This window comes from Ovis canadensis, chromosome 1, assembly GCF_042477335.2.
Source record: "Ovis canadensis isolate MfBH-ARS-UI-01 breed Bighorn chromosome 1, ARS-UI_OviCan_v2, whole genome shotgun sequence".
Taxonomy (NCBI): domain Eukaryota; kingdom Metazoa; phylum Chordata; class Mammalia; order Artiodactyla; family Bovidae; genus Ovis; species Ovis canadensis.
This window is the reverse complement of record NC_091245.1, coordinates 189,882,852-190,100,899: the sequence shown is the minus strand read 5'-3', so window position 1 is coordinate 190,100,899 and position 218,048 is coordinate 189,882,852. Positions and strand designations below refer to the sequence as shown.

The window sequence follows — 218,048 nt, the reverse complement described above, 5'->3', positions numbered from 1 at the left end:
CTAAACATGAGACAACTTGGCATCCCTGTCAGATTAAAGATATATATGAGGTACAAATGCTTATTTTTCAACAATAATAAAATGCATTTGATAGCTTTTGATAATTGAGAAATTTAGTGTAAAAGCAGAAAGAAAGGACCAGTTAGGAATTCTAAGCTACAGCACAGAAGAGGCAACGGTGCTGGCCCCAAGTAACTCCATGGTGCTGGGATTTCAAAATCCTCAGAAACTTGTGGCCAGAATGTCATCATCACCTTGCCAGGACTTTTTCAAAGACTGTTCTAAAAACCTCTGTTTACCAGCACACCTGACAAAGGCAGAGTGTGGTCTGGCTGCTTCCCAGAGCTCTTGAGACGCACCAGGGCATTCGGGGAGGTTAGCTCTTCGACGTGCCCCCGGGGCAGTGTGCTCAACTGCCCCTCCTTACCTCTCCAGAAATGAAGACACACAAACCATTTGGCTTCTGGGGAGATGTCACTTTGGTAATGGGAATTAAAGAAGGAAATGGGACCTGACTATAAAGAAGAGTTAATAATAAAGTTCAAATAAGTCATCTCATTTTTCATTCTTTCGTTTTGAAAAAAACAGGCTACATTTAATCTAGATCAAACTGTAGTGTTGGAGAAGACTCTTGCGAGTCCCTTGGACTGCAAGGAGATCCAACCAGTCCATCCTAAACGAAATCAGTCCTGGGTGTTCATTGGAAGGACTGATGTTGAAGCTGAAACTCCAGTATTCTGGCCACCTGATGCGAAGAGCTGACTCATTTGAAAGGACCCTGATGTTGGGAAAGATTGAAGGCAGGAGGAGAAGGGGACGACAGAGGATGAGATGGTTAGATGGCATAACTGACTCAATGGACATGAGTTTGGGTGAACTCCGGGAGTTGGTGATGGACAGGGAGGCCTGGCATGGTGCGGTTCATGGGGTCGCAAAGAGTCGGACACGACTGAGAGACTGAACTGAACTGAAAGTTGTAAAATACAGACAAGTCATTTGTTTAAGAAAATTTATTTTTAGCTCTAGAGTGGAAATAGGGCAGCTCATATACCACATTCTTTTTAGTAAGGCCTATTGCTGCAGCATTATTTCTAGATCTTCAAAATCCAACCAACATCGACATATCTGCTACTCTGTTTTGGCCTTCATAGCAGCTTCTTCTCTCAGACGAGCTTTCTTTTCTAGGTTCAAGCTTGTTAAAGTCTCATTTCGTCTGGCAGCCTAAAGTGAAACGGATGTGAACAGTGATTATTTATGCCGGCTCGGGGACGGTGTCATTCCCTGACGTGGCAAGTACAGGCATGGAGGAACAGCTCGCTGCTGGTGCGCCAGGCACAGCAGCCCTCTCCATGTGCCTTCTGCCTCCTCTAATGCTCTCAGTGTGGCAGTCCATCCATTCACGCACAAGAGAAAGGCCACACCTCTGCCTCCTCCTCCTTTCTGGCCTCTCTCTGTAAATCTTCTAGCCTCTCTTCTCCCTTTATATTTCCTTGTCTTTCTCTTTTCCTCTCTTTAGTATTAAATACCTTTTTGTTTCCATTTCTACCCCCCTTTTCCCTCCTCTCACTTTTCTTTGTTGCTACCATTTCTCCATCCCCAACTCATTTGTATACTTTCACACCCTTCTAGTTCCTTATTCCTCTTTTATCAAAAAACATTCCGCTTTGGGGATCCCAGATTTCACCAAGTACTACCCTTGATGACTCCCAGCAGTGACTACCTTGCCACTCCATCCTCTGAGAGTGAAGAGCAGTGGAGGAGATGCAACCATCTTCTTCCCTTACTTCCCTCCCTCTGACTTGTTTCATCTCTGTGAAGCTTACATACACAGTCCAGTTTCAAATTTTCATACCAAATGAGTGAAACCAGCACCCTATAAGGTGTTTTTCTTCAGAATTAAGTATGGAGAGGAGCAGAGAATCAGAATGGTTAGATGATGAAGAGGACAAAACACAATGGCTAATTTCTCTCTTCTAAATCACAGTATGTTCAGAAGTTAGTCGTTCCTGTAGCATTTACCAACTTTTCAGAAACGGACAGTTCCATAAAAGAGAAATAATATTTATGGTATAGGACAAGAGAGGAGCTCTTTATACAGTGCATACCCTTTCACGAGGCTGGGGGGATCCCAGGGAGTGATCTGTTTCTGGAGTATTTAAACTCAGCTAGCATCATCAAGTAGACAAAAGCAATGCAGATTTCTCAGAATTCTTAAAATCCCTACATCCTGTTTTATATGCTTCTTTCTGTAGGTTCAGTCTGAGAGTTAAGCATAAAAAGTTAAAGAGGGAGGCAGGAAAAATACTGAAGTGGGGTAGGAACACAGTTGTCAAGAGAACTTCACCCAGGCCTCCACACTTGCCCTTCATGCTGTCATAACATCAGCCTAAATGGTTGGTATTTTCTATTCTAAGACTCTCAAGAGAGTCAGAAGTTCACTTTTACTCTGGACTCACTGCACATAAGGAAGTCAGTTATCACTGGGTTTGCAGAAGAACCCTTGTAAATCCTTGACAAAATATGTAAGACATTTCTTTCCATATGGAAGCTGTGATATATAGAATTAGACATGGGATTTAAATAATGGCTTGGCCAGTACTGCAGCACAGAAAAATATCTGTATTTTAATCACAAGATAGTAGTCGGCAAACTTGGCTCTACCTTTTTGTCTTGCCACTTACTAGCTATGTGACATTGGGAAAAGTAACATCTCTAGGTTTTGGTTCTTCTTTTACAAAACATGGATAAGAGAACTGACCTCTTAGGTTCTCACAATTATTGTGGTGATTAAGTACGTTGAACAATGTGCTGTGCTGTGCTCAGCTGCTTCAGTTGTGTCGGACTCTGTGCAACCCTATGGACTACAGCCTGCCAGGCTCCTCTGTCCATGGGATTCTCCAGGCAAGAATCCTGGAGCGGGTTGCCATTTCCAACTCCAGGGGATCAGCCCAAGCCAGGGATCGAACCTGGGTCTCCTTCATTGGCAGGGGCATTCTTAACCACTAAGCCCAAGGTTAACAATACCTGTTATAAAATGAGCACTCAGTAAGTGGGAATACTTTCCCTGTCACCTCAATTAGGTCTAGATTCAAACTGCGGCTCTGCTATTAGGGAGATGTGTGTGAACTTGGGTAAGTCACTAAGCTTTCTATGCTATGTTTCCTCATTTATAAATGAGGTCCTAATAATAGTATCTACCTTGCAGCGTTGTTGTCAGATTTAACTGAGATAACAACAAGGTACCTGGAAGACGGTAAGACAGTTATTAACAATGACTGGATCTGTGGCGCTTAGACAGATGGCCCAGTTGGAACATCCAAGTAGAGAACAGTGATAAGAACACTCACCAAAACTAAGGCAGAGTGAGGATCAATAAGTCCATGTACTGTGAGTGCTTTATAGACATACAAGGAGGTATCAGTACATATCAGTGTCACACATCTTGTTTCACATTCCTTATCACACCTGGGACACCTAAAAACTTTTCTTACTTAACCAAAACTATTTTAGTTCTTCAGCATGCCAAAGTTAGGATTTGCTGTTTACCTCCAGGCATGATAATCTCAGGTTTGGCCCTACCATATTTTATTTTGTTTCTTATCATTTCTTGTATAGGAAGTGACTTCTTCATCACAGAGAATAAAGAGTTAACCCCTGATTTCCTCTAGGTCTTTTGTGGAAAATACATAAAGATAGAGGGGATGTCCACTCTTACCTTCTTGCCCTCAATAATCATCAATACGCATCCTGCCACTGTCAAGGCAATCATTACATAGCTGATCTTCACCCGGACCTTGTTCTTTGCAGCATCGAGCATCTCAAACCTAGCAATACAGTGAGATCACGAGAGGAAGTTAAAGTTTCTGAGTTGCCAGAGGATATAAATCTCTGTGTCCCACAAATCAGGAGTGGAGTGGTGCCCATAAATATAAAAAAAGGAGGTGAGACCCAAAGATCTCGTAGGACTTTGGGGAAGATGGAGCATTTTCACAATTCACTTTATATTTTTATATAAATCATGATAAAGGGGTGGAGATGAAGATAGTGGGACTGAGGACTTCCAGCTACACACTATGCCAATGATGGGAAAGAATTTAGAGGATAAATTTATCCAAAAGTATGTGAAGATCTTCACACTTTAATAAATCTTGCTTGAACATCAGGAACCAGCTGCACTAGCTTTAGCATTGCAGCTAAATATCAGTTGAATCCTACTGCTTCAATTTATGCAAAAGTCAACAACTATAGTTTAATTGGAATAGGCTACACTCAGACTCTGAGGCCCGGTATGAAGCCTCCACTGTCTGCTCTGGTAGATGGGAAGAGTATAATGCTGGAGGTCAGAAACCTGGGCTTGCTCTGGAGCTGGAGGATGAAAGAAACCTCCAGGAATGGGTATCGGAAGATCTGACTTTAATATATTTGCAGTGTGACCAACAGGAGCCCCATATACCCAAGGTGATCAAAACAAAGGATGATCTAAAAGCTGTATTTTAAATATTTAGATAGTTACTTATTAGTCGGTTTCTAGTTGAAAGGGTTATCTGTCTAGTTACCAGTGCTGCAGCTGTGCAGTCACCTATACACTGCTGTGCTGCGCTAAGCCTCTTCAGTCATGTCCAACTCTTTGTGACCCTATGGACTACAGCCTGCCAGGCTCCTCTGTCTGTGGGATTCTCCAGGGAAGAATATGGAGTAGGTTGCATGCCCTCTTTCAAAGGATCCTTCCAACCCAGGGATTGAACCCATGTCTCTTGCATCTCTCGCACTGGCATATGGATTCTTTACCACCAGCACCACCTGGGAAGCCTACACATTACTTAAATGTATTTAACTGTTAAAGGTGCTATCTGCCAATAATAAAACACACTTTTATGAAAACTGGAAAAAAAAAAAACAAGAAAAATCTCAGTCTAACCAACCACCTAAAAGAACTAGAAAAAGAAGAACAAACAAAACCATAGCAGAAAAAAGTAAAGCTCAGCAAGGAAATAGAGTTTAAGAAAAAACACTGAAAAAAATCATTAAAACCAAGAGCTTGTTTTTTAAAAGGATAAACAAAATAAAAAAAACTTCTGGCTAGGCTAAACAAGAAAAGAGAGAGGATCCAAATAAGAAAAATAAGAAACAAAAGGATAAATAATAACCAATGCCACAGAAATGCAAAAAAAACCCAAAAACCCAACCATTAAGAGTATACTTTGAACAATATATGCCAACAAACTAGACAATCTAGAAGAAATAGACAAGTTCCTAGAAACATACAGCCCAAAAATGAATCAAGCAGAAATAACTAATCTGAACATACTGATCACTGGAATTGAAATCAAGTATGTAGTACTAATAAAACAAAACTCTTTTCAAACAAAAGTCCAGGACCAGATGGCTTCACTGGAGAATTCTACCAAACACAGAACTTACAATGATATCTCTCAAAGTGCTCCAAAACATTAAAGAGGGGGAAACACTCCCAAAGCCATTCCATGAGGCCACCATCACCCTCATACCAAAATCATATAAAGACACTATAAAAAGAAAACTACAGGCCAATATCTTTGATAACTATAGGTGTAAAAACACTCAACAAAATACTAGGAAACTGAATCCAACAACACACAGAAAGGATCATATACCATGATCAAGCTGGGTTCATCCAGGGTCGCAAGGATGGTTCAACATATGCAGATCAATCAGTGTGATACACCACATTAGCAAAAGAAAGACAAAGACCATGTGATCATTTCAACAGAGATAGAAAAAGCATTTGATAAAGTTCAGTATTCATTCATGCTAAAAACTCTCACCAAAGTAGGTACAGAGGAAATTTTTAAAAATAATAAAAATGCTTAATAAAAGCATTTATAACAAATCCATAGTCAACCAAATACTCAACAGTGAATAGCTAAAAGTCTTCCCACTAAGTTCTAGAACATGTCAAGGACATTTGACTCACCACTTCTATTCATCATAGTGCAGTCTTAGATTGGAAGAATTAATACTGTTAAAACGGTCATCCTACCCAAAGCAGTCTACAGATTTAATGTGATTCCTATCAAACTATGCATGATATTTTTCACAGAACTAGAACAAATAATCCTAAAATTTATATAGAGCCACAAAGGACCCAGAATTGCCAAAGCAATCCTGAAGAGAAAGAACAAAGCTAGTGGCATAACACACCCAGACTTCAGACAATACTACAAAGCTACAGTAATCAAAACAGCATGGTATTGGCACAAAAACAGACATGCAAATCTGTGGAACAGAACATACAAACCCACACACCTATAATCAATTAATCTTGGACAAAGAAGGCAAGAATACACAATGGAGAAAAGTCTATTCAGTAAGTGGTTTGGGAAAGCTGGACAGCCTTATGTACATCAGTGAAGTCAAAACATGCCCTCATACCATACACAAAAATAAATGAACTCAAAATGGCTTAAAGACCTAAATATAAGACATGACACCATAAAACCCCTAGAAGAGAACAAGACAAAACATTCTTTGACATAAATCTTACCAATATCTTCTTAGGTCAGTCTCCCAAGGCAAAAGAAAGAAAAGCAAAAATAAATTGGACTGAATTAAATTTATAAGCTTTTGCACAGTAAAGGAAACCACACACAAAACGAAAAAAAAAAAAACCTTACAGAATGGGGAAAATATTCACAACTGATATGATCAACAAAGGCTTAATTTCCCAAATATACAAATAGCACATACAGCTCAATATCTAAAAAACTACCCAATCAAATATGGGCAGAAGACCTAAGTAGACACTTCTAAAAAGAAACCATCAGGCACATAAAAAGACATCAAGAATCATCAAGAAAACCACAATGATGTATCACTTCAAGCCTGTCAGCATGGCTGACATCAAAAGACCACAAGTAACAAATGTTGGCAAGGATGCAGAGAAAAAGGAAGCCCTCATGCACCGTTGGTGGGAATGAAAACTGATACAGCCACTATGGAGAACCATATAGAGGGTCTTTTAAAAACCAAAAATAAAGTTACTATATGATCTGGCAATCTCACTCCTAAGCATATATCCAGAAAAGACAAAAACTCTAAAAGATACATGCACCCCAGTGTTCAGAGCAGCATTTACAACAGCCAAGACACAGATGACACAGTCACACACACACACCTATACACATAGACACACAGGCACACACAGAAAATGGAATATTACACAGCTGAAAAAGATAATGGAAACTGCCATTTGGAGCAACTTGAATGGACCTAGAGATTATCATACTAAGTGAAGTCAGACAGGAAGACAAGTATCATATGATATCACTTAGATGTGGAATATAAAATATGAAATGAACTTATTTACAAAACAGAAATAGATTCACAGACATAGGAAATAGTTTTATTTCCTATGAGAATGGAAGAGGGGAGGGATAACGGAGGGAAGAGAATGGAGGGGGAGGGATAAATTCAGTTTGGGATTAACAGATACACACATATATTAGATAAACAACAAGGATCTACTATGTAACACAGGGAACTATATTCAATCTCTTGTAACATAATAGAAAAGAATCTGAAAAAGTATGTATTGTGTATAACTGAATCACTTTGCTGTAAACTAAAACACCACACTTAAATCAACTATACCTGAACTTAAAAAAAAAAAAACAAAAAACAGAGTAAGATTGTACAAATGTAAAGTAGGAAAAATAAGGGAAAAAAAAAGTATGAAGATGAAAAATGGAGCCTGGAACAAGGCAAAATAAAGAAAAAAAGCCAAAAAAGGGCAAGACATGGTAATCTACACTTGCCATGGTGGGCCCAGTTTTGGCTCTGTAGCAGCCAGTGCTAAAATGAACCAGTATCTATTTCTCCTTGAGGTTCTTAAGAAAATAGTATATGATATAATGACATTCTGAATAACATCCTGACAATGTGCTGTGCTGTGCTTAGTCACTCAGTCATGTCTGACTCTCTAAGACCCCATGGACTGTAGCCCACCAGGCTCCTCTGTCCATGGGGATTCTCCAGGCAAGAATACTGGAGTGGGCTGCCATGCCCTCCTCCAGGGGATCTTCCCAACCCAGGGATCAAACCCAGGTCTCCTGCACTGCAGGTGGATTTTTTTACCATCTGAGCCACACTGCAATGAGCTTCATAAGGTTCAACACAAAGCACAATTCAGAAAGAAAACAAACATGGGAGAGTTAAACAATGTGCTCTTTATATCCAGCTTTTGCTCTCTGCCTTGAACCAGGAAGAGATTTCAGGATACCTGGTACAGCAGAAAGATCCTTTAGGCAATGCTCCCTTAACATTTATCTTTTAACTAATGTTTTGGTAAAACTGAGTGACAATGAACTTGAGATTGTGCTCTTTGTCAAGTGCCTCCTATAACTGGTCTGCTGAATACAGACCTATGCACCTTGATAGAAAGTTTTGGGTTGGATTACCATTCTTACGTGAAAGCTAAATGGCCTATCAGGGAAGAGTCTAAACAGAAGGCGGCTTCATCTTGCTGATTCTGCAGGTAGGCAGTTGGTCCCAGTTCTACTACCTGAGTGTTTGGTGAGCATCAGGGCAGGGTATGTGGAATCCTAATGGGCTCAGGATAGAGAACTAGCCTACTCAGTAGTATATAGGAAGTGATTATATCTAGGAGAATGAATTTGAGCGCGAACTTTTTTTCCCTCCTTATATTACTTTTCAAACTGGGGGGAGGAAAGTACTTTAAAAATGCATGGAAGGAGGCACAGGGTCCAGGATGTTGCAGACAGTAGGAGAAGAACCCTGAAAGCATATATACACTGATATAAGAGCTTGGATCCAGTGAGGGAGCAATGCGGATGGAGTCCTCTAGGCATTGAAGGTGGGAGGAACCAGGGACAACTGCTCAGAACATTGAATTGCTCTATTAAGAGCACCTGAGATCCCACCAACCACAACTACCCATGTTGACAAATGTTTTATGTGAACTGGTATTTCTAACCGAAGTGCTGTAATCCTCAGGAAAAGTGATGTATTTTCCATTTGAGGGAACATAAAAAAGTAAAATGCATTTAAATAAGGCCACAAGGTTGCCCTCCATTCTACAGGGAGCAATAAGAACGGGTATGTTAAGCAGTGCTTGTTCAGAACTACCAGCACAAGGATAAACGGTGGCCAGGCCCAGAGAAGAGGCTGCTAGGGTGACTCGTGAAATCGTGCTTTGGGCTTGATGGTGTCTTGGGACCACCTACAAGTCAGACTATGGCAGGTTTTCCTTAGTAAAGCGTATAAAGCACCTATTAGGGCCATGGGTACATACCAGCCTGATTTCTGCTGGCATATTCACAAAGAAATTACAGTACAGGTAAGAATTTGAAGTCATACTTATTTCCAGCATGCTCTCCCAGAAGAATACAACTGTCACTTGAGCTAAGAAGGACGAAGGCTCTCCTGCTGAAATAATTCTAGGGAATATAATGTGTTTTTTAATTTGACAGGCAGAAAGAGAAGGGTGCTGTTGAAGCTGTTGTAAACAGAAAGTAAAACCTACTTATCTTCCTAGAAAAAGATACCCTGAATGAACCCAGAACTTCTTCAATCATGACTTGATTCAGAAGCCAGAAGGCTCCAGAACAATTGTTTACTGGAAGAGGATGAATGTCCAGGAGCTATGTTCCAAGTCCCTGTCTCTGAAGAGGATGATGTCCCATGGGGAGACTGCATCTATTTCTTAGAATCTCTTTTGGCCAAGATGCAAACCACGAGGCAAGAGCAGTGGTTCTCAACTTGGAATGAGTCCCAGGTCTGAAATGAACTCTGGGGCTCCTGGGTTGTGCAGCCAGACTCCAGGAATCAGCCCTGCCTACCAGTAGTCTGGTACCAATCCCAGGATCTGCTTCACCTGCCACTGGGAGGGCAGCAGGCTCAGGCTCATCAGGACCCTGTCTGTGGCCAGCAGTGGCCAGCACTAGTGCCAGGGCTCCCCAGGGACCTGCAATCACGTACATAAGAATACAACTGGTGACTCAGATAAAAAGAGGCAGCAGAGGAATATGATCTAGGAGAAGGAATAAGATGAAACCCTAGAAGACAACCTGAGTAAAGTGGAGATAGCCTACCTACATGAGAAAGACCTCAGAGTAATGATCATAAAGATGAGCAAAGAACTTGGAAGAAGAATGGGTGCACAGAATGAGCAGTTAGAAGTTTTTGAAAGAGAAAACACAAAGAATAACCAGATGCGAAAAATACAGTAACTGAAATGCAAATTACAGTAGAAGGAATCAACAGTAGACTAAATGATACAGAAAAATAGATCGCTGAGCTGCAAGACAGAATAGTGAAAACCACTGCCACTGAGCAGAAAAAAATGAAAAGAAACAAGGCCAGTCTGAGACCTCTGGGACAACATCAAGCCCATTAATACTCATATTACAGGGGTCCCAGAAGGAGAAGAGCAAGACAGTGCTTCAGAAATAATTGAAGAGATAATAGCTGAAAACTTGCCTATCCTGAGAAATGAAAGTCATCCAAGTTCAGGAAGCACAGAATCTCATACAGGATTAACCCAAAGAGGAACACACCAAGAATACTGTAATCAAAAATCAAAATGACAAAAATTAAAGATAAACAGAGAATACTAAGAGCAGCAAGAGAAAAGTAACACATTACATAGAATGACATTCCCACAAGGCTATCAGCTGATTTTCCAGCAGACTCTGCAGGCCAGATGGAAGTGACATGATATGTTTAAAGGAATGAAGGAGAAAAGCCTACAACCAGGAATCATCTACCCAGCAAGGTTCTTATTCAGACTTGAAATCAAAAACTTTACAGACAAGCAAAATCTAAGAGAATTCAGCACCACCAAAGTGGCCTTAACAACAAATGTTAAACGAACTTCTCTAGGCAAAAAAGAGAAGGCCACAGTTACAAAAAAGAAAATTATGGAATGAAAGAGCTCACTGGCAAAGGTAAAGTAAAGTTAGGAAATCATTCACATACCAAGTTAGTAAAGGTAGGAAATCATCCATACACAAAGATAGTAGGGAGATTAAGAGAGACAAGTATAGTTAAGATCATCTGTATCTACACTAAGCAGTTAAGAGATACACAAAACAATTAGATATAAAATATGGGCTTCCCAGGTGGCACAATGTAAAGAATCTACCTGCCAACGCAGGAAACGCAAGAGACATGGGTTTGATTCCTGGGTCAGAAAGATCTCCTGGAGAAGGAAATGGCAACCCACTCCAGTATTCTTGCCTGGAGAATTCCAAGGACAGAGAAGCCTGTTAGGTTACAGTCCATGAGGTTGCAAAGAGTCAGACATGACTGAGCTACTACTGAGCATGCAACATACACACACATGATAGCAAAAACAGTAGTCATTAGGAGGGGAAATGTGCAAACTCAGGTGTTTTTTTAAATGCATTTGAAACTAAGAGATGAGCTCCTAAAACAATCACCTGTATACCCAGGCTGCTACATAAAAACCTCATGGTAACTGCAAACCAAAGCTCTATAATAAACATACACACAACAAAGAAAAAGGAATACAACATACACTAAAGATAGTCTTATCAGATGAGAATAGAACAAAAGAAGAAAGAAAAAAAGACCTACAAAACAAATCCATACAACACATTAAAAACAAACAACCAAGGCCTATTGTAGAGCACCAGTTCAGTTCAGTTCAGTTGCTCAGTTGTGTCTGACTCTTTGCGACCCCATGAATTGCAGCATGCCAGGCCTCCCTGTCCATCACCAACTACCGGAGTTCACTCAAACTCATGTCACTCGAGTTGGCAATGCCATCCAGCCATCTCATCCTCTGTCGTCCCCTACTCCTCCAGCCCCCAATCCCTCCCAGCGTCAGGGTCTTTTCCAATGAGTCAACTCTTCACATGAGGTGGCCAAAGTACTGGAGCTTCAGCTTCAGCATCAGTCCTTCCAATGAACACCCAGGACTGATCTTCTTTAGGATGGACTGGTTAGATCTCCTTGTAGTCCAACGGACTCTCAAGAGTCTTCTCCAACACCACAGCTCAAAATCATCAATTTTTTGGCGCTCAGCTTTCTTAGTCCAACTCTCACATCCATACATGACCACTGGAAAAACCATAGCCTTGACTAGATGGACCTTTGTTGGCAAAGTAATCTCTCTGCTTTCGAATATGCTATCTAGGTTGGTCGTAACTTTTCTTCCAAGGAGTAAGCATCTTTTAATTTCATGGCTGCAGTCACCATCTGCAGTGATTTTGGAGCCCCAAAAAATAAAGTCTGACACTGTTTCCACATCTATTTCCCATGAAGTGATGGGACCAGATGCCATGATCTTCATTTTCTGAATGTTGAGCTTTAAGCCAACTTTTGCACTCTCCTCTTTCACTTTCATCAAGAGGCTCTTTAGTTCTTCACTTTCTGCCATAAGGGTGGTGTCATCTGCATATCTGAGGTTATTGATATTTCTCCCGGCAATCTTGATTCCAGCTTGTGCTTCTTCCAGCCCAGCATTTCTCATGATGTACTCTGCACAGAAGTTAAATAAGCAGGGTGACAATATACAGCCTTGACGTACTCCTTTTCCTATTTGGAACCAATCTGTTGTTCCATGTCCAGTTCTAACTGTTGCTTCCTGACCTGCATACAGGTTTCTCAAGAGGCAGGTTAGGTAGTCCGGTATTCTCATCTCTTTCAGAATTTTCCACAGTTTATTGTGATCCACACAGTCAAAGGCTTTGGCATAGTCAATAAAGCAGAAAGAGATGTTTTTCTGGAACTCTTGCTTTTTCCATGGTCCAGCGGATGTTGGCAATTTGATCTCTGGTTCTTCTGCCTGTTTTAAAACTAGCTTGAACATCTGGAAGTTCACAGTTCACATATTGCTGAAGCCTGGCTTGGATAATTTTGAGCATTACTTTACTAGCATGTGAGATGAGTGCAATTGTGTGGTAGTTTGAGCATTCTTTGGCATTGCCTTTCTTTGGGATTGGAATGAAAACTGACCTTTTCCAGTCCTGTGGCCACTGCTGAGTTTTCCAAATTTGCTGGCATACTGAGTGTAGCACTTTCACAGGATCATCTTTCAGGATTTGAAATAGCTCAACTGGAATTCCATCACCTCCACTAGCTTTGTTCCTAGTGATGCTTTCTAAGGCCCACTTGACTTCACATTCCAGGATGTCTGGCTCTAGGTGAGTGATCACACCATCATGATTATTTTGGTTGTGAAGCTCTGTTTTGTACAGTTCTTCTGTGTATTCTTGCCATCTCTTCTTAATATCTTCTGCTTCTGTTAGGTCCATACCATTTCTGTCCTTTATTGAGCCCATCTTTGCATGAAATGTTCCCTTGGTATCTCTAATTTTCTTGAAGAGATCTCTAGTCTTTCCCATTCTGTTGCTTTCCTCTACTTCTCTGCACTGATCACCAAGGAAGGCTTTCTTATCTCTCCTTGCTATTCTTTGGAACTCTGCATTCAAACGGGAATATCTTTCCTTTTCTCCTTTGCTTTTTGCTTATCTTCTTTTCACAGCTATTTGTAAGGCTGCCCCGGAGAGCCATTTTGCTTTTTTACATTTCTTTTCCATGGGGATGGTCTTGATCCCTGTCTCCTATACAATGTCAGGAACCTCATCCCATAGTTCATCAGGCACTCTGTCTATGGGGAACTATATTCAATACCTTGTAATAACTTATAATGAAAAATTATATATATATATATAACTGAATAACTCTGCTGTACACCTGAAACACTGTAAATCAAATATATGTCAATAAAAAATCCAAAGCAATTAACAAAAAGGCAGTGAGTATATACATATACATGATTACCTTAAATGTAAATGAACTAAATGCTCCAACCAAAATATACAGACTGAATGGAAGAAAAACAAGACCCATTTATATGCTGCCTACAAGAGACTCATTTCAGATCTAGGGACACATACAGACTGAAAGTGAGAGGATGAAAAAAGGTATTTCATGCATGTGGAAATCAAAAGAAAGCTAAAGCAGCAATACTCATATCAATCAGACAAAATAGACTTTAAAATACTGTTACAAGAGAAAAAGAGAGACAGTATAATGATCAAGTGATCAAAAACATAACAATTGTAAATATATCTGCAACAAACATAGGAGCTCCTCAATATGTAAGGTAAAAATTAACCGACATAAAAGGAGAAATTGAGAGTAAGAAAATACTAGTAGGGGCTTTAATACCCCATTTACATCCAGACAGAAAATCAATAAGGAAACACAGACCTTGATAACACATTAGACTAAATGGACTTACTTGATACATTTAGAGTATTCCATATGAAAGCAGCAGAATACATTCTTTTCAAGTGTACATGGCACATTCTCCAGGATAGGTCATATGCTGGGTCACAGAGCCAGTTTCAGTAAATTTAAGAAAACTGAAATCATATCAAGCATCTTTTCCAATCACTGCTGCTGCTGCTGCTAAGTCGCTTCAGTCATGTCAGACTCTGTGCGACCCCACAGACGCCAGGCCACCAGGCTCCTCTGTCCCTGGGATTCTTCAGGCAAGAATACTGGAGTGGGTTGCCATTTCCTTCTCCAATGCATGAAAGTGAAAAGTTAAAGTGAAGTCGCTCAGTCGTGTCCCACTCTTCGCGACCCCATGGACTGCAGCCCACCAGGCCCCTCTATCCATGGGATTCTCCAGGCAAGAGTACTGGAGTGGGTTGCCAACCACTATGAGACTCAAAATCAACTATAAGAATAAGCTGCAAAAAACACAAACATGTGGAGGTTAAGCAACATGTTACTAAACAACCAATGGATCAGTGAAGAAATCAAATAGAAAATAAAAAACCTAGACACAAATGAAAACAAAACCACAACAATCCAAAACCTCTGGGATGCAGCAAAAACAGTTCTAAGAAGGAAGTTTTTAAGCAATATAAGTTTGCCTCAGGAAATAAGAAAATCTCAAATAAACAAATTAACCTTACACCTAAAGCAACTAGAAAAAGAACAAACAAAACCGAAAGTTAGTAGAAGGAAAGAAATTATAAACATCAGAGTAGAAATAAATTAAACAAAGACAAAAAAACCCAGCAAAGATCAATGAAACTAAAAGCTGGTTTTTTGAAAAGATAAACAAAACTGATAAGCCTTTAGCCAGACTCATTAGGGAAAAAGAAAAAGTGAGAGGGCCGAAATCAATAAAATTAGAAATGAAAAGGGAGAAGTTACAGCCCACACCACAGAAATACAAAGGATCACAAGAGACTATTATGAAAAACCGTATGCAAATAAAATGGGAACCTTGAAGAAATGGACAAATACTTAGAAAGGTACAATCTCCCAAGACTGAACCAGGAAGAAACAGAAAGTATGAACAGACCAATAACTAGTATTGAAATTTAATAGTATTTTAAAAACTCCCAACAAATAAAAGTTTAGAACCAGACAGCTCCATGGGTGAGTTGTAGCAAACATTTAGAGAAGAGTTAACACCTCTCCTGCTGGAACTATTCCAAAAAATTGCAGAGGAAGGGATACTTCCAACTCATTCTATGGGCTACCATCACGCTAATACCAAAACCAAAGATACCAACAACACCAAAAAAAAAAAAAAACAGACCAGTATCACTGATGAACACAGATGCAAAAATCCTCAACAAAATACTAGAAAACCAAATAAAACAATAACTTAAAAGGCCCATACACCATGATCAAACGGGATTTATCCCAGGGATGCAAGGATTTTTCACCACCCACAAATCAATCAATATGATACATCACATTAGCGAACTGAAGAACAAAAACCATATGATGATCTAAATAGATGCAGAAAAAGCTTTTAATAAAATTTAATATTGGTTATGGTAAAAGGACTTCCCTGGTGGCTCAGACGGTAAAGCATATGTCTGCAACGCAGGAGACCTGGGTTCCATCCCTCGGTTGGGAAGATCCGCTGGAGAAGGAAATGGCAATCCACTCCAGTACTATTGCCTAGAAAATCCCATGGACAGAGGGGCCTGGTAGGCTACAGTCCAGGGGCATCGCAAAGAGTCGGACACAACTGAGCGACTTCACTTTTCACTTTCCTTTATGGTAAAAACTCTCCAAAAAGTGGGCACAGAAAGAACATACCTCAAAACAATAAAGGCCATATATAAAAAAGCCCAACATTATACTAAACTAACATCATACTAAACAGTGAAAAGCTGAAAGCATTCCATCTAAGATCAGGAAGAAGACAAGAATGCCCACTCTTGCCACTTTTATTCAACACAGTTTGGAAGTCCTAGCCATGGCAATCAAAGAAGAAAAAGAAATAAAAGGAATCCAAATTCAAAAGGAAGAAGTAAAACTGTCATTGTTTGCAGATGACATGATAACCATACACAGAAAATCCTAAGGATGCCACCAGAAAAACTACTAGAGTTCATCAGTGAACTGGATAAAGCTGTAGGACCAAAATTAACATACAGAAATCTGTTGCATTTCTATGTGCTAACAAAAAAAAAATAAAAAAAGAGAAATTAATTTAGTTACTTTCTATAGCTAGGAGAGAAAATCAAACCAGCTGACTTCAGAGTCACAGACAGCTCTTCACTAGGCACTACATAGAGCAGTGATAATGCTCTGATTTTCCAGCACTGTTTTCATTCCAGGTACTTGTCAGGAAGTAAACGTTTAGAAAAGTGGAAACTTTTAAATATGGCTGAAAGGTTTTAAACAGACTCAGAGGTACTGCTTTTCCTTTAAAATAGATTACTGAAAAATAAAAGCTGCTTACAACCCTAAATTCAGCACTCACGAGACAGTCTCTGGAATTTCATCTTCCTTTTTGAAGCGACCTGACCATATTAGAATCTTCTTCTCCCAGTCCGTAGGCTTATGCAATGGCACTCTGTGGCTGTAAGTGTCTATGAGAAAAACAAGAGAAGATATCTTATTTATATGAGATTGACTCCCAAATTTAGCAACAGAAAAATGCTATTTGTGCTTTTTAGCTATTCACTAAATAGAATTACTGAGAAATCTCAAGTTAAATAGAGCTTTATTTGAATGGAATTTCTTAGGTTGCTCATTTATTTCTTAAATGAAATTCGAAAATTTTGTAAGGACTGAGGTAAAATAAAAGCATTATTTCCCAATATAAGCCCCAGCCATTGAAAGCTGAAAGAACACCATAAACAAAGATATAAAGCTGAGAAGGATGAACTAAGAAGGGAACAGCATGGGAGCTGGTTTGCCTTAGGTAGAATTTTTAAGTCTGTAAAGTAAAATCAGATTATAAAAGAACCTGAATGGCAGGCTAAGGGTTCTAGACCTGACTCAAGAACCATTGTACTTAGAAAGTTTAATCTGCACAGTGGCTGGAAAGAGAAAGGATAGGACAGAGTGGACAAGACCAAATAGGAGATTATAATACAAGCTATTACAATACAAGAGTGAGTTGTTATAGTCTCAACTAGAGTTGTAACAGTGGGAAGAGAGACAAAAAAGTCAATCTGAAAGAATTTGGAGATTAAGATAAAGACGGATTCATGAAGAACCTCAAACTTGGATGATTAAAACAAAAGCAGTATTGTTAACCAAAATAAGGTGACTGAAAACAACCAGTCAGGAGAGGAGAAACTCCTAATGCCATTTTAGATCTACTGGGTCTAAATTCCTGCCATCTGGGTAAGTTCCATTAATGAGCTGGGAGTGGAGATAACCCCTGGTGCAAAGAAAGAGCCGGTGAGGATGACAGACGCCGAAGAGCAGGGGCTGCGCTTTAGTGCCTGACCCAGAAAGGGCAAAGAGGCAGCAGAGGAAAATGGAGCAGCTGAGACAGGCAGAACCACAGCCTATAAGAGAGTCTTTCAAAGGAAGGGGACGTCACTGAAGACGAGGAGAGAAAAAGGGGATCACAAAATGTCAGAGTCACCAAGGACCTTGGAGATAATCTCATCTAACTTTCATGTACCGCTGACATCTCTCTCACAGACAGACCATCTCCTTGACTACGTCACCTTTGTTTAAGCTGCACCTTTCACTTAATCAGAAGCCAACAGCAAGAGGAACAGAAAAGTCACTAGGGAAAAAAATCCATAAAGAACCAAAGGCAAAAAAAGACATTTGTAAGTACAGAAATAGTACTGCTGTAATCTTTTAGCACTTGGTACTTTCTCTACAGTTTATTTTTACTTTATGTACTACATACTCACTAAAGGCAATTCAGAAAGTACAGATGTGAAAAAAAAAGATTAAAGCCATGCTTAATTCTCCTCTCACAGTATGAGCACTACGTTTATTTTGGTATGTTTCCTAAATCTTATCACCATACACAGGTACATATATGTAATTTCTATATGTACTATTCTTGGGCTTACACACAACATAAAATTTTGTATCCTGCCTTGTTCATTAACATTATGACAAAAACTTTCCATGCCAGTATGTTGTATTTATAAGCACCACTTCCAACAGTTGCACAACTCATCAAGTAGATCTAATGTATAATTAATCATTCCCAGATTATTTAACATTTAGACTAATTTCTCATTTTCCTTTATATGTGTGTATAAGTATATATAGATATACATATACATGCTGCTACTGCTAAGTCACTTCAGTTGTGTCTGACTCTGTGCAACCCCATAGATGGCAGCCCACCAGGCTCTGCTGTCCCTGGGATTCTCCAAGCAAGAACACTGGAGTGGGTTGCCATTTCCTTCTCCAATGCACGAAAGTGAAAAGTGAAAGTGAAGTCACTGAGTCGCGTCCAACTCTCAGCGACCCCATGGACTGCAGCCTACCAGGCTCCTCCGTCCACGGGATTTTCCAGGCAAGAGTACTGGAGTGGGGTGCCATTGCATACATACATATATATAAACAAATGGGAACAGCTTTACAGTCAAAGCTTTTTCCACATAAAGGGATTATTCCTTAGGATAGATCCCCAGAAGTGAAATACCAGGTCAAGGGGTATAAATACTTTTAACTTCTTAATATTCTTTGAAAGCAGTTCTTTTCCACCCACCAGTACCTATCTGGCCCTAGTGTAGGGCCCAGAAGAAGCAATTCCCATGAAGAAGCAATGAGCAAGTAGTTCCTGGGGCCATACAGTTTAAAGATTATGCTCCTTCCTTCCACAGTGCTGACAGTGACAGAACGTGGAGTTAGGGATAGGACTAAACATGAAATTAAAAGACATTTACTCCTTGGAAGAAAAGTTATGACCAACCTAGATAGCATATTCAAAAGCAGAGACATTACTTTGCCGACTAAGGTCCGTCTAGTCAAGGCTATGGTTTTTCCTGTGGTCATGTATGGATGTGAGAGTTGGACTGTGAAGAAGGCTGAGCGTTGAAGAATTGATGCTTTTGAACTGTGGTGTTGGAGAAGACTCTTGAGAGTCCCTTGGACCGCAAGGAGATCCAACCAGTCCATTCTGAAGGAGATCAGCCCTGGGTGTTCTTTGGAAGGAATGATGCTAAAGCTGAAACTCCAGTACTTTGGCCACCTCCTGGGAAGAGTTGACTCATTGGAAAAGACCCTGATGCTTGGAGGGATTGGGAGCAGGAGAAGGGGACAACAGAGGATGAGATGGCTGGATGGCATCACCAACTGGATGGACGTGAATTTGAGTGAACTCCAGGAGTTGGTGATGGACAGGGAGGCCTGGCGTGCTGCGATTCATGGGGTGGCAAAGAGTCGGACACAACTGAGTGACTGAACTGAAACATGGCTGAAGTTAATGTACAAGCCAGTGTGTAGCCCTAAGTATATTGTACCTAAATGTCATTTTTTGATTTGGTTCATCTTTGAGGCTGACCAATATTTACTTTGGTACATCTATCATCTACAGAAAGCTCTAGTCAAATCCTTGAGGTAAGAGATGAAAATGACAAATGGGAAAAATGAAGAAATCACTGCCACATGTAAGCACAGCTAATATAAGTACAATTTGGGAGGCCTGAACTACACGATAGGGACCCTGTGACCACCTCTCTTTTAGGTCCTTTTGATTCTCGGTTGTTCTAGTCTTTGGGAGCTGCCTAGTCCATAACTGGAAAGACAAAAACTTACGGGTTGGAGGCTTTGGACTTTCCTGGGGTTTGCTGCAAAATCCATTTTTTCTCTTCAAATCAGAGTTTCTGGTAAGCCTTAAAGATGAGAAAGCATCTCTTTCATATGACCTAAAACTTCCTAGAAAAGAGAAAAAAATGTTTCAGATAAAGGAAATCTGATATCTTACAATGAAGAATGCCTGCAAATTACGTATTTCATTTATAAAAATTAACTCACTTAAAAAATGAATATCCTACTCTATGTAAGATACATGTACTATATTTAAAGTGCTATCCTTAGTGCTAATTTAAAATATGCATGTTTTGCTGTTTAGGAAATTAGGAATTTACAATATATTTTATTGGCTTTACGTTTTGTAAAAGTACTTCTCACATGTCTTATAACAATAATGATTCTGTTATGAATCATTAGTGTTAGTATAACCTTCAGTGTTAGCATGAACATTTTTAATCAATAATTAACCAGAATTCAAAGCAGAGACAGCCAGAAACAGTTCTGATGAGGGTAAAAGGGGATACTTCTGAGTATGGGGGTGGGGAGTCATACAAGAGACTAGGGCTGATCCTCAGTCAAAGGATCATCATAAAAGCGCCCTACAGCCCTAGGATGTGGAAGAAAGGGAGCACTACAGAAGAACGAAACAGAAAAGAAAGCTGGGAAGGCAGCAATAATAAATCTCATCAAGATCCTGACACTCCGTGATGCTCTGGGTGACAAAGAATGCAACACCCACCCAAGATTTGCCTTTAATGTGACAAGAATGAGCCCTCACAGCTTGTGCTTAAAACTTCACAGAATTCAAGCAGTTTTAAAAAGCTGTTTTGTTAGTGGATAAACCTTTGAAGTTCCAGATGCCTAACAGAGTGTCATCGTAGCTTCAGAGTTTGAAGCCAGTAAGGGGAGGAAAGAGAGGGAAGAGCAGTAAAATGTGGTTGTAGCACTGGACCTCCCAAAGTTGGTGAGAACCATAATTACCTTGCTTTTTCTTTCTCCTGCTGTTAAGAAAATCTTTAAACATAGCAATCTTAAAAAAAAAAAATCACTGTGGACTTCTCATGGACACGTTTATATTTGTGTAAAGATTTTTAAAAGAACACTTTTATTGATACACAATTTCACATTAAAAATTCATCCTTTTAAATGTGTAAAACAAAGAATCACCTTCTGCTTCAATATTCTGCTCGACAGGAATTAATCAGAGAGAGAGGGGGCAAAAGATGGAGAAGGGAGTTAGCTTTGCTGTCCACTAATAACTGGACAGAGACTTCCTTAAATGCCTTTCACCAATAACTTTGCCAGCTTTTGCTGAAGGGCTCTGTGTGCATTTAGGGGGCATGCTCTAGGGTAGGTATGGAAGAAGCTATTTGCATTGAATTAGCTCTGAGTAAGGTTTAAAAAAAAAAAAAGGCAAGTGAGGATTTCCACGGGACAGACAGACCAACAGTAACAGTCCTCTGTGGGGAGGGGTTTGCGGAGCTCCAAATCCATTCTGCCTTTTTCCCTGTCTGCTATATTTTTCAGAGCTACATGATTTCAAGGTATTCGTTTCAAAGTATTACTGTGAAGCCAAGAGGAGACAGGAATTAACATTCCATGAGCCTTGCTGTTCTTACCATGACTAAGTCATTTTCTTGGACAAATGCTACACAGATTGTCACAAGTCTCTGGTTATTCCCTAGAGTTCTGAAAAAGTTGACTCTAAGACTATGGTCATATTTTCATTGCTTTTATATAGGGGTGAATTTTCAGAGGTCCTATTTTCAGAGTGAATTGTCAGATTCACTAACATACCTTAAGCTGGAACCTGTATTTGTATCAAGATTTGTGGTTGCCTGCAGTCTGATTTCTTTCTCAAGAGGCCTCATTTATTTCAGTTTTCCAGGCAGCAGTCTCAGAAAGCTTTGCCTGGGTCTGAGTAACCACACTACCAGTGCCACCTAGTGACAGCACGTGTACGCTGTAAGAAAAGTAGATAAATTATAATTGATCTTGGTTTGTTTCCACATTTTAAATGTAGATAATGTAGTATTTACTTCAACAAGGCTGATTTAAAGGCTCAATGGAAAATACACGTGAGAGCATTTGGCAAGATGCTTGAAACGTGGCAGGTACTCTAAACATTGTTTGTTTCCTTAAACACTAATCTTCAAAACATTTCCAGAGCACTTCAATTTTATCCCTAAGATGGTCAGAATTTCTGACCAGGGTAGTTTTAAATTGTTATCAGAGCATGGACAAATTCCATGAATCTCTTCTAAAGTTTCTCATAGCTTTCAAGATTAAAACAAAAATATTAAATGCTGTGATCTCAAACTTCAGCATACATCAGAACCACCTGAATGGCTTGGTAAAATGCCACTCATAGGCACACCTATCTCCAGTTTTAGAAACAGTTTTCAGTTGAACCTGCATTTCTAACAAGCTCTTAGGTAAAGCTTCTATTGCTACTTTAAAACCACACTTTAAGAACTACTGGGTTTTGCTTTTTTTTTTTTTTCAGTTCAGTTGCTCAGTCGTGTCCAACTCTTTGCGACCCCATGAACCACAGAACGCCAGGCCTCCCTGTCCATCACCGACTCCCGGAGTTCACTCAACCTCATGTCCATCGAGTCAGTGATGCCATCCAGCCATCTCATCCTCTGTCGTCCCCTTCTCCTCCTGCCCCCAATCCCTCCCAGCATTAGGGTCTTTTCCAATGAGTCAACTCTTCGCATGAGGTGGCCAAAGTATTGGAGTTTCAGCCTCAGCATCAGTCCTTCCAATGAGCACCTAGGACTGGTCTCCTTTAGGATGGACTGACTGGATCTCCTTGCAGTCCAAGGGACTCTCAAGAGTCTTCTCCAACACCACAGTTCAAAAGTATCAATTCTTCCACACTCAGCCTTCTTCATAGTTCAACTCTCACGTCCGTACCACTGGAAAAACCATAGCCTTGACTAGAAGGACTTTTGTTGGCAAAGTAACAACTCTGCTTTTCAATATGCTGTCTAGGTTGGTCATAACTTTCCTTCCAAGGAGTAAGCGTCTTTTAATTTCATGGCTGCAATCACCATCTGCAGTGATTTTGGAGCCCCCCAAAATAAAGTCTGACACTGTTTCCACTGTTTCCCCATCTATTTCCCATGAAGTGATGGGACCAGATGCTATGATCTTCGTTTGCTGAATGTTGAGCTTTAGGTCAATTTTTTCACTCTCCTCTTTCACTTTCATCAAGAGGCTCTTTAGTTCTTCACTTTCTGCCATAAGGGTGGTATCATCTGCATATCTGAGGTTATTGATATTTCTCCCAGCAATCTTGATTCCAGCTTGTGCTTCTTCCAGCCCAGCATTTCTCATGATGTACTCTGCATAGAAGTTAAATAAGCAGGGTGACAATATACAGCCCTGATGTACTCCTTTTCCTCTTTGGAACCAGTCTGTTGTTCCATGTCCAGTTCTAACTGTTGCTTCCTGACCTGCATACAGGTTTCTCAAGAGGCAGGTCAGGTGGTCTGGTATTCCCATCACTTTCAGAATTTTCCACAGCTTATTGTGATCCACACAGTCAAAGGCTTTGGCATAGTCAATAAAGCAGAAAGACGTGTTTTTCCGTAATTCTCTTGCTTTTTCCATGATCCAGCAGATGGTGGCAATTTGATCTCTGGTTCCTCTGCCTTTTCTAAAACCAGCTTGAACATCTGGAAGTTCGCGGTTCATATATTACTGAAGCCTGGCTTGGAGAATTTTGAGCATTACTTTACTAGCATGTGAGATGAGTGCAATTGTGTGGTAGTTTGAGCATTCTTTGGCATTGCCTTTCTTTGGGATTGGAATGAAAACTGACCTTTTCCAGTTCTGTGGCCACTGCTGAGTTTTCCAAATTTGCATATTGAGTGCAGCACTTTCACAGGATCATCTTTCAGGGTTTGAAATAGCTCAACTGGAATTCCATCACCTCCACTAGCTTTGTTCCTAGTGATGCTTCCTAAGGCCCACTGGACTTCACATTCCAGGATGTCTGGCTCTAGGTGAGTGATCACACCATCATGATTATCTGGGTCGTGAAGCTCTGTTTTGTACAGTTCTTCTGTGTATTCTTGCCACCTCTTCTTAATTATCTTCTGCTTCTGTTAGGTCCATACCATTTCTGTCCTTTATCGAGCCCATCTTTGCATGAAATGTTCCCCTGGTATCTCTAATTTTCTTGAAGAGATCTCTAGTCTTTCCCATTCTGTTGTTTTCCTCTATTTTTTTGCATTAATAGCTGAGGAAGGCTTTCTTATCTCTCCTTGCTATTCTTTGGAACTCTGCATTCAGATGCTTATATTGTTCCTTTTCCCTTTTGCTTTTCACTTATCTTCTTTTCACAGCTATTTGTAAGGCCTCCCCAGACAGCCATTTTGCTTTTTTGCATTTCTTTTCCATGGGGATGGTCTTGATCCCTGTCTCCTGTATAATGTCACAAACCTCATTCCATAGTTCATCAGGCACTCTGTCTATCAGATCTAGTCCCTTAAGTTTTTTAAAACCATGGTAAAAACATGTAACACAAGACTTACCACTGTAACCACTTTTAGGGGCACAGTGCTACAGCATAAAGGACATTCATATTGTTTTGCCACCATGATCACCATCCGGGGCTTCCCAGGTGGCTCAGTGGTAAAGAATTTGCCCTCCAGTGCAGGAGACAGGGATTTGATCCCTGGGTCAGGAAGATCCACTGGAAGAGGAAATGGCAACCAACCCCAGTATTCTTGCCTGGGAAATCCCATGGGCAGAAGAGCCTGGCAGGGTGCAATCCATGGGGGTTGCAGAGAGTTGGACATGACTGAGCATGCACATACCACCACCATCAATCTTCAGGACTTTTTCATCTTCCCCAGAGGACCACTAGTTTAATGTGACCCTTCCCACACCATCCTGTCCTATCCCCCTCTGGCAGGTACTGAGACAGAAAAGAACCAGGTTAACTGACAGTGAGCTCTACTGTCTAAAGACGAAACAGAAAAAGAACCAATAATTATTTCCTTAGGTACCATCCTTTCCCATCCCTCTTAATTAGAACAGAGGAAGTTTAAAAAACAGAACAGAGACAGTTTAGAACAATAAAAGACAAGTTGCCTCTTAGCTCAGTTCACTTCAGTTCAGTTGCTCAGTCGTGGCCGACTCTTTGCGACCCCATGAACCACAGCACATCAGGCCTCCCTGTCCATCACCAACTCCTCGAGTTCATTCAAACTCACGTCCATCAAGTCGGTGATGCCATCCAACCATCTCATCCTTCGTCGTCCCCTTCTCCTCCCACCCTCAATTTTTCCCAGTTTCAGGGTCTTTTCAAATGAGTCAGCTCTTCACATCAGGTGGCCAAAGTACTGGAGTTTCAGCTTCAACACCAGTCCTTCCAATGAACACCCAGGACTGATCTCCTTTAGGATGGACTGGTTGGATCTCCTTGCAGTCCAAGGGACTCTTAAGACTCTTTTCCAACACCACAGTTCAAAAGCATCAATTCTTCTGTGCTCGGCTTTCTTTACAGTCCAACTCTCACTTCCATATGACTACTGGAAAAACCATAGCCTTGACTAGACAGATCTTTGCTGACAAAGTAATGTCTCTGCTTTTTAACATGCTGTCTAGGTTGGTTACAATTTTCCTTCTAAGGAGTAAGCATCTTTTACTTTCATGGCTGCAATCACCATCTGCAGTGATTTTGGAGCCCCCAAAAATAAAGTCAGTTCAAGTTAAAGCAAAAATGTTAGCATGTACACCGACTTAGTGTCAGTCACACAATGCACGTTTGGAGATAGTTATTCATTCAAAAAATAGTACTTGTCAGGTATTGTTCTAGGAAATATAAAAAACAGATAAAAATTTATGCCAGATGAGCTTATATTCTACTGGAGGAAGGGGGAAAAAAAAAAAAAAAAATATATATATATATATATATATATATATATATATAGTTAGATAGTGAATGCCAGAGAGAAAAAGTAAACAAAGGGGAAACAAAATGCTTGTGTGCTTAAAATGTGGTGTGTGTGTGTGTGAGAGATTTGAGATAGGGCAGTAAGAGAAGTTCTCTATGAGAATGCCATGAAGGAAGTCAGGGAGCTAGCATGCAGGTATCTAGTGGAAGGATACTCCAAACAGAAACAACAGTAAGTGCAAAGGCCCTAAAGTGGTTCCAGGGGTACAACGAGGCGGCCAGCATGGCCAGAACAGAGGAATAATGAAAAGAGAGCAGGACTTGAGGTTACAGACACACCTGGGATGGAAGAATAGGGACTTAAAGGCATGAGAGGTTTACCTAGATCAGAAAATATCTCCCAACCTTTTTTTACTACAACTTCACACTGGATGCCAGTAATTTTTCTCTCCCTAAGGTATAAATAGTATTAAAGCATAAGTAAACATAATATTATACATATTAGAAAAAACAGACTATTGGAAAAAATAATTTAAAAACCCAGCATCACTTATAAAGATATATGAAGTCTTGATGTGATTTTGGTACTTATTCTGCAACTACAATAAAATTGAAGCATAAAAGTTTTGCTATAATTATTAAGATTACTCTTCTATCTCAAAGAGATAAGAATTTATTGCCCCAGATATCCAAGCCAAAAATTTTCCATCCTCTGGTGGATCACAATTAAAAACAAACAAAAAACCCAAAAGAAAAACAGCCTTTAACCCTCTGGCTTCACTAGCAGCCTGTCCCTGGCTGACCGAATCTGTGTCCCCAGGGCCTCAGCAGGAAGTCAAGCCTCACTGTGCCTGGAAGGCTCTGACTGGCAAATGGCTTGCTAATCTTAAGAGTAGCTGTCCTTAAGCTTTAGTATGCAAGACAATCACCCAGAGGACTTGTAACACATTCTACTGGACCCCGTTTCCAGAGTTTCTGATTCAGTAAGTGTATGTGGAGCCTGAGAATTTGCATTTCCAACAATATCCCAGGTGATGCCAATCCTGTTGGTCTGGGGGCTCACAATTTGTAAATCAGTGCCTTAGAGTTATTACTGCTACCTGGAGGCTTTAGTGGGTCAGTCTCAATGAATCTGATTCAAGTACTGACTTCTATCCTGCTGTCCTTTCCTTTCCATTCTTTTCAACTCCATGATGGACAGTGCAGAGCAGTGGGAATGCTTTTTTCTTCCCTCTCAGAATCATTCAGGACTCTCCCAGAGAAAACAGTCAATGATGTTACCTGGAATATGACCAATCTCTGAGAACCAGCAATAATAAATGAAGGTTCAATGAATGCTGGTGGAGAAAGAGGCTTTTATAAGATTATCTAATTTAGTGTTTCTTAACCTGTGTGAGGGCTTCCCTGGTGGCTCAGCTGGTAAAGAATCCGCCTGCAGTGCGGGAGACCTGGGCTTGATCCCTGGATTGGGAAGATCCCCTGGAGAAGGGAATTGGCTACCCACTCCAGGATTCTGGCCTGGAGAATTCCATAGACAGTATAGCCCATGGAATTGCAGAGTCAACTGCAGACAACTGAGCAACTTTCACACACGTTGGAACCTGTGTGAAGATCAGCTGCCAGGTCTCTTGCAAGTATGTTGCTAGGTATGAAGTTTGCCAATGATCTGCTTAAAAATAAAATGTTAAGCATTTTATTGTCAAAACCCCTAAAACTGTACATCACAAACAGCTTTAATATACGCACATTTAAAAATATCAACCAAGAGACTGGGTGATTCCCAGGATGGAATGCACACTCTGACAAATGTATCCAATTCTATTAAAAATGCATGACCTAACCATATAAACTTCAAGGTGGGAAAAAAATGGAGCTGACCTAAGTAATTCTGGAAAACATTGTTTTGACCGGAAACTATTAGACTAAAGGCAAAGAGAAATGTACACTAGTTGGCAAATTTGTTTCTTCCAGGAGTACTGGCAGAAATTCTGAAACTATAAGTATATACCAGAATTGAACAACTAAGCAACTAAATGGTAGATAATGAGAGCCAGGTTTCTCACTGTTAATGAAAGAAGTTCCAAAAGCAAGGGTGGAAGGCTAGAAGAACGTGGTGCTGGATTAGTCAGAAAACTCAGTATGAGAACCCTTAGTTTTATATATATATATATATATATATATATATATATATATATATATATATATACACACACGTATATATACATGTGTACGTATATATAGATAACAGATACAAGAGAGACAGAGACATAAATATGTGTGTACACATGGTTTAGTACACACACATGCATTTCCTAGCTCTACCCACTAAGGCCTGGAATCAATGACACTTAAGTAGCAACAAGCATACTCACAGACTAAATCCTGGTGTCTAAATACCATCATCCAATAAAAGGAACCCAGGCTCCCTGGAGAAAACTGGCTGATTCTATGTTGGGGCAGAGAAAATACAAGATGAGTCTGGAATATCCTGGAATGTCAGAAAGTAGTGTTCAGAAAACAATATGATGGGGGCCTGTAAAGGGACATGGAAGTTCATCTGATAAAGCCTGCTGCTGCTGCTGCTAAGTCACTTCAGTCGTGTCCGACTCTGTGAGACCCAATAGATGGCAGCCCACCAGGTTCCCCCGTCCCTGGGATTCTCCAGGCAAGAACACTGGAGTGGGTTGCCACTTCCTTCTCCAATGCATGAAAGTGAAAAGTGAAAAGCTAACCTGGAATAATTTGAGCAACAAAGTAAATAACACAGTAATGGATTATAGAAGGTATAAAATATATGAGTCCATCCATAAAAAAAAATGTGTCCAATAATAAATTGTGGATATTAATAAATCACATGTCTAGTATGATGTGATGAGAAGGGTACTTGACCTCTGTGCTATTTATTCTTCCCCAAAACCCATAATCCTAGTCTTATCATGAGAAAGCATCAAACAAAACCAAACTGAGAGATATCTGACAAGTATTCCTCAAAACTGGCCAGACCATGAAAATCAAAGAATGTGAAACCATCACAGATCAGAACCATCACAGACTATATCTATGGAGACATGACAACTAAATGCAATGTGGTATCCCGGATTGGATCCTGGAACAGAAAATGGACATCAGTAGAATAATCGGTGAGAACTGAAGGAAGCCTCTCCTTCAGTGGATAGCAAAGTACCAATGTTAATTTCTTAGTAATGACAAATGTACTGTGGGTTATGTAAAATGATAAAATTAGAGGTAATTGGGTAAGCAATACACAGAACTCTGTACTATCTTTGTGACTTTTCTGTAAATAAAATTATTATAAATAAAAATATTTTTAAACATGGGCTTAATTATATCTTATCACTTTTACTTTATACAAACCATGGGAAAATGTATATTTACTAAATATTAAGTATTTTAAAAATTAGAGATTTGATGTAATCTCTATAAAAATGTCAGTCTCACTCATTTGCACTCCAGTATGCTTTTGGAAATAGGACAGAAAAGGAAAGAAATGGGGTATAATAGGAAATGTGCCCAATTCAGGGTAGACTAAAGATGTGCAGATGAAGGTCATCTGCCTAGGGTACCTTGGTGGAACTGAGATGAGAAAATGACACTTGATGATATATATCTTGTCATACTTTGCTATTTTCAAATGTTGTTGCCATCTCTTGTGAGCTTGTTACAAGTGCAGACTTTCAGCTCCCACCCCAGGCCTACAGAATTTGAATCTGTATTTTTAATGAGATATCCAAGTCATTCATATGAACATTCTATTTCAAGAAGCAAATAGCCACATTCATTCAATATTTTGATGCATACATATTTTGTGCTGGATACATAGAAACCAATACCACATACTCTAAAGTCTGTAATAGTGCTATTCAGCCTCAGCTGGGAGTTTCTTGGAAATACTTGTCAGACACCAACCCAAAATTAGAATCTCCTGGGGTGAGGACTAGAAAAATGTTTTCACAAGCCCTTCAAGTGATGTTTATGCACACTAAAATTTGAGAAAGATGGATTTCAAACTCTGTATACTGGAATCAACACAGAAAAATAAACAAACAAAAAACCAACCAACAGGGCCATCCCAGATCAATTAAATCCCAGTATCTGTGAACAGGACTCTGGTATTAGTATCGTTAGAAAGATTTTCTAAGTGATTCTAATGCACTGCCATGTTTGAGAATTGCTGCTCTTCAGCACAACTAGCTAGAGTCCCTTCTGAACAAAGAATGACCAAAGTACACCTGCAGAGTTAAATACTTATGTCTCTAGCTGTGTTCAAAATCTCTCTTTTCAATGATATAAAGCCACTTTCAATAACGTGGATCAAACTAGAGATTATTATACTAAGTGAATAATAAGACAGAGAAAGACAAATAATCATATGACATCACTTCTATGTGGAATCTTAAAAATGATACAAATGAATATATTTATAAAACAGAAACAGACTCACAGACACAGAAAACAAACTTATGGTTACCAAAGGGGAAAGAGGGATAAATTAGGATTTGGGGATTAACAGATACACATTATTATAAATAAAATAGATAAAAAGCAAGGACCTTCTGTATAGCACAGGGAACTATGTTCGATATCTTGTAATAAACTATAAAAGAAAAGAATCTGAAAAATAACATATATGTATATGTACAACTGAATCACTTTGCTGTATGTTTGAAACTAACACATTGTAAATCAACCAAATATCAAAAAAATAATAAAAAAATAAAGACTCATAAAATGGATGTTATTAAAATTTCATTGTGGAAATCAAAAACATTCTCATTCTCAAATTATTTACGAGGAAACAATGTTCCTTTTTCATGTCCCATGGAAAGATTTTTTTAATCTAAATACTTATCCGGTTCTCAGGCTAGCCCACAAATGCCTATTTAATCCTTGAACTGAAATGGGATACTGCTTGTCCTGAAATGTTTGCTGTGATAGGAAATGGCAAGTCTGAGGAAGGAACTCTGAAAGTTTGTTTTGTGAATCAGAGTCAATTTTAAGTCTCAAGTGGAAAAAGTTAAATGTATGTTTATCCTGTGCATGGCAAAGTTCCTACATGTAAACTATCTTGTCAGTGCTACATTTTATATTATGATAAAGTCATATGTCAAATGTTTGTAGCTGCTCAGTAGACCTACTATAAAGAAGAATAAGGTAATGTAATTATATCACACAGAGAAATTGGAACTCTTATTCCCACCCAGAGCTCATTTAGAATAGAGAACCACTGATTTGCTTTCTACATTGGAAGCAAAGCTGGGCTGCCCGAAAAGCTGACCACAACAAAACAAATGAAAAAGATTGAAACATTAACATGCTCTGAGCTTTTTCAGTGAGCAGACCTTAACAGCTTGATATCTCATGTCGGCAACTATTCTGAAAAATGATGGATTTCTTCTGGCTTCAAACACTGACTTGCCCTATTCTTGTATATGACATAGAATTTTGGATCTGGCTGCCAGGCAACCAATGCTCACAAGCCTTGCTGCTGACATGCTGATCTTCTAGTGCTGAGAACTTAAGTGATGATACTGGCCTAATGCACTCTGGTTCAGCACTCTGTGCTTGTCCATGCTCCTCCACAGTGACAGTCCTTTTGTCTGACAAACCCCAGAAAGATTTTGGGGAATAGGCAAAGCAGTTTTGAGTAGGAAACTAAAACTAACCATGTGACTCTGGCAGATAAATCTGAGTGCAGAATGCAGGACTGGCTAGGAGTGTGGGAGAAGTAGGGCAAAGGGAGCAGAAGTGGGAAGACATAAATGTGGAAACCTCCTCTTAAGTGGTGTCACAAGTTCAAGTGCGTTGTGTAAAGGAAAGAGGATATTTAATAAGTATCAATGGAAAGAAACCAACAGATGTGAAAAATACCAGTAAGGAAAAAATGGGCAAGACACAATGACATCATAAGTTTTGTGGGCTGGATAGAACTGTAATTACCATTTGAAACGTTACTTTCATGGAAAAAAATCTTAAAAGTTCAAAAAATAGATTTGTAAATAAACCTTTGGAACCTGGCCAGTTTTTAAGCTGAGGAGACGGCAGGGGGTGGGGGTGGGGAGGATGGGGGTGTTGGGGGGGGCGGTGTTGGGGGGGGGGCGGGTTGGAGGGGAGAGTGGGCGGGGACTCTATGCAAAGAAAAGTATCCATGTATCTGGCGGGTGGCCAAATATTGGTGATACGAGGCTACTCCTTGGTAATCATTTATCCTCCCATCAACATCCCAGCCCACTCCCAACAGTGGTTATTTGAAATTCTCTCTACCTCAGCTGTAGACCTAAATAGATTTTGTGGACAGAACAGATTCCCTACCTCTGTGTCTGTTTCATCCATCCACACAATTCTTCCTTCATTCTGAATGGTTCCATCTGTGATCCTTCTTGCTGAGAGATACTGTACCAAAATTCTCATAACCTCTAGATCTTTCTTTTCCATTGCCTTTTTCTTGCCAAATACTGTCTCCCCACTCTTAAATCAAAAGAATCCGTTATATTACAAAAGTAATGCTTGCTCATAACAGAAAATTTGGGAAACTGAAAATACACATGAAGAAAAACAAAAGCATCCATAATCACACAATCTGGGGGTAACAACTTGGTGTATTTTTTCCCAGACGTCTTTTTATACTTATACACAATATATACATTTTCCATTACCAGATAATTCCATATCTTGCTTATGTCACAAACACTTTGCTGCTGCTGCTGCTGCTAAGTCACTTCAGTCGTGTCCGACTCTGTGCGACCCCATAGACGGCAGCCCACCAGGCTCCCCCATCCCTGGGATTCTCCAGGCAAGAACACTGGAGTGGGTCGCCATTTCCTTCTCCAATGCATGAAAGTGAAAAGTGAAAGTGAAGTCACTCAGTCGTGTCCAACTCTTAGTGACCCCATGGACTGCAGCCCACCAGGCTCCTCTGTCCATGGGATTTTCCAGGCAAGAGTACTGGAGTGGGGTGCCATTGCCTTCTCCCACAAACACTTTACCAAGACATTAATTAAAAAATACTTCTGATACTGCATAACATCCAATGGATATAAACTGAATTTAATCATTCTCTATAGCTGGATTTATTTCCCATTTTTCACTATTACAAATAATATTCCAATGAATTCAGCTCAGTTCAGACACTCAGTCGTGTCCGACTCTTTGCGACCCCATGAACCACAGCACGCCAGGCCTCCCTGTCCATCACTAACTTCTGGAGTTTACCCAAACTCATGTCCATTGGGTCGGTGATGCCATCCAACCATCTCATTCTCTGTCGTCCCCTGTCGTCCCCTTCTCCTCCTGCCTTCAATCTTTCCCAACATCAGGGTCTTTTCAAATGAGTCAGCTCTTCGCATCAGGTGGCCAAAATATTGGAGTTTCAGCTTCAACATCAGTCCTTCCAATGAACACCCACGACTGATTTCCTTTAGGATGAACTGGGTGGATCTCCTTGAAGTCCAAGGGACTCTCACAAGTCTTTTCCAACACCACAGTTCAAAAGCATCAATAGTTTTCTACATAACCTTTAATGGCATTTCTGGTTATTTTCTTATATAGAATCCTGGTAGTGGAGGGCTAAAGGATACAATGGTTAAAGGACATGAACCCTTTTAAGATTTTTTTTTAATATTTTAATTTTATTGGAGTATAGTTGATTTACAATGTTGTATTAGTTCCAGGTGTACAGCAAAGTGATTCAGTTCTATGTATACATGTGTGTGTGTATTTTTTTTTAGACCCTTTTCCCATATAGGTTATCACAGAATATTGAGTAGAGTTCCCTGTAGTATATAGTAGGTCCTTGTTGGTTACCTATCTTAAATACAGTAGGGTGTGTGTATTCATTCCAAAACTCCTAATTTATCCCTCCCTCCAACATTTCCTTTTCATAACCCTAAGTGTATTGTTGATACCTATAAGCCTGCTTCTGTTTTGGAAATAACATTTGTACTTTTTTAAAAAATTAGATTCCACATGAGTGATACCATATTTGTCTTTCTCTGACTTACTTCACCTAGTATGATAATCTCTAGGTCCACCCTTAAGATTCTTAATATATGTAACAAAGTGCTTTCCAGAAAGGCTGAATCCATTTACACATCTGCTGGTAGCTGATGAGAATTCCTGACACATTATACTACAGTGGCACTGAGGGTCCACTGTCTTGAACAAAACATTCACTTGTTCTCAACGGCTCCAATAAATAAAATACCATTTCCTTCCTTTCCTAGTCACTTCCTAGTTCAAGTGACTGAATAAGTGGCATGTATTTACTACCCGGACCCCATCAACACACATTAACTACAATGTTCCTTCCCCTACTCATTTACAAAAGTTGCTGTAAATTAGTGATCTCTTTCTAGTCATACGAATATGTCTTTTCGAATCTTATCACTAGCTTATTATTAGACTCTCCTCTTCCCAGCTTTGATCTCATCCTTCTACAAGGACTCAGTTCTCCTGTGCATTACACTGCCATGTTCCCCCCTTCATCTCTCATCTCTGTGATCTACTTTCTTTAATATCCTCTGCTACTTCCTATTGTTTACACTATGTCAGGCCTCCAAGGTTCAGTCTTTGCCTCTCTTTCACACTACTTATGGAGGGCTCCTCCATTCTGTTTTAATAATCAGCTCGAAACTCTTGGCGCTCATATATTTCTCTAACTCTACTCTTCCTTTGTCTTCAGGTCTTTAATTGAGAGGTTCCATCCTCACCTCTAACTCAGTGCCATCTCCTACTCAATAGTGCACCATCCTCTCTGCCAAATTCCCAATTTCCCAAATGCCAAATTCCTTCCCAACTCTCTTATTTCTGACAATGGGGCAATCAATACTCCCTCAGTCCTCCAGACTAAAAAACTTTAGTCTCTATGCCCTTCCTTACATTACTTTATGTCTCAAAGTCATATGAATAGTTTCTTCAAAACATTTTCTAGATAAATTCCTTTTTGATCATTTCCATCATTACTTCACCCATGGATTACAGTAATATCTTCACAGGTAGCAGCTACCATGTTAATTTTCCAAAAATGTTTTTTAATGACTTTTGCTTGAAGGTTTCCTTTTTGTCCAAATTCATCTGGTTAAAATTCTCAAAGGCCATAGTTTATCTCCTATTGCCTCCTGCAATCCAAGATAACCCTTTCTCCCTACCGCCGTTTCTCCTCCAACACCCTTTCCATACTCTTTACTATGCCCACCTTTGCTCATGTCACTCTTCCATCTCTTTTGTTTCAATGGAGCCTTCAGTAGACAACCCTAACCTACACTACTTTTCCTTTCTCTGAATGCTTGGGAGGGGGCTGGTGGGGAAAAGCCCTGATTTGTAGCTTTTGCCAAAAACCCTCACCATGGCAGATGTCTAGGTACCAATGTAACAAGGCTAACTGTGAAACTAGAAAGAGATATGTGTAAAGCCAAAAGGAACCCGATCAGGACACCAAAGCAGCATTTAAAATCTGTTCTGCAACCTAGCATTTAATATCTACTATCTTGTATAAGCTCTCCAGATATATTATATACATCTGTTTATTGCAATAAACTCTAGCCCTAGGAAGAATGGCAGTCCACTCATTCTAGAGCTTTCACAGGGAATAGGGCACATAGTGTTTGCTTGATAAAAACCTGTTGGCAAGACCTGGAGGAAGTGATAAGCAAAGCCAAAGACTAGAGGCATAAAATGGTAAAAATGGGCATGTACTCATTTAGGGCTCATTAGCAAGAACAAACAAAAAGTACCATGAAGGAGCAGAATGTACAGTAAGTCTCCAACGTAAGAATCTTCAAGTTGTGAACTTTCAAAGATGCAAACATGGCCCTATATGCCAGCTGTTGTACTGTACCACTGTACTTTTCAAGGTACTGTCCTGTAGTAGTAAAAATGTTTTTTTGTGTTTATTTTTCATATATTGTGTGAAACTATTATAAACCTATTGCAACAGTATTATATAGCCAATTGTGTTAGATGGGTACCTAGGCTAGCTTTGTTGGGCTTACAGGTAAACTGGACTTGGGACGGATCTCATTTATATGCAGGGGACTTACTGTAGCAGAAATAAAATCAGAATAGGAGCTAGGACATATTCCCAGCTTTATACTTGTGTGACCCTTACCAAGTCAATTTCCTTCTTTGGCCTCATCGGTAAAATTAGGGTACATGACTTCTAAGTTATTTCTTATGCTTTGGCATGAGTTAAACCAACAAGGAGGCTGTCCATGGCCCACTTCATTGGCATAATAAAAATAATAAATTCATTTTAAAATCTCCTATTAAGTCAAACGAGTTTAGGGCAGCAAATACTTTTTGAAGGTGTGAATAAACATTCTTATAAGACCATTTCATTCCTTTGGACTAATAATTATTATATAGAAAGTAAAAACAATTACCTTTAAAAAATAATACAATATTAAAAAATTATTCCAAAAAATATCTATTGCCTATCTACTATGAGCTGGACACTGGTAAGTGGTGAAGACAGAGTAAAAACAGACCCACTTTACCCTCATGGTACCCACAGTAGCATGGGTCACTAGCCACCTATTTACAAATCTTCATAAAAGTGCTTTTTACCTTAGCACAGATTGCTCTAAGTAATGGATGCCAGTGATTATACAGTGAAAGTGACAGATTCAAGGGATTAGCTCTGACAAGACACAGTGCCTGAAGAACTATGGATGAAGTTCGTAACATTGTACAGGAGGCAGTGACCAAAATCACCCCCAAGAAAAAGAAATACAACAAGGCAAAATGGTTGTCTGAGGCCTTACAAATAGCTGAGAAAAGAGAAGCAAAAGGCAAAGGAGAAAACCAAAGATATACCTATCTGAACGCAGAGTTCTGAAGAATAGCAAGGAGAGATAAGAGAGCCTTAGGGAACAATACAAAGAAATAGAGGAAAACAATAGAATGGGAAAGACTAATGATTTCTTTAAGAAAATCAGAGATACTAAGGGAACATTTCATGCAACGATGGACTCAATAAAGGACAGAAACAGTATGGACCTAACAGAAAGAAAGTGAAGTCGCTCAGTCACATCTGACTCTTTGTGACCCCATGGACACCAGGCTCCTCCGTCCATGGGATATTCTAGGCAAGAGTACTGGAGTGGGTTGCCATTTCCTTCTCCAGGGAACTTTCCAACCCAGGGATGGAACCCAGGTCTCCCACGTTGTAGACAGACGCTTAACCGTCTGAGCCACCAGGGAAGTCATGGACCTAACAGCAGCAGGTGATATTAAAAACAGGTGGCAAGAATACACAGAAGAATTGTACAAGAAAGGTCTTAATGACCTGGATAATCACGATGGTGTGATCACTCACCTAGATCCAGACATCCTGGAGTGTGAAGTCAAGTGGACCTTAGGCAGCATCACTATGAACAGAGCCAGTGGAGGTGATGGAATTCCAGCTTTTAGGTTTTTCATTTCAGGATATTTCAAATCCTAAAAGATGATTCTGTGAAAGTGCTGCACTCAATATGCCAGCAAATTTGGGAAACCCAGCAGTGGCCACAGGACTGGAAAAGGTCGGTTTTCTTTCCAATCCCAAAGAAGGGCAATGCCAAAGAATGCTCAAACTACCGCACAACTGCACTCAAATCACATGCTAGCAAGGTCATGCTCAAAATCCTTCAAGCTAGACTCCAACAGTATGTGAGCCAAGAACTTCCATATGCAAAGAGGGATTTAGAAAAGGCAGAGAACCAGAGATCAAATTGCCAACATCCACTGAATCATAGAAAAAGGAAGGGAATTCCAGAAAATATCTACTTCTGCTTCACTGACTACACTAAAGCCTTTGACTGTGTGGATCACAACAAACCGTGGAAAATTCTTAAAAAGATGGGACTACCACACCACCTGACCTGCCTCTGGAGAAATCTGTATGCAGGTCAAGAAGCAACAGTTAGAACTGGACATGCAACAATGGACTGGTTCCAAATTGGGAAAGGAGTACCTCAAGGCTGATACGGTCACCCTGCTTATTTAATTTATATGCAGGGTACATCATGTTAAATCCCAGACTGGATGAAGCTCAAGCTGGAGTCAAGACTGCTGGGAGAAATATCAATAGCCTCAGATATGCAGATGACACCACCCTAATGGCAGAAAGTGAAGAGGACCTCAAGAGTTTCTTGAGGGTAAAAGAAGAGTGTGAAAAAGGTGGCTTAAGACTCAACATTCAAAAAACTAAGTAATTTCATGGTATCCAGTCCCATCACTTTATGGCAAATAGGTAAGAAATGGAAACAGTGACAGACTTAATTTTCTTGGGCTCCAAAATCACTGGGGACATGACAGCAGCCATGAAATTAAAAGATGCTTGCTCCCTGGAAGAGAAGCTAGACAGCATATTAAAAAGCAGAGACATCACTTTGCCAACAAAGGTCCCTATAGTCAAAGCTATGGTTTTTCCAGTAGTCGTATATAGATGTGAGCGCTGGACCGTGAAGAAGGCTGAGTGCCAAAGAACCAATGCTTTCAAACTATGGTGCTAGAGAGACTCTTGAGAGTCCCTTGGACTGCAAGGGGATCAAACCAGTCAATCCTAAAGGAAATCAACCCTCAATATTCACTGAAAGCACTGATGCTGAAGCTGAAGCTCCAATACTTTGGTCACCTGATGCCAAGAGCCAACTCGTTGGAAAAGACCTTGCTACAGGGAAAGATTGAGAGCAGAAGGGGGAGACATGAAGAGTTGGTTGGATGGCATTATCAACTCAATGGACATGAGTCTGGGCAAACTCCAGGAGATAGTGAAAGACAGGAAGCTTGGTGTACTGCAGTCAATGGGGTCCCAAAGAGTCGGATACAACTGAGTGACTGAACAACAACAAATGGATGCCAGCTACGGATCCTCTCTTCCCCAGACAGGCATACAACCATAAAAATTCGAATATAATTTCCAAGGTTCATAGGCCCTCTTATCTGTAAGAGGTCCAAGAACCAAAAGTTAACAACACTGACCTATTTCTACAGCTACAACGACAAAACAATAAACAAAACAAAGATCATAAAAGTCTATATTCTTTTTGTTTGTTAAGGAAGTATAGATTTACAACAGAAATGATTAAAAATAAGGGTCCATCATTTAAAGGATTAAGCGCTGGCTTTTTGAAATTTCATTCACCTAAAGTATCTCCTTCCAAACAATATTCTGGATAAGTGAGGTATGCCTAGATTATGTTTCTATCTGATCTACCTTTCCTTTAGTAAGGCTGCCAGTTAAATCACTCTTCTTACTTGAAAACTATTTGCATATGAATGACTGCTTCAGTTTCACAAGTAAATCTGCATTTCATGACTCTTCCATTTCACACGAAATAGACCCTGTCAGCCATGAGAAATACATGTACCTACATATCTGAACAAGCAGCTCGAACAAAGCAAATTTGAGGGCACTGACTCATCTCCTGACTCTAACATTTTATGGTGAAGTGAACTGGGACAAGTCATCTAACCCTCAAACCTTTGTTTATTCATTTGTAAAATAGGGAGGGGATGATAAGAGTTACCTATGAGGGCTACTATGAATAATCAATCACATAAAACAATGTAGGTGAAAGTATTTAGATATAAAATGGGCAAAAGTGAGTGAAAGAGCAGATTGCTTGGAGTTGCTCACAAAATATCAGACATTCAGAGATCCTTTGGACAGAATTGCTCATATAACATCCTTAGAGGATCTATCTGGAGCAAAACAAATTGTCCTTAAATTGCTCAAGGAATTTTGTTTTGACTGAGTGCCCAATAGTAAAGTTCTTAAAAGTTTGCAAGAGATTTTGGAATCCTTATAGTGCATAAATGTATTAATATTCTCAAAGCAAGAACATGAACTAATTAAAAACATTCAGTCTTGGTTCCATAGTCAAAGTCCCTTTTACAAGACATTTTTTAGAGAGCAGAGATTCTTTTGCTTACCTTACTAAAAAGGTTAACTGGATGTATACGAAAGACTTTAAGCAAATTAGTTCATCAAAACTGAACAAGTCAATGAAATCAATCTTCTCTAGTGGAAAGGGTATTTGTCTTAAAGGAAATAAATAATATTCAGTCTGAAACAAGTTTTCCTGCCTATTCGCCACTGAAATGCAATATAAGCCATGCAAAGGATAACTTTTTCTACGTTCTTTCATTTACATTTACAATGTTCATTTACATTATCTCAATCACTAAGTTTAAGGCGATTCTCTCTTTAAAATGTGAATTAAACAACTTTTTTGGTACTAAGGAATCAATCATTACACATTATCAAAGGTCATGAACAAGACCAAAAGAATGATTTGCCCTGGTGTTAGAAAACAGACAAAAGGCAAATACTCTTGACTTCTAAGCCCCTAGTAAGCAAAGGCTCTGTTGGTTCCCAAGAAGGCTAATTAAGTTCTGACTCCCAAAAAGTCATTATACGAATGTCTACAAGGAAAACAAAACGCATGTCCTGCGTTTAGGTAACACTTTTCTCTAAGAAATTCAAAGCACTTTATTGTAGAATCATTTAAAAGAAATGTATCCTCCCCCCACTTTAGGAAACCAAATACTACTATTCTGGGAGACCTTAAATCTCTCGCCAAATCAGATACCAAATGGGTAGGAAAACCCAGACTAGAAATTTTCTCTGAGGGATAAACTCTAGAGATGGTTGGGGGTGAGAGTGAGGAGGACACTAAGACTCATGGAAAGCTGAAGCACCAGTTCTAGGAACGGCAGGTGCATTAAGAACTGACTCATAGGGCCTGGGGGGTCGCGAAACTGATCGTAACAAGGGCTCATTAAATTGGAGGCAGCTGGGTGGATGCAGAGCCTGATGCGAGGGTCACTCCTGTCCAGTCCGCATGTCTGGTTACCAATTGCGCGCTCAGCCCCTGCGCTCTCCCACTATTACTACCCTGTAAGCAGGATCCCGACCTACCTGAGGGGAATGCGTAACAGAACAAAGCAAATACCAGGCCTAACGGGGCTGCAGGCTTCCTTCACCCAAAGCGGCCACGTTGGCTTCCCGCCCACCCTCAGCGCCGCCCGCATCTCACCAGCCACCAGGCGCAGGCCGCGGAGGCTCCCCATGGCCGCCTACTCCGCCGACCAGCACAGTGCCCCAAGGCCGGCGGTGGCGCGGGCGAGCTCAATGTCACCACCGAGCGCCGAGAAAGTGAGGACGAGAGCACCAGTGGTGGGCGGGGCTTGTGGAAGGTGAGGGCAGAGCCGGAGGGACGAGCGTGGCAGGGTGGTGGGCGGGGCGTGCATGACGAGAGAGTGATGGCCGGTCCCTGTGGGCGGGGCCCGAGCGATGCGCGGAACGTGCGGATCGTGCGTAGCGCTCAGACAGTGCGGGTAGCGGCCTCGCCCCGCCCCGCACGGTCCAGCGTTTTGGCAGAGGGGTTAAGAAAGCTCTTTTAGAGTCTTGGTTTCCAGTGCCATTGCAAAGCATTCTGTGCACCTAGGAAAGTACCCGTTTAAAATAGAAAAAAAAAAAGTAAATGCTTATTGGAGGACTTTCGTGAACTGTAGACCCGAAGTCACACTGCCTAGATAAACCAGTATTTCAGAACAGTTTTTGCAGTGTTTTCAGTGAGTATGTACATGACTTTCTCAAAACTACTTAATTGGGTTCTTAGTGACCAGTGGCCTTGGTCTCTTGTTGGCTTTGGGAGTATCAGGCCACCTGAAAAATTCACATGAAAGCGAAAGTTGCGCAATCGTGTCCGACTCTGTGATCCCATGCACTGTAACCCGCCAGGCTCCTCTGTCCTTGGAATTCTCCAGGCAAGAGTACTGGAGCGGGTTGCCATTTCCTTCTCCATTTTCTTCTTCACATACATGTTTCCTATTTTGTTTTCTATTTGCCTATTTTTATAAAACATTTTACTATTTCTACACCTAAACATCTTAATCACCTCTTACCCAATACTGCCAGAAGTGTCTTTTCTTGACATTTCTTGCTGGAATCAAATTCTTAAAGAACAAAAGCCCCTCTGCTTTAGGGACGGGTTAAGAGAGTTAAGAAAAATCTTACTTCTACGTAAGAGTTCCTCTTCGAATCTGGTCGGTGGGGCCATTAAATTGTTTCCCTTTTGTAAGAAAATGGGATTGGCGTAAAACGATCCCTTCAAGTTCTGACATTCTTCTATCTATGCGCTGGGGCCAGTTCCAGAAGGACAAGTTAAACGCATAAGAATGAAAAGAAGGATAGCAGCGTTACGGGCTTCAGTGTGGATGAGGAAAAGCAGAAAACATAAACCTTGAACTCAGCTTTCTTGCTGAGATTTCCCTCTCAATATTTTTTGTTAGGCGGCGCCGCGGACACCTTTGCTCCGCGGTGATTGGCTCGGAGCGGGGACCTCGTGTTTGTCCAATATGGCGGCGCCCAGTGGCGGTGTGAACTGTGAGGAGTTCGCCGAGTTCCAGGTGATGGGGTTTTCCTCACGTGGCATGCGTACCCTTCCTTTTGTCCCTGGACCCTATTCCCTTCTCTGGCCTGAGAGGGATATGCCAACTAGTTGTATCTGAAGCGGGCAGTTCAAGACTCCTTTTTCGAGCCATTGGAGGTCATGGGGGCGCGAGCTTGGCCTTAGGGAAGGAAGCTGCCGCGTTGGGGTCATGGTTCTACCTACTCCTCCCAGCCCTTGAATAACTGCACCCAGAAACTCTGGTGGTTCTGCGGTGCCAAAGCCGAGCTCGGCCGGGTGGGTACGGATTGTGTAACGATTGTAACAACCTTCTAGCCGTTCTTTGAACTCAGTTCTTAGCTTCTGTCATTCCCCTCCTACTTTAAGCTGAGCATTTGCAAGAAAGTGAAGGAGAGCTTGTTTACTTGATGAAACAAAAAAAAAAAACTTGTTTTACTATTTTAATGGAGCAGAACTTTTGGTGTCTTGGAGGGGCGATTGATTTTAGTACCTGCAATGGTGCTCTGCCTTCTTAACCATTAGAGAAAATACATTTAAGAAAAAGGTTGTATCTTTTATATATAAAAACACCAGAGGTCCAGGGCTAATTATTAACCCACGAATTAAAGAACAAAGGGTCTAGATTTTGACCAAGTTGCTATGAAAATTCTACTATTGTAGTCATAAATCTGCTGCTGTCTCGATAAACTGTTGAATTTAAGTCATGAAAAGGGTATTTTAAACTGAAGATACCGAAAAATCTGTTCATGCATCATTGACCTCTGTAGTAAGCTTTGTTCTTGGAGCCGTTTTTAGGGAGTAATATTCTTGAAGGTAATCTCAACAGATTGAATTATTTGACAAACATCATTTAATCAAAGAAGTTTGTGTGGGTTCTTTCCACCATTATATACATCCTTTTCACCACTTCAGCTGCACAGATTAGATCAGCACAACAGCAACAGACTGCAAATGTGATCACAGTGCCCAAGAGATACAAAAGTTGTAAAAATCTTAAGATAGAAAAAAGACTTGGATTCTAACATATATGAAATGTTTAAGATTAACTGGCACATTTGTGGCCTTGGTCTTGTCATATTAGCCCTGTGATCTAACTTAGTGAGCTCAAATAATTGAGCAATGCTAGCCTTCAAGTTTGTGAGAAAGAGCCCTGGTTAGGGAATGAAGTGTTCCAGGTTCTAGTACTGCTCCTGCAATTAACAGCTTTGGGACCTTGAGCAAATCGCCTAACCCCTTCCATAATTAACTTTTGAATCTGTAAAATAAGATAATGTTAAATAACGCTTAAAACTGCTTCTACCTCTGTGTTTATTTGAATCTCTGAAACAAAATTTCTGAGGATATCTTTGAGCTGTTGAAACATCCAACCGTGCTTGAAGAACACTTTTGATTTTCCTTTGGACAGTCAGATTATATATTATAAGTGGGGCAGAAGCTTAATTGTCTTGGAGAACCATTTTATTCGCAGAGATGATATAAATAAAAACGTCATAAAATGAATCTCATTAATGAAACCTGGAGAGGTTTTTAGATTGTTTTTCTTTTTCAAACGTGTGATTTATAATGGAGAATTTGTTGTTCAGTTGCTAAGTCATATCCAACTCTTTACAAATAATGGAGAATACCCTTGGTTAAAAGTCAGAAGATCTGGTTTTCCAGATCTGGCTTTGGCATATCATTTTACCTCATATTAAAAGAATATAAGAACATTTACCCCTGTTGCTTCAGAGTCACAGAAATGTAAAAATATATATATTTTAAAATGTAAAAGTTTAGTATAACATTTAGGTTTTAATGGATTTTATAAAGTTATAAACTGTGATAACTGGCACACTAACAAATTATGAATCAAAGTTTATATTTTTAGAACTATGAAACCATTACATTGTGTATGTAAATACCTTATATATGAAAAGCCCTGCGCTGAATACTGTGGAAGAGAAAAAGAAAATCGTGTATTTTTATTATGAAGATGTTCAAACACTAGAAAAATTGAAAGACTTTTACAATGAATACTCGTGTACCCAATATCTGGATTCTACAGTGATTCACTGTGTCTACTAAATCACATATCTGTCCCTCAATCTATCCATCGATCCACATTTTTCATTTTTTTGGATGTATTTCAAAGTAAGTTGCTAGTTCATCACTATGACCCATTTGTGGCCACAAAGGGAGAGAGGTCTCTGGTGTCTTTTCTTTTTACAGTGACATCAGTTCTATGGGATTATTGTCCCACGCTTTAGGACCTCATTTAACTTTTTATTGCTTCCCTAAAGGCCCTGTTTCCATGCAGCCGCATTGGGTTTTAGGGCTTCAACATATGAAATTGGGGGCAGGTTGGGGGGAGGGCATAGTTCAATCCATAACAGATATCTGCTAGGTACCAGGCACTTGGAAAACTGAGTAAAATATAAAAAGAGCTCAAGTTAGGGTATAAAACATGTAGAAGATGTTTAGAATATGAGGACAGTGTTATAACAGTTCAGAGAGAACTAAGTCAAAGAGATGTAATTGAGCTGGGTCTTGGGTGGATAGAACCAGGGTAATTCTCGACAGAAGAAACAGTATATAGACAGAAAGTTTTATGTGTTGCGGGGGAAATAGAAAATTGCTGGAATTCTGAATTTGCACAGGAGCATATTTGGATTACAGAAAAGATTGGAACCAGGTTATGAAAGGCCTTGAATGCCACTTGTGAGGTTTCAGGAGTCAGTGAGCAGAGTGAGGGAGTTGATCAAAAAGATGCTTTTGGAAGATTCATTACTTCTGCCACAGTCTGTCTTTGTGCCCTATCATTTTTGCAGTTAGCTTTGCTGTAGCTCTTCTTATCTTCAGTCATTCTTTTCTCTACTTAATTTCTCCTCTTCAACCTAATCTCCATAAGGCTATGGCTTCATACTGTTATTAATATCTTCGAAATTTTAAAATACGAACCGTGCATCTAATTTCAGAATTGTATGACTAGGTATAAACTACCAAACATAGCATACAAGTCTTTAAAATCCAATCCCAAAGTGATTCTGCTTAGTTAAATCTCTTACCACTGCCCTTATTCGTACATATTCTCTCTCCCCAACCCCTGCCACTTCCAATATACATTTGAACTTTGCTGTCTAGCCATATAGGCCTGCTTTTCCCTGACCACATGATGTTTTGTCATTTGTGCTTTTTTTCCCACTTGACAGCCTGAAATACCTTCTTCCTGACCCTATCTGAGACCCAGTGCATGTATTACCTGAGCAAAATTAATTGAGCATTCCTAGGATATGTAAGTTTTCGTATTTCTGATAGGAATATTAACTTACAAGATTAATTTTGAGTTGTTTGGTAATTAAATATAGACTGAATAGGCTATTTTCTAGCATCCATGGTGGTTTCTTTTGCAACATGCCTAGCTGCTCTCTGTTCCCATGCCTGGGAGTGCAGAGGACTGCAGACGATTCTGGCAGTTGTAGGCAAGTCTGTATTTCTGGCTTGCAGGAAGCACACTGTGAACATTGTTGTAAAAATGGAGTTTGAGGAACCATGTCTTCTAAAAAGAGCACCATGTGAATGGGATCTACTTCTGGGTACCTTCTGGCAAAGTGAGGAGAAGAAAGGTTAAATTCCAGATCATTCTATGAAGCACATTTTAATTTTACTGTCATGTAATGGACCTTTTACCTCTCCCTATATACTTTGAAAGCTTCCTAAAATAATAAAAGGGATTTACCTAAGATTAACCTTAGGAATAGAGTGTAGTATAATTGTAGGGACAACAGGAGGTTTTCGCTACCCCTCCTTGCTGCTAGACATGCTAGCCCTTCAGTACTGAAATTGCCTTCCAAGAGGGTGAAATGAATGAAAGATAATGCATGAAATACAATTCCAAGATAAGTGCCAGAATAATTTTAAAGGGTCAGTCTAAAATTAGAGATTCATGATGTATCAATTTCTTGTTTTGAGGAGGGTGAAAGGAGAAGCTACTACAAAGTTTGAAGTTATCTTTTTGCTGTGCTTTGACACTTAAAAGCTGATTTAGGGTTCCAGCTCCTATACAGAGAGAGCCACTGAACTGTGTATATTTCTGTATTATCTCTGTGGACTTGTGTTGCAGTTCATTGTATGATGTCTGCTCAAGGGTGTCTTCTTTATATTTTCTTGGCGAATTTGTGAGAAAGAAGGTACATCGTTGGAGCTAGTATCAGGTAGGCAGTCAGTAATTCATTTTGAATGATACACATGGTTTAATGGCAGGATTTATGTGCCTGCATTAACCTTCATCTGCTCTCAGCCTGTGAGGTCTGCTCAAGCTTTTCTCTAGACCTTGGAGCTGCCTGAAGAGCCCTGGCACTTTTTGTAATAAAGAAATTTGTGCCTAGTGAGGTAGTTTGTAGTTCTTTTCCTTTTCTTTTTGCAATTTTGAAAGCAATTCCTTCCTAAGTCTTACTCCCTTTCCGTTCCTTGAGCTTTTCTAGTATCTTTTTTCCTATCTTAAAAATAGCTTATGATTCTCAGCAATTCCCAAACGAGTACATTATCAGTTGAGAGATTGTCATTATATCATCTCGAATTCAGTACTGTCCAGTAGAATTTTCTGTGATGGTAGAAATTTGTCCTGTACAATATGGTAGCCACTAGCAATATGTGGCTCTTGAGCACTTCTTGAAATGTAGCTCATGCAACTAAAAAACTAAATTCTAAATTTAATTTTAACTAAAATAACCTCATATGGCTAGTGTCTACTATATTAAAAGCCAAGCACTCGATCCTATATTGATGATTCTTTAGCACACAGAGAGGACTGATATATTTGAAAATTCACATTTTAGGTTCCATTTGTAAGACTTAAATTGATTCATTACCTAGTTAATGCTGATAAATTCACGTTGTTATAAGGAACTTAATAGTTTATCCAGATTGTTTTATCAGAGGGAAAGTTGGTTGTATTGCTGGTGATTGTACTCAAACCTGAAGTTCAAAGTAAGTCATAATTCTGGGAAATGTGAAGATATATAATCTTTCACCTGCATTGCTATACCAGTCTCCTAACTAACCTCTTTGTATCTACTCTTATTCCTGTCTAATCCATTTTCCACATGTTAATACTTTAACCTAAGCAGTTATTTCAGAATACAAACCCTATCATATAACTCCACTGTATTTAAACACTTCGTTGGTTCTCTGTTTGCTCTCAGGAAAAAGACTAACATCCAGTAAGGTGACCTATAATGGTGGGCCTCATTTTACACCATACTTTGTCTTACCCTCTATGCTTAAGCCATGTTAACTGTTCAGTCCATTAAACATTCTATTTAAATGACTCCTGTAAAGATGACCTATAATTTCCATCATGTTAAATCTAAGAAGTTAATTTCTGTCCACATCTTTATTTACTTCTAGTAACATTCAACAGGCTTCCCCGGTGGCTTAGATGGTAAAGAACCCACCTGCAGTGCAGGAAACCCGGGTTCCATCCTTGGGTCTGGAAGAGCCCCTGGAGAAGGGAATGGCTACCCAACCCCAGTATTCTTGCCTGGAGGATCCTGTGAACAAAGGAGCCTGGTGGACTATAGTCCATGGGGTTCCAAAGAGTCGGACACAACTGAGTGACTGATATTCAACACAATTGACTGTTCCTGCCTTGAAACCGCTCTTCTTCTCAGTTCTGTGACATCACAGTCTTTTTCCTGTTTATTCTTTAAAATTTTATGTCTTTGTTATTTTGTTGGTTGGGCTGGGTCTTCGTTGCTGCACGTGAGTTTTCTGCAGTTGTGGCAAGTGGAGGCTACTCTGTAGGTTCAATGCATGGGCTTCCCATTGCCGTAACTTCTCTTGTTGCGGAGCACAGGTGCTAGGTGTGAGGGCTTCAGTAGTTGCAGCATGCGGACTCAGTAGCTGTGGCTGGCAGGCTCCAGAGCACGGGCTCAGTAGTTGGTTCAGGAGCTTAGTTTGCTCTGTGGGTCTTCCTGGACCAGGGATTGAATCCCTGTCTCCTGCCGTGGCAGGCAGGTTCCTATCCGCTGTACCACCAGGGAAGTCCTCTTCTGTAGTTTCAGATGCTGGACTTCCTTCTTGATTGTTAACCCCCTTTATTACCTATAGTCTCCTTCAGGGATCTCTTCCAGTTTCCTGGTGTTAGAGAAATTAATTTGGAGAATTCCCTGGCTGTCCAGTGTTTAGGACTCCAGGCTGTCACTGCTGAGGGCCCAGGTTCACCAAACTCTTAAACTATCTTTATGTCTTGCCTGGACCACCATAGTAGTCTGCTCAATGTTTCCATTCTCAACTTAGCAGCTGAAGTTGTCTTTTAAAATACTGTTATATCATTCCCTTGCCTAAAACCCTGTTTCCTTTAGAACAGAATCCTTAATTGTTTCTGTGGTTTCCCTTGTCCTTCATTTTCTCATCAACTCAGCTCTCACCTAATACCACTTTTTCACTTACTCGCTTCCAGACCACTTGCCTTCTTTTTGTTCTTCAAACATCCCCAAGTTTGTTCTTGCGTCTTAATTTTTGCCTTGTTCCCCAAAATGTCCTTTTAGTTGGCTTATTTGTGTCATTCAGATCTCAGTTCAAATGGTATGTCCTGGAGAGGTCTGTCTTGATCTCCCTGTGTAACGTATTAGCCCCTCAACCCCACTGTTCATCTCATTACTACAGTTTTGTTTTTTGCACACTTTTCTGCACTGAAAGTGGCTTGTTTATTGGGATACTTGTTTATTGTCTGTCTTTCCCATGAGAATTTTGCTCCATAAGAGCAAGGACCTTTTCTGTTTTACTCATCATTGTAGCCCTGGTGTTTAGAATAATGTCTAACATGTACTAGACGTTAGTAAATATTTTTTGAAGGAAGAGTGAGTTAATGAACTCTGTGCTCTCTAATTGCTTCATATGTTTGAAGAAGAAAGATAGCTGAGGACTCTCATCCAAGGAAAGCTTTATCTGGAAGGTATAAACTTTGGCTTCAGGATCAGTTTGATTTAGACAGGAGGAATGATGAGAGTTTAAAGGTTTTTTTGTTTTAATAGGCAAGTTGTGGGAGGTAAAGTTTGCCAGGAAGGTCCCTGTCTACTACTTAACTATTTTTTGCCTCTCTAAATAGTGCTGCCACTGTTTGTTCGGAATTTGCCACTTATTGACATTGTATATCCTCTACTGTGTATAAGACATTTAATGTGATGCTTGCTTAGTTAGTATGTTGAGATTATCCCCTAAGAATTCCAGATTACAGAGTATCTTGATACCGTTGACCAAAATAGAAAGATACAAGAAGAAGTGATAAGATAGCAAGGTTGGTTTTAGACCTGACATTTGCCTGTTTTTATTAGTCTAAATAATGGCCTTCTACAAGCTGTTTTACTTCAAAATTGGATTCTGGAAAAGGACATTAAACTACTAATTAAAGAATAATAGGCTGGTCAAAGAAGTTGTGATACCCCCACTGAATGGGATATTTATGCATGTATTAAATATGTCTTATATTTTTATAAAAATATTTGCAGATATGTATAGAAAAACTAAATAATGGTTAACAATGGATAATTCTATTTTCTTTAAATTTTTTTCTAATTTTCTAAAATGATTATGTAATTAATACTTTAATCATAATAAAAGCTTATTTTAACAAATGGATAAAGGGAAGGGAATATAGCCAATATTTTATAATAACTTTAAATTTAATAAAATCTATAAAAATACTGAATCAATAAATTGTATGTTTGAAATTAATATAATATTAATAATCAACTATAATTTAAGTAAGTTGTCACAATCATATGGTTAAATAATGTATAAAATTCACACTCATGCCAATTTTCAAATGAAAACCTGTCATTTTTAGTATGCCCAATAAATAAATAAATGGATGGAAGAAATGAAGAAGTTGATTTCAATCCCGGATTTAAGTTTGGCGAAGAAATAGGTTCATATATTGAAAGAGGTTGTTAGATGTTTTCAGTATTATATTGAATATATATGTATATATATACCTAGTATTATACACTTCTATTTTCTTGATGATTTTCAGTGATTGTTTTGTGGGGCTGGGGTGAGGTGGGAGTGTATTAAAAGAGAAAGAGAAGAGTATATACTATAAACATTCTAGAGTTTATATTATTTGGAGTCAGGAGGTAGCTGATGCTCAGCCTTCTTTAGTGACAAGTGAGAAGAAGTACCCTAATCAGAATGTGGGGAGAAGGGACTATGCTGGGTTGGGGTACTCATCAGAGTCTTTCTAAGTCCCCTGCCCTTTTGGTATTTGTATTTTGATGATTGTTTTTTGAGAGTTGGATCCTCTTTTAGAGGGGAGAGATCCTTGGGAAATGTGAGCCTGGGTAACTGAGAAAAGGTAAGGCTAATTTCTGCTTGTTGTATGAACAAAAAAACACAAAGATTTGATTCCTTTGCTAGCAGCATACTTTTTTTGTTACAAAAATTATATATACTCATAGTAAAAAACTAAAAAAACAAAAAGCCTAAAGGCGGGGTTGGGGGGGCCGCCTAAGAGAGTATAGATTAATTTCTGCATGTTAATCACTGCTGATGGTTTCTTACATATCTTTATAGAAGTTTTCTATCTAGCATCACATTTTAGAGAGAGTGACAAAGAAGGAATAGAACAAGCAATTATGTTGGATTGTTTTGGACAAGTTGAAGTAATCAAGTTCAGTAGAATCCTTTTTGGCTGTATGCTAGAGATAGAAAAAACACACAGTATTTGCTAAGCACCATGTGCCAGCAAATGGGGTTTACAAATGAATAAAAAAATCTTTATGCTTAAGACAATCACATTTGGGCCAAGGAAACAGAGTTGTGCCAAGTATTAGAGTTACTATTACATAAACTACCTGTCAGTCTTTCCATAAAGATTTTTCTGTGGTTGTACTGTATATAGCATGGTTTCCCCACTCCTAATATATAGTGTTGTAACATATCCAAGAGCTTTAATTATTAATTTCTGCTTAACTGTTCTTATCACTTAACTTTCCATTCAAATTATTATTCTTTTATTTTAAATATTGTATAGGAATTACTCAAGGTGATGAGGACGATTGATGACAGAATAGTACATGAATTAAACACTACGGTTCCAACAGCTTCCTTTGCAGGGAAAATTGATGCCAGCCAAACCTGTAAACAACTTTACGAGTCAGTAAGTGTATCTTTTGAGTCTTTTGTGCTTCCTTTATGTCTTTCTTTGCAGGCAAAATAAGAAATCAATTGGCATATAATTAAACTGTGGAAAAAGAATGGAATCTTCACGTTTTCTTGTCCACACCTGAAGGTGTGTAAAAGTTTTGATCTGGTTTCTACAAACTAAAGAAAGTGTGTGATCTTAAGCAATAGTCTGAGAAGATATGGTTCTAAGAAATGGGGAGATATAGTTCTAAGAAATGAAAACAGTCTCCCCTTGTGGGCAGACTCTAACTTAAGGAAACCTTACACATTAAAGAAAACAGGAGAGAATGAAACAGTCAAGTAAAACAGTGAGATAAAAGCGGGGTCTTTGAATGAATCGGTGTTATCAAAGCTAGACAGCTGATACAAGGAAGAGTTAAAACCCTTCACACTTTCTGTATCTCCTTTCTTCCCTTGCTCATCAGGAAAGGGAAAAGAAACATTTGGCAGGAGAGAAGGAAAAGCCACAGATAAATTGTCCTACCAAGGGTACAGGTTCAGTCCCTGGTCAGGGAACAAAGATCTGGCAAGCTGTGCAGCCAAAAAAAAAACATGAAAAGATGAAAATTTTAGACCAAAAGAAGTTCTCAAAGCTGTGGTAAAATAAAACTGGGAAGTTCTAGGTATACCCACTGTAGACTCTTTTTTGAATCATTCGCCTGCCCCACCCTAAATGTCTTCATTTCAAAATTGCTTTCCCCAAATCAAAGGAAATATGGTTACGATATGATTATCCTTCAGGATTTTTCTCCTCTAACCACAGTTTTGCCATACTGAGTTTCTTAATAAATATTATCTCAATTCCTTTGATAAACACTTTATATATCAGAAATAATTCTCATATGACCAAATCCTCAAGCATATGATACTGATTAGCCAGTAAGCCTGGTTTTGTGTTATTTTTTCCTCTGGTAGGTTTATGTCACACCAACTATTACTCTTAGTTGTCCTCATTTCTTTGACATACATGTACAGAAGTCCATGCGTGTTCCTCTGGCATACACTTAGGTTTGAATCTTATTGAAGGATGATCTTGAAAATAGTTGACAATACTGAGTAAAAGATGATTTACCCAGTCCTTCCTGTTTACATGGCTGTGGGTTCACAGAGGGTCTAATGTGAAGGAAAAGTAAGCAGGTGAGGGTAGGAGCATAGTCAGCATCCAGAAATGTATCCACCGGGAAGGTGCCAAGTTCAGGAGGGGAACAGTGGAGGAAAGCCCAACTGCGGAAGGAAACTGGTGAGAGACCAAAAGAGAATTACTGAATATTTAATAAAATGTATACAATTTGAATTTGATTTTAAGATGTAGATAGAAAAATGAGAATATTGTGTTCGACTTCTAGTTGATGCTAATGCTGTTTGAGCAATTGCTGGCAGAGTTAGACAAAATATCAAAGTAATTAAATAGCATTTAGCATCTGAGTAATATATTGAGTCATGTTGCCTCTAAATTTTAGAGGTGGAAAGGGGTATTAGCAATAATTTACCCATAATTCACAATTTTACAAAAGAGGGAACTGAAGCCTGTAAAGCTAATTATTTAGCCAGTCTTACACAACCTCAGGGAGAGTTTCAACTCTGACGGTTATTCTGTTTGGGGGAGAATAGTTCTGTACCCTCAATGCCTCCTTTAATTTTCTGTAATTATACCTGAAGGAGTTAATAAGTAACAGACGTAGCATACTAGCTAGTAAATATGGGCCTTGAGGCTGTCCTTGTGAATCCTAAATGTTACAATGAAAAGAATTAGCATATTAGAGGAATTTACTCTAAGTGGGATTAATGTCTATTAGGCAATTCCTTTTACATGAGTACAATTTATAAGTTATGTACTTTTAGTATTACTCTCTAAAATATAAAGATTTATTTTTTCCTGGTATCTATTAGACCAGTAGTTCTTAATCACAGGGTTCCAATATAATCATTTAAGAGATCTATTTCAAATAACTTATGAAGAATGCTTATAGAATGGTTGTCAGTCCTGTATTTTATGTATTTAAGATATATATAGTGGTTAGGTTATTTCTATTACAGCTGTCACTAGCATAGCATTAAGGTATTCTCCCTTTGGACTGAAAAAGGAATGATATAACGTGATTACATGGAGCAAGCCAGCATTTAAATTTTAGTTGGAGGTGAACCACTGTTAGCACAATTGATGGAGTTAACAATCTCTACTTCATTTACAGTTTTTCCTGGTTAATACTTTAAATCCTGAAAAGAGTTCTGTCTGACATAGGTAAATGTAGCTTTCTTTTGTTTTCCTTTATTATAACTAAAGACTTTTATACATCACTTGCTTCATAACTTTTTGCACTTGTTGACAATGTGAGGCTGGGAAAAAAATCAAAGGACGAAAAAAGAGAAAGAGCAGCAATAGTAAGTGGCTCAGAAAGTGTGTGTGAGTAAGTATAGGGTAGATGAACACACAGATGCAATCATGGGAGAGAAAGGAGTTCAGAGAGGAGACTGAAATGAGAAGCCCAGCAGGAGGAGTGTGGGAAGAGAAGTAGGGAGGCCTGGGACTGTAGTGAGGAAGACGACAGCCCAGCCTCTCACTTCCTCCCTCACAGCCCCTGCCTTTGATCTACTTCATTCAGCACAAACTTCTCTTCCATAGACTCAATTTTTAAAAATTATTTTAGAAAGTCTTACATTTCTGTAGTCTAAAATTTAAAAATACTGAAATGTGACAAATTGGTGTGATTTTTTTTTTCCTTTTTCTTTGTTCTTTTAGTTGATGGAGGCCCACGCTAGTAGGGACAGAGTCATAAAAAACTGTATAGCTCAGACCTCATCAGTAGTAAAACAGCTCCGAGAAGAGAGAGAAAAGAATTTGGATGATTTAACGTTATTAAAGCAACTTAGAAAAGAACAGACAAAGGTAAGTTGGATAAGGTTTACATTTCTAAGGCAAGGTTTCCATACTTAGCCTTCAAAAGAAAAGCAGTTTTTAATATGAAAAAACCAGAGTAAGATATGCTTATTACTTAAAATGACCAGGAGGTTAGTACTTCATTCTTAATGGGCTTTATGTTATTGCGCTTTAGTGTTAATTAGTAAATTAATGTGCATTTTATGATTGTATGTAATGTAGCAGCTTTAGCTAAAAAAAAGCATGTAATCATGTTATTTCCATTCCTTTATATATTCTACAGTTAAAGATATAAGGATTAATACAGATCAACACCATGTTAAAATATTTGTGGAAATCACATCTGTATCTATATTTTGAGTCTTGAATTGAGAAAAAACATTTTAAAAATATATTTACAGTTTAAAAATATTTATCTCTGGTTTCATCTGTAGGAACCTGCTAAATGTAATACAGATGTTTAGCTTCAGGATGTTACCCTCTTCAGCCATAAAAATGTAGTACAGTACTGTTTAGATATAACCAGGTACACTAGAGCCTCCTTACATTTATTTCTTTGCTATGGAAAAGATGGTATGGGTCTTTGACTCTTTTCAGACTCTCCTTTGTTTCTATTTCATTTCCCATCCCTGCCATTTTCCCTTTTAGGAAAACACCAAGCATCCACTGAGTGATATGTCAGAGGAAGCCTTATTTTCCTAAAGTCAGCTATTATGTAGATGAGTGTAGACTTCAGAGTAGAGTTAATGAGGCATAGCTATTTCTTTACAGCCCTTAAATGTGGCAGGTCAAGAAAACAGTGGAAATGTATACCATATTTTATTTTCTGGACTGCATTACTGTCTTTTGGTGAGGGAATAGCTCAAGGGGTAACTTTTTATTCTGGTACACTTTCAAGCTCTCAGAAAAGTTGCACAAATAGTACAAGGAACTCCCATGTACCCTTTACCTATATTCACCTTTTGTTTACATTTTGCTCCACCTGCTTTACAATTCGTTCTCTCCACCCTTCCTACCCTTTCCTCCTTGCCTCCCTTTTTCCCTGTCTTCTTCCCCCTCCCTCCATACACATTTTTTTTTCTTAGCATTTTGAGAATATCCTGGGCACATTATACTCTTTTACCCCTACATATGTTGGTTATTCCCTAAGAATAGGGGCTTTCTCATATATGCTATTGCTGCTGCTTAGTCCTTCAGTCATGTCCCAACTCTGTGACCCTATGGACTGTAGCCTGCCAGGCTCCTCTGTCCATGGACTTCTCCAGGCAAGAGTACTAGAGTGGGTTGCCATGCCCTCCTCCAGGGGGTCTTCCCAGTCTATAGATCAAACCTGGGTCTTCTGCGTTGCAGGCAGATGCTTTACCACTGAGCCACCAGAGAAGCCCTTCTCTTAACATGACCGCTGTATAATTACCAAAATCCTGTCTGCATTTTAAGATGGCATAATAGGTGACTTACTGGTCCTTGCATGTTGGGTAACTGAAAATCCAGTGTGACATAGAATCATGTTTTCATACTGAACAAGTTGTGAAGTTTGCTGTCTGTTCAGTGGATGTAGCCAAGTTTTGTGAAGGGGACCTTGCTGTCTCTCAGGTCTTGTCTTTGGCTGCACACAGGAGAGTGTGTGCACTCTCTAAGTCATCCTACTGATGCGGTGTGTCTCACTGGATACAGGATTCATCCACCATCTTCACTGTTCCCTGTGTTCATGATGACTGCTTCAGCCCTGTGCTTCACACCTGCTCAGTCATTAGTCAGCAGTGGGCTCTTCAGTGAACTTGGGCTGTAAAGGTCATCTTAGGAGGCGTTTTGGAAACCAGCCAGTGAGTTATGAAAGGTAGTTTCCTAGCCTGTGACATTGCATGGGACTATAGTAGAAGGTAACCGTGGGTAGTACTTAAGCAAATAAGGAAGCTTGGATTTTTTCTTCAAGTTTGCTGTGAAGGTTATGGAATCAGAAAGAGGCAGCTCTTAAAGATGTTCCAGCTCTACCTCATCATTTTCTATATGTGGAAACTGACTCAGAGATACTGACCTCCCCAGAGTCACAAACTAGTAAGTAGTGGGACTGGGCTTGAATCCGTCTCTTCTGACTCTGAATTCAGCCAGTGTTTTTACATTAAGTTGTGACTAATAGTCAAATTCTGATTACTTCAGTGAATAGTTTATTTGCATACGATGCCAATCTGAAAGTTCCCAGTTCTTTACCCTGACCCTTACCTCAAAAAAGCCTTGCTGGAACGATATATCTGCTGTCACCTGTTCATAGCCTTTGAGAGGAATTTTACCTGTGTAAGTCCCAGAGCCTCAAAAACAGCTATCTCAAAGGTAGCATTTTGTTGGTGCCACTGAAATTGTATTAGAAGCTGGCTGTAATGTCTGCCATGTTCAAGAATAGAAGAAATAGTGATTATAAAGGCAGATTGCTCTGAGGAAATCCATCTACCACTTGGAGGTTTTGTAATCTTGTAAACCAATATGAAACTTCTGAATTTCAGTTTGTAAAATGCAGTTGATACTTAATATCTTTTATTTTGGAGGGTAATGATTAAATTGTATAATACATGTAAGAGGTAACATATTGACTGATATGAAGTAGCAGATTCTTTCCTCTTTGAATCTCTGGGACTCCATGTTCGTTCCATTAATGCTCTCTACAATATCCTCCCAACCAGTGGTTTCCACCTTTTGTTTAACTAGTATTAAGAGAATTGAGGGGATGTACAGTCTTACGTGGCAGTGCATTCTCTTTTTGGACAGCTGTAATTTTTCAGATATTTTCTTACTGTGAAAATCTGTCTCCTTGTGACATGTAATTACTGATCCTTAATCATCCCTCTGGATAAGTCTAAACGCATTTCTACAGGACACCCATTTAAATATTTGAGAGCAGTTATAAACACTATCTTTGGAGAAGGAAATGGCAACCCACTCCAGTGTTCTTGCCTGGAGAATCCTAGGGACAGGGAAGCCTGGTGGGCTGCCGTCTATTGGGTCGCACAGAGTTGGACACAATTGAAGTGACTTAGCAGTAGCAGCAAAACACTGTCTTAGTGGCCTGTTGTAACACTGTTCTTTGAAGTTGTTACTTCTTTGGCAGAAAATCGGGCTTTGACAGAGCTGTGAAGCTTTAATGATTTCTGTGTCTATATAGCTGATTAAAATCTGAAGCTGAAGTTGTTCTCATTTAAGCAGGTGGGCTTCCTCAGGCTTGTTACTACTCCGCAGCACAGCAGACATGCTGTCCTTCCTTGTTCGTGGTTTCAATCCTATATTCTGGTGCATACTCTTGACACCAAGTTTTGAATCTAAGAAGGGAGTTTACAAGGAGCATTGAATCAGTACCACATCCAGTCTTATTAGTGTTAGATGCACATTTCTCAAACCTGTCTGAGCTGTACTCCTAATTTATGCTTAGGTGCTTTGGTCTGGGTCCCCACCTCTTTGTCGTCCAAATCTTGTCTAACTCTCTGGCATTTTTTCCCCTAAATCTCCTGGCCTGAGGACATCATCCTGCTGTTAACTTCTTGGCTCCCTCAACCTGTGGTTCATACTCTTTTTCTGCTAATTTTCCTGAATACTTCGAGGTTCTCCTCCTGGAACTAGTTAGCTTCCTTTCCTGTCAAGTCTCTCTGAGCAGAGGCGACTAGGAATATGATGGGTCCTGCCATCTGGACCTGGCAGTGGGATTAGCTACTTTTTTGATGGAGTTATTAGGTTGGCAGTTAAAAAGAAAGAAAGACTTTTTTAGCATTTTAGACCTCAGACCTCTGGCCGTATGATTAAGGTATGGAAAATTCATCCCTTTCTCAATTACTTGAGCCTTTTATATCCCCCTTCTCTGTTTTTCTTCCTTTTTCTTTTTTCTTTTATTCAAATCAGGTTGCCACCTCCTTGTCCTTTTTTTGTTTTGTTTCTCTGTGCTATCTTTGCAAAGCTATACTGTAGGATCAATAAGTCAAACTGGAATTACTGAGTTAAAGGACATGGGAATTAACATTTTTGCTAAGTCTTACCAAATTGCTCTCTATAGAAGTTAAAATAATTTGTACTCCTACGAAAAAATATATGTGAGTGTATCTTTCCCCATACCCTCACTAATACTAGGTTTTATTGGAATTATCAAGTTTCTTCTTTAAAAAAATTTTTTTGTCATGTTATGACTCAGTTTGCATTTCTTTTTGCATAAGTAAGAGTGTGCATTTAAAAATAGGTTTATTGGCCGTTTGTTTTTTCTTCTGTGAACTACCTTAGCTTTTGAGTTTTTTTTTAAAGCTGTCAGTAATATGCAGCAATGCTTGAGAACTATGGCTTTATAAGATTTAACAATTGATTACATACAAGAATATCACAGAAGGTTTTGAAATCTAGCCTAAGTATTGACAAAACATCCAGGAACAGCAGCTGGTTTTGTTAGGAAAACATTATAGAGTTTGGTTTTAGTTCTTTAAATTTTCATAACTTCATTTTTGTGTTCCTTTTCTTGCAGTTGAAATGGATGCAGTCAGAGCTGAATGTTGAAGAAGTGGTAAATGACAGGAGCTGGAAGGTATAAAATAATGTTGATTCTTGGAGGGAACTAGGAGGGGAAACAGAACTAGCAAAAGGAAACAAACCAAGGGAGGAGGGGGTAAAGAGTGCCTTGGGCTCTTAAGAGTAAAGATCCTTCATTTACAAGCAGTTGAAGGTTCTACCTTTTTAGAGGGGTGGGAGTTGCAGTTAGAACCCAAATAGAGCCGTCTTATAAACAAAGTAGCCTTACAGTCTCAGGGGGAATTGCGTGGTTGTCATGGTAACAGAATTGGAGACATTCTATATGATTCCTGATATTAATTGTGGGCTATTTGATATTTAGACTCATTAGTTGTTAACTTAGAACCTTTAGTCAGCTTATTTAAGTTAGCCTTTCTGTGATTAGTTATTTCCATAAATTTTCATATCATTAACTACCCTTCACAATTGCTCGTTTTCTGACATATCTGATCATGAAACTTTCTTTGTATATAGTTTCATATGGTTTCACCGGTATCTGATAATAGGGCTTTTTATGGCTCCTAGATTCACATGCTCCTTATTACCACCTGCTGCTGCTGCTTAGTTGCTTCAGTCGTGCCCAACTCTGTGTGACCCTATGTGTGACCCACCAGGCTCTTCTGTCCGTGGGATTCTCCAGGCAAGAATACTGGAGTGGGGTGCCATGCCCTCCTCCAGGGGATCTTCCCAACCCAGGGATCGAACCCAGGCCACCTGCATTGCAGGCAGATTCTTTACCACTGATCTACCAGGGAAGCCCTATTACCACCTACATGATTCTAATTAGGAGTTAGATTGGGGGACCAGGATCCTAGGACTTTACATGTAGTTAAAAACCACAAAATTCTGACTTTTTAGTTTTCTGGAAAAGTATGTTTACATTCCTCTCTAAAATTTCAAAGATTTCCAAAGGGCAAAATATATTGAATCTGAAAGAATGAACTGAAAATTGTTTTATCCTTTGAAATTAACTGATGGAATTGGGCTGAATCCAGACGGAGGTCAACAGAACCAAAAACTAGAGTGTACCAACTTGCAGAGCCCTGAATAAACTGCAAAATACAAATTGACTTTCTTTGCTTTATCACATTTATTTATCCTATCGTTTTTGCTAAAATTTTGTATTTCTGCCCTTTCCACCTATGTGATAAGATGTTTGCTCCTTGAAAGATTTTGGCAAAATTTGTCCATTTTTATTCTCTAGAGAGATAATATTTACTCTTGCGGTGGGATGGGGATGGGTACAATGAACATCTGGTTTGGAAAACCCAGTGCAGGGATTGATGTATGTAAAATGTAGTAGGAAGAATGAGGCATTTTTGGATTTGGTATTACTTTAAAAGAAAATATGCTCCATCCACTCCACATATAATGAGGCTATTTGTTTTCAAGGGAAGAAATTGTAGCCATGGTGCAATAGGCCAGCAAAAATGGTTGAGAAGTTATTTAGGGAAAGGATTTGGAGAGACTCAGACAGGTTGTGTATATCATCCCAACCAGTGTGTCAAACCACTAATCTGAAGCTTCTGATCCGAGCATTGGGAACTCCAGGGACATGTCAGAGCTAGGAGCTATAAGAAAAAAAGGCCAGAAAGAGTCTATATAATTTCCTCGTGTTCTAGTTGTGAGATACATATGCCAAAGAGCATGTAACATGTCGAATGTAAAGAATATTAGTAAAATGAACATGTATCTACTACCCAGTTTAAGAAATTGAATACCAGTACCCTATGTAGATTTTTCTTTTATTTTTATGCTAGTCCATTTTAGCCAACATGGGTTGGTTTCTTTGCAGGATTTTTGTTTGTTTTTTTACCTAAAAATGGTTAGTTCCTTACATCAGTAAAGTATGAGGGTAAATTCTGAGAAAAAATTGTTTTACATTTTTATAATTTTTTAAATTGGAATACAAAATTCTTTAGACACATGATTAATTTTTTAAAAATATTAAAAGATATACAATAAAAATTCTACTGTCATGCCCCTCTAATTTTAACCACCTCCTTTCCCTTTCCTCTGAAAGGATGTACATGCTTTCAGATATTTGTAACTTTAAAATTTTGTTTGTATGTGTACACACATATACGTATATTTTCTCCTTTATCAGATAAATGGAAGTGTGTTTTTCTTAATATATCTTGGCGATCTTTCCAAATTAGGATGTAAAGAGATTTCTTATTCTTTTTTTATGTTTGCTTTATATTCCATCAAATGGCTATACCAAAATTTTTATTTAACACAGTCCATATAACAAGTAATCTTCAAATGTTTTTAACATTTATATTTGTTTAGTTTTTAGGAAGCAAGGTAAATAGAACAAAACATTACATAAATTTATACAATTTAGCAAAAGACTGGGCTCCCTTTGTAGATTGGACTTCCCTACCTACATGGTGGAGCATCTGGCACTCATTTAGAAAAGCATGACACACACATACAAAAAAGAAAAGCATGACAGATATCTAAATAAAATCTACATTATAAAAGAATTTTTAAACAGTTTTATCTTAAAGTTAATTTAGATATTTTGTCAAACTGTCCAAAATATGTGATATGGAATTAAAATATTTGTGAGTTACTAAATAAGCTAACTTGTGATGATTTTTGTCCTTGAATAATTTAAATTTTATTAAAATAATGAAAATTATTTTTTTTGAAAATTATTTTATAAATGAATATCAAGGCAGTCTGTGCTCTTCAGTTCAGTTCAGTCGCTCAGTCATATCTGACTCTTTGCAACCCCATGGACTGCAGCACACCAGGCTTCCCTGTCCATCACCAACTCCCAGAGCTTCCTCAAACTCATGTCCATTGAGTCAGTGATGCCATCCATCCATCTCATCCTGTCATTCCCTTCTCCTCCCACCTTCAATCTTTCCCAGCATCGAGGTCTTTTCTAGACTAGGCACTGTGCTCTTAGTGCCTAGTAAGTCAGTTTGAATTGGTGAGGAAACACCTCTGTTTCCTAAACCTGTTGACTTGGGGCAAAGAAGGTTATGAAGTGAAGTGAAAGTCACTCAGTCGTGTCTGACTCTTTGCGACGCCATGAACTATACAGTCCATGGACTTCTCCAGGCCTGAATACTGGAGTGGGTAGCCTTTCCCTTCTCCAGGGGATCTTCCCAACCAAGGGATCGAACCCAGGTCTCCCAGATTACAGGCGGATTCTTTATCAGCTGAGCCACAAGGGAAGCCCAAGAATATTGGAGTGGGTAGCCTATCCCTTCTTCAGCAGATCTTCCCCACCAAGGAACTGAACCAGGGTCTGCTGCATTGCAAGCAGCTTCTTTACCAACTGAACTATTAGGGAAGCCCCAAAGAAGGTTATAGTCACCCGAAATTTCAGGTCTAATTTATACTGGATGACTCAGTGACCTTTGTTTCTGTTCACATGTCGTAGGTGTTTAATGAACGCTGCCGAATTCACTTCAAGCCTCCAAAGAATGAATAAAAAGATACTTTTTTTTTTAAGATGGACCGGGTCATCTCATAAAGAGTCAAGCATGACAGACATCAATGTGGTGGGCTTCCCAGGAAGATTTCTGAGCCAACAGTCCAAGACCTTTTGTTGATTTCAGCCCCACTTAGCCAAGACCTCACATATAAATAATTCTGATAATTATGGAGAAATCAACTGCTATTTTATACTGATTCTGTAAAAAAAAAAAAAGTTTTGTAACTATTAAAATAATTTTCTGACTCAGTGTACATAATTATTTGATTGTTTTCCCAGTTGAGATAGTAAGTTCTTGGAAGAGTATTTGAATACAATTTCAGTATGTAATTTGATTTATATTGTATCTTTTTGAATTTTACAAATTTATTGACATCAGCGTAGACCTTTTTGGTCATTGATAGTTTTATCTCTTATTTATCTCTTTAGGTTTATTGCTCGTAAGTTAAAGGGAAGTAATATGGCCTGGATACTGTTCAAGGAAACTCTCTTAGCACCTTATTTTTATATGCAAAAACTATTGTTGGGTGGAAACATTTTCCTGGATAGTGTTTCTGTGGACAGTGAAAAGGAAAGCAAAGTAAAACAAGTTCAGAAAATGGATAAGTAGAAGATGGCTTGCATGGTGGACTTCTAGTACAGGGTGATTGTATCCATTTTCTGTTGTTGTTTAACAAATTTAACAGCTTAAAATCACTCCTGTTTGTTATCTTACGGTTCTGTAGGTCAGAAGGCTAGGAAAGCTTGACTGAGTTCCCTGCCTGGGGTCTCAGAGGCTGCAGTCAATTTGTGACTGGCTCTTGTCTGGAGTCGCCAGGGGAAGAACCTGCATCCAGGCTCATTCAGTTGGTAGAATTCAGATCCTTTCAGTCCTAAGACTGAAGTTCCTGATACCTTGCTGGTTCTCATCAGCCACTCTGAGCTTCTAAAAGCCATCCACATTTCTTGATGCTATGGCCTTCTCCCTTTTCAAGCTAGCAATGGTGCATTGAACCCTCATTCTTGGAATCTGACTTCTTTTCCACTATAAGCCAAACAAACTGCTTTTAAAGGGTGTATATTAGTTTTACCATAATAATTTTCCTTTCTTTTAACTTAAAGTCAACTGATTACAACTCTAATTATATCTGCAAATCCCTTTTTCTGGGTAATGTAACATCACAGATGTAGTGTCTCATATTCAAAGTCTGAGGAGTTAGCGTGGGGCTTCTTGCAGAGCCATTCTAGGATTCTGCCTACCACAGTTTAAACGCAAGCCTCCTGGCTCTGGCGCAGTTGGATCAACCCACCCAGCAGGGTTGTGGATAGGCTTGTGTGTTCAGTGTGGTGACTGTCCGGTTGTACACTAGAGCATTTTGAGCGTTTACCATGGATCAGATACTGCTGTAGTTGCTGAGGATATTATAAGACCTACTTTTGTGAAGATTATATTACAAGAAAAAAATATCCTAGTGCCAGCAATGAAAAGGATTTTCTATAGGACTTGCCTGTTATTGAATGGTACATGACAGAAAAAGTGAAAGTCACTCAGTTGTGTCTGACTCTTAGCAACCCCATGGACTGGAACACTCCAGACTCTGTCCTTGGAATTCTCTAGGCAAGAATACTGGAGTGGGTTGCCATTCACTTCTCCAGGGATTCTTCCTGACCCAGGGATTGTACCTGGGTCTCCTGCATAGATTCCTTACTGTTTGAGCTACTGAAGAACCCACATGACAGCTGATATTTAATAATTATTAGATGTATGAGTGAATTGAATGGATTCATGAAAGAATAAAAATAAGACGCAACAAAGATGTCCAACAGGGAATTCAGAACCAGAATCCTTGGAAAAGATTTATAACAGCCTTTCCAGCATTTCACGTCTGCTCTAAAGTACTGTCTAGTAATCCAATTTTAGCAGGATGCTTGAATCATTCCAATATTATGAAAATGTAATTATGGTATGGATGACTTTTAGTGTAAATGAACATGAGTGTATTTAGTTTGTGATAAATGGCACTTAAAGCCTCAGTTTTTAAGAAATGGGTGGTTACATTGCTCTTGAAAGTTGATTTGTGTGCTGAAACAGTGTCTTGCATGTAATTGCTGCCTTACAACAATGTTGTAATGTTGCTTTTGCTGCTTAAAGGATAGGTAAGTGTTAGTCACTCAGTTGTCTGACTGTTTGTGATCCCATGGACTATAGCCCTCCAGGATCCTCTCTGCATGGAATTCTCCAGGCCAGAATACTGGAGTGGGCAGCCATTTCCTTCTCCAGGGGATCTTCCTGACCCAGGGATCAAACCTGGATCTCCTGCACTTCAGGCAGATTCTTCACTATCTGAGCCACCAAGGAAGACCCTGAAGGATAGGTAAGATTTAGCCAGAAAGAGAGAAAAACTGAAGGTACAAAAGTTCAGAGAAGAGTCTGGCCCTTTCACTGCAAAATGGAAGATAACCATGGAGGAAATACCGATGATAATCCATTTGCAAATTCTTTTGAGTGCCTTCCACTTCCAAATTCGAGGCACTATTAGCCACTACTAATAGTGCTAATCAGTTTCACTGCTAATCAATGAACAATACAGATTAAAAAATGTTTTCTTCTCAAAGAGCTTTCTCAAAGAAACAGTGACAGACTATTTTCTTGGGCTCCAAAATCACTGCAGATGGTGACTGCAGCCATGAAATTAAAAAAACTCTTTCTTCTTGGAAGAAAAGCTATGGCAAGCCTAGACAGTATATTAAAAGCAGAGACATTACTTTGCTGACAAAGGTTTGTCTAGTCATAGCTATGGTTTTTCCAGTAGTCATGTATGGATATGAGAGTTGGACCATAAAGACAGCTGGGCACCAAAGAACTGATGCTTTACAACTGTGGTGATGGAGAAGACTCGAAAGTCCCTAGGACAGCAAGGAGATCCAACCAGTCAATCCTAAAGAAGATCAGTCCTGAATATTCATTGAAAGGACTGATGATGAAGCTGAAGCCCCAATACTTTGGCTGCCTGATGCGAAGAGATGACTCAGAAAAGATCCTGATGCTGGGAAAGACTGAAAGCAGGAGGAGAAGGGGATGACAGTGGATGAGATGATTGGATGGCATCACCAAGACAATGGACATGAGTTTGAGCAAGCTCCAGGAGATTGTGAAGGACAGGGAAGCCTGGTATGCTGCAATTCATGGGGTCACAAAGAGTCAGACACAACTGAGTGACTGAGCAACAGCAACAAAGAGCTTACATGTAGTAAGGGGAGACAAACCATAGAAAACAATTATACAGCATGCTAAGAGGTGATAAAGTTCCACTCCCTCCCCGCCGAAAAGCAAGTAATCAGAAATGGAGGTTGCAAATGACTGTTTAGCTAAGAGAATATTATAATGCTGTTGATCTTTGAAAAGTCAATTGAATTAGAGAATGAAATGTATCAAATAAGTATAGTAATAAAAAGGAAGTTTTAGGGAATTCCTTGGCATTCCAGTGGTTAAGACTCTGAGCTTCCACCACAGGGGATGCAGGTTCCATCCCTGGTCAGGGAACTACATCCCACATGTGGTGGTGCAGCATGGTTAAAAAAAAAAAGTTTTCTAATAAGTCGATATCTTTCAAGTTATGCTCCAAAGATACTAGTTTCGGAAACGAGCGATAATACAACTAGTGCTACTGCAGTGGACTCTGCTTCCGCGTCACACTACCTACGGAAGACTGTCCAGGAATACCTTGTAAACTGGGAGATTAGTCAAAGATGTGGCCTCATTTCAAATTAAGAAAAATGAATGTTCTGCCTAGAGATGGGGGATCTAATCAAATACGTTAGAGATCATTTAGGTTACTCATGATTTCTGTGTGCACTTAGACGTCTAGATAAGCCTTGATTGTTTCTTTAAAAAAAAAAACACAAAACATATTTAGTTGAGTATAAACACTGAAGAGTGAAAAAAACCAAAAAGGTCTAAAGTGATCTCTCCTGATAGCGACAGCATTTCCAGAAAAAGCCTAGTTTGCCCACAGCATTATGCTGGGGAGGAAAGCAAAAATGTTAATAAGAGGTTTGAACTCAGCTAGCTCCCAGGTTCTGAGTGCAGTGACCAGTTGAGGGCATCCCTGGACTGAAGTCAGACCTCACTGAAATATTCCACCATGCAAATACAGTTTTCTCTTTGCTCAGTTGTTCAACCCACATTAAGTTTCTCTCTCTTTCCCTAATCAATTGTTCTTTACCTTTCTGAGGACAAAATATTCCTGTGCTTGTCCGTCCATCCATCTCCTCATCCATATACTTGTCATGTGGATCAGATACCATACCAGAGCGCTTTTTAGGGAGGACTCTGGCCCATAGCTCCCACTTACAGAGCACTCCTTGGTAGCCCACTTTATACCATGCTGATGGGACCAGGGCTGAGCGATAGACCCAAGAACTGGCAAACCTTAAGCTAGCCAGTGTCCTGTAACAAGTCCTAGAACAAAAAGTTGATCAGGACAATCAAATTCTTCAAGGCTCTGAACTGAGAAATACTGAGAAAATGATGTACTTAGCAGTGGGAGGTGAAGCTTGAAGGAGAGTGGTGATGAGGTACAACAGGGGCCGGGAAAGCCCACTGTTCTGCAAAAGCAGGGGCTCAGTGGTAAAGAACCCCCCTGCCAATGCAGGAGACACAGGAGACACAGGTTTGATCCCTGGGTCAGGAAGATCCCCTGGAGGAGGAAATGGAAACCCACTCCAGTATTCTTGCCTGGAGATTCCCATGGACAGAGGAGCCTGGTGGGCTACAGTCCAAGGGTTGCAAAGAATCGAACGTGACTGAGCATGCACGCATATGAAGATGCACGCCGTGAAGCAGAGTAAAGTATACAAAATAGAAGAGAGAATGTCAGCTGGAGCTGGCAGAAAGGTGGACAGAAACAGAGAAGCAGAGAGTTTGGGGAATAGCTGAGACCCATGAATGATTGGCCCCTCGAGTAAAAGCCCACCATCACAGCTTCTCAGTTCCTTAGAGCTGCCTTGAATCCCGGTTCTGGCCGTGAGATCCATTTATATTCGGGTCCCCCTTCTCCATGAGACCTGGTTGATTGGCATTTTCTAGATTTCTCGGCAGATGCATCTTTATGATAAATCCCTACATGACATAAAAAAGTTCTTTTGAACCAAAGGAGTCTATCAAGAACATTTCCAGTCAGTCAGTGGCCAAGCAGTATCTTCTTGTTTAAATAGTTCATTGACATTAGGATATTTTTTCTTCATCCAATCAATACTTTCTCATATTGTTGTTGAGAGCACCATGGATGTGCTGGATAGCCTTTTGGGAGAAACTCCCCATGGTGTCTGAACTTCAGTTCCAGCAAGGAAAGACTCAGATTAGCTTCCAGGTTGAGTTTTGGCTTTTAAATGAGAAACATGCCAGAAATTGATCAATTCACTCCCTTAAGCAAGTAAAGCAATCCTGTTTCCCAAGAAAAAACAGGGTAGGCATTGACTACAACCCTGGGTAGCCTCATGTCCTCTGAATCTTCAGTTGACCCAATACATCATTTAACCATGTCTATGGCAGAGAATTCTGGGAGCGCCTGACAGATAGCTAGGGTTGAGGCCCTCACCTTTGAAGGCAAGAGTGCATTCTCTCAGTCTCCTTCTTTGGGGTTAGGGAAAATAATTCTCACCATAAAGAACACATTCTTTCTCCCAGATTGCACTTCAAATTTGGTGGGGCAAATGTTTTAGAAATGTAATTTTTTTTCCTTTGCTTGCCGTGGTATTGCTAAGAGAAGACATGTCTTTTGGGGGAAAAACCTGATCCTTTATTTGGATAAGGCCTTTGATTAAATGGCCAACCAACTTCTGAACACCCTTTCCATCAACAATTTATCCAGTTTTAGGTCTATTTTCCTTTTTGTTACTCTGGGAATTGCAACAACTTTGGAGGAATAAATCTACTTGCTCAAGTACCACCTCCTTAGCCTTTAAATAAGCCACTCCCTTTTCACAAAATCATCTGTGTTAAAACTGATTTTAAACTATTCCAGCTGAATACTTTTAAACCAATTTGCAAATTATTAAGATACATTTAATGTGGAGAAATGTATTTTCCTTTCTTTTATATTAATCTTCAGTGGAGTTTTACAATATTGTGTTAGTTTCTGTGGTACAGCAAAGTGAATCAGCTATACATAAACACATGTCCCCTCTTTTTTGGATTTCCTTCCAATTTAGGTCACCACAAATCATTGAGTAGAGTTCCCTATGCTATATAGTATGTTCTCATTAGTTATCTATTTTGTTTGTTCTTGTTGTTCAGTTGCTAAGTCGTGTCCAGCTCTTTGTGACCCCATGGACTGAAGCATGCCAGGCTTTTCTGTCCTTCACTATCACCCAGAGTTTGCTCAAACTCATGCCCGTTGAGTTGGCGATGCCTTCCAACATCTCATCCTCTGTCATCCCCTTCTCCTCCTGCCCTCAGTCTTTCCCAGCATCAGGTTCTTTTCTAATAAGTCAGCTCTTTGCATCAGGTAGCCAAAGTATTGGAACTTCAGCTTCAACACCAGTCCTTCCAATGAATATTCAGTACTGATTTCTTTAGGATGGACTGGTTTGATCTCCTTGCTGTCCAAGGGACTCTCAAGAGTCTTCTCCAACACCACAGTTCAAAAGCATCAATTCTTCTGGGCTCAGCCTTCTTTATGGTCCAATTCTCACATCTGTATGTGACTACTGGAAAAACCATAGCTTTGACTATACGGTCCTTTGTCTGCAAAGTGATGTCTCTGCTTTTTAATATGCTGTTTAGGTTCGCCATAGCTTTTTTCCCAAGGACCAAGCATCTTTCAATTTCATGGCTGCAGTCACTGTCCACAGTGATTTTGGAGCCCAAGAAGATAAAGTCTGTCACTGTTTCCATTGTTTCCCATTTATTGGCTATGAAGTGATGTGACTGGATGCTGTAATCTTAGCTTTTTGAATGTTCAGTTTTAAGCCAGCTTTTTCACTCTCCTCTTTCACCTTCATCAAGAGGCTCTTTATTTCCTCTTCGCTTTCTGCCATAAGGGTGGTGTCATCTGCATATCAGAAGTTGCTGATATTTCTCCCTGCAATCTAGAATCTGGGCTGGTGGCTGCGCTGGCTCCACCTCTCTTTCCTTGGCTCAGGAGCTAGCAGCCAGTTGCGACAGTGGTGGGGGCTGGGCCATGGGCTGCACACAACCTCTCACTGCCTCAGCGTGGGCAGCCCAGCCAGTCCCCAGGCGGCGGCTCAAGTATGGCTAAGCCCAAGCAGCCTGCCTGTGGGGCTCCTGCTCCTGGACTGTCCACCAATAAAAGGGAATAAACTCTATCTATTTTATACATAGTATCAATAGTGTATACATGTGAATCCCAGTTTCCAGATTCATCCCACTTGGCTTTTCCCCAAATGTATTTTTCAACATTTTGTGAATAAAAAATTATTTTTATACTATTTTTATTTTACCTGGCTTAGACAGATTGGGGTCACACTTCCCCCCACCCCGCCCCACACCACAAGACTTATGGGATCTTAGTTGCCCAACCAAGGGTGGAACTTGTGTCCTTGGCAATGAAAGCACAGAGTCTTAACCGCTGGACTGCCAGGGAGTTCCCTGGGTCACACTTTCCATTTTCAATTCTATTAAGGCAGGTACTTCAGTTAAACCATTTTCTCTTTTCCTTTATAGCATAGAAGTATTCAACCCTAGCTAACATTAAAATCACTTTGACTGTTTTCCAGAGATTCTTATTTAATTGGTCTGCAGTGGGACTCCAACCTAGATTTTTTTTTTTTTAAATTTATAAATCAAGTGGTTCTAATACGTAGGCAAGATTGAGAATCACTGCACATAGTACTTGATCTTCTTACCCATTTATTCCTGTTTATCATTATGTTCTCTTTAACATAAAGTCTACCTAACCAGCAACATGATATACATATCCATTTACTCCAGTTTTTAATTTCTGATAGTGAAGTGCAGTAATTGTCTTTGCATAGATTCTGTGCGTCCTTCAATAGACTAATTCTTTTTTATTTTTGTTTTTATTTATTTATTTGGTCAGTTTTGTTTTTGGCTGCACTGGGTCTCCGTGGCCATGCAGGCTTTTCTCTGCTGATGGCGAGCAAGGGCTGCCGTCTAGTTGCAACGCTTGGGCTTCTTGCTGCTGAGCACCAGCTCTAGGCGCACAGGCTTCAGTAGCTGTGGGCATGGGCCTAAGGGCCTAATTGCTCCAAGGCATGTGGGCTCTTCCTGCATCCGAAAGGTGTCTCCTGCATTGCAAGGAGGATTCTTAACCTCTGAACCACCAGGGAAGCCCCTAGGCCAATTCTTAAACCAGTGGTATAGGCTTTCTATACCAAGATAAATCTAATAAATCTGATTATGGACTTTCAAATATCTTTGATCAGCTCTTCTGTGTATATAGCTATAGATATTTGTGTCCTTGTTTTCACTGTTCGGAAAATGACTCATTATTAGGCCAGTGGAATCATCTGTGGTAACCCTGTTACCTAAGAGCCCTGTGGTATTAATACTAGCCAGGCAGTGGAGATCTTTTAGTTCATTTATTGAACTAAATCTCTATGTGGTAAGAGCTGAAAGCAGATGTATAGGACAGTTTCCTTATCAAGAAGCATTTAGAGTTGTCAGTGTTTACCAAAAAAAAATCGCTGTATTTCAAGTTTTCTCGAACCTCCTTCAGGGTCAGAAGAGCTGAGCAAATGAATTCTAAGCTTGTCTTAGTGAAGTGTAGGGATTAAGAGTATTGGTCCTGGAGGCAAACAGCCTGGGATTTTATCCTTACTTTACTAACTAGCCATGAGGCTGTGGGCAAGTAACTTAACCTCTCTATGTTCAGTCTCTGTAAAGGGGAGAAAATAATACTAGTTACCTTATGAGGTTGTCATAAGAATTAAATGAATTATATGTGGAAAGTCTTTAGGACTCTGGCATAAAATAAGCACTTAATATATACTATATTATTATCTGGGGGTGGGCGATTGGCAAGTGGCACTAGCAGAGTGCGAAACACAGTGGGAGACATTATTCAGGGCATCTTTATAACAAATATCCTCTTCTCTTCCCCCCTTCCTTTTTCTCCTTTCTCCCTTCTCATCTCTCTCACTTCTTCCCCCCTCTTTCCTAAACAATTCAGTCCAAAATCCATTAGATAATGCCAAGGAAGGATTACAATGAATAGTTGTATGTCAATAAATTAGAATATATACATGAAATAGAAAAATTTCTAGAAAGACATACTACTAAAACAAACTCAGGAAGAGATAGTCAGTCTAAATAGATCTATAACAAGTAGAAAGATTCTATTAGTAATCAAAAACTTCTCACAGAGGAAAGCCCAGGCCCAGACGACGTCACTGCTGAATTCTACCAATCGTTTAAAGAAGAACTGATACTAATTTCACATAAATTCTTCCAAAAAATAAGAGAGGAACACTTTCCAACTCGTTCTATGACACCAGTATTGTCTAGATACAGAAACTAAAGACGTCAGAAGAAAACAACAGACCGGTATCTTTTAAGAATACGGACGCAGAAGTCCTAAACAAAATGCTGGCAAACCAAACGCAGCGTGTAGAAAAGAACTGTACACTATGACCACATGAAATTCACTTCAGAATGCAAAGCTGACTTACTATTCTCAAATCAATTAATATAACATGCTGTATCAACAGAATAAAAAGACGAAACCACATTGTCATCTCTAGATGCAAGGAAAAAAGCATTTGACAAAATCTGATGTCTTTTCGTCATAAAAAACACAACATATTAGAGAATATCCTCAACTTGATAAAGTGTGTCTACAAAAACCCCTTAGATAACATCGTACTTAATGGTGATAGACTGGATGTTTTCCCCTAAAGGTCAAACAAGACAGGGATATCCATTCTCACCACTTCTACTCAACTTTGTAGATTCTAGCAAGTACAATTAGGTACTTAATTAAAATAAAAGGTATCCAGTTTGGAAAGGAAGAAGTAAAACTATCTTTTTTTGCAGATGACGTGATCTGGAAGTATACGAAAATCCTCAGGAATCTACCAACAAACAAGTTCAGCAAGTTTGAAGAATTCAAGACCAATACAAAAAAATCAATTGTATTTTTTATACATATACAACTGAAAACAAAAATGAAACTAAGAGAACAATTCCATTTACAGTAGCATCCAAAGAATAAATTTAACAAAAAGAAGTGTAAAACATAGACTCCGAAAACTACAAAACATTCTCAAAAGAAATTAAAGAAGGTGTAAATAATTGGAGAAGCATCCTTATTTGTGTATTGGTAAGTTTAACATTGTTAAGATTTCACTACTCCCCAAATTGATCTACAGATTCAACACAATTACTATCAGAATCCTAGCTGACTTTTTTGTAGAAATTTATAAGCTGATTCTAAAATTCATATGGAAGTTCAAAGGATCCAGGAGAACAAAAACATTCTTGAAAAAGAAGAACAAAGTTGGAGAACTCACCACTTGTTGATTTCAAAACTTACTACAAAGCAAGAATAATCGAGGAAGTGTGGTATTGGCATGAGATATACATGTAAATTAGTGAAACAGAATTAAGGTCCAGAAATGAACTCATGGGACTGTAATCAGCCAGTTTTCAACAAGGACACCAAGACTAATGTGGGAAAGAATAATCTTTTCAACACGTCATGCGGCAAAAATTAGATAACCATATGCAAAAGAATGAAATGGAATCCTTACATCATACTATTAATACTTATAAAATTAACTCAAAAGGATCAAAGACTCAAATTAAAAGCTAAAACAACACAACTCTCAGAGGAAAACAGGAGAAAATCATCACGAACTTGAGTTTGACAAAGGATCATTAGATTTGACACCAAATGCAAAAGCAACAAAAGAAAAAGAGATAATTTGAATTTCATTAAAATTAAAATCTTTTGTGCTTTAAAGAACACTATCAAGAAACACAAAGATGGGACTTCCCTGGTGGTCCAGTGGCTAAGACTCCATGCTCCCTAGGCAGGGGCCCAGGTTCCGTCTCTGGTCAGGGAACTAAATCCCACATGCTGCAACTAAGGGTTTCCATGCTGAGACTCAGAGATGGTTACCTCAACTAAGACCCAGTGCAGTCAAATAATAAACAAATAAATTTAAAGATTACTTATTTAAAAAAAGGAGTGCAAAGACAACAAGAAAATTGAGAGAAAATATTTGCAGATTATATACCTGGTACGGTACTTTATATCCAGAATATACAAAAACTCCTAAAACTCAATAATAAAAAGACAAATAGATCAATTTAAACATAGACAAATGATCAGAATAGACATTTCTCCAAAGAAGATATGCAAATGAATAATAAACTCAAGAGAAGATGTTTGTCATCATGGAAATGCAAGTAAAAACCATGATAAGAAATCATTTCACACCCAGCAGGAAGAATAGACTCAAAAAGTCAGCTAAACAAATGTTAATGAGTATGTTGGAAAAGTCCAAACTCTCATACACTGCTTTTGGGAGGGTAAAATAAGGCAGCTGCTTTGGAAAGCAGTTCGTAAGTTCTTTGAATGTCACTCTTTGAACACAGAGTTGTCTTGAACCAGTAATTTTACTCTTAGGTATATACCCAAGAGAAATAAAAACATTTATATACACAAAATTATGTAGACACATGTTTGTTGATGTCTTAGTTGCTGAGTTGTGTCTGATTTTAGGTCTGCTCTCTTTAAGGAGCAAGCATCTTTTAATTTCATGGCTGTAGTCACTGTCTGTAGTGATTTTAAGGGCCAAGAAAAAATAAAATCTGTCACTGTTTCCATCTTTTTCCTCATCTGGAGAAGGGAACGGCAAACCACTTCAGTATTCTTGCCTTGAGAACCCCATGAACAGTTGCATTAGGCCTCAGTAATTTTTCTAAGATTTCCAATTGAGATCAGTTTGCATGGAATTTCTTATATCTTAAGATATAAATTGATTTTGAGAAAGAAAAGGTAATTATTATTATATAAAACAGACGAGAACTGGTTGAAGAGATTAATTTATTGGCAAAAGAATGCTTCTTTATTGAATGGCTACATTTATTATTAGCAGGAATCATTAATCAGGTGCCAGAGGAAAGAATCGACCACCTTAGGAACATGCTGCTAAAAGCCGGTCAGCTCATCATCCTTGGTTTTGTCAACTTGGTAGCCAGTAAGTGTCAAAGACTGATTTTGTTGAGGAAGGCTTTTGAATACTTTAATGTGAATGTAACGATTATCACCTGTTTGTATCTGGAAGTTGAAAAAGAAAAAGGAGATTAATTTATTTGTGTGGACCCATATCAAATGAAAAATCTACAAACCTTTGAAGACTTCGCTGCAATAACCTCTTTTGGAATAGCGTTCCTGGACCATTTTTAGACCCTTGGTTCCATGGACAGAGGAGCCTGGCAGGCAGGCTACAGTCCATGGGGTCGCAAAGAGTCAGACACAACTGAGTGACTAACACATATAAACCTACCACTTTATTTTATGAGAGAAAGGGCAGGCTAAAGACATGGCAAGAGGCATAGGTCCTGTGCACAAATGAAATCCAGAGTTTTAAAATAATTACATTTTATTTTCAAGGATGCACACACGGATCAAGAAAACAGGTGACAGCCTTTTCTGTGATTCTATGTTCTGACTCCCAGATTGGGATACTTTGTCACATGGTTTGAGAAAGAAGAAAATCAGAATTGCCCTAGAAAATTTGGGATGTGTTGTTCCCATATCTGTACTAGAACTTGCTTTATAAATGTCCAGAGGTAAAACTGAGCAGGGCCCAGGGATAAAACTGAGCAGGGCCCAGGGATGGAGAGTCTGGTTTTCCTTCTAAAATAAAGGGATCTTCCTGGGAAATCATTTGTATGAAGACTGAAATGGTAGTTTGGGCATGAATCTGGGACCTAGAAAACTATGATAAGAATTTCCACTTTTGTTTTTGGTTTAGACAATGAACGTTCTAAAATATTTATTTATTTATTTGGCTGCCCTGGGTCTTAGTTGCAGTAGGTAAGATCTTCGATTTTCTTTGGGACATGCAGGCTTTTCAGTTGTGGCTCGCAAACTGTTGGTTGTGGCAGATGGGATCTAGTTCCCTGACCAGGGCTTGAACCTGCGCCTCCCGCACTGGGAGCACAGAGTCTTAGTCACTGGACCATCAGGAAGTCCCCATGTATTTAAATTATATTAATCAAAATGCTTATTTAAAGGGCAAAAGTGGTTTAAATTATTTTCTCAGCTACTGATTCAAACCATTCCTTAAATCCATTCACTTCCGGCACATAGAATCACAAAGCTTTGAGACAGAAAGAGCTTCAAGATAGCATCTGGTCCAGCCCCACATCATGAAGATCCCACATGAAGAAGCCATGGTTATGAGCTAAACACAGTCTGAATTCTGAATCTTTTTCTTCATCTTCTGGAAATTAAGTTAGGAATCAGTAGAAGAAAGCCTTGTAATTTCACAAGAAAAAGGGGATATAAATATACCATCATCTGCCAAGTTTGAGAGTTACCACTTGGGAAGTATCATGCTAGGTAGGTGTCCTGATTTAGGACAAAGAAAGGAACAAATGATAAAGTAAGGGTGACAGGGAACATCACATAAAATGAAAGATACAATATCTTTTAGTGCTAAAGTGAATGTTGAAGTCTAACCTTGATGTAGTAATTTATTCCAGCAACCACTTGAGTTTTATATTCTATAGCTGTAAATTCTTCATATGTCTCATTTGTTTTTCCTTCAAGCTGTGGTTTAACCTTAAGAAAAGAGTATGAAATAGAAGTCATATTTTTATGGCAAGACAAGAGAAATTTAAACAACAAAAAATCTTCTCTGCCCGTTGGCCTCCCTGTTTCTGGCCCACACTGTGCATTGCGCGTCTGCATTATGCACTGACCAAACCACCCCGTTAGCAGGAATACCTGCTCAACCATAAAGAGCAACATTCTCTTAGCATCAATAAGACAACTCTTTCAAAGGTAACATTCCTCCTTGATCTTGTAAGGTGTCACATGACATACCATAGTGGTGCTTAGATCTGGATTAAATAAACTGTCAACTAAACATCATTTGATGCACAGCCCTTGGTCTCAAAAAACTTATATACCTGTGCCTTGACTTCTAATGGGTGGAACATTAGATGAACTTTCTGAGATGCTTTTCCTGGGTTATAATCCTCAAATTCAGCTTGAATAAAATTTCCACTTCTTTCTTAAATCAGCTGATCAATTTTTTGTCAACAAGAGGGAACAAATTCAAAGCTGTATTGAACTCCATGTATGTGATTTACAAATTTGTTAAATATGTGTTTGCTGCTGCTGCTAAGTCGCTTCAGTCGTGTCCGACTCTGTGCGACCCTATAGATGGCAGCCCACCAGGCTCCTCCGTCCCTGGGATTCTCCAAGCAAGAACACTGGAGTGGCTTGCCATTTCCTTCTCCAATGCATGAAAATGAAAAGTGAAAGTGAAGTCACTGAGTCGTGTCCAACTCTCAGCGACCCCATGGACTGCAGCCTACCAGGCTCCTCCGTCCATGGGATTTTCCAGGCAAGAGTACTGGAGTGGGGCGTCATTGCCTTCTCTGAAATATGTGTTTACAAATAGTTAAATACATCTTTGATTAATAAAAGTGGGAGACCAGTACTTCCTACTAAGTACAAAATGTTTTATTTTGAAATAATTTCAGGGACTTTCCTGGTGGTCCAGTAGTTAAGACTTTGCCTTCCAGTGAAGAGGATACAAGTTTGATCCCTGGTCGGGGAACTAAGAACCCACATGCTTTGTGACCAAAAACACCAAAATGTAAAACAGAAACAATGTTGTAACAAATTCAATAATGACTTCAACAAAAATTGTCCACATTAAAAAAAGATCTTAAAAAAAAATTTCAGACTCAAATTTTCAAAAATAGTATAGCATATCTCAAGGTCCTTAATTTAATCACATCTGCAAGTCCCTTTGCCATGGAAAGTTTCAGGGACTAAAGTGTGGCCATCTTTGAAGGCCATCCTTCTGTCTACCAGAAGGGGATACAAGCTTAGATGCCAGCATTCCTGAACCAGCATGAAAAGGCAGCTAACAAATCTCAAATGGAATATGTAAGATTTTACTAAGTCCGTCAGTTTTCAGTACAGGGTACCCCTATACTGAATTCCTGCTCTCAGCTGGGCATCATAGTGCCCACTGTGGTTTCTCTGACTCAGTTTCTGCTAAGAGTAGAGTTCTAATCTTCTGTCTGTGGGGAGGACTGGAAACAGCTTGTCTTTCAGGGTGGAGAATAGTGAGAGGGAAGGACCTAGGCACAGTGTAACTGCTTCTCAGTCTTCCATCAGTTCTCCTGGTTTCAGCTGCATGCCTCACTCTTGTCTTCCCATTTCTGGTGTTGCTAGTGCTTGAGCCGTTTTAGAGTTCTGCACCATGAATCTGCTTGCTTCTGGCTCAGACATTCCCCCATGTGGCTTAGGCTCTGTCTAGACGACTCAAATCATTTTACATTGTTCATGTTTTCCATCTTCCAAAGTTTTGTTGAAAAAAAAATCCACAAACTATTGTTGATATCTCTGAGGTGTTTGCCTGTCTCTCATTGTCTTCATATTTGCAGATATGACTTTCCTTCCAACCCTCTCTTATCACTTAGAGGGAAAGGAAACAAGTGTGTGTGTTTGATATACCTTGTTTATTGGGAAGTTGCCTCCCTGCCCATAACTGAATATTTTATGTGCATATATGGCTTCAATCAGGCTTCCATTGGATCTAGGGTTCTCCCAAGGCCATCTGGTCCTTCTCTTCAGTGGGCAAATGTTTTGAATCCTTTTCTATTGATGCCTCAGTTTGGGTACCAGAACTGTTTTCAAAGACCTAGATATTTGGGGAGTTCCCTGGCAGTACAGTGGTTAGGACTTGGTGTTCTCATGGCCAGGGCCTGGGTTCAATCCCTGGTGGGGCAACGAGAGCCCACAAGCTGCATGGCACAGCCAAAAAAAAGACCTAGACATCTGCAAATTCTTTGAGGTCTCAGACCTTTTTAGAAGGGCAAACACTTCATGGACCACCAGCCACTTCTACTGTATAGATGGGAAATCTCCAGAATAGATGGGAAAAATGCGATTGTTTTTTGGGGATGGAAAGCAGAGAAAGGAAGAAGACAAATAGTGAAGAAAAAAGAGAAAGAAATGGGAAGAGACAGGGCACAGGAGAGAGAAGAGAAAAGCGGCCAATTGTGCAGAGAGAATGAGCTAGGGGAGAGTTCAGTGTCTTATCGCTTCCCCCATCCTCACCCTTTGGAGCCAATACTGGGTACCTGTCACGTTTAGGAGCTGAGTTGGGAAGGGTTAATCTGGACACTAAACCCTGAATTATCTATTTAAGCTTCACTTTGCAGGTGAGGAACCTGAGACTGTGAGAGAACATGACAGCTAAAGGCTGAAAAATTATTAATTATACTTAAGGTTTTAAATACCTTGAATGGTGAGTATCTGATTTATCTTTTTTGAACCCGGTATCAGACATTTTCATTTCTTATTGTCCCAGAAACACATCCACATCTGTAATTTGGGTCTTTCCATCGTATCTATCTGAGAAGGCAATGGCACCCCACTCCAGTACTCTTGCCTGGAAAACCCCATGGGCGGAGGAGCCTGGTAGGCTGCAGTCCATGGGGTCGCTAAGAGTCGGACACGACTGAGAGACTTCACTTTCACTTTTCACTTTCATGCATTGGTGAAGGAAATGGCAACCCACTCCAGTGTTCTTGCCTGGAGAATCCCAGGGATGAGGGAGCCTGGTGGGCTGCAGTCTATGGGGTTACACAGAGTCGGATACCATTGAAGTGACTTAGCAGCAGCAGCAGCATTGTATCTATGCAACCCACAAGTCCAGAATTTTCCATCATATAGTTGATTTCAAATGTCCTCGTTCACTTTCATAAGTGCATGGACATTTGACAGACTGTGCACCTTGACTCGGAGAAGACAATGGCACCCCACTCCAGTACTCTTGCCTGGAAAATCCCATGGATGGAGGAGCCTGGTAGGCTGCAGCCCATGGGGTCACGAAGAGTCAGACACGACTGAACAACTTCACTTTCACTTTCATGCATTGGAGAAGGAAATGGCAACCCACTCCAGTGTTCTTGCCTGGAGAATCCCAGGGACAGGGGAGCCTGGTGGGCTGCCATCTTTGGGGTCGCACAGAGTCAGACACGACTGAAGTGACTTAGCAGCAGCAGCAGCAGCACCCTGACTGCAGGTTCACTGTACTTACAACCTGTAGCCCTGCTCCTTCTTACCAGCAAAATGGATTTGTATTGCTCTATTGTTGGGTGCTTGGAGAAGGCAATGGCACCCCACTCCAGTTCTCTTGCCTGGAAAATCCCATGGGCGGAGGAGCCTGGTAGGCTGCAGTCCATGGGGTCGCTGAGAGTTGGACATGACTGAGAGACTTCACTTTCTTTTCACTTTCATGCATTGGAGAAGGAAATGGCAACCCACTCCAGTGTTCTTGCCTGGAGAATCTCAGGGATGGGGGAGTCTAATGGGCTGCCGTCTATAGGGTCGCACAGAGTCGGACATGACTGAAGTGACTTAGTAGCAGCAGCAGCAGCAGCAGCAGCATTGTTGGATGCTATGAACCTGAATAATGGGATATCAGGTAAGGAGGAGGAAAAGGGCAGAGTAGAAAGAAACTGATTATGAAACCTTAAGTTTCAGAAGGTAGGTTGGTGTTGAAAGACCCCCTCTCCCCCAGGATGGGTGCTAGGAGAGTGAAGACCAGCAGGGAATGGTGGTCCAATGTGGTGGCAAATAGACAGGCCTTAAGCTGTGCATAGCTGCCCCTTACTTTCTTCAATCTGCTCTGCATGGTGGTGGTTGAGGTGCTGAAGGGAACAGTATAGGTTGGGGTCCAAACCAGGGGAAGGATGCTATCAGGGAGGAGCAGCTGATAAAGTGCAGTCAGCCCAGAGCTGTTCAAGCTTTTCTTGTTGCTGCAGAGGATGAATCTTGGTGAGCTGTTAATTTTCTGGGATATGAGGATTTCAGCCTTGCTGCACCAAAGATGCAGGAGTTTCTCCTACCTTCCCCAACCTGTAATCATCCTGCAGAAACACACTTGGGCTATGCATAATTCAGGAAAAATGAATAGAAAGATTATGGTGGCAGCATGGCTAGGCCATTTTGGGGACGTTTTAGAGGGTAACTAAGGAGAGTTTGGGTAGCAGCATGAAAGCACAGTGGGGCTGGTGAGAGGTGACTTGTGGACATTTGCAGCCTATGTTTTGAGGGCCGGAGAAGTATGGGGCAAGGCAACCAGCATACACGAAATAATGGCACCTGCCTTAAGAAAGGAGGACAAAGTCTTAGACCAGAGAGAGGCATGCAGTCAGCAAGGAAAAGTAAATCAGAGGGTTCTCACACCAGATGACTGCAATCTTCTAGGAGAAAGAACTGAAATGCCATCTGGTCAGGCCATGGGGATTGGAAGGACTGAGAACCTGAGGAGAGAGAGGGTCCAGTTCCACCCCTGTAGGGTTTCTAGAAAAGAACCCACAGGATGTGACTGGAAGGCTAGCTGGCAGCCCCAGGGCCCTGCAGCCGTTGTTCACTGGTGTGAATTCGTAGATTTGTAAAGGGTGAGTTTTCTGGGATTCTACATCTTTCTTGGGCAAAGTTCCCTGAAGCTGGAGTAGAGCTGAGGAGGAAGTGGTGGCAGTGGGAGTGACCTCTGACTGAGGACTGGAATGCCAGAGCTCACAGGGTCATGGAAATCAGGGTGGAGGAGGGGAGGAAGCCACCCATGATGGGGTCCAGCTGGGTGAGCGATGGAGTGGGCTGAGGCATGCGCTGATGCAGATGGGAGGGAAGTGCCTGAGGGACTCTGGTGGGGCTGAACCGCAGCTTCTCTGTACGTGGGAGCAATGGAAGAGCTGATTGATGAGAAGGCTGTGGTCAGAGAGGAGAACACATTTGTGGGTGAGTAAGAGCCACAGCATGCTAAGCTCCCGGGTGTGTCCACAATGGTGTGCAGATGGGGTGTTTGTCTGTTGTTTTTGTTGCAGGTTTTGTGTGGTGTCCTGGCAGACAAAAGTTAGGGTCTGTGGGTATGCCAGGAATGGTATTCAGCAGCCAGGTTTGACTTAGGGGTGTGTGCGCACATGTGTATGTTTTGTGTGTATGCATCTGTGCGTGTGTAATAATAGCTCTTATTTCTAAAAATAAAAATTATTGCTACAACATTTCTTTCCTGTGTATAAACATACTCAGAATTCTCATCCAGTGATTTTTCACATATGACATAAGATAATGGATCAGCCAAAATGATCCAGAGGCTCTTGCCAGTGGGCCCTTCATTTGATCCTTAATTATGTATATTAAGTATTTACATACTAAGTAATTAATCACACATATTAATAATTTACATCTTAAGTAATTAATTACACATATAAACACACACATTCAGGGTGGGGCCATGTTTGAGTCTTTGTTTCCTTGTGTGTATCCCTTTTCTCCAATTTATTTTACAAATTTCCCTGAGGGTAGGACCAGGTTTCTGTACCTTTTCTTCCTATAGCAATTCACTCAGTACTGTGTACATAATTGGTTTTCTCTTTTCATAAAAATTTTAATTTTGGCCACACAATGCAACTTGTGGGATCTTAGTTACCCAACCAGAGATTGAACTCAAGCCCTCAGCAGTGGGAATGCTGAGTCCTAACCACTGGATCACCAGGGAATTCCCAAATCAATGTTTTCTGAATGCAGAAACCAGGGTTGTTTTCCCTCATAATAGCTTGTCTCCCCAGATAGGAAAGAAGACAGAAGAGAGGCAGAGAGAATATTGAAGGAGGGGCTTTATTCCTCTGTACTCTGGAGAAGGAAATGGCAACCCACTCCAGTACTCTTGCCCGGAAAATTCCATGGATGGGGGAGCCTGGTAGGCTACAGTCCGTGGGGTCACAAAGAGTCAGACACGACTGAGCGACTTCACTTTCTTTCTTTCTATAGTTCCTTTTGGAGAAGGAAATGGCAACCTACTCCAGTGTTCTTGCCTGGAGAATCCCATGGACAGAGGAGCCCGGTGGGGCTAAATCTATGGGGTTGAAAAGAGTCAGACACTACTAAGCAACTAACACACACTCTGGACCCAAGTACCATTAACAGCCTTTAATACCTGATACCACCCATTACCATCCAGTCTCTCTCATCTTCAGAACAAAGAAAGTCCTTTCTTCTGCCTTCAAAAATGTTCAAGACTTCTCAATTCCAAGCCCTTTGTTTGGCTTTCTTCTCTTTCTGATCCAATCTCTCTTTCATTCTGATGTCAAATTCCTTGAACCTGTGGTCATCATTTTTCTTTGATGCTTTCCCCTTTACGTGTAACAACCTCCTTCTCCCCTCTTTGCCTCCCCAATGGGTGCTTACTTCAGCTCGAATTCCACTGAGAAGCTCTCTGATAAAAACAGGGAAAGCTGATAAACTTCATTTCCTCCAAGTCTACCTGATTTTAATAGGTGAATTTTTAAACTAGAAACACATTAAAACATCAAAGGAATAAGACTTCAAGGTAAATGACAGGTAAGTGGAGGTCTTCCCTGGGACCTCATCAAATCACATTAAGTATGTGATTACCTACACATACCCATTTCCCTGGCCCTGCCCAGGAACCTAAATAATTCTATAATCTTGGAGAAGGTGTTGATTAAATTTCCTCACCTAAAAACTGGTTGGAGTAATATCTGCCTCTTTGGGTTTTTTTGTAGGGGGATGAATGATATAATTGAAGTGAAGTGCCTCTTAAACTCTAAAATGTTTTCTAAGCCGAATATCCCTCAATATTCCAGCCCTTAAATGGGAATTGTCGCCTGAGGCTATCTCCTGTGAGCCAGGGAAAGTGAAAGTGAAGTTGCTCAGTCATGCCCGACTCTTTGCAACCCCATGGATAGTAGCCTGCACCAAGCTCCTCCGTCCATGGGATTTTCAAGGCAAGAGTACTGGAGTGGGTTGCCATTTCCTTCTCCAGGGAATCTTCCCTACCCAGGGATCGAACCCAGGTCTCTCACATTGTAGACAGACGCTTTACCTTCTGAACCACCAGGGAAGTCTGTGAGCCAGGGAAGACAAGTGATAATTGGGAGTTTAGTACTGGAGGAACAGAGCTGCTATGCAGGAATTATTCACCTGAAAGTAAGAACGTTTGACCAGTAATCTCTAAAGTTTTTCCTGGTTCCAAACCTATGATTATGAAAAAGCACTTAACTGGAAAATGTTTTATATTATGCTCTAGATATCTTGACTTCCCTAAATGGGTTGTAAACTTCCTGAGGGTAGGGGCTGTATCTTATAGTCCTTATGGATCTTCTATAACATTTAACACAACGTTGGACACCGAAGAGATATTCAAGAAATGATTCATTGATATTCATTCCTCATATTGATTTAAAGGGAGGCTGGCTGCTTGCACAGGGAAGGCAAGTTTGCAACATTGTCTTCTCCCAGTGTATTCCCCTCACTCCACAAGCTTCATCATGTCGCGGCCATAAATCTGGAGATAGGCTAGCTTCTTGATTAGATGGTTATTAACCTCTTTGAATCTCAGTTTCATCAACTGAAAAACTGATGTGATGTCTTCCCTCCTTGCCCCAGGGATTATAAAAATCAAATGAGAGGCTGAATGGAGGACAAGGCTATCAAAACTGCAAAACATCTTTCTGGGCTGATGTAGCTACTTAATAACTAACTCTTATTCTACTTCTCTGACAAAGTTGAAGCCCAAGGTGAGCAGGAAGAAACACACTTTCAACGTAATTTATATATTTAAGGTGTGGCTTACTGATAGATATTATTAATAATGCAAGGCCTTTTTATAAGTTGTTACTTAAAAAAATCATACTTGCAAACCAAGATAGGCTTTATAAAAATCATTATAATTTTCTGCACCTTCTATCTTCTATATTTCAAATATCTGTTATTCCCAACCCCCTTACAGCTCTGGTCCCTGAAGAGTCTCAGGAATTTTCCCAGGACAGTAATGATCTCCAGCAAAAATTGGAAGTAAACAATTATGATGCCTCACTTATCCACGTTCACTTCCAAGTCATTTCTTTTTTCACCTGTGCTTTGGAGGGATCGAACCCATGACCCCTGCATTGGAAGGATGGAGTCTTAACCACTGGACCACCAGGGAATTCCTTCCAAGTCTTTTTTATGAGTTGCAAGGCAAGTGGTGTTATTTTCACTTCACAGAAGATATTGAGAGTCTTTTGCTGCCCTCTGATTTTAGAAAGCCCATCTCTTGTCAATTTCTCAGAATACCCTGTATTTCTAGTCCTGTAGGCAAGTGAGGTCATGGACCACAGTCTGGGCATCACCAGAGTTGACTAGAAATGCAGAACCCCAGGCCTACTCTAGACCTAGTGAGTCAGAATCTGATCTTTTAACAAGACTTCCAGGTGATATGTGTGCCCATTGAAGTTTAAGAACACTGACAGTATAGGGATTCCAGTGAAGGTATTAATGACTTAATATTATCTTCTTCAAGAAAGGATAAGTGAGAAGGTATTTACTATTTTAAAAGAACAGTTGAAAGGAAAATACTTAGCCCCACAGAATGAGTGATAGAATTCCAGGCAAAAGAGACCTTCTCTGTGCTGTAACATACAGAATCCCATCTCTTCCACTTACACACGAAGCTAGTCTTTGCCAGTGTCACAGAATGAAAGAGCAGGAAGGAATGACATAGGAAATAGGGCAACACTTTATAAATCTAAAATAGTAATTTATATATTTCTTATTTTCATAAAAATGCAATACAATTTTTATTTGATAGGTGATGACAAATCAGACAACACTTAGAAAAATATATTAACCTGCTAAACACATTGAGTTCTATTTTCACCATAATCAATTTTGAAATCACCATAGATTATATCACTTCTCTGTTAGTGTAATCTCCTAAATACTAAAACATTGTCCATTGAGACAAATTTGTAGGAAGTTTGTAAGTGGATCATTTTTATGATTTATTCTACATTTAACTCATAAAAATTTTTTCCTATAGTGTATTTAAAGTCTAGTCCATCGATACTTAACAGCCTCAGACTTTAATTACATGTTGGCTACACTTGGTGAGAAAAGACAAATTTCATCAGAAGCTGAATTAGTAATCCTAGAATCATACATTGTAAGAGCTTTAGCGATGATCCCATAAAAATTCTCCTTTTACAAATGGGGAACCTAAGGCTCAGAGAAGGGATGTGACTTGCTCAAGATCACTCTCAGTTAAGATTATCAGAGATTTCATCTGAAAGAATTTTCAGTAGGAAGTCCAAACAAAGCCACTCATTTCCCGGCGTTCCCGTTTTCCTGTTCACCGACACATTTAGCCCAGGGCCAACCTAGGAACCACGATTTGGGATCAAACCTTTCCTTGGGCTGAATTCACTTACCGTGTTAGCAATCTCCTGGATTTCTGGAGTGGCAGGTTTGGCTTCAGTTAAACCTCCAGGGATCATTTTGGCTAATTGTGTCTTTTCTGGGCAGGATGCTGGCGCTGAAGTGGTCAGGTAAGGGTGGAGATTCTGGTTTTTAAAGAGGCTGTTGTTCACAAGCTCCGCCTATAGAATGTTTTGTTTTCCTCAGAGAGAAAGAAGCACAGGGAAAATGAGTGTGCCTTGAAGTAAGAGTTCTTGCTTCCTCAGTGGAAAACACTAACAGGACTTGGGAAGAACGAGGGGCCAGGAGGAATAAATGGGTGTGTTCAAGGTGTGTTGGAACAAGAGTCAAACTTCTTTGTGTTCTCTTTGACAATGGTTTCATCCTGTTGTCTCTGAAGTATGAAATCCGAAACCACAACCAGAGCTTCCCAGTGTTTAAAACCTCTAACAAAACTTTATTTTTTCAAGGAATACTTTTTAAAAATGTCAAGGCCGATTGTTTAAAACGGACTTAACTTTATTAAAAAAAAAAAGAAAAGATCTATCTTGAGAACCTTGGCTGGATATTTGTATTTTACTTGTGTTTACATTTCTAGAACTGCTTAAAATACAGAAAAACACAAAGGATAAAACAACAAACACCTTTATTTCTATCATCCAGAATTAAAACTTTTAACATTCAGTCATATTGCTTCCCATCTGGTTTTTTTTTTTTTTTTTTTGGTAGCAGTTTTCAAGAAATAAAGTATCACAATTTGCCACTCCCTCATCCCCAGTCTTGCCCTCCGCACAGGTAAACTGCATTGTGAGTTTGGTATCCTTCTAGCCCATTTAAAAAATACTTTCATTTAGCGTGTTTTTAAAAATCTGTTTAAATTTTATACTGAACGTATGCTCTGTATTATCCTTTTTCTATTCAATATGTTTTTTTAGTCATTCCATGTTGATACAGGTGACTCTTACCTGATCTCCCCAGTAGTCAGCCATGGGGAAAGAAGCATATCCTGTTCTCTTTCTAGAGCTTATGCTCTGTTACTCTCAGATTCCCTCTTGACTCTCAGTAATTGCTTTTAGAAGCAGAAACTTCCTCAAAGCACAGGTTGCTCTTGTCCTACTATCTGTCCTAGCTGTTTTTAAGGTAAAATGAGTGCTTCTTATCGATAGGAGAAGAGTCACATAAGGAAGTGCAGAAAAACACAACAATTAATATCTCACAGTTAATTAAATGCATGTTTATTTAAATTTTATTTACCTTGTTTAATAGGCAGTGATGGTCTCAAAAATCTTTCTCTTCATCAGATGTTTGATCCCCTTGTAAATCTTTGGGTTTTTGAGCTTGAACATGGAGCTTTACTCCATCAGTAACATGATTTTCCTGTAGTAGTGTGTTGTGAAGCTCTTCTTCTAAAGAAAATTGAATCCAATCCATACTTCTGTGAAAGCCAGTCTCTTTGTCAAAAGGTACAGTGCACTTTCCCACATGGCCAAATTGTACAAAGTGTCCTCTCAGCTCACTCAAGTGGTCTAGGGGATTTTTCTGACAAATGCAATGGACCAGCTGATGCTTGCTGTTTGTTGGCAGCTCCATAGCTCCCCTCGCTGCCAGGACACCATTTCAGGTTAATACGCATTTATTTTCAAGTACCTTTAAGAGAGTATTATTGGATTGGGGGATATCAATTATTCAGGCTATTTTTACAGAACTTGACATACTCATAAGTTCTGTATTTCTTGTCTTCCACAGGAATTATCTTTTATAGGAGATTTCCCTTGGTGGGGGCTGGGTTTTGGGTGGTTGCCTCTACTAGGCCACAGCGGGTATATAGTCCCCAGACAAGGTCTTATTTTACTCTAGGCTTAGGACTCTTAACTCATGAAGATATTGAGAATTTGGGCTTATCTCTGGCTTTTGGTACAGGCCTGGGACTCTGGACTTCCTCAGCTAATTCTGTTCTACCCACGATTGGGGTGAATGTGTGGATACATCACTTACTATACACCCCATCATTTCCACTCCTAGGTATTGACCTAAAAGGAGTGAAAACATATGCCCACACAAGACTTGTGTACAAATGTTCACAGCTGCATTATTCATAATAGTTCAAAACTGCAATGACTCAAATGTTCACCAACTGGTGAATAGATTTAAGAAATTGTAAAGATTATCCAGCCTCACGGTCGCATGAGACACTCGCTTTGTCTGTCTGCTTCATTTCCAACCAGTAAAACATCTGTAGCTGAACAAGGCTTCTTTTTTCCAGCACAACAGGATGCCAGAGAGTCCCATACATCTGTACATCTAAAAGTGGGTGGACTGAAGTAGATAGAGGAGGTAGGGCTGAGGGAACAGTGGAAGCAGTGTCTGCCATCCCAGACTCCTGGCTGCAAATGGCTGGGCCCATTGCTCCAGAAAAGCCAGGAGGAGCACGGGAGGGGCCACAGGTCTGTGGCCTCCCGCCTCCAGCAGTGCTCACACCGCAGGGAGCTGTGAGCCCCTCTGTGAGTTCAGGGGAGCCACAGCAGCAGCAGTAGTGAGGCCTCTGACCCTGTCCCTCCAGCCACGGAGGTGCCTGCAAGTCCAGATCCCTGCCTGCACTCTGCCACCCCTGAACTTCAACCCCCAGAGTGCCTGAGACCCTGGCTCCCCCCGACCCCCGTCCCCCTGCAGTGGTGAAGCATACAACGCAGGAAACCCCAGACAAGTTTGAGGCACCAGCCATCCTGGAGCCCCAGGTGGCTCCTCTTGTTGCAGAGCACAGGCTCTAGGGGGCTCGAGGCTTCAGGAGCTGCAGCTCACAGGCTTTAGAGCACAGTCTCAGTATTTGTGCACAGGGGCTTATGCATCCCCGTGGCACATGTGATCTTCCCGGACCAGGGATTGAACTCACATCCCCTGCATTGGCAGGCAGATGCTTAACCACTGGGCCACCAGGGAAGTCCTTAACATTTTTCCTTAGGAAAGAATATGCAAACAAGAGAAGCCACTGCAACGAGAAGCCTGTGCACCACAAGCAGAGAGTAGCCCCCACTCACCACAACCAGAGAAAGCCTCTGTACAGCAGTGAAGACCCAGCACAGCCAAAAATTAAATTAATTAATTAAAATTATTTTTCGTCTCCTTCTTAAGGCACAACAACTAGCAAATAAAATTGTAAGATATTTAAAGCATACATTGTGATGATTTTGTATATGTGTACCTTGTGTAAGGATTGCAGCGTGGAGTTAATTAACACATTCATCAACTCACATATTTACCTTTTTTGGATGAGGGTAGTGAAAAACTTCAGTCTACTTTCTTAAAAAATTTCAATTATACAGTACAGAATTCTCAACAATAGTCACAATATTGCTCATGGATCCTCATGCCTAGTCATCTTGTTACTGACAGTTCATACCCTTCCACCAGCCTCTCCTTGTTTCTCGCATTCCCAGCTTCTGGCAACTACACTCCATTCTCTGTTTCTATGAGTTCAATCTTCTCCCCTTAGATCCCACATATAGATGATATCATGTGGTATTTGTCTTTCTCTGTTTGACTTTATTTCATTTAGTAAAATGGTTTTTACATTCATCCATGTTATCACAAATGGCAGAATTTCCTTCTTTTTAAAGGTTGAATAATGTTCCATTATATATATCTTTATCTATATCATCTATCTCATATTATCTCATGTCATCTATCTATATTATCTCTCATATAGATATATATATCTATAATATATTATAGGTAATATATTATCTATTATCTTTATCTATTCATCTGTTGGTGAACACTTAGATTGTGACAATACCATGGTTGCTGTGAATAATACTGCAATAAATATGGGAGTATGGATGTCTCATCCAGACAGTGATTTCATTTCCTTTGACTATATACCCTGAAGTGGACTTATGTATGTATATATAATACTGTAATAAACATGGGGATGTAGGTATCTTTTCAACACAGTGATTTTGTTTTCTTCAGAAAAGCCTAGAAGTGGAATTGCTGGATCATATGAATTGGAATTCAAGAATAAATCTTTTACCAACCTGAAGCTTTTCTCACTTTAAAAGGGATTGCAGCATCACTCATCTTCTCCTCCTTCTCTGCAGGACAAAGGAACTGATTTCACCAACCACAAAGGCTTTTCGGGACTCTAAGAACAATGTAGAAAAGCTTGTCTGACCCTTGCTCAAGTAGCCTGATTTCTGAGTTGCACTGTGTTATTGCTCTTTGAGGGGACAGGGAAGGGAACTTTAGGGGTTTACACACCCTGGTATTCGTCAGTTGACCTGGCAGTATTGGAGTCGGTTCAGTCAATTGTTATGACTAACGATAAAACCCAGGGTGAGGTAATATTATGCAATCAGTGTTATTGCACCTCTCCCTAGGGGGGAAATTCTGTCCTGCCTGACACACTTGGATCATAGGCGTCTTCCAGCGTGGCTTCCCATCACTGTACACCTTGGAGAAAATGGGCACATACATAAACTTAAGGCTGCGCTCAAAGATTTCTTGATAAATGTTAATTCGTGAGTTTGGCTCTGCATGGATTACTTGTGTTGTGGGTTCAGCTTAGTAGTGACCCTAACATGTAATCTGGGGACCCCTACACCAGAATCCCCTGGGATGCTTGTTCAATGCAGATTCTGAGCCCTTTCCCCACATTTATTAAATTACACTCTCTAGAGTGAGCCTTAGAATCTGCATTTTAAGAAAGCTCCCCAGACAAGTCTTGTGGGCATTACATTTAGAGACCTAGCAAATATCAGTGTTGGTATGCTAGGTTTACAGGTGTGGTGGGGGGTGAAAAGGTGGAAATCTGGATGGCCAGTCATGGCCAGCAATGATAAAACAAATGAAAACAGCCCAAAGCAAGAACTAAGGCAGATGTTGTTGTCATGTGTTGTTCATGCTGAGTTAGTTGCAAGTTGATTCAGGTTCGTGTAGTAGCACATTCAGCTGAGGGCATGTTTTGAGCCAGTCCTTACAAGTGTTTGTTCTTAGACTTCCCTGGTGGTTCAGTGGTTAAGAATCTGCCTGCCAATGCAGTGGACATTGGTTTGATTTCTGGTCCAAGAAGATTCCACATGCCACAGGGCAACTAAGCCTGTGCGCCCACAACTTGCTGAACCTGCGCTCCTAAAGCCTGCGAGCCACAGCTACTGAAGGCCTTGAACCCGAGAGCCTGTGCTATGCAACAGCAGAGGCCACCACGATGGGCAACCCGTGCACAGCAACTAGAGTAGTCCCTGTTCACTGCAAGTAAAGGAAGCCCGAACGCAGCAATGAAGACCCAGTGCAGACAAAAATAAAATACATGAATAAAGTTATTAACAAATTTAAAAAAGCATGTGTCCTAGCTCAAAGGCCATGTCCCCTATCCTAGCTGAGGATTCCATGACTGGGCAGGTGGAGCTATTTAATCAATAGAGGACAGAAGTTGGTCATAGCCCCACCACAGCATTAATCAAAAGTCAAGCAATATTTTTCTGCAATCTGTAGAATCCCTTTGCCTGCTATGTCATTTCCATTTTAACCTTCCTAGTATTCCTTTTCTCCTGCACTGATCCAACCACCCTAGGAAAGAAGGTAAGGCAGGGTTAAACATTAAATCTTCTCTTATTTTGCATTCATTGTTATTTAGAAATACTATATTTTTATAGAGCACTTTCTAATGACTGAAACAGCATTAAAGAGAATTAATGGGGTTTTGCCATAATATTACTGAAGTCTTGGAAACCTCTGACTTACAGGCTCATTGCACAGAAACCCAGGGGCAATATTGCTAGGAGTTACTCAAATACCCTGGCAGTTTATGACTTTACAAGGTCTCTCAAATTCACCGTTCACTATACCTGATTTCATAGGAATGACTGTGAAAACTGTCACCACCCACTTACTGGATTATTGCTGATGCTTCCTGGCTGGGTCTTATCCTTCTAGTTCCTCCTGAAAATCAAACTCTTTCTCATTCACTTTAAAAAATGCTGCTCAATAACTTCAGAATTTCCTGTCATCTGTCAGTATTAGTTGCCCAGTTGCGTCCGACTTTTTGAGACCCCCATGGCCAGTAGCCTACCAGGCTCCCCTGTCCATAGCATTCTCCAGGCAAGAATATACTGGAGTGGATAGTCATTTCCTTCTCCAGGGGATCTTCCTGACGCAGGTATTGAACCTGGGGCTCTCACAGTGCAGACAGATTCTTTACCATCCAAGCCGCCAGGAAAGCCCATCTACCAGGGAAGTTATCTGTCAAATCCAGTCTAAATTCTTAAGAATTACACTCAGCTACTCAAGGTTCTTCCTGAGCCAGCCTCCTCCTTCAGAACTCCCCTCCAGGTGAGTCCTAGTGTCTCTCACTCCTCTTTCTCATCCTCGCTTTTGCCTCCGTGTTCTTGCTCATACAGTGCCCCTTCGCATGGGTGTTAATCTTCTTTTTCATAAATTTACATTCACTACTGCTTTTAAAAGGCTTCCCAGGTGGTATTAGTGGTAAAGAACCCGCCCGTCAATGCAGGAGACATAAGAGATGAGGGTTCGATCCTTGGGTCAGGAAGATCTCCTGGAGGAGGGCATGGCTAACCCACCCCAGTATTCTTGCCTGGAGAATCCCATGGATGGAGGAGCCTGGTGGGCTACAGTCCATAGGTCGCAAAGATTCCGATGCAACTGAAGCGACTTAGCATGCACACACTGTTTTCAAAAACCACACCATCCAGAGCTTTCTGGTTCCCCTTAGGTTTGGGTTTGCACTATATATTCCTGTTATTGCAGGTATTAACAAATACTTTGTTTATCTTCTCCACAATCTGATTGTAATCTCTTCTATGGAAGACGCTGTTGTCTTGGCTGCTACCCACTGTATTTCCTAGGTTATCAAACACAGCATCTGCCCAGCAGACATGTGAGAAAATTCATAGGTCTCACCAATTTCCTTTTGGGAGAAGGAGTCAACCATCCAACACAGACCTCTGGAGTCCTTGAACATCATTGACTGAACATGTCTTGGTCAAGTTTTCCAATTTTTAGTTGAAACTGTGGCTCAGTTTGAGTTCGCCGTGCTTGTTAAGCATACGACTGGGACTAGACTTAACTACCAGTTTGTGTGTGTTAGTTGCTCAGTTATGTCCAACTCTGCAACCCCATGGACTGTAGCATGCCAGGCTCCTCTGTCCATGAAATTCTCCAGGCAAGAATACTGGAGTGGGTTACCATTTCCTTCTCCAGGGAGTCTTTCTGACCCAGGGATCAAACCCAGGTCTCTTGCATTGCAGGCAGATGCTTTACTGCCTGAGCTATGAGGGAAGCCCTTAACTACTAGTTCAAATGATTTTAAAACCCTAAAGAAAGAGAAAATCTAGTCAATCACTTTGCCAGCAGGCTGTAACACCTTCTGGTGTCTGTCTGCTTATTTGTATCTCCCTAACGATAACACCCTACTTATTTAACTTATATGCAGAGTACATCATGAGAAATGCTGGGCTGGAAGAAGCACAAGCTGGAATCAAGATTGCCGGGAGAAATATCAATAACCTCAGATATGCAGATGACACCACCCTTATGGCAGAAAGTGAAGAAGAACTAAAGAGCCTCTTGATAGAAGTGAAAGAGGAGAGTGAAAACGTTGGCTTAAAGCTCAACATTCAGAAAACGAAGATCGTGGCATCTGGTCCCATCACTTCATGGGAAATAGATGGGGAAACAGTGGAAACAGTGTCAGACTTTAATTTTGGGCTCCAAAATCACTGCAGATGGTGACTGCAGCCATGAAATTAAAAGACGCTTACTCCTTGAAAGGAAAGTTAGATAGCATATTCAAAAGCAGAGATATTACTTTGCCAACAAAGGTCCGTCTAGTCAAGGCTATGGTTTTCCAAGTGGTCATTATGGATGTGAGAGTTGGACTGTAAAGAAAGTTGAGCACCGACGAATTGATGCTTTTGAACTGTGGTGTTGAAGAAGACTCTTGAGAGTCCCTTGGACTGCAAGGAGATCCAACTAGTCCATCCTAAAGGAGACCAGTCCTGAGTGTTCATTGGAAGGACTGATGTTCAGGCTGAAACTCCAAGATTTTGACCACCTCATGCAAAGAGTTGACTGATTGAGAAAGACCCTGATGCTGGGAGGGATTGAGGGCAGCAGGAAAAGGGGACGACAGAGGATGAGATGGCTGGATGGCATCATGGACTCGATGGACGTTAGTTTGAGTGAATTCCAGGAGTTGGTGATGGACAGGGAGGCCTGGCGTGCTGCGATTCATGGGGTCGCAAAGAGTCAGACATGACTGAGCGACTGAACTGAACTGAACTGAGCAATATCACATGGTTTCACATGTACAAGAATGGTAAGGGTCACATTCTTCTTCTTTTCTTGTTTTCCTTTTTTTCTTCTCATCATATGGATAAGCTAGGCTTATACTTTCTGGATAAGCTGAAGATATTTTCTGTGTTTTCATACAGAAAATGGTTGGACTCTAGAGAGATTGACAACTTAATGGCAAGAAAAGCAGGGCACCCCTGGCAACCAAGGGTAACCAGAGCCTTGGTAATCTCTGTCTCGAGCCGCAACTGAGGATGAGCCAGGAAGCAGGTCAGAACTGAAAAACCTGTGGAGCAACTGAAGCATGTTTAGAAATTGCAAATTGAACCCTTGTTTGGCCCTGGTTGTCATTCCTTACGTATCTGGACTTAAATATAATTCATACAACCCTAACCACAGCCTTCAATTTTCCATCTTTAATTGATTCTCCTGTCCATCCTGCAATATTCTAAAAAGGATTCCAATCAGCCAGGCCAAGTGCTTACAACATATCAATGAGATAAACGTGTACCATTTGTAACTGAGAAGCTAGGGAATAGAGGAGGGAATAAAAATAAGGGCAAGAAGAAAAAACAATTGAATCAAAAGTGAGGTGTTTACACTAAAAGTTGGCATCTCTAAGGGAGGATTAGTTGCTAGAGACAAAATACAAAATCAGATTGTTTCCTTAATTAAAACCCTTCGATAGTGTTCCATTGTCCTTAGAACACAGTTGTCACAAGCCCTTTCTGATCTGGCTCCTGTTAAATTCTCCTCAAGTGCCTTCCTTGTTGCCTCTTTGCTCGTGCTGAAAGCCTTTTCCTGTGATTCCATTTGGCTGGCTGATACCTCTTTATCCTTCAGGCCTTTTGGGGCCAAAGTGTGTCCTCCTAAATTCATGCGAGGTCCTAGTCCCTAGTACCTCAGAATGCAACTGTCTTTGGGGACAGGGTCCTTAAAGAGGTAATTAAGTTAAAGTGAGGACATTAGGGTGGTCCTTAATCCAGTATGACTGGTGTCCTTATGTATGTGGCTAGTCACTCAGTCGTGTGCGACTCTTTGTGACCCCTCAGACTGTACAGGCTCCTCTGTCCATGGGGATTCTCCAGGCAAGAATACTGGAGTGTGTTGCCATGCCCTCCTCCAGCGGGTCTCCCCAACCCAGGGATCGAACCCAGGTTTCTGCATTGTAGGCGGATTCTTTACCATCTGGACCACCAGGGAAGCCCACCACCCCTGATAGAGGAGGACCGGTCTTCCGTCAAGGGTATAGGAGTAGCTGCGCTCCCCTGCTAGAACTTCCAACAAGCTCTCAAGGTGTCCTTATAAGAAGAGGAAACTAGGACTCAAACATACAGAGGGAAGACCATGTGAAGAAAAAGAAGGTGGACACCTGCAAGCCAAGGAGAGAAGACGCGTTTCTGCTGTTAAGCCGTCTGATCTGTAGTCCTTCGTGTGGCAGTGCTAGAAAACAAACACAAGACCTAAGCCCTTGGGACTTAACCTCCTCCAACTCCTCCCCCAACCGACTTCCCCTCCTCTCCCCAGCTTCTTCTCTCCCTACTGCTGACTGTATACCTCTGCGAGGTACTCCTATGGCACTTTATGATTGTAACTTCTCCATCAGAGCTCTTAGCACAGTGTATTGGAATTGCTGGGTTTGCTTTTGGCGGGTTGTTGACTTTGCTTTTGGACAAGGAAATGGCAACCCACTCCAGTACTCTTGCCTGGAGATTTTGGTTTTTGGTCTGTGCTTCTAGCTAAACCATAAGCTTCATAAGCAGGGACCTGTCTCTTGTTCACCAGATCATCCCAGTGCCTAGCATAGTGTCTTACACATTCCAGGCATTCAATAAATAGTTGAATGAATGAATTGAGGATGGGTAAAGTCCTACAAGTTAAATTAACTTAATTAAAAGTCACTTAGACCTAGAGGTGATGTGTGTGTATGCTCAGTTGTACCCGACTCTTTGTGACGCTGTGGACTGTAGCCCACCAGGCTCCTCTGTCCATGTGATTTCCCAGGCAAGAATACTGGAGTGGGTTGCCATTTCCTTCTCCAGGGGATCTTCCTGACCCAGGGACTGAACCCATGTCTCTTGCATCTCCTACATTGGCAGGGAGATTCTTTTTTTTTTTTTTTTTTTTGCTCATTTTAAGGTTTAATTTAGGAAAAATATGTGTATTTATTAACATATGATAAGCGATTTCCTGTTTAGACCATTTTCTTTTTTTTTTAATGTTTTTTTTTTCTTTCTTTTTTTTTTATTTTTTTAATTTTTAGTTTTTTATTTTTTAAATTTTAAAATCTTTAATTCTTACATGCATTCCCAAACATGAACCCCCCTCCCACCTCCCTCCCCATAACATCTTCCTGGGAAGCTCAGGGGCTCAGAATGTAATTTTGAGGCTTTCTCTGAAGATTCAGTGTCAGAGATCAGCTAAAAGAACATTAGCCAGTTCTTACACAAGTCATAGAAATCATCCCCCTCTACCACTCTGGTTACACAGCAACCCTGAAACCAAGCAGAAGACATCAGAAGATGGCATCACTGACTGACAGAAACCACCCAATAGCTCCAAATGGATCTAATAAATGATTCAGCTAGAAAAAAAAGGTGCTTATAGGTGAAGTCAGGCCCACATTTGGCAAAACAGGTTCTTTTTTTTTGAACAGTCTTTTCTCATCTTTAATTTTTCCCATCAATTTCCTTTCTCCCTCTTCTCTTATTTCCCTTAAAAAAATTTTTTTTTTAAATTTTTACTTTATTTTACTTTACAATACTGAATTGGTTTTGCCATACATTGACATGAATCCACCACGGGTGTACATGAGTTCCCAAACATGAACCCCCCTCCCACCTCCCACCCCATATTATCTCTCTGGATCATCCCCATGCACCAGCCCCAAGCATCCTGTATCCTGCATCGAACATAGACTGCGATTTGTTTCTTACAAGATAGTATACATGTTTCAATGCCATTCTCCCAAATCATCCCACCCTCTCCCTCTCCCACAGAGTCCAAAAGTCCACTCTACACATCTGTGTCTCTTTTGCTGTCTCGCATACAGGGTCATCATTACCATCTCTCTAAATTCCATATATATGTGTTAGTATACTGTATTGGTGTTTTTCTTTCTGGCTTACTTCACTCTGTATAATAGGCTCCAGTTTCATCCACCTCATTAGAACTGATTCAAATGTATTCTTTTTAATGGCTGCGTAATACTCCATTGTGTATATGTACCACAGCTTTCTTATCCATTCATCTGCTGATGGACATCTAGGTTGTTTCCATGTCCTGGCTATTATAAACAGTGCTGTGATGAACATTGGGGTACATGTGTCTCTTTCAATTCTGGTTTCCTCGGTGTGTATGCCCAGCAGTGGGATTGCTGGGTCATAAGGCAGTTCTATTTGCAATTTTTAAAGGAATCTCCACACTGTTCTCCATAGTGGCTGTACTAGTTTGCATTCCCACCAACAGTGTAAGAGGGTTGCCTTTTCTCCACACCCTCTCCAGCATTTATTGCTTGCAGACTACAAAGCAGGTTCTTATCCTCCACATCTGTCATTCTTCACCAGACATGTCTCAGCCCAGCACCACTCCTTCTTGGGAACATCACTGCTCATCCTCTGCTCTGCAAGCCTGAGCAAGAGGGTGGGGCTGTCTGACAGCCCAACCAGAGCTCTGAGGTTAGAGTCAGGAACTAGGAAGCCCAGAACAAGTAGTCAGACCAGATTTTTACCCAACAAGCTCTCGATGACTCACTTAACCTGTGAACCAGGACATCCATAACCTGTATGACATATTTTGATTACTTCCTGGTTCTGCAGTCAATTGTGAAGAGACAGGACAATTTCCTCTTTGAATCAGTAATTAGTGTACTGATCCAGTAATTAGTTTGTCCTGGGTTGGGAACATCCCCTGGAGAAGGGAAAGGCTACCCACTCCAGTATTCTGGCCTAGAGAATTCCATGGGCTAAGTTCATGGAGTCTCAAAGAGTCAGACACAACTGAACAACTTTCACTTTGCCAACTTTGCCAGCTATGGTTTGCAAAATATTTTTCTTAAGCACAGTAATATATGAAAATTAAAAAAATAACCAGGAGCATGTTTTCCATGGGACAGCCAAGAAATTTAATTAGTACAAGATTTCTTTGGTGAGAAAGGAAGCCCAAACAAGGCTGAGATGATCTCAGGAGATGTTTCTTTTCTTTCTTATTCTTGTTAAAGATCTCTGTTATTTTTAAAAATCTTTTTATTGAGGTATAGCATATGCTTGGTGCACAAATCATAAGCTCAATAAATGTTTTCAGTTTTTCGAGTAACATTATTTATCTGATTAGGAAAACAACATATGTGAATTGTAGAAATGTTTTAAAATGTGGAAAGAAAATAATTATTGTTAATAATACCATTCACAGTCCCAGAACACAGATCCCTTTTAACTTTCCAGCCTTTTTCCTTAAATAGAGCCTTAAGTGGGCTCTATTTAAGTGCATACTTTATAAAATTGTGATTGTACGGTTCATACTGCCTTTATTATTTTGGTGACTATTTCCCTATATTATCACATATTTTTCTACAACTTGAGATTTAATAGCTTCATAGAATTTTATCATGTGATTCCTCTATTTAAACAATTCTCCATTATTGAGCATTTAGGTCATTTCCAATTTCTGCCTATATAATTAATGCTGCATAAACATTGTTCAGTATAAACTTCTGCCCACGTATGTTTATCGATTAAAGGATGCTAGTGTTTCAGTTTCCTTAGTGAAGATGATCAGATGCCCTGATTTCTTGGGTTGGGTTTAGTTTATATTTTTAAGTCCCAGGAGTCTTGGTATTAGGGAAATACAGGGCCAAAGTAGAGAGAATACTCAATTGAGAAAAATGGGATTGGAAGTAGAAAGTAAACTTGCGAACTTATTTCAGTAAATGGGATAATGAGAGATACAAAACTTGTGCAAACAAGGCATGTAAGAGCCTATATAAATACTGAAAAATGAAAGAACGGTCAGATGGTATTTCAGATATTTGTCTGTATTTTTGTTCTTATACATTTCCCCTGCCCAGTCAAACTAATGGCCACCCTGTCCTCGTTATCTTAAGGAAGGGATGTTACATGGCAGAAGGCTAAGCCTGCCAGACTTCCTGGCTTCTGTTTCTAAGAGGTTACGTTCCAGAACAGGCAGAGGTAGACAAGGCATTTCTTTGAAACTTAAGGGGACTTGAAAATGTTGTCCTGGCTAAGGGGAAGGGAAGTGATCAATGAGCAGAGATCGCAGGGGTCTGGAGTAAAGGAAGGTGGTACCAAAACCCCAAAGAGGAAGCAACTTCAAGCTGCTTTCAGGCATGCGGGATGCCAGACAGCCTTGCAGAGATCCCTGTGCCCAAGGGCGGGGTGGGAGCAGAGGGGCAGGCTGACTGGAATGGTGGAAAGCTCTGCTTGAGACTTGGAGCCAGATTATGACCCTTCTTCCGCCACCTTTGGTGTTATATAAGGCTCTAGAACAATGGCACAACCCAAAGTAAGAAAGGGGAGCCCCCAGAGAGCTAAGGCTCTTGCTCTATCAGATGAGACCTCAAAGTAGAAATAGAAATACAGAAACTCAAGTTATATTTCCTTTGATATTTGGGCTTATAGTTCAAAATTTATATCCACTTATTGTTTTTTTACTTTCTGTAAAAATTAATAAAAATTCCCCAAATCCTAACTAATGGGAAACAGTGTCATTCTTAGCCACATTGCTTCAAATCCTGGCATATATTTTAATGGGGCAGAATTGTAGGACATAAGCCACATAAAATCTGATAATATCATGGAGTTATTTTAAAAGTATCTGACATTCCTTCACTATTTCAAGGGAATGAATCAGTGATTTGGGTACTTAATTAATTTATAATAATCAGAAGCTTTAGAGCTTTAAAATATGCTTTAGTTTTTATTAATTTTCAGTGTGCATTAATGTGTTTTATAATTCAGGGAAGTAAAATAGTGACTTATCAGGGTCTCTATTGTTCTGACTTGAACTATGAGTCAAACCTGGGGTTTTAAGAGCCTGAGCTCCACTCTCTCTGGCTATCTTACAAAAATAACATTTCTCATAACCAGGTTTGTGATAAGGATTGGATAGAGAACATTACAGGTAAGATTATCTGGTAAATTCCCAGGGGAAAACTTCTCTTTGGAGTCTTTTAACCTGGTTTAATTGGCCAAATAACTCCTTAGGGGACTCTAATTATTCAAGCATAAGGACCTAATGCTTTCCAGGGAGAAGATGTTGAGATGAGATAGATACATACATAGCTAGATGGACAGATGGATATGACAGAGACAAAGAAATTGAATGGATAACTGCTTTTCTAGGCAGGTCTGAATTAGAGTGCTAGCTCCTCTTTGGTACGTATGTGACCTGGGGTAAGTGGGTTAAACCTCAAGGCCTCATGTGTCTCCAGAGTGCTAATGGTCTCATGGACTTCACATCATAAGCAGGCTCACACAAGAGATGAGGTCACCCAATGCTGCTGGCTCACATGGCCCTCAATATTCACATCCCCATCTTTCTGATGAGACTCCTTGATAGAGAAAGACTTATTTATGGAGATGGGCCATTTTATAATGTCCCATCCTTCCAGCAGAAGTTTTAAGGCTGCTCATTACTAGTTCAGTCACTCAGTCATGTCCGACTCTTTGAGACCCCATGAATCGCAGCACGCCAAGCTTCCCTGTCCATCACCAACTCCCGGAGTTCACCCAAACTCATGTCCATCGAGTCGGTGATGCCATCCAGCCATCTCATCCTCTGTTGTCCCCTTCTCCTCCCGCCCCCAATCCCTCCCAGCATCAGGGTCTTTTTCAATCAGTCAACTCTTTGCATGAGGTGGCCAAACTATTGGAGTTTCAGCCTAAGCATCAGTCCTTCCAATGAACACCCAAGACTGCTCTCCTTTAGGATGGACTGGTTGGATCTCCTTGCAGTCCAAGGGACTCTCAAGAGTCTTCTCCAACACCACAGTTCAAAAGCATCAATTCTTCGGTGCTCACCTTTCTTCACAGTCCAACTCTCACATCCATACATGACCACTGGAAAAACCATAGGTTTGACTAGACCGACCTTTGTTGGCAAAGTAATATCTCTGCTTTCGAATATGCTATCATGCTAGGTTATGATATGCTAGGTTAGCCATAACTTTCTTTCCAAGGAGTAGGCATATTTTAACTTCATGGCTGAAGTCACCATCTACAGTGATTTTGGAGCCCCCCAAAATAATGTCTGACACTGTTTCCACTGTTTCCCCATCTATTTCCCATGAAGTGATGGGACCAGATGCTATGATCTTCATTTGCTGAATGTTGAGCTTTAAGCCAACTTTTTCACTCTCCTCTTTCACTTTCATCAAGAGGCTCTTTAGTTCTTCACTTTCTGCCATAAGGGTGGTGTCATCTGCATATCTGAGGTTATTGATATTTCTCCCAGCAGTCTTGATTCCAGCTTGTGCTTCTTCCAGCCCAGCGTTTCTCATGATGTACTCTGCATAGAAGTTAAATAAGCAGGGTGACAATATACAGCCTTGATGTACTCCTTTTCCTATTTGGAACCAGTCTGTTGTTCCATGTCCAGTTCTAACTGTTGCTTCCTGACGTGCATATAGGTTTCTCAAGAGGCAGGTCAGGTGGTCTGGTATTCCCATCTCTTTCGGAATTTTCCACAGTTTATTGTGATCCACACAGTCAAAGGCTTTGGCATAGTCAATAAAGCAGAAGTAGATGTTCTTCTGGAACTCTCTTTCTTTTTTGATGATCCAGTGGATGTTGGCAATTTGATCTCTGATTCCTCTGTCTTTTCTAAAACCAGCTTGAACATCTAAAAGCAGCTAACTTTTTCTTTCCTTCTCAACAATTTAAAGACATTTTATAAAGATGGACAGTCACTTGTACAGTCCCTAAATTTTATTCTTGTATCGATAGCAATTATAACCAGTTACATGGTCATCAAGCTGTTTAGCTCTTGTCTCATGGTCTTAGGGGAATTGAAGAGAGGGACAAATGCAGAAACCATTGCTTTCGCTTATGTTGTGGATTCTGACTACGAGGAAGAAAAGACTAAGATGTAGTCAAGTTCATGTCTTACCTGCAACTCTCTGGTTCACAAAGTAAGCTTAAGTTAGCCAACCTCCTTTACTTCGGAGTTCGTGGAAAACTGATGTTCTTTTCCAGCAGAAAAGAGAAGCGAAGCTATTAGGGGGCTTTCCCACTGGGAGTTTTCAAGTCTAAGAGAATGTAAGGCAGTGATTTTCAAATGCACGAGGACAAGCCTGGGAATCTCCATGTGGTGAGTTGAGAGGAAGGACATGCAAAGTTGAAAACCCATATTGGTATCTGTTTGGAGGACCAAAGATAGCTACATTTAAAATATCGTGAGCTACACATGGTATGTGCTGTGCTTAGTTGCTCAGTCATGTCCAACTTTTTGTGACACCATGGACTGTAGCCCACAAGGCTCCTCGGTCCATGGGGATTCTCCAGCCGAGAATGCTGGATTGGGTTGACATGCTCTCCTCCAGGGGATCTTCCCAACTCAGGGACTGAACCCAGGCCTCCCACATTGCAGGCAGATTCTTTACCATCTGAGTCAGCAGGGAAGCCCAAGAATACTGGAGTGGGTAGCCAATCCCTTCTCCAGGGGATCTTCCCGACCCAGGGGTCTCCTGCATTGCAGGCAGATTCTTTACCAGCTGGGCTTCCAGGGAAGCCCACATATGACATGACATCTTTCTAATTCTTATCTAATGGGATGTGAGTAAATAAAGCTTGAGAAACTGCTTTAGGTTGCAAAAGAAGGTATAAGAAGGTGTTAAAGAGATATAACCCCTGTGTTGGGTAAGTAGGGACTCAAGAGCAGTTGAATCAACAGAGACACAGGGCAGGAAGGGAGCTCAGGGATCCTCCAGCCCAGGGTCAGCAAACTACAGTTGAAAACAAAAAATCAGAAGAAGAAGAAGATTTCATGACATGTGGAAACTATGCAAAATCCAAATTTTAGTGTCCATAAATAAAGTTTCATGAGGACACAGCCAAGCTTATTTTTTTGTATAATGTCTATTGCTGCTTTTGTGCTACAATAAGAGAGTTGAGTGATTGTGACGATGAGTGGCCCACAAAGCCTAAAACATGTATTATCTGACACTTTACAGGAAATTTGCTGACTCCTGATCTAGCTCAGTGTTCAGGCACAGAAAATGAGGCCAAGACAGGGGAAGTGGCTTGCTCAGATGGCTAAACCGTAAGTAGGCTCTTAATATTCACGATACTTCTTTTCAGTCTGTCTTTTTAGTTATTATTACTATGTTGACAGTTCTCATCTCCCTTTAAACCTCTTCTAGCTCCAAAGATCTTTCCTAGTAGGATGTTCTAGAATGTATCCATAACTGTTTTTAACAAAGATAGGATATGTTTTCTTTCCTTCTAATGCCCTTTTAAAGGATATTCAGGATTTTGCTAACCTTTCTAACTGAAGCATCTTGTGACCTGCATGAAATGCCTTTATCAATTAGTTTCCAAATCCACCCTTTAAGGACCTTAAGACGATTGGGATCTATTGCCACCAAGTGGCACTTTGATTATGCTTACCCAGCTGAACTATCAGAGAATTATAGTATAACAGGTTTTCATGGTTGGAGCCAATATTAAATTTCAACCCCGCCCTGTCTTGCTTTGTTTCTTAGATAAGCATAGTCCTTAGTGCTTCCTTAGTCACTTTTAATGCCAGAGGTAAAGAAATGCAAAATTAAAAATACAAGTGGTTGCTATTTTCAAGACTTCAATTGTCATTAATCATGACCCTGTTGTTAGACTATTTCACAGTTTTCTAACTCATTGTGTTGTTTTCAATTAAGTATCACTCAAAGGTGTTTGTATGGTAAAAGCCCTTGCAGCTTGCTGGTATTTACTGTTTTATTCAAAGAGAAGTTGGTGACTTCTAACTCTGCTTATAAATCATCAGGATAAGAGCCTACTCGTCTTTACAGCTTTTTCTTTCTCTCTCATTTGGGTGAATTGCGTGTTCATATTTTGCTTATTTTTATACTGGGTTTTTGGTCTTTGTTTTCCATGATTTCTAAAGATAATTTATATATTAGAGATACTGCCCATTATCTGTGATAAACGTTGCAAATATTTTCCCCTCAGTTAGTGATTTGTCATTTGATTTTACTTTTGGTGTTCTTTTTTGTGATGTGACAGTTTTCAATTTTTACATAGTCAACTTTATCAGTTTTTTTTACTGAATCTAGATTTCAAATCATATACAGAAAGCCTTTCCCACATTTGGGCTATAAAGGAATTCACATTATATTTCTTCCAGCATTTTTATGATTTTATTTTTTACACTTAGAACTTCTGATCCATTTGGAGATTCTTCTTCTGTATAATCTGAGGTATGATCCATTTGATCTTTTTAAAAATGGTTACCTAGTTGTCCTCAGATCATATATTTGCTCCAGTCATTTTGAGATGCCACCTTTATCACATTCTAAATTTCCACATATACATAGGCTTAATTCTGGAGTCTATTCTATCGCATAGTTCTGTCTACTCGCGTGCCAGTACGAAACTTTAATTCCATATTTTAATATCAGGTACAGTATAAGCTACGTTTACCTTATAGTTCTTCTCTTTCCAGTTTTTTTAAAAAGGTATTATTGCACGTTTATTTTTCCACGTGAAGTTTAGCTGCTGCTGCTGCTAAGTCGCTTCAGTCGTGTCCGACTCTGTGCGACCCCATAGACGGCAGCCCACCAGGCTCCCCGTCCCTGGGATTCTCCAGGCAAGAACACCGGAGTGGGTTGCCATTTCCTTCTCCAGTGCATGAAAGTGAAAAGTGAAAGTGAAGTCGTTCAGTCGTGTCCGACTCTTGGTGACCCCATGGACTGCAGCCCACCAGGCTCCTCCATCCATGGGTTTTTCCAGGCAAGAGTACTGGAGTGGGGTGCCATTGGAGTCTTATTCAATTTATAAATCGGGAACAGCAGACATCTTTTAAATGAGAGTTGCTATATTTAAGGGCATGAACTATCTTTCCATTTGTTCAAGTCTATTTTTGGGTGTTTCAGTAGTGTTTTAAAGTTTTTCTCATGTTAATCCTGCACATTTTTGTTAAGTTTATTCCTTAGAGTTTATTTTTTGTTGTTGTTGCTATTGGAAATAGGATTTTTTTCCCTCTATTATATTTTTGAGCTGGATATTGTTAGTGTACCTAATGACTATTGATTTTTATATGTTAGCTTTATATCCTGCTAACTTTAGAATTCTTTCATTGCATGGTTACTTTTGCCATTGATTCTCTTAAGATTTTGTGACTATAATATTATGTAATCTGTAAGCTCTTGCTTTAGAACTGAGGTTATATATTTTATTACATTAAGGAAATATCCATTAATTCCTATATTCTGAGTGCTTTTTTTATGTCAGGAATGGGTGTTATTTTTGTCAAATATGTTTTCAGCTTTTATAGTGATTTAATCATAGGATTTTTTACTTAGATCTATTAATATGGTGAATTATAGTAATGTATTTTCTAATAACAAAACACCCTTGTATTCCTGAGCTAAATTCCCTGGGCATGGTGTATTATTTTCTTAATGTGGTACTGCATCCTGTTCAATAATATTTTAAGATTTTTACATCAGTGTACATAAGTGATATTGCTCTGTCATGTTTTCAGTGTTGCTTTTGTTGGGCTTAGAGATCAACTTGGCGCTTAATTTTTGGAAATAATTTGAACTTTTTCTTGTATCTAGAATAATGTATTGGGACTATCTGTATTGGAAGATGTGATGGCATTTCGATTTGAAACTGAGTCTGGTGCATTTTTGTGGATAGCTCTTTCATAAATTTCTTTACTTTTTAATATGGACATCAGTCTGTTTAAACTTTTTACCACAACTAGAGTCAACATTTTTTTTGGCCATACCACACAGGTTGCACAATCTTAGTTTCTTGGCCCTTACCAGGGATTGAACCAGGGCCCTTGACAATGAAAGCACAGAATCCTAACCACTGGACCATCAGGGAATTCTCATGGAGTCAAATTTGATAGACTGTATTTTAGTAGGAAATTATCCATTTCATAAGACTTTTTAAATATATTTGCATAATGATGTGTAGAGATTGCTTAAACTTTTAAAAAATATTTTCTATGTTTCCATGGTTATTTATCTTCTGTCACTTATCATTTTGTTTGAGTTTTATTACTTTTTCAGAGAATCAGAATTATTATTTTTTAATGAGTCCTTAATCTTCCCTGATGGCTCCCATGGCAAAGCGTCTGCCTGCAATGTGGGAGACCCGGGTTCGATTCCTGGGTCGGGAAGGTCCCCTGGAGAAGGAAATGGCAATCCACTCCAGCACTCTTGCCTGGAAAATCCCATGGACGGAAGAGCCCGACAGGCTACAGTCCGTGGGGTCGCAAAGAGTCGGACACGACTGAGCGACTTCACTTTCACTTAATCAGCACACCTAGGGTTTTTCCTGCAATTCAGTTATTGACCACTAGGTGGTAGCAAATGCCTTGGCTCTACAATTCACAAGCTCAAATCAATTTTCTGCTTAAATTCATTGTATTAATAGATTTTAACTATATATTTTTCAAATAAAAATTAACAATAATTAAATATTTAAATAAAAACTTTATTAAGTATTTATTTTGGGATTGTAAAGAAAATTGACCTTTTCCAGTCCCATGGCCACTGGTGAGTTTTCCAAATTGCTGGGATATTGAGTGCAACACTTTCACAACATCATCCTTTAGGATTTGAAACAGCTCAGCTGGAATTCCATCACCTCCACTAGCTTTGTTCCTAGTGATGCTTTCTAAGGTCCACTTGACTTCAAATTCCAGCATGTCTGGCTCTACGTGAGTGGTCGCACCACCATGATTATCTGGGTTGTGAAGATCTCTTTTGTCCAGTTCTGTGTATTCTTGCCACCTCTTCTTAATATCTTCTGCTTCTGTTAGGTCCATACCATTTCTGTCCTTTATTGAGCCCATTTTTGCATGAAATGTTCCCTTGGTATCTCTAATTTTCTTGACGAGATCTCTAGTCTTTCCCATTCTATTATTTTCCTCTATTTCTTTGCACTGATCACTGAGGAAGGCTTTCTTATCTCTTCTTGCTGTTCTTTGGAACTCTACATTCAAATGGGTATATCTTTCCTTTTCTCATTTGCTTTTCGCTTCTCTTATTTTCACAGCTATTTGTAAGGCCTCCCCAGACAGCCATTTTGCTTTTTTGCATTTCTTTTTCTTGGGGATGGTCTTGCAGAGCCAAAGAATCCTCAAACTACTGCACAATTGCACTCATCTTGCACATTGGCAAAGTAATGCTCAAAATTCTCCAAGCCAGGCCTCAGCAATACATGAACCGTGAACTTTCTGATGTTCAAGCTGGTTTTAGAAAAGGCAGAGGAACCAGAGATCAAATTGCCAACATCCACTGGATCATCGAAAAAGAAAGAAAGTTCCAGAAAAACATCTATTTATGCTTGATTGATTATGCCAAAGCCTTTAACTGTGTGGATCACAATAAACTGTGGAAAATTCTGAAAGAGATGGGAATACCAGACCACTTGACCTGCCTCTTGAGAAATCTGTATGCAGGTCAGGAAGCAATAATTAGAACTGGACATGGAACAACAGACTGGTTCCAAATAGGAAAAGCAGTACGTCAAGGCTATATATTGTCACCCTGCTTATTTAACTTCTATGCAGAGTACATCATGAGAAATGCTGGGCTGGAAGAAGCACAAGCTGGAATCAAGATTGCTGGGAGAAATATCAATAACCTCAGATATACAGATGACACCACCCTTATGGCAGAAAGTGAAGAAGAACTAAAGAGCCTCCTGATGAAAGTGAGAGTGAAAAAGTTGGCTTAAAGCTCAACATTCAGAAAATGAAGATCATGGCATCTGGTCCCATCACTTCACGGGAAATAGATGGGGAAACAGTGGAAACAGTGTCAGACTATTTTTGGGGAAGTCACTGTAGATGGTGACTGCAGCTATGAAATTAAAAGACGCTTACTCCTTGGAAGGAAAGTTATGACCAACCTAGATAGCATATAGAGACATTACTTTGCCAACAAAAGTTCGTCTAGTCAAGGCTATGGTTTTTCCAGTGGTCATGTGTGGATGTGAGAGTTGGACTGTGAAGAAAGGTGAGCACCGAAGAATTGATGCTTTTGAACTGTGGTGTTGGAGAAGACTCTTGAGAGTCCCTTGGACTGCAAGGAGATCCAACCAGTCCACCCTAAAGGAGATCAGTCCTGGATGTTCATTGGAAGGACTGATGTTGAAGCTGAAACTCCAATATTTTGGCCACCTGATGTGAAGAGCTGACTCATTTGAAAAGACCCTGATGCTGGGAAAGATTGAGGGTGGGAGGAGAAGGGAATGGCCGAGGATGAGATGGTTGGATGGCATCACCGAGTCAATGGACATGAGTTTGGGTGATCTCCAGGAGTTGGTGATGGACAGGGAGGCCTGGTGTGCTGCAGACCATGAGGTTGCAAAGAGTCAGACAGGACTGAGTGACTGAACTGAATTGAACTAAGTATTTCTTTATTAGAAATCATATTGACTGTTCATACATATATATGTTTTAAAGTCTAAAAGGCAAGCTATACAGAAGTGTTTTTCATTCTACTGTTAGCTAATTCTATTCTTATCTATGGACAGGCTAGAATGCTATTTTTACCTTCTTTCTGATGTTATTTTGTTTTTCCTATCTATCCGCAGAAAACTGGGTAACACACGTTTCTTGCAATTTCCTTCTGCTATTGGTTCCAGAATTGTTCTGGTTCTGGATGTGGGGCCTCCAGGAACAGTTTTCTTGCCCACTTTCTTGTCCATAATTTCCATTTCTTATTTTCAGAGTTTCACTTTTATTCCTTCTATTGACAAAATCAAGAAATGAAAATTTCTGACCTGCTGAGACCAAAATCCCCATTCCACCAGGTTACTTTCTTCAGTTAGACAGCAGTAACTTTCCACTGATTCATAGGATGACATCAGTTTTTTTCCCATCAGCTTTCTAACTGGAAACTCATTTAAACTATTTTACATATGATGATAATTATCTTGCCACATTCTAACCACAAATCTGAATTGCTACAATTAATTTTGAAAGAGAGTTCTATGCAGAGAGAGCATTTTCAGCTAAAATGTAAAGTTTCTGTGCAATAGCTCAACAAACATTTATAAAGTTAAAAAAAATAAATTATTGGGCTTTCCTGGTGGTCCGGTGGTTAAGAATCCATCTGCCAATGCAGGGGACATGTGTTTGATCCCTGGTCTAGGAAGATGCCACATACTGAGATGAAACTAAGCCCATGTGTTGCAATTACTAAGCTCACATGCCCAGAGCCTACGCTCTGCAACAAGAGAAGCCACCACAATGAGAAACCTGTGCACTGCAACAATGAGAGTGTAGCTCCTGCTCCCTGCAGCTAGAGAAAGCCTGCCTGCAACAATGGAAACCCAGCCCAGCTAAAAATAAAGAAATTCATTAAAAAATCCTTTTATTGGAAAATTTCTACATACTCCGAAAAATAGTGCAATAAACACCCCACATCACCACTCAGATCAAGCACTTATTATTATTTTGCTGAGCATTTCAGTATATATCTGTATTTTTAAGAAACATTTAAAAGTAGTTGCAAACACTGTGTTATTTACCCTTAAACAGTTCAGCCAGCATCCCCTAAAAATAAGGACATTTTCCTACCTAACTATATTATCACCCCTAAGAAAATTAACAATACTTCCTTACTTTCATCTAATAACCAGTCCATATTCTCATTTCCCAAATTTCATTCAAATTCAAATTTCACACACTTACTTTTGGTTTCTTTTTAGAAATTTATAATCTAGAAAGCCCTTTACAAATGATACTGACTTTTCAAAAGGACAAGAAAATTTGTCTTACTTTTCCTTGTAGTATCATTTAATTCTAAAAGCAGATTGTCAGTTCTATGATACCAAATTCCTATTACCATGTGAAAGTTTTCAGAAGTCGCAGTGGTTTGAAGCCACAAAATCTTTTTGGTCTGCTGATTCTTCCATGGTTGCTGAAGGTTTGCAGCTGTAAAATGTTGGAGCCAGAAAGCCCACTCGCCACTGACACGGTAGCAAAGGTAAGTGTAACAGTCTCCTCCTGCTGCTGCAGAAAGTTACTCCAGGTGCAGTGGCTTCAAATATCACACATTTGTTGTTTTCTAATTCTGGATGTCAGGAGTCCAGAAAGGTCTCGGCAGGGCTGTATCCCTTTTCTGGAGCCTCTGGGGGAAAACCTGTTCCTGCTGCTTCTGGCTTCCTAGCAGCCACCTACATTCATTGACTTGTGGTCTCTTCCTCCATCTTCAAAACCAGCAGCAGAACATCTTCGAATCTCTCTTTAAAAAAATTATATAGAGTTAAAAAAAATTGGAGCATATAGTTGATTTACAATATTATATTAGTTTTAGGTGTACAGCATAGTGATTCAATACCTTTAAAGTTTATACTCCATTTAAAGTTATTATAAAATAATGTCTTTATTCCCTGTACTGAACAATCAATCCTTATAGCTTACTTATTTTGTATATAGTAGGACTTTCAAGAGCTTCCCAGGTGGTGTTGGTGTTAAAGAACCCACCTGCCAGTTCAGGAGGCATGGGAGATGTGGTTCCATCCCTGGGTCGGGAAGATCCCCTGGAGAAGTAAATGTCAACCCACTCCAGTATTCTTGCCTGGATTATCTCATGGACAGAGGAGCCTGGCAGGCTACAGTCCGTGGGGTCATAAAGAGTTGGATACAACTAAAGAAACTTAAGCACAGCACAGCATTTTTAAATTTCTGCCTCTGACCCTAACTTTCTTGCTTCTCTCTTCCATTTATAAGCACTCTTGTGATTACATTGGGCCTACCTGAATAATCCAGAACTCTCCCTATATCAAGATCAACTGATTAACAATTTTAATTGCATATGCAACTGAATTCTCCCTTGCCATGTAACATAACATATTCAATGGTTCCGAGGGTTAGGTCCCAGATAAAATTGGGGGCCATTATTCTGACTTGATGAAAGTGAAAGAGGAGAGTGAAAAAGTTGGCTTAAAGCTCAACATTCAGAAAATGAAGATCATGGCATCCGGTCCCATCACTTCATGGGAAATAGTTGGGGAAACAGTGGAAACAGTGTCAGGCTTTATTTTGGGGGGCTCCAAAATTACTGCAGATGGTGACAGCAGCCATAAAATTAAAAGACGTTTACTCCTTGGAAGAAAAGTTATGAGCAACCTAGATAGCATATTCAAAAGCAGAGATATTACTTCGCTGACTAAGGTCCGTCTAGTCAAGGCTATGGTTTTTCCTGTGGTCACATATGGATGTGAGAGTTGGACTGTGAAGAAGGCTGAGTGCCGAAGAATTGATGCTTTTGAACTGTGGTGTTGGAGAAGACTCTTGAGAGTCCCTTGGACTGCAAAGAGATCCAACCAGTCCTTTCTGAAGGAGATCAACCCTGGGATTTCTTTGGAAGGAATGATGCTAAAGCTGAAACTCCAGTACTTTGGCTACCTCATGCAAAGAGTTGACTCATTGGAAAGGACTCTGATGCTGGGAGGGATTGGGGGCAGGAGAAGGGGACGACCGAGGATGAGATGGCTGGATGGCATCACGGACTCGATGGACGTGAATCTGAGTGAACTTCGGGAGTTGGTGATGGACAGGGAGGCCTGGCGTGCTGCGATTCATGGGGTTACAAAGAGTTGGACACGACTGAGCGACTGAACTGAACTGATTCTGCCTGTGACAAGAAGTGGCTAGACAAAGATTCACTAGTTACTTACATGAGTCCCACTGCAACCTTATGTATCTGTTTGTTCTGCATTGGAAGTTTTGGGGCTTCCCAGGTGGTGCTAGTCCTAAAGAATCCGCCTGCCAATGCAGAAGACAGAAGAGATGCGGGTTCAGTCCCTGGGTTGGGAAGATCCCCTGGAGGAAGAAATGACAACCCATTCCAGCATTCTTGCTTGGAGAATCCCATGGACAGAGGAGCCTGGCGGGCTACAGTCCATAGGGTCGTGAAGAGTCGGACACGACTGAAGCGACATGTAAGCTCACACTCCATTGGACCCTGGCTTTACTAGTCCTTAAATCACAGCTAACGCACTTCAGGTAAGGGTGCGTTTGTTCCTGTTTCCTCTCCCTGCCTCTCTCATTTCAATGAAGTTGCGTAACTTTACAAAAGAAAGAAGCAAACAATAAATTATTTTCCTTCCCTGTATTCTCTGCTCTCCATGTTATTCTGTGTGGACATTCGAGTCTATCTTCTGCTCTCTTCCTTGCTGTTATCTCTAAGTTTGATTACTGCTTTGCCCTCATGCACATGCTGTCGTATCTGACGTGAGTGGGCGGGCTCTTCTGCAACGGATCATGGTGTAATTTCCTCTGCCACCCCCGTGATGGGTGTCTGGACGCTTTCCTGTCCGCATCTGCAGTGTGTCTGTGCTTGCCGGGTTGTAGGCCTCCCTGCACATGACCAGGGGCATGGAGGTCATGTATCCAGAACACATAGGTACTAATTAATTTTGCTGCCTGTTGGCTTCTTTCCCTGGGAGTATATTCATAAAAGAACATTTACTGGTGCATAAGTTAAGAGGGATCTGTTAAACCAATTGCCTGAGGATAATTCAGACAACTTGAGCAGCCCACAGTTGGTTCAACTAAGGATAAGATCATAATAGATCACATCAAGATCCGGGAAGACTTGTGTCTCATCAAGCTCCAAGAGGCCTTTCTGATATGCTCCAAAGAGTTGCTCTTTGAAGTTCATTGTGAAGGTCTTACATTAAATTTTTCTTGGTTTGTTTTTCAACTAAAATTTTAGTTGCTTGGCAGACTTTCAGGTTCTTTTTGTTCGTGTGTTTGATGTACTAGCTTCTCTTGTGATAAAAAACAGCCAAAGGATAAAAAAGAATCCACCAGTCAAAAAATTGTGAGGAATAGGGCCACTCAAGTTATTGACATCTTTGGTGTGATTTTTTTTTTTTTGACTGGTGGATTCTTTTTTATCCTTTGGCTGTTTTTTAACTTAAATTTTTTATTATGGAAATTTAGAAACATATAAAAAAATAGTAGAAAACTGAAGTTTCAACCGCCATTGACTTTCTGCTGTTCTTTCTTATCTTTCTCCCTACATGTTTTCTTCCCCATTGTGGTTTTTAAAGTAAACTCCAGGCATCTTATGATCTCACCCACAAACACTTCAGAGTGCATCATGTTTTGTTAAATGACCACAATGCTGACAACAAATGAGGTAAAATGTTAATAATAAGTGAATCTAGGTAGAAGGGGTACAGATGTCTTTTGGACTGCTTATTTTTGCAAAACTGATATAAGCTTGAAATGATTTATAAATAAAAAGTTAAAAAAAGTGCAAACAAAAAATATGACTGTAATATGATCACACTTGATAATCTAAGAAACAGATTTTTTTTTCTTTTACTGTAAGTCATGTTCCTAGAAAAAAATTCAGAAAAATATTAATGAAATAAGTTTGAATTCATAATTCTAACACCTAGACATAATCACTGTTAAACAATTGGGCATTATGTATCCAGGCTATTAAACAAACCCAGACACACAAATTTTTCCATATCATTTAAAAAGTCCAACAGTGCTAATGAGTTTATAATCAAATTCCCGTCCTCCCACCCCTCTGCAGTCCCACCCCCTGAGTACTTGCCCCTGCTTGCTCTCTTTTATCTGTTAGCAGCCTCTCTTTCATGGAAAAATGCCATCTGCAGTTCTGTCTTCACAGTATCTTTCTGATTTACCACAGCTGTTAAGATGAGAGGGAATCAAATTTTGCTTATTTTTTCTCAGCAGGGTATGTTTTTCATTTTGTGTTTGATCTTAAAAAATGCTTTGTCTGTGGGCAGTGGATACTGCAGACTGGCTCATTCATCACCCACCTTCCTCCAGTACGTCGTCCTGTACTCCAGAGGCTGGAGAGCAAAGGCCACCTTCCCACACTTCCTTTGGAAGAGTTCTGCATGTGACTGATGGGAATCTTGGAAAGGTGATATGAATGGGGCCAAGCACAGTGGCAGAGAACTTTGGTTCCTCCAGCTGCAATGAAAGTTCCCATGTCTGGATCCCTGTCGTGGGTGCTGAGTGCATGGCAAGTAGGAAGTGTTTTTTTTGCCAAACAACCCTGTGGAGGAATTAGGAATTTCTTTGGCAGTGGAGGGCAAGGAGAGAAGAGCCTGAGACCTGCCTGGTAATTCCCAGGCCCCAGTGGTTTCTCATGAGAGATCTGGCAGGCCTGGGAGGGGCCTCGTGGTTGGGACAAAGTGATGCAGCCACAAAAATCACTGTGGACTGTATGCCCTGGGGATGTCTCAGAGGATGTCAGAATGGAGGCATGACAATTACTGAGGGCTAGATAAGAGTGTTCTCAGAGGGACTTTCTTGGTGGTCCAGTGGTTAAGACTTCACATTCCAATGCAACGGGTACAGGCGCAATCCCTGGTCAGAGAGTTAAGATCCCACATTCCTCGAGGCCAAAAACTCAGAACATAAAACAGAAGCACAGTTGTAACAAATTCAATAGAGACTTTAAAAATGGTCCACATCTAAAAAAGATAAAAGAAAAAAAAATGTTGTAATAGATGTCAACAGGAGCTGTGCATGTTTGGGGAACCCTACCTCCTCAACACTATAGAAAGCTTCCTGGAAGAGGGAAGGGAGAAACCTCTGAATAGACCTCTAAAAATCTAAATTGATTCAGAACATTCTGAAATTCAAGAGAAAACCCCAGTTTGACTAAAATGAAGTTTCTGTCATTAGGCTGAATGGGAATTTGAGAAGGAAACTAGGTTGTGACAGAAAAAAATGCAGATTCACAACTGACACCATGGTTGTGTGTGAGAGTCATGCCTGCTACGAACGACAGAGGACAGTGATGGCCAGCCTCCTCTTCTGAGGTCACTTTATCTGCAAGCACTCGGTGAAGTGGAGCTCACTGTGAATGGTGTGTGTTTTCCCTGAGAAACCTCTCTCTCCAGCTGAGGGTGAGCCACATGTCAAAGCAAACTTAGGAAGGATGAGTGTAAGGCATTTTGCATTGCAAAGTAGCTGTTGCCACTTGGCTGCTTTGACCAGCAAAATAAAAATGAGATAAAAACTTGTATTTAAAACAAGCAAATAGAAAAATTAAAACCAAGGCCATCAAACGTTCAGTTCAGTTCATTTCAGTCGCTCAGTTGTGTCTGACTCTCCACGACCCCATGAATTGCAGCACGCCAGGCCTCTCTGTCCATTACCAACTCCCGGAGTTCACCCAAACTCATGTGCATCGAGTCGGTGATGCCATCCAGCCATCTCATCCTCTGTCGTCCCCTTCTCCTCCTGCCCCCAATCCCTCCCAGCATCAGAGTCTTTTCCAATGAGTCAACTCTTTGCATGAGGTGGCCAAAGTACTGGAGTTTCAGCTTTAGCATCATTCCTTCCGAAGAAATCCCAGGGCTGATCTCCTTCAGAATGGACTGGTTGGATCTCTTTGCAGTCCAAGGGACTCACAAGAGTCTTCTCCAACACGACAGTTCAAACGCATCAATTCTTCAGTGCTCACCTTTCTTCACAGTCCAACTCTCACATCCATACATGACCACTGGGAAAACCATAGCCTTGGCTAGACAGACCTTTGTTGGAAAAGTAATGTCTCTGTTTTTGAATATGCTATCTAGTTTGGTCATAACTTTCCTTCCAAGGAGTAAGCGTCTTTTAATTTCATGGCTGCAGTCACCATCTGATTTTGGAGCCCCCAAAAATAAAGTCTGACACTGTTTCCACTGTTTCCCCATCTATTTCCCATGAAGTGATGGGACCAGATGCCATGATCTTCGTTTGCTGAATGTTGAGCTTTAAGCCAACTTTTTCACTCTCTTCTTTCACTTTCATCAAGAGGCTTTTTAGTTCCTCTTCACTTTCTGCCATAAGAGTGGTGTCATCTGTATATCTGAGGTTATTGATATTTCTCCCAGCAATCTTGATTCCAGCTTGTGCTTCTTCCAGCCCAGTGTTTTTCATGATGTACTCTGCATAGAAGTTAAATAAGCAGGGTGACAATATATAGCCTTGATGTACTCCTTTTCCTATTTGAACCAATCTGTTGCTCCATGTACAGTTCTAACTGTTGCTTCCTGACCTGCATAGAGGTTTCTCAAGATGCAGGTCAGGTGGTCTGGTATTCCCATCTCTTTCAGAATTTTCCGCAGTTTATTGTGATCCACACAGTCAAAGGCTTTGGCATAGTCAACACAGCAGAAAGAGATGTTTTTCTGGAACTCTCTTGCTTTTTCCATGATCCAGCGGATGTTGGCAATTTGATCTCTGGTTCCTCTGCCTTTTCTAAAACCAGCTTGAACATCAGGAAGTTCATGGTTCGCGTATTGCTGAAGCCTGGCTTGGAGAATTTTGAGCATTAGTTGAGTAGCATGTGAGATGAGTGCAACTGTGTGGTAGTTTGAGCATTCTTTGGCATTGCCTTTCTTTGGGATTGGAATGAAAACTGACCTTTTCCAGTCCTGTGGCCACTGCTGAGTTTTCCAAATTTGCTGGCATATTGACTGCAGCACTTTCAATGCATGGTCTTTCAGGATTTGAAATAGCTCAACTGGAATTCCATCACCTCCACTAGCTTTGTTCCTAGTGATGCTTTCTAAGGCCCACTTGACTTCCCATTCCAGGATGTCTGGCTCTAGGTGAGTGATCACACCATCATGATTATCTGGGTCGTGAAGATCTTTTTTGTACAGTTCTTCTGTGTATTCTTGCCACCTCTTCTTAATATCTTCTGCTTCTGTCAGGTCCATACCATTTCTGTCCTTTATCAAGCCCATCTTTGCATGAAATGTTCCCTTGATATCTCTAATTTTCTTGAAGTGATCTCTAGTCTTTCCCATTCTGTTCTTTTCCTCTATTTCTTTGCATTGATCACTGAGGAAGGCTTTCTTATCTCTCCTTGCTATTCTTTGGAACTCTGGATTCAGATGCTTATATCTTTCCTTTTCTCCTTTGCTCTTCGCTTCTCTTATTTTCACAGCTATTTGTAAGGCCTCCCCAGACAGCCATTTTGCTTTTTTGCAGTTCTTTTCCATGGGGATGGTCCTGATCCCTGTCTCCTGTACAATATCACGAACCTCAGTCCATAGTTCATCAGGCACTCTATCTATCAAATCTAGGGCCTTAAATCTATTTCTCACTTCCACTGTATAATCATAAGGGATTTGATTTAGGTCATACCTGAATGGTTGAGTGGTTTTCCCTACTTTGCCAAGTAAAATGTTAAATATAAGTCTTCGTTCTGCTCTGGGCCTTGCTCCGAGGTGGGACCAGGGTGGGAGTGGCAGGCTGGGTCTGGTTTGGGGAAGCAGATCCCTCAGGTCCTCCTGTGTGAGACCTTCTCTGTGTCTCCTACATGACGCCCTCTAGTGTCTTTTCATCTAGATTGACAATTGTAATTTCCACAAGTCTTTTTTTTTTTTTTTTAATTTTTATTTTTACTTTATTTTGCTTTACAATACTGTATTGGTTTTGCCATACATTGACATGAATCAGCCACGGGTGTACATGAGTTCCCAATCCTGAACCCCCCTCCCACCTCCCACCCCATATCATCTCTCTGGATCCTCCCCGTGCACCAGCCCCAAGCATCCCATATCCTGTATCGAACATAGACTGGCAATTCATTTCTTACCTGATAGTATACATGTTTCAATGCCATTCTCCCAAATCATCCTACCCTCTCCCTCTCCCACAGAGTCTAAAAGTCCGTTCTATACATCTGTGTCTCTTTTGCTGTCTCACATAGAGGGTTATCATTACCATCTTTCTAAATTCCATATATATGTGTTAGTATACTGTATTGGTGGTTTTTTTTCCGGCTTACTTCGCTCTGTATAATCGGCTCCAGTTTCATCCACCTCATTAGAACTGATTCAAATATATTCTTTTTAATGGCTGAGTAATACTCCATTGTGTATATGTACCACAGCTGTCTTATCCATTCATCTGCTGATGGACATCTAGGTTGCTTCCATGTCTTGGCTATTATAAACAGTGCTGTGATGAACATTGGGGTACACGTGTCTCTTTCAATTCTGGTTTCCTCGGTGTGTATGACCAGCAGTGGGATTGCTGGGTCATAAGGCAGTTCTATTTGCAATTTTTAAAGGAATCTCCACACTGTTCACCATGGTGGCTGTACTAATTTGCATTCCAACCAACAGTGTAAGAGGGTTGCCTTTTCTCCACATCCTCTCCAGCATTTATTGCTTGTAGACTTTTGGATTGCTGCCATTCTGACTGGTGTGAAATGGTACCTCATTGTGGTTTTGATTTGCATTTCTCTGATAATGAGTGATGTTGAGCATCTTTTCATGTGTTTGTTAGCCATCCGTATGTCTTCTTTGGAGAAATGTCTATTTAGTTCTTTGGCCCATTTTTTGATTGGGTCATTTATTTTTCTGGAATTGAGCTGCATAAGTTGCTTGTATATTTTTGAGATTAGTTGTTTGTCAGTTGCTTCATTTGTTATTATTTTCTCCCATTCCGAAGGCTGTCTTTCCCCCTTGCTTATAGTTTCCTTTGTTGTGCAGAAGCTTTTAATTTTAATTAGATCCCATTTGTTTATTTTTGCTTTTATTTCCAGTATTCTAGGAGGTGGATCATAGAGGATCCTGCTGTGATGTATGTCGGAGAGTGTTTTGCCTACAAGTCTTTTTTTTTAACTTTCAACTTTAATTTTTTTAATCTTTTGGCCTCATTGTGTGGCATGTGGGATCTTAGTACCTTGACCAGGTATTAAACCTGCATCCCCTGCATTGGCAGCATGCAGTCTTTACCATCGGCTTACCAGGGAAGTCCCTTCCACGGTTCATTTTCATTTTAAAAATCAAGGAAAGGTGGCCCTTTTGGAAGAAAATGGTCAGAAAGTCATCAAGAACTGTAGACTTGTGGCGTCACACAGTTTTGACTGGCTTAAAAGCAGCATTAGGAGAGATCTGAGAGTCGGCTGCCGGACTGGGATGGCCTTCCCTTGGTGCTGGACATCTTGGTTCTGACACCACAGAGGTGGGGGGAGCATGGGACCCTTGGGGGACTGATGTTTGGCTTTACCATGAGCTATGGTGTTCAGGACCCCTTGGACTGGGCCATAGATTTCTTGGGCTTTTTATGGAGAAAGTTAGTGTGATCATTGGTTTGTTATTAGAGTGTGAGTGGTTAAATAAATGTGTTGTTTCTATTTTAAACAAGTGAAAAAAATTACAATATCAGTAATAATATTAACTAATATTTATTGCGTGTTTACTATGGGCTAGGCACCATGCTAAAATACTTTACATACATTTATTTCATTTAACCCACATAAGAGCTCTGAGGGAAAAGAATGATTATTACCTCCATTTTAGACACAAAGACGCTGGGGCTGAGTGAGGTCAAGGTTCCCTGCCTATGGTCACCCAACTTGTGAGTGACAAGCCCAGCATTTGACCCCAGGCCTCTCTAGCTCTGGAACCTGACTGTTCAGCAGTATGCCGTTCAACATTCAATCTTGTAAAAAAAAAAAAAAAAAACACAAACATTCAATCTTGTAACTACCCTTGGGCAGACTCCTACTGCTGGAGGGAATCTAAGTACGGCATTGGGGGGTGCCAAGAGTAATATCCCACGAGAGCTCTCTTGGAACCACATGTTCTTACCCCAGAAATTGGTAGGAGGTCAGAGACTGGGAGCTTATTCTTCACAGGGGAAGGCATGGATCTGACTTCAGGAACCATTTGGAGAAAGAGGGAGCTTCTGGATCCCTGGGCCCTGAAAAGGTTCATTTAGGGCTTAGCTCATTGGGGTGTGGGTGGTGGGGCAGGCAAAGAAAACGAAACTCAATAATACTGCCTTATATCAACCAGACTGGGACATTTTTTCCAGTTTATATGGTCCATGGACTATTAAAACAAAAGCATTTTCCTAAGGATAAAGCTACATATGACAATATTAATTACAGATACAGCTCATTGGATTCATGCAGTCTCTTCCCAGCAGTCTGAGGTGATTCCTGAGATCTTGGAATCTAAACACGGCATCACCATCGCACTCTGGACAAAATGAGACGTACTATTAGAGGATGGATGCTAACCTTCTCCACGTCACACGACAGCAGCAGCAAGTAGGAAACCACATATTTAACAGTTTTCATAAATAGGAGGGGACAAACTCATCTTACAGCTCTGGACATTTTGAGTTCTTCCCACTGTCAAGGTGTTGGGCAGCGCTGGCGACATTCTATCTTTCACACTCAACCCTAGTGGTGGCCAATATGAGGTCCTGTCACTCTGCACAGGTTTGTCTCTGGACCAGGCTGTCTGCAAAGTTCACGGCAGACGTTTCAACATTAAAAACAAAAATCAAACCAAAACAACAGCAACAAAAACAACAAATAAGACCCTAGGGGGAATAGGTGGGTATCTTAAAGCCGTGGTTTTATCTCTGGACTGTTGGATGGGATAGAACAGAAGAGGAGAATGGAAGCAGGGATAGGAAAGGCGAACCTGACTATAGGGATCTCAGCACTGTGACACACCTAACCACAGAAGCACACCGCTCTCCTCTTTTTAATTTTAAGGGGGACATTATTTCATTCACTGTCGTTTATAGCAGTGCAGCTAAGTTCCAAGCATTTGGTGGGTCTTATCCCTCCTTCCTGGAGGAAGGGAGGCAGGCGGCAGTTCCTCATCCCTGTGGAGAAGGTCATCCCGGGAAAACTGCCTGGATTCTCCCTGAGCTGGCTTTCTCCTTCCCTTTTAAGAACGCAGCATGTTTTCTGTAACAGTGCTGCCTCCACCGCTGATGACAAAGCTCCGGGAATTAGACACTACCAGTGCTGGGGACATCTCTTCGGGGTCCTCCATCTCTAGCTGGTGGTCCTCACCCACAGGGCCCTGCAGGCCTGTCTCCTGGGCGGTCAGTTCCGAGTCCGTCTCCCCGCACTGCAGCGGGAGCAACGCCTGGTGTTTGGTCAGGGCGTCATTGTTTTTCTGGGCCTCCAGGGAGGTCTGGTGCGTGGAATTCCTGTGAGCCACGGCGCTCTTCTGAGGCTCGTCAAAGCTCAGCGAGAAGGTGACGGTGCCGCTGCCGAAGATGACCTTCTGCTTGCATCGGGGCGGCTGCTGCGACTGTGGGGGCGGCTGTGGGGTCGAGGGTGGCCGCGGCTGCGGCTGCTGCGCGTTGTGCGGGCTCAGGGCCAGCGGCTGCGGCTGCTTCTGACTCTCCGGCTGCTGCTGCGGGAAGGGGTCCTCGCTGTTGCTCTTGCTGCTGATGGAGGAGGAGGGGGTGGATCCCGTGGAGCCCCCCAGGCTGCTGGACCGCTGGCGGGAGACGTTGCTGCGGCGCAGCGTGGCTCGGGCGGCCACCTTGAAGGCGTGTGCCGCGGTGCTGCAGCGCACCTCCTCGATGGTGTTCCGGGACGGCTTGAAGAGGATGATATAGACCTTGTTGAAGAAGATGCAGGCCAGCAAGCCAAAGCTGGCCGCCAGGATGGCGATCACCTCCACCGCAGAGACGAACTTGCCGTAAGTGCTGGCGTAGGCGGGGATGAAGGAGATCCAGACGATGAAGAAGATGAGCATGCTGAAGGTGATGAACTTGGCTTCGTTGAAGTTCTCTGGCAGCTTCCGGGACTTGAAGGCGAAGAAGAAGCAGATGGCGGCCAGCAAGCAGGTGTAGCCGATGAGGAAGCCCAGCGCCATGAGCGAGCCCTCGTGGCAGGTGATGAAGATGATCTCGTCCTCCAGCTCGTGGTTGCGGTAGCTGGAGGGGGGCGCCGTGTTGAGCCAAATGGCACAGATGACAATCTGCATGAAGGTGCAGAGGAAGACCAGCAGGAACTGCAGGTTGAGTCCCCACCACTTGCGGTGGAAGCTGGTGGGAATCTTGGCCTCAAACACCAGGAGGACCCGATTGGTTTTCACCAGGATGCACGAGATGCAGAGCACGAAGCTGATGCCAAAGGCCGGCTGGCGCAGGCGGCAGGTCCAGTCCTGGGGCTCCCCGATGAAGAACAGGGAGCTGGAGAAGCAGCAGAGCAGGGAGAAGAGGAGGAGGTAAGAGAGCTCCCGGTTGGTGGCCTTGACGATGGGCGTGTTGCGGAACTTGATGAAGACGCCCAGCACGAAGGCTGTGAGGAAAATGCCCAGCACAGCAAAGAGCGTGAGTGCGATCCCGAAGGGCTCGGTCCAGGACAGAAACTCGATCTCCTTGGCGATGCAGGAAGTGTGGTTCTCATTGGACCAGAAGTCATCAGGGCACTTATCACAGGCACTTGCGTCTGTAAAATGTCGCAATGAAGGGGTCAGTACTGCATGGCAGAGACTGAAATTCGTGAGTGTGAATGTGGTGATGAGGGAACTTTAAATTTGCTTTATTGATGAAATGTGATTTTTACATTATCAGATAATGTACTGAACCCTGACTTATGCTTAATAATATACTTAATTTCATGTTTCTTTGATGGTTCTATTTTTTTTCTTTTGTGCTGTACTCAGTCACATGTGCTGTGATCAGTCATACGTGCTGTGTGTTCAGTCATATGTGTGTTTAGCCATACGTGCTGTGCTCAGGTCCCTTCAGTTGTGTCCAACTCTTTTCGACCCTATGGACTGTAGCCCACCAGGCTCATCTATCCATGGGATTCTCCAGGCAAGAAAACTGGAGTGGGTTGCCATGCCCTCCTCCAGTTTGTATATATGGGGGCTACTTTTTGAAAAATTTTTAAATTTCATGTTGCAATATAGCTGTGCAATATAACGTTGTGATAGTTTCAGGTATATAGCGAAGGGATTCAGTTTATACACATACATGTATCTATTCTTTTTCAAATTCTTTTCCCATTTAGGTTGTGGCATAATATTGAACTGACTTCCCTATGTTATACAGTAGATTGTTGCTCACCCATTTTACATATAGCAGTGTGTACATGTCAGTCCCAAACTCTAGGAGGGCTACTTGCTTCCTTTAACACTACTTGCTCATGTACAAACAATCATTCAGCAAGCACAGAATGATCAGTCTTGCCAGACAGGTGGCTGCCCTGCTCACTGGGGGTCTGGCGCTGTCCACCAATTTTCACAGTGATTCACACTCAGTCTGACTTATTTTGGACATAAGGATGGGCTTTGTAGACACGCCAGAGCAGCCTCTTAGATCACGGCAAAGTACTCCACGATTCTGACCTGTGCCTTCCTCATTCCAAATCAATGGCTTTCTAGTGAGAGGGGCTGCAGACTCATTTGACCAACAAGTGTTTATTAAGCCTCTGCTGTGTCTCAGTCAGCGTGCAGTTTTGGGGAGTGAAAGGAGCATGGGCTTTGCAGTCAGAGATCTGGATGGGAATCTTGGCCCTGCCATTTATTAGCTGTGTGACTTTGGTCAGGCTCCTTAACCATTCTGAGTCTCAGTTTCCTCATCGGTGAAATGGAAGCAATAACTCCATCATGGTAGTGAGGATGAAATGAGTTAATAATAATGAGAAAAAAATTATATTTAGTATTTATAGAGTGCTCCAATATGCCAATCAAATATTTCTCTATAACTTATCATGTGTTTTACCAGTTTTATCTAATTTAATCCCCCAAACTCTATAAGATAGGTTTATTATTATTCTTACTTTATAGATGAAGAAACTGAGGCATAGGAGAAACATAAATAAGATAGTAAGTCCAGTGCCAGGCACTCTGTAGACAATCTATCTTGACCTATTAACTGGAGCCTGGGACACACATCTCTGGTTCCTAAGAGATCATTCTGTTGTTTAGCTCTATTAGCCCAGCTTTGAATTTGATGTTACACTATTGCCTACAGCATCTTCTTGCTGCTGCCATCCAGTCTCTCATTTTAGATGGTGATTCCCTGATATGCTCTCTGGCACTGCTGCTGCCTTAATCAGGGAACAGACACAACTTTGTCTATTCAGGATCACTGAGCTCTAAGAAAAGAAAAACAATATTGGAGAGCAGTATCGAAGTAAGAGAAAGATGTGCAACAGATGTGTTTGTAAACTTTTATGGTATTACAGAGATATCTAATATTCCGACTCTATCCCCCTCAGTGTGCAGCCCAGTGTGATGCTCAGACGCACCTTGTTAAGTGAGAAACCGTGCTAAGCGCTGTCTCAGTCCAGCCCTTCCAGGGACTTTGCTAGCCCAGGGCCCCACAGTGAAGGGAGCTCTGCATGTCCACCAGGGGTTGCTCCTTTACCTGTCTCGTCACTGTACTCCCCATCAGGACATTCCACACACTCAAAGCAGCAGGTGGGCTCCCCCTCAATGATTCCTTTCCTGGTCCCTGCCAGGCAGTCTCGGCTGCAGTTGGAGAAAGGCACCTGGGGGTAGAGATCACAACAGAGGGGCTGCAGCTGGGGGATCAGTCTTCCAGCTCCTCTGACATGTGTCAGAGGGAGGAGCTGGGCACTAGCACCAGCTAGTGGCAGACTCGGGTCCAATCCAGGCGGAGGAAGGACCAGCCGTCTGTGTTCCTATTATCTCTGAGGGGACAAATGCCTATGGGAAAGTGCATGCACACACAGACACAGACACACACACACACACAAACACATCTCAGTGGAATTTAAGGAAGATTAATTGTTGTGAGTCTACGCAGTAACAAAATCCTCCTTAAATAGCCTTCCCTTCCATCCTCTACAAGTCCCAGAATAATATACTCCTCTTTCCACTTACTCCCTCCCCACCACATAGTCATACCTGAGATGACCATCATCCTTGTTCACCACAAGCAAGTAATACTAAACTTTCAAGGAACAGAGCAATCTTACCTTATACAAACTCTAGCAGAGATCAGGAAAATATATATATTCTTAAAGGAGTACCTTCCAACTAATTCTTGTAAGCCCAGTATAATAACCTTGATTCTCAAACAAGACAAGGACAGTATGAAGGCCCATCTCACTTATTAAGTTGTCTTCAGAAGTAGAGCTGAGTTGAGGATTTGTGTCCAAGTAATTTATAAGGAAAGTTCTCCCAAGGGAATCAGGAAGAGCATGGAGGAAGTAGGACATAGGAGGGAGGAGAAGAAGCAAGGCTATGATCCTGAGCAAAGTCCCTCCGACTTCTGCCTGATTCCCCGGGGGAGCTCTGGATTGCAGGTTAGGCCCCAACGCTGTCCTGACCTGAAAAGAAAGGGCTAGAGCTTTCATACTTGCACAGCACTCAGAGCAGAAGGGAAATGTAAATTCCTAGGCTCTTCTGAGGTTCTCCTTTGCCTCTCTGAGCCTGTAGGCAAAATGGGTTCCATTAGCCTGCAGGCAGTCTCTGAAAAAGAATATGAAGTTCTGATTATTGGAAGTAAAAGTGTATAGAAGTCATTGGAAATAAAAATGTATAGAAATCCTGGAGATACATGCAAAGGGTAAGGACTCTGAAAGGATCTGGAAAGAGTACAACAACTTTCTACTACCTGGAAACAGATGAAAGTACTAAAATAACAGACAAACTCAAAGGGCATGAAAAACAAAATACACCATGATCATGCTGAGTTCCTGCCAGGAATGTAAGCAAATTTAATATTAGAAATTCTGTGTCACTCACTGTAATAATAAATTAACACAGAAAACATGATCATCAATGGATGAAAAAATATTTGATGAAATTTAACACAAACTAGTGATGAAAAACTTAATGATGTTTGACAGAAAACAAAATTCTGTAAAGCAATGATCCTTCAATTACAAAATAAATAGATTTTTTTAAAAATTAGAAAAAACTTAATGAGAGTAGGAAGAAATATCTTTACCTTGAAAAAACATCCCCAAATTGTTAGCATAAACATCAATCCATATGACACAATATTATTTAATTTAAAATAAATAAGGGTGCTTATTTAAAACAAGGGTGCTCAGTATCACCACTATTATTATATATTATACCAGGGTTCCTAGTTAGTGGAACAAGGAAAATATGGGCAAACATATTGGAAAGGGGTTAAAAAAAACCTGTTACTTTTAATAATAATGCAGATAACATGCTTGTCCACATTAGAAATAATTGGAGAGTAGCCCCAGGCTAAAATGCCACAGACTGCAACTGTTAGCTGAGTTTCATTAGTTTGTCTTAAAAAACAAGAAAACAAAACAAAACAAAACTTCACCTTTTGATGTGTGCTATTGGGTGATTTCCAGCTTCTTAAACAATTGTTTCTGACAATTTTGCCCAATCTACCATTGCTTTACCATTCAGAAATGCTGCTTCCATCTCAGTCTTTGATCACGCCAGGTAACTGAGTACTTATTAGGTATTTACTACCTAACAGTCTATGTGTATCAGAGATAATAAATACATCATAAGAACGCAAAAAGCATACATTTCTTGAATTAGGGAGCAAGTCTTCATTTTTGTAGCCCCAGTTACAAAGCCTTGAATAACCCTTGATACATGGTAGGGTTCATATTATTTTCAAAACATCTCTCTAAGATTATCCCCCTTCCTCCACTACTTGCTTGAACTGGAAACATCTTACAAAGTTAAACACATGGAAAGCAGTAAAAATAATTATCATTGTTTCCAGCAAAAAAGAAATAACTGGCTTGACAAGGAATTTTAAAACACTTGAACAGATGATCAGCAATATTTTCTAATGAAAGAGGAATAGAAGTGGCAACACCAGGTCTGATGATCCCTGAGACTCTCAGGACCCTGGTTTGAAGGAAGGAAAGGATAAGCTACATCTATGGACACTAATGTTTGCTATTATTATGTGCTTGTAAATTCACTGCAGACTCTCCTGGATCATGATATGTATTTCATACATTGCTGGTCCAACTCTGTCGACATTTTATTTAGGATGTGACCACATCTGTGTTTATAGATTGGCCTATAATTGCTTTTTCTTGTACTGTTATTGCCTGTTTTTGAAATTAAGATTATATTAGCCTTTTAAAATGAGTTTAGTAGCTTTCCTTCTTGGCTTCTATTAGGCTGTGAGTGGCAAAAACCTCAAAATAACAAAATAACAATGGTTCAATCTACCCAATTAGAGACAACTGTGTGTATCAATGGAGGTACAATATAACCTGGATGAGTCCACAACAGCAGGGAACAGATAATAAATAACATAGCTGATCAATTTAGACTGTAGTCAATTAATACTTGTGATAATTTAGACAAGAGTATAATTAGTGGACAGAGGAACATACCCTCTGGAATCCCCAAAGCTCTATTTGAAAAGGGTCATGACATGTTTATAAGTGAGAATTCATTCTCTGAGGTAGAAACTAAAAAGACTTGCATACTGTGGATGAGATTTGCTATCTATAGGAGAACTTCTTAAAGGTAACTTAGCCTTTAAATTGAGAAACCCATCAACCTAAGAAGCATTTGGTAAAAAGATGAAGTTGAATTTTTGGTCATGTCATAAAAAGTGGTCCAAGATACTCAAAGGTGATAATGGAAAGTGTTAGTCCCTCAGTTGTGTCTGAATCTTTGTGACCCCATATGCTGTAGCTCACCAGCCTCCTCTGTCCATGGGATTTTCCAGGCAAGAATACTGGCGTAGGCTGCCATGTCCTACTCCAATAATAGAAAGGCAAATGCAAAGAGGAATGTAGCAGTTCTCACCCAGGCTTTTTGGAAGAGTTTGAGAGGATGCCTCATCCAGGGTTTGTTCCTACGGAGGATCTGGGTCCTTGGAACATACTATATTCTAGGATACAACTATCATAGAATGGTGATTTTTTCAGCCTATCACGTATCTTTTCCTTAAGTGCATATTCACTGGGAGTAATGAGCCTCTGGTTATTAATCAGGCTTCTAGATGAAGTGATACCTCATGGAAGGAGGCCGTGATCACAGTCACAAGCATCCTCCTATTTGCTACAGGTCTCCCATAGGAGGAGAATAAATTGTCCTTTTGATTTATAGGCCAGTCCTAAGCTATTTTGGATAACAGGGAGCTACCTCTGTGTGAATTGTCCACGCCCTGTCTTGAGTGATGCTTGTATTTGCTTAAATATTTTGCTCTGGTTGGGGAAAGTTTTAGCCAAAGAAACTATTATTAGCCATGGAGTCAGATTTGCAAAGAATAAAATTGTTTCAATACAGTAAGCATGGGGCTCTGGTTCTGGGAATTCTCTTTTGGACACTAAACACTTGTGGATTTCACAGGGAATCCTGACAATGCAGTTAGTGAATTGATGGAAGTGATTCTGGAAGTCCAGTGGCAAAGCCCAAGACCCTCCCAAAGCCCAGCACAGTTTCTTCCCGTGGTGGAGGCATCTAGTATCCTGATGGACAGCACATACCTCCCTTGAGAATCCACTCCACAGAATTTTCTCATCATTGATGAAGAGTCTCTCTCCTTTCTTGGCATAGACATTGTAATATCCAACTTCCTTAAACACTATGGAGCCATCCTCTGGGGAGAGGTGCCAGTTGATGATGGAATAGTTCCCTGCCAGGTCTCCACATTCATCGAAAGTTACTTGCTCCCCCATATTGCTGGTAAAATTTAGGTGCCGCAGGTGTTTTAGGACCTAAAGAACAGAGATGAATATTCTTAACACAAGCCACAGGGCTGCCGCATATGGTTATGTAGGTTGCACACTGCACAAGGACAGTAAGCTATCTTGTTCAAACAAAGTGGAAGGGCCATGACTTGAGGGAGAGGGACCTTCTTAAAATTTATACTAAGGTACTTATATGTGTTAATGGCAGCCTTGGTAAGCCATGAGCTTTATTTGGTATGCGAATTGTGTCAGATGGTTCAAAAAGTTGTTTGGGTTTTTTCATAAGATGTAACGGAAAAACCCCAATGAATTTTTTGGTCAACCCAACAACTGGGGTAGGAAACATTTTCTAGAAGTCAGAAAAGAAAAAGGAATACCATTGAACTGGCCAAGTCAAGGCTTTTACAGGCACACCATCATCTGGTGATGCCCAGGAGGGAATGGGTTGTAAGCCAGAGCCATCCCTGGTGTCTTCTGAGATGGCCTTTGGAAAGAGTAAGTACTCTTACACTCTGCACCATCTTTCTCTCAGCTACTGCTTCTGTGGAAGTGCCCTGCTGCCAAAGTTCACAGAGAGAAGGTGGAAGGAAGAAAGAAGGCTATGAGCGGAGCCTTGGCCATCACTGTTGTAATCATGGCCAGTCCTTTACTTTTTACAGGGTGTTATGAGTCACAAAGCCCTTGTACAAAAAAGTAATGATAATAATCACCAAACCTTACTAGTCCTTTTATTACCTTTGAGGCACAATACTGCATGCTTTATATTTGTTATCTAATCTTCACAACAAATAGTACTATTAACCCTCATTTTGGGACTTCCCCAGTGGCTCAGCGGTAAAGAATCTGCCTGCAATGCAGGAGACATTGGTTCGATCCCTGGGTGGGGAATATCCCCTGGAGGAGGAAATGGCAACCCATGCCAGTATTCTTGCCTGGGAAATCCCAGGGACAGAGGAGCCTGGGGTGCGGGGGGAAGGGCTACAGTCCATAGGGTTGCAATGAGTCAGACATGACTGAGCGTGCATGCACTCCCATTTTATTGATGGAGAAACTGAGGAAACAGGAAGTAGCTAGTCCCGAGTACACAGCTAGGAAGCGCAGCCAAGCCTGCACTTGTATTGGCTCTGCTCCACCGCAGCATGGTTAGGCTCCTGCCTCTGCTTCTGGTGCACCCCTGACTTGGGTCAAGAGGAAGCAGTGGGCACTCAGCAGCTTGTCTTTCACATGGGAACTGCCCAGGGCCAGGAGGTCACTGAGGCACCGAGAGAGAGTGAACACACACAGTCCAGACGGTGAGAGTAGGGGTGCTCACTTACACTGTACCTCGTGACTACAGGGCTTTCTCACTCTCTGGCTCTGGTGAGTGCGTTTCCTCACCAGCAGGATGAGAGGGCTGGGCCCTAGAGACTGCAGGAATCTCCAAGTTCTAGTTTGAACATCTCTCTGTTCTATGCTGTGGTGGCCCTAGGAATACATTTAGAAGTACCTCTCCCCTTTAGCATAACTTTTAAGGTACCTGAGAAATCAGCATCTAATCTGACACCGAGAAAAGTTTGGGCCCTATTATCCACGTGTGTGACGAGGGAAGGGCAGCTTTCATCTCCTACTCCACTCTAGAGATGACACAGTTTTTTTTTTTTTTAAATTTATATCTGTATTTGACTGTATTTTAAAGCCAACATTTATTGTAAGGAAAATTAAATAAAGAAAAGGAGCCACCTGAACTTGCTCATAAACAGCCCTGGGGTGAGTGTGGGGACAGAGAATGTGGCTGGCCACATGTGCACAGAGACACAGCACCTGGGCGCCTCAGTCACCTGCTGTGCGTGTGGTGACCCCTTTAGTGCTCTCATTGCTGCCCTGGCGGAAGTTGGCTGCTCTGATTTTTGTCCCAGGCTTGTGGGGGATGGGGATCCCTCACTCCCTACTGCCTGGTTCATTTGCTCTGCAACCAGAGATGCCGAGTTATCCTCAAACAATAAATAAATAAATAAAGATGGAGAATGAATCCTACTAAGGATGTTCTCCCAAACCTTCCTCAATGATCACGAATCTTACATTTTCCCTTCATTTTTACTGAGCCCTTAAAGCAGTCCTCAGAGAGGTGGTGCCTCAGACGTGCTCCTTTCCTATATTAGATATCTCCAACTCTCCTCCCTGGGCCCCCCTTGCTCTCAGGATGACTTGTACACAGTGAGGATACATCCTTTTGTTTCTGCCCAGATGTCCCGACACGTCTCCTTCTCTCCAAGGAACACGCATTCCTTCCTCTCTATAAGACCAACCCCTCATGCAACACTCAGAACCTCATTCTTCCCACCTACTCTGGAACATTTCTGACATGACCAGCCCACCCTTCTCCATTCTATAACTATGCCTCTCCTACTTCCTAGTGGGGATCATCCATGGTTTAGATAAAACATGCTTCAAACTTCTCTAGGTACCTTCCAAAGCCTTCCATACTTTCGTTCCATGTATCTACCACTACCTGTCAGTGCAAATGTTTTATCCTCGTCATATCCTTTGCGCATGTCATGCTAACTCTGTCTTTGCCCTGATCTGCATGAAAGGTAAGAAGAGTGAAGAGAGAGGGGACTATTTCTTATTTACACTTCCTTTCTGCCAGGCATTGTACTAATGCTTTGCACACATCATCTCATCTGACCCTCATAACACATCTATGGATAGGGACTATTACTATCTTCATTTTATAGATGAGGAAACTGAGGCATGGAGAGATCAAGAAACTCATTGAAGTCATAAGCTAAAAAGTTCTCCAGCTGTGATTTAAACTTGTGCTTTTCTGCCACACCCTCTTGACACCAATATGAATTGTTGAGAGCATCAATGGCAAGTATTTGTCAGAAATGTTTCCTCATTACATGTATTTTTAAAAAACATCATTCTCATTTGAAGAATACTTTAAAAGGCATATGCAACAGTAGAGATATATTATTTAGCATACATTTTCTTTCGCCTATGCAAGTTTCAATTCCTTGGTTCTTATTCTCCAGACAATAAGCTCCTCCTCTACTTTTCTCAGTCTACAGCTCCTCTGCAAGAAACTCTCTGGGCAACAGTGGGTGAATTGGAAGGGGAACTGGAATAAGATCATTTCACAATTAAATGGTCATCTTCCACATTAATCAGACTGGACAGAAAAGTGACTCAAAGATCATCACTGTCTATAATTATTCTGTATTGCTGTTGGCATAGGCTAGTGATTTCTAGCATATCCTACCTTAAAAGAAAAGGGAACCAATCACAATCATTTAAAAAATTTTGATTAAAAAACTCATTGTAGGGGCTTCCCTGGTGGTCCAATGGCTAAGACTCTGTGCTCCCAATGCAGAGGGCCTGGGTTCGGTCCCTGGTCAGGGAACTAGATCCCATACGCTGCAACTAGAGAGTCTGCATGCCACGACTAAAAAATCCCACATGCTGCAACTAAGACCTGGTGCAGCCACATAAATAAACAATAAATAAAATAAATATTAAAAACTAAGTTATATGTCAATTAAAAACCCATTGTAAATTCAAGGTTATATTTTTATACTGTTAGAATCAATCAACAAACAAATATTTATAGAATATCTACTGTGTGATTTGAACTGGGCTGTGGTAGTACAGGATGTAGTAATAAAGTCCTCAAGGAGTTTACATACGGATTAGAGTGATAAGATATAAGACATATTGGATGATAGAGCCAACGGTGTAAGATAAAATACAGTTAATGCCTAACTTATGGGAATCAACTCTGAGCGCAGAGGAATTCAGGGGAGATGGACATTAAAAGGGGCTTAATGCAGGCTTGCGGCACGGTAGAAATGAGGAGTGGTAAAGAACAAAGGAAAGGAAGGTGTTAAAGACAAGGGTGCAACATGGGCAAACAAAGTATTATGGGGGCGGTGAAGGGACCAACTTCTCAAAATTTGTATAAGTGTTAGACAACGAGAGGAAACAAAGTTGACAGGCAAAGAGCAGTCAAGGCAAAGAAACTAGATTTCATATCAAGAGGCATAGGATCCGGTAATAACAAGTGCTGATATGAATGAAGAGAAATTAGAATCTTCCATACACTACTGGTGGGGATGTAAAACGAAGCAGCTACTTTTGAAAATAGTCTGGCACTTTCTCAAAAAGTTAAGCATAGAGTTTCCATACAACCCAGCAATTCCACTCTTATGTATATACCCAAGAAAAATGAAAACATAAGTCCACACAATAACCATACAGGAATGTTCATAACAGCAACATTCATAATAACTAAAAAGTGGAAACAGCCTAATGCCGATCAATTAGATGAATGGATGCATAAAATACAAGTGGATACTATTCAGCCATAAAAATAAAGTACTGATAGATGCTACAACATGGATGAATCTTGAAAACATGCTAAGTGAAAGAAGCCAGTTGCAAAAGACCACATATTTTGTGACTTCATTTATATGAATGTCCAGAAATGTCCAAATATACAGATACAGAAAGTACATTTGTGGTAATTTAAGAATGGGGGGAATGAGGCAAGAGGGAGTGATAGCTAAAAGGTATGCTGCTGCTGGTGCTGCTGCTAAGTCGCTTCAGTCGTGTCCGACTCTGTGCGACGGCAGCCCACCAGGCTCCCCCGTCCCTGGGATTCTCCAGGCAAGAACACTGGAGTGGGCTGCCATTTCCTTCTCCAATGCATGAAAGTGAAAGTGAAAGTGAAGTCGCTCAGTCGTGTCCGACTCCTAGCGATCCCATGGACTACAGCCCACCAGGCTCCTCCGTCCATGGGATTTTCCAGGCAAGAGTACTGGAGTGGGATACCATTGCCTTCTCCAAAAGGTATGAGGTTTATTTTTTTTTAACTTTTTGTTTTATATCGGAGTATAGTTGATTAACAACATTGTGATAGTTTAAGGTGTACAGCAGTGATTCAGTTATACAAAGGGAATGGAATATGAGATTTCTTTTTGATACAGTGAAATGTTCTAAAATTGATTGCAGTTATGTCTGCACAACTCAGTGAATATACTAAAAACTGCTGACTCATACATTTTAATATGTGAACTGTATGGTGTATGAATTATATCTCAATAAACGCTGTTTCAAAAAAGAAAGCAAGGGAAGAGATTTAAAATATACAAATATGACTTCGCTGGTGGAGCTGACATTCAGCAGCAGGTCTAGAGACCTTCATACCAAGAGGACCTCCAGGATACTTGGTGCTGAGAGTTTACTAAGGAGACCTGGTAACTCTAGCCTCAGACGGGACAAGAGATAAAGATAGGCAGAGGTAAGAATTAGTAGCGCAAATATCTTATCCAGAAAAGAAAGCACCCTGGGACCTTTGTGGCTAGGAATTTATTTTGTTGTTGTCGTTGTTTGGTTGCTAAGTTGTGTCCAGCTATTTGCAACCCCATGGACTATAGCCTGCCAGGTTCCTTTGTCCATGGAATTTTCCAGGCAAGAATACTAGAGTGGGTGGCCATTTCCTACTCCAAGGAATCTTCCCGACCCCAGCATAATAGAATAGATACTAAATCAATACTGGTAGGTCTGTCAAATTGTGCCCTAAATGAGGTTTTCACTGACCTGAGGATAGATGAGAAAAATGAGGCCAATGTGATATTAAAGAGTAAATAGGCAGGAGGACCATAAAAGTTAGTTTTTTTATGAGACTTTTACGGTTGGAACTTAAACCTATATATTAAAAAGCAAAATATTTAAAGTTATACTGTGGGATTAAAGGCCAACACAATTTCTCCTTTTGAGGTATAAATGTAACCTAAGTTCTTGTTTCTGATTTAAAAAGATAAACAAACCTTCTGAAAGTGAAAGCGAGCTCGCTCAGTCATGTCCAATTCTTTTCGACCCCATGGACTGTAGCCTACCACACTCCTCTTTTGTGGTCTTTTTAGAAAGTTGCAGTTAAATATTATATTTTGCATGTTATGTTCTTGGTTATAGGCAAATTTAATTCTCAGTAACCGTTAAAAAATGGAGTAAACTGACTATAAAACCCCTACCACTTTCTTGAGGAAAAAGAAAGTTGGAATCACCATAGTGTAACAATGTTGGAGTGATAGCTGGGAGTTGCCTGAAGAGAAGGGTAAGTCCCAAACCACAGCTGTTCCATATTAAGAATGATGAAGGGAGCAATCAACACCTAAAATGCAGGACGGAAGTCTCTTAATATAGTGAGTGCCAGAATTATTCACTTAGCTGCAATAAAGTAATTCAAAGTAATTACACAATGTATGACCCTTTATTTTTTTATAAAAAGGCCAAATATATTAAAAAATAGTTCATTATGCATAGGCAGTGTCTTAAGCACTGCATGCATATTGACTAATGTCATCTCATAACAAACTCATAAGTTTCAGACAGAGGCTTCTATTTCTCAGGTGAGGAAAATGAGGCACAGGCACATAAAGTGACTACTCAAGGCCATAAAGCTGTTAGGTAGCAAATGGGATTTAAATCCAGTTAGTCTGGTGCTATGGGATCGCACAGAGTCGGACACGACTGAAGCAACATAGCAGCAGCAGCAGCAGTCTGGTGCTTGCACAGAGTCAGACACGACTGAAGCGACTCAGCATGCATGCCTGCATTGGAGAAAGAAATGGCAACCCACTCCAGTATTCTTACCTGGAGAATCCCAGGGACAGAGGAGCCCGGTGGGCTGTCGTCTAAGTGACTTAGCAGCAGCAGCAGTCTGGTGCTAGAGTCTGAACTCTCCAACATTACAATATATACTACCTATGTAAGTGTGCTGTGTGCTGTGCTAAGTCGCTCAGTTGTGTCTGACTCTTTGTGACACCATGGACTGTAGCTCACCAGGCTCCTCTGTCCATGGAATTCTCCAGGCAAGATTACTGGAGTAGGTTGCCATGCCCTCCCCACCTATAGAGGTATAGGAGTCAGATTTATCGCCTGGCTATTACGTTGTCTATCTCTAGCTACAATAGTTTGACTAATGTGAAATTTAGGTTGAGAAGATGGACGTATTTTAAAATGGGATGGTAGAGACATGTATAACGCTTGTGGCAACACAAGAGGCAGTACCTGGAAGTGTTCCAAACTGAACAGCATTCAAATCTCCGTGCATGACCTGCCCTCCCTTGGAGACTTTCTGTTGTTGTCCCCTATTTAATCAGCTTTACTGACATATAGTTTACATAGGATAAAATGCACCCATTGTAAGTGTAGAGTTCTGAGTCTTGGTGAATATGTATGCCTGTGTAACTACCACTACTGTCACCACAAAAGGCTTTCCTGATGTTCCTTTCAAGTCAGTCCTCAACCCATTTGCAGCCCTGGGTCACTGCTGATTTTTTTTTTTCTATCATTAGAGATAGAATATCATATAAATTGCACAATACAGTTTGTACCCCCTTTTTTTCAATATGGATTTTTTTCATGATATTTTTGTTATTCATCTGTGTTGTTATATTTGCCTTTGCATTTGACATTTCCTTCAAGGAACAGATCTTTTCCATACATCATACTGTGCTGTGCTTAGTTGCTCAGTCGTGTCTGACTCTTTGCGACGCTATGGATGGTAGCCTGCCAGGCTCCCCTGTCCATGAGGATTCTCCAGGCAAGAATACTGGAGTGGGTTGCCATGCCCTCCTCCAGGGGATCTTCCCAACCCAGGGATTGAAACAGGGTCTTCTGCATTGCAGGCGTATTCTTTACTGTCTCAGCCACCAGGGAAGCCCCCCATACATCTTATCCATCCTAAAAAGTCCATTCAGATGATATCGTTTACTTTCTCCTCACTTCAGATATCCTGACCTGCACAGTACTGCAGTGTTTCATCCTCATAGCAGGTATATAAGTAAGATAACATAAGTGTTGCATTTTTTGTAGTCAAAATTTGCACCTTGTCCATTAATAATCAATTATCAGTTTACTAAGTCATGTCTTCAAGTCATCTCTTTAGGCATCTTAGTATTTCTTCTGGCATATTGACTTGCAAGTTAGGTACTCAAGCACCTGATTTTCTGGATCATATCAGCAGAGGCGCAGATGGAAAACATTTCACCCTTAAAAGCAATGATAGGGAATCTTTAAAGTGATAATCACTGACCCACAAAAAGGCGACATAAGTTAAAAAATAATTTAGATATTTCCCCCAGAGAAAACACTCTTCTTTTAGAATTTTATTTCATTTTTTAGTTTTTATTTTCTTTTTGGCCAAGCCACGCAGCTGGTGGGATTTTAGTTCTCTGACCAAGGACTGAACCCTAGCCCTCAGCAGTGAAAGTGTGGAGTCCTGACCACGGAACTCTTGGGGAATCCCCACACTGACACACTTATTTTTTGAGAATTTTAAAAGAAGGAACTAATAGTTTCCTTAAAAAACAAAATACAAATTTTACTTGAGATTATAATTCTGTGTGATATGCTTCTAAATTATTTCATCTGGGGAGAAATATGAGAAAGAGGGCTTCCCTGATGGCTTAGCAGGTAAAGAATCTGCCTGCAATGCAGGAGACACAGGAGATATACGTTCAATCCTTGGATTGGAAGAAAAAGAAAAAAAAAAACCTGAAAGAAATACTTAAACATAGAAGATAATATACAGACAGAGACTGACAGAGTCAAAAAGAAAAGTAAACACCAAGAAAGGCATTCTAGAAGAGGGACCATGCATCACTTATTATGTATTATTATGTATCATCTATTGTGTGTATTATCATGTATTATCTAGTATGTGGTAATATTTCCATCTTGTGGCCTTTTGGGGTATTTCCTCTAAAGGATTTTAAAGTCAAATTATTGCTCATTATAAGCATAAATGGGAATCACCTCTTGGTATGTACTCTAAGGGTCAATTGAATTAAGCCAAAGACTAGAAACTAGAATTTCCAGCATGAACATAACTTCTTAGCACAGAGGGAAAATGGGATGGACTGCATGAAGCACTCCATTCACAAAAACGAGGGACAGCTCACAGAGTCTATTGCTTCATGGCCACTTTCTGTGCTGAGTGTAAGGAAATCCAGGACCAATTCCTTTCTCTAACCTCAGTCATGTTTTCTTATTTCCCCTCTACTGCCTCTGGCTCTCACCTCAGTTCATCCCCTCCCTCCCAGACCCCAATGGTACTGGCAATTCCTAGAAAGATTAATTCCATTTGACTTCTGTTATCACCACCGTTCTTTCATCATACATACTTTTTTGGGGGCTGTGTTACTCGGCTTATGGGATCTTATTTTCCCAACCAGGAATTGAATCTGGGCCCCCGCAGCAAAAGCATCCACTCCTAACCACTGGACCACCAGGGAATTCCCATGCCTATTTTTTGACAAGTAAGTGGCTGGTATAAGGTGGGAGAAAGCAGGAAGCATGCCTTGTGCACAATCATCCTGAAAGGAAGCAGGTGGATCCTTAACTATTTATTTACATGTGTTCCATTAAAATTTGATTATTAAATCAAATTTAATATGCTTATTCAATCAGAGTTTAGATTGTCTTGGGCATGTGACCCAAGCTCATCCAATCAGAGTCTAGAATAGCCTGGCCAGAGTCACTGATTCAAGGCTGGGTTGTTGGGTTGAATAATTGTCTACAAAGGACTCTCTCTATGTTGTGTTGTCAGGTCAAATCAACTAGATTGCTATTCATTCATTCATTTTTTTCTACACATATTCAGGTGTCAGAGGTTCTGGACCCAGTGCTGAACAATATAGACATAATTCCTGCTTTTATGAAGCTCAGAGAACAGCAGAGGAGTCAGAGGGAAGAGAAAGCTGAGGAGTGGTGAGGGGAGGCCTTGAGGGTGTCTGTGGGGGTCAGGAGGGAATTGTATGCTGTGCGCTGTTAAGTTACCTGTTAGTGTTACTTTAAAGGCATACGACTTGACTGATAAATTTTATGGGGAGAAAAGATCAACAAAAGAAGAAAATTGTGATTGACTTGATTTAACCAGAAGTTTTGTTGATAAGAATCTATTTTGGTCAACTGAGGAGCTGTAGAAGATTAAATTGGGTCTATATAAATGGCAAAAGTGAAGAAGAAAGAATGGTCAGAAAGTGTGTGTGTGTGTGTGGTGGTGAGGGGTATAATTAGAAAAGACTTCCAGAAGAAAGAGAATTTTGAAAAAAGGTTAAAAGTTCATGGTGGACAATGACAGACGAGACAAAAATTGACAGCTCTTCAGGTACAAGTACTATGCCAAAAACGAGTTAAGTACTTTGTAGGGAGGTATGAGGCAGATTGGCTTAGAAGAGAATTGAGAGAAGGTGGGGGTGGAATTTCGGGATTGGACTGTATGGATTGTACAGGTGATAAGTTTCCACGCAGGTGTTAATAATGAGAGTGAATAATTGTTGGTCCATCTCCTGATTGACCGAGACATGGCGAAGATCTTAAATTGCAGAACGCCCACCCAACCACCTGGGTTCCTGAGGCTTAAAGGAGACTTTACAGCAAGCACACAGGACACTCTGGCCAATGCTCACATGTTGCTCCTCCCCAGAGCGCTGACCCTATTTTCCTGTCTCCTCTCCTGGATGAATTGTACCAGACCTTGTGTGAGCCAGGAGGACATACGCTTATCTGTCCTAGGGTCAGCTGAGGCGTCTGTATAGTGGCTGCTCTTTATTTTGGCCACTTAGCTTTTCTTTCCTCCTCCTTTTGCTAACAGCATTCTGATTGCCCTTTGGGGATCCAACTCCATTCCTAACTTCATGGATGGACTTGTGATCTCATGCTATCTAATCAATGTGGTTTCTGGGACTTTTCCAAGAAATCCTGGGAAGGAAGGATAACCTAGCAGTAAGGATTTTATGATCCTGAACCTGCTGCAGAGGTGGAAAACTGCTAACCCCAAGGGATAAGGAACAAAGAGATGAAGAGAGAGTCTAGTTTTACTTGGAGTCTTTCTGAGATTTTCAGTATTGTGAGATATTAATAATGTTTATGCTTTTGTTTAAGCCAATTGGTCTGAATTTTCCACTTCATGAAACTGAAAGTCCTACTCTTGACTATAGCTTAATTCTTTTTTTTCCCCCTCATATGTCTGTTTCAGCCTTGAACATCCAGATTTGATTCCTTGTCTGGGAAAAGCGTCATTTAAGGGCAGACCTGTTGAACTACCTGCTGGAAGCCTCTTTCCCCTTCAATCCCACCCTGGGATTTTTCTTTAGGGCTTTTTTTTTTTTTTTTTTTTTTTTACCCATAGGCTTCTCAGGAAGGAAAGGAAGAAGGAGAGGGAGACATGAAAGGGAAGAGAGAAAGATACTGCTGCTGCTGCTGCTGCTAAGTCACTTCAGTCGTGTCAGACTCTGTGCAACCCCATAGACGGCAGCCCACCGGGCTCCTCCGTCCCTGGGATTCTCCAGGCAAGAACACTGGAGTGGGTTGCCATTTCCTTCTCCAGTGCATGAAAATGAAAAGTGAAAGTGAAGTCGCTCAGTCGTGTCCGACTCTTAGCGACACCATGGACTGCAGCGCACCAGGCTCCTCTGTCCATGGGATTCTCCAGGCAAAAGCACTGGAGTGGGGTGCCATTGCCTTCTCCAGAGAAAGACGCTAGTACTTACTAAAAGACTGTCTATTCTTCTTTCTTGAAACTCTACTCCTTAGTATCATGGTTTCTGAAGTCTTTTTGATCTTTGACCTTCATTAGAGCTCCTTTTTCTTTGTTAGGCAGTGTGTAGGGTGCAATGTGAGGAAGGAAACTTTCAGTCCCTCATAACATTTAGCCAACAGTGATGTCTGAGTGAGACTTTTCATACACAAGAAGGGCTGAGAACCTGTAGGTCCTCCTGGCTCATTCTACCAGCCTAGACAGTCACTCCTTATTCTATGAGAATTGCTAAAGTGACTGACATAGGATGTACACCCTTTGTTACTTGGCAACTTTTCCCAAGGGTTTGAGGTGGTTGGGTTCTGTATGTAAAGCTATTTTCATTATCAATTTTTACCCAGTTTATTGATTAATTTGAGGCATGTTGGAAATCCTACTTAAAACAATCACCACCTGTTCAGAGTTTGAAAATTTACTAGTTGCTTTCACATAGATCATCTCATTTCCTTTTCCAAAAAACTTGGGTGGAAAGTAGGCTGGGTATTACGGTCATTTTACACATGGAGAGACTGACTTAGAGCGGAGTCTTTCCTGAGATGATGCAGAGAGTAAAAGGGGGAACCATAGCTGAGGCTGGATGCTGAGTCATTCAACCCATATTCAGGGGTACCACACTCTCCCCTCACTACCCTCTCATCATGAACTCTGATAGTTCAGCCCATCAGAGGAAAATACAAAGAGAGCGTAAAACACGGTCTGACTGAAAAATCAAAGTACGTATGCAAGACATGAATGGCTTCACGGGATATGTCAGGGCAGACTTTGATCTTCAGAAGCTCTTGGTTATGTCTCTCCTGTGTATAATTCAAAAATACAAAACAAGTCTAAACAGTAGGGGTTCCACTGAAGTTTGGATTATTTTTTATGAGAACTACTTCAGGGCTTCTTTTTGAAATATCCAGCATCTTTTTAAGAAGAGGGTTTTGGTTTTTTTTTTTTTAATTCTGTGCCCTTGATTTACTTGGGTCCTAAGCTTAGCTGACTTTCTTGGGGTCCAACACATTATATTGTGAGTAATACAAAGGCAAAAGAGCTGGCTAAACATAGTGACACTAATTTTATGGTTTTATGCCCCTTAGCATATAGGATATAATAAGTACTCAAGAAATATTTGTTGCCTACAAGGGAACAATATCTTTAATTTAAGCACTATAAAGACACTCTACCCAGTACTAAATCTGTCCTGGGATATTTAAAGATATTTATGGACCATACTTCAGGTATTTTGAACCATTACCCTAACAAATAGCTGAGCTCAAGGCTTGAAACAGAGAATCAAATTAAATTACTATCAATTTTGCAGAAGTCAGTTGCCCAGATGTTTGAAAAGGCAACTTGACTCCAAGGCTACATCTAGTGACCTCATTTAGGTATTGACTTTTTGAGGTAACCACTTTAATCTGTCTTGCTTGGATCAGTCCAGCTCTACTTATTACACAGTGAACTGCTCTCTAAGAGAAGGAGGTACCTGCCAAGCTTCAACCTTCTTGATATCTGCGCAGGAACCATTGGTGAAGAGCCCTCTCCCAGGTATGCAGGTGTATATGTCTTGTAGGGCATGAGCAATAGAGTAGACAGCTAAGTAGACATTGTAGGATATCCGTAAATGTGTATAATCCATGTAAGGCGTCTCGACACTGCTGATGTTCTCCTCCCCTGTACACAGAGGTCGGAAGGCAGTGGAACTATTGCTTATCCTGGCACCTCCTTCTTCGTGACCTCTCAGGAAGGTGTCCACGGGTAAGGGTCCTTTAGCACCTTCTTGCAGGTGGCAGTTAAATGTTTCTTCCCAAAACTCCTTGGCAAAACCGTTGTGGACAGACTTCCTGGGGTGGACTTTCTGCAGGAATTCCCGGAAGCCTGGGATCTGCCCAGCCTTCAGACCAAAGCCAATGGTGCCTCCGACCACATGGAAATACTCGGGCATAGCAATCAGGGAAGAGCTGGCCCAGGCCTCGCTGGCCAGCCAGATCCTGCCTGTGATGTTGCGCCGGACGATCTCTTTGATGAGGGGTTCCAGGTCCGGGCCGCTGGAGAAGACGACGATGACTTTGGCGGTGGAATTCTGGATCACCCCCACCACCTGCTGGATCTCCTCCTCATCAGAGTACTGGGAGATGAGCTCGCTGAAGTCGATACAGATGTCCCTCTCCTCAGCTTCCTCTCGAAACTTCTCGATCCCTGGCCGGCCATAGTCATCGTCAGCTGCAATTGTGCCCACCCAGTTCCAGCGAAAGTACTCGATGATGTCAGCCATGGCCGTGGCCTGGTGTTCATCATTGGGGATGGTGCGGAGGAAGGACTTGAACTGATTCTTGTTGCTGAGGAGTCTGCTGGAGGAGGCATAGCTGACCTGGAGAGAATACAGATTGAATGAATGAGGGAAGTGCCAGGTGGACCTCAAGGCTGTGTGGAGGAGAATCTTTGAGCATTCATTGATCTAATACATCAGACATGCTGGCCATGCTGGCCACTGCAGACAGGATAAAAGCGTGAGGACACCCAGAATCTGCTCCTCTCCAGTGTGAGCACTCAAGCACCTGCCAGTCTATCAAAGAGCATTCCAATTCCTAGTAGGTGATCCTTCACATTGCTCCCTTCAAAATGGGTCTGGGACTTCCCAGGTAATCTAGTGGTTGGGAATCCACCTGCCAATGCAGGGGACACGGGTTCGATCCTCGGCTAGAGAAGATTCCACGTGCCCTGCCTGGGGCAACTAAGTCCCTGAGCCACAACTACTGAACCCGGGCTCTAGATTTCTTGAAGATGCAACTACTGAAGCCTGTGCACCCAAGAGCAAGTGTTCTGCAACAAGAGAGGCCACCATAATGAGAAAACCACACACCACAACTAGAGAGCCTGTGCGGAGGAACAAAAACCCACCTTAGACAAAAAAAAAAAAAAAAAAAGGATCTGGCTATAAAGTCAACTCAACCATAGGATCTGCTTATCCTGTATGCACTGTTCCATAATTTCTCCTAACTTTCTCTGTGCTTCTTCATTGGTTACAATAGCTCCATGCACATATCTTCTGCCTGTGGGGTCCACAATCTCATTTGAATATTTTAGCTTCCCCTTTACTATAATGAACACTTTGTCCGTGACTCACTTCTGGAAGGAGTCAGGTTCCCTTTGGATTATGAACCTAAGGCTCTTTAGAGGAGCTCCAGGGGTTCCCCTTTCTTATTCTGCCTAGTTTCTCTCTTCTAGTCTCCAGCTATTCCCTCTCTTTCTTCCCCTATCTTCCCACCTACTCTACCCCCACAGTACTTTAGACAGAAGTACCCACAATTGCAGTCATTTCTAAGAACTGCTTACCATTTAGGCTCAATTAGCCATTTAGGTTTATTAGGCTCAATTCCCCTTCATCACAGTACCAATGAGGCGCATGATCAAATATAGTCAGAAAAACATCCTTTCCTGTCTTGGCTTCTCAGTGAGCTCAGCCATCACTGAGAGCCCTTTCCTCTGCAGTTTCGAGTGGTGGTCGAGGCTGCTTGACAGACTTAAAATTTAATTTAATTTATTTATTTGGCTGTACTGGCACACAGGATCTTCAATCTTTAGTTTTGGCATGTGGGATCTAGTTCCTTGATCAGGGATCAAACCCAAGCCCCCTGCATTGGGAGCTTGGACTCTTAGCCACTGGACCACCAGGGAGGTCCCTTGACAGGCTTTGGATGTGGGTCTCCAAAACTTGGAGAGGCTGAAAAACACCCTGGAGAAGCTGTCTTGATGTATTTCCACTTTCCAGGACATGGCCAGTTCTATATTTGAGCATGGGACTGGGTCACCAATAATTGAAAGCCAAGATCTTTGGTGGTAAAAGATCTTTGCCTAAAGGGGTATCCAAATATCGTGTAAAGCATTCATTAGTGCAGAGCTTCCGATTTCTTTTCACCTTATGGCGAACACAGAAGGTGGGGTGAATGGAGGAGACTGACTAGTTCTGACCATCCTAGACCCCACCCACCATCCCAGACCCAGAGAGGATTAGTGTCTTAGCTCATCTGCAGCACCCTTGGGTGTTCTGGCTCACCAGTTAGGAAGTTCCAAGTTACTGGACCATTTTTTCTGAAGGACAAAGCATTTTTACACTAAATGGAACTTCTCAGAAATGAGGGAATGGTAAGGGCTTTGATTTTGGGAATTATAATGTGAAAGTGACACCTTTTTCTTTCATTGAAACAACCTCCTTCTTGTTCTATTATGAGATCTCATCAGGCAGGTAGTTAGATTAATTGTTGAGATGTTATTGTTTTTAGAGAGCTCCATTTGCAGACTCAAGTGACAGAAAAGTCTGTTCAGGCCTTTTGTAAATTTATTCCTTATTGTTCACTTCTTGATCTTTTGAAAAATGGGCCAAAAGGGTTTCAAAGATTTGAAAATTACAAACAAACATATCCTTCATGGATATGTTTCTTTTAAAGAATGCATTTATAGTATTTGTCTACTTTTAGAAAGGCAAACTATAAAAGTGGGATAAATACCACTTCATTACCCACTCCTCCCCCAAAAAAGCCCCTTAAAAACACACAAAACTTTTTTGTTGTAAGAGGGAAGAGTTTCATGAATGATTCAGAAAACTTCTAACCACAACTTTTTCCAGCCAGCTCACTTGTTCCAGCCACTTGGTGGCGTGAGTGGCATAAGAAATACAATTGGGGCCTCTGTTATGGCACCCCACTCCAGTACACTTGCCTGGAAAATCCCATGGACGGAGGAGCCTGGTAGGCTGCAGTCCATGGGGTCGCTAAGAGTCGGACATGACTGAGCGACTTCGCTTTCACTTTTCACTTTCATGCATTGGAGAAGGAAATGGCAACCCACTCCAGTGTTCTTGCCTGGAGAATCCCAGGGACAGAGGAGCCTAGTGGGCTGCTGTCTACGGGGTCACACAGAGTCGGACACGACTGAAGCGACTTAGCAGCAGCAGAAGTCCTCACCTTACAGGGCAGTGGTTCCCAGCTCTGCTGTGCATTAAACTCCTCTAGAGAGCTTTCAGAACTTCTGATGCCCAGGCTGCATCTCACATTAATTAAACAAGGATCTCTGGTGGGTGAGTCCTAGTCATCAGTATGTTTAAACCTCTTGAAGTGATTCCAACATGCAGCCATGATGGAGAACTGGGGCCACAGATATACTTACATTGGTTTGACTGATAATCATTATGGTTTCCTCAACACTTTTAAAATTCAAGTTCAACTTAACTTGATCTTTCATCCAAACCACAATGAATTAAAACCCTCCCCTTCATGTTCTTTATTTACTTGATGGCAGTTATATCTTACATCTGTTGACCAAGACAACTTGCTTTAATTGTGTTTTAAAATAGCACTGCACAATATGCTAAATATAAAGATGCATATTTGCATCTTGTCCAACACATTTACTGTTGCGAGCTTTGTTAGATCATTTTGGCACAAAGATTACAGAGCCAGGGCTTCCCCATGGGAAACACCTTTAATTCCCTGAAGTAAGGATTCGGGAAATGATGACAAGACTTTCTCAGTTGCCACATATATAAAAAGGGATAATGGCTATCACCAAGGAAATGGAAACCTTCCAGCCTAGAAATGTGAATTAGCAAAGTTACTCTTGCAAATTTTAAATACTAGATGTTGAAGAAAATAATTTAAAGTGTGATTTATAATTACATTTAAAAATTGATATCAGAGATGCAACACAGTTGGGCTGATTCTCCCATCCACGGACATTTAGGTTGTTTCCAATTTTTCACTATTATAAAATGATGTCACAGACCTATAAATATTAACACGAAAAAAGGTTTGCTCTATAGACTTAATGGGAAAAAAATCAGTCACAAAATGGCATTTAGAGTTTGCTGTCTTTTTTTTGGTGAAAAAAACATGCAACTTTGAACGAATATTTATTAAAGCACTTATTTCAGTGAATTGTTAGTATTTGAAAATGCAGACATCTATTTCCCTATCTAGGCTGAGCTCTTGCACAGCAGACACTGCTTATTCATATACATTCTACAAGTACTTGTTGAATGAAACAGGATATTTTCCAGTTCTAGAATGTGCAAGATAATGATTAAGTTCTGGTGAGAAAATAGGCTCTACTTTCCTCTGAGCTAAACTTTCAACCGGAGGAGAGAGAGACAGAGACTTTTCAGGGAATAGGATTTATGGCGGATATTTTGGGTTTGAAAGATGGGATTTACAGCATTTGGTCTTACATCCTTTTAGGAAGGGCAGAAGAATGGCCATAAGCACTAAAATTAAAGAAAAAAGTTTTATGTTTGAAAGAATTTTGGAAGAATTGTGAAGGTCTAGTATACATTGATGACTTTGGGGTCTCAGAAATCCCCAGTGGTCATAATACAGATAATTAAAAGATCTTTGGTGCCAAAGTAAAGCCAGAGAAAGGAAAATAGAACAGCAAACTGTATCAACACTGGGTGTGGCATCCTCCAAGCCTGCTGCTCCTGATTCCTGCCCTCATTGCCCCATCTAAGGCAGCATGGGTACCTGGGGGATGTAGAAGAGCCCCAGCAGGTTGGCCACTGCTGTGGAGATGCCTGAGCCAGTAGCTCCCACCACTGCGATGGTAGAGGGGATGTGCTCTGAGCAGTTGCAGAACTCATCAAGGTTCAAAGAGTCGATTTTATTCTGCGCCACAAAACTCAGGGTGGCCTCCAAGGCTTTAGAGACGGTGTTACAAGTGTCGAATATCCTGTATCCCAGGGTCATGTTGGGAAGAAGGGCTGGACTGCTGTTTATTTCCTCTATGGCAAATATCATAGCTTGTAACCAGCGAAATCCTCGGAAATTATACCTGGAAGAAAGAAGAAATGGAAGAAAGCAAGAGGCTTTCTGGTCAACTTTTTTAGAGTACAAACCGGGCAAAGCTGGGTTTGAACCTGGCTCTGTAACTCTAATTTCATGACATTGCCTTTTCTGAGACTCAAAGTCCTCTCTGTAAAACAGGGATAACACCTACCTCAGAGGGAGGCTGTGAATATGAGATAACGACACAAAATTCTCAGTGTGGTGCCTCACACAAAGTTAGAGATCAATAATAACAAGGATTGTGGTAATAGAATGAATCACTTTTTATGCATCATCCAGTAAAGAATCTGAAGTAGCTGATATGAAGTATTTCAATAACAGTACTACAGAGATTTAAAAAAAAGGATCAGGGAAAATATAAATAGGTTAGGATTTTAACTCATAGGAACCTAAAACTAGTTTCAGATTTGCAGTCACAAATTTGAACTATGACATTTCTGGAGGCTGAAGGGGAAAGAGAAATGAGTGATCTCATCTTCATAAACAAACAAGCAAACAAACAAATACTATGCGTAGGAAGCTGTTCACAAACAGTGGTCACTTCTGGGTGGTAGAATGATGAGTTTTAACATTGTGTGCTTTTTCTGGTCTCTTTCATACTTTGTATTTTTAAAAATGAGCATGCACTGCTTTTCAAAGAACATTATTTTAAATAAAAATCAGGCAAATGAACAAAGAGAAACAGGGTCTGTGACATAGCTTTTGCCCTCCCAGGACACAGCACATAGTTAGAACTTGGTAAGTGTTCTAGGTCTGTATCAGCGCCCAGAGAAGAAAACCTAACAATTTTGCAGGTTCTCTCTTTGTATTGTGGGTTTCATGACTTGAACTCAGTGGCAGGGGGAAAGAAATATAAGTTGTTATACTTCACTGTATCAGTTAGCTTCCCAAAGTTCCTGGTCTAACTTTTAATGTGACATTTTCTCTTAGTAATATTTGTTCATATATCCTTCATTTGTTTATTTTTAAACCTGGAAAGTTATGAAGACATATTATAGAATTTTTCATTACACAAAACATCTATACTGCTCAACTGATTTTCCTATCTTTGTGTGTGAGTGTGTGTGTGTCTGTGCACATGTGTGCTCTGTTGCTCAGTAATGTGTGATTCTTTGCTGCCCCATGGACCTCTGTCCATGGAATTTTCCAGGCAAGAATACTGGTGTGGGTTGCCATTTCCTTCTCCAATCTTTCTTTAATACAATTAATATATACGTATTACTTCAGGGCAAGCTCTTATGTGATCTCAGCTATGTATGTGGTGCCTGCACAACTCTGTCCTGTAGGGTACAACAGAGAGGATATATGTCCTCATGGATTATGTGAAGGTTATAAGCAGCATCGTCAAAACTCTGCACTTAGCTTTTCTGCACTCATTAAAAAAATGTGAGAATGTTATCTAATTGGTGAACCCTCCTTAGAACATGAGCAGAAAACCAGTTTTGCTGGAACAATTATATTTTTCGTTTTCATTTTCTATCTATCAGAAAGACAAAGGAGAAGTGCTGGATCCCATCTGGAAGTTGTAAGTTTCAAGAGAAAGTGCTCTTCTCTCTCAGAAGACGGGTCAAGGCTTGAGGTGTAGTAACGGTCTCTGATGTTCAGATTAAGGGTGGTGATATACAGCCTACTGTCCTCTGGAGAAGTCAGACACTATTTGAAGGAATTGTGCCCAGTGTTAGATGCCAGAAGAGGAGTCATGATAAATTAGGGAACATTAGACACAGGGCAACCAGAGTGGTGAGGGTCCGAAAATCATGCCATGAAATAATTATTTAGAAAACCGAGACTGGTAGGTCTGGAAAAGAAATGATTCAAGAGGGCATGTTAGCTGTCTTCTAGTGGCTGCAGATAGAGTCCATGCAGGAGTTAGATGGATTCTGTGTCAGCAGGAGGATTTCAGCTTTCTATAAGACTTTCTGATAGGAGTGGTTCCAAATGCTATGGGCTGCATTTTGAAGATGCCTGGGTCATGCCAGTCACTAAAGCTTCTTTCAACTTTAAAATCCTTAAAAAAATCAGAGTGAGGCAGCCAACACTCAATTATGACCACTGGGGGCACTTAAGGTCAATGGGAGGTTTTACTACTCAGGTTTGCAAAAACCTACAATAAATTTCTTTCTAGGTACTTAATCTTCCATTAAGCAACACTGCCTCCAGGTGAACAGTGATGACTCAGTTACCCAGTGACTGAGCACAGGCTCCAACAGCCAATGGGTTTTTCTATTTAATATCTTTGACATTTGATTTTTGGAAAAATTTCTTTTAAAAAAATGAGGGGAGGGGATAATAAGCATCAGCATGACTAATCACCATTTTTGAAAAGAGAACCAACTTTGAAAAAATTATTTTGGGTTTGGTACAGCTTTTCTCTAACCACCCAGAGGAGAAGCAACTTCTGACTTTACCTGATACACTCCACGGACTCCGGCCTCGACTTTAGATCCTGATCTTTCGCTGCAACCCCAAAATGAATAGGAAAGAGCCCCCCGAGGATAATGTCCCCTTTCTTCTGGGCTCGCTGGTCAGGCCCATAGGCGGAAGTGCACCAGGTAGAAAAAGCCAAGAGGATCCAACAGCAGCTATAAAGTGCCATAGTTCTGCTTTCTCTCCAGGGAGAGGGACACGAGTGCCGGTGGTCTGGGGCCCCCTGAGGACTTTTCCCCTTGGTGCGACTCACTCCCTGCAGTGGGGGCACATGTCTACAGAATTAATAGAATGGAACCGTGGTGTTTGAATTTCCATTTCTGCCTTCTCCATTGCAGACTAGTGAGGTGGGTGGCTCTTGAGTCTTCAGAAGTCACATCATGCAGAGACCGTGTGTAGTACTTTCTAAAAAAGAGAGAGGAAAAATGAATTCAACTAAGCCTCAATCCCATGTTAGGATGACTGCAACAGAAATGGCTCAGTATTTCCATTTAGAGAGGCAGGTGGGGAGGGCATGGCTTAGAGGCTCATGTTTATGGCAATTCTTGTAAGATACAGAAAACTTCGCTTGCCCATATTCAGAGCAGAACCATGTTTAAAGAGGCCACTGATAAACTAAAGCTCCACTGATGTTGCCACTGAATTTTAATCTATTCATTCTTCCCTATGAATAATGCTTAGAACTGGCCTAGTGGTAGCTATTCCTTGTATCATAATACTGTTCATGCTCTTTTATTCAGAATACATGTTTTTATGGAAAATACAGATTGGGTCACATTTAAGTTTAAATCTGACTGTAAGTCAAACAAAAATGTCAGAGAAGGCCACTTATTTTTATTTATTATGGTAGCCTCCCATTTTGGGGCCTCTTCATTCCAGATCTATGGTTTCAGTTTGTAAAATGATACTCCATAAACCTTCGAAGGGCCGTTCTTGTAAAGGATGCAGATAAATCAAGGGTCTGCTTATGTTCTACCAGACTCTACAGCTGGATCTAGGGAATGGTCCTTCTGCCTTAGCACCATTATCCTAGGAGGAGCTCTCTGCTTCTTACTTCACACTCTGTCTCACCCTTTCTGTGGGTCACCTCCCAATCACCAACTACATGTTGATTGCACAGCCTCTCCTGAGGCTCAGGCCAGGCTCAGGCCCAAGCATTGTAACTGTCAACTGGGCATCTCCACCCCAATGTCCCACAGGTGCTTCTAACTTAACAGACTAAACTCACCTTCATCTCAACCTTGTTCCTCCGTTTTCTGGCTCAACAAATGACATGTTATCCACAAAGACACCACCTCTTCCCTCTTCTCATGACTGTCCTTCACGTTTAAATAGTTACTAAGTGCTATAGACTCTACTTCTTAAATGTCATTGGAATGCACCCACCGTTTCCCATTCCCAAGGCCATCTTAAGTCCACCAGCATTTCTTATCTGGATTTGTGCAGTTATTTCCTCACTGGTCTTCCTGTCTGGCTTTGTCCCTTTGCAATCCACCTTTGCAAGTCTTTGGATGCTATGGAACAAGTGGTTTGGAGCACAGGCGCTGGAGTTTGAATCATAGTTCTAACCATCTGACTTTGGAAAAGTTACTTAACCTCTGAACTCAATAAAATAATGCATGGAGAGCCATTAGCACAGTGTAACTAGTAAACTCACAGGAAACGCCAGCTGTAATGAATACCTTTCCAGTCTCACTCTTGCTAGTCTTCCCTTTGAACTTCACACTGCAGCCTCACTGAACTTCCATTACATCCTCAAGTACAGGCCTTTTTAAAAATCCTTAGACCTTACATATGCCATTCCCCTACCATGATCCCTCTGGCCTAAACTTTGCCTGGAAAACATCTCCTTGTCTTTCAGCTTTCAGACATCCATAACTGAACTCCTGTGGGCCAGACACAGCCTTGTACCAAGATGTTAGTCCAGCTTGGGAGTGGAGCACAGGTTGGATTTCTAGCCACACTAACCCCTCAGTTGTGCAGCGAGCAACTTAGACGACTCTTCAAGGACTCTCAGATGAGGTAGGTCCACCTGTTAGAGTTTTTTATATCTTGTATCTTGGAGTTCCAGTCTTGGAAGACTGATCACTTTATTATAATTAGATGCATAACTGATTTTATACTCCAAGCTCTTAACCATGGTCATATGCATCCCTAGCCCCTTAGGAGCCCACCTGCTTCTCCAGTAGTCACACTAGCAGAGGGTGCTGAGCCCTCATTGGAAGGAGCACCCCAGCAGATACTCAACATTCACAGAATTGTCTCCAATAACGTCTGAACATCCATGACCATCCTAGTTCTATGTCTCCAGTCCTGCTCTCAGACTTTGGGCTTCATTTCTTGTCCTTGGTCATATATTCATTCATACATTTAATCAGTACATGTGCTAAGGACTGGAAATATAAAGGTGCCACACACAAGGATGTTCTCTACCCTCAGGAGCTCCCCAACCAGTGGGCAGAATCTACCTCAACATTCAGAGGTAAACTACACACACACACACACACACACACACACACAATAGTAACTTTGTTTCCAGTGATTACATTCAACTTTGCTCACCAGCAGTTAGCACAATGTCTGAAATAGGAATTGCTGAGTATTTGTTTGTTGAATGAATGCATATACAGGATAGTACTTTGGAGGAAGATAGAAACTAGCATCATGTCAGGTCCTTTAAACATCCAGTGTATTTTGAACCTTACAGTGGTAAAGAGGGCAATACCAATTCCACTTTTTGGATGGGGAAATGGATTACTCATGTGAGAAATTCTGGTGCTTGAATTAAGAATGACTCAAGAACTCAGAATTTTAAGAAATCCTGTGTGGTGTACTTAATGAGGAAAGGGGACATTATAACTTGCTAGGGGAAGTCTCTGAGACCTGTTAGATTTTTCCTGTGAAAGATTAACTACCTGGAGAAGTTTATTAACTTCATTAGTACATTCAACAGAAAATTTATGGCAAGTAATAGATAAAGTAGAGATTTTGGGTCAATTTGCGGCAGTTAATTCCACGAGTCTAATGTGGTTTCCAAACTACCCTTTTTAGTCTAATTACCGGGGTCTAATTGCTTTCAAAGCTGAGAATCATTTTATATCCTTCTTCCCCCTTACCTCCCACACCCAAATATATTGTTCCATTGACTCTACCATCTCTTTCCACTCCATTTTTCCTTCTCGATTCTTGTTGCCACTGCTTTAGCCAGACTACCATTGCCCCACCACCCCCAACTTCTTTGTTGCAAAAGTTTTCTTATCTTTCCACCTCATTCCTCCTAACCCCTACATATTGACAATCACAGAAGTATCAAGTGTGATCCTAGCACAGTGGATTAACTATTGGGTTCATCATTGTGACTTTAGCTTGTAATAATTAGCAGGCAAAAGTTCTGAATGATCACTAACATTTCAGTTGTAGGATCTATGGTAGGGACTTTGAATTGTATCCCTCATATTATACTCCATTTATGGCACAGACATTACTTTGCCAACAAAGGTCCGTCTTGTCAAGGCTATGGTTTTTCCAGTGGTTATGTACGGATGTGAGAGTTGAACTGTGAAGAAAGCTGAGTGCCGAAGAATTGATGCATTTGAACTGTGGTGTTGGAGAAGACTCTTGAGAGTCCCTTGGACTGCAAGGAAATCCAACCAGTCTATCCTAAAGGAGATCAGACCTGGGTGTTCTTTGGAAGGACTGATGCTAAAGCTGAAACTCCAATACTTTGGCCACTTCATGTGAAGAGTTGACGCATTGGAAAAGACTCTGATGCTGGGAGGGATTGGGGGCAGGAGAAAGGGATGACAGAGGATGAGATGGCTGGATGGCATCACTGACTTGATGGACATGAGTCTGAGTGAACTCAGTGAGTTGGTGATGGACAGGGAGGCCTGGCGTGCTGCAATTCATGGGGTCACAAAGAATCGGACACAACTGAGTGACTGAACTGAACTGAAAATAGTTTTTACCTGATAAGGTTGTTCAGAATAAAGACTACTTTCTCCATAATTATGTGTGGTCATATGACTACCTTATAATTATGTGTGGCCATATGACTACGCTTTAGCCAATGGGATGTAAGCTGAAGTGCCCTATGGCAGCTTCTAGGAAACTATGCTTAAGAAAGAGTTGGTGTTTGTTCTTTGTTATTTCATCTCCCCCTTCCTCTGTTCTGCTGCATGGAGGTGGATGTGACATCTGGAGCCTATCTTGAACCATGCACCATATCCCAGGGAATGATGGTGCCATGACCTGAGGATTTCATGGAGCAGAATCTCAGGCTGTTCCTGAACTTTTACATGACAGAAAAAGAAACCTTCTAGCTGGTTAAGCCACTGTCATATATATATATATATATGACACACACACATGCACACACATATATATATATATACACATATATTACATATACATATACATATATATATATGCAGCTATGTTAACAGTTGGTTTCCCTTGGTGGCTCAGTAGTAAAAGAATCTGCCTGCCAATGCAAGAGATACAGGACAGCCCAGTTTGATCCCTGGGTTGGGAAGATCCCCTGGAGGAGGAAATGGCAACCCACTCCAGTATTCTGGCCTGGAAAATCCCATGGACAAGGAACCTGGTGGGCTACAGCCCACAGAGTTGCAAAGAGTTGGACATGACTGAGCGACTAAGCAGCACATGCATGATATTAACAGTATCTTATCCAAGAGTCACAAATAAACTCATTTGTTCTCCTCACTATAAGTTCATTTCACTTAAATCCTATATAATCATGTTTACCTCCTGCAAAAAGTATCTCAAACATAAGCTGAAGCTAGTATTTCTTCTTTATCTCAATGGCAGATAGAAGAAGAAGAAATGACTCAGACTAGTTGGTTTTAATTTAGAAGGTCCTTGAAGTCATGAGTGTTTCAGTATTGACAGGTGATTGATTGATCATTGAGCTCCTCATCCAAGAGACTTGGGATGGGAGGTCAGAGCAGACTGGTCTATGGTTCCACAAGTTCATGAGCTTCTAAATTCATGCAATTACTTATTCACTCAAAAAACATTGATTGAGCTCCTCTATTTGCTAGACACTAGGGAGTGCAAGGTATTGAGGCAAGAAAGTTGAGACTGTTGTCTTCAAGGCGCTCATGGTTTAAAAGGAGACAGGATGGTGTATTATAATTACAGTGATACAAATGCTAAGAAGAAGAATGAATTAAGCATTGAGAAAGTACAAAGGGAGGAGTGACATTCTTTCTGGTGACTGCCATGAGAAAATTAATTCATAGTGGGGCCTGGAAGCTTCAAGGGGGTGGGGCCTGTCTCTCTTCCCCATTGTAAACTGGCACCAAGCACAGTGCCTAGAACTTAGTAGATGCTCCACAGATATTTGCCAAATGAATAAATGAAGTATAACCAGTTAAAACTAGGGACTGGTTGGGAATCGCATGGAGTCGGACACGATTGAAGTGACTTAGCAGCAGCAGCAGCAGCAGGGCGATTCTAGGATGGAACAGGGAAGAGGTCAACCCACAAGACTGAAAGTTCCCAAGGGAAGGGGCTTCATGATCACAGTTGCATCTGCAGCATGGAACCAGGAACCTGGTACTGAATGGGTGCCCAAAAAATACCTGCTGAACTTGCATTTGTCCACAAAGATGGATGGCTCATCCAAATTCCAGAGTCAAGGACAAATTAACACAGGACAGCGAGGCAAGGTTAGGGGGTCAGCACAGAAACATTTCAAGTTTCATAAAAGAAATCTTGGCTCTTGCCCCATGGCTTTAACATTTTGAGAAATTCGGTACCCTAGAGGAGAACGGTTTTGCCCACCTTTCAATGAGAGAAAACAGAGGCACTGACCTTCTGAACATAAAATCACTTAGTAAATGAGAAGCACAACAAGCTCAGAAACTACAATTTCTCAACTCCCAGCCTGCAGAAATAAGAATTCTAGGTTGCCTAGAAGAAAGGTGTTTATGAAACCCAATTGATTTCCAATAGAGATCACTTATCATTTTTCTTCCTAGGGCAAGTACACGGATTTGTCTCTGGTTTATTGTACTGTTATCTTTGCCCTCTTTTGTCATTCTGATTTTGAAGAATACTAACAGTAAGCTGTGAAGCCACCATTGCAGAAAGATGAAACGTGTATGTTTTAATGAGGGTGAACAGGAGGGAAAAACCTGAGAAAATTCAACTGTTAATCACAAAACCCCGTGGAGCTGGTTCTGGTTACAGGCTTTTTACCTCTTGCTGAGGACACATCCGCAATGTGGGTTATTATAAGCACCTGATACACATTTGCCAAAGCATTAGAGACCTCTTATCTGTGATCACCAATGTGACTAACCTCAGTTCTGTTAGACTTCACTCTTTCTATATGAAAGCAGGGGGCACCCTGTTTTACCATGAGGGCCCTCTTTCAGCACCGCGGGAGCACAGACTGCCGGGTCACACTCGGCTGCCTCTCTCCAGCTCTGCTCGCCACCTCCCACCAGCTGCACAGGTCCTTACCCTCCATCTCCCTGACAACAGGTGTGACTTTTGAAGAGTCCATGCCTCATTTAGCTCTGGTAATGGCTTAATTGAGTCGGAAAATGCAAGGACAGGAGCGTGATAAAAAACCAGCTGAGTTGGGTTCCTGTTAGTCATTGGAAAAAGCTACAAGGGAAGGGACGAGAAAGGAAGGATGGACTTGAGTGGGGAGGAGCAGCATGGGGTGCTGAGCAAAGTCTGGGAGAGAGCTCAGACAAAGCAAATAAAGAAGATGAATAGGAGAGGAAATGGCCATTCATTAATGTTGTACTATGAGCTCCTTGACAGAGGGTCTGGAACCTGGAGGGGTTCCGTGAATGACTAAATGACTATGTGTGTGGAGGGCCCAGGGCATGATACACTGTCTTAGAAGTTTACAAAACTATTGCAAAAAGAGACAGAAGAAGAAAAAATAGAATGAGAGTTGGGGGGGGGGGCGGTGAAAATTCCAAGTTAAAAAATGACAAGAAATGCTCATTTCTCTGGTTGAGAATCTTGTGCGTTGAAAATAAGTGGACACTGGCTTTGGGCTTTGATTTTGCCTGTTCTGTTCCATGGCAGAACTGAATGGGTTCCTGGGGGTGGGAGACACAAGTTACGAAATTCCTTGTCCTGAAATGTTTCCTTTAAGAAAGCTCTGCTGATACATGTGTGGACACCCTCAGACTTAATAAAATGGTTCAGGTGAAAAGTAAAGACATACAAGTCATGTTTTTATTGAGAAAAATGCCAGAGCTTCAAGTCCTATGTGAAAGAACTATTTCTGTTGAGTAATGTCTCAGTATTGCCTTTCAAAATCTCAGGGAACCCTGACAACCCAGGGTGGCATTTTTCAGCTTCATTCCCCAAGATGACCTGCCACTCCAAGGTATTCTGCAGGTAAAATAAGGTTGTGTACTTTATGCCACAAGGGCACATTCACCTCCCAAAAGCCCTGATAAGTCTTGCAGTAAAGAAAGCTGCTTCACTTTAACCCACTCATTCCCAGATTTATTTCAGCCTGGGACACTTTTCTCCCTGTACAGGCTGGGGAAGTGCTGACGTAGGTGAAAGCATACAACCCTTTACCTGAGATTTCCCAGTCTCTCTGGATGCGTTTTGGGGAGGTATGTCTGCCTCTCCCTGGACCTAGCATTTTTTGTAACCCCAGCTATGAAATTCCAAAGGTAATACCGGGGAGAGGGAAGGATTGAAGTGGGAGAGGTGAGCACTGACACATATTAGTCATTTTCCAGTTTTGAGCATATATGCCTTCTCTCTCCTCCGGAGTATTTCTGCTGAACTCAATAAACTTGCACACCAAGCCCTTCTCTCTCCTACTTGCAGCTCTTTTGGCCTCAAAACTGTGTCCCCCTACAAGGACCATGGGAACATGCAGTGGTGTGCTGGCAAACCAGCTCTTTGAAGGCCAAGTGAAAAACGAAAACAAACCCCCAAATGCCCTGATTGGTAGTGTTTACTGAACATTCCCACCATGGCTGAATCCAAGCTACCAATGGCTCAACAAACAACTTGCGTAAATCCTGGTTATTTAACCACGGGCTCTGTGAAGCACTAGAATCTACTGCAGCGTACCCCTGGGACACATCTCTAAGTAAATGGAATCCTAGTCTTTGGCAAAACTGCCCAAATTACTTTATAGACATTATGAATCTTTTATCTCCTGTTTCCCTCTCTGCTCCAATTGTTAGGAAGCTGCAAGCCAAATCTGTGGCCCCATTCTAGAAACTAGAAGCGTGCATTTTTGTGTTCTAATATTACTTATGGTATTACTTTTTCTAATTTCTTACTGCTCCTGTTTCACTCCAATTTCCTCACCATGTTAAATCTTTCATTTTTATAAATGGTGATGGGAATATAAACACACAAACAAATGCATGAATCTGGTGTTTTGTTGCAGGCAATAAGTGTCCCCAGGTGAAACTCCCTGTGTAAGTAGGAAGAAGGGGCCTGGGAAAGTCATTATTTCCTCACTGAGTGAGTAGATTTAAACAGACTGGGACACCAGGACATTAGTTTAAAATAAACTACAGAATTTTAGAGGTAGAAGGGACCTGGGAAGTTTATCTAGTTTATACTGAAGCCTTCTGACTCACTGAGGTTTGGATTGTGGTGGTCAGTTTTATCAGGTGTAGGAACTGAAACTCAGAACTCATTGAAAAAACTCATTGTAAGGGTTAGTAATGAAAAGGAAGTAATTTTCTTTCTTTTTTCTGATTTGTCAGTGTACCCTAGTATATCTTAGTATTATTTTAGGTCTTTGAAAGATTAAACTTACTTTCAATTACAGCCTGAAATCTATTGTGGGAATTCTCATAGTTTTAATTGGACCTCAGGTGCACAAAATTGGATTAATCCATGGTTGGTGACACAGCCTCATCAGTGGCCCTTGCCTGGTCCTTTTATAGTTCTTTATTGATTTTTTTTCCTGTTCTTATATCTTTCCCATATTTTCATCAGAGTTTTGGTCCTTTCTCCTCAAATTTTAAGAGTTCTTTATATATTACAGATTAGCCCTGTATCTGTGATATATGTTGCAAACATTTTCTAGTTTGGCAGCTCTTTTTTTGATTTTATCTTCCCATGCAATTTAAAAAAACACTTTCATGTAGCCAAATTTATGAATTATATCTTTTACTGCCATTGGATTTTGAGTCGATGTTAGAAAGCTTTTCCTTACATTGAGTTTATAGAGAAATTCACCATATTTTTTCTAGTTTATTAAATTATTTTCAATCAATTTCTTTTTTACATTTAGTTTCCTAAAGAGTGTGGAGTTAATTTTAGTATATGGTGTGAGGGATGGGTCTTTCTTTTTTCCTGCTGTATCCTTGGTCCATCTCTTATTTATCTGTTTACTTCTGGCTGCACTGTGCTGTCATTGCTGCGCGGGCTTTTCTCTAGTTGTGTTAAACTGGGGCTACTCTCCAGCTGCAGTGCGGGGGCTCCTCATTGCAGTGGCCTCTCCTGTAGGGCGCACTGGCTGCAGGGCGCACGGGCTCAGTACTTGCGGCTCCAGGGCTCTAGAGCACAGGCTCTATAACTGTGGTGCACGGGATGGGTTGCTTCGTGGCCTGTAGGATCTTCCTGGACCAGGGATTGAACCAGTGCCTCCTGCACTGGCAGGCAGATTCTTAACCTCTGAGCCATCAGGGAAGCCCTATGGTTTAGATTTAATTTTATCTTTTTTTCCAAGTGGCTGCTTCCTTGTGCCAGCAATAGTTACTAGAAAGCCCATCTTCACTTCCGTGATTTAAGATACCACATTTATTATCTCCGTATTTATTCAGATACACTTCAGGTCTTTCTATTCTACTCTACTGGTCTATAGGTCTATTTGGGGAGTAGTATGCTATTTTTGTTATGGGAACATATAGTATGGTTTCACCCAGTACAGTTTGATACCTGGTAGACTGGCCCACCTTTGTAGCTTGTATTTCTTAGCGTGTCCTAGCTATTACTGCATGTTGGTTTTTCCTTAAGAACTTTAGCATCAACTTGTCAGCTCCACAAATATCAGCTTGTAGCTATTTTTGCTGGGATTGTTTTCACCTTTATGATGATAACTGTCCTATCTAACAACAGAAATGCCTTACCTTTTGTTCAGGTCTAATTTTCCAGTGTTTCATCTTTTACGTTTTGCACATTTTTGTCAAGTTTATTCCTAAGTATTTAATCACCTTTGTTATTATAAATGGGTCTTCCTTTACAATTATGTCCTTAGGCTGGTCATTGTTTGTGTCTGTGAAAGCTATTGTGTTTCATATGTCTATTATATATCAGATACCTTGCTGAGTTATGTTACCATTTAAATTAGCTTTGCTGTTCACTGATTCTCTAGCATCTCCTAGAGATATTCTTTCTTCTTTCTTTCTTTCAACCAATTTTTTTTTTTTTTTATGGCCACGCATGTGGAATCTTAATTCTTGTAGCAGGGACTGAACCTGCACCCTCTGCAATGGAAGCACAGTGTCTTAACCACTGGACTACCAGGGAAGACCCTATTATTTCTTTTTTTATTGAGATATAATTAACACATAACATTATATTAGTTCCAGATGTGTAACATAATGATTCATTTGACATTTATATATATTGTGGAATGATCACACAATAAGTTTCATTAACATCATCACCATTCATAGTCACAAGCTTTTTTCTCCTTGTAATCAAACTGTTAAGATCTACTTCATTAGCAACTTTCAAATATACAATACAGTATAATTAACTATAGTTCCCATGTTGTACATTACATTCCCATGACTTATTTATAACTGGAAGATTGTACCTTTTGATCAATTTCTTTTATTTCTTTATTGACCCACTTTTATTTCTTTACTTCTGAGTTATTTTTAATAATGAATAAAATCTATCATCCAAAACAAAGAACATCAGTAGAAACCTATGTTCCCCTCTTGTATACTGTTCTGCCTCCCTCCCACCAAAGAAACCATCACCCTAAACAAGGCATTCATCATTTCTTTGCTTTCCTCCCCACCCTCATCCCCCAGAACACCTGCTTAAAGACTTTTAAAATCACAATAAAGCCTGGGAAGATGCACATCAAAATAATGTGTGATTAGATCTCAGTGATGAGATTTGTATTTTTCCTTGGTTTTATTTTTTGATTTTGAAAAAAAAGTATTACTTTTAAATCAGAGGAAGGCATTACTGTAAAATTTTACTTAAAAGGATGGCAATACAAAACAAAAACATTTACCAAAAATGAAAAACATTGCAAAAAAGAGATTTTACTAAGATTTTACTATCTAGTTTTAGTATATATGGGCTTCCTGGGTAGCTCAGCTGGTAAAGAATGTGCCTGCAGTGCAGGAGACCCTGTTTCAACTCCTGGGTTGGGAGGATCCCCTGGAGGAGGGCATGGCAATTCACTCAAGTATTCTTGCCTGGAGAATTCCCATGGACAGAGGAGCCTGGCGCACTACAGTCCATAGGGTCACACAGAGTCAGACGTGATGGAGTGACTAAGCATGCACACGCTTAGTATATATACCCTGAAATATATTTTGAAAATATGCCTATGGATACCTTTACTTCTTCATATCCTCCATACTTTTTTTTCTTATTTTTGTCATTTTTACCTCATCTCACTTCTCTCTCTCTCTCTCAAAATAAACTTTTAATTTATATCTAAGACATCAGATATGTACAAATCATAAGAGAACTGGCACAATGTAAACATGTAGGCAGCATTCAGATCCAGAAAAGAACCAGAATCCGTGAAGTCTCACTCATGACTCCTCCTAGTAATTACCCTTCATCCAAGGTAATCAGCAGCCTGACCCCAGAGAAGGGCATAGCTACCCACTCCGGTATTCTTGCCTGGAGAATTCCACAGACAAAAGAGCCTGGTGGGCTATAAGTTCATAGGGTTGCAAAGGGTTGGACACAACTGAGTGACTAACACTTTCACACTTCACAACCAATAGCCTGACCTCTTACGATTACAAACCAGTGTTTCATATTTTTGAACTTTGTATAAATGGAATTATACAATATATATTTTTTATGGCTGCCTTTTGTCCAACATTGTTTTTGCAAGATTCATCTGCATTGTTATATGTAACCACAGTTTGTTTTTCTCACTGTTATATAGAATTTGGAGTTTTAATGAATAGTGCTGCTGTGAATATTATTGAATATGCCTTTTGGTGAAATATGCTGAGTATATACCTAGAAGTACAAATGTGGGGTCACAGAGTTTGTGTATGTTTAGCTCCAGTAGGTAATGCAAAAAGTTTTTTAAATGGTTGTATCCCATCACTTCATGGGAAATAGATGGGGAAACAGTGGAAACAGCGTCAGACTTTATTTTTTGGGGCTCCCAAATCACTGCAGATGGTGACTGCAGCCATGGAATTAAAAGACACTTACTCCTTGGAAGAAAAGTTATGACCAACCTAGACAGCACATTCAAAAGCAGAGACATTACTTTGCCAACAAAGGTCCATCTAGTCAAGGCTATGGTTTTTCCAGTGGTCATGTATGGATGTGAAAGTTGGACTGTGAAGAAAGCTGAGTGCTGAAGAATTGATGCTTTTGAACTGTGGTGTTGGAGAAGACTCTTGTGAGTGAGTCCCTTGGACTGCAAGGAGATCCAACCAGTCCATTCTGAAGGAGATCAGCCCTGGGATTTCTTTGGAAGGACTGATGCTAAAGCTGAAACTCCAATACTTTGGCCACCTCATACAAAGAGTTGACTCACTGGAAAAGATCCTGATGCTAGGTGGGATTGGGGGCAGGAGGAGAAGGGGACGACAGAGGATGAGATGGCTGGATGGCATCACTGACTCGATGGACGTGAGTCTGAGTGAACTCTGGGAGTTGGTGATAGACAGGGAGGCCTGGCATGCTGCGATTCATGGGGTCGCAAAGAGTCGGACACGACTGAGCGACTGAACTGAACTGAACTGAACTGAACCAGTTTATCTTCCCATCAGCAGCATATGAAAATTTCCACTGATCCATATCCTTGCCCACCCTGGGAATTGCCAGTCTTTTATATTGCGGTCATCTCTTGCTTTCCTTTTATATAGTGATATTGTGTCCATCTGTATTCCTAAAAAGTATTAAAATTGTTTTTAGTTTTGAACTTTATACAAGTGTGTCATGCTGTAATCTTCTGAGACTTACTTTTTTGGCTTAACATTATATCAATAAGATTTGCCTCTATGAATATGTTTTACAATAGTTCATCATTTGACTGCCGTGTAGTAGGCCACTATGTGAATATATCATACTTATGCACTTTTCCACTGATGGGCATTTGGACTGATGCAGTAAATGGCAATCCTTTCCTTCAAGTTTGCTCCGGAACTGTGCAAGAATCATGCAAGAGCTTAAGAAATTTTAAAGAAACTTGAAATGGATAACTGCTATTAGCTTCTTGCACATTTGCAAGGCCAAAATGACATACCCCCAGTGTTCTATCATCCTGCTTTCAAGAAGATGTTCTTCTCAAAGTTAATGAAAATTACATACATTTTAAAAATTAGGGCTGTTTCCTCTTGCTTATTTTACCACTGCAATGAAAGACCAGAGGTAGAAAACTCTCAATCATTTAAAGGTAGAATAGAATGGCTTAATTTTTTTCCAGGCTTAGCAACCCAAATTTCTTTCAAATGTTTCTGCTAAGGGTTACCTTAAATATTTTCTAAAGAGATAGTACACTCATATCCCATGGACTTTCTCTAACTCTTTTCTGGTCATTTTTTAGAGTATGCTAACAAAACTTGGTACCATGGTTGAGACTGACCTCAGGTTGGGGTGTACCACATCCCAGTCCTTCCATGACATATCTCAGGATAAGTTTGCTGCCTTTTGCCCATAACTCCACACTCTAGTTGACTCACATCCACATTCTGTCATTTAGGTCCTCCTCATTTTTCTAATATACATTTGATTGAACAGTCCTATCCAAATTTACATTTGTATGTTTTAAATCCCCAAATACATCACAGTGCAACCATTCAAACTGAATATTATGTTATAATTGAAGAACTATTGCATCCTGTTAAGTTCATTTTGGATTTTGTTCCTATTTTTTAAGGACCATGTCTCCCTGTCAGGAAATGCCAGGAAAATTTTAAGGACTTATTAACTGGCCTCTCTAACTCTGCACAGAAGAATCATGAGCCATTATTTTAAAAAACAAGTCCTGCAACATACCTCCTTCCATCGCCCCTATGAGAAGATGCTCCATGGTTAATGACACCTGTTGTTCTTCTGGAGAAAGCGTGTCTCAAAGTGATAAACCTTCCCCAAATAAATCACATCTATGTTTCTATAAGCCTGACTTTGAAGCTGGAATATGCGATGCATCCTCACACATGGTGGAAACCCATTCAGTTGATTCTCTGTAATGTGGTACCCTCAGGGAGAACTGTGACTATATAAAGAGCTTCATATCTATCAGGCTGGGTGCAGGGCAACATGAGGTCTTTGGATCAGCAGCAGCAGCAGCAGCATCACCTGGGAACTTGTTAGAAATGAAAGTTCCTGGTCCTACCCCAATCTACTAAATTAGAAGTTCTGCGGGTGGGACCCAGCAACCTGTGTTTTAACAGGCTCTCTTGATGAATCTATTGTATACTTGAATTTGAAAAACACTGCATTAGCTCAGGTGAATAGTCTATTTGTGGCCTTTAAAAAATCTGTTTCCTAAAATATGATTTTCAGAATGAAACGTTTTCCCCCACCATACTATACTCGCTTCCCCCACCAGCATAACCTAGGAAAACAAAAATGTACAGAAACAACAGTCTCCTGTTAATTCATTCTTCAGTTTCCTCGAAATTTTTCTCATGCAATAATTGCTAACATTTTATGACACTAGTATTCCAGGAAACATAATTCAGAAATCATTGCTCTCTTGCTAGGGTAACTTTCTGAAATGCATGCATAAGCAGGACACATGTTCTGTGAACTAGAGAATGGCCACTTACCACAGAATGGCCACTTCTTGCCCTTTCTCCCAAGAAACGGAGGGGTTTCCATTCTATCTGGTTTCCATTCTCCTCTACCTTTCTCTGCAGAATCTTGAGAGCCCTACTTTTAAACCTAAATCTTTCATTATTAACCATTTTAAAATTTGCAAAATTTGAGGTACATACTCCTCACAGCCAGTACCTTAATCCCAGAAGCCCAGGAAGGTGCAGGACCCTGTCCACACAGGGCCATTAGAAGTCATGTTCACAAATACTCCTTGTTTATCATCATTGGTCTCTTCTGCTCTCTCCGAGAGTCCTTCCAAGGGCTCAGAAAGGCCTCTTTTCCCCAGGAACTGGAACAGTCCTGAACAATCTGAATCCTTGGCCATCTAGTATCCTCCCAGTGCTCTCTGCCGGCCCCTGAGCCAGTGAGGGGCTCCCGAAGAGCTGGTCAGGGTAAGAAGCAGCCACCAGAGGCTTTACAAAGAGCTCCCCCATCTCAAAAAAGGAACTTGTTCCTTTTTTGAAATAAAATTCTATTCTCTTACTTTTGCTTTCTTCTCTCTCTTTTTTTCTTTCCTTTGTCTTTTGGAAGTTTTAAACTTTTTAAAAAGTCTTATCTTTCTGATGAAAAATAAAGCTCTTTTACAAGTTACAGGTATGGTTATTATTCAGCTGTGCTCATGTGTCAATTACAGTAGACCAAGGGTCAGCACACGAAGCCAGTGGGCCAAATCTGGCCCATCTGTTTTTGTAGATAGTTTTCTTGAAATACGGGCATGTATATACACTTGCATATTATCTGTGGTTGCTTTGGGGCTAAAAGGGCTGATCTGAGTAGTGATGGTTTGGTCCATCCAGAGACTATTTGGTCCACAAAGCCTGAAATGTTAATGGTTTGGTCCTTCACAGAAAAAGTCTGTTGACCCCTGGATTATACAGAACATGGAGAAAACTCTACCTTTGCCATGACTGTATGTTGACAGCTTTGGAAACAGTTATGTGCCTGGTGTGAGCAATGATTTCTGCAGGTTAAAAGGAGCTGACTCCACTACCCTTCTCAGAGGAATGAGTCCAACAGTCTGTCCTGTGGCCAGAGAAACAGGTCACTTCTTCCCCCTGGTTGCCGTCTGACTCAGGAGGCGTCAGGGGTGGTATTTGTTTACCATCTGTTTGTATGAACAGAGTAGAGTGGGTTGTCCAGTGGGACTCTCCCCACAGTGAAAACACTTTAGGTAAGGATGGGAAGTCCACGCTGAGAAGCTGAATCACCACCAGCAGCAATTTCTGCCCCCATCAACATTGCCAGATGAGTCAGTTCTCTGGGAGCCAGCTATCTTCCTGTGAAGATGACTCTGAGGGAGGGTATGACTGCTGTGGTTTGGTTGGGAAACAGAAGTACCACCACCTCCCATGTAGCCCATGCTCCATCTGGTGGGGGATGGGTGGGGGTGCTGCAGGCCTGAAAGACAAAGCCCAGGGCTTCCAGTGAGGGAAGAAATGTCCACTCTGGAGATAGTATTAATTCTGCTCCTTCATCGTTGTTGCTGTTTAGTTGCTAAGTCATGTCCAGCTCTTTTGTGACCCCATGGATTGTAGCTTAGCAGGCTCCTCTGTCCATGGAATTCTTTCAGGCAAGAATACTAAAGTGGGCTGCCTTCTCCTTCCCTAGGGGATCTTCCCTTTCCTGACCCAGGGATCGAACACAGGTCTTCTGCATTGGTAGGTGGATTCTTTACCACTGAACCGCCAGGGAAGACCCTTCCTCATTGTTGGATGGGAGCAAATTCCCTGGTAATGTTGTTCTCTTGCGTTTTCCTTCCTCGCTCTCTTCTCCTCCCCTACTTCAAGGCCCCACTTCCTAATATCCTGCCTGAGGCCCAGACCTGGGTACCTGGGCTGAGATTAGAGGAGACCATCAGAAGCAGAAAGGGCTGATGTAACACCCTTTGGCCAAGGAACGCCAGGAAGGGGCTGGAACTAGGGTGAGGAAGGAGAGGCAGCGAGGGTGCAAAGTGTAAAAGGCGCTGCTGGCGATGGTGGCCCTGGCCCCACCCTGCTCGAGGAACACCCCTGCAATTGGACAAGGGGGTTTGTTACTCACTGCAGAGATGTAGACTGTTAGCAAGGACTTAACAGGGTTGGGGCTTGTGCGTGGTGATTTGGGGACGGGTTTAAGGAAGCAGACCTTGCTTGCTGTCAGGAAGCAGGGGTCCTTCTATGACTGTGTATCTTGGTAAATTTTGTCTAGAAGGGGGAAAGACTATTGTGAAGCTGAAGCTCACTCTGAAGAGGCAGCAGTCATCTGAGCCAGGATAGGGAGATGTTTGGTCATTTCTGAGGTCTGGACAGTGTTCTTTTTTTTTTTTTTTTTCATGTCCAAATGTGACTGTGGAGTGGAAACAATGTTAATGTTTCTGTTTTTTTGTCCATGTTCAGATGTGATCACAGAGTGGCCTTATTTTTGTCCTTATCCATCACAGTCACAGAATGGCCATGTTGGATGGTATTATTCTATGAAGTGGTTTGTGTGCAACAGGAGAACACCAGGGCCTCACTGACAGTGCCACCCTGCTCCTGGCTAGCAGCAGCTGTTTTTCTTTTTTTTTACAGATCACTTCACTTTTTTCAATGTGACAAAGTCACTGGAGAGTAGAAACAGAGAGAACTTTAGAAACCAGCTGGTTCAAAGTCCTCATGTTTAAGCTCAGGAAATGAAAGCTCAGAGATGTCACCTGCCTTACTAATGTCACACAGCCAGTTAGTGTCACACTTGGCACTGGGATCCATGTTTCTTGACTCTGGAAGCACTGAATACACAGGCCCTACCTCCTTAGCAGCCTCATCCGTAGGTGCAGGGAGAGCCTACCCTGCTCTCCCTGTTTCTGTGCTCCAGCCTGCCCAGCCCTTAAGTTCCTCCAACTTTATCATCTTAGGCTCTACTCACTAGCTGTTTCCTCTGCTTGGAATGCTCTTCCTCCCTTCTGATCTGTACCTCTTGCTTAATCCATTCCTTCTTGTCTTTACAGATTGGCCCGAACACCACTTCTCAAGAAGGGCCCTCCTGATTCCCCAGGCCTCACTCTTCTGTGCTCCATGCATCATTCTAACACTTCCCTGCCAGAGTCCTTCTGAGTCTCCAAGCAATCAGGGGTCTGGTCTATCAGGTTCCTTGCTCAGGACACAGAAGATGCTCACTAACGAATGGACACTTTACCCTAGGCCTGCTGGAGGCTCTGCTACTAGAATTCTTTTTGTAGTAGAGTTTAAAAAAAGGATTCTGAAATCTTTTCCTGGGGCTTCTATATAAACAGTACAGTCTTATTGCAAGTAAAGAATACAACAGGCTAAAGTAAAAATGCTGAGGTGTTGCAAGGAGGTGGAGGGTGAATTTGATGATCTTATTCCAATGTTGTCTTTCCTGCGATTGCTATCTGGACATGCGGGTGTGCTTGAAAGGACTCCTTGTGCAGCCAGGAGCCCTTCACACCCCTGAACCAGAGAAAGGTCCTGGAGTCTGCAGCTGTAACTGCATCATTGTCCAAAGTGTCAGAAGAGAATATGGAGTAGACTGGCATGGAAAAGGGTAGAAAGTTAAGATAGTTCAGAGAGCTCTGACACATACATATTATTTTTTGCAGGGGAGAGAGGGTATATGAATCTAACTGAGATTCAGCTGATGAAAACTATGGCTGCTCATCCCAGAAACATGCACATAATTCTAAATATGTCAGGGGTTTCATGTACCTTAAAACCAAGGTGAGGTGACTTGCCCACAGAGGTAGAGCTCGAATGGAAGGCTTGTTTCCTCGTTCCTCATGGAGCATCCTTTCCCTTACACCAAAACATTTATTCTATTAAGAGCAGCAACAGGGCATAACCTTTGAAGGTCCAGGTTCAGGATGAACCTGGGATTCAAATCTCTGCTTCAACAACTACAGTTGGTGACTTGGGGCAAATTGTTTAATTTCTGTGACTTTGTTTCCTCATCTGTATAACAATACTGGAATAACAATAGCAGGGTTGCTGTAATGGTAATATTAAAATAACACTTGTGAGAATCTGGCAGAGAACCTATCACATAGTAAATGCTCAAGAAACCTTGGTTCCTGTATGATGAAGATAGTGACTCCCCATTGAATTGAGCAGAACTGTCAGTTTGTCAAGGCTTCCCTGGTGGCTTAGTGGTAAAGAATCCACCTGCAATTCAGGAGCTGCAGGAGACCTGGGTTCAATCCCTGGGTAGGGAAGATGCCCTGGAGGAGGGCATGGCAACCCACTCCAGTATTCTTGCCTGGACAATCCCCATGGGTAGAGGAGCCTGGCAGGCTGCACTCCATGGGATCGCAAAGGGCACGACTGCAGTGACTTAGCCCGCACGCACATCAGCTTGTCATTTCCCTCTGGTCCTAGAAGTCACCTGGTTTAGTTCACCTGTAGCATGGCTACCTTCAAACAGCAAGTGTACGATGATGAGACAGGACTGCTTCAGAAAGCCAGGCAAGCCACCCAACAGCTTGATTAGAGAAATGGAACTGTCCCAGATGCAGTTAGCATCTTGTCCACAGGGTGGATGAGATTAGCTGTGTGACACACTCTTGACATGAGACCATGGTCAAAACATTTGCTGACATCTCTAAGGTGACACAGGGCAGATGGCAACACTCAGGAAGCTGCAGAAAATCTGAACTGACGGCAAGCAGAACAAGCAAGGAAAGTCTGCTATAGATTTTATAGGGAGGTTCCAAACGTGCAAAGCCATCAATTTGACAGGTGAATGCAACAACTTGGAAGCCTGCTAGTCAAGAAACCAAGACAAAGCCCTTGGGCTAAAGGAACCTGGTGGAGGAGACGGTGGTCTAGAAGGGGTCTGGAGACGCTGGTTCTAGTCTCGGTCTCGCCCTTGCCCCCGGGGACCAGCTGCTGCCCGCACCCTGGGCGTTGGTCTGTTCATCTGTATGCTGGCTGAATTGAGCCCTGGGTACTGAGAATCGGTCTACACAGGCGGAGCCTCAGTAGAGGCTGGGCTTAGAATGGCCACTCTTCCTGTCCCCTCCCCTCGTTCGTGACAGGGTCCCTCTTCTCCTTCCCACCACCGCCCACCACCTGGGGACTTAGCCACCGTCCCGTGGCCAACGCCGGGCGGTGAGAGAACGCTCCACCGGACGCGGGCTTGCTCGTTTTTCCGCCGTCAGCAGCCCGCCCGCCGCCCCTGCGCCGCCCTCGGCCTTTCAGCCTGCGCGTCGGCGCCCGCATCCGCGGCGGGGCCGGCTGTGCTGGAGCAGAAAGATTGAAGATCGATTTTCAGCCCCATCCCGGCCGTGGCGTCAGCAGGGAAGAGAGGCTGTTTTGACTTGTGATGCGGTGGGGCTGGAGGAGAGACCCCGCGGAGAGAGGGGATGCTGTCTTTGAGCCTTCCTGGCCCAGGCTGGCCACTCCTCCAAAGGGCCGCCCCTACGCGCCCCTATGGGCCCCTCCAAAGGGCCGCCCCTAAGGGCTTGGAGGATCCCGGCCAAGGGTCCTTTTCCTCCAGGGGTTATTGATAACGTAAGACCAGTGACACTATAAGCAAAACGAATATGTAATTAGAATCCAGTCATACCTGGGCCAGAAGGCATCTTAGAGTACGTTTGGCTTAAATCTCTCATTGTAAGTACAACACTTTTTTAGTGTGCACTTTTTACAAGAGAAAGTATGACAACAGAAATGAAATAATTCATATTTTAAGTCAAGACAAGAAAAATTTAAACAAAAAAATTTTCTCTGCCCGTTTTGCCTCCTCCCTGCTCTCTGTTGTGCATTATGCCTTAACTAGACCACTCCAATGGCAGAAATACCCTCTTAGCAATAAAAATTAAGTTTTCTTCTGGTATCAGCCCTGTAGCTCCCCAGACAGTAACATTTTTTTCTCAGTCCTGTAAGGATGACCTTACAGGTCACAATGTAAAGTCACAATGTTCTACTACTTGCTCTACATGTGCAGACATCTTTGATGAACTTTATGTACAAATACCAATCTATTATTTCCCTTAAAGATATCAACTAGCGGAGACTGGTCAGCTGATCTGGGAAGATACTGGGCACCATGTAATGGAAGCTTAAATACTTACTTATGGTCTTTCTTAGCTTAAATACTTACTTATGATCCTATTAATGTTACTAGCTATGTTACTTGTATTCTGCCCATTTTATATGGTTATTATTTCTTGCATTACCAAATGTGTGACTGAGCCTCCAATAAGATTAACAATGATTCGGTGACTTGAAACAATTGACCAAATATATAATCCTATAAAATCAATGATTGTAATCGTGTAGCTCTAGATACAGAAAGAAGCAATAAGAACCATTTTTCTTGGACCACAAAAGACTAGTAAGACTGGTGATTCAGAGGCTTTTGACTGCTGTTAAAAAGTAGCCAAGTCCAGCAGCAGCACATGGAGTGGCCTATCAATAAAGTCCTCACCTGACCTGGGAGCGAACATTCCTAACACCATGGGACGAACTGGTCACAAAATGCCACCCAAACCTTGGCTGAAGTTAAGACTGAAGGGAAAGAAAGGAAGTGTAAGTGTTAGTCGCTTCAGTCATGTCTGACTCTTTGCAATGCCGTGGACTGTAGCCCACCAGGTTCCCCTGTCCATGGGATTCTCCAGGCAAGGATACTGGAGTGGGTAGCCATTCCCTTCTCCAGGGAATCTTCCCAACCCAGGGATCAAACCCATGTCTCCTGCATTGCAGGCAGATTCTTTATCATCTGAGCCACCAGGGAAGCCCATGAAGGGGAGGGGATGGCAACATAAAGAATGTTGCCCATAACCTAGTACTCCATGAATCCAGTCATTTGCCTCTGCAGGGCTGCTGACGTACAGTACACCCTGAAAGGAATTCGGGGTGAAGTTCAGGATGAAGTACTCTATGCTCTGGGAAAACTGACAGAACTGGCCCTCAGATACATATTTTCAGGAGAAATTTTTTATGAACCTGGTCTGGCATCTTCTCATGCTTAGGAAAGCACTAGTATAGTTAACTAAGATGTCTGTTCCTCATGACTAGCAGCAACCTTCAACCAAGATGTGTGCTTGACTGCATGTACCTCTTTCACCGAAATCACATACTTACTTCAAATCACCAAATACCCCTTTACTTCTTCAGAACAGTTCTCTGAGCTCTCTGAGAGACTGTCTTCCTGGTTATAATCCTGTTTGACTTGAATAAAATGTGCTATTTCTTTCTTAGATTGACTATTGGTTAATTTATTTTTGTTGACAGAAAGATCCATCCCACTGCAACATTTACATATTATGTCCAAATGATACAGAATTTTACATTTAGAAAGGATATTAGAGGTCTTCCAGCTCACTCCCTCATTTCAGTTATTGTGACTTAGTGGCAGAGAAGAGCATCATCTTAATAGAAATGCAAATAAACCCACACACTCTGGAAGAAAGTAAAAAATTTTGTTTCTAGTGTGTGTCCTGATTTTCAGGGTGAGAGGGAAAAGTGTGTATGTGTGTTTGTGTGTGTGTGTGTGTTAGGCATTCAGTCATGTCCAACTCTTTGAAACCCTATGGACTATAGCCTTCCAGGCTCCTCTGTCCATGGGATTCTCCAGGCAAGAATACTGGAGTGGGTTGCCATTTCTTCTCCAGGGGATCTTCCTGACCCAGGGATTGAACCTGGGTCTCCCACATTGCAGGCAGTTTCTTTATCGTCTGAGCCACCAGGGAAGTCCCAGGGAAAAGTACAGAGGCTGGCAAAAAGTGTTTAGCACACTTAAAATGTATTTAAAATTTAAGACTGTTTACAATAAAATATGCACTTAGTATAGAGTATCTTTATAGTGTTGTGGGATCATTAAATTTTAACCTCCAAGTGTTTGTCTATCTTGTACGGACCTGACTGCACACAGGCAAGGCTGTGTGAATAAACTGTGGTCACCCTAAGAATCTGAGGATTAGGTCATTCGTAACAAAATGCTAATATGTGACTGAGAATCGCAGAGAGGATAAATCAGAAGGTATCTGAGGGATGTATTTGAAAGGAGTGGTGTGTTAGGGGGTGGAAGGTGTGGACAGGGGGCACAGTGTGGTTCTGTTTTTAGGGGACAACGTTTACATTACAGAATTGTTCTTCTAGCACACGTAAAAGTGTCGGACCTCGATAAATAGACGCAGCTCAAGTTCTGTTCTAATCAGCCCCTTCCTCCTAAGTCACCAATCCTTAAGTCCCTTGGGTTTTCAGGGTCTTGACTCCAGCAAGAGACAGATACAAAGATGGATCTATTTATGGAGAGTGCAAGAGGTGTGATCTCAATTTGAGGAGCTCAGATTGCTTCCTTTTCTTTGCATCTGGCAACACTATTTCTAAATAATGGAACTCCATGACCAACAACCCACTCCAGTGTTCTTGCCTGGAGAATCCCAGGGATGGCAGAGCCTGGTGGGCTGCCGTCTATGGGGTTGCACAGAGTCGGACACGACTGAGGCGACTTAGCAGCAGCAGCAGCAGCATGACCAACAAGTGAGGACTGGCATGCAAAGACAGTAGAGTATCACAACAGAAGACTGTGCAGTCCTAAAAACCACACAAGAAAACTACCTAAAGACATGGAACAACACTCATGATATGTTGTTAAATAAATTAAAAAAAATTACAGAACAGTATCAGTTCAGTTCAGTCACTAAGTTGTGTCCGACTCTTTGTGACCCCATGAATCGCAGCACGCCAGGCCTCCCTGTCCGTCACCAACTGTGGAGTTCACTCAAACTCACATCCATTGAGCTGGTGATGCCATCCAGCCATCTAACCTCTGTCATCCCCTTTTCCTCCTGCCCCCAATCCCTCCCAGCATCAGAGTCTTTTCCAATGAGTCAACTCTTCACATGAGGTGGCCAAAGTACTGGAGTTTCAGCTTTAGCATCAGTCCTTCCAAAGAACACCCAGGGCTGATCTCCTTTAGAATGGATGGGTTGGATCTCCTTGCAGTCCAAGGGACTCTCAAGAGTCTTCTCCAACACCAAAGTTCAAAAGCATCAATTCTTCGGCACTCAGTTTTCTTCACAGTCCAACTCTCACATCCATATATGACCATTGGAAAAACCATGGACCTTTCTTCGCAAAGCAATGGTCTCTGCTTTTGAATTTGCTATCTAGGTTGGTCATAACTTTCCTTCCAAGGAGTAAGTGTCTTTTAATTTCATGGCTGCAGTCACCATCTGCATTGATTTTGGAGCCCCCAAAATACAGTCTGACACTGTTTCCACTGTTTCCCCATCTATTTCCCATGGAGTGATGGGACCAGATGCCATGATCTTCGTTTTCTGAATGTTGAGCTTTAAGCCAACTTTTTCATTCTCCTCTTTCACTTTTATCAAGAGGCTTTTTAGTTCCTCTTCACTTTCTGCCATAAGGGTGGTGTCATCTGCATATCTGAGGTTATTGATATTTCTCCCAGCAATCTTGATTCCAGCTTGTGCTTCTTCCAGCCCAGCATTTCTCATGATGTACTCTGCATAGAATTTAATAAGCAGGGTGACAATACACAGCCTTGACATACTGCTTTTCCTATTTGGAACCAGTCTGTTGTTCCATGTCCAGTTCTAACTGTTGCTTCCTGACCTGCATACAGTTTTCTCAAGAGACAGGTCGGGTGGTCTGGTATTCCCATCTCTTGAAGAATTTTCCACAGTTTATTGTGATCCACATAGTCAAAGGCTTTGGCATAGTCAATAAAGCAGAAAGAGATGTTTTTCTGGAACTCTCTTGCTTTTTCCATGATCCAGCGGATGTTGGCAATTTGATCTCTGGTTCCTCTGCCTTTTCTAAAACCAGCTTGAACATCAGGAAGTTCATGGTTCGCGTATTGCTGAAGCCTGGCTTGGAGAATTTTGAGCATTAGTTGAGTAGCATGTGAGATGAGTGCAACTGTGTGGTAGTTTGAGCATTCTTTGGCATTGCCTTTCTTTGGGATTGGAATGAAAACTGACCTTTTCCAGTCCTGTGGCCACTGCTGAGTTTTCCAAATTTGCTGGCATATTGAGTGCAGCACTTTCACAGTATCATCTTTCAGGATTTGAAATAGCCCCACTGGAATTCCATCACCTCCACTAGCTTTGTTCGTAGTGATGCTTTTTAGGGCCCACTTGACTTCACATTCCAGGATGTCTGGCTCTAGGTGAGTGATCACACCATCATGATTATTTTGGTCATGAAGATCTTTTTTGTACAGTTCTTCTGTGTATTCTTGTCACCTCTTCTTAATATCTTCTGCTTCTGTTAGGTCCATACCATTTCTGTCCTTTATTGAGCCCATCTTTGCATGAAATGTTCCATTGGTATCTCTAATTTTCTTGAAGAGATCTCTAGTCTTTCCCATGCTGTTGTTTTCCTCTATTTCTTTGCATTGATCGCTGAGGAAGCCTTTCTTGTCTCTTCTTGCTGTTCTTTGGAACTCTGCATTCAGATGCTTATATTGTTCCTTTTCTCCTTTGCTTTTCACTTCTCTTCTTTTCACAGCTATTTGTAAGGCCTCCCCAGACAGCCATTTTGCTTTTTTGCATTTCTTTTCCATGGGGATGGTCTTGATCCCAGTCTCCTGTACAATGTCATGAACCTCATTCCATAGTTCATCAGGCACTCTATCTATCAGATCTAGTCCCTTAAATCTATTTCTCACTTCTACTGTATAATCATAAGGGATTTGATTTAGGTCATACCTGAATGGTCTAGTGGTTTTCCTTACTTTCTTCAATTTAAGTCTGAATTTGGCAATAAGGAGCTCATGATCTGAGCCACAGTCAGCTTCCGGTCCTGTTTTTGCTGACTGTATAGAGCTTCTCCATCTGACAGAATGTTGTCCGCTGGAGAAGGGAATGACAAACCACTTTAGTATTCTTGCCTTGAGAACCCCATGAACAGTATGGAAAGGCAAAATGATAGGATACTGAAAGAGGAACTCCCCAAGTCAGTAGGGCCCAATATGCTACTGGAGATGAGTGGAGAAATAACTGTAGAAAGAATGAAGGGATAGAGCCAAAGCAAAAACAATACCTAGTTGTGGATGTGACTGGTGATAGAAGAAAGGTCTGATGCTGTAAAGAGCAATACTGCATAGGAACCTGGAATGTTAGGTCCATGAATTAAGGCAAATTGGAAGTGGTCAAACAGGAGATGGCAAGAGTGAACATCGACACTCTAGGAATCAGTGAACTAAAATGGACTGGAATGGGTGAATTGAACTCAGATGACCATTATATCTACTACCATGGGCAGGAATCCGTTAGAAGAAATGGAGTAGCCATCATGGTGAACAAAAGAGTCCAAAATGCAGTACTTGGATGCAATCTCAAAAACGACAGAATGATCTCTGTTCGTTTCCAAGGCAAACCATTCAATATCACGGTAATCCAAGCCTATGCCCCAACCAGTAACGCTGAAGAAGCTGAAGTTGAACAGTTCTATGAAGACCTACAAGACCTTTTAGAACTAACACCCAAAAAAGATGTCCTTTTCATTATAGGGGACAGGAATGCAAAAGTAGGAAGTCAAGAAACACCTGGAGTACCAGGCAAATTTGGCCTTGGAGTACAGAATGAAGCAGGGCAAAGGCTAACAGGGTTTTGCCAAGAGAACACACCGGTCATAGTAAACACCTTCTTCCAACAACACAAGAGAGGACTCTACACATGGACATTACCAGATGGTCAACAGAACAGTATATACAGTGAAATTAATTTGTTGTGAAAATATGAATAGACAAAGGAAGGAAATATGGAGAATTAGTAACATCCTTGTCAGCTAAATAAGGAAGAGATTATTAGTGACAGTTCCACAATGCTGAAAACAAACAACAGGAAAAATAAAATTACTTGAGATTCATGGGGATTAAGCAATTTACTTGCCCAATATTATATAACTGGCAATTGACAAAGCCTTAGCTGGAACTGGATTTCACATTCCTGATTCAATATTCTTCCACTGCACCATTCTAATCTACTCCTTCTCAGATCGTTGGTGTCCCTCTTAAGTATATACATTTCAGGAAGGGCATGTTCCTTTCATGTAGCCATATTGACATGGCCACGGGGTCATTTAGGTGCCATCCTCCTGGCTTCCTGAATCTCTCATGGGCAAGTGGTGTTGGCAAGCTGCCAGGCACTTTATGCACACACTCTCTGCACCTCGTCTCTCAGAGCTGGTGGGGACCTTGAGAACTGCTTAGCAAATGAGAAAACTAAAGGTCAAAATAAAGTGAATAGTGTTTACCCCTAGCTGGGAATGGGCACTCCCAAGGGCCTCTTCGAGTCCCCATTACCTCACTTTGTAGAATCTACTCTGAAATAACGCTGTTGTCTTTTGAGGCTATCCCAGAAGAACAACCCCACCTTAAACTTGGAAGAAAGAGGCCAGGCAATTCTCCTTCTTTTAATAGAATTCTCAGTTGATGTGCCTGGGTTAGGACCTCACGTACTTGTAGCCCACTAGGCTTCTCTGTCTATGGGATTATCCTGGCAAGAATATTGGAGTGGTCTGGCATTTTCTTCTCCAGGGTATCTTCCTGACCCAGAGACTGAACTTGAGTTGAACCTGCATTGGCAGGCAGATTCTTTACCACTTGAGCAACCCATGAAGCCCCTTGGGTCAGAGAGAAGGGGTTTAATAGATGTGGATGCAGATATTTTGAGTGGAGAATGTGCTAGCTTACTGGATCTCAAAATGTTTGGAAGCTAAATAGACAAACAAGAGAGAGGTAAGTAAAAGGTATTTGCCAAAGCTGTTCATTAAATCCTCTTAACAATCTCCACAAATGTTTTCCTCACTCATAAGACAAATTTTGTGAGACTCAGAAAGGTGAAGCAACTTGGCCAAGTCACACTGTAACAAACGATGGAGAAAGAATTTAAACCTAGAGTGAATTGTTCCCAGAAGACTTCACCAGTATGCTGGAGGTTTTTGCTGTTTTTATTGTTGCTCTGGCCACTTGATGCAAAGAGCCAACTCATTGGAAAAGACCCTTATGCTGGGAAAGATTGAGGGCAGGAGGAGAAGAGGGCAACAGAGGATGGGATGATTGGATAGCATCACTGACTCAATGGACACAAATCTGAGCAAACTCCAGGAGACAGTGAAGGATGGGGAGCTGGCATGCTGCAGTCTATGGGGCCACAGACAGTGGGACACGACTTAGCCACTGAACAACAAAAACAATTGTTACATCTTTCTAGCTGTAACAAATCAGTAAAGATTCTATGTCTTTAACAAAAGACTTGACTTTGGGTGACTTAATAAAAACTGCAGAATTAGAGTCTCTGCCATACCAACTGGATTCATTCTTCATTTTTGTCAAATGAAAGATTAACAAATTCTAAGCTTCCTCCAATCTACGCTACTCTGTGCAGTGGGAGTAATCTTGGAATACAGGAATTCGGTCATTTCATGTTCTTGTTTAAGTCACTTCCATGGCTTCCTTTGCAATGAAGGTCAAGACCACAGTTGTTATCATGGTCTACAGGGCCCTGACTGTTTCAGTCCCTGCCAGCTCCCAACCTCATTTTCTGCTCCACAGCCCATCACTCTCATTCCTCCAGCCATGACTATGTCCTGTTCTTCCAGCCGCTGGGCCTTTGCTTCTGTCATTCCTTCCCCTGGGAATCTGCTTCTCCTTATCCTTGGCTATGTTTGTCCTGCTCATTATTTGGATCTCAGCACATCTATCATTTACTTAAGGAAAATTCCCCTGAATCCTCCCTACCTGCTCCCTATCTACCCACACAAGATTAGGTTCCCTCAGCTACTTGATCTCATAGAATTATATTTTCCCATCATTGCATTTAAGTTCTAACAGAATATACATTTCTGTAATTGTTTACTGCTTGTCTCCTTCGCTAGACAGTAAGCTCCATGGGGATGAGGGCTGTTTGGTTCTCTGTTGTATCTCCAGTGGACACACAATGCCTTACATATGGTAAACACTCAATAAATATATGACGAATGAACACCAATAAGGACTTCCCTGGTGATGAAATGGTTAGGAATCTTCCAGCCAATGCAGGGGACATGAGCTCTATACCTGGTCTGAGAAGATTCCACGTGCCACAGGGCCGGCCACTAAGCCTGTGCACCAAAGCTACTGAATCTGTGCTCTAGAACCAGGAAGTTGAAATTACTGAGTCCATATGCTGAAACTACTGAAGTTCACGCACTCTGGGGCCTGTGCTCTGTAACAAGAGCAGTCACTGCAATGAGAAGCCTGCACACTGCAACTAGAGAGCAGCCCGTGATCTCCACAACTAGGAAAACCTTTGAACAGCAATGAAGACCCAGCACAGCCAAAAATAAATACATACATAAAATAAAAAAGAATTAAAAGTAGAATACATATAAAAAAGCAGACATTCCAAATGGTCAAATTATATCCATAAATTACATTTGAGTAATAGTAGATCATTACTGCTGAGGTACTCTTTCATGTATCAAAGTTACTGATGACGTATACAATGACACCTTTCTTAGAGAGTCAATAGAGTCCAATCTTTTGTTAATAATAATACCAAAAGTAATAGCTAGCATTTACTGAGCACTCCTGATGTGCCAGACTGTACCAATACCTAAAATTTAGCCCAACTCAACCCAGTACTCTTGCCTGGCAAATCCCATGGATGGAGGAGCCTGGTATGCTGCAGTCCATGGGGTCGCTAGGAGTCGGACATGACTGAGCAACTTTACTTTCACTTTTCACTTTCCTGCATTGGAGAAAGCAATGGCAACCCACTCCAGTGTTCTTGCCTGGAGAATCTCAAGGACGGGGGAGCCTGGTGGGCTGTTGTCTATGGGGTCGCACATACGACTGAAGCGACTTAGCAGCAGCAGCAGCAGCAACCACCTATTAGGATGGTACATTTATTACTCCCATTTTTATAGATGAGAAAATTGGTAGTTTTAAATCTTCCATTTTTAAATGCATCATGGGAATTCAGATTCCCTTGTTCTGAACAAAGTGATTTGATGAGTTTCAAATGTCCAAAGAACTTTCAGGTAAATAGTAAATTGACCAGATCCTTTTAAAATTCCAAGATAGACACTCCAGACTGAGATCACTCACCCCTTTACCTTCACCGCCTGCCCTCACTGGCTGCTGAAAGCTAGAAATTCCAGGGGTAATGAGTCAAACAGTGTCCCACTGGCCTTCTTTGATTTTCCTTGTCCATGCTCAGGTATTGGAAAGTCAAGTAAAATGAGCATAAGGCCAAGGGCAAGCAGCCTTGAAGGGATAATAAACCTGCAACCTGAGGAGAGCGGAAGGGAAGAGAATGGACCTACCCACTTATGCTTTGATGATGTGACCACAGAGTGACACTGTTTGTAGGAAGTGTGCCTATCAAAAAACAAGATTAATTTGACAAACATACTTAAGTAATAGTGCCTTATATTTGTACAGGGCTTGCCAGTTTGTAAAAGAGCTGTCACATCCATGACTTAATTTGATTCTCATAACAGCTCATGAAAAGTGGACATTATGAACATCTCATTAAAGATGAGCAAACAGAGGCTCCACAAGGGTAAGGACCTTGACTGAGGTCACACCCTCAAGTCAGGGCACCAGCCTGGCTCGGTTCCAGAGTTTATGGTTCCCTAGGCTTCTGCCACTCTGTGCACACGGCCTTCAGAGACAGCCCTCACAGGGCAGCTCTTGTTGATGCTCAGAACAATTCTGATATGGGTGTCCCTCTTGGAGCCAATTTCTGACTGTCCAAGAAAACCAATTACACCTGACTTGGCAATAAAATCTTGTTACTTAGCTTAATCATTACCATCACCAGACTTAGCTGGTTCCTGGCAACTTGGACCTATTTCTGAAAATCAAATCCTCTTTCAAAGGTGGAAATTTTGCCAAAACTCATATTCAAAGAATGGCAAATACAGAGAAATGCCTGGAATCATGTTTACCAAATAATTACTGATAAACTTTTAGGTATTTATAAGCAACCTTTTAATTTTTGTTTCTTTTTCTATATTACTTGAAATCACTATAATAAACCATGTTTCATTTTAATGAGAAAAATAGAAAGGAATTTCTTAAATGAAGAAAAATGACAAGGAAATATGCCAAAATATTAGCAGCTAATTCTGAGTTGTAGATATAGTTGGTTGTCATTTGTGTATGTTTTCCTTAACCCAATTCCCCAAAAATCTTTTGAGCAACAGAAGCATCATGGAATAAGTGGAAAGCCTTTCAAAAGTCTTTTCTTAAAAGGAGACTCATAGGGCTGTGCACCCAACAGCATGTTGGTAGAAAATCAGTAAGTTATTTTATACTTCATTCATAGTCCAACCGTCAGCTACACCCTTGGTTCCCACCAGGAGGCAGAGGGCTATAATCATAACAAGGTCCAGCTCACACATATGTGCAGGCAAGGCTCTTTCTCCATTTGTTAGATGGTGCAGCTTCCATGTTTGAGAAAGTAGCAAAGGCCAGGCTAAAACTACTTCCTCCTTTCTTCTACCCTCCCCCTTACAGGTCCAGAAAACTCTGGTTCATGTCCTTTCAGTGATACAGATTAGTCTCTTGGTGATGCATTCCACACTCCTGAGGTTAATAAATGACTCTAAAGAAAAGAAAGTCATTTATCATGAGCTTCTGTGTGACCCTCAGTCCAGTCCATGAAAAAATAATGTGCTATGGGCACTTTCAAACAAGGCTTTGGCCCCAGTGACCCATTGCCACATGTCCAGTTAGGGGACACATTCCTTTTTGGTCATTTTCATTCCAAGGACTCCTTAGCAGCCAAGAGAGATTTTATTCGGCTAAATTTTAGCCGTTAGAGTCTAACCTGTAAAGTGTTCCTATACAGTCCAAGTTCAAAGTGAATGACAGCTGAGCTTACTTGAACAGTTGGTCACTGTTCCCTGCTGGTCTAGAGCTGGGACTCAGATGTGAAATTAGATGATCCTGATGTTTCCAGCCCAGCATTCCCAACTCCCACCCAGCCCACTATCTCCCAGAGGTTTATAAACATTCTTAACGAAGAGGGAACAAGAAGGCTGTGTCTCTATCCTCTTGTCCGTGACACACAAATGAGAAACAGGAGAACTGGGTTCTCCTCTAACTCTGATACTGCTTGTCTACCACTTCCTCTCCCATTTAAGACACCATAAAACTACTATGGCATATTTTAGAGAAGATCTGAAGAAAGCTTTTTCCCCCCTTTTTAGAAGACAGCACAAAATAAAGATTTTAATGGGTAAAATGTATACTCTCCCATTAAAGAATCTTCACATGGATACTGTAGGTAGAGAAAAAAGGACACAGTCATAGTAGAATAGAGTAGAGTAGACTCAACAAACCTAAAAGAGAAAATGACCGACTCTGGTGCAGCGATCAGAGGGACAAAGATATAAGGAAACAGTATATAAAAAACAAAAATGCAAAAATGCAGGCCTTCTAAAAGTCACGTTGGAGTTTTCCAGAAGAGGGGATGACACAGGATCAAGTGTTGAGCTAAATGTGGGCAGACAATGCCCTGATACAGGTCCGGGACAACAGGCAGAATCTGGTTGAGAGCAGCAACCACATGGGAGAAATGAGACAGGCATCTTCAAGTGGAGGCTTGTGCCTCTTAGAAACCATAGTGAAATAGTCAGGTGCCACCCTGAGCAAGTCATCCTAGAGTATCCTTGACCTATTCTTGCTGAGGTCGTCAAAATGGCAGATAGATAATCAATGATTTCAGTAGCTCAGACAGGTGATTTTTTTCAAGTGTTTTTTAAAAAGTCATTATTGAATTTGTTACAATACTGCTTCTATTTTATGTTTTGGTTCTTTGACCTCGAGGCATGTGGGGTCTTGCTCCCTGACTTGGGATTGAACCCTCACCTCCTTCACTGGAAGGTGAAGTCTTATCCAGCGGATCACCAGGGAAGTCCCAGATAGGTGTTTTGGACACTGGTTTAGTAGAAGTACATAAATAGGAAAAAAAAAAAAAGAAGAGTCTATAATGCCTCATAAAGACAATATATGAGCCTCAGGGTCAGGTGATTGCTAAAGCAATGGATCATTAGCAAGGACCAAGGGAACCAAGAACCTTATCAGCCTCGTCTTGGCCTAGACTTCATATGTGGTATGGTGTCCAAGTATATGTACTTCACTCTTAGAGAAGGGGACCCAGACAAGCTGGCTTATGTTCAGAGAAGGCAAGCAGGACAATGAAAGCTTGGAAACCATGGGGAAGAAACAACTGCGGGAATGCTGAGAATTTGCCTGGAGAAAACAATTCTCACTTGGACCATGATTGGGATGTTCAGGGTGCTAAGAGAAGTCTTAGCCTTTTTTCTAGATGAGTATGGGGAATAGGGCTGGACAGACAGGCAAAAATTCCAGGGAGACAGATATTGGTGTGATGTAAGGAAGAATATTCTAACCATCAGAATTGTAGAGCAATGCACTAGGTTTCCAACAGAAGTAAAGTCTCTCATTACAACAAGAAGGACTATTCAACAATGGAAATAATACCTCCCAAACTGAAGGTGAAAAAGTCAGAAAGAGGCTAGATGATCAGGTGAGAGGGAAACAGAGGTCACTGGCACAAGACTGAGTGTGGACATTAGTTGCATGTCCAACTAGAAGAACTTGCAACTCTAAGAACCATCTCAAATTTACACTGAGCATTTTTCTCTTTTGAAACTTGTAGTTCTTTTACCTCTAGTCTCACAAGATTCAGTGAATCACAGACAGTGTTAGGCAACTTGCTTAAAAATTGTTTGCAGGCAATTCGGATTAAAACTCTTCCTAGGGACTTCCTTCATGGTCCAGTGGTTAAGAATCCACCTGACAATACATAGGACATGGGTTGGCTTTCTGGTCTGGGAAGATTCCACATGCCTCTGAGCAACTAAGCCCATGTGCCATAACTACTGAGCCCACAAGCTGCAGTTACTGAAGGCCACACACCCTAGAGCCTGTGCTCCACAGCAAGAGAAGCCACTGCAATGAGAAGCCCGCCCACTGCAACGAAGAGTAGCCCCCACTCACTGCGACTAGAGAAAGCCCTTGCAAAGCAATGCAAGACCTAGTGCCATCAAACAAAAACAAAATAAAACAAAGAAAACCTTCCCAGGAGCTCCCAGTTTGAACCTCTCATGAGCCCCAACAGTGATGCTGTCCATGGGGCAGCACAGCCTTTCTGTGCGCTTGTCAATTGGCAGCCAGCAGGCTCTGGGTCTCTGAGAAGCATCAGTGGTTTCAAAGGGTTTAACCTATTGCAAGTTAAAGCAGTGAGTTATATTGTTGTTAGTGGGGGTGACAGAAGTTGTCCTTTGCAAAAGTAGGTTTAATATTCTTAGTTTAGAAGTCATAACATTTACTTTGACAATGCAAATAACATTGAAGGAGAGTAATTTAAATTTTTTTTAAGGTATAGCTTTTGAATGGATTTCTCTGGTGGCTCAGATGGTAAAGCATCTGCCTATAGTGTCGGAGACCCAGGTTTGATCCTGAGTCAGGAAGATCCCCTGGAGAAGGAAATGGCAACCCTCTCCAGTACTCTTACCTGGAAAATCCCAGGGACGGAGGAACCTGGTAGGCTACAGTCTATGGGGTCGCAAAGAGTCAGACATGACTGAGCGACTTCATTTTCACTTTTACTTTTGAATATCTGAAAAGCATTTAGTTTAAAAGAGTTTTTGGATTGCTTTTTTAATGCTTGCATTTTTTCCCTTAATGCCTTAAAAATATACAAGCTGTGAGATGTTCCCTTTGACACATGATACTATTTCCGTTTCTCTTGAAACATTGGGCATAATGTCATTTACTCTGCGATCTGGGCTCCAGCAAGCTGGTGGGATCAGATGTATCACTCTGAGAAGCCAAGCTTTATTATTAAAATGAAGCTTCATCATTAAAAAATGCTGAAGACAAAACAACAACAAAAACACCCAAACCCTTCCTAGGAATATAATTCTCCACGGTTTCTATGCACTTACTACTATGAAGCTACTTGAGTTTACCCAGAGGCAAGATACTATATAAATCTAAGACAAGTTTTTCAGATTTTATACAGTAAATATGGGGATAATGATTTTTATGTTTTCGTATGTCAATAAATTGAATCAAGCAGTCCTAATGACAAGTTTGTGAAATAAAGTAAATGAATGAATTCAGTTACTCTGGTTGACCTTCGGCAAGTCACTCCTGCTGTCTGGGCCCTGCTGGACAGTGAAGATCACCTCTGCAGATCTTTCCAGCTCTGATATGTTGTACACTATCAAAGCTAGAGGCAGCTTTAAGATGTGACACCCCAGAGAGCCAGCTACCCCTTGACTGGGAGGTGGTTGCAGCAGGTATGGAAGGGGAGAAAAGAACTCACACCCTTTTTATTTTTATCAGTTGCTTATTCACACTGTTGATGAGTAAAAACCCCAATTCGAAAGCATCATATGGTTCCAGTCCTATGTGTAGAGTAACTCTTTGGCTCTTTGGCACTTCTGGTATTGCCTTCCCTCCAGCATGGCAAAGCCCCAACCTCCTCCTCCTCCAGTGACTCTCCCTGTCCCACCCCTGCCACCTTGCAGGCCTGAGCCCAAGTCAAAGCCTCTGACTTCTGGAGTTGCAGCTCCTGAAGTGAGGAAGGTGACTTTGAGCCTTGTTTGCTTATAATACTTCCCCCTTTCTTTTCTACTTTAAGACTAAATCCAGTTTATCTGCTTCATAGGAAACTTGCATTAAGCCTGTCACTTCTTGGAGCTTGGGTTTCTGGTTTATACAGCACTTACTGTCTTACCTGGCAGAGACCCATCACTGTGTGGAACAGATCTTCACAAGGAACTGTGGTTTAAATGGCCATGCTGCCACTTCTCCTTCCCAAAGCTACATGGGTCTGTTATCCTTCCCCTCAGTGTTCTCTGTGGGGTGCAAACTGAATGATCAGCCCCACCTGATGTGTTTGTTTACTCATGGCTCCTGTCATACTTTTCTGTGAATACCTTATATTGTTCATTGTCTCGAATCACCTGCATTTCCCTCTTTTTCCATTCTCCCATGTTTGAAGTAGCTGACTGTCATCCTCCAGGGATGATACTCATGGTTAGCGGCTGTCGCTCTTTGGAGTTTTCCTCCTTCCTTCTCAGGCACTTTAATAATTTTGTTGCCTTGTCTCTGTTCTGCCCACTGTTAGGATGTTTTAAAGAGAGTATTGCTACTGCTACTGCTAAGTCACTTCAGTTGTGTCCGACTCTACGTAATCCCATAGATGGCAGCCCACCAGGCTCCCCCGTCCCTGGGATTCTCCAGGCAAGAACACTGGAGTGGGTTGCCATTTCCTTCTCCAATGCATGAAAGTGAAAAGTGAAAGTGAAGTCACTCAGTGGTGTCCGACTCCTAGCGACCCTATGGACTGCAGCCTACCAGGCTCCTCCATCCATGGGATTTTCCAGGCAAGAGTACTGGAGTGGGGTGCCATTGCCTTCTCCGAAAGAGAGAGAGAGTATTAGGACAGTGTTTGAGTTATAAACTCTGGAGTGGGACCCAACAATGTGTGATGCTGGTACCTATGCATTGCATTATGACATGGCTTTGGTTGGGGACTCACAACTACTCAAATCTTTCCCTCAAGGTTTCAGAGGAAAACATATATGCAGAGAATATTAGCTGGGCTTTGCCACTCAACCCCAATGTCAAACTCTAGTGACTGAAAGGTGGCCCACACAGAGGATCCTCTTTCTCCACTATGTTAGCCTAAGCAATCTAGACTAAGGCAAGCAATCCTGCCTCTTTGTCCGAGGTTAACTTTGAGTTGAGTTCTTTCCAATCAAGTACGAGAAAAGTAGACTCCAAAATACACAGAAACTTGGTGCTAGAGGTGCTGAACATAGCATGTAATGATAAAATGTTAAAAGCCTTCCCTTTAAAATCAGGAACAAGACATTAACATTTAACATTTTCCCAGAAGTTTTAGACAGTTTAGTAACTTAGTGAAAAGATATAAGTGTAAGGTTTAGAAAAAAAATAAAATTATCATTAAGATGATAATTTAGACAACATGATAATCTTAGAATCTGTGTTCAAATAATTGGAATTACTAAGAGAAATTAACAAAGTTACTAGACATACTATAATACAAAAAAGTCAATTGCATTTCTATTAATCATCAGTAACAGAAATATATACTTTATAAGCAGATATTATTTATAATAGAAAAAGGTAAGTTTCTCAAAAATAGAATGAATTATAGATGTATAAGAACTTCATGGAAAATTTCAAACATTACTGAAAAACTTTGAAGAAAATTTAAATAAAGGGAGATCTCTTTTGTGTTCATGGGTATGTTATGATATCAATATTGTTATGATGTCAATTCTTCCCACCCAAATAGAACTATAAATTCACTGCAATTCTAATAAAAATCTCAACAGGTATATGTGTGCATGTGTGTACTTGATAGTAGGTATGTGTGTTGCATGTGCACAACTTGACAAACTTCTGAAAATTATACAGATGAGCAACGGGCTGAGAATAGTCAATACTCCCGAAGAAGGATATAGAAGGAAGACTCACCCTACCAGTTGCCAAAACAATATTATGCTGGAATAATTGAGACAACTGATAATGGCAGAGAAGACAAATATTACAGAACAGAGAGCCCAAAAGCAGATTCACGCATACATGGATGATACATGAATAACTGGCAGCATTTGTACTAGTAGGAGAAAGGGCAGACTATGCAATAAGAGTATTGGGACAACTGGTTAACCATGTGGGAAAAAAATCACCTGGATACGTACTCAGATTATACACAAAAATCAATTGCAAATGGCTTGAAGACTTAAATGTGATAGACAAAAAAAATTTTAATTTAGGATAAAATATAGAATGTCTTTATAACCTCAAATATAGAAAGATTTCTTAAACAAGTAAAAAAAGCACAAACAACAAAAGAAAAAAGATAAATTCAACCATATTAAACTAAGAACTACCATTCATATAAAAGTCCTATAAAGTGAAAAGGTAAGCTGCAAGTAGTCAGAGGATAGTTGCAGCAATGTAACTGAAAAAAAGTGGTATCCAGAATATACAACATCCCTATTGTAAGGAAAATAGAAACCTCCCAATAGGAAAACAATGGGCAAAAGACATCAACAGACATTTCATAGAGGAAAAAGTCAGTCGCCAAGGAAAGAAACATATACACATTTATAATCAAATTAAAATCACAACAATTTGGCAGCAACTCAACTGTTGGCAATGATGTGAATAAATGAGAAGTCTCATACACTAATGGTGGAAGTCTGAATTGGTAAAATCACTTTGCAAATTCATTTCACATTATCTAGTAAACATGAAAATGTGCATACCTTAAGCCCAGCACTTCTACACTTAGGTAAAATACACTAGAGATTTTTGCACAATATGTCAAGGAGTCATGTACAAAAATGTTTATAACGACTTAAAAAAAAAACAGCAGGAAACTACAAATATTAGTTGCTGGTCGACAGTAGGATATATAAATTTTAGTACACATGAACAATAAAATTCCATACAGCAGTGAAAATGAATGAACCATAGCTATTGCCATTAACATGTATTACTCTCACAAATAAAATATTTTGTTAAAATGTACACTGAAAAATAGACCAGTTAGACCTAATTGATATCTATAGGACATTTCACCCCAAAACAATGAATTTCACCTTTTTCTCAAGTGCACACAGAACTTTCTCCAGGATAGATCACATCCTGGGCCATAAATCTAGCCTTGGTAAATTCAAAAAAATTGATATCATTCCAAGCATCTTTTCTGACCACAATGCAATAAGATTAGATCTCAATTACAGGAGAAAAACTATTAAAAATTCCAACATATGGAGGCAGAACAATACAGTGCTGAATAACCAACAAATCATGGAAGAAATCAAAAAAGAAATCAAAACATGCATAGAAATGAATTAAAATGAAAACACAACAACCCCAAACCTGTGGGACATTGTAAAAGCAGTGCTAAGGGGAAAGTTAATAGCAATACAGGCATACCACAAGAAACAAGAAAAAAGTCAAATAAATAACCTAACTCTATACCTAAAGCAATTAGAAAAGGAAGAAATGAAGAACCCCAGGGTTAGTAGAAGGAAAGAAATCTTAAAAATTAGGGCAGAAATAAATGCAAAAGAAACAAAGGAGACCATAGCAAAAATCAACAAAGCCCAAAGCTGGTTCTTTGAAAGGATAAATAAAATTGACAAATCATTGGCCAGACTCATCAAGAAACAAAGGGAGAAAAATCAAATCAATAAAATTAGAAATGAAAGAGAGATCACAACAGACAACACAGAAATACAAAGGATCATAAGAGACTACTATCAGCAATTATATGCCAATAAAATGGACAACTGGAAGAAATGGACAAATTCTTTGAAAAGTACAACTTTCTAAAACTGAACCAGGAAGAAATAGAAAATCTTAGCAGACCCATCACAAGCACGGAAATTGAAACTGTAATCAGAAATCTTCCAGCAAACAAAAGCCCAGGTCCAGATGGCTTCACAGCTGAATTCTACCAAAAATTTAGAGAAGAGCTAACACCTATCCTACTCAAACTCTTCCAGAAAATTGCAGAGGAAGGTAAACTTCCAAACTCATTCTATGAGGCCACCATCATCTAATATTAAAACCTGACAAAGATGCCACAAAAAAATAAAACTACAGGCCAATATCACTGATGAACATAGATGCAAAAATCCTTAACAAAATTCTAGCAATCAGAATCCAACAACACATTAAAAAGATCATACACCATGACCAAGTGGGCTTTATCCCAGGGATGCAAGGATTCTTCAATATCCACAAATCAATCAATGTAATACACCACATTAACAAATTGAAAAATAAAAGCCACATTATTATCTCAATAGATGCAGAGAATGCCTTTGACAAAATTCAACATCAATTTATGATAAAAACTCTCCAGAAAGCAGGAATAGAAGGAACATACCTCAACATAATAAAAGCTATATATGACAAACCCACAGCAAACATTATCCTCAGTGGTGAAAAATTGAAAGCATTTCCCCTAAAGTCAGGAAAAAGACAAGGGTGCCCACTCTCACCACTACTATTCAACATAGTTTTGGCTACAGCAATCAGAGCAGAAAAAGAAATAAAAGGAATCCAAATTGGAAAAGAAGAAGTAAAACTCTCACTTTGCAGATGACATGATCCTCTACATAGAAAACCCTAAAGACTCCACCAGAAAATTACTAGAGCCAATCAGTGAATATAGTCTAGTTGCAGGATATAAAATCAACACACAGAAATCCCTTGCATTCCTATACACTAATAACGAGAAAATAGAGAAATTAAGGAAACAATCCCATTCACCATTGCAATGAAAAGAATAAAATACTTAGGAATATATCTACCTAAAGAAACTAAAGACCTATATATAGAAAACTATAAAACACTGGTGAAAGAAATAAAAATGGAGAAATATACCATGTTCATGGATCAGAAGAATCAATATAGTGAAAATGAGTATACTACCAAAAGAAATGTATAGATTCAATGCAATCCCTATCAAGCTACCAACGGTATTTTTCACAGAGCTAGAACAAATAATTTCACAATTTGTATGGAAATACAAAAAACCTTGAATACCCAAAGCAATCTTGAGAAAGAAGAATGGAACTGGAGGAATCAACCTGCCTGACTTCAGGCTCTACTACAAAACCATAGTCATCAAGACAGTATGGCACTGGCACAAAGACAGAAATACAGATCAATGGAACAAAATAGAAAGCCCAGAGATAAACCCACGCACCTATGGACACCTTATCTTTGACAAAGGAGGCAAGAATATACAATGGAGAAAAGACAATCTCTTTAACAAGTGGTGCTGGGAAAACTGGTCAACCACTTGTAAAAGAATGAAACTAGAACACTTTCTAATACCATACACAAAAATAAACTCAAAATGGATTAAATATCTAAATATAAGACCAGAAACTATAAAACTCCTAGAGGAGAACATAGGCAAAACACTCTTTGACATAAATCACAGCAGGATCCTCTATGACCCACCTCCCAGAATATTGGAAATAAAAGCAAAAATAAACAAATGGGATCTAATTGAAATTAAAAGCTTCTGCACAACAAAGGAAACTATAAGCAAGGTGAAAAGACAGCCTTCAGAATGGGAGAAAATAATAGCAAATGAAGCAACTGACAAACAACTAATCTCAAAAATATATAAGCAATTCCTGCAGCTCAATTCCAGAAAAATTAATGACTCAATCAAAAAAACGGGCCAAAAGACACAGATGTGTATAATGGACTTTTGGACTCAGAGGGAGAGGAGAGGGTGGGATGATTTGGGAGAATGGGAATTCTAACATGTATACTATCATGTAAGAATTGAATCGCCAGTCCATGTCTGACGTAGGGTGCAGCATGCTTGGGGCTGGTGCATGGGGATGACCCAGAGAGATGTTGTGGGGAGGGAGGTGGGAGGGGGAGTCATGTTTGGGAACGCATGTAAGAATTAAAGATTTTAAAATTAAAAAAAAAATAAATAAAAAAAAAGAAAAAAAAAGAAAAAAAAAAAACGGGCCAAAGAACTAAATAGACATTTCTCCAAAGAAGACATATGGATGGCTAACAAACACATGAAAAGATGCTCAACATCACTCATTATCAGAGAAATGCAAATCAAAACCACAATGAGGTACCATTTCACGCCAGTCAGAATGGCTGCGATTCAAAAGTTTACAAGCAATAAATGCTGGAGAGGGTGTGGAGAAAAGGCAACCCTCTTACACTGTTGGTGGGAATGCAAACTGGTACAGCCACTATGGAGAACAGTGTGGAGATTCCTTAAAAAAATGGAAATAGAATTGCCATATGACCCAGCAATCCCACTGCTGGGCATACACACTGAGGAAGCCAGAATTGAAAGAGACATGTGTACCCCAATGTTCATCGTAGCACTGTTTATAATAGCCAGGACATGGAAGCAACCTAGATGTCCATAAGCAGATGAATGGATAAGAAAGCTGTGGTATATATACACAATGGAGTATTACTCAGCCCTTAAAAAGAATACATTTGAATCAGTTCTAATGAGGTGGATGAAACTGGAGCCGATTATACAGAGTGAAGTAAGCCGGAAAGAAAAACACCAATACAGTATACTAACACATATATATGGAATTTAGAAAGATGGTAATGATAACCCTGTATGTGAGACAGCAAGAGACACAGATGTATAGAACAGTTTTTTGGACTCTGTGAGAGAGGGAGGGGGGGATGATTTGGGAGAATGGCAGTGAGACATGTATAATATCATATAAGAAACAAATTGCCAATCCAGGTTCGATGCATGATACAGGATGCTTGGGGCTGGTGACTGGGATGACCCAGAAGGATGGTATGGGGAGGAAAGTGGGAGGGGGGTTCAGGATTGGGAACACGTGTACACCCATGGCAGATTCATGTTGATGTATGGCAAAATCAATACAATATTGTAAAGTAAAAGTAAAAAAAAAAATAAAATGTACACTGAGGAAGAATGCAAAGAGCATGACTCCATTTGTACAAAGTTCAAAACAATGCAAATTAAACAATTTAGGGATTGTTTAGGGAAACACAGGTGTTTCTCATAAAAGATAAAATATGTATTTTTTAAAACACAAATCTCTCATCCTAAAAAACCAGCATTAACAGTAAACCAGAGATTATGGACTGTTTTCATATGGAAAAAAAACAGGAAAAAAAATTTACATCATGTTGTAAATAGAATATTAATAAAACCAATAGAAATCCCAATAAAAACATTAACATAATCACAACACACATTATATTCTTAATTAAAAAATACTACTGCAAATTCTGGGCTTCCCAGGTGGCACTAGTGGTAAAGAACTCTCCTGACAATGCAGGAGATATAAGAGATTCAGGTTCGATCCCTGGGAGCATCCCTGGGAGGAGGAAATGGCTACTCACTCCAGTATTCTTGCCTGGAGAATCCCATGGACAGAGGAGTCTGGTGGGCTACAGTCCATGGGGTCAAAAAAGAGTCAGGACATAAGTGAAGTGACTTAGCATGCATGCATGCTGCAAATATGAGAGAAGAGAAAGGCAGCTTTTTACGAGAAGGTTTAAAAAGGTTGAGAAAACGGCCTCAGGACAAAATGCCTGAAGATCAGGGTATGTGTAACAAGCACTTTCCATACAAGATATGATGGCAAAGTTAGCCAAGAAGAGAACTTGGCGTGGATGAACCTGGTGAGCAGAGATTCAGGGCACGCTGCATCCAGCTGTGTTAATACACTCTGTGGTCAGTTGCTGATTTTTGGTGATACAGAACGTTTATATGTGGGTAAAAATATTGTACAAACAATGTGACATCTGTGTATATTGACACAATTTCCTTATTTATTGCAATGTAAATATTTACTATTTGTTTATTAAATATTTATTTACTGATTGCATATGAACCAAGGTTCATTACAATAACACTAAGTTGTAGCATAATGAACAACTGAACATGTGTATCCCATAAAACTATAAGGTAAGGGAATGTGAAATACAAATTTGGGAGTGGAAAAATGAGTAGGACTTCATTAGAGGCACATATGGGCCCCCCAAAAATAATTTTCTTAAGCTGGATTTTAAATAATCAGAAATCCATACCATTATTATTTTTTAAACTATCATGTTTTTGCTGACTGTATAAAGCTTCTCCATCTTTGGCTGCAAAGAATATAATCAATCTGATTTCGGTGTTGACCATCTGGTGATGTCCGTGTGTGGAGTCTTCTCTTGTGTTGTTGGAACATGGTGTTTGCTATGACCAGTGCGTTCTCTTGGCAAAACTCTATTAGCCTTTGCCCTGCTTCATTCTGTACTCCAAGGCCAAATTTGCCTGGTACTCCAGGTGTTTCTTGACTTCCTACTTTTGCATTCCTGTCCCTTATAATGAAAAGGACATCTTTTTTGGGTGTTAGTTCTAAAAGGTCTTGTAGGTCTTAATAGAACCATTCAACTTCAGCTTCTTCAGCATTACTGGTTGGGGCATAGGCTTGGATTACCATGATATTGAATGGTTTGCCTTGGAAATGAACAGAGATCATTTTGTTGTTTTTGAGATTGCATCCAAGTACTGCATTTCGGACTCTTTTGTTCACCATGATGGCTACTCCATTTCTTCTAAGGGATTCCTGCCCACAGTAGTAGATATAATGGTCATCTGAGTTCAATTCACCCATTCCAGTCCATTTTAGTTCGCTGATTCCTAGAATGTCGATGTTCACTCTTGCCATCTCCTGTTTGACCACTTCCAATTTGCCTTGATTCATGGACCTAACATTCCAGGTTCCTATGCAGTATTGCTCATTACAGCATCGGACCTTTCTTCTATCACTAGTCCAATCCACAGCTGGGTATTGTTTTTGCTTTGGCTCCATCCCTTTATTCTTTCTGGAGTTATTTCTCCACTGATCTCCAGTAGCATATTGGGCACCTACCGACCTGGCGAGTTCCTCTTTCAGTATCCTATCATTTTGCCTTTTCATACTGTTCATAGGGTTCTCAAGGCAAGAATACTGAAGTGATTTGCCATTCCCTTCTTCAGTGGACCACATTCTGTCAGACTTCTCCACCATGACCCATCCATCTTGGGTGGCCCCACACGGCATGTCTTAGTTTCATTGAGTTAGACAAGGCTGTGTTCCATGTGATCAGACGAACTAGTTTTCTGTGATTATGGTTTTAGTGTGTCTGTCCTCTGATGCCCTCTCACAACACCTACCATCTTACTTGGGTTTCTCTTACCTTGGACTTGGGATATCTCTTCACAGCTGCTCCAGCAAAGTGCAGCTGCTGCTCCTTACCTTGGCAAGGTTGTCCCTCCTGACCTTGAACGTGGAGTAGCTCCTCTCGGCTCTCTGCACCCGTGCAGCTGCCACACCTTGGATGTGCGGTTGCTCCTCTCGGCTGCGTGGTCCATCACAGCCACGGCAGCAAAAACAAGACCGGGAGCTGATTGTGGCTCAGATCATGAACTCCTTATTGCCAAATTCAGACTTAAACTAAAGAAAGAGAAAACCACTAGACCATTCAGGTATGACCTAAATCAAATCCCTTATGATTATACAGTGAAAGTGAGAAATAGATTTAAGGGACTAGATCTGATAGATAGAGTGCCTGATGAACTATGGAATGAGGTTAGTGACATTATACAGGAGACAGGGATCAGGACCATACCCATGGAAAAGAATTGCAAAAAAGCAAAATGGCTGTCTGGGGAGGCCTTACAAATAGCTGTGAAAGGAAGAGAAGTGAAAAGCAAAGGAGAAAAGGAACGATATAAGCATCTGAATGCAGAGTTCCAAAGAATAGCAAGGAGAGATAAGAAAGCCTTCCTCAGCGATCAATGCAAAGAAATAGAGGAAAACAACAGAATGGGAAAGACTAGAGATCTCTTCAAGAAGATTAGAGATACCAAGGGAACATTTCATGCAAAGATGGGCTCAATAAAGGACAGAAATGTATGGACCTAACTGAAGCAGAAGATATTAAGAAGAGGTGGCAAGAACACACACAGAAGAACTGTACAAAAAAGATCTCACAACCCAGATAATCATGATGGTGTGATCACTCACCTAGAGCCAGACATCCTGGAATGAAAAGTCAAGTGGGCCTTAGAAAGCATCACTACGAACAAAGCTAGTGGAGGTGATGGAATTCCAGTGGAGCTATTTCAAATCCTGAAAGATGATGCATTGAAAGTGCTGCACTCAATATGCCAGCAAATTTGGAAAACTCAGCCGTGGTCACAGGACTGGAAAAGGTCAGTTTTCACTCCAGTCCCAAAGAAAGGCAATGCCAAAGAATGCTCAAACTACCGCACAACTGCACTCATCTCACATGCTAGTCAAGTAATGTTCAAAATTCTCCAAGCCAGCCTTCAGCAATATGTGAACTGTGAACCTTCAGATGTTCAAGCTGGTTTTAGAAAAGGCAGAGGTTCCAGAGATCAAATTGCCACCATCTGCTGGATCATGGAAAAAGCAAGAGAGTTCCAGAAAAACATCTCTTTCTGCTTTATTGACTATGCCAAAGCCTTTGACGGTGTGGATCACAATAAACTGTGGAAAATTCTGAAAGAGATGGGAATACCAGACCACCTGACTTGCCTCTTGAGAAACCTGTATGCAGGTCAGGAAGCAACAGTTAGAACTGGGCATGGAACAACAGACTGGTTCCAAATAGGATAAGCAGTATGTCAAGGCTGTGTATTGTCACCCTGTTTATTTAACCTCTATGCAGAGTATATCATGAGAAACACTGGGCTGGAAGAAGCACAAGCTGGAATCAAGATTGCTGGGAGAAATATCAATAACCTCAGATATGCAGATGACACCACCCTTATGGCAGAAAGTGAAGAGGAACTAAAAAGCCTCTTGATGAAAGTGAAAGAGGAGAGTGAAAAAGTTGGCTTAAAGCTCAACATTCAGAAAACGAAGATCATGACATCTGGTCCCATTACTTTATGGGAAATAGATGGGGAAACAGTGGAAACAGTATCAAACTTTATTTTTGGGGGCTCCAAAATCACTGCAGATGGTGATTGCAGCCATGAAATTAAAAGACACTTACTCCTTGGAAGGAAAGTTATGACCAACCTAGACAGCATATTCAAAAGCAGAGACATTACTTTGTCAACAAAGGTCCGTGTGGTCAAGGCTATGGTTTTTCCAGTGGTGATGTATGGACGTGAGAGTTGGACTGTGAAGAAAGCTGAGTGCTTAAGAATTGATGCTTTTGAACTGTGGTGTTGGAGAAGACTCTTGAGAGTCCCTTGGACTGCAAGGAGGTCCAACCAGTCCATCCTAAAGGAGATCAGTCCTGGGTGTTCATTGGAAGGACTGATGCTGAAGCTGAAACTCCAATACTTTGGCCACCTCATGCCAAAGAGTTGACTTATTGGAAAGGCCCTGATGCTGGGTGGTATTGGGGGCAGGAGGAGAAGGGGATGACAGAGGATGAGATGGCTGGATGGCATCACTGACTTGATGGACATGAGTTTGGGTAAACTCTGGGAGTTGGTGATGGACAGGGAGGCCTGGCATGCTATGATTCATGGGGTCGCAAAGAGTCGGACACGACTGAGCGACTGAACTGAACTGAACTGACTGAAACTATCATGTGAATTATCTCTAGTATGAATAACAAATTTCATAATAAGAAGCCAAGCAAAGGGTGTTTGATGCTTTCATAGTAAACATTAGTAAGTGAAATAAAAAACTGAAGTTAGTTATATAATTTACTAAGAAAAAAACTTAAGACTTTTTGTTTAAAAACAAAATTTGCTAACTGTAAAACTGGCAAGCAATATAAAAAAATATAGGGAAGAAAATGAAAATTAAAATTACCCAAAAAGTCCATTATCAAGAAACTTCCCTTTGGTGACTCTATACAGACATAGATGCATAATTTTACAGAAATGGGATCCTCATGTATTCCAGTCTGCAATCTCATTGATTTATTGCCATAAATACAGAATAATCATATTAAATGTTTTTATAGTAGTTTATGGAATATATGAATCAAAGTGTACATAGCTAATGATGTACTGCTGGGCATTTAAGATATTTCTTATTTTTTACTTTTACAAACAACATTTCAATCAACCTAGTTTTAAATACTTCTTTTTAACACATGACAGATCTCTTAGGATTCATTCTCAAAAGTGGAAATGATGTGTCACAAACTATTTTTGGGGGTAGTCAGGGATAATATATATATATTTTATAGAGGAAATGCTAATTAGTATTTTGTTTAGTATTTTGTTTTTCTGAGGTTAAACTGTTCCATCTACAACTTAGGTCCTAGAGAAAAAGGCACGTGTCAGAAAACTCCACACCCCTCTCAGAAGAGTGTGTGGTAAAACTGATTTGTTTGTTTTTTTCATAAAAGAACTGAATTCCTTTTGTGGGGGATTGCTTTTAAATTACGTGAAACAACGCTTCCGGAAGCCCCAAAACAGAAGCTGAAATGATCAGACCAAGGATTACCAGCTAAATGGAGAATATGAATAGTTGAGAGACAGACAGGTGGGCCCTGTTCAAACAGAAAAGGGAAATGCAAAGGGTCTGGTGAAGGAAGCAGCAGACAGATGGTGAGAGTGGTGAGAGAAGGAAGAAAAGCTGAGGCAGGAGTGAGGGCTCTTTGCAAAGACGCCTTGAGGCCTGATGGAAGCGGAGGCAGCGAGATGAGTGCAGGAGAGCAGTGAGTCAACAGCACAGGCGGTTTGGAAGCGACTTGGTCAGAACACCAAAGCACAACAGGCCAGTGAGAAAAAGTGAACGAACACTGCGCTAGTCAACCCCCCTCCCACCCCCCCCAAAAACCCCTAAAACAACAACAACAACAACCGAGAAGATAGAATTCGGTGTCTGGAGAAATGCTTGTTTGTGGAGAAAATTGTAAATATAAAGTGGGAGCACTGGTAAATATGAACAAAGACCACACGTTCAAACAACGAGCAGCCATTTTCCTAATTAAAAAATAAACAAATAAATACAAATTTTAAAAACCTCAATGTCAGTTTAAAAAGTAATTATTACATACGAAAAAAAGATACAAGAAAATAAAAAATCAGTCTTAATTCTATCCCTTTAATCTCACAAACTCTTCATAGTTTTTATATATACTACATATCTGAAATCCTATAGCGTGTTATTTATTACATAATGAACACATTTCTATGCCACCAAATGTTCTTTTTTTTTTCAAATAATTTATAACGACTGCTTGGTATTTCACTGTCTCTATGTATGATGCTTAATTTAGCCAATTCCTTTCTGTTGGACATGGAGCCTGTTTCAAATTTTTCATATTATGAAAATCGCTGCCCTGAACTTCTTTGATACCCCAGGCAGCTCAGTGGCCAATGCAGGAGACTCAGGAAAAGCCAGTTTGATCCCTGGGTCAGGAAGATCCCCTGAAAGTAGGAAATGGCAGCCCACTCCAGTATTCTAGCCTGGAAAATTCCATGGACAGAGGACCCCGGCAGGCTACAGTCCATGGGGTTGCAAAGAGTCAAACACAACTGAAGTACAGCAGAGCAGAGCTTCCTTAGGGTTAAATCTTTACATGTACTAATGATCATTTCCTTAGCATAACTTCAGGCATAGAAGTTGTTAAAGTGTAAGAACATTTTTAAAACTTTTAATATGCATTGCCAAATTGCCCTCCAGAAAGGGTGTACCCATTGATACTGTTACAACTATGTATATGAGAGCTTTTGGCAAAGTCATATTTTCTGAAGGATGGAAGAAAGTTCCCAGAAACTAAATTTTGACTATGAGCTTTTGAATCTAGCCTGTTCCACTTGCTGGCCATGAGACCTCAGGCAAGTCACTTAACCTCCTAAACCTCAGTTTCCCCACTGTATTGTGATAAAACCTAACTAAAGTTTCTGACAGGCTTAAACAAAACAATATATTCAATATAAAAATGCTTAGTACCACGACCAATAACATTGTAAACCCTGAGGAAACAGCAAAGGGAAGTCCTCAGAATGACTTTTATCCTAGGGTTTCACTCGGAAATCTTCCAAGAATATGGAATGAGGCTCCAAGGTGAAGGAATGGCGGTCCCAGGAGACACTGAAGGAGGGTGTCAGGATCACCCCAGAGCTGGCTCATAACCAGGGTCACAAAAAGCCTTCTGAATGAGAAACCTAACTGAATCTAAAATCATGGACTAATGCAGGTGTCAGTTTAGCCATGCAGCTCCATGAGGCAGACACACCCAGCACTTTCATACTAATGGACAGGGAGGAAATGAAAGCATCACAGAAATCTCACCCTTCGCTACGAGGCCCAGCTGCTCGGCAGACCCTTTACAAATTTGGGGGAAATTACAAAAGGACCTGAGATGTGTAAGCTATCAGAGTCACTTTATAATGCCACCCATACAATATCAGGAATAATGACCTCAGAAGAAAGAGGGAGAGAGAAAGCAAAGGAAGGAAAGAGGAGGAAGAGAAGGGGGAAGGGAGCGGAGGGCAAAAAAGAACCAAAGTATGCAGACCAGATGAATGTGTCCCACTGTACTGGCCCCAGGAGGTCTTGTTTAAGGGGGAAGTGGCCCCAAAGATGTACAGGTTAGGAGTGGGCAGGTGACACCTCTTGACAGACACTTGAATGAAGACAAGGATGCACAGTGAAATTGGGAAGTAAAACAAAGGACGTGAGATTTGAAGAACTATGAAAGGAGAGGAAGGTTTCTAGAAATCCCCAAGAAGATCCAAGGGCTAAAGGGCACTGCAGGTACTTGGCTGCCCAGTGCAGAGCCCCATGGAAAAGTGCCTTCTCATGGCACTGTGGACATTAGCAAACCACCCACAACTGCACTGCAGGGAAGGGCATTAAGAAGGGTTCAACCTCACTTATTTTCCACCTTCTCACTGATGTGGCTTGATTTTACCAAATTAGGCAGGGACCCGGAGAAGAAAATGGCAACCCATTCCAGTGTTCTTGCCTGGAGAATCCCAGGGACAGAGGTGGGCTGCTGTCTATGGGATCACACAGAGTCGGACATGACTGAAGCGACTTAGCAGCAGCAGCAGCAGCAGCAGCAGCAGCAGGCAGGGACAGGAGGAGACTGGGAGGATAGGAAAGGAGGAGAGCAGGAAGTGGGGGTAAGGCAGGCAATCAGTCCCTATCACAGCTGTTCCAAGGGGGACCCAGAGATGTAAGAGACGGGCCCTTCCTTTAAGGAGTTCCAAGTCCAGTTAGACAAAAATCCCTTGGTATGAAAATGCAAACATATAGGCTAAATGGCCAGATAAGAATAAAAGATGTAGAGGGGTGTGGGCTGTGGCAGGACAAAGCTAGGAAAGCTTCCTGGTGTAGAAGGCCTGGATGGGATCTGGATGGGTGATGAGAAGAGGGGTGTGCTATACTGGGGAACTAAGCAGCTGGGGCAGGACTGAGAAAGCATGTCATGGGAGGCTTGGTGACGTGTGCCACTGTATGAAAGAGGTAGGACAGTAAAATGGAAAGTAACTTGTTCCTCTCACTCACTGGGAGTCCTAGCACCTCAGTTTTCTCACTTCTAAAGTCAAGATAACAATGTCCTCCTTTCAGGGTTGTTGCAGAATGAAAAAATAATATGAATAGAGTACTAATACCATTACTGGCACCTGAAAAGTGTTTAGAAAGTGATAGATTAGTTTATTATATTACTAATCCTGGACATAACAACACAGCATAGAAATAAAGGGACAGGAGAATGAAAATCTAAAAAGCAAGCTGAAGATATCCAGAAATGAAAATGTTCACATTAAAAAGATACAGTATAAGGGGTGTTAAAAATTAAGGCATGGACTACAGTAGGACTACTTAATGTGTGGTCCATGGATCAGCATCACCAGCATCACTTTGGGAGCTGTAAAAGGTGGACATTTGTCTTCTCCCCAGACTTACTAACTCAGAACTTCCAAGGGTGGAGCTCAATAATCTGCATGTTAATAATATTGTTTTTGCTGTTCAGTCGCCCAGTTGTGTCCAACTCTTTGCGGCCCCATGGACTGCAGCATGCCAGCCCTCCCTGTCCTTCACCATCTCCCGAAGTTTGTCCAAGTTTATGTCCATTGTATCAGTGATGCCATCCAGGTATCTGATCCACTGACGCCCTCTTCTACTTCTGTCCTCAATCTTTCCCAGCATCAGGGACTTTTCCAATGAGTCGGCTGTTCAAATCAGATGACCAAAATACTGGAGCTTCAGCTTCAGCATCAGCCCTTCAAACCGGTATTCAGGGTTGATTTCTCTTAAGATTGACTGGTTTGATCTCCTTTCTGTCAAAGGGACTTTCAGGAGTCTTCTCCAGCACCACAGTTTGAAGGTATCAATTCTTTGTCACTCTGCCTTCTTTACAGTCCAGCTTTCACAATATAATATATTATTTCCAAAGAAACTTTGGAAAGAAGAGGTTAGCTCAAAGTAGATATGCCTGACTTCAGTTAGTTTTGTCCTCAAAACTAATCTTTTCACTTGTGCATGAGGGTTATCAATTTATAAAAAGAATCCTAGAGATTCTATAAGGAAAGTAACAGTATAGAAAAGAATTAATACTCAATCTTAATTATAGTAGTAGAAAACAGCCACAGTAAGTGGAATAAAGTTATGGTAGTTTATGGTATTTAATCATGATAATTAAATTCTAAAAAACCTTTATGTTTCTAGAGTTTTGAAGATTTGAGAATTATAAACATATAATGATTCATTCAATCACAAAACAACCCTTTTGTGGTGGGTACTCTTGTCATTCCCAGTGTATAGATGAGCAAAGTGAGATACGGAGAGTTATCTAAGCCTAAAGGGCTAATAACTGGCAGAGTCAGGATTTGAACCTAGGTCATGAGACTCTAAATCCACGCTTCTAGCTGCTAGTCTGTGCTGCTTCACCCCCACCATAATTTATTTAACCTCTACATTATTATTGGACACTCAAGTTTTTTCTAGTGTTTCACTTTCATTAATAAACACTGTGAAGAACACCTCTGGGTATAAATTTTTCACCATATTTCCAATCATTTCTTTAGGATAGAAATTCAGAAACTGAAATCCTTGGTCAACCGTGATCAACAATTTAAAGGAAGTTATTTTACAGACAATATGTTATAAGAATAGGCATTTCCTCACTGCACCAACATTATCTTTACAGTCTTAGTATGTTTTTTTTTTGGCTGCACCATGTAGTATGTGGGATATTAGTTCCCTGACAAGGGATGGAACCTGCGCCTCCTGCACTGGAAGCACAGAGTCTTAACCACTGGATCCCCAGGGGAGTTCTCAGTCTTGGTATTCTTGATCAACAAATTGGTATATCACTTTAAAATAATTCTTACTTCTTTTATTAAATAAAGTTAAAATATTTATATATGTTCACCTGCTATGTGCTTTTCCTCATTTGAAAACTCTTACTATCCTTTGCCCACTTTTTTGAATCCATGGTCTTAAATTCTATGAGCTCTTTCAATATGGAAACTTTTAACCATCTGGCATACTTGCTGCAATAGTTTTTAGTTTCTATTCCTTTTAATTATGACTTTCTATATATAAGTGTTTTAAATGTTTATGTAATAAAATCTAACAAAATTTTCCTTTATGATTCTGTTACTTTTTCACTTTGAAAGAACTTCCTAATTCTTGTAAAATATCCTCTGCTTTCCTCCCCACCTCCCAAAATAGAAACTTTCCAAACCTGTTACTCTTTTGAGTATATTTACAGTAAGAAGGGGCAGCAGAGGGTTAGATGGTTAGATGACATCACTATCTCAACCGACATGAATTTGAGCAGACTCCGGGAGATGGTGGAGGACAGAGGAACCTGGGGTGCTGCAGTTCATGGGGTTGCAAAGGGCTGGACATGGCTTAGCAACTGAAACACAGTAACAGTGGTAAGAAGTTCATTTTTTTTCAGAAAGCTAAACAAGCCATGTGTGTTCATTTTTTTTTTTTTTCAGTTGGACCTCCTTTGAGTTCCATTAAACATGCATAGGACTAAGAGACAACCCAAAAATGGGAAGAGGAGAAGGCTGGAAATAGTCAGGAGAATTCGTCATTTATAGCATTATGTGCTATATATAATAGCACATTATGAGCATTATAATAGCATTTATGTGCTTCCTCTGGCAAGTCACTCTACCATTCAGTGCACCGGTTCTCTCATTTGTAAATGGAGATGATGATGCCTGTCCTGCCCATCTCCCTTACTTATCTTGTGAGATAGTCTGAGGATCAAATGAGTTAATGATGGAAGAGTGCTTTGTCAGTCACTGACTACTACACCAGCCTATATATTAGACTTGTTCACTCAGTAATCTTCTCCAGTGTACCAGGTAATGTGCTGGATTCTGGGGTTTCAATGTTAAATAAGACATGTTGTCTGTGCTTGATGACCTTGAACAATGTGTATTAGCTCAGTTAAGAGCTTTAATAATCAACGAGGTAGACAATATTAATAACCCCAGTTTATAGATAAGGAAACTGGGACATAAAGAGGTTGAACAACCTGTCTAAAGTCACATAGTCAGTAAGGTGTCGAACTGGGAGATAACTCAGGCAATCTAACGATAGAGCCCAGACTTTTAACCAATGTACTGCACTGCCTCTCCAAATACAAGGGTGAAAATTGGCTGACAATTGCACAGAGCCAAACTTTAGTTGAGATAGTTTCATTTTTAATTGTGTAGAAAGAGAAGTACACCTGGCTTCCTCACTACCTTCTTCTCCTGGTCTCTCAACTGAGAAACACTTGACAGAAGGGTCCCTGTGGGCAGTGGCTGTGGGTGTAGGGATGAGCAGACTGGGATCCTGAGCCTGGAGGTGCTCATGATCTGACAGACTTGTGGTCTGAAGCTGTGCTGGAGAACCTCGGCTTGTGTGTTCCCCTCTCACCAGCTCTCTCAGATCAGCTGGCACCGCCTCCTCTCCCTGGGCACCGTCTTCCACAAAGGCTACCAGACTGGAGATCTGGGTAACACATCCGGCCTCTCTGAGTGAACGGTGCCAACTCAATGTCTGACATGCAACTGGAACTCAACTGAAGCTTGTTGAACTAAACTATGTCAAATTATAGAATATTTTGAAAGACTTTAGAAATGATCATTCTTTCAACCATCAGTCTCTATTATAAGGAGAAAAACAAAACTTTTTTCCCCCTCAGTACAAGCAGTTCACCATTATTAGGGGGAACGATTAGAGTCTCTTTGAGCTTGCTTCTTTTTTTCTACATGAAAAACAATTTAAATAAGAAACATGCATGTCAGGAACTCCAGCAACAAAAACATGGATGAAAGAAGTCAAGTAACTCCATTTTGCTATTTGATAGTAATTTTGCTTGTGTGTATTGAAAGATTTGTTGAAAGAAGAATATCTAAAATTAGCTTCCTCTCAGCAGGTCTCATATTACCTTTGCCCCCATCACTGATAAGCATTCCCTGAAGGTGGAGGAAAACAGGTTTCCAACCAGTTCCCGGGGAGGAGGAGTGGTGTAAGTGTGAATCAGTCATAGATAAGAAATACATAAAAGTCAATTAATTCAGGTTACTTAAACTAAGAAATCCTCATTCGTCTTACTTTTTCCATGTAAGCCCCAGAGATGAGCTGTGACAAAGGATACAGGCCAGGTAAGCAGCTACCAAATGCCAAGCACTGTATTAACCACTTTTCATATCTAGTCCACAAGGAAATATTACCTCAGTTTTACAGTTATTAAAGGGATTTGTTGTTGTTATTAATATTCAGTCGCTAAGTTGTATCCATCTCTTTTGCGACCCCATGGACTCTAGTCCACCTGGCTCTTTTGTCCAGGCAAGAATCCTGGAATGGGTTGTCATTTGCTATTTCAGGCAATCTCCCCAGCTCAGGGATCAAACCTGCATCTCTTGTGTCTCCTGCATTGGCAGGCAGATTCTTTACCACTATGCCACCTGGGATATCCACCAGTAAAAGCTGAGGTTCACAGAGCTTGGCTATATTGCCCAAGGTCACAGAGATGGGAAGTCCACTTTTAACCAAATTCTAGACCATCCATGGCAGAGGCAGACCTTTTTTCCCCTTCATTTCACATTTTGCCACCTTACTCCTTGAAAGTGAAAGTCATTCAGCCCTGTCCGACTCTTTGTCGGACTCTTTGTCGACTACCCCATGGGATAGTCCATGGAATTCTCCAGGCCAGAATACCTGAGTGGGTAGCTGTTCCCTTCTCCAGGGGATCTTCCCAACCCAGGAATCAAACTGGGGTCTCCTGCATTGCAGGCAGATTCTTTACCAGCTGAGCTATCAGGGAAGCACCTTATTCCTTCAGTTCAGTTCAGTCGCTCAGTCGTGTCCAATTCTTTGTGACCCCATGAATCGCAGCATGCCAGGCCTCCCTGTCCATCACCAACTCCATGCAAACTCATGTGCATCAAGTAGGTGATGCCATCCAGCCATCTCATCCTCTGTCATCCCCTTCTCCTCCTGCCCCCAATCCCTCCCAGCCTCAGGGTCTTTTCCAGTGAGTCAACTCTTCGCATGAGGTGGCTAAAGTACTGGAGTTTCAGCTTCAGTGTCAGTCCTTCCAATGAACATTCAGGACTGGTCTCCTTTAGGATGGACTGGTTGGATCTCCTTGCAGTCCAAGGGACTCTCAAGAGTCTTCTCCAGCACCACAGTTCAAAAGCATCAATTCTTCAGTGCTCACCTTTCTTCACAGTCCAATTCTCACATCCATATATGACCACTGGAAAAACCATAGCCTTGACTAGACGGACCTTTGTTGGCACAGTAATGTCTCTGCTTTTGAATTTGCTATCTAGGTTGGTCATAACTTTCCTTCCAAGGAATAAGCATCTTTTAATTTCATGGCTGCAGTCACCATCTGTAGTGATTTTGGAGCCCCCCCAAAATAAAGTCTGACACTGTTTCCACTGTTTCCCCATTTATTTCCCATGAAGTGATGGGGCCAGATGCCATGATCTTAGTTTTCTGAATGTTGAGCTTTAAGCCAACTTTTTCACTTTCATCAAGAGGCTTTTTAGTTCCTCTTCACTTTCTAACCTTATTCCTTGGCCCTGCCTAATTTAAAGTCGGTTCATCTCTCTGTCTTCGAGTAATCAGACAGTTGTTCAAGCAGCTGAATCCAAAAGAAAAGAATTCAATCAGCATTCCCCAGGATCCACGTTTGGAGGGAACAGGCATAAAGCCCCTAGCAACTTTTCAGTAAACACTATCATATACATCTGGATTATTTTCAGTCTTATGAATGGATGATGTGGCTACCCAAACTACACTGTATTATAAAGTATGTGTGTGTGTGTGTGTGTTTCTGTGTGTATGTGTTAGTCACTCAGACTCTTTGCAACCCCATGGGCTGTAGCCCACCCAGCTCCTCTGTCCATAGAACTCTCCAGGCAAGAATACTGGAGTGGGTTGTCATTCCCTTCTCCAGGGGATCTTCCCAACTCAGGGATCGAATCTAGGTCTCCTGCATTGCAGGTGGATTCTTTACAGTCTGAGCCAATAGGGAAGCCAATAGGGACCACTTAAATCCTCTAATTCTCACTGGCTTTAATAAACATGCCTCAGCCAGAGGTTATTGGATTGCGCTCAGACACCTGAGAAAAGAGAAGGAAAAACTCAGTCATGCTAGAGTCAGGCAAGAGTTGCACCAAAAGTATCAAACACAAGCAGCCTTTATATGTGCCACTTTATGACTATGGCAAATGAATGAAGTCTAATGTTCATCCACCTGGAACTAAAGGCCTCCCAGAAATGAGAGAAAGAGAGAGAGAGAAAAGGAAAGAGACAAGGAGAATGAATAAGTGAAATTCATTATGGATGGACTAGACCTTCCTGATCCTTCAAAGTTATGAGATAGAAGGTGTCAAAAGGTCTCTTAAATCAAAAAGACCGCTTTTGGGGGGTGCCAATCATTAAGCTCTCAGCATATAAACTAAATATCTGATTCGCAGTCCTGCTTGATACCTGGCTTCCTTTTGTTTATCCTAGGAACACCTGAATGACAGTACCAAAGGATGACAGACCAGAATCCCACTGCTCACGACTAGTAAGTAATTGAGTTCTGTGGCATCTACCTTGCAGTTGTCTCAAGCACTTATCTCCTTTTCTTCATGGTTCAGGCCATCATCACTATCATCTGAATAGCTATAATCTCTTTAAATGATTGGTTTAGTTGCTAAGCTGTGTCCGACTCTTGCGACCCCGTGGACTGTAGCCTGCCAGGCTCCTCTGTCCATGGGAATTCTCCAGGTGAGAATACTGCAGTGGGTTGCCATTTCCTTCTCCAGCTTTAAATGACTGCTCTGCTCCAAACTTAACCCCCTTTCACCCAGCATCCACATGCAGCCAGAATAACTGTGCTCTAAATAAAACTGCTCCCTAAGTCACTTCTCTATGTAAAACCCTCCAGTGGCTCCCTTGCTGCTGCTGCTGCTGCTGCTAAGTCGCTTCAGTCGTGTCCAACTCTGTGCAACCCTGTAGAAGGAAGCCCACCAGCCTCCTCTGTCCCTGGGATTCTCCAGGCAAGAACACTAGAGTGGGTTGCCATGTCCTTCTCCAATGCATGAAAGTGAAAAGTGAAAGTGAAGTCACTCAGTCGTATCTGACTCTTAGTGCCCTAGGATAAAAAATAACAGCCAGCAACAAGTGGGTGCATAATCTGTGCCAGGTACTCCATGACTTAACCTCAGTTCCTGCAACAACCTTATGAGAGAGATACAACTTCATTACCATTCAGTTCAGTTCAGTTCAGTTCAGTTGCTCAGTTGTGTCCGACTCTTTGTGACCCCATGAATCGCAGCACGCCAGGCCTCCCTGTCCATCACCAATTCCCGGAGTTGTAATTATTATTTATTTATTACTAAGTGACTACCCCACGGCTGGCAAGTGGCAGAACCATGATGCATATCTGGGACTGTCTGACCTCAGAGCACATACTTTAACCACAATGCTATCAGTGTGATGGCATGCAGGTTCTGTGACCTGGCATGTCTGCCACTCCGGCCTCATCTCTTAATGAGCCCCTCTTTGTTCTTCATGCCTTAGCTCTTCGAGCCAGTTGCACGTCCTGGACCTTGACACTCTGTTTCATGCCTGTTTGTTTTGGCACATGAATTCCTCTTCTGGAATGCCCTCTTCCCTTTGTCTATCTTTTGGAATGTCTCATCTTTCAAGATTCAGCTCAAGTATTAACTCCTCCATGAACCTTTTCTGGCAGAAATGACCACTCCTTTCCCTTGTGCATCACTGTTCTCTACTTATGCTTCGATTATAGCAACCACAATACTTTCCCACCCTTGCACAGATGAGTATGCCCTCTCCTCTTAGACTTCTATGAAGTCTCATCATCTTACTAATCCATCTTACCCACAGTATCTCACAGAGTGCTAGGCACATTGAAGGTTCACTATAAATGTTGTTGAATGAATAAAAATATTTGTTTGCACATGAAATATGATACCTGGTCAAAGCTCACCATGCCATTACATTGTGAGATTTATACTAATTTTACTTTATTGCATCAATGCAATTAGTAATTTTTTTCTTTACCTAACAACTATATATGAAACTTGAAGAGATACATGCAGCTTTAGGGCAACTAAAATCAAAGCAGTGGATAGGCGTGGAGAGAAGACACTGTAGCTGACCTGCCACACCTGTTTTCACCTGGGAAAGTATTCAGTGACAATAATGAGCTATCACCACACAAGCCAAATTTGGTATGCGAGTTATGCACATATCTACCTCAGTGTGATGATTCACATTTGAAGCACAATGCATACATTTTATTGTGCACAATAAAATAAACTGACAGACTAAAATGAATCTTAACATTAAATTTAAAAGTAAGACCATCAGCAATGGAAAACCATGACCAATTCAGGGCAGTACAAACAATGCTATGATAACAAAGCATCTCTCCTAAATTCCAAAAATGTCAACTCTACATCTGTACATATGCAGTATTGCAAACACTACATCTGCCTTCGTGATGGTTATTGCTGTTCAGTCGACCAGTTGTATCTGACTCTTTGTGACCTCCTCGCTGCCCAGGCCTCCCTGTCCCTCACCATCTCACCAAGTTTGCCCAAGTTTATGTCCATTGCATCGGTGATGCCATCCAGCCATCTCATCCTCTGACGCCCTTTTCTCCTTCTGCCCCCAATCTTTCCCAGCATCAGGGACTTTTCCAATGAGTCGGCTGTTTGCATCAGAAGACCAAAATAACAAAATGCCTTCTTGATTACTGGCAACCAAATGGAATTCCTAACTGATTCTGATCCTGCCTCAAAGCCACCTACACCCTCAACATTTTCACTTGCTCCCGAATCTCAGCTCAAGGGAAACTTCCTTGAGAAAGCCTTCCCTGATCTCTAGGGTAGTCTATATATACCCTCAAAGACCTTTATTTCTTTCCTTGACAAAGCTTATCTTAGTTTGTAATTACATATATTCAATACTCAGTTATCTTACTATTGGTTGCCTCCCTGAAGCATCTATTAACCCCAGGAGATCAGAGACCTTGCCTGGTTTCATTTACCATCTTTCCCTCAGTGACTGGTACATAGCCAGGCACTCTGCAAACATTTTGAATGCATAAATGAATGATGAATGGATTCCTTCACCTCTTATTTATTTATTGCCTTATTCTAAGAACTGTACCTGATTCCTTACCAGTCTCAAGGTGGTACTCAAACCATTCCTCTTCATTATTCCCCCACCTTACCACAAGGCTCAGTCCTTATTTTCTAATCTCTCCCAATCCCCCCTTCAAAAAGTTCTTAAAAATGGCAGTTTCTATCCAACCTGAACTTCCTGAACTGTGTGGGGTCAAGGTCATGCAACATGAAAATATGAACACAGCAAAGGAAAACTTCATGACGGGAGTAGCTATTAGGTTATTTTAAACAGTCTACACAACTCCTAAAAAACAAAACCCATTAATTCAGTAGAAATAATTTAAACTGCTTCTATTTTATCACAAAGACAAAAGTGGCTTGATTTGTTGATTTTTTTCCACTTCTGAATGTTTTGTTCTTATATAGAAAAAGCCTTGGAAAGTAGTTGCTTGTGCTGGTTGTCGGCAAGCTGACTGAGTGGTCTCTCAGTCACATCATCTGGGGGTCCTTCCTAAATGACAGGGTCCTGCCTCCAGAATTCTCCTCTTCTGGGTCTTGATCTGCTCCCCCCTTCTAATCCCCTAGCCCCTTCTAATTCTTTCTTCTATCCCTTCCCCTTTCCTCTTGACTACCACAAAGCTATGTCTTGAGCCCCTTCACATATATAAAAATCCACCCTATTAGGTTCCTACTGATGAAAAATCCTATGCCTGTTTCTTTGCTGGTCCTGGATGGAGGCAACAGAGGTAGTGAGAGTTGTGATTGGCAAAGCTCTGCTTTCAGGAACAGGAGCTAGTGAAGTGTTAACTTTTGGAAGTCTAGAGCATTTCAGGAAATTTCCTTCATAAATTTTCATCAGTACCAGACTACTTAAATTGCGTTTGGAAAGTCCAGTTTAAGGAAAATAACTGGTAGTATAAAATTCTTCAGGGACCCTTCCCCAAAGCTCCTTTCTTCGAATCTCTGGGAGAGTTAAGGCAAGTAAAAGAAATGTCCTCTTGGCAGTGGACTCACTACCCCAAGGGCTACTCTGGTGAAAGACGTTTAAAGACATCAGGGGTGGGGCCAGCAAGGAACCCTAGAGATTAAGGGATGCGGGCGGTGGCGGTGACGTCATTTTCTTTGGATACTTTTTTAGGCAGGAGGTGGGATAAAGAATCAACAGGAGGGGACGGAAGAAGTAGGGTAGAAAAAGATCTGGGTTAAAAAAACAAGGGGGTATAAGTAGACACAAATGCTAGCATAGGAATATCTCTTGAAGTTATATATTTTTTATAAACCATGTATTGAAACTACAATTTTAAAAAAATAAATAGTAAAAGACCATCAAACTGGTACTTCTTTTTTCGTCCTAAGAAATATGGTATATGGTGAAAAGGCCTGGGGACTGACACCTTAGTTTGGTGTCAGTGAGGCTAGGTCCCCAAGGCAGCTGGAAGCTTGGGCCAAGTATCCTGAGAGGGGACTCATGGCCCATGAGGATGGATTCTGACACAGTAGCCTTCCATATGCATATACGCCAGAAAACTGCCTGCTCCCTGTTGACACACGGACAGGGAATACTTTCTGACCATGGTCACAGGCGGAAACAAGGCGGAGGCAGAAGACGGCACCCCACAAGCCGCGTTTTGGTGCGCATGCACCCCCGCGTATCTAAGAGGGTGACCCACTGCCGCTTCTGAGGAGCGGCAAGCCTTCGGTCCTGTAAGCTGGACCCTGGACCCTGGACCCTGACGTCCCCCGTGCCCTGCGCGCAGCGTCCCCAGGGCTGAGCTGGTCCAGCTTGCGCCCTTCGCTTAGCCCCCTGCCCGCGACCCCCAGATCCTCCATTCCGTCTCCCCACCCGGGCCCTTTCTGCCCGCCCTCCTCGCGGCCGGTGGTCCTACCTGGCGTCCCGGCCCGGGCTCCCTCACCCCGGGCAGCGCCGGCCGGTCGGCCGTGGGTCTCCACGAGGCGCGCTCAAGACGGCGCGCGGGGCCCACTCGCGATGTCAAGGTCACTGGCTCGGAGAGGCGCCAGTCCTCGGGTCCTGCCGAAGCAGCCCCCGCAGACCCTCTGGACCGCCGCCGCGGCCTCTGCCTCGGAGCTCCGCCCCTCTGGCGCCCGCCCCCTCGGGGTCCCCAACTGCAGAGCCCAGCTCCGCTCCACTTCTCTGGCGGGCTGCTCGCTAACCCTCCACCCGGCAGCCCCGGTTCCCTCACCGGCTTCCCAGTCGTGCTGAGCTGAGTCCCCTGGACCCCGGCGCCGAGACCGCGCGTCGGGTCTGGTTCTCCCGGCGGCGGGCCACGCGCTCGCCTCCTCTGCTGTTCCTTCCGGTGTTACCTTGGGGTTCTTGGACCCCAGACCCAGCTCCCCAGGTCGGAAAGAACCCCGTCTTCCCTCCTCCTTGGAGATGCAAAGAAGTTTAAGAGGTTGGGGGCTTACGACTCTGCCAACCTTCTCTGTACTGGAGTGGGGAACTTTTTTTTTTTTTTCCGATGAAAGGCCGGAGAGTCAAGGTAAAATAAATACAAATCGCGTACCAAAATTCTTACTCATTCTGTAGGACTCGGTTCTAAGCTGCAGAAACTGCTCGGTGTTTGCAGGCAGCTCCCTCCTTCCACTCTCTTGCGCAAAAGGGCACTTCGGTCCTCCCTAGGCAGAGGCAGACACCTGTCGGGTGTAATTTCCTCTGTCCGACCTGACTGTGAGCTGCTAGGAGACCGCGACCGGCCGCCCCTGCTCATTCCTGTCCCCATTCCCTGGCATGGCACCTGCCACCTATCAGGGGCGCGAATACTTTATGAGTAAGTGGAAAATTAATTTCTTTTGTAGAAAGCCAGTTATTTCCTTTTATCCTCAGATAACACATACTGTTTTACGTGAGCAATTTGCTTGTCTCTATAAAGAGCCACCAGAGTTGTTATCCTCTTTGATGCAGAGGATGCATTAATTCCATCCTTGGGGAAATTTCCAGAACAAAAGATACTTATGTGTAGATGTTCATAGCAGGATGTTTTTTTACAGAATGTCATAATTTTTAAAAAACCACAAAAGCAAAGAAACAAAGCCAACCTGTCAACAATAGGAAATTGGTAAAATAAAATATTTTCATATTTTGGGGTAACTTAGTGAGCTATAATATAGTCGTTAAAATGATAAACATCAAGGCAGGAGTGCCTCAAAATGTTTTTAGAACAAGGAGGGAGTATTTATTTACTTATAAAGCCAAAAAAATAAAGGAAAATACGAAGCAATGTGATAAAGTGTTTACAAAATAACATTAAGCTGAAAGAGTAAAAAATTGCATAGTTACCATGCTTAAAAATGTCAAGTAAAGAAAAATGCAGATTTTTTTTTCAGTAGACTGGGGTTAACACTTACCTTAAGGGATTCTTGGAGCATTAAATGAGGTATTGGAGAAAATAACCTGATACTCGGCAAAAAGTTTTCTTTTTCCTGCTCCAAAGGGACAGACACTCACGTCTAGAGTCACAAATACATCGTCATCCTAGCTCAGTTCTGTTGGTTTGACCTCCTTCCGTTCAAATGTAGGGTAAGAGAAGGAGTTGAACAAATGTGGAAGCACCAGGTTAAAGTGAAAGGCAGAATCTAGTTAATAAGAATAAATGCCAAGTCCTGCCTCAGGCCCAAATCTCCAGCTGTACGAGTTCACAATGGGGGATTTGGCTCAGCAGCAGTCTGCATCAAAATATCTTAGACATTTTAGCTGACTACCAGCACAGTCTGGTCAGTGCCCAAAGGATGAATTAATTCAGCCCCAAGCCGAATGACACTGCAATCTTAGCCTGAATTCATACTCTTCAGTCATCAACTTATAACCAGAGCAAAACGTTCAAACATCCTTAAGAAAATCTCTCTGAAGAGCTAGAGTTACTTCCACTTTAAAGACGAAGAAACTGGTTAAGGTGTTCAGGATTGGGCAGCTAGGAAGTGCCAGAACTGTGACCTGATCAGGGTGAACACTGTCCAGGTGCTTTGCCAGTGGGTCCCCGTCTGTACACCTCCCGTCAGAGGTATAGGCAATGCTTTTGAGTGGCACATAGACAGTGATGTTAAATAACAGTGGATCACATGGTGAAAAAAGTTATGCTGTCTTCAGTTCTGTTGAACCTATAGATGTTAAGACTTTGCTGACAAAGGTCTGTCTTGTCAAAGCTATGGTTTTTCCAGTAGTCATGTATGGATATGAAAGTTGGACTATAAAGAAAGCTGAGTGCAAAAGAATTGGTGCTTTTGAACTGTGGTATTGGAGAAGACTCTTGGGAGTCTCTTGGACTGCAAGGAGAGCCAACCAGTCAATCCTAAAGGAAATCAGTCCTGGATATTCATTGGAAGGACTGATGCTGAAACTGAAACTCCGATACCTTGGTCACCTGAGGCAAAGAACTGACTCATTGGAAAAGACCCTGATGCTGGGGAAGATTGAAAGCAGGAGGAGATGAAGGCAGAGGATGACAGAGGATGAGATGGTTGGATGGCATCACCAACTCAATGGACATGAGTTTGAGCAAGCTCTGGGAGTTGGTGATGGACAGGGAAGCCTGGTGTGCTGCAGTCCATGGAGTTGCAAAGAGTCGGACATGGCTGAGCAACTGAACTGACTGATAGATGTTAAGAAAGAGGTATCATTCTGTGGTGCTCTTTGGGATTTGTACTCGAAGGGAGTTAATGTAACTTACTCCAAAATCCAGTCTCTTCAGTGGCCAGATCTCTGGGAAGCTCTGATTTTAAAAATCTCATATTCTCTGGTTGGCAGCTTCTAGCCTATTTGGTGTTTGACTTCCCACAGTATTATTCATAACAAACAGGCACCTAACCTCTTCAACAGTGAGGGGGATGTGGTTAACACCCTTAAGGCAGCCCTTTTGAATCTTCCTAGACAGCTCTGATTGTCAGAAAGTTCTCATTTGCTTTGAACTGAAACCTGCCTCATCACACCTTGCATCCTATAACAGAGTATAAGGCATTATTTCCCAAATGTCAGGCACTTATGTACCACCTCTATGTTCTGCCCTTTTTACCATATCTAAATGTTACTGGTCCATTTAGCTCCTTCATATCTTCCTTTCAAATTACCCAATTTTCTTAGCCAAGTAATTTCACCTGAATTGGAAACTACATCACTCTGTAAGTGAAAAACAGACACCAATTAGAAAGTAGCAGCATCAGAAGGAAGAAAGAGTGATGTTAATTCCTGCTTCAGAACTGATGCCTGGCAAAAGTGTTGATCCTAAGGCAGGCTCTCTCTTTGTTAGAACAGATTAGCAAGTGTCTGGGGGAGAATGGATACTCATATATATAGTATAGATGAGTCCATTCACTGTACACCTGAAACTATCACATTCTTTGTTAATCAGCTATACCCCAATACAAAATAAAAAAGTTTTTTTAAAAATACATGGGAAGTGAAAAAGGTCAATAGCAGTTTACAAATTACTTTGGTATAGGAAATTTGCTTTGCAGCCATTTAGCCTAAAATTTATAGTGTGCAGACCATGTTCCAACCGCCCTAGAGTTCTAGAATATTTTGCACATGACCTATCTTAGAGGTCACCTGGGTCTATCACCTCAAAGGGCAAAGATCCTCTTAGGAGATTCTTTGGCAGGTAAGCTGGAGAAAGAAGAATTTTCAGAAGTCCCCATGAAGAAATAATGGCTTCCACTCGGATAACTGCATCAAAGGAAAGCTCGACCAGTGGTCAGCTCTTTGGCTGGGAAGTTCTTTCCTGAGGCATTACTGATGCCTTTCTTTCTCTCACGTTCCACGTCCAGTCCGTCTGCAAGTCTGCTGACTCCGAATACATCCAGAGTCATCTTATTTTCTCCACCTCCATCACTACCAGTTCCTCTAAGCCAGCATTATCTTGTCCTTAGAAAACCTTCTAACTGGTTCAGCATCCACCCTTGCCGAGATCTCTGTTCTTCACATGGTAACTGGACTGATAGATTTAAAACAGGATATGTCATTTCTCTGCTCAAAACTTTGCGTGCAATGGCTTCCTGTCTCATTCAGAGTAAAGCCTAGTAAAATCCATGCCCCGTGAAAACCAGCATTATCTGGCTCCTGGCTGTTTCTTTGACATCACCCCCTACAGTCTTTCTTGGCTCCACACACACTGGTTCCTTTACTAGTTTTTGAATGTGCCCAGCACATCCTGCCTTGAAGTCTCAGCATTTTCTCAGCCTGAAACACTCTTCTCTCTCACTTCTTTTTTCTCTAAGCGTTACCTTTGCGGAGATGCCTTCCTTTGGGATTCTTATCCTTTAATAGCAGAGCCTCTCTTCCATCTCTCTTCATCACTATTTTTTATCCTGTTTTACTATTTTTAAAAGATGTTATAAACTTTACTCATGGTTTGAGAGCAGTAAATTTGGGGTCATAGAGAGGTTAAAGCAAATCATAGCACAAAAAACAACTTAAAAATGAATATTAAATACTCTATTCTTTAAAAACACTTAAGGAATTCAGCTACTGTGAATTTCTTGTTGGCTGTCTTTCCTCCTCAGTTCCCAGTCTCCTGTTTCATTACTGCTGGGTTTTCTCGCAGTCTCACTGGTAGCCCAAATTCGCTTAGTATTCTAATCCCTCTCAGGATGCTCTAAAAACTTGAGTGGGTCCTATCTCTTTGTTCATTTTTGTTTTAATTAACTAATTTCATTAAAGTGTAACATATGTTTAGAAATATGTACAATTTGACCAGTGCTCATACCCTTTTCCATTCTCTAAACCCCCCAGAAAGTAACCACTAGCCTGACCTTTAACACCATATATTATTTATATTTTTACTAATGGGGTCACCCTGTAAATACTCATTTATGTCTAGCTTCTTTCACTCAACAATTTGTGAGCTTCAACCATACTGTGCTTTTTTATTGCTGTGTACTATTCCATTGTGTGTCCATGTCACAATTTATTGATTCATTTTACTATTGATGGGCATTTGGATTGCTCTCAATTTTGAGCTATTAATGCTGCCATGAAATTATTTTTTAAAAATATCAATAGAAATGTTTAATGTACAAGTACAAGAAGAGTTTTACAATAAAAAGATTTCCAGCCAGTGATAATTTCTCTTTCATTTGACATCTCTAAACCATTGCTGTTGCTACATTTGGAAATATTTATGTAACTGAATTGATATAAATAATCCAAAGGAATGCTATTTTTTATGTACAAGTGAATTTTCCTCTGAAGTTACCTTGGATAGTGTTGGGCGCATTGCTTTTTATTTTTAATTGGAGGATAATTGCTTTCCAAGGTATGACAAACCTAGACAGTGTACTAAAAAGCAGAGACATCATTTTGCTAACAAAGGTCCATCTAGTCAAAGCTATGGTTTTTTCCAGTAGTCACATATGGATGTGAGAGTTGGACCATAAAGAAGTTTGAGAGCCAAAGAATTGATGCTTTTGAATTGTGGTGTTGGAGAAGACTCTTAGTCCTTTGAACTGCAATGAGATCAGTCCTGTCAACCCTAAAGGAAATCAACCCTGAATATTCACTGGAAGGATTGATGCTGAAGCTGAAGCTCCAATACTTTGGCCACTTGAATTGAAGAGCCAACTCATTGGAAAAGACCCTGATGTTGGGAAAGATTGAGGGCAGGAGGAGAAGGGGGCAAAGGAGGATGAGATGGTCAGATAGCATCACCAACTCAATGGACATGACTTTGAGCAAACTCTATGAGATAGTAAAGTACAGGGAAACCTAGTGTGCTACAGTCCATGGGGTCACAAAGAGTCAGACATGACTTAGCAACTGAACAGTAACAGTTGCTTTATAATGTGTTGGTTTCTGCTATAAAACAACACGAATCAGCTGTAAATATACATATGAAATTCTTGTTTATGTCTCTTCTGTTGGGCAATACATAGGAATAGAATTACTTGGTTAAAAGATTTGCATATGTTTAGTACTAGAAAATATTGCCAAAGAATTTTCCAGAGTGGTCACTCCAATTTATATTTCCACCAGTAGTAAATGAGAATTCCTACTTATCTCCTTACTAACACTTGGTATAATCTTTTTGAAAAAAATTACTCTTTTGTGTATAAACTGATGTCTCTTTGTAGTTTGAATTTGCATTTCCCTGATAACCACAGAAGTTGTACATTTCATATGTCTACTGACTATTTAGATATTCTCTTTAGTGAGGTGTCTATATCTCTCTTCCCCCTTTTAAAAATTATGTCTTTTTCCTTATGTATATTTATTTTTTCTGATATTCTAGGCTTATATTCTAGGCTTTTTGTCAATTATTGATATGAAAAATATCTTTTTCAATTCTGTGGTTTGCCTTTTCACTCCAGATTGTGTCTGACCAGCCTATTTATCTATT

At 41.1% G+C, this 218,048-nt stretch overlaps 4 protein-coding genes and 1 long non-coding RNA gene across 10 annotated transcripts; 2 read left to right on the top strand and 3 right to left on the bottom strand.

The window, feature by feature from the left end:
- Positions 1-995: 995 nt before the first annotated feature.
- FAM162A (family with sequence similarity 162 member A) lies at positions 996-41,222 on the bottom strand. The gene is made up of 5 exons (XM_069555895.1): positions 40,981-41,222; positions 20,035-20,154; positions 16,772-16,880; positions 3,716-3,824; positions 996-1,221 (listed from the first exon to the last, which is right to left on the bottom strand). Exons 1-5 carry the CDS (start codon positions 41,012-41,014, stop codon positions 1,129-1,131), a joined length of 465 nt encoding a protein of 154 aa, XP_069411996.1. The 5' UTR covers positions 41,015-41,222; the 3' UTR covers positions 996-1,128.
- A 3-nt stretch (positions 41,223-41,225) lies between these two features.
- Positions 41,226-62,643, top strand: MIX23 (mitochondrial matrix import factor 23). Of its 5 annotated transcripts, none has more exons than XM_069555912.2 (6): positions 41,226-41,518; positions 42,239-42,355; positions 51,368-51,493; positions 54,260-54,406; positions 58,887-58,946; positions 62,331-62,643. In XM_069555912.2, exons 2-6 carry the CDS (start codon positions 42,305-42,307, stop codon positions 62,379-62,381), a joined length of 435 nt encoding a protein of 144 aa, XP_069412013.1. In that variant the 5' UTR covers positions 41,226-41,518; positions 42,239-42,304; the 3' UTR covers positions 62,382-62,643. The 5 variants fall into 5 exon arrangements, with proteins under 5 accessions (XP_069412013.1, XP_070145444.1, XP_070145445.1 ...); XM_070289343.1 differs by lacking the exon at positions 41,226-41,518 and adding an exon at positions 46,457-46,547 and having other exon boundaries at positions 42,278-42,355; XM_070289344.1 differs by lacking the exon at positions 41,226-41,518 and adding an exon at positions 46,521-46,547 and having other exon boundaries at positions 42,283-42,355.
- Positions 62,644-74,503: 11,860 nt separating this feature from the next.
- On the bottom strand, positions 74,504-85,922 carry CSTA (cystatin A). The gene is made up of 3 exons (XM_069555931.1): positions 85,828-85,922; positions 76,043-76,144; positions 74,504-74,632 (listed from the first exon to the last, which is right to left on the bottom strand). Exons 1-3 carry the CDS (start codon positions 85,891-85,893, stop codon positions 74,504-74,506), a joined length of 297 nt encoding a protein of 98 aa, XP_069412032.1. The 5' UTR covers positions 85,894-85,922.
- Positions 81,176-153,566, top strand: LOC138421626 (uncharacterized). Its single transcript, XR_011249561.1, has 7 exons — positions 81,176-81,355; positions 103,308-103,396; positions 137,948-138,031; positions 138,376-138,482; positions 139,906-140,065; positions 151,420-151,580; positions 153,037-153,566. It is a non-coding gene; the product is annotated as an uncharacterized lncRNA (long non-coding RNA).
- Positions 119,501-212,394, bottom strand: CASR (calcium sensing receptor). Of its 2 annotated transcripts, none has more exons than XM_069555512.1 (7): positions 212,229-212,394; positions 149,540-149,963; positions 146,811-147,117; positions 141,782-142,666; positions 128,526-128,756; positions 124,472-124,595; positions 119,501-122,543 (listed from the first exon to the last, which is right to left on the bottom strand). In XM_069555512.1, the coding sequence occupies exons 2-7, from the start codon at positions 149,725-149,727 to the stop codon at positions 121,021-121,023; spliced, it is 3,258 nt and encodes a 1,085-aa protein (XP_069411613.1). In that variant the 5' UTR covers positions 149,728-149,963; positions 212,229-212,394; the 3' UTR covers positions 119,501-121,020. The 2 variants fall into 2 exon arrangements, with proteins under 2 accessions (XP_069411613.1, XP_069411623.1); XM_069555522.1 differs by lacking the exon at positions 212,229-212,394 and adding an exon at positions 211,593-211,860.
- Between the last annotated feature and the right edge of the window lie 5,654 nt (positions 212,395-218,048).

Excerpts from the sequence above, each read along its gene's own strand:
- CASR (XM_069555512.1), bottom strand. The coding sequence starts at position 149,727 with ATGGCACTTTATAGCTGCTGTTGGATCCTCTTGGCTTTTTCTACCTGG. Across the intron at positions 128,757-141,781 it reads AGAAGGTTGAAGCTTGGCAG|GTCCTAAAACACCTGCGGCA; the intron begins GTACCTCCTTCT and ends TCTGTTCTTTAG. Across the intron at positions 124,596-128,525 it reads GGAGTGGATTCTCAAGGGAG|GTGCCTTTCTCCAACTGCAG; the intron begins GTATGTGCTGTC and ends CTCTACCCCCAG.
- FAM162A (XM_069555895.1), bottom strand. The coding sequence starts at position 41,014 with ATGGGGAGCCTCCGCGGCCTGCGCCTGGTGGCTG. Across the intron at positions 3,825-16,771 it reads GAAATTCCAGAGACTGTCTC|GTTTGAGATGCTCGATGCTG; the intron begins GTGAGTGCTGAA and ends CTGTATTGCTAG. Across the intron at positions 1,222-3,715 it reads TGATTATTGAGGGCAAGAAG|GCTGCCAGACGAAATGAGAC; the intron begins GTAAGAGTGGAC and ends GTTTCACTTTAG.
- MIX23 (XM_069555912.2), top strand. The coding sequence starts at position 42,305 with ATGGCGGCGCCCAGTGGCGGTGTGAACTGTGAGGAGTTCGCCGAGTTC. Across the intron at positions 42,356-51,367 it reads AGGAGTTCGCCGAGTTCCAG|GAATTACTCAAGGTGATGAG; the intron begins GTGATGGGGTTT and ends AATATTGTATAG. Across the intron at positions 58,947-62,330 it reads TAAATGACAGGAGCTGGAAG|GTGTTTAATGAACGCTGCCG; the intron begins GTATAAAATAAT and ends CACATGTCGTAG.
- CSTA (XM_069555931.1), bottom strand. The coding sequence starts at position 85,893 with ATGATCCCTGGAGGTTTAACTGAAGCCAAACCTGCCACTCCAGAAATC. Across the intron at positions 76,145-85,827 it reads TCCAGGAGATTGCTAACACG|GTTAAACCACAGCTTGAAGG; the intron begins GTAAGTGAATTC and ends TCTTTTCTTAAG. Across the intron at positions 74,633-76,042 it reads GAATAAATTACTACATCAAG|ATACAAACAGGTGATAATCG; the intron begins GTTAGACTTCAA and ends TTCAACTTCCAG.